This window comes from Hemitrygon akajei, chromosome 16 (genome assembly GCF_048418815.1).
Source record: "Hemitrygon akajei chromosome 16, sHemAka1.3, whole genome shotgun sequence".
In the NCBI taxonomy this organism is placed as follows: domain Eukaryota; kingdom Metazoa; phylum Chordata; class Chondrichthyes; order Myliobatiformes; family Dasyatidae; genus Hemitrygon; species Hemitrygon akajei.
The window spans coordinates 27,112,081-27,385,173 of record NC_133139.1 but is presented as its reverse complement, the minus strand read 5'-3'; the positions used below and the strand labels follow the sequence as shown (position 1 = coordinate 27,385,173).

Sequence of the window (273,093 nt, the reverse complement as noted above, 5' to 3'; positions counted from 1 at the left end):
ATACCCCAATTCTGTTTTATCCCCCCCGGTTCTATCCCTTCCTACCTACATCTGTGACACTTCACAAACTCTGAATCTTTTCAATGATTTCAAGTTCCCTGGCCCCCATCATCTTCTTTTACTATGGATGTCCAGTCCCTATACACCTCCATCCCCCACCAGGAAGTCCTCAAAACTCTTCATTTCTTTCAGGACAGCAGACCTACACAGTTCTCCTGCACCACCACTCTCCTCCGTCTAGTGGAACTGGTCCTCACTCTTAATAATTTCTCCTTTAGCTCCTGCCATTTCCTTCAAACAAGAAGTGTAGCCATGGGCACTCGCAGAGGTCCCACTATGCCTGCCTTTTTGTCGGCTATGTGGAACGGTCTTTGTATGCTACATTGACGGCTGCATTGGTGTTGCTTCCTGCACACACACTGAGCTCGTCAACTTCATCAACTTTGCCTCCAACTTCTACCCTGCCCTCAAATTTACCTGGTCCATTTCTTTTTTTTTGTAATTTATTTCTTTATTGAAGTTCATCAAACAAACATTTCCATAAGATGTATTTCAGACATTGTACATATATATCATATAAATCACAAATCTCCACAACCTGGTCCATTTCTAACACCTCCCTTCCCTTTCTCTGTCTCTGGAGAAAGCTTATCTACTGACGTCTGCTATAAACCCACGGACTCTCACAGCTGTCTAGAGCATACCTCTTCCCACCCTGTTACTTGGGAAACGTCATCCCCTTCTCTCATTTCCACCATCTCTGCTGCACTGCTCTCAGGATGAGGCTTTTCAATCCAGAATGATGGAGATGTCTTCCTTCTTCAAAGAATGGAGTTCCCCTTCTTCCATCGTCAACAGCGATCTCAACTGCATTTCTTCTGTTATGCGCACGTCTGCTCTCACCCCATCCTCCTGCCACCCTACCAGGGATAGGATTCCTCTTGTCCTCACCTACCACCTCACCAGCCTCCGTGTCCACCACATAATTCTTCATAACTTCCGCCATCTCCAACGAGATCCCATCACCAAGCACATCTTTCCTTTCACCTCCCCCACCACTTTCTGCAGGGATCACTCCCTACGCGATTCCCTTGTCCATTTGTCCCTCCCCACTGATCTCCCTCCTGGCACTTACCCTTGCAAGCGGAACAAGTGCTAAACCTGCCCCTACACCTCCGCCTTCACTACCATTCAGGGCCCTAAACAGTCCTTCCAGGTGAGGTGACACTTCACCTGTGAGTCTGTTGGGGTCATATACTGTGTCTGGTGCTCCCGGTGTCGCCTCCTGTATTTCGGTGAGACCGGATGTAGATTGGGAGACCGCTTCACTGAGCATCTATGCTCCATCCACCAGAAAAAGCAGGATCTCCCAGTGGCCACCTATTTTAATTCCATTTCCCATTCCAATGTGTCAATCCATGGCCTCCTGTCCTGTCCTGTCACAATGAGGCCACATTCAGGTTGAAGGAGCAATACCTTCTATTCCGTCTGAGTAGCCTCCAACCAGATGGCATGAACATCGATATTTTGAACTTCCAGTAATGGCCCCTCTCCCCTCTCTTCCACCATTCCCCAACCCCTTTTCCCTCTCTCACCTTCTGTCCTCTCCTATTAGATTCCCCCTTCTCCAGCCCTGTATCTCTTTCACCAATCAGCTTCCCAGCTCTTTACTTCATCCCTCCCTCTCCCGGTTTCACCTCTCACCTTGTGTTTCTCCCTCCCCCTCCTCCCCCTACCTTTTAATTCCGACTCCTCATCTTTTATTACTCCAGTCCTTCTGAAGAGTCTCAGCCCAAAACGTCGACTGTGCTCTTTCTGCTGAGACCCTCCAGCATCTTGTGTCTGTTACTTGGATTTCCAGCATCGGCAGACTTTCTCTGGTTTATCATTATCCACTTTACTTCCGTGCGCTGTTATTTGTTCCTCATCAAAGTTGAAGAATATCATCACTGAAGATTCCCACCATCCAAGCTATGCCATCTTCTTGTGGGTACCATCAGGCAAGACCAGGTTGTTAGCATTCATTTTGAGAGGATGAGAATGCAAGAGCAAGCATGTGATGCTGAGTCTTTATAAGGCATTGGTCAGAGCACACTTCAAGTCGTGAGCAGTTTTGGGCCCCTTTATCTAAGAAAAGATGAGCTGGCAGTGGAGAGGTTCACAAGAATGATGCCAGGAATTAAAAGGTTAATGAATGAGGAGTGTCTGATGGCTCTGGGCTTGCTATACGTGCTGGAGTTTAGAAGAATGAGGCGGGATTTCATTGAAACCTACCAAATATTGAAAAGCCTAGATAGAGTGGATGTGGAGAGGATGCGTCTTAAAATGGGTGGGTCTAGAACCAGGGATACAGCCTCAGAATAGAGGGATATCCATTTAGAACAGAGATGAGGAGAAAGTTTTTTGACCTGACGGAGATGAACCTATGGAATTAATTGCCACAGATGGCTGTGGAGGCCAAGTCATTGGGTATATTTAAAGTGGAGGTTGTTGATTAATAAGAGCAGGAGAATGAATGAAGGTAGAGAGGGACAATAAATAAGCCATGATGAAATGGCAGAACAGACTCAAAGGGGCAAGTGGCATAATTCTGCACCTGTTTCTTACGGTCTTATCATACTAGGGAGAGAATGTCTACAGTCGGCGGGGTCTTTGAATTTGTTGTCTGCTTTATTGAGGATCTATGGAATCATTTAATATAATGCCTAAAGTCATCACTATGACTGCTTTGGTCACTTCAACATTCAGATTGACTTATTTTGTTCTAATTGTTTGCTTTCTTCAATTTATATGTATTATGTTTTTCTTGTGAATGCTTATATGATGTTCTGTGCTTGTGATGCAATAATAACTTTGACTTTATCTTGAACTTTCTAAACTTCCCTGTTATTTCTCCTAAATGTATCCAATCTATGCACAACAAGATCCCCACAAACACTAATATGATAATGACTGGTTTATTTACTTTAGTGAAATTGGTATACCCTAAACCAATATTTATCCTGAATATCAACTCCAGGACACAAGGGGAAATTATCCCTGCTCTTCTGGGATAGTATTGTGAGATCTTTTCCCGAGAGGCCAGCTTAATGGCCTGACAGTACAGCACTAACTTGATAAGCACCTCTGGTGAGGTGTTGAATCAATGACTTCCTGAGGATGAAGTGCTACCCACTGAGGCATGGGTAACAACTCAAAAGTAATCACAACTGCATTTTCTTTATCTGGTCAAGCTGAGTTAACCAGTGTTTACATCCATAATAAATACAAGAGTTTCTGCAGATACTGAAATCTTGAGCAACACACACACACACACACACACACACACACACACACACACACACACACACACACACACACACACACACACACACACACACACACACAATGCTGGAGGAACTCAACAGGGCAGGCAGCATCCATGGAGGGGAATAAACAGTTAGCGTTTTGACCCAAAATCTTTCATCGGGACTGGAAGGGAAGGGGCAGAAACCAGAATAAGAAGGTGGAGGGCAAGAAAGTGGGTAGGTGAGCGGCGGGGGGGGGGGGGCGGGGTGAAGTAAGAACCTGGGAAGAGATGGGTAAAAGAGGTAAGTGGCTGAAAAAAATAAATCTAAGAGAGAACAATAGACCAAGAAAGAAAGAAAGAGAATGGGGGGGGGGGGGGGATCTGAGGGAGACGATGGGAAAGTGAGGAGAAGAGAACGGATAAGAATATATCAAGAATGGAGAATAGAAAAAGAAGGAGGGGGTGAAGAAATGACTGGAAACTGGAGAAATTGATGATTGTGCCATAGGGCTGGAGGCTCCAGACGGAATATGCGATGTTGCTCCTCCATCCTGAGGGTGGCCTCATCACGGCAGTGGAGGAGGAGGCATGTCGGAATGGGAATGGGAAGTCGAACCGAAATGGGTGGCCACCGGGACATTCTGCCTTTTACGGCGGATAGAACAAATATGCTGGATAAAGCGGTCCCCCAATCTGCGTCGGGTCTCAATAGAAGAGGCCACACCGAGAGCACCGGATACTGTAATGACTGCAATATATTTGTATCTGTAATGTCTGGCATGACTTATTGGATATCTGTAATCACTGACTATTCGCAGGCTTCGATTAAATGTAACGACCTGAAACTATTTTTTTCTTCTTCTAATTTGCTGTTTTTTCCCCCCAACCATCATCTCATTTTATTTCAGATTTCCAGCATTTGCAGTGCCGGTGATTTAGTTCAGTTGACTGGGCGCGGTGACTGCGCTATCTCTCTCTGCCTGTTGGTGGCGCCGCTGATCTGTCACCGCGGTCGCCGTCGCAGTAATGGCATTTACAATTACAGTACTATCCGCCGCTTAGACGCTTTGATGAAGCCAGCAGCGCATGTGGTCCATTATAAGCTCCATATGAGCAAATCAACCACCACCTCAGCGCAACAGTCAACCGTTTCGCATTGCATGTACACCAGTCTCGGTTGCTAATGAGACAATTGCAAAACGCTAGGCGCAGCAGTCATCAGAAGACACAAACATCGACTGGAAGTGTCAGGTTAAACAAAACACAATCAAGTGCCCCCGTACGACAGCAACCAATTGCAAATCATTGACTCAAAGCGGCTCTGTTTTGAAAGGAATTAAAGCAATCACAGTAAATGTTGATACATCAACCTTGTATAAGACAAGGAGGCAAGGAAAGAATATAGGGTACCAGGTACCATGCAGAGAGGTTCAAACATATCAGCCATATCAGACACTGGTGTTCTGTCACACATCACAGAGACTGGGCCATGTAACACCCCTCGCCTTATCACATTCCTAATGGTCTTCACAGACAACTCCTAGCTTCCGAGGAGGAAGAGAATGCCAGGATCCTTGGACCACACTGTGTCATCATATGGGACAATGTACCTTTCCACCACTCATCCCGCAGTGACAGACTCCTTGCAAGTCCAACCGCGCATGTGCCACGGAATTCTTTCCCCCATGTTCCCCATTCCTCAACTCTACTGAGGAGTATTTTTTTTCCCCTTCCCGGAGATGGAAGGTCTATGACAAGCATTCTAACTTTTAACTTTTTCCTAACATGAGCAATTTTGTCTTTGAGTTTCATGTAACGAGAGTAAACTGCTGAGATTCCAGTGAAGACTCTGTGTGCGTTTACATCCTTGCATCTCATTCTGCTGGTCCTCCAGTGTTCTTACTTATGAACTGGAGTTGTGTTATATTTTCATGATATTTACAATAACGGAGTAAACATCATGATCTCTGAGATTATACACAAGCACCACACTGTACGACTGACTACACTGTTCATGTTATGCCTCAGTGAGAAGGATTTTGCCGGTGATTATCCAATGATTGGTTTTAGGTGTTTGTGAGGTAATGTTGTGTGTTACTGGATTAATTGAATTATTCACTTATATTGCAAATATTTATTGTTTTAATTAACTGAGTATGTTTTGCAGTGAAAATGAGGCGTTTTGCACAATGTGTTAGTCTTTTGCGGGCTGTGTTAACTGTCTTGAGAAAATGGCTACTGTGTTGACCAGCATGGCGAAGTGACTGAGAAAAATTGAAATAGTATACGAGTGGCTGGTCAAGTTTAAGAGCTGCTGCTCTGAAGTCATTAAACATTTTGTAATCCTAGCCTTGCCTGACAACAGGCCTAAGGATGTTCACCCAATTCTATTGATACATTGCGAACTATCTACAAAAAATACAAAATGCACTGTAGGTATTTATTAGGGCAATTCCAACAGCAGCTTCCAAACCCTAATGTTCTCTACCGCCAAGGACAAGGGCGGGCTGAATGTGGGACGCTCACTCACACCTACCGATGCCTCTCTAAATCATTCACCATTTTGACTGGAATACAATATATCATCTCTTTGTCGATGTCCCGGACTGTATTAACATCGGTAGCTGAGTGAAGGGCGCTGAGTAGGCTACGGTCAATTATGGAAAACTCTGAACATCCTCTACATAGCACCATCCAGAGACAGAGAAGCAGTTTCAGCGACAGGTTGCTATCGATGCAATGCTCCTCAGACAGGATGAAGAGGTCAATACTCCCCAATGCCATTAGGCTTTACAATTCAACCGCCAGGACTTAAGAACTTTTTAAAAGCTATTATTAATGCTTTTTGAGATAGTGATTTAGATGCATATCATATTTTTTACTGAGTTAAGTATTGTATGTAATTAGTTTTGCTACAACAAGTGTATGGGACATTGGAAAAAAAGTTGAATTTCCCCATGGGGATGAATAAAGTATCTATCTATCTATCTATCTATCTATCTATCTAGTTCAACAAGGCAGCTCACCAACATTGTTCCATGTGCAATCAGGGACTGGCAACAAATGGCACCTTTGTAAATGACACAGATAGTGAAAGCTTAATGGACAAAACCAAGGGTCACTGATACTAAAGAGGCAAATAGATTGAGTATGAAGAGCATTACCTGGAAAAGCCAAGTGATTTTGTCATTATGATTTATCCAGTGTCTCTAATTCCTTTTAACAATCAACTTGATCAAACAATCACTTGGAAAGACATTCAAGATCCACCTTGTTCATCTTCTGCCATCTTGTTAGCCATTACTTAGAATAGCACTAGTGTTGATGAGTAATTACAGTGAGTCCAGATGGACCCAGTCATGAGTTGAGGAAATCCCCACTGGGGCGGTGTTGGAAATAGACTCCTCTAAACTTCATCGTGCTAGCTCCTTGTCACTTCTCAAATGACTCATCAACTGCATACCTAAGTGTTACTTTTTGAAAGAAATCAAGCTAGGAGAGTTATATTTTGTTATTAAACTATTAAAATATAATAGTTATACTTTGATACATTAGCCCTAACTCCAATATTTCAGTCTAAGGAGTAGAAAAAAGTTAGTTTGAGCTAAGAGCTATGCCATCTTGGACAATGTCTCTCATCCACTCCATAATGTACTGGTTAGGCACAGGAGTACTTTCAGCCAGAGACTCATTCCACCGAGATGCAACACTGAGCGTCATAGGAAGTCATTCCTGCCTGTGGCCATCAAACTTTACAACTCCTCCCTTAGTTAATTATTTATGGTTTATATTGCTATATTTCTACACTAGTCTTGGTTGGTGCGACTAACGAAACCCAATTTCCCTCAGGATCAATAAAGTATGTCTGTCTGTCTGTCTGTTATTCCTGTTTGGTACACTGAACTGCTGTTTGAGCAGATTGTGAATACTTTAATTTTTCCTGGAGTGGAGTTTTGAACTGACATATTTGCACTGGAATGAGGCAGTGAAGTAGTTACAATCTACTGGTATGGTCATTTAATTAATTTACTCTTGTAGCATAAACTCTTCTAGGACAGAACAGCAAATAGGTGTAAATAGTATATTTAACAGAAAAAGATCCTGAGTTGGATATTATCAGACGTAATATTGTCAGCATGCCACACAAAGAGACATCCAGAAAGTTGATCAAAGGCTTGATTAAAGAGGAAGAATTTAAGAAACATTTTAAAAGATTAAAGAGGTGGAGAGGTTTATGGAAGGAAATACAAAACTTTTGGCCTTGGTTCATGAAGGCATGGACATCAATGGTGGAATGATAAGAAACCAGCGACAATTAAACCTGTAAAATCATGGAGGAGATCATGGGGACTGGGAATAAGCAAGGTTCTAGAAGGACTTTAAAACAGGTGAGCAAAGTCAGTTGACGTGATTCAGCTGCTGATGGGTGAACTGAACACAGGCTATTAAGCTTAGTCTTGGTTATTTTTTCACAACCTTAGCATTGTCTTAAACTTCAGAGATTTCAATCAGACTTAAAATTTGATGAGGTGAAGGTCTTCCATTCTGCACTTATGAAGATCTCTTTTCAGATCCACTGAAACAAGTCTGAGGCCCTCAAAGTAAAGTAACCCTTACTGGGTTATTAGTTCAGTCACATCCATTGGATTCAGAATTTCCAATAAACAGATTAAACTGCAGGCAACGGAGGTTCACAGAGAGATCTATTTTCTATATTCTAATATGGCTGTCAGTGAATTCAGAAATCAGTGATGAAATTCACCATCACCTTTGGCTTAACGAAGAGGCGAGTGTTAGAAGATCAAGATGTCAAACATAGCATAAACTCAATGGGCAAATGGGCAGCAGTGATCATTTTTTTCCTTTATACAGCTTTCTACAGGGGCACAATTGAGAGCGTCCTGACTGGCTGCATCACCGCCTGGTGTGGGAAATGTACCTCCCTTAATCGCAGGACTCCGCAGAGAGTGGTACGGACAGCCCAGCGCATCTGTAGTTGTGAACTTCCCATGATTCAGGACATTTACAAAGATAGGTGTGAAAAAAGGCCCCAAAGCACCATTGGGGACCCGAGTCACCCCAACCACAATCGATCCAGCTGCTACCATTGGGGAAACAGTACCACAGCATAAAAGCCAAGACCAACAGGCTCTGGAAGAGCTTCTTCCACCAGGCCATCAGACTGATTAACTCACACTGATCTGAGTGTATTTCTATATTACATTGACTGTTCTATTTATTATAAATTATTATAAATTACTATACATTGCACATTTAGACAGAGACAGAACATAAAGATTTTTACTCCGCATGTATGTGAAGGATGTGAGAAATAAAGTCAATTCAATTGAATTCAATCTTGGGCCATCTTCAAGGTACTGGAAAGATACCACCAATATTGTCTCTGCTAAATACTTCAACTCCACAGGCTGAATATGCGAATGAACCTCAGTGTTCCCTCTCAGACAAACAGCCCTAGGTGGGCTCGGTACCAGCAGGTAGATAGAGGAAAGGATTCAAGGATATTCTCAACACCTCCAAAAAAAGAATGGAACCTCCCATCCTGAGGAATCCCAAATCCATAACTACTCAAAGTGAAGGAATATTCAGGACAGGGCTTAGAACCGCAAGCCCACGTGTCAGGAGCGTGTGGGAACCACTGGAAACAATGGAAGGGGTGATCCATCTCCCAAAAAACCCAACTTCTTATTCTGTCAGCCACCTTCTGCCCCATCCGTGAAAGAGTCTGTGGGTTTCACAATGGCCTTTTAGTCACCTCAAAACCCACAGACGTTGGAAGCAAGTCATCATCCATCATCAAAGGATTGCACAAGGAGCCTGTATGTTCTCCCCATGACCACATGGGTTTCCTCCCACATTCCAAAGATGCATCTTTGAACAGTGTTGATGCAAACAAAGCATTTCACTGCATGTTTCAATGTTTCCTTGTAGATGTGACAGATATCTTTATATTTGTCTTCAGCTACATATTGTTACACAAGCAAGGCAGCAGACAAACCCAAGTGCAGAACACAGCACAGAGGCAGAGTCGGGAGGCATTCTTGACGTAGTGAGCGTGGAATCCCTATCCAGGAGTGATGCTAGACTTAGAACTGGCAGTCCTCACACCAGAGTCAACCAACAAACTGGCAACTCCTTGTTCTGATCACAAGGTTTTTATACTACATTTGCTGATGGCAAGCAGGTGTGCGTAGTTAGTGGAACCTGGGAATGATTGGAAACTAAACGAGGGGATTGAGGCCCAATTCCTGAGGTAAACAGCCAGGTGGGGGATTGCCAGAAGGGACCGTGACACATATACTATTCGCTGTGGCTTAAGGACAACTTTCTAGCATTGAACATCAGAAGTTCAAGGTTCTTTCCAGTGACTTTCAAACATAATACCGATGAAGACTTCATGGGGAGGATTGCATTTTCAGAAAGGTTGCTTTTTAATGAGACAGACTGAGCTCTTGTTCCCTTCTCAAACAAGAGAAAATCTGCAGATGCTGGAAATCAAAGCCACACACACAAAATGCTGGAGGAACTCAGCAGGCCAGGCAACATCTATGGAAAAGAGTACAGCTGATGCTTTGAGCTGAGACATTTCATCAGAACTGGGGAAAACGCTGAGGAGTCAGAGTAAACACATGAGGGGAGGGGAGGAAGAACCCCAAGATGATAGCTCAAACCAGGAGGGTGGGGTGAAGCAAGAGCTGGGAAGTTGATTGGCTATATCTCCCAGTGGGCACCCATTTTAATTCCAGTTCCCATTCCCATTCCAACATGTCAGTCCATGGCCTCCTCTACTGTCGCAATGAGGCCACACTCAGGTTGGAGGAGCAACACCTTATATTCTAACCGGGTAGCCTCCAACCTGATGGCATGAACATTGATTTTTCAAACTTCCGGTAATGCCCCCCCCCCCCCTTCACCATTCCCCATCCCCTTCGACCTCTCTCGTCTTATCTCCTTATCACCTCCCTCTGGTGCTCCTCCCCCTTTTCTTTCTTCCGTGGCCTTCTGTCCTCTCCTATTAGATTCCCCCTTCTCCAGCCCCGTATCACCAATCAACCTCCCAGTTCTTTACTTCATCCCTCCCCCCTTCCCGGTGGTACCTATCACCCTGTGTTTCTCTCTCCCTTCCTCCACCCACCTTTTAACTCTGACTCCTCATCTTTTTTCCAGTTCCGATGAAGAGTCTCGGACTGAAACACTGACTGTACTCTTTTGCATGGATGCTGCCTGGCCTGCTGAGTTCCTCCAGCATTTTGTGTGTCTTGTTCCCCTCTGGTGGATGTAAAGGCCCCAAATGTCATTCTTTGAGGAGGAGGGGGGGGAATCATCTCTGGTGACAAGATTTCACAATTTATCTGGTCAGTCAGCACACTGATGTTTATGGGCTCTCACTGTGTACAGTTAGGTACTTCCCTGCCTTATAACAGTGCCTTGGATTTCCCAACCAGCAGCAAATTTGCAGCATTTCCGGTAACTTCAGAAAATACGCCCACGTTGATTGACCTTTGTAGTATGGACTTCCCCCTCTTTATTGAGGGTGTATTGTTGTATATATAGTAGCTATAGGAGATCTCTGGTATTCAACCAACAGTGGATTAGTCAAGCTGTCTGAACAACGGAGGTGACAATTTCTGACCAACAGCCTGAGATGACTCTCAAGGTATGAGAAGTAGCCGTGTTTCTAGCCTCAGATCTTTGTTGTTGTAAAGTACCGTGAAGCAGTGGGGGAAGATTGATGGAGGACCTTGTTCTTGTGAACATTGGGTACAATTCCTATCCTCTTGTATGTTCAGAGAACATGGTAACCATGTTTTGGAGTTTAGCTTCTTTTTGGAGCCTGGCTTTGTCAAAGGCAGGTTGTGCCTTATGAGCCTGATTGAATTTTTTGAGGATGTGACTAAACGCATTGAATGAAGGTAGAGCAGTAGATGTAGTGTATATGGATTTCAGCAAGGTATTTGATAAGGTACCCCATGCAAGGCTTATTGAGAAAGTAAGGAGGCGTGGGATCCAAGGGGACCTTGCTTTGTGGATCCAGAACTGGCAAAGAGTGGTTGTAGGCGGGTCATATTCTTCACGGAGGTTGGTGACCAGTGGTGTGCCTCAGGGATCTATTCTGGTACCCTTACTCTTTGTGATTTTTATAAATAACCTGCATGAGGAAGTGCAGGGATGGGTTAGTAAATCTGATGATGACACAAATGTTGGGGGTGTTGTGGATAGTGTGGAAGGTTTCCAAGAGGTTACAGTGGGGCATCGATAGGATGCAAAACTGAGTGCGTGGAATGGGCTGCCAGCGATGGTGGTGGAGGCAGATACAATAGGGTCTTTTATGAGACTCCTGGATAGGTACATGGAGCTTAGAAAACTAGAGGGCTATGGGTAAACCTAGGTAATTTCTGAAGTAAGTTCATGTTCAGCACAGCATTGTGGGCTGAAGGGCCTGTATTGAGCTGTAGGTTTTCTTGTTTCTGAGCATGTGCAAATGCAGGATGAATCTCAACCATTGAGATTGGGCAACTCCACAGCTTTGGAGGGTAGTCACCACAGGCTGAAATGTTTTCCGTTTGTTCTGGGCACTAGCTCCATTCCCAATGGAAGTTTTTTTCCTTTTGTAAGCAATGACCAACATTGTGGTGACAGAAATTTTTGAGGAATTCAGAATCCAGCCATTTAGCCCAACATTCTAGGCCAATCTTTGTGCTCCACAAACACCTTTTTTTCTTTTCTTTTGCCATCTAAATCTATCAATGCAAATCTCCACTCACTACTCCCTTGTGTATTTGTCCAACCTCTTCTCAGTCCGTTCCTGTGGTACTGAGTTCCACTTTCCCACCACCACCTGAGTAACATCGTTCCTTCTGAATTCTCTTTTGGATTTCTTGGTGACTATTCTATTTCAATGGTCTCTGATTATGTTCTTCCTCGCAAATGGAAACACTCTCCCTGTGTGCTCTCTATCAGGATCATTTATAGAACAGAAAAATCTACAGCACGTCACAGGCCCTTTGGCCCACAGTGTTGTGCCGACCATGTAATCTACTCTAGAAATGGCCTAGAATTTCCCTACTGCTTAACCCTCCATGTACCTAAGAGGCTCTTAAAAGACCGTATTGTATCCACCTCTACCACCATCACTGGCAGTGCATTCCACGCACCCATCACTCTCTGTGAGAAAAACTTACCTCTGACATTCCTCCATACCTACTTCCAAGCACCTTAAAGCTATGCCCCCTCTCACTAGCCATTATAATTTGCAAGAGGATTATTACACCTTCAGCCCTTTGCTTAAGAGAAAAGAGACCCAGTCCTGAATCCTATAACCTCAGACATGTGTATCTCATCATCCTTTCTGGTGCCTCTCAATTGTTTTTATGTAGAACCCTATGTTTGGTCATACCAAAACTTGATGCAGGTTTAGTATAATTTCATTTCTTTCCATTTCTTTCTCTTCACAAGTAAACCAAGTAAACTCCAGTGTTTGGATTGCCATTTTTATGACCTTTCTAATCTGTGGTGAAACCTTCAGTGACTGAGAAATTTGTACGCTAAGATCCTTTTGCTTTTCTATCTCACCGAGACTCAGTCAGTCCTTCCAAGTAATGAGACACTGGCAAATCTGTACCGTGGACATCAGTGATCCCCATGGGCATCTTTAAAACTTTGCATCTGACTGGGAGATCCAGATCATATTATAAAACTTCCCTATTCCATCCAGGAAAATGTAAGATCTCATAGTTATCTTTGTTGAACTTCAATCATCAGCAAATTTACTAATGCCCCCTCTATGGTCTATGGTAGATCCTCTCAGTAGCAGCTTTCTCTACCAATCTACAAATTTTAGAATTCTGACTCCAAGGTCAAAGTCAATAATATAAATTGTGAACAGCTTTGAACTAGAACTAATCCCTTTAGAACACTCTCACATGATTCCACTCTGAACAGCTACCCATTAAGTCCACTGTCTGCTTTCTGTTCAGGAGCTAATCAACAATCCATTCTGCTGATAAATGGTCTGACCTTATTGATTAATCTGTTAAAGTGTATTTTGACAAAGACATTTAAAACATTTAGATAAATTACATCTGCTGCTTTACCACTGGGTGCTTTTTATAACTTTAGATGTATTTTCCAAGAAGCGAAAAAAAAAATGGTGAAGGCAGAACTAACGGGATCAAGTAGCTCTGATCTGCGTTTCAGATGTTTTATTTAATTGCCTGCTTCCTTCCTACCTACCTAATACTTGCAGGAAAAAAATTGCATCTTCTTCCATGAGGACAGACAGTTTAAAAAAAGTCACTGCCACTCCCTTACACCCCCCTGCAACAGATTACCAACTCTCACATCGGTAGGGAGCCCACATCTTCCCTTGCTGGTCTTTCCTTTCTAGATTCCAACAGTCAATTTTTATTATTAATCTCACCAGTCAAATCTTATGTTCTGTCTTTCCCTGTTTAAAAATCAATTTCTTCGTTAAATTCTAAAATGCTCCCAATCCTCAAGTCCACTGACATCTCTGGAAAGTTTATAAGATCTTCCTTTGATGTAATACCATCTTTAATTTCTCCTTAAGTGATGAACAGATCACTTTTCCTGGTGGATTATTATGCTTCAAGAGGTTATTTATACAAATCATGAATTATTGCCTGTCTAGCACTGTATAATTGTCCTTTCTAGTTTCCTTTGTTTTGATTTAACACCCTAGTTTTGGATTGAACTACATTACATACTGTTCAAAGTAAAACTGTGCTGTGTTATGGTCACTTGCCCTTAAAAGCCTCTTTACAACATTATTTATTCATTGCATAAATATAGATCTAAATCACCTTCTCCCCGTTACTCAGCATTATGTCCTAGAAAATAGTCCTGTAGACACTCCATGCATTTACTCTCCAACTTATTATCTCTAAGTTCACTTGTTCAGTCTGTATGTATTGATCAATTTCCTGTTTGACTACCCCATTACCTTCATTGTGTGAACCTTCAATTCCCTAATTAATGCGACGCCTGATATTGCAGCTACTGTGTGGTGGTTAACAAAGAACTCCCATCATTGCTTTCTGCCCTTTGTTGTTTCCCAGCTAAACCTAAATATTGCATCACAATCTGTTGAGCCAACATCATTTCTCCCTGCTGTTCTGATCTCATTCCTTATTATTAGCACTCTGATACTTCCCTTTTCCTTTTCCTGTTCTTCCTAAATGTTAAAGAGGCCTGACATCCAACCCCCAGCACAGGTTATGCTTCAGCTGCTTTTCTACAATTACAATTGGATCATTCCAATTTATTTCTACTTTTGCCGTGAATTTCTCTGTCCTGTCATCAATATTGAGCACATTACGACACAAAATTGAGTGCCCTTTAACATTTTCATGCTTTAATCCCACTTTCTGCTCGTTTTTGCTTCTTCTGCTTTTTAAATCTGTTTCCTTCCAAGCCCTCCCCCTCACCACTCCCCATCCCCTTTTCCCTCTCTCACCTTATCTCCCTGCCTGCCCATCACCTCCCTCTGGTGCTCCTCCCCCCTTTTCTTTCTTCCATGGCCTTCTGTCCTCTCCTATCCGACCCCCCCCCTCTCAGGGGGGTGTATCTCTTTCACCAATCAACTTCCCAGCTCTTTTCTTCATCCCTTCCCCTCCCAATTTCGTCTACATCTTGTACATCTCTCTCTCCTCCCCCAACCTTTTAAATCTACTGTTCATCTTTTTTCCTCTTTCTTCAGTCGGTCGGAAACACCGTCTGTGCCCTTCCCCATAGATGCTGCCTGGCCTGTTGAGTTCCTCCAGCACTTTATGTGTGTGGCTTGGATTTCCAGCATCTGCAGATTTTCTCTTGTTCCCAAAAACATGGTGCGTTATTTGAAAAAAAAACATTTGTCATCACCACCATTGTGGCTTTTAACTGTGTTCTTGATGCACCATCAATAACTCTCGGAGACGTGAGGCGAGATATCGGCTTTTATTGTCTGGAAGAAAGAACAAGCAGCAATTGACCACCACACTGCATCCTGGAGACCGAGGCCGGGGCGGTGTCTCCAATCGCCTTTATACCGGTGTCCGTGGGAGGAGCCACAGGAGCAGTCAGCGGGGGTCAGTGGGAGGAGCCACAGGAGCAGTCAGCGGGGGGGCGTGTCCAGACAGGTATCTGTAGTTCACCACAGTTCTGCCTTCGGGTTACCTTGTAGCCCTTCAGTAACACCCCTGACCCACTCACCAAGGCGGCAGCAGCAGATCATTGAGCCGTAGAATTCTGCGGTGCGGATCAGACCCAACCCGTCCCAGCCAACGAAGATAACTGCTGAAACCAAGCCCACACCCCTCTCCATACCTTTCCTATCCACGTATATGCGTAAATGACCTTTAAACAATGCAATTGGAATCGTTTCTACCACTTCCCCGGGCAGTTCGTTCCACACACCCACCAGACTGTGAAAATCTTGCCCCTCAGAACCCTGTTAAATACTTCCCCTCTCGCTTTAAACCCTTCAGTTGAAGTTTTTTCCTATCCTGTGAAAAAGACTGTGACCATTAACGTCATGCTGGTCTCCTGAACATCTTCTTTACTGATTCATATTTCCAACATCTGCAATATTTTAGTTTTGCTCCTTCGTTCAGAAAAGTCGACCAATTCATGTGACTGATTCCGCCTTAATTCACGGACACCTCGGGACTCCCGCGCATAGCTGTGCAGAGCTACCAGAAACTGAAGATCCAGAATAAAAAAAATCTGCAGATTAAAAGATCTAAAATAAATAGAGAAAAATGCAACAGACGGGTCAGTTCAAATTTGATGGAAATAATTAGTTTTAAAGCTAAAAAAAATCAACATCTCAGCTCAAAGACTCGTCATCAGAACCAACCAGATGTTGACGTCAGTTTTCCAGGGAAACGACCACTGATTTTAACGGTTTCTCATTCAATCCTGCCGAAAATTCCGACTGCTCTTCTGGATTACTTCAGTCACTGTGGAGGATCCACATGTATAGCCCAGATAACTCAAAAGTAGGAATGCGAAACTTTATTTAACTGTTCACACAGGAGAATGAAGGTGCTGGAATCTGGAGCAACATTGTTGCCTGGAGGTGGTGGTGGAGGGGGGAATGGGCTTGGGGATTGGGACGTTCTGATGCACGAAGCGTCAATATTTCCTCTCCGCCTCCCTCCTCCCAGAAGCTGCTCGCCCCGCTGCCTTCCTCCAGCAGGTTGTTCACTGAAAGTGCAGCAGGCCTGAGAAGTTAAGGAAAAACGACAGGCTTCCAATCCTCACCCTTAACCGATTTGAGAACAATCATCCTTTACATCCCTATTCCGAGTGGCGCTGCCCTCAATTCTTCTACCTCTTCTGACTTCAACATTCCTTTTTGCGCTTCCTCAATCTGCATACTATAATCTTCACCAACTGGAATTGGTTTATTAACTGTTACAGTGAAAAGCTCGTCTTGTATACTGTTCATACAGATCAAATCATTACACAGTGCATTGAGGTAGCACAGGGTAAACATGATAAAGTGCAGGCATATTTACCATGTTTACTCTCTGAGTTTGACGCGGGCAAGGAATTCTATTGCACTGTGGTGTGATTGCCAATAAACCACATTTGAATCTGAAATCACGGGAAAGCGCGCCAGTGACTGTTTGAATACAAATAGAGCTCGACTTCCGGCTCGCCGCTGATTGGGCGGCGGTGCGGTCATCCGCTCATTATAAAAAGGTGTGACGTCAGGGCTGCAGCTGCAGGCGAGAAGGAGCGGCGTCAATGGCGTCCTCGCAGCTAGGAAGTGGCTCCGCGATGGAGCCTGCCCGCCGCAAAGCCTCCGCTCTGGTGGTGGTCGGCGAAGCCGGGAGGCCAGAGCTTCTGCGGAACGTGATTGCACAGATCCAGCGAGGTGGGGCTTCAAGCCGGTGGCGAAGCGGGCGGTGGGCATAAAGCAGGCGGATTCCCGGGGAAAGGGGGGTAACAGGCGGCGGGATGCAAGAGATGGCCATTTGCAACGGGGTTATGGCGCTGCCTGGGGCATTGCAGTCCGTGTAGCCCTGTCCTGGGGGCAGTACCAGTGAACGGCCTACCTCCGGTATCAAAGCATCATGTATGGGCAGCTGGAACTTTGCGACGAGTAATAACCCGCCCCTGAGCCTTTGGGACCTCTCCGAGGTTTTGAGGCATTCGGGTCCCTGACAGCCACTCCGGGGGCATTGTAACTGTGACATGTGACTTCAGGAGGGGGATTTGGGAGTCTGTCTGTCTCCCTTCCCCTTACCGGCTAGGCTGGTAACAGTTTTGGTCAGCGCGATTAAGTCTTTGTTTTCTGCAGCTGACGTGGTAAATCTCGCCTTTCGGGTGTTTGGGGAAATCTGTCTGCGTGTTGCAGTCCGAGGTTGTAGCGTTGATTCCCCCCCTCCCCGTGTTGGTGACTGGAAGTGGTGCCCGAGGCCCTCTTTGTCCCGGGGCTGCTTCCCACGCGAGGCCGTTTTGAGAAACGTGCTGTCGGTGAACAAAGGGCTGGGTTTACACTCCTCCCCACCCACAGTGTAGAGGAATGCTCGGGGGGGACTTTGGTATCAACGTATCTGGGGGCATCCGTAACCCGAGCTAACTCCCGCTTCGCGAGCAGTTTGAATCGCATGGCATATTCCCGCAGGAACGCCTCCTTGCGTCGGGTTTGCGGGCCGTTTTTTCACCTGGGATAAGCCCAGCCTGTAGGGAGGGGAAATCGCGATCGCACTCCGAATGTGGAATCGGGATTAGTGACGGACTGCGGCCGCTGACTTGTCACTGTGTCATTTTCACCCTGTGGATGGAGAATGGTGTAATGCACCATGTCGGTTTCACTTCATGGATATAATGTCAGTGTCAAGTTCTGGACGGATTTGGGAATAAGATGCGTTACTATGTTATGCTCGACCGAAGCAGCTGCAATGTCATTTTTATTAATGTCGTTAGTATTTCAGATATTTTGCAACATTAAAGGCCTTAAAACAATGCAAATTGCTTTTCCCACCCCCTGTATGGTCGTGTGTATCTTCAGATAGTTTCGTTCTTTTAAAATACCCATTTGCTTGGTGTCTGATACATTGGACAGTTTTCTGTTTCCGCAAATAATCAGGTATAGCCTCTTCTTGCTCATACTCTACAGCCCAGAGCACTTAAGACGCCCGTGAAGCTTTGCAGAGAGTAATTTGATTAACCGCCTGGGTTATTTACAATGGTGCGGTTGGGGGGCAATGGACTAAGTGGGCCCAGTGTGGGGAAGGATGTTGTGGACATCCTCGTGCTGAGTGAAACAGTGCGTGACCATTCACTGACACGGAGGGTAAGTGTCTGTGTAAAGTCACTTCACGCAAATGCTTTAGTGGGGGGGGGGGGGTAGTGTATGGAATACTGTGGAGAACTTGGATTGGAGTGCAAGTAATGATTGGGTCCTGGTGTGGGTAGGGGATGGTTACAGTTCAGTACAGACCTTGGTTAGACCCCCATCTGGAGGAATAATTTGGTTCTGGACCTTGGGACTAGACAGGATGCAGACTGACCAGTCTAAGATTGGGGGCACATTGGATTAGATCTTGCCAAGGCTATGCAAACCCTGAAGATAATCTCCCCCTTAGGTTTCAGGTCCTTGGTTAAAAATCAATATCCCTTGATTTTGGATACCTTTCAGTGTAACTGTCTGCCAACTCTGAAACTAGTGCATTTGTATACCCAGATCCCCTCATGCCTGCATTTCTTTCCTAGGAATCCTCTCCTGGGATATCGATGCTGCTGCCTACTGTCTGGATGCACAGTTGAAGCTCTTTGTCTCCAGGCACTCCGCAACATTTTCAGATGAAGCAAAGGGTAAGGCTGCAGCGGAATTTACTCGGAGCAATTTGTGCAAACTTTTCCTGGTCTTGCCCGCGGGTCTTCGATGCAGAACTTGGCTGTTTGTGAATTTTAAGCATAGTAAGCTGTGGGTATATTTTTTCATTGTAAGGGGATGTTGCAGTCCTTTGAAATGGCTGTGGTCCAGTCAGCCCTTTGAATATTGCTTTGAAATTTGAAAGTGGTCAGCTTTTGTTTTAGGTTTGTGAAGTTTTGGAGCCCAGATCAAGGATGGGCTAGTGTTTTAATGTTCTTGAGGGTTTTCTTAAAAGAAAATGTGTGCTTCTGGGCTACGAAATGAATCCTGATATCCTGGAAGTCAATGTAGAACTTTTTAAGTGGACTGTTTGTTCTGCAAAGAAACGTGGCAGCCAATCTGTGTGTGTCAAGCTGTGGTGGAATTGTGTGTTCAAGAAATGATTTGATGGAGAGGCGTTTTGATTGCATTGCAACATAATCATCTTTGTAATGTAGGAAATGCAGAGGCTGATCTGTGATAGATCCCACAAACAGCAATAGCTAACTTTAGTGATTGGAAAATGGTGCTGCTTGGGCCTGCAGGGAGAGCGAATAAATGCTGCCAGTCAGTGACCTTTCCTCAGAGCTGGAGCCATTAGACCAAGGGTTCCCAACCCGGGGTCCACGAACCCCTTGCTTCATGGTATTGGTCCATGGCATTGGGGGGGAAAAAGAGTTGGGAACCCCTGCATTAGACTGAGTTGTGCATGACCACTCAAACCACCATTAAACTGCAAGTGTATGGAACGAGAAGTAGGAAATGGGATTAACCTTACTTCCACTTTTGGCCAAAGTGGGATGAATGATAGCATCCTTGTTATTTGAACAGGAGGAGAGCGAACTAGTCTGTGACAAGTGATTGAATGACAGAGGTGATTTGGGGTAACGCACAAAATGCCGGAGGAACTCGGCAGGTCAGACAGCATCCATGGAATGGAATAAAGTGTCGACTTTTTGGGCCAAGACCCTAAAGGACTAGGTCTTGGCCCAAAATAACAACGCTGTATTCCTTTCCAAGGATGCTGCCCGACCTGACTTCCTCCAGTTGGTGTGTGTTCCTCTGGATTTCCAGCATCTAGAGAATCTCTTGTGTATTTGGGGATACATATTAGCAAGGGGGGGTTGTGCTTGGTCTTCAGAATGCTGCCATGCAATCTTTATTTTATAAGAACAGCTAGGGACTGAAAATCCCAATAAAGCGGCAACCCTGTGGTCTGCAGTATTGAACGGCGGGCTTGACGTGCTATGCAGCTTTCTGCTTTTGTTTCTTTTTTTGGTTTCTTTGTTTTCCTTGGGGAATGTTCTGTGCATCCATGAATAGTGGCCGTGAGAAATACCATGTGACATGTCTGTGGGGACGTTTATTTTCCTACGTATCCCGGTGCGCCTGTCGCTCATTTGGTTGCGCTTTTGAGTCAAGAGGAAGCGTCAAATCAAGCCCACCGCTCCAGTGAGGTCCTGAGAGCAGCACTGCCCGAGGTGCAGTGCTTCAGATACGATGTAAAAGCAAAGGGTCTGTCTGGTCAAGTCCACTGGCGGTACCTGAAGAAATGGAGTTGTCAATGTTATACCAACTTCACTAAAACGTGGTTGTTGACAGAAGTTCCTTCACAAATTGACAGCTTTTCCTACATTGCAACCCCACTTCCAACAGTTTATTGGCTGTAAAGGTCTTTGGGACATGAGAATCATTAAAAGTCCGTAGAAAGTTTCATAGATTCAACTTTTTATAATGAAATGGGGAGGAGGGGGTTGCCAATGCCAGAGGCCTGAGTGTTGGAGGCAGGTGTTCAGACTGTGACTCAGGAAGGAATGTTGGGCATCTTGCCCGCTTGAATTATTGTCCTAATGTTTTCTTGTGGCTGCTTCTCCACCCTGTTGGTACAGCTCGAAAAGGCACTGAGCAGTGTTCAGTTCAGAAATGTCCTTGGGTGGACAGACTTCCAATGACTACGCATGCCAGGTCTGCACTTACAGACGCCACAAAAAAAAACCTTGCAAGCAGTATAAGGTTGTACCAAATATAGCAATCTTAACATTGGAGCCGACTGTTCAATCCCACATTTTGGCTTCCTATTGGAGGGCAGCTTTATTCAACTATCAACCTGCCTTAAAGTGAAATAAATACTGGCACTTTTCCAACAATCATTTTGGCAAGAGTAGTTAGCTGTACAAGTGCCTCTGTACCACAGGCAAGAAACACTGCTGGTGCATTGAACAATTTAAGTTCTCTGACACAACATTCAGTGGGCTGTCCCTGCATTGAAATCTGGGGGTGGGGGGGGAGGAGGTGAGCTGTGGGTCATGGGAGGGTCACCTGTCCTGTTGGCTGTAGATTCTAAAGTCAGAACTTGTTGGTGCTCATCCATGATGAGAGTGAGAAAGAGGAAAGTAAGGACAAACTGCCTTTGTGGTGGTGAACCTGATACAGGAGCTCAAGATGGACATGGTATCACGGTGGTTGTATTACTGGGGAATCAATCTAGAGGGCAATGCTGTTGATTGCTGTCAAGTCCCACCACATCAGCTGGGGGACTTAAACTTGAAATATAGTGTGCGTAACAGTGGTTGCAGTGTCAGTAGAAACATAGCTGGCTTACTGGTGACTGGTCTTACCCAGTCTAGCCAGTGAGTGACACCAGGGCCGTGGCAATATGCTGGTTCTTTGGCCTTGTAAACACCAAGGGAGCCATTTGTTGTCTGGGGGTGCTCAGGAGCAAGTAATTAATGCTGTCCTTGCAAGTAAAGAAGCAATTAAGAATGATGTGGTCACATTTTGGCCTTCAGTTGTCTAGCCATGGAGGCTTCCTGCAAATTAAGTATCCAGTCCTAATGGGGTTCCTGTGTAACCTGACACGAGACTCATCAATCTAGACCAGGGGTGTCAAACTCATTTTAGGTCACGGGCCGGATTGAGCAAAATGCAGCTTCATGCGGGCCGGATCAGTCGGACGCGTGCGAACACAGCTTTCGTTGCCTCCGTTTTTTCAGCCTGCTCTCATGTGTCTCAGTCTCTGCTATAACTACAAAGTGTTTCACTTTACAAATTCCGTTTCTTATGAAGAAGACTGCCGAGCAAGACTGCCGAATAAACACTAAAAACCCTGAAAACCTGGTACCTGAATAAACTCAGCATTAGCCATATCATACGCCATAGGTGCTTCGATTACTGGGGCCAGCTTTAATAGTAATTAGATATTATCTCGCGGGCCAAAGATAATTCCACCGCGGGCCGGATTTGGCCCGCGGGCCTTGAGTTTGACATATATGATCGAGACTCTAGCCAACCTTGTCTCATGATGGAAGGGGTAAGAGAAGATGTAGATTTGAGGTAATAAGGAAAAGTTCCAGGATGTGAGGGAAAACTCTCCACAGGTTGGTCATACCTGTTGACAACAAAGATGCCTCAAACCTAAGTCAAGCTATTTTCAGTTTCTTTGTGTCCATATCAGAATTGCAGATGTTCATATATGCTCTTTCCGTTGTCAGCTTTATTTGTATTTGGTTTATTCATTAGCTTTTTTTTGTAACTCGGCTAATACTCATCCTTGCTCATGCACAGTAAAGTTTGGGCAGCATTTAGGTGCACTTTAAGTTCTGAATAACATGCTTCACAATCTCTTATTGACTGTCTGAACAAGATGTTCTTGTCACTAATGACAATCAACATCCCCACCTTCCCCTTCCCCACCGCCACACAATCGATATCCTGCTGATTGTAATCAACCAAAAGCTCGAGCAACTTTGTGTCTACGTGACCAGGTTATAGGCTGTGTATCATGTGGTTTGTTGCATTGCTCCCCACATTTACAAGGTGAGAGCTAGGGGTGTGATGGAACATCCTCCACTAGAAGAATCCAGCGTTGATGGCACTCAAAGCTCAACAGTGTTGGGGACTGAGCAGTCCACTTGACATCCTATCTACCAGCCCTCCCTGCTCGTTTCACCCAGCACCTTGCTGCAGGGGAAATGCTGCACGAGCACCTTCTCCGAAGGAATTGGTGCAGTTCAAAGTTCCTCAGCGACATCCAAAGGGAAGAGCAATAAATTGTGATCTTTCCATTGGTGTCCTCATCATTGGCAAGGTATAGACAACTTGTAAGAGGCGTTGGGTGGCAAGAATGGTGACTACAATTAGTTTGAGTTTATTGGCATTTCAATTGTACACGTGTATGCTATCAGATGACACAACGTTCCTCTGGACCAAGGTTCACAACACAGCACAAATAACTCACACACAACACATAAAGTAATAGTACCACAAATAAACAATAAGGTGCATTTACAGCACGAGTTTAAAAAGTAAATGGTGCGACACTACTGGTGCTTCATTTCTGGTGAGACCTGGGTGGTAGCAGGGAGTTCAGTGCTCTCAGTCTGGGGGGGCAAAAAACTGTTTTCCATCCTGATAGTCCTTGTCCTAACGCTATGGTACCTCCTGCCTGATGGTAGGGGTTCAAGGAGATTGAACGGATGTGAGGGATCATTGGCGATGCTCAGGGCCCAGCATATCCTGTATCTGAGATGGGTGGAAGAGAGAACTGATGCTTCCCTCAGCATTCCTCACAATCCTTTGTAGGGTCATGTGTGCAGGTGCCTTTGTAACTCCCACACCAGCTGATGCAGCTGCTCAGGATACACTCAATGGTGCTCCTGTAAAAATTGGTCAGATCGGGAGGGCAGAAGCCTTGTTCACCTCACTCTCCTCGGGAAATGGAGAGAGACGCTGCTGTGCTTTCTTGACTAAGGAGGTGGCGTTGAGAAGTCAGGTGACATTGTCCATTGTGTACGCTCTCAGGAACTTTTATGCTTCCAGCTCTGTGGAGGAGCCATTTAAGTGCAGTGAGGAGAGGTCGGCTTGTACTTCATAAAATCCACAATAATCTCTTTAACCGTGTCCACGTTGAGACTCAAGTTGCTGTGCTCATACCATTCTACCAGACACTCTCTGTACACCCTCTCATCATCGTTGTTGAGGCTAACCACTCCGTGAGCTTGATCCAGTTGGAACTGGATCTAGCCGTCCAGACATGTGTCAGCAGTGCGATGGAGCCAGAGATGTTGCAGAGGGGTGTGTTGAGACCCAACAAGGCAGTTTACCCACCAGCTTCTGAAGGGTGGTTCGTATTAAATGACGAGCTAAAGTGTTAGTGTTAGAGGCACCATTTTCCAGGTGGGATAGGACAGAGTGGAGTGTGGAGGCTATGCATCGTCAGTGGACTGATTTGTGCGGTGGAAAGGGCCCAGTGTAGCAGGAAGATGGGATTTAATGCAATCCGTAACCAGCTGCCCAAAGCACTTCATTATTGTCTTCAGTGCCACTGGACAGTAGTCATAAAAGCAGATTACTGTGGCCCTCTTGGACACGGGGCTGATGGTGGCTGCCTTGAAGCCTGAGGGGGCCAGTGGACTGTTCTGTAGAGATGCTGATGATGGTTGTTAGAACCTCAGTTAATTGGGCAGCACAGTCCCTCAACACCCAACCAGGTATGTTAATCAGACCTGCAGCTTGACATGGGTTGACCTTGGCTAGGGTGGCCAGACAAAGTCACTGCTCCTTGGTAGAGTCAATTAATTGTGCCAAGATACTGCTACACTGTGGAGGAAGATCATGGAGCTCTTCCTTCCACACCCTGTCCTTGCAGCCCCAAGAATTCCTGAGCAATGTTACCCCTCAGTCAACATTGCTATAAAATGGGGTGTTGTCATTGCTCTTGAGAGATCTTCCTGCATGCAAGTTGCCTGGGAGGTTTCAACATTATAACTGTCTTTACTAGAATAGCATTGATTGTGAAATTTTTCTGTGTGTTCTGGTTCACAAAAGATTAAAGAAAGTAAAAAAGCAATTTGTTTGCTTTAAAACATTCTTATCTCTTCACATTGAGGCCTTGTAAACTTTGTTCTGAAGTCTGGCCAAGGCACAGGGTGAAATACTGAGGGCTGGACAAGTATCTGATGTGAATAGATCTTTGTGTCTGTGTGTCCCAAGTGATAGAAATATCATTTGGTGCAGCCTTTGGATGACTTTACAAATAGCAGAGGCCCTGGGGGTGGAATGGGGAGAGAATGCTGAATCTGATCTGGTAAATTAGACTGAGAGTCACAGAGAATGTTCTGTTCACCAAGTGCACGTGGGTTTAAGCAAACCTTTCAGTGAGAGAATGAGCCAAAAGCTTGCAGTGCACAGTAAAAATACTGCAGAGATGTAAAATCTGGTGAGGGATGCTGGACACGGCAGGAAGGTCTGCAGTGAAAGTTCTTATCCTGGAACCCAGCCTGTAAACGTTGCCACCTTTATCAGCACCAAACCCCTTTGCTTCAGTGTTTGCCTACGTCGATGCTTCCTATTCATGCAGGCTAATTTCCAGACTGAATTCTGTAACTGGAATGAGCTGGAGACAAAGTATATACAAAAAAAGTCAATTTATTTTAATATAGAAAGACAATGAATCTGGTGCTTTGCTCACTGCAATGTCAGTTCCAGTTGCAGTCCTATCGTCTTACCTGCTGTAACACCAGGAGCAGGTGCCTGACAATCTGGAGCTACACCGTCGCTTGAGATCACATCCAAGCTCTCATCACTCATGGATGTGGAGAGGGTGTGTCCAATAGTGGGAGAGTATAGGACTAGAGGGCACATCCTCTGAATAGAAGGACATCTCTTTAGAGTTCCTCCCTTTACGAGGAATTTATTTAGCTAGAGGGTGATGAATCAGTGGAATTCATTGACACAGACAGCTGTGGAGGCCACGTCGTTGGGTATACAGTGGATTCTGGTTAAGGAACAAACACTTAATTGAGAAAATAGCCGGGATTCCCTTTGTTTATTTGATACCATGCGACTCTTGGGACAGGAGACTTACTGAACAGTTTCTAACTAGCGTCAGTTGCATGCACTTGTGTGGCCGTTAGACATGATACTGCTTAGAGCAGATTTTAAATAGCATCAGTTGGACGTGCTTGTTATGTTTTCCACTTGGGCTGACGGACGGCAATGCAAACGCGGTGATTTTTGACAATGTTTTGTATTTTAACTTTAAAAGAATTTCCTAACCATGCCAGATGCCATGAAAAGATTTAATTTTGTTCAGTCAATCAAAATAATGAATTCTTCCGTTGGTAACGATTAGTATCCAATGCAATTTTATAGTACAGTAGTAGTATTTATAACATTCTAATTTGTTCCAAATTTCATTTAAATACATAATTAATTACTCAGTTTTATTGTAGTTCGTCTTTTTTACACTCTTTTATCTATTCCCCTGAAACTTCAGCTACCTGGCAGCTGCTTAATTGGGCCAAAAAGTACTGGTCCCAATGTGTCCCAATTAACTGGAATCTACTGTGTTTAAAGAGCAGGTTGATGGGTGTTTGAGTAAGGATGTCAAAAGATACCGGGAGAAGGCAGGAGAATGGGGTTGAGAGGGGTAATAAATGGAATGGCAGACCAGCCATAATGGGCTAAATGGTCTAATTCTGCTCCAGTGTCTCGTGGCGTCAGCATCTTGCTGCCTCTCCCATGGAATCCCTGATTTCTTCCCTTCTATTCTCCAGTGTGACATTGCAGCGATCTGCGTGAGACATTGAACTGCATTAAAGTGTAACTCCTTTAGTTTGCCACCTACAACCATCAGATTGACTTTCTTGTGCTTTAATAGTTGCACACAAAATGCTGGAGGAACTCAGCACCCAAGTGTTAGCATTCATTTCAAGAGGGCTAGAATATAAAAGCAAGGATGTAATGTTCAGAATTCATAAGACACTGTCGAGGCCTCACTTGGAGTACTGTGAGCAGTTCTGGGCCGCTTTTCTTGGACAGGATGTGCTGAAACTGGAGAGGGTTCAAAGGAGGTTCACAAAAATGATTCCAGGATTGAACGGCTTGTCATATGAAGAGCTTTTGATGGCTCTGGGCCTGTAATCACTAGAATTCATAAGGAATGTAGGGCAACTTCATTGAAAACTATCGAATGGTGAAAGGTCTTCACGGAGTGGATGTGGAGAGGATGTTTCCAATGGTGGGAGGGTCTAGGACCGGAGGACACATCCTCCGAGTAGAGGGGCATCCTTCTAGAAAGGAGATGAGGAAGAATTTCTTTAACCAGAGAGTGGTGAATCTGTGGAATTCATTTGCACAGATGGTTGTGAAGACCAAGTCTTTGTGTATATTTAAGGCTGAGGTTGAAAAATTCATGAGTTGTCGGGGCTTGAAGGGATATGAGGAAAAGCAGGAGGATGCGGCTGAGAGGAAAAATGGATCTGCCATGAGGAAACGGTGGAGCAGACTTGATGGGCCGAGTGGCCTAATTTTGCTCCTATATCTAATCTTGTATCTTAGAAGGACCATCCCCTTTAACAGGTTTATCACTTTGGATACTTTTGGTGTGGTGGGGGCTGACCGAACAGAGAAAAGTCACAGTGGTTGAGTCTCTGGCACTGGGTCTGCCCTTTGACTCAGAAGGGAAAGGGGGAGAAGAGGCACGCTATTATGATAAGGGATTTGTTAGGGCAATGGACAGGCAGTTCTGTGGCCAGGAACAAGATTCGCGGATGGTATATTGCCTCCCGGGTGCCAGTGTCCGAAATATCTCTGATCGAGTCCTTAGCATTCTTAAGTAGGAGGGTGAACAGCCAGAGGTCATAGTCGATGTAAGTACCAATGACATGGGTAGGACAAGTGACAAGGTTCTGCATAGGGAGTTCGGTGCTCAGTTAAAGGGCAGGATCATCAGGGTTGTATCTCAGGATAACGAGTAAGGCCAGAACGAGGAAGATTATACACGCCAATACCTGGCTAAGGAGTTGGTGTAGGAGGGAGGAGCTGAGATTTTTGGATCATTGGACTCTGTTCCAGCAAACGTGGGACCTGTACAGAAGGGATGGTTTCCACCTGAACTGGAGGCGGGGGGCTAATAGCCTAGTAGGAAGGTTTGTTAATGCTGCACGGTTGCAGTTTAAACTAGAGAACCAGAGTGCCAGAACAGTTAGTGGAGAGGTTGTGGAAGCAGATGTTGGTAAGACCTCAGACAAGGTTAGGAATCAAAAGATTGAGCATGGTGCAGTTAATGTTCTGAGCTGCATATATTTCAAAGCACAGGGAAGGCAGATAATACTGCTGAAGATAAGGTAGCTGGTTTACAAACAGAGGCAATGTGTAGTTGGGCGAGGCTGTTCATGGGGCAAAATTGCAGTCAGCAGGGTGAGTTGCAATGTAAAAGGCGGGCAAAATCAAAAAGGGGTGAATACAGGACTGAAGGTGTTATATTTGAATGCATGCAGTGTACAGAGTAAGGTAGGTGAACTTGTAGCACAGTTACAGATTGGCAAGTATGATGTAGGCATCACTGAATCATGGCTGAAAGAACATTATAGCTGGGAGCTTAATGTCCAAGGATACACATTATATTGAAAGGACAGGTGGGAAGGCAGAGGGGGTGGCAATGCTGTGTTGGTAAAAAATGAAATCAAATCATTAGAAAGAGCTGGCATAGGATTGGAAGGTGATGAATCATTGGAATAGAGCTAAGGAACTGTTAAGGTTAAAAAGACCCTAATGGAAGTTGTATATGGACCCACAAACAGTAGTAAGGATGTGGCCCGCAAATTACAATGGGAGATAGTAAATGCATGCCAAAAAGACAGTGTTACAGTAGTCATGGGGAACTTCAATACGATGGTAGATTGTGAAAATCAGGTTGGTGCTGGATTTCAGGAGGGGAAGTTTCTAGAGTGCCTGTGTTAAATGGCTTTTTAGAGAGCTTAAGGTAAAAGAACCTGTCAGGGAAAATGATCATAATAAGATCGAATTCACCCTGAAAGTTGAGAAGGGTAAGCTAAAGCCAATTGTATTGGTAGTACAGTGGAGTAAAGGGAATTACAGAGACATGAGAAAGGAGTTGGCCAGAATTCCAGCTGCTAAGTTGGAAAAGAACACTGGCAGGGATGACAGCAGAGCACCAACAGCTGACATTTGTGGAAGCAATTCAAAAAGACACAGGATATATACATCCCAAAGAGGAAGGAGTATTCTAAAGGAAAGATGACAGAACCATAGCTAACAAGAGAAGTCAAAGTCAACATAAGTCAAAAAGAGGACATATAATAAAGCAAAAATTAGTGGAAAGTTAGAAGATTGGGAAGCTTTTAAAAAACCAACAGACAGCAACTAAAAAAAATCATTAATAAGGTAAAGGTAGAATATGAAAGTAAGATGGCCAGTAATAGAGGATACCAGAAGTTTCTTCAGGTACATAAAGTGTAAAAGAACTGAGAGTGGATATTGGATTATTGGAAAATGATGCTGGAGGGGTAGTAATGGGCCACAAGGAAATGAATGAACTGAATAAATATTTTGCATCAGTCTTCACTGTGGAAGACAATAACAGTATGGTGGAAGTTCCAGATGTCAGGGGTCATGAAGTGTGAAGTTACCATAACTAGAGGGAAGGTTCTTGGGAAACTGAAAGGTCTGAAGATAGATCAGGGTCCGGGACAGGTGTTTTCTGAAAGAGTAGGCTGAATAGATTGAGGAGGCATTATTAATGATCTTTCAGGAATCACTAGTTTCTGGAGTTGTTTCAGAAGACTGGAAAATTGCAAATATCACTCCATTCTTCAAGAATGGAGAGAAGCAGAAGAAAGGAAATTGTGGGCCAGTTAGTCTGACCTCAGTGATTGGGAAGATGTTGGAGCCGATTGTTAAGGATGATGTGTCTGCGTACTTGGAGGCCCATGGTAAAAAAGGGCGCAGTCAGCATGGTTTCCTCAAGGGAAAATCTTGTCTGACAAATCTGTTGGAATTCTTTTTTTTAAAAAAAATTAGTAATAAGCAGGATAGATAAAGGAGAATCGGTCAATTTTGTGTACTTGGATTTTCAGGAGGCTTTTGACAAGATGTCACACACAAGGCTTCTAAACAAGCTCTGAGCCCATGGTATTACAGGAAAGATTCTAGCATGGATAAAGCAGTAGCTGATTGACAGGAGGGAATAAAGGGAACTTTTAATGGTTGGCTGCCAGGTTCAAAGGAGGTTCACAAAAATGATTCCAGGATTGAATGATCTGTCATATGAAGAGCGTTTAATGGCTCAGGCCTGTATTCACTAGAACTCAGAAGAATGAGGGGTGACCTCATTGAAACCTATCAAATGGTGAATGCTTTGATAGAGTGGATGTGGAGAGGATATTTCCTGTGGTTGGAGAGTAAGACCAGTGGACAAAGCCGCGGAATGGGGGGGGGGGGGTGTCCTTTTAGAACGGAGATGAGGAATTTCTTTAGCCAGGGGTGATGAATCTGTGGAATACTTTGCCCAGGCAGCCGTGCAGGCCAAATCTTTAGGTTTATTTAAGGCAGAGATTGATTAGATTTTTGATTGGTCAGGGCATGAAGTGATATGGTGAGAAGGCAGAAGGTTGGGGCTGTGAGGAAAATTATCAGCCACATTGAAATGCAGATTGGGGACTCATTAACCCAAATGGGTTAATTCTGCTCCTATATCTAATGGTAAGATCGTATCTATGGAGGGAAATGAACAGTCGACGTTTTGGGCAACTGCTAAGGCAGAGGGCCACGATGCCGACTGTTCATTTCTCTCCATAGGTGCCGACTGACCTGCTGAGTTCCTCCAACATTGTGTGCTGCTCAAGTTTCCCTGCGCCTGCAGAACCTCTTGCTCTCTTAATAGTCCCCAGCTTCATCTCCAGTCTGGCCATAAGCATGTGTTCTACTCTCACAGCCCCCCACCCCCAGCTAACGGCGAGAATGGTTGGCCTGAGCTCTCTCGGGAGAGCCAGTGGTTCTAAACTGGCATTTAATTTGTTAAATGCCTAGCTGAATTTGGACTTGCCTATTTGAATGACTCCCATTCTACCCTCATACATGAAGTACTTTGAAATCCTGCCAACCATGTGTTTGCAAAGACCCATTTACTGACTGATACTGGCTTTGATTTTAGAATCAACTGGCAGACTCTCCGAGGGGTGCTCAGTTCAAGGCCTCCTTTATTAAAATTCAATCCAGGATATTGCTACTCTTCACGATCTTATTTCCGCTAAAGCATTGTATCAGGGAATCATCTGCTGGACACGCGTGGAAGGGTCTAGCTGCACGATCACTCAAATAGAGTTGCTACCTCCCAACGCAATGAACACAATGGTGTTCATTTCTACCCTGCAGTGGTGACAGTGTAGACTTCACATGTCCTCCTTGTGACTGTACGGTGCTCCACACCCCAAACGTAAATTCCGAGTGTGTAGCTGCATGGTAGACTCAGGGGGTGGGAGTCGGGTTTGGTTAGGAATATAGGAAGGTAACTGGGACCTATATATGGTTACTCTCATTGGGATGGCTGATGATCGGCAAGCAATCAGCTCCTCTTGACTCCCTCCGCCATTATTTGTTAAGAAAACAGATGTTGCCCTTGACATTCTGGCCAATATTAATCCCTTGTTTAATATCATTGAACTATTGAACTTAAAAATCTCATCCACATTTTCAGCCTTTCTCCCCACCCTTCAAATCAGTTATCCTGTGCTCCAAGTTTGGTCATATTTCTGTTTTCAGACGCTAACTCTTTATAGTGTTAAAGTATATAATTCCCTAAGACTTGCTCACTATCTTGGATCAGCAGACTGCAATTCCAGACCGTTAGATCCTGAATTTCTTTTGCTCCAACACTAGCGACATTTATACTTTCAGCTGCTCTGCGAGTGAGGCCCTGTATTCCCTCAACTTTTCCATCACACAGCCTACCCTTTTTAAAAGGCTGTTTAAAACAACGATCAAGCTTTGTGGCGCCTCTCCTAACTTCAATTGTCCTGGGGTCAACATTTTGTCTTTGTTCTTGTGAAATGTAATATGGAGGCAGTGTAATGCATACTGTTCCATGTGTACTTTTGTATCTTTCCACTCCTGTCATCTTAATAAACTTGACTCTGCGATCCAAACTCCCTCCACCCTCAGGCTGTCCCTGCCACAGAGCAATATTTACACTGAACTGCCACAGGAAAGCAGCGTCCATCATGAAGGACCCCCAGTGTCCAGGCCATGCTCTTTTCTTGCTCCCTGCCATCAGGCAGAAGGGACAGAGCTGTGGGTCCCGCACCACCAGGTTTGGGAGCAATTTCTGAACTAACGTGGATGACTTCACTCACCTCAGGACAGAACTGGTTTCTGCAACCACTTTCAAGGACTCTATAATATTATTTACTTTTTAAATTTCTATTTGCACAGTTTGTCTTTTGCACACTGGTTGTTTACTAGTCTTTATTTCTAGATACTTTTTTCATAAATTCTGTTGTATTTCATTTTCATACAGGCATTTACAGGAAAATGATCTCCAGGTAGTACATGGTGATGTATGTACTTCAATAGTAAATTTACTTTTGACTGTCGCTTTCTAGATATTTTCTAACTTGAGTGACAGATCGTACCGAGTCGGCTGCCGGTGGGTTAACTTTTCATAACCCCCAGTGTACTCTGACTCAGTGCAGAGGGAACCTTGTATGTGCTTCCGTTTTCAGTATTAAATCAAGCCCATATCCTCTTCCGGGTGTTGTAAAACGTGCACCACCGGTTCTACTGTGAAGTGCTTGGGAGCTCTCAGGGTGTTGGCCAATCGTTGCTCCTCGTTCAGCATCACAGAAACAATGGTATATTCTGTGAGTTGAACTGTGTGCGTTCTGACTGGAGTTTGCTCATTTCCAGGGCTTGGAATGTACCACCTGTAAATTGTTTTGGAAAATCATTGAGCCTGAAAGATCTATTGAAATGCAGGTCCTTTGAATCTGCCAGCACAAGAGATTCTGCAGATGGTGGAAATCTAGAGTAACACATGCACGCAATCACTTTAACTCTGTGATCCATGCACCCTGCACTGGAGGAAGTCAACAGGTCAGGTCCTGATGAAAGGTCCCCGATCAAAATATTGGCTCTTTATTCAGTTCTGTAGACCTGCTGAGCTCCTCCTGTATTTTGAAGGTGTTCCTTTAATTCCACTGCAGCACAAAGCTGCTTAATGATAAACTGAAGGTCTACAAGTAACCTTTCTGTACAGATGGGCAATCCTGCTGTGCCTGAACCATTGTAGAATAAAGTCACTCCTCCCTGCAGGAATACACTAAGAAGCTGACTTGGATTGTTATACAGGGACAGGATCCCTATTGATCTATGGTCTGTTCATGTTCCTGGGGCTCATTATAACCTTCTGTTTACTGGCTGGTAAATAAAGAAAAGCTTCTTCCCTCCAGGGTGTGATCTAAGCCATCAATTTTCAGTTACCAGTATATACATATGGAATTTCGCGTGAAGACTTTCCCCAAGGAATTGGGACAATGTGGCACTCTCTCTCACAGGATGTAATTGAGGGAAATAGCAGAGATATTTTTAGGAGAGGCCAAATAAACATGACACGTGGAACTGGCCTAGAGATGCCTCGAGCCCATTGAACACTGGTAAATGTACACCTTTGACTGAAATGAATAATTTTGAACTGGGATTGTGGTGAGGCACAGGGCTCAAATATCTTCTTCAATGTCTTTCCTTCCTCCCAAATGACTGACACGAAAACACCCCTCTTACATGATCAAATATTAGAACACTTGATGGGCTGAATGGTCTTGTTTCTGCTCCTTTGCAAAATTGTGGGTTTTGGGACACTGCTCTGGTGCCTTTAATTGGGGAAGGTGGGGGTTTCTGAGCTGACAAGGTCGCGGAGGGCTGGTGGGGACTTGATCTTGGCGGAGGGAGAAGGAAGTATTCTTGTTGTTGACTCCAGTCAGTTTCTTGGAGAGAGAGGTTCTGCCTTCAGCTTGTACATGTGCCAGCAGATGCTGGATCTTTCCAGCTACGTATGCGAGTAGGGAGCATAAGAGGCCTTTGGTTACTAACAATCAAGCTGCATGTAGAAACCACAGTAGGTGGGTGTTTAGAATGAATTTGATTGTATTTGAATATCTATTAGTTTTCTTTGTCTAGTACCCACTAGCAGCAAATAGCTACTCCATACCTTTGTTATTCAATGACAGACTTGTACCTCCTGGTACTCCACAGGTGGACCTGATAATAAATGGTGGGAATGTTTAGCAGGTCAAGCGGCATCTATGGAGTGGGAAACATTGTTTCATGTCTAACTCCTGTTGATTTAACCTGAAAAGTTACTTTTTGTTTCCAGTACTGCTCCTTGTTTAATCTCGGGTTTCCCTCAGCTGAATATTTCTCAGTTTCCCATCAACCAGTCTAAAAGTGGGGATCCTGATTGTCTTCCCAGATTAAGCAGTTTTGTATTGGGTAGTGAATACAGAGCCACACTTGTTAATGTTTTGTAACTCCGGAAACCAATCGAAAGAGAAACACAGGAGCCAGGATAACTTGTCTGCTTTGTTTTTCTTTTAGTCAGGCACTCGCACATGATGTGGTGGCGTTGTGACGAATGCCATTCGCGTGCTTGTATATAACCCAATGAGTTGTATAAACAAAGAACGGTTAATCAAGCAATATATTTACACTATCACTGGAATATTAACTACACTACAACACTGGCAATGTGTTTGCCCTTAATCTGTGTTGTTTTTCATCTGGTTGGTCAACTCTGCTGATTGGTTCCCTGTGGGGCAGTTTGAAACAATAGGACATGATATGTGAGCCAGGCCATTCAGGGGCCAGGAAATACTTCACCACACACACACAGCCACGCTCTCTTCCCCAGAAGCACTGTGCGCTGGACTAAAATGGTTTTGTGGAGGAAGTGCTCTGTGGAACCAAGTGTGGGTAGAGTTTGTTGAGGCAGCAATGACTCACAATCCCACTGAATGGTGGAACAAGTCAGAAGGACTGCGGCCCATTTCATTTCCTTTGTTTAGCAACTTGTAAGTCAAACAGGCAAGCAACACAGTGCTAACCCCTCTATCTGCGAGAATCGTCGCCGCTTGTTAAAAGATGAGTTGACATCTAACCTCATTTCCCCCGCCCCTCCCCCCCCGCACTCCCATGACCTAATGCTGTTAAATTGAGGATATTCGTTAATGGGGAGGGGACGAGGCTTGTGGTGAAGAAGCAGGAAGATTCTGTCCAATAACAGCAGCTAGAGCCAGTCACGAAGCTCGTTTCCCCTCTGTCATCAGACTTCTAAATGGACAATGAACCCATGATGCTGCCTCATTGTTTTCGCTGTTTTTGCTCTTCTAATTTTGTGTATATGTTAATGTAATTTATAGTATATTTTGTATTGCACTGTACTGCTGCTAAACAAATTTAATGACATATGTCAGTGATAGTAAATCTAATTCTGATCAACTGAACCTATTCTAATAGTCTCATACTTCCTGATACCAGGCTTTTTGTGAAAGATTTGTCCATAGGCCTCGCCCTAAATCGATATCCACGTGAGCTTGAGTGCGTGATGTCTGTTGTGGCCCTGGTCTGCGCGGCGCTGGCCCGCGGTCCTGGTACAAGTGAACCTTTGAGCCTAATATTTTATTGTGTAAAGCTGGGGCCTAGTGTTGGATTTGCCCTGAACTGGCACCTTGGAATTAATTTCTGTCTCAGCTGGTGTAGTTTGGTCAAGTCTCAGCAGTTCTGGGGATGGAATAGTTCAATCTGAATGTTCTCTTATTTGGTCTTCCTTCTCTTTTGTGTCTTAGGTCAGAAAATTCTCCATCACAGCGATGAGGTGCTGGAAGCTCTGGTGTTGATAAACCCCACCAACGAGGCACTCTGCACTGAGGTGATCTACCCAACTCCTCTGCCCTCAAATCTTCTCCCTCCACATCCTCTTGAAATCTTCACACTTGATGTTGTGGGTCCTTATGTGGTAGCTGTCTTCAAACCCAACCCCCAAACAGATTGGCTGAATGACATTTAACATTTTAGCTGTAGGATGCTTGAAGATTTATCACCAGCTCTTTCAGTTATGCCCACTTTATGATGGGCATGACTGGAGGTGAAACGTTGATTGTAATTAATCCCATTCACAGGCGAGTGATTTCTGACCAAGTTGCTAACAACTGGTTTGTATACGAGAACTGGAGCAGGAGTTAGCTATTCAGTCTCTTGAATCTGTTCTGCCTTCCAATTAAGATCGCCCCTAAAGCAAACTTCAACACCACTTTATTACTCTCACCTATATCTTGTGGTTTCCATGTAGTTTGTATATCTGTCAATCTCTGCCTTGAATAGATTCAATAAATCTGACTCCATACGCTCTGAAGAAGAACACTCTGAAAAACAATTCTTCATCTCATTCCAAAATAGGATGAGTAGTGGAACCCCCTTTTTCTGAAACCAAGACCTGATATTCATCATGTCAATCTCCCGTGGTCCGTTGAGTCAATCTCCCGCAATTTTGTATTTCAGTGTTACTCTAAGCTCCACTGAGTGTAAGCTGACCCTGTCTACACCTCAACCCCTCCATCCCACATTTCTCTGCAGAGTCTGTGAACGGGATGACTATACAGTACGTTCTCACCTGTGTGCTGTAAGGCTGCAAAAACAAAAGCTCTTACTACTTTTAAGCTTGCTGATTGCAATAAGATCGATTGTCCTTTTAATCTGAACTGCTTGTTGTGTACGTGCATTCCAGCCCCTTGTGTTTCATACGCTGAATCCTGTGCAAACAATGACATGACAAAGTCAGTGGGTTGTGAGTACAAAGGTGGTTGGAGGTGGGTTTCAAGGAGACTTTATTAAAAAAAAACATAAAATGGAAAATTAGATAATCCACTTTGATACAATAATAGAAATGGTAAGGGTGGAGCTGATGTTCAAAGAAACCTATGTACTTGCACCTTAATCACTGAAGGACAGCAAGAAATTTGGAGGCTATGTAGAGCATGTTAAATGGTATTAAGAGGATTTAATTATTAATAAGGAAGTCTTATTGCAGTTATACAGGCCTTGATGAGACAGTACACCAGAGTATTGTGTACAGTTTAATATTCTACCAAGAAAAGGATGTAGTTGCAACAGAGGGAGTACAGTGACCTTTCATCCAATTGGTTTGGGGATGTTGGGTTTGTGGTATGAAGACTGGGTAGACTGGGACAGTATTTGTAGTTTAGAAGAACATTGAACACATTGAAGCTTAATTCTACCAGAGCTTGACCAGGTGAATGAAGGGAGAATGTGCCCCTGTGCTGAAATGTCTAGGACAAAAGGCAGAGTTTCAAAATAAGGGTTAGGCTGCTTAGGATTCGGATAAGTAAATTTTCTGTGAATTAAATTTTTTTTCCTCCTTTTCGCTGGTGTTATGGAGGCCCCTTAATTTTGATCTTTCAAAGCATTGTTTGATTTCTAGCGATTGGCAGGAAGAAGGTTAGACATGATTTTGTTGAACGGAGCAGCTTGAAGTGATTGATGGCCCATGGCCCACTGCTCCCATTTCCATGATTTTAGTTTCTTGTATCCCTTTGTCCAAAAACAATTTGTATTCTTGCTACATGTAGAAACAATTTGCTTTCTTATTCTTCCTTCCTAAGTGGATATCTTCATATTTTCCCGCATTGTCTATTTGCCAACTACTTTCTCCCACTAATACTCAGCAGATTTAATATCAGTCAGATGTATTGGTTTTACAATGATGTAAAGGGAATTACAGAGACGTGTAAGTACTTATTGCTAATCTGAAAATGGCCCAGGTATCCTGGCTGTTTTCTGTTACCTGCACCCTTGCCTTTAACCCATGCCCTCCTGACACATGCAGTAAGCTTCTGTGGCACCTTCCAAATTGATGGCATCTGTCTGTCTCGAAGAACAATGGAGTGAGTGACCCCTCCAGGGCACAAGCCTGGGTGGAAGGTATGGAGACCCTGGGGTGCCCACTCGTCAAGATCCCCCTCTCAGTCTCACCACTGTAGTCCAAAGGAAAGTGAAGTGAAGCACCAGCTTGGCTGCAGGAGCTGCCGGGAGGATGTTCAGTGACATCCTACCGCCTTAGGGGCTTCACTCTGGATTTTCTGTCTGGGTTTACTCCCATATCCTTCATCACTCCTGAGGCTGCCTACAGGACAGTGGGGCTATTTACTCGTAGCTGGGGACCTTCCAAATGCACTAAATCTGTTGGTTCCCCTTTATCCACACTATCTGTAACATCTTCAAGGAGCTCAAAGATATTTGTCAAATGCTAGTTTCCTTTCATGAAACCATGTTGACTCTCCTTGAGTGTCTTATGGTTTTCTCAATATCCTGCTATTACCTGTTTAGTGGATTTGTGTAGACCCAATGGCAGATGTTAGCCTAATATACTGTATAGTTTTCCAGTCCAACTGAGTTCGCTCAACAGTTGGTATATTTACTTTAAATGTAGGTTGTTCAGCCTGAGGCTATTCCTTACCCCATTAGTTTGCCTGATAACTTTTCTCTAGTATTTGTTTTGAGCTTTTCCCTCATTATAGCCCTTTTGGTTATCTATAGTTATTGGGGTGTTTCTTGTTTCCAACCGAGAAAACCAGTGTGAAGTAAGTATTTATCATCTCTGCCATTTCATGATGTGCTATTATTAATTCCTCAGCCCTATTCTTGAAGGAACCGACGTTTACGTTAGTTGACCCCTTTCTCTTTATTATTGTAGCTCCTATTGTCTGTTCTTGTCTATGGCTAGTTAATTCTATTTTAATCATCCTTTGCTGCTTCTAAACATTTTTCAGTCACCTAATTTACCACCAATCTTTGCAAAATTGTATGCTTTTTCATTTTGATGCCATCTTTAACTCCCTTGATTGTGGATGATGTCACATTCTTCTCTCTCACTAGAATATACATTTACTGAGTTTTATAAAAATGCTTAAAATATCTCCTGATGATCTGCCATGTTAACCTTTATTCTCTCTGCCCACAGCCTCATTTGTCCTCATTGTCATTGAGTTTCGGAATCAAACTAAAATTGAAATTATAAGATGCCATGATCACTCTTTACTCTGGGATTTCTGGCTATGAGGTCATACATTAATCTTGCCTCATTACATTATGCCAGATGTAAGCTGGTCTGTTCCCTGATTGAGAAACCAATGCATTGCCTTGTCCCAAATAAGGTACGAGTTCCTTGAGGTTAACTTTGCCAATTTGATTTATCCAATCTTTCTGATTACCTGTGATTATTGCAGTTCTTCTCTTACCCATTTCTTGCTTTTATATCCTCTTGTTATCTTTGCTATTTCTTTATCCCCACCCAAGTTGATTCCACATCTTAACATGAGCTAGTTGTTCCCCACCACTGTGGTGATCTCTTCCTTTACTAACGAAGCTATCTTGCCTTTTTTATTATCTTTTCAATCTGACTCTATTGGCTGGTGAACTCTTCTGCCCTCTCCTGATAGATTCAGGTTATGACCCCCCTGTCACTTGGCTTTCTCTGCCATCCTGATTACCTCTTCCCTTTTTCCACTATAGCTTTCTTCCTTTCTGATTGCTCCCATCTCCCTGCCCAACTCATTGAATCCCTCAGTAGCCACCTTCATGGTGCCGTTCCTTTTGAGGTCCGGTCTGTGTGTCAGCGTGCTCTTGTGGGCAGGCAGTCTCCGGTGGTGAGCGAAGTCATCGCCAAACTCCAATGCCCATCCAACATCTGCAAGGTAGCGTCTACGAAACTGAGAGAATTCTCTCCGCTTGCAGCAGTGTGTAGTTCCAACAACACTGCAGTCTGTTACCAGTGATACACCACAAGAGCATCTAAAGTCACTGCAGCACACGTGGGAAGCAGATGTATTGGTACATCTGTGGAACGGTTCCAAATCAGTGTCTGAGCTCTGACCTTGGTGTGATAAGTGATCCCATACTTTCATTGAAGTAAGAGTAGAGCAAATTCTCCTCCAACGCATTTTATTATGTACTGGCCAATATTTGCTCTTAGTCGCCAATAAATTGGATAATCTGCTCATTTGTGTTATTGAGAGGGAGAGCTGCCCCCCCCCCCCCATACTTTCTAGGTGCAAAGTTTCTCATCCTGCAACATTTCATTTAAAACAGTAAAATAAACTTGCGTCTATCAGTTAAGCCTCTGAGGCATCTTCATATTGTGAAAAATCTGTCCAACTTTCATTGATTGTTATTGCGAGTTCATGAAGGAAATCTGAATTTCTGACTGAGTTGACCATGGAACACAGTGCCATCACTGGAGATCTGGTGGTGTGTTCCATTCCCAGGAGGAGCGTCTGATCTGTTTGTTTCAATTCTAGGTGCGGACTCTGATATCGGCTGCCTCACGGCATAAGTTGCTGGTGTTGGCCGGGCCGTGTTTAGAAGAATCTGGTGATCTACTCCTGCAAAAAGGATCCTTCACATTCCACGATTTCATCCAGATCTTCACGGATAAGGAGGTTGTTTCTAGCAATACTCGTACTTGCCCATTTATCTGTTACCTTGTGTACAGGGATATCTAACTGTTATACCTGCCCTGGGAGTTTCAGATGGTACAACAGATTAAGATTTAAACATCATTCAATTCAATGAGGGGGACAATAGTGTATTTATTTTGTGACTTGGTATTGTATTATCCAAGGCATTTCAATGTTGTACAGCTATTAAGTGTTGAATAATTCACAGAAACATTGACTGCTAAGGTAGGCTTTAAGGAGCAAGAGATGAAGGAAAGATATTTGAAAGGGTTTCAGATTTTTGGCTCAAGCAGTCCTGAGTGCTGGACATGGGGGGAGGGAAATGAGATGTTCGGAGAAGCTGGCGTTCCTTTCCTGGAAGGAAAGCACAAATTTGCAAGGGATTAGGGTTATTCAAAGTCTGCAGCTTGGATATATTTACACAGAGCTGATGTGCTTCCTGAAAGGATACTGGAGCCAGATTCAATGGGAGTTTGAAAAGAATTTCATAACAACATAGCGATTACTCTGCCTGTAATCCTTATGATGATTGGGTGAAGAATTTGCTGATCTAATCCCACTTTCCAGCATTGGGTTTTGCAGTTATACGTCCAAGGAGGGTTCCTGCCCTGCCACCTCTTCACAGTGTTTGTCATGGAATCATATGACAGGGAAACAGGCCATTTTGGCCCGTGTCCATGGTGACTACCAGGCACCCATCTGTATTGATCCCATTTTCCAGCATTCAGCCTTTTCTTCCGAGGCAATTCATGTGCTCATCTGAATTTGGTTAGAAGTGATTAAATTAAATTGGGTTAGAGGCTCAAGCCTTCTGATAGTTTATCTCGCCCTTATTTTCCATTGATTACTTTAAATCTGTGCCCTGTTTTTGACCCTCCAGTCAGGGAAGTCGGTTTTTCACACTTCACCGAAGCCCCTCGTCAAATCTTCCCTCAGCTTCCGCTGTTTGAAGGAAATTCACTCGTCTTGTTCAGTCATTCCTCATAGATAAAATGCTGTAATCCTGGCACTAGGATCACAGAGCTCATAAATCAACTTTGCAATTCCTCCACTGCAAGTACATGTTTCTCATAGAGGCAGGAACAGAAACTTGGGGTGGGAGCTAGAGGAACCCTGGGCTGGAGAGCTGGGAGGGGTGATACCATGGAGGTATTTGATAATTTACTAATTTCTTTACTGCTAAACTGGGAGCCAGGGTGGGTTAGAGTGCAGGGCTGCTGGATGAATGAATTTGGGGCTTTGAATGATCTAAGTGCTGCATTAATGGGTTGACTTTGTGTTTCTGTTAGATTGGAGAGCTGTTGAGCTTCACGCCTCCTGCCGACAAGGCCAGCCTTTGTCTCTGCTGCCCTGACCTGGGAGAGTGGAAACGGTCAAGCCTGGAGCAGCACAGTCTCCAGGAGTTCATCGAGATCAAGGTGAATCCTCCAGCCGCGCTGTCGGAGATGGAAGGGCTGCAGGAGTTCTTGGAATACCTCACCGAGTCCTTGGAGGCGTCGTCTCCCTTTGACCTGCTGGAGCCTCCAGCTACTGTGGGCTTCCTGAAGCTCTCCAGGCCTTGCTGCTACATCTTCCCAGGCGGCCGGGGCGACTCCGCTTTCTTTGCCATCAATGGCTTCAACATCCTGGTGGACGGAGGCTCAGACCAGAAGTCCTCGTTCTGGAAGCTGGTCCGTCACCTGGACAGGATCGACTCAGTCCTGCTGACTCACATCGGGACGGACAACCTGCCCGGGATCAACAGTCTGCTGCAGAGGAAGCTGGCAGAACTAGACGAGGATCAATCACAAGGCTCGGAACTAAATGGTGACTGGACAAAGAACCTAATTTCTCCTGAGATTGGTGTCATGTTCCTCAATGCATCAAATCGACTCCAGCACATTGAGAGGGAAAGTGTCAGACGAGGTGTAGATGAGGTCAGTGTATTGCTTCAACGACTGGACCTTCTGGGTATTAACCCGCTCCCCTTGTATAGGACTGTTGGCAGCTCCATCGAACCGATAATACTCTTTCAGAAAATGGGAGTTGGCCGCCTGGAAATGTACATCCTTAACCCAAGCAAAGACAGCAAGGATTTGGACTTCATGTTGCGTCAGTGGACGGGCAGCAGCTGGCCAAAAGGGAAGGACCTCCCAATTCAGTGTTTGGTCTCTGTCTGCGCTCTCATCGCCTGGCACCCAGCCAGCAAGGTGGAGAAGATAATCCGCGTGCTCTTCCCAGGTTGTGCTCCGCAAGGCAAAATCCTGGAGGGGCTTGAGAGGGTGAAGCACCTGGACTTCCTGAAGCAGCCCGTGGCTACTCGAGGCGAGCTGGAGGCTCTGCAGAAGGAGAAAAGTGGCAAACCGAGACGCACGGAGAGCCGTGAGAGTCTGAAAAGCCTCACTAGGGGCTCATCTGGGAAATCGGGGCGAGAGCCGGAGGTCGGGTTGATGGGGGGGAGGCCGTCCTCTGCCAAGGACAAGCCAGTGAAGCTTGATAAGAAGGACAAGGCCGGGAAAACTAGAGCTGCCTCCGCGGTGCCAGGCGAGAAAGCAAAAGAGTGTCCCCCGAACGCATCGGCCTTGCCCGAGGCGGGCGACAAACCAAAAGCAGAGACCTCGCTGAAAGCGTCCATGGAGAAAGTTCAGAAGAAGGAATCCAGGCCCACGAAGGTGGATGAGAATAAGGAGGTGAAGATGGTGAAAAAGGAAGATGGGAAAGAGGCTGAGGACAAGAAAGTGCTGAAGAAGGACGTGCCGAAGCAAGTTAAAAAGGAGCCCAAAAAGATTGACAAAGTTGTGGCCAAGCCCCCTACCAAGAGACTCCCGGCAGCTGCTGAAGGTAGGAAGGGCTCGGCCAAAGTCAATGCCCTGGCCAGCTCCAGGGAGCCCAAGAAGGATCATGTGACTCCTGGGAAGGAATTGGTCAGAGCCAAGCCTGGGGGACCGAAGCGGGAGCCCACCCCTCAGCAAGCTGCAGCCGCGGGGAAGGGAGACAAGGTGGCCTCCTCAGGGATGTCCACTCCTGAAGACATGACAGAGGAGTTTAAGAAGCTGGAGCAGGAGGGGGGCCCAGGCTCACTGCCCCAGGAGGAAGCTGCTTCGGCAGGGGCCCAGGGGGCAGTGGTGCTGGGGAATGCCCTGGCTGAGGAGGGTTTCACTGCTGTGGAGGTGGGGAGGGAGCTCGGGACTCGGTTATGGGACAACGGCACTGCTGAAAACGGCAAGGCGGCGGGAGAGCAAGAGACTGGCACGGAGCAAGCAGCGGGGGTTGGTGCCAGAGCACAGGGTGATGAAGGTACGGTTACAATCCATCCTGTTAACGGTCTGATCTGTGGTACTGACAACGACCATGACTTTGAGCTGGAAAGTCCTGATAAGTTCAGGTATTTTGATGACAATTTGAGCCCCAGCAGGAACATGGCTGCCCTGTCCCCTCTTGCAAAGACTCCCAGGAGTGATCGTAGTGTTAATTTTGACCTAACGCCAACTGAGCTTGGGCTAGCAGGTGAGGTCAAAGGGCTGGTATCCACCACCAACCAGGACAATGCAGAGGAGCAGTATACCAGCTCTGAGGAGAAGACCCTGGAAATGGTCTCCCCTCCTGGATCCGGGCCCGCCAGCGCTGGCCACACCCCCTTCCACCAGTCGCCAACTGACGGCGTCCTCCCCAGAAGTGAAGACAGTTTAATTGAGAGCGTTTCCAGCATCCTGCATGGGGAAAGCCAGTTGGCCAATGCTTGCGACAGACCTGCAGATGGATCCCCTCAGTCACACCCACAGCCACCATTTGACAATGCCAGTGCACCACTGGACAGACACGCTGGCATCCTGAGCTTGAGTCCCTTCAAAGAAGTTGTCCCCGATGTCTCGCCAACTCTGACGACCCCCTCGCTGCCTGCGGAGGTTGGCTCTCCTCACTCCACTGAAGTTGACGAGTCCCTGTCTGTCTCCTTTGAGCAGGTCCTGCCGCCCCTGACCGAAGCACCGAGCGCTTCTCCCGAACATGACGTTCTCCCGGGGATGGGCGACCCTCAAGGCATGAGTCTCCCCCTGAGGTCTTTGCAGGACGCCTTCCGGCCTCTGCTTTCCACCCAAGGAGACAGCAGACCCCCTCACAACGGAGTGGACGGTCCCGGGCCGCATGTGGCTGGGCTCCCCTCCGAATCCCCTCACGATGTCGACCTGTGCCTTGTGTCGCCTTGTGAATTCAAGCACCCCAAGACTGAGATCTCTCCGTCTTTTGTCAACCCCAGCCCCAGGGACACGTCAGATGACAGTGACCTTTCCCAGGAATCCGCAAAGCCCGTGGGGCAGAGTGGGGACCATGTGGCCCTCTCCGGCAGGAAGGTGGCACTGGACCAAACCACCCCAACCTCTGCCAGCGAGTCCCTCCTGTCCCACTCGGGCTCGGCAGTCCCTCCCGGTACCGAGGACTGCCCGTCAATCACTGCAGATGGTGGCATGGACTCTGAGGACGATTCCGAGTGTCTGTCGGTGGGCGGGTCTGCTCTGGGCCCTGCTTGCCCCCCCTTATCTTCCAGGTCACATGACCCTCCCCCCTCCCCAATGAAGGACCCCCAACCACCCCCGCCCCAGCCTGGCATCTGCATGGTAGACCCAGAGGTCCTGACGCAGACCTCTGCCAAAGGTGCGGTCGAGAAGTCAAAAGGGCGGAAGCCAGGGTCCAAGCCGGCTGTGGGCTCTCTGGGTCGCAGAATTGAGAATGCTAAACAGGCAACTTTGTCCAAACCAAAAGGTCCCCAGCTGACATCCAAAGAGGTGGAAAAATCGGCCAAGGCCGGCAAGACTGAGCAGTCGGGGAAGGTTTCCAGGGTTAATTCCAGCCAGTCCATCAACTCGGAAGAAAAGAAAGGAAAGAATTCCCAAGTACCAAGTTACAAATCATCTCAGAACACTTCTCGCAGCACGATGGCAGGTCAGTTATATGATATGTGAGACCGATTGCTTAGTCCCTGGCACTGAAAGGGTGGGCCAAATCTCTGTTTCCTTTTGAATTTTCTTCTGTTTTGTGGTACATTCAAATTTTATTTTACTGGTTGGTGGTGGAATATTACTAATGTAAGTTGCCTCAAAATCAAAGTTGGTCCACGTGGCAGGAATCTTTGGAAATACTTCACAGTGGTGGACTTGCCCAAACTTCTCTTGAATATCACGATTGAACTTGCATCTACCACTTTCACTGACAGCTTGTTCCACCCTGAGAAAAGAAGTTCCCCTTAAGTATTTCACCTTTCACCCTTAACCTCTAGTTAGTCTCGCCCAACCTCACTGGAAAAGCCTGCTTACATTGAACCTACCTAAACCCCTCATAATTTTATACTGTATACTAAGATTGGTTAACCACGATCTACCATGTTGACTACCCCTAATCAGGCCATGTCTGTCCAAATACTTATCTATTCTGTCCCTTAAAATACCTTCAAATTGTTTACCCACTAGTGATGTTAGACTCATTGGCCTATAGTTTTCTGGTTTTATTTTTAGCGCTTATCTTGAACAACAGAACAACTTTAGCTGCTCTCTGGCACCTCACCATTGTTTGAGGGGATTCTGAATACCTCTGCTAGGGCCACTAGCCTCTCAAGGTCAGAGGGGACACCTTATCTTGCCCTGGGCACTTAATTTTCCTCAGCAAGCTCCTCTTCTGTAAACTTGATATGGTCTATGACCTCTCTGCAGTTTTACCTCCGTTCTATAGATGCTGTGCCCGTCTCCCAAGCAAGTACAGACGAAAAATCTATTTAAGATCCCCTGCCATCTCTTTTGGCTCCATGCATAGATGACCAGGTGGACCAATTTTGTTTCTTGTTATACTTTCGCTCTTGGGTTTCTCCTTCACATCGTCTGCAAGAGTATCCTCGTGCCTTCGTTTTTTTTTTTAGCCCTCTTGCATTTTGTATACTCAAGCACCTCATTGTTTTTTTTTTGCCTATACCCTCCACGCACCTCTTCCTTAACCGTGGCCTCAATAGTCCTAAATAACCGAGTTTCTCTAAACCTGTTAGCCTTGCCCCTGTACTATTAAAGATTTCACTTTTGAAGGCCTCCCACTTACCAGTTATCCCTTTGCCAGAAAACAAACTATCCCAATCCACACCTGCTAGATCCTTTGATGTTGTCAAAGTTGGCCTTTCTCCAATTTAAAATATCCACCTGAGGACCAGTCCTGTCCTTCTCCATAATTGCTTTGAAACTAATGGAGTTGTGATGTTGGAAGTTCCAGAGTGTTGGAGGTCAGAAATGTGTGAAGTTGCCATTAACATGGAGATAGTTCTTGGGGAAACTGAAAGGTTTGAAAGTAGATAAGTCATTTGGACCAGATAGACCACGTCCCAGGGTTATATGAGGTGACTGAAGAGATTGTGGAGGCATTAGCAATGATCTTTTAGGAATTATTAGATTCTGGAATGGTTCTGCAAGACTGGAAAATTGCAAATATCACTCCACTCTTCAAGAAAGGAAAGATGCAGAAGAAGGGAAGACGTTGGGAGACCTCAGTGGTTGGGAAGATGTTGGAGTTGATTATTAAGGATAAACTCTTAAGGTACTAGTCGAAATAGGCTGTAGTCAGCATGGTTTCCTTGAGGGGAAAATCTTGCCTAATAAATCAGTTGGAATTCTTTGAAGAAATAACAAGCAGGATAGACAAAGGAGAATCAGTTGTATACTTGGATTTTCGAAGGCTTTAACGAGGTGCCACATATGAGGCTGCTTAACAAGTTGAGAGCCCGTGGTATCACAGGAAATATACCAGTATGGGTAAAGCAGCAGGAGGCAAAGAATGGGAATAAAGAGAGCCTTTTCTCTTTGGCTGCTGGTGACTAGTGGTGTTCCACAGGGATCTGTTCAGACTGCATTTTTTTACCTATGTCAATGACATTGATGGCTTCGCTGCAGAGTTTGCAGATGATATGGAGATAGGTGGAGGGGCAGGTACTTTTGAGGAAATAGCAAGGCTACAGAAGGACTTAGACAGATTAGGAAGAATGGGCAAAGAAGTGACAGATGGAATACAGTGTCGGCAAGTGTATGGTCATGCACTTTTGGTAGAAGAAATAAAAAGCTAAACTATTTTCTAAAAGGAGAGTAATTTCAAAAATCTGAGGTGCAGAGGTACTTGGGAGACCTCGTGCAGGATTCCCGAAAGATTAATTTGCAGGTTGAATCTGTAATGAGGAAGGCAAATGTGATGTTAACATTTGTTTCGAGAGGCCTGAATATAAAAGCAAGGATATAATGTTGAGACTTTATAAAGGACTGGTGAGGCTGCACTTGGAGTATTCTGAGCAGATTTGGGCCCTTTATCTTAAGGATGTGCTGACACTGGAGAAGGTTCAAAAGAGTTTCATGAAAATGATTTCAGGAGTGAACGGCTTATCATATGAAGAGTGTTTGATTCCTCAGCCTGAGTTCACCTAGAATTTAGAAGTATATGGGGGGGGGGGGGGGGATCTCCTTGAAACCTGTCAAATGTTGAAAGGCCTTTATAGAGTGGATGTGGAGAGGATACTTCCTATGGTGGGAGAGTCTGGGACCAGAGGACACAGCCTCAGAATAGAATGGAGGTGAGGAAGAATTTCTTTAGCCAGACAGTGGAGGATCTGTGGAATTCATTGCCACAGGTGGCTGTGGAGGCCAGGTCACTGGGTGTATTTAAGGCAGAGGTTGACAGATTCTTGATTGGTCAGGGCATAAAAGGTTATGGAGAGAAGGCAAGAGATTGGGGCTGAGACGAAAAATGGATCAGCCATAGTGAAATGGTGAGCAGACTCGATGGACCAAATGGTCTAATTCTGCTCCTATGTGTTATGGTCTTATCACTAGATGTAAAGTGTTCCCTTTCATTTGTCACCTGCCCTAACATTTCTCTTAAAGGACATCCAGTATCTCTCTCTTTCTCTCTGAGACCTCTATGTTGTTCAAAACTTGACTGAACATATTTGATGATTTCTATCCCATGCAGTCCTTTTACGGTATGAGAGTCCCAGTCAATATATGGAATAATAAAAATGATCTTTTATGACAACCTTATGATTCTTGCAACAGCATGAGATCTTTCTACTAATTCGCTCTACTGAATGCCACTGACAATTGTGTGGTTTGTAATAAATCCCATTATCGTGGTCATACCTTTCTTACTCAGTTCTACCCAAATAGCCTCAGTAGATGAGCTACCCAGTCTGATCTGTCTGAGCACTGCTCTGACACAAGTCATGCCACCCCTTCCCTGTTTAATCCGTCCTGGTCTATCACCTCTAAAACAATGGAGCCTTGAAATATTGAGCTGCCAGTCTGCCCCTCCTGCAACCAAGTCTCACTAATGGTTACAAAGTCATAATTCCACGTGCTGATCCATGCCCTGAGCTCATCTGCCTTTCCTGTGATACTCCTTGTATTGCAGTGTACACAACTCAGAGCATTAGTCCCATCATGTTCGCCTTCAATTCCTTACTTTGTATGTAGGCTGAACAACATTTTTACCCACAACCATTCCACTATCTGCTGAGATCTGGTTCCCATCCCCCTGCAACTCCATTTTACCCTCCCTCCCCCACCCCACCCCCGCACTTCAAACTCTCAGGCAATGTACAAGCCCCCCTCTATTTCAGGTGCAAACCATTCCTTCTGTGCAGGTCCCACTCCCCCTAGAAGAGAGTGCAGTGATCCATAATCTGAAGACCTGCCTCCTTAGTCACATGTTAAACTGTATGATCTTCCTTTTTCTGGTCTCACTAGCACGTGGTACGAGTAGCAATCCTGAGATAATAACTTAGCACCTAATTCCCTGAACTCACTTTGCAGGACCTTGTCACCCTTCCTACCCATTTACTGATGTGGACCGTGGCCTCTGGCTGTTCACCCTCCCACTTAAGAATGCTGTGTTCTCAATCGGATGACCCTGACCCTGGCACCTTTGAGGCAACGTAACATCTGGGAATCTCCTCATCCATAGAACATCTTGTCTGTTCCCCAGGCAGTGAATCCCCTATCAATTCTGCTTGCCTATTCTCTCCCCTTCTGAGTCAGAGCCAGGCTCATTGCCAGAGGCCTGACTGCTGTGTCTTTCCTCTGCTTGGTCCCCCGCCCCAATAGTATACTTGTTGTTGAGGGGAATGACCATAAGGGTACCCTGCACTGGCTGTTTATCCCTTTTCTCCTGCTAGTCATCCATTTGTCTGTTTACTGCACCATAAATCTAACTACCTCCCTGTAGCTCCTGTCAATTGACCCCTTACCTTTCCAAATGATTTTTCTATCCAGCTACTGCTCCAGTTCTCTAACATGGAGGTCTCCCTGTCTTTGCACATCCCACATGATGTTTAGAGAACCTACTCATTTTATATACTCTTCAAGCACCTCATTTCTTTGCCTATACTTGTCATGTACTGAGAGACAACCCAAACCACACCATATCCCTATCCTTACACTCCTTGTGGGCCTCAATACCTCTCAAAAACAAAGATTCTCTAAACATTGTGCATCATCTCACCAAAGCCTCAACCTTCCCCCTCTAACACTGTCCCACTCCAACAATGACCACTCTGCTTAAACCTCACTTGTTTGTATTGGCTCTTGCCAAGTGCCTGATTACCCAATGATCTCAAGCTCTGTCGAAAGTCCAGGCAGGTCTTGCTTACTTTTTACATCTCTTGCTCACTCACTACCAGCAATGGCTTGCTCGATCTCAAATTCCACCTTGATTCAGTTCACCAATGTTGTAATTCTTAAACTTAATAGCTGCTGAATCAGTGGTTCCGCTGACACCTGGAGCCAACAGCCCATTGATCTCATGTATTATAGGTGCAGTGAGCAAGTGTCCCCCCGTGTACGTGGATCTTGCCTACATCCCTAACAGCTATGCTGCCAGGACAATCAACACCGACTTCTTCAAGCGTCTGCGATCGTCGGTCTACGTCATAAGTGGAGATGACCCTCAGAAAGAGGGTGCGATGAGGAACATTCTGGATTCGCTCCTGGAAGGCAAAGCAGTGTGGGGCAATAACGTGCAGGTGAGGACCTTGAACTTGGACAACAGCTTTCAAATCCCCAACACCCAGGATTTGTAATATTTTACGGTGATCTTGCCCTGTAATCCCACTCAGCCAATCCTCCTGGAAGCTGTTTACTTCCAATTCCAGCCACTTCCTGAACTTAATTGCTCCATTGGAAATTTGTGCTGTAACTGCAATCTCCTCTCTAATCCATTCTACCTTTAGATAACATAAGCTTTGTATCAACTGTCCCAATTACCTTAGGCTGTATACTACAGAGATGATGCAAAAGCAGTACCAACAGAGTGCTGATACCTTTCATGTGAAATGGTGAACCACTCCCCTTCTTTACCCTCTTAAATTTCCCATGGTACAGTAATTCTGTTATTGCTAATTCCACTAGTTTTGCTCATTTTGATCGTTTGCTGGTTTGGTCATAAAGAATTTCTTGGGATATTCTTCCCGGCCTCCAAGGTTAATATCACGTTCAGTGCCACAAAGATAAGTGATCTGATTGCTACTGTGGGAATGCACAGTATTGGATGCCTCTTAGCTGTGTACACCTGGCAGCTTGTACTCTTTCTCCTACCCAGCCCCCACACACACACACATTATTCTGGCTTCTTCCCCCTTCCTTTCCAGTTCTGATGAAGGGTTTCGGCCTGAAACTATCAGTTGTTTATTCCTCTCCATAGACGATGCCTGAGCTGCCGAATCCCTCAAGCATTTTGTGCATGTTACAATAACTTTGTTGGCCACAGATTGCTTGGAAGATTTTTGGCACAACTTACTGATGTGCTGTTTTTCAGGGTGTCTCGTCCTAGTGGAGCTGTATCTCAAAACAGTCAAGGCTAAGTATGTGGATGGATTATGCATTGAGCAACAGGGGCAGAGCCGTTGGATGCAACATGTCTATTCTCCCATCAGGCACCGTTCAGTGGTTGTGGGGCAATTGTGTAACATCTGATCTAATATCCTGCCCATCACATCTTGTGCTTGCTGAAGCTCTGGAAGGGTATTTGTAGTCGTTTATGTGACCTTGTCCTTTGCTTTTGCAGGTCACCATAATCCCGACCTTTGACTCTCCCATCATGCATGAATGGTACCAGGAGACGCACGAGAGGCAGCAGTCTTTGAACATCACTGTGTTGGGCAGCAACAGTACAGTTGTCATGCAAGAGGAGACGTTCCCAGCATGCAAAGTTGAATTCTGATTGCTGGTGGCCACAGGGAGTGTAACTCCTTTGAGCACCCTTTTTCCAAGGACAAAAAGAGCCAGAGATAGAGCCGGGCAGGTTTATTTTAAACCCTAGCCTGCCCCAGGCAATATGTAGACCCTTTCTGAAGTGTTTGTTTCTAGTGATGCGTCGGGTAATGCACGTAACCATGGAAGCTTTGTCCCAGTTCCTGTGAAACCTTTCTTCAGTTGCACAATTGTATCAGCTGGGAGCTTAGAGATCACTAGAGCAGCAGTGAACTGGGTGAAGAGCCAAAACTATGACCATGGTGGGAGGGTAAGAGCCAATTGGGACCAAAGGTTTGAGATGGGATCGGCTAGCCACCAAATATTCTGACAGGGTGGCGGTTTCGTTTTTTTTAAATGCTTTCGTCCCTAATGTATAAATAACTTGGGAAGAGACTATTTGAACCATTCTTGGTTACTGTGAATGAATATTTTGCTGTGGTCTTAGTTGAGCTGACATTCTTGGCTTTGATTTGGAGGCCTGCTGTTAGTTGAACTCCACAGCTCTGTTACGAGAAGCAGCTATTATATAGGAAGGATGAAGACTCTGTTCACCCCTTCCTCTTGATTGACAGTCATGGTTTAGAATTATTACAAAGGAGGTCTTTCCACTTTCAAATATTTGCCCCCTTGGCCACAGTCCAACTTCTTGCTGCAGCATCCGTGACCTGGTAGGGATGGATCTGCTCTCCGGTACTTTAGAGATTGTGGGAGACTAGACTTCCGGTCTACAGTGGACAAACTGGCATTGTCAGTGTGACAGCCCAATAGCCAAGCTGGTCTTGAACTGGCCGCATATCTGTGCCCAGGAATAATCTAACCAGGAGGTAAGTTGTTCCCATTTCTGACTTTGTCCAGTGGTCATATTGTCAATTTGACTTGGTCCAAAGCTGTGCAAAGTAAGAAAGATCTGTATAATGTTCTGATCTTGAGTCAATTTCATTTTTTCCAACAAAATGTCCTTCAGTTGGGGAGGGTCCTGGTGTCTGGTTTAGCTATTTAGTCAGTGATCCTCCCATGTCATGACCTTTTCTATTGGTTGGATGTCATGTGTTCTTGAAACAAATGCCAATTCAACCGATAGGATAGTAAAGGAAGTGCCTCTCATTGGTTGGAGAATCTTTGGCAAGTGCCATTGGTCAAAGGATAGTTCAAATTGACGCTGTGGTAATCTGGTTGTGTTGGGCAGCTTTTGAGTCTGGGTTTACACTTTGACTTTTAGATTGAGAACCAAACGCTTAGTTTGTTACAACACTGCTTCTAGAAAATTCTACCAAGTAAAACGAGGAACTCTGGTGCTGCTTGATATTAAATATATACTGCATGTTCATTAGCTTGAGTAAGTTAAACATTATCAATGAGGGTGAGTGATGGGAGTTGCACAAAAATTAACTGCACACTCCCAGGGGAAGGAACTGAGAGCGTATTCCTGATGAGGGCCTTGCAGGCTGCCAAACAAGTCTCAATGTGGGCTGTAGGCCATGAATTAGAGGTAAATACTAATTGGTTGGGTCCTGAGTAAAATTTACACCAAATCCAAATGCATGATTGCCTCCACGCCTTTCCTCTCATGAGGAGCTAATTAATGCTAGTTGGTGAAATGGCTTTTGTTAATATAAAATCTCCATTCCGGCCTGCATTAACATTAAGCCTAGGGCTATTAACATTAAACATCAGGATAGTGAAGTTCTTGGAGAGAGTGAAGGATTCCTACCGACCCTAAAGGGTTTTGTTTCCCAGGAGCTGTTGAATTGGAGAACAGTGGAATTGGACATGGCTGAAACTTTTGCTCAGACAGATCTTGGCTGAGAAGTTTGTCTCTCTGATCCCTGGAGGCCCTTTGTGGTAGCACGGTGAGCATTAATCATGAACGGAACTGGCCACACAAGGCCTTCAGCTCAGGTGACTTTGTCCACTGTCCCTGAAGACCTGTTTCTGCTCCAGTGATGTTGGTTTGTCACAGGCAGATAACAATATCCACCAAGGCCAAATGGGAATATTTTGTATCCGGAGGAAAAGGTGGTTTAGTTAAGTAGCTGAGGGAGAGATGGATGTGTTGTGGTTTAATGGCAGGGAATAGGGAAGGATAAAGTGAGTTGTACTGAGAGAACCTTGTTACAAGTTTATGGTGGTTTCTAGAATTGAACAAGCATTAATAATGCCTCCAGCATAATGTGCATCAGGGTCTATTTGGGTCAAATAGGCACCCTCAGAACTACATATGGGGTTCCGTGGTGTTTTGGAATCAAGTACTACCCTCCCCTCCTTCCTCCCACCACCCAACCCCTCTATCATTGCTCCAGCCCTTAGAGGGACTTCTCTCAGTGTATGGGATAATCTCAAGTTAAAGATCTGGCAATTGTTTACATTATGGGTTCGACGGAGCTCAAGTTGTGACTACCTTGTGCCCTGATGCCAGCTCCTCAAGTCAGATACACTCCGGTGAGCCTCTGCTCATGACTATCACTCTGTAACTGATGCCGCGATTTCAATCTAGTTATTTATTCTTGAAATTAATATATAAACCAGTTTACACTATTTTGTAATAGCTGCTTTGTGTCAGCAGGACTGTTGATCTTTTGTGTAGAACCTTTCAAATTTTTTTAGTATTTTTAATGTGAGTAATCAGTATTAAACACTAATAGTTTAAGGCTAAATGCAGGATGCAGTTTGACTTGATTTATGCATTTCGGTGGGACCCACATTGTGTTCCCGGGACATGTCTATGTAATTTCCCATGCTAACTGCTGACTGACTATGCCATATATTGAGGAGAGAGTTGTGTTTCAGTAACGGCTGCTTGCAAATACGGGGTGAGCAATCGGCCAAGTTCAGAAAAGGTGATCTGGGTTGACCTAACCAAGAGATGTTCTGTCCAACTAGATAAATGTCATCTGTATGTTTTCACTGGTTACTTTGAGCCCAAGATCTGATGGAAGATGTTGAATTCTCCCTGCCTCCCTCCCAGCCCCAGGAGGGACGACTGACTGATTTGATTCCTCTCGCAGCTCGAAGCTGGGAGCCCAGACAGACTGTCACTTTGCCTCTCTGCACTGCGCATCGATCATTATTCGTGTTTTGTGACGTGATCCGGGTTCAGTGTGGGGAGCAATTGGATTTCACATTTCACTTTAATTGGAAAGATGTTTGCATGGATTGGCTTGTGCAGGTGTGCAGGCTGCCGGCCCATATCACTTGCTTTTAAAGATTGTTCTGTGTGCGTACACTGACATGTCTCTTGGCACTACTTTACAATTTCTGGCTTTAAGATGAGAGTTGAAAAATAAAATATTTCAATAAAGGGACTAATTTTCATTGTGTACCTCCGTTTCTCTTCCCTGGACTGTGCTGCTGAGCGGATGCTGGCCGTGACTGCCTGTGAACCGCTAAGGAATCACTGTGCTGCTGTGCCTGAAGTTTGGAATTTCCTGCATCCTTCACAGGGGGAGTAGAAATCTTTGCGTTACATCTCTGTCGAAATGTGCAATAACCATTTTTGTGGTTTCACATGTGGGTGACACATTTACTGCCCACTTTCCAGTTGTTCCTTCAGATGACGGTGGGTGGCTGCTGTCAACCACTGTTCCCAAGTTAACCAGCTGCAAAGTTTTCATCCACTGCACACATCCGTGATGGAGGGCATTCAAGGTAATGTTTCTGTAACCTTTCAAGTGGAAGGTTGGTAGTGAGGGGGCTCTGAGAAAGTCAGATGAGCTGCCCACCACAGGTTCCTTGTTCTCTGAACTGCTACAACAGGGAGATTTTGTGCTCATTTCCAACTGGCAGTGGTTCAGGGCCATACTGGAGAGCACTTTTGGCCGGTGGCCATTGTGTGACAGTTCATACAAATGCTACCTATCAAACTAAAATCCTTGCTGGTGGATAACTGTTCAGTGTGTGCACAGTAAGATCCCAGTGAAGGAAGTGAGCAGATCCTGTAAGGTGTTATTAAGATGGGGGAGAACGCTGTCTGAACCGTGGATAAAAATCTGCCAGTGGTGCTCTGGGATTATTATTGACAGGCAGCATGGAACATTGAATCCCTCAATTTAACCCTAGTCTAATGGGAAAATAAGGAAAGAGGGCACCTCTCTCTCTACAAGGGGTGCCTGATGGTGCGAGAGGTCCTATAAAACACTACCCAATATTTGTTAAGAATCTTCACCACTTGCCAGGAGAGAGGGGAGATTACTGTACAATATTGTGAACATCTACACTGTGACAACAGAGGCACGATCTCACCAGGGGAGGACAGCAGAATGGGGATAGCAAAATATCTCTTAATAAACCAGGAACAGAACTACCCAAGGGAGGGGGGGGGGTAGTGACGGGATAATTCCCCAGAAGGAGGGCACTGGACTCTTGGGAGGGTGCAAAGAGACAAGGGAGGGTTGGAATTCAGGAACGGGCTAGACTGGGGGACCCCACCACCCTCGCACCCTGCCTTGCTGGTCTCTGGGAATGCCACTGGATGGGGGGGGGGAGAGGTGGGGGGTGGTGGTGATGACTGGTTGTACCCAGGCAAAGGCTGAAGGGAAGTGGATCCACTGGCACCAGGAGGAGAGTCAGCTGGCTATGGCTGGTGACAGGAGGGCAAAATGGACACACACATACGTATGGGCAATCACTTGTACAGTGTGAGCACAGAAGCACTTGTACAACACGCGCATGTACTTCACTACCTTCCACACCAGCTGCATAGAATAAATCTGGATTCCTGGCTGGTTGGGAGGGTGTGCACTTGGAACAGGAGAGGATCAGAAAGTGGACTGCAGACGGGACTCTACCAGCTACAGGGGATTGTTGGTGTTCTGGTATCTCGTGAACATACAGATGAAGATACAGTGGTTGGTAAGTTGATGGAGAAGATCCTGAGAGGCAGGATTTATTAACATTTGGAGAGGGATAATAATATCAGGAATAGTCAGCACGGCTTTGTCAATGGCAGGTCGTGCCTAATGAGCCTGATTGAATTTTTTGAGGATGTGACTAAACATATTGAAGGTAGAGCAGTAGATGTAGTGTATATGGATTTCACCAAGGCATTTCACCAAGGTACCCCATGCCAGGCTTATGGAGAAAGTAAGGAAGCATGGCATCTAAGAGGACATTGCTTTGTGGATCCAGAACTGGCTTGCCCACAGAAGGCAAAGAGCAGTTGTAGACGGGTCATATTCTGCATGGAGGCCGGTGACCGGTGGATCTGGGACCCCTACTCTTTGTGATTTTTTTTTATATATAGATGACCTGGATGAGGAGGTGGAGGGATGGGTTAGTAAATCTGCTGATGGCACAAATGTTGGGGGGTGTTGTGGATAGTGTGGAGGGCTGTCAGAGGTTACAGTGGGATACTGATAGAATGCAAAACTGGGCTGAGAAGTGGCAGATGGAGTTCAACCCAGATAAGTGTGAAGTGGTTCAATTTGGTAGGTCAAATATGATGGCAATGTGTAGTATTAATGGTAAGACTCTTGACAGTGTGGAGGATCAGAGGGATCTTGTGTCCAAGTCCATAGGACACTCAAAGCTGCTGCGCAGGTTGACTGTGGTTAAGAAAGCATACGATGCATTGGTCTTCAGTTGTGGAATTGAGTTTAGGAGGCGAGAGGTAATGTTGCAGCTATGTAGGACCCTGGTCAGACCCCACTTGGAGTACTGTGCTCAGTTCTGGTTACTCACTGCAGGAAGGATGTGGAAACCATAGAAAGGGTGCAGAGGAGATTTACAAGGATGTTGCCTGGATTGGGGAGCATGCCTTATGAAAATAGGCTGAGTGAACTCGGCCTTTTCTCCTTGGAGTGACGGAGGGTGAGAATAATACAAGATAATGAGAGGCTTTTTCCCGGGGCTGAAATGGCTGGCACGAGAGGGCATAGATTTAAGGTGCTTGGAAGTAGGTACTGAGGAGATATCAGGGGTAAGTTTTTTTACATAGAGAGTGGTGAGTGCCTGGAATGGGCTGCCGGAGTGGTGGAGGCGGAAACAATAGGGTCTTTTAAGAGACTCCCGGATAGGTACATGGAGCTGAGAAAAATAAAGTGCTGGTAATTCTATTACCTAGGTAATGAGCCTAGGTAATTCTAAGGTAAGAACATGTTCAGCACAGCTTTGTGGGCCGAAGGGCCTGTATTGTGCTGTACGTTTTCTATGTTTCTAATTACGGGACAAATTTTCACTGACCACTTAACCTATCAACCGGTAGGTCTTTGGAAAGTGGGAGGAAACTGGAGTCACGGGGCAAACATACAAAACTCCTTACCGGCAGCGTTGGGAACCCGGGTCGTTGCTACTGTAAAATGCGGCGCTACCCCTTATGTCACCCTGCTGTCCATACCATGTGGGTGGCAGGAACCACCTCATGAGGGGAGAAATAACTCAATTTAAAAATTCGCTCATGTTCAATTGCCGCCATTTCCTCATTACTCCTTATACCCTCCTGTCCAATCTGTGTTCCTCCGTTTCTGGCCTTTAACCCTTCCTCCACCAATGTGGGCTGCAGCTACTCTAAAGGAGCAAGCCAGTTTAATGACGATATGAAGCCATTCAGCCCATCATGCGTATTCTCGCCGATTCGATCCATAGTGGTTATGTGTAACTAAGGATATTGACATATCCTGATGATTTCCCCGTTGGCGCGTTCCCGCTGCCTTTGTGCCTGTAGATCCCGAGCTGGTAGCCTGGATGTAATTTAAAAAAGCGGCTCTCCCTCTTTTCGAACCCCCACTTTGCCATCGATTCCTTTGCAACATCTTGGACTCGACATTCAATCCCCTCGCCCTCGGGGCGGTAGCGGGTTTCTCCTTGGAAAGAGCCCGGTGCTCCCGGCGGGGAAGTTCTTCAAGCAGGATGCCGGCTGACACCGGGCCTGACTAGAGCGGTTCCTGCCTTTGGGAATCTGAGCCGTTGCTATGGTTGCTGTCAGATGAAATCTAACATGGCGTTGCTAGGAGAATTAAAGGAAAGCTTTATGGTTTAGATTAGATTAATAAAACATGCGCATGCCCATTGTTGGTTAGGTAGAGAACGAGACCTAAGCAGGAGGCGGCTTAAATAATGTCAGTGATTACACGCAAACCGCATTTCCCCTCCAATGTCCCAAAACTCGTCACCTTGTCTTCAGGTTAAAGCCACCTCAATAGCTGCTGGCCAAGCCCCGATCTGCCCTCGCTCAAACCCGGGGTCGGACAGGTACAGAGCGAAATTGACCAGGAATGCTAGAAATGCTCAGCGTGGGCTGCAGCTCCGGCGAGGAAAACGGATTGATGGCGTTGTACAATAGCCGAAAGGAGATGCCATCCACACGGAACTTTAGACCCGATTCCCCCTCCAGAGATGCTTCCCGGTTCTCGGAGAATTCGCAGCGCTTTAAGTTGCGAGCTCTCTTGCCGGGCACCAGAGTGAATCCATAGGAACTATTAGGAACTGAGGAGCAATGCTCCTCAGACAGGATGAAGAGGTCAATACTCCCCAATGCCATTAGGCTGTACAATTCTACCGCCAGGACTTAAGAACTTTTTAAAAGCTATTATTAATGCTTTTTGAGACGGTGATTTAGATGCATATCATATTTTTTTTACTGAGTTAAGTATTGTATGTAATTAGTTTTGCTACAACAAGTGTATGGGACATTGGAAAAAAAAGTTGAATTTCCCCATGGGGATGAATAAAGTATCTATCTATCTATCTATCATCTATCTATCTTCCATTCCTCCAGATCCACGGTCCATCACCCAGGCAGCGAGTGGCTAATGAATTCTAACACCAGGGAGAGTTTGTAAACCTGCGCTGGTCATTGCTACCGGGATCCGCACTCCCCGAGGATCGGCGTCAATAGGACTCGTATACGAGTGAGGATCGGCTCTCCGCAGGGATCGCGCCCTCCGTGATTCCCTTGTCCATCCGTCCCTTCCCACGAATCTCCCTCCCGGCCCTTATCCCTGCCCATTCTCCTCCCCCCTCGCCTCTCTTCGGGGCCCCAAACAGTCCTCCCAGGTGAGGCAACACTTCACCCGCGAATCTGCAGGTATCTTCTCTTGGGTCCGGTGCTCCCGATGCGGCCTCCACTACCTTGGTGAGACCCGGCCTAAATTGCGAGACTGCTTCGTCCAGCACCTCCTCCAAAAGCGGAACCTGGACGTCCCAGTGGCCAAACATTTAAATTCAGATTCCCGTTCAGACATTGCTGGGCTGTGGTCTCGTCCTGTGCCACGATAGCAAGAATCTGGACCCACCGCAATTTGCCGCACAGTCTCAATGGTTCTTCCTGGGCAACGCAAGAACCAATGTCAGGAAGCTGTTGGATGAATATAGCTCAGCGTTTAACACCACCATTCCCGCAGTTCTGATCGATAAGCTACAGAACCTGGGCCTCTGGACATCCCTCTTCAATTGGATCCTCGTCTTCCTAACCAGAAGACCACAGTCTGCGGATTGGTGATATCTCCTCGTTGACGATCAACACCGGTGCACCTCCGAGCCCACTGCTATACCCTCTCTATTGACGATCAACACCGGTACACCTCAGAGCCTACTGCTCTACCCTCTCTATACCCATGACTGTGTGTCCAGCTACAGATCAAATGCTATCTTATATATTTGCTGCCGACACAACCATTGTTGGTAGAATCTCAGATGGAGAGGAGATGTACCAGCTAGTGGAGTGGTGTCGCAGCAATAACTTTGCACTCAGCGTCAGTAAGGCCAAAGAGCTGATTGTGAACATCAGGTAGGGTAAGACGAGGGAACACGAACCAATCCTCACAGAGGGAGCAGAAGTGGTGAGAGTGAGCAATCTCAATATCCTGGGCGTCAGGATCTCTGCGTGTTTAACCTGGTCCCAATATACTGACGCAGCTATACCAAGGCAAGACAGTGGCTATATTTCATCAGGAGTTTGAGGAGATTTGATTTGTCGCCTAAAACTCTCGAAAACTTCTGTAGATGTACCGTGGAGAGCATTCTGACAGGCTGCGTCACTGTCTGGTATGGCGGGAGGGGTGGGGGGGGGGAGCTACTGCACAGGACCGAAAGCAGTTACAGAGAGTTGTCAGGTTAATCAGCTGCATTTTGGGAACTAACTTCCGTAGTATCCCAGGCATCTTCATGGAGCAGTGCCCCAGAAAGGCGGTGTCCATTATTAAGGGCCCCATCACCCTGGACATGCCCTCTTCTCATTGTCACCGTCAGGAAAGAATTGCAGAAGCCTGAAGGCACACGTTCAGCTTCATCCTTTCTGCCAGCGATTCCTAAATGGACATTGAACCCATGAACACTACCTCATTTTATAATATTTCTGTTTTCCTACTATTTTAAATTTAACTATTTAATATACATACATACATACATACATATACATTTATTTATTTTTTCTCTATATTGTCATGTATTTCATTGCACTGCTGCCGCCACGTTAACAAATTTCACGACATATCCTGGTGATGTTAAACCTGATTCTGACTTTGTATTCCTTCTGGGTAGCGTCCAAACTGGTGGTATGAATATCGATTTCTGCTTCCGGTAAAAAAAAATCCCTCACACCACACCCCGCCCCCCTCCTTCTATTCCCCACTCTGGCCTCTTGCCTCTTCTCGCCTGTCTATCACCTCCCCAGGCCCCCTCCTCCTTCCCTTTCTCCAATGGTCCACTCTCTTCTATTAGATGCCTTCCTCTCCCACGCACCTGGCTTCACCTATCATCTTTTAGCTATCCTCAGCCTTTTATTCCCTCCCCAGCTTTTAATTCTGGCGCCTGCCCCCTTTCTTTCCGGTCCTGAAGAAGGGTCTCGACCCGAAACTAAACCTGTCTATTCATTTCCGTGGATATCTGCCTGACCTGCTGAGTTTTTCCGGCATTGTCTGTGTGTGTGTGTTGATTTGGATTTCCAGCATCTGCAGAATTCCTCGAGTTGATGGGACTGCACCCTGGTGGGGAACGGTAATGTAGCTGGCTCCAGTAAGGGCTGCCGTGTGCGGGTGTGAGCGGTACCATAAACCTTGCGGGGGTCACTGGGACAAGTTATTGCAAGTTGTGCTACAATACCGCGACCTGCTGGTGACCTGGGATAATGTCATGCAGCTGCTTCAGATGTGAAGAGGCTCGTTAATAATATCTGGTTTGGAAATCTCGCTCCCAACCAGATATTAACGAGAGAATGCAGAACTCCAGCTCCGCTGAGCATTTTCCGCTATCTCACCCCTGTGCTACCGAATTCCCCCGTCCATGCCTCTGTTGACTGGTAACAAAGTATTTCACTGCTCTTCTGGACATATCCAAATCTCCATAAACTTCGGATCCAAAACCCCGTTTTCCAAATCCCAATACATAGAAAACCTAGGCACAATACAGGCTTTTCGGCCCACAATGCTGAGCCGAACATGTACTTTAGAAATTACCTTTAGAAAAAGCCTCTGACTATCTACATGATCAATGCCTCTCATCAATTATACACCTCTATCAGGTCACCTCTCATCCTCTGTCATTCCAAGGAAAGAAGGCCAAGTTCAGGCAATCTATTCTCATAAGGCATGCTCCCCAAAACAGGCAACATCCTTGTAAATCTCCTCTGCACCTTTTCTATGGTTTCCACGTCCTGTAGTGAGGTGACTAGAACTGAACACAGTACTCCAAGTGGGGTCTGACCAGGGTCCTGCATAACTGCAACATTACCTCTCGGCTCCTAAACTCAATCCCATGGTTGATGAAGGCCAATACACCGTATGCCTTCTTAACCACAGAGTCAACCTGCGCAGCAGCTTTGAGTGTCCTATGAACTCGGACCCCAAGATCCCTCTGATCCTCCACACTGCCAAGAGTCTTACCATTAATACTATATTCTGCCATCATATTTGACCTATTAAAATGATCCACCTCACACTTATCTGGGTTGAACTCCATCTGCCAGTTTTGCATCCTATCCATGTCCACTGTAACCTCTGACAACCCTCCACACTATCCACAACACTCCCAACCTTTGTGTCATCAGCAAATTTACTAACCCATCCCTCCACTTCCTTATCCAGGTCATTTATAAAAATCAGAAAGAGTAGGGGTCCCAGAACAGATCCCTGAGGCACTCCACTGGTGACCGACCAACATGCAGAATATAACCCATCTACAACCATTCTTTGCCTTCTGCAATTCTGGATCTGCAAAGCAATGTCCCCTTGGATCCCATGCCTCCTTACTTTCTCAATAAGCCTTGCATGGGGTACCTTATCAAATGCCTTGCTGAAATCCATATACACTACATCTACTGCTCCACCTTCATCAACATGTTTAGTCACATCCTCAAAAAATTCAATCAGGCTCGTAAGGCACAACATGCCTTTGACAAAGCCATGCTTACTATCCCTAATCATATTATGCCTCTCTAAATGTTCATAAATCCTGCCTCTCAGGATCTTTTCCATCAACCTACCAACCATTGAAGTAAGACTCACTGGTCTATAATTTCCTGGGCTATCTCTACCCCATTTCTTGAATAAGGGAACAATATCTGCAACACTCCAATCCTCTGGAAGCTCTCCCATCCCCATCGATGATGCAAAGATCATCGCCAGAGACTCAGCAATCTCCTCCCTCACCTCCCACAGTAGCCTGGGGTACATCTCGTCCGGTCCCGGAGACCTATCCAACTTGATGCTTGCCAAAAGCTCCAGCACATCCTCTTTCTTAATGTCTATATGCTCAAGCTTTTCAATCTGCTGTAAATCAATCACCAAGATCCTTTTCCATAGTGAATACTGAAGCAAGGTATTTATTAAGCACCTCCTCTATCTCCTCTGGTTCCATACACACTTTTCCACTGTCACACTTGATTGGTCTTATTCTCTCGCATCTTATCCTCTTGCTCTTCACATACTTGTAGAACACCTTGGGAATTTCTTTAATCTTGCTGGCCAAAGCTTTCTCATGGCCCCTTCTGGCTCTTCTGATCTCATTCTTAAGCTCCTTCCTGCTAACCTTATAATCTTCTAGATCTCTATCATTACCTAATTTTTATGAACTTCTTGTAAGCTTTTCTTTTCTTCTTGACTAGATTTTCAACAGCCTTTGTATACCACAGTTCCTGTACCCTACCATCCTTTCCCTGTGTCATCGGAACATACCTATGCAGAACTCCATGCGAATATCCTCTGAACATTTGCCGCATATCTTCTGTACATTTCCCTGAGAACATCTGTTCCCAATTTATGCTTCCAAGTTCCTGACTGATAGCCTCAGATTTCCCCTTACTCCAATTAAACATTTCCCTAACTTGTCTGTTCCTATCCCTCTCCAATGCTATGGTAAAGGAGATAGAATTGTGATCACTATCTCCAAAATGCTCTCCCACTGAGAGACCTGACACCTGACCAGGTTCATTTCCCAATACCAGTCCCATGCATCCACTAGCAGCTCACTTCAGTCCCCAAAGACAGCCACGTGTCTAGTAACATCTTGATATTAAAAAAAATCCTTGTTTTCAAATTCTGCACAATCTCAGTCCTTATATTCTCTAAATCTCCTCTAGTTCCATAACTCCAATGTTTCCGTGTCCTCTAAATCTTACTTTTTTATTTTGTGTGAATCCCAACCCCTCTACTTGCACTTGATTTCCTCCTCAAAGATCCACACATTAACATCTGACCAAGGGTCCTTGACCTGAACTATTAATTCTTTCTGTCTCTGCACAGATATTGCCTGACCTGCATTTTCTGTTTATATTTCAGATTTCCAGATTTTGATTTTCCTTCAAATGTCATTGGCCAGGTTCTTATACACCTTGAAGCCTTAGTTTCAAATATTCTCTTCTAAAACTCCCCAAAACCACATTGGCACAATTACTGTGTTCAACAACAGTAATTTCTATGGGTTCTCTAACATAGTACAGCATTCTTGGGAGCAAAATCAGACAGCATCTGACACTATACCCTGTTAAAAGATATTAGGACAAATGGGCAGAAGTTGAGCTTAAAGGATTGTAAGGTTACAAGGACAGGAATGGACAAACTATGGAGTAATTTTTTTAAAAACAAGGATGATAATTTAAAACTGGTGATTTGTTGAACAGGGACAGTGTAGACCAACAACACTGAGCTGACAGATGAATGAGATCTGATGTAGTCACAAAGGAGAAAATCTGCAGGTGCTGGAAATCTGAACAGCACACACAAAATGCTGGTGGAACTCTGCAGACCAGGCACAATCTACAGAAAAGAGTACAGTCAATGTTTTGGGCCAAGACCCTTCATCAGGACTGGAGAAAAAAAATGAGAAGTCTGAATAAGAAGGTGGGAGGAGGGGAGGAAGAAATACAAGGTGGGAGGTGATAGGTGGAATTGGGAGGGGGAGAGGTGAAGTAAAGAGCTGGGAAGTCAATTGATGAAAGAGATAGAGGGCTGGAGAAGGGGGAATCTGATGGGAGAGAACAGAAGGCCATGGGAGAAATGGAAGGGGAGGAGCACCAGAGGGAGGTGATGGGCAGGGAAGAAGATAAGGTGAGAGAAGGAAATGGGAATGGGGAATGGTGGGGGAGGGGGCTATGACTGGAAATTCGAGTAATCTATGCTTATGCTATCAGGTTGGAGGCTACCCATGGGGAATATAAGGTGTTGCTCCTCCAAATTGAGTGTGACTTCATCATGCCATTAGAGGAGGCCAAGCCCTGACATGTCGGGGTGGGAATGGGAAGGGGAATTAAAATGGGTGGCCACTGGGAGATCCCGCTTTTTCTGGCAGATGGAGTGTAGATGCTCGGCCAAGGGGTCTCCCAATTTATGTCAGGTCTCACTGATAAACAGGAGGCCGTACTGGATATAGTAGATTACCTCAACAGATTCACGGGTGAAGTGTCATCTCACCCGGAAGGACTGTTCAGGGCCCTGAATGGTTGTAAGTTAGGGTTCTAGGTTTAGTTTTGGATTCTGGATTTAGCTTCTAGTTTTTACTGTTCATTCTGCCTCATAGCCCTGTATCAAGCTAAAACTGATCCACACACTTTAAAGCTCTACAAGTACTTCTTCCTTAAATTTTAAACTTGTAAATCTTAAAGTTCTAAAAGTCTCCTAACCTTTCTTGTCATATCTGAATTTGATGGTGTCCTCTTTAATCAGCTTCCCAGTTTAGAGGAAGTACTGTAAAACTTGCTGCCAGGTCAATGTTGAGATTGTGGAAGTAAAACTCTTCTAGCTTCTTGTGGGGAGAAGAGGTTCCCCCAGCTTCAGACCTGGGTTGGCTGTACCTCTGTTAGCCTTTGGAGGGAGGATGGTGGCTCAACTTCACCCTTCAAAAAGGCTGAGTTATCTTATCCCTCACGAAGATAAAGCTTAAACTCCATTGATTCTCAAAGGGAACATCTTAAACAGTCTTCAAGAACCAATCAGGAGGGACAGCTGACAGGGGTTAAAAAAAACCAAAGCAGACATGCTCAGACATCATCCCTGATGAAGATGGCAGAGTTTGTCATTGAAACGTCAGTTAAAATTGATACCTGTACCTGGCTGGAAGCCCGAGAAGAGTTTAAGACCATAAGATATAGGAGCAGAAGTAGGCCATTCAGCCCATTCAATCATGGGCTGATCTAATTCTTCCAGTCATCTCCACTCCCCTGCTTTCTCCCCATACCCTTTGACGCCCTGGCTAATCAAGAACCTATCTATCTCTGCCTTAAATACACCCAAAGACTTCTCCTCCATGACTGCTCATGGCAACAAATTCCACAGATTTACCACCCTCTGACTAAAGTAATTTCTCCACATCTCAAGTTCTAAATGGACGTCCTTCAATCCTGAAGTTGTGCCCCCTTGTGCTAGACTTCCCTACATGGGAAATAACTTTGCCATATCTAATCTGTTCAGCCCTTTTAACATTCAGAATGTTTCTATGAGATACCCCCCTCATTCTCCTGAACTCCAGGGAATACAGCCCAAGAGCTGCCACATGTTCCTCATACAGTAACCCTTTCATTCCTGGAATCATTCTTGTGAATCTTCTCTGAACCCTCTCCAATGTCAGTAAAATAAGGAGCCCAAAACTGCACACAATACTCCAAGTGTGGTCTCACGAGTGCCTTATAGAGCCTCAACATCACATCTCTGTGCTTATATTCTATAACTCTAGAAAATAATGCCAAAATTGTATCTGCCTTCTTCACAACCGACTCAACCTGGAGGTTAACCTTTAGGTTATCTTGCACAAGGATTCACAAGTCCCTTTGCATTTCTGCATTTTGAATTCTCTCCCCATCTAAATAATAGTCTGCCCATTTATTTCTTCCACCAAAGTGCATGACCATACACTTTCCAACATTGTATTTCATTTGCCCATTCCCTTAAACGATCTAAGTCTCTCTGTTTCCTCAACACTACCCACTGCTCCACCCATCTTTGTATCATCGGCAAAGTTAGCCACAAATCCATTAATCCCATAGTCTAAATCATTGACATACATTGTAAAAAGCAGTGGTCCCAACACCGACCCCTGTGGAACTCCACTGGTAACCGGCAGCCAGCCAGAATAGGATCCCTTTATTCCATCTCTCTGTTTTCTGCCAACCAGCCAATGCTCCACCCATGCTAGTAACTTCCCTGTAATTCCATGGGCTCTTATCTTGCTAAGCAGCCTCATGTGCAGCCCCTTGCCAAAAGCCTTCTGAAAATACAAGTACACCACATCTACTGCATCTCCTTTGTCTACCCTGATTGTAATTTTCTCGAATAATTACAGTAGGTTAGTCAGGTAGGATTTTCCTTTCAGGAAACCATGCTGGCTTTGGCTTATCTTGTCATGTACCTCTAGAAACTCCATAATCTCATCCCTAACAATCGATTCCAACAACTTCCTAACCACTGATGTCAGGCTAACAGTTCTATAGTTTCCTTTCTGCTGCTTCCCACACTTCTTAAATAGCGGAGTAACATTTGGAATTTTCCAGTCATCCAGCACAATGCCAGAATCTATTGATTCTTGAAAGATCATCATTAATGCCTCCGCAATCTCTCCAGCTACTTCCTTCAGAATCTGAGGGTGCATTCCATCAGGTCCAGGAGATTTGTCCACCCTCAGACCATTAAGCTTCCTGAGCACCTTCTCATTTGTAGTTTTCACTGCACAAACTTCTCTTCCCTGACGCTCTTGAATGTCCGGTATACTGCAGACATCTTCCACTGTGAAGACTGATGCAAAATATACATTCAGTTCCTCTGCCATCTCTGCATCTCTCATTGCAATATCTCCAGTGTCATTTTCTATTGGTCCTATATCTACTCTCAACTCTCTTTTACCCTTTATATACTTAAAAAAGCTTTTAGTATCTTCTTTGATATTAGTCACCAGCTTCCTTTCATAATTCATCTTTTCCTTCCTAATGACCTTCTTAGTTTCCTTCTGCAAGTTTTAAAAAGCTTCCTTATCCTCTATCTTCCCACTAGCTTTGGCTTCCTTGCATGCCCTCTCTTTTGCTTTTACTTTGGCTCTGACTTCACTTGTCAGCCATGGTAGTGTCCTTCTTCTCTTTCAAAATTTCTTCTTATTTGGAATATATCTGGCTTGTACTTCCCTCATTTTTCACAGAAACTCCAGCTATTGCTGCTCTGCTGTCCTTCCTGCAAATGTCCCTTTCCAGTCAACTGGCCAGTTCCCCTCTCATGCCATTGTAACTTCCTTTATTCCACTGAAATACCAACGCATTGGATTTTATTTTTTTCCCTCTCAAATTTCAATGTGAACTCGATCATATTGTAATCACTGTTCCCTAAGGGTTCCTTAACCTTAAGCTCTCTTATCCCTTCTGGATCATTGCAGAACACCCAGTCCAGCACAGCCAATCCCCTAGTGGGCTCAACAACAAGCTGTTCTAAAAAGCCATCCCTTAGACATTCTACAAATTCTCTCGCTTGAGGTCCAGTACAGGCCTGGTTTCCCCAATGATTATCATGACATTGCCTTTCTGACACGCCTTTTCTATCTCCTGCTGTAGTTTGTATTCCACATCCCGGCTGCTGTTTGGAGGCCTGTATACAACTGCCATTAGGGTCCTTTTACCCTTGCCATTTCTTACCTCAACCCATAGAGACTCTACACCTTCCAATCCTATGTCATCTCTTTCTAATGATTTAATATTATTTCTCACACACAGAGCCACACCACCCCCTCTGCCTACTAACCTATCTTTCTGATACACCGTATATCCTTGGACTTCCAGCTCCCAATGGAAGCCATTCTTTAGCCAAGTTTCAGAGATGGCCACAACATCATTTTGCCAATCTGTAGCTGAATTTCAAGATCATCCATTTTATTCCTTATGCTGCGTACATTCAAATATAACACTTTTAGTCCAGTATTTTCTGCTTTCTGTTTGAACTGCACCCATTTCCCATTGCTCATGCCACTGGCTGTGATTATGCCTCATCTCCTGCCTGTTCTTTCAATAATCTCTGTTGCACGCTATCTCTGATTTATTTCTGTTTTCCTCTTTCTCAACCCTAGCACTCTGGTTTCTATCCCCCTACCAAATTAGTTTAAACCTTCCTGAACAGCTCTATTAAATGTGCTTGCTAGGATATTGGACCTCTTTGGGTTCAGGTGTAACCCATCCTTTTTGTACAGGTCCTATGTACTTCCCTCAAAAGAGGCCCCAGTGATCCAGCAATCTGAAGCCCTGCCCCCTACACCAGTCTCTCAGCCACACATTAATATGCCTGATAATCCTGAGATTACTACCCTGGAGGTCCTGCTTTTCAGCTTCCTACCTAACTCCCTGAATTCTCACTTCAGGGCCACCTCCCTTTTTCTACCTATGCCATTGGTACCAACGTGTACCAAGACGTTCTGGGTGTTCACCCACTCCCTTCAGAATACCCGGCACTCGATCCAAGACATCTCGTCCCCTGGCACCTGGGAGGCAACACATCATGTGGGTATCTCTATCAGGCTGACAGAACCTCCTGTCTGTTCCCCTGACTATGGAATCCCCTATGACTATCACATTCCTCATCTTCCTCTTTCCCTTCTGGACCACGGAACCAGGCTCAGTGCCAAAGACCGGATCACCGTGTTCATCCTCTGTCGGGTCATCCCCCTTGACCGCATCCAAAACAAGATAACGATTACTGAGGGGAATGGCCACAGGGGTGCTCTCCACTATCTGAGCTCTTCCCTTCCCTGACCGTCACCCACTTGTCTAACTCCTGCAGCTCCCTCTAGCTCCTCCCTAACTCCTGTTCAGTTTCCCTAATAAGCTGTAGGATATCGAGCCATGGCTCCAGATCCCTAACACGGTCTCTCAGGAGCTGCATCTCGGTGCACCTGGTGCAGATGTGGCCATCCCGAGACTGGAAGATTCTCAGCATTCTCACATCCGACACCCAGAGCAAAACACTAACCCTACCGACATGCTCTCCTATTCCTCAAAAAAATGCAAAGAAAAACCAAAAAGGAAGTCCACCTGCCCACTTACCTCGCCGAAACCCGCTTTTGCTGAAGCCTGTCGCTTCCACTCTCGCCACTGGCCTTCTCCCAACAATGGCCGTTCCACTGAACCCTTCTGTACTTTTATTTAGTTCATCGAGTTGAGTTGCTGCCCCGCACAATGGACTAATGCCCGCGAAGCTCTCGTTTTAAATAACCGCCTCTGACCTGCGAGAAGCACTCCTTCGTTGAGCTCAGTTGCCGCTGCTGACAGGCCCCGCAAAACTTACTCATCATTGGCTCTGATTTCCATAGGCAAATGTACCTTAAAGTGTTAAAGATAAAAGAGAATAAACTTGCAGGTTTTTTTCTCACTTTAACTTTGTTTTCTTCTCAACAATTTTTTTCTTTCCCTCTGTTTATTCCTCTGTGATTTGACTTTCCACCCTATCTGCTTTCTGAATATCATTTGTTATCACCAAACAGAAAAAATGTTGATGCAATTTTACATGTTGTTGCTAAGAACTTACCTAGACTACCATAGGGTTGGTTGCAATATTTAAAGGAGATACATAGGGTATCATACATAGGGTAGGATGAAAAAAAGTGAGTGCATTGCACAGACTTCTTGGAGTATGAGAGAGATTATTTTATAGAGGCATTTAAGCAGTTATGGAATCACATGATTCAGAGGGGGAATGAATGCTGAGAGAATATTCGCTGAGCGGGGGCGGGGCGAGGGTGGTATAGCTTCTAATTAAATAGTTGCCAATTAACATAGATGAGGAGAAAATTATTCTCCAAGAGGTTTTGTAAATCTTTGACATTCTTTACTCCAAAATAGAACCATTAGATATATTGATTGGACCAGCCATGAGTGTATTGAATACATGTTGGGTATAAGGGGATAAATGGCCTACTCTTGCTCCTGCTTATTTTATGTTCTTATTATGTGCCCATGTTCTAATGATAGAAAACTAGGGGCGTATTCTCATTACCAGTTTGGATGAGATACTCCAATAAAAGACTATAAAGCATACTGCAGGAGCAGAGTTAGGCAATATGGCCCACCAAATCTGCTCCGCCACTTCATCATGGCAGATTCAATTTCCCTCTCAGCCCGAATCTCTTGCCTTCTCCAGTATCCCTGCAATCCCTGGCCATTCAAAAATCTAACAACTTCTGCCTTAAATATACCAAATGACTTGGCCTCCACAGCCATCTGCGGCAACGATTTCCACACATTCACCACTCACTGTCTACAATTCCTCCTCCTCTCTGTTCTAAAGGGACACCACCCTATTCTGAGGCTGTGTCCTCTGGTCTTAGACTCCCCCACCACAGGAAACATCCTCTCCACGCCCACCTTATCAGGGCCTTTCACCGTTCGATAAGTTCCAATGTGGTCACCCCTCCTTCTGAATTCCAGTGAATACAGTCCCAGAGCCTTCAACGCTCTTCACATGATAATCTTTTCAATCCCAGAATCATTTTTGTGAACCTCCTTTGAATCCTCTCCAATGTCTGCATGTCTTTTCTTAGATAACAGGCTGAAAACTGCTCACAATACTCCAAGTGGGGCCTCGCCAGTGCTTTATAAAGCCTCAACATTACATCCTTGCTTTTATATCCTGCTCCTCTTGAAATGAATGCTAACATCGCATTTGCCTTCCTCACCACTGACTAAATGTGCAAATTGATCTTTAGGGAATCCTGCACAAGGACTTCCAAGACCCTTTGCACCTCAGATTTTTGAATTTTATCTCCATTTAGAAAATGTCTATCTTTTTATTTCTAATACTAAGGTGCATGACCATACACTTCCGGACTCTGTATTCCATCAGCCACTTCTTTGTCCATTCTCCTAATCCAAATCCTTCTTCCTCAAAACCGCCTGCCCCTCTGACTATCTTTGTATTGTCAGTAATGTTGCCACAAAGCCATCAATTCCATCATCCAAGTCATTGGTATACAATGTAAAAAGAAGTGGTCACAACACAGACCCCTGTGGAACACCACTAGTCACCAGCAGCCAACCAGAAAAGGCTTCACTCTTTGCCTCCTGCCAATTAGCCACTTATTTATCCATGCTAGTATCTTTCCAGTAATATGATGGGCTCTTACTTTGTCAAAGATCTTCATAAAATCCAAGTAGACAACATCCACCGATTCACTTTGTCTATCCTGCTTCTTACTACTTCAAAGAATTCCAACAGATTTCCCAGGCAAGATTTTCCCTTGAGGAAACCATGCTGACTACAACCTTTTTTATCATGTGCCTCCAAGTATGGAGAAATCACATCCTTAACAATCGATATGACTAAGGCCAGACTAACTGGTCTATAATTTCAATTCTTCTGCCTCTCTCCCTTCTTGAAGAGAGGAGTGATATTTGCAATTTTCCAGTCCTACAGAAACATTCCAGAATCCATTGATTCTTGAAAGATCATCACTAATGCCTCCACGATCTCTTCAGCCACCTCTTTCAGAACCCTGGGGTGTAGACCATCTGGTCCAGGTGACTTATCTACCTTCACACCTTTCAGTTTCCCAAGAAACTTTCCCCTGGTAATGGCAACTTCACTCACTTCTGCCCCTTGACAGTCTCGAACTTCCAGCAACACGCACAACACGCTGGAGGAACTCAGCAGGTCGGGCAGCATCCGTGGAAATGAACAGTCAACGTTTCGAGCTGAGACCCTTCGTCAGGACTGAAGAGGGAGGGGGCAGGGGTCCTATAAAGAAGGTGGGGGAGGGTGGGAAGGAGAAGGCTCTTGGGTATCAGGTTAAAAACCAATCAGAGGAAATATCAAGGGGTGGGGGAGGGGAAGCAGGGAAGGGATAGGCAGGAAAGGTGAAGAAGGAATGTAATTGTAATTCCCTATCTCTTCCCTCCCCATCCCAGGTTCACTCTGCCTCCTCCGCCAGCTGCCTATCACCTCCCTCATGATTCTGCCTTCTTCTACTACACAATGCTTTCCCCTTACATTCCTCCTTCACCTCTCCTGCCTATCCCCTCCCTGCTTCCCCTCCCCCGCCCCTTGATCTTTCCCCTTACTGGTTTTTCACCCTCCCCCCACCTTCTTTATAGGGCCCCTGCCCCCTCCCTCTTCAGTCCTGACGAAGGGTCTCAGCCCGAAACGTTGACTGCTCGTTTCCACGGATGCTGCCCGACCTGCTGAGTTCCTCCAGCGTGTTGTACGTGTTGCTTTGACCCCAGCATCTGCAGTGTACTTTGTGTTTTCGAACTTCCGGCATGCTGCCAGTGTCTTCCACAGTGAGGAATGTTGCAAACTGCTTATTCAGTTCGTCTGCCATTTCCTTGTCCCCCGTTACTACCTCTCCAGCGTCGCTTCTCAGCAGTCTGATATCCACTCTCACCTCTCCTTCACACTTTATTATCTGAAGAAACTCTGGTATCCTCATCAATATTATTGGATTATAAACATCATCCCTAATATTTTGATGAATAACATAGGGGGACTGCTGTTGATTTGATCTCTATGGATTCCCAATGAATACTACATTGGGTTGGCGCGTGGCCAAGTGGTTAAGGCTTTCGTCTAGTTATCTGAAGGTCGCTAGTTCGAGCCTTGGCTGAGGCTGCGTGTGTCCTTGAGCAAGGCACTTAACCACATATTGCTCTGCGACGACACCGGTGCCAAGCTGTATGGGTCCTAATGCCCTTCCCTTGGACAACATTGGTGGCGTGGAGAGGGGAGACTTGCAGCTTGGGCAACTGCCGGTCTTCCATTTAAAAAAAACCTTGTCCAGGCTTGCGCCCTGGAAACTTTCCAAGGTGCAAATCCATGGTCTATTGAGACTAACGGAGGCTTTCACACCACATTGATAGCCTGCCTTCCATATGGTATTTGATAAAGTGCTGCATGAAAGGCTTATTGTCAACAATGATCCCCTTTGAATGAAAGGAAATTAGTAGCATAGATTGAAAATTGCCTTATGTGAACAAAACAGTATAATAGTGAAAGCTTTTGTTTTGGACTGGAGAGAAGATAGTGGACTTTCCCAGGTGTCAGCATTATAGAACCTTGACCTTTCTGAAAATCAAAATTGCATTTGTGTGCACAGGAATTATCTTCCATATCTGCAGATGAAGCTAAGCTAAGAGGCACAGTGAACTGTGGATAGCAATAGACTTCAAGCAGATGAGCTGGATGGATATGTGGCAGATGAAATTTAATGGAGAAAATTCCTCTGTTTTATTTTGGTGGGAAGATCGAAAAGAGACATTATCAACAAGAGAACGCAATTTTAGCAATGGTACAGGAATAGAGAGATCTGCATGTACTTGCTGAAAGTTCTTTGGAAGTGGCAGGACAAGTTGAAAAAAGTGGTTGAAGAAGATTTTGCATTTACCAGTAGAAGTGCGGGATCCACGAGTCTGTCTGTAACTTCTAGATATCTGATGTTAACACTGCAACTTAGGAGAGAGGAGGCAGAAGGAATTTGAACCTGGGAATGGAGGACTGTAGTTATGGGGATAAACGGGAGCCGCTGGGCTTGTGAGGGGATCTGCCGAGGACCTTTAAATTATGAAAGGGTTAGACAATAAAAAGAGTGAAACTGTCCCCTTTGACGGATGGGTCCAGGAATCTGTCAAAGAGGACATGGAATGCACTACTACAGATAATACAGGAGTTGGATTCAGAAGGAAACTGGGTTGAATGGAAAGAATTTGCAGGGATGCTGGAAAAGGGAGGGGAGTGGCAGTAGAGGATTGTTCTCATACTGAGGTTTAAGATCAAATGGCCTCCAACCTTGCTGTACTCATCTGTGCTTCTGTGATTATACTCTATTTACACTTACCCTAAGCTAGACTCCTGCATGCAATTGTGCTCTCCATCTTCTAGTATGCATGCAAATCATGGACTTTGACAGCAGAACTGCAAAAGAAGATGCAAGCGGTAGAAACGAGATGCTTCAGATGGCTCCTCGACATCTCCAATACAGACCATATCTCAAACAATGAAGTAGGAAGAACCATCACCCAGCACATGAGGCTCTACGAAGATCCACAGTAAAGAAGAGGAGACTGAGATAGCACGGCCACGTAACAAGTGGACTCTCAAAGACCAGTCTTCAGGGAATGGTGCAGGGGAAAAGAAAAAGGGACAGACAGAGGAAGAAATGGACAGACAACATTGCACAGTGGACCGGAGAGAGCTTTGCCACAACCCAGGCACTTGTCCACAACAGTGAGAGGAGAGGCAACTGGTGCAATGCCCCTACACAGCGGGTAATGGGATCCCTGACCATAAACATGCACTTAGCCAGCTCTGTAGAGTGGGTCATGTTGCTCACCTACCTGACACCTGACTCCCAAAGCAGACATTCTGAACACTGTCAGATTACCAGCTGGACAAAGGAAGTGCTTCAAGGATGTTTTCTAAACTACCTGGAAAAGATGTGGCATCCCCAGCCAGCTCATGCAATTTCCTGGTCATGATCACTCAACGGGGAAAGAGCATGGGGGGAGGCACTGACAGTCCTGAGTTTCTTCATCAGCAGCACACACAAAGGGCAGCAAGGACAGCAGAGGCAGCCCATCTCCCAAAACACCTCTTGTGTCACCTGAGGCAGAATCTGCGGCCACCTCAGTCATCTCAGAAGCCAGAGAATTGAAAGGGAAGCAAGTATCCTCAGTCCTCAGAAGAAAAACTGGTCAGGATAGTTCTGCACTACAGAGATCTAGTCCCAGTTTGTTGTTGGATGCATTCAGGACATCATTTCACTGGGAGCATGAATCAGGTCTGGAAGCAGCAATAGAAGGCTAGTGGTAGAAGGCTAGGGAGAAGGTGCTTGAAATGCATTAGCAAGGACAGAGGTTCCTGGATCCATTATCCATCTGAGATCAGTATAAGATCTCTACATTCTTTAGGTGAGTTTCCTTTTCCCATTGTTTGTCACATTGCCAGGTTGTCCACTGTCTGAGCTACAAAGCCCACTAACATCAGGGCCTGGCCACAATACGCAGGACTATTCACTCCCAAACTAACATCACCACCAGCAGAAACCAAGAAAAGATGTTATTTGCAAAAATTATTTTATTAATGCTATCCACGATCAATAAATAAACCAGTCATCCAAAGACAGAGCAGACTCACTGGGTCAAATGGCCTAATTCTGCTCCTATGTCTTACGGTCAATCTTGGCAAAGTCCTGAACATAGTCAGGAAAATTTTATAGTGTGAAGTACATTCATATATATAACATTCAAGCAGGTCCTACTGGTAAAATTGGGTGGAATTCCCCTTTAAATAGCATAATTTTAAAGCAACACTATTTCCAAATTACGTTGTGAAAAGGTAGTCATCTTTTCAAAGTGCACTAAAAGTGGCAATTTAACTTGAAGGGAATTTGGAATGTAAATATGAAGGATGTGGTGATGGAGTGAGGAGGTGGGAGGAGTATTCTGTGGAGTGTAAATACCAGCACAGAGCAGTTGTGCAGAAGGGCCTGTTAATCTGCTATAAATATTATCATTCTTCATGGTAGAGAAAGATAAGATGGATTTTACTGGTTCATTAACTACACATTCCCACAATTTCAGCTCAAAAGTGTCTATAACATTTTGTTAATTTGCATTGATATCATGGAGCTTGGTGACTGATGTGACTAACAATCAATAAAATAATTTCATATACACATCTAATAAAGTAAAATATTCCCTGACCTTCATAGAAGCATCAACAAACATAACTCGAGGTCAAGTCATACAAAAAGTATTAGACACACGGCCAAAAAGCTCACTCTTAGAGGTAGGGTTTACAGAAGTTTTTTTTTGTTACTTGTTAATTCACAGCATAGGGCATCATTGGCAAGGTTAATATTTTAGTTGCTTGTCACCGACTCTCTAGACAACTTCAGAGAAGTCGTAAGTACAAAGAGCTAGCCATGTTAGTTAGCCCAGAGCTACAGATAGGCCAGATTTCCTCCTTTGATGGCAATTAGTGAATGTGATGGGGTTTTTCAACAGTCAAATTTGTAGATCCTAACTTTCTATACAGACTATTTGATTTATTTAAAATATCCCAGCTGTCATGGCATGAATTAAACTTGTATCTTCAGATTAATAAACCAATCGCTGTGTGCCAGGCAAGAGATTTGATCAGTGAAGTTTAGGAAGGGAATTTTAGAGGTTAAGAGTAGAGGCAGCAGAAGGAACAGAACCCATTAATGGCCACCAGGGATGGGCAAGAGCTCAGGAGTTGGAGTAACATAGAGATTTCAAAGGGTTGGAAGGAATGGAGGAGATTGAAGAGCTACTGAAGGATCTGGAAATGAGAATGAAGGTTTCACAAAAAGGGATAGGTGAATGGGATATGGTATGAGTTCAAACACAGGCAGTAGAGTGAGAAAATAATGTATGGAGGATAATAACTTCGGAGTAGGTCACATGGCAATTGGTCTGTATGATTGTGGCTGATCTACCCCTGGGCTTTTCTGACAGTTCCCCAGAGCCTGACCTTTTAAAAGTGCATCTGCTTCCTTACATATCTCTGATGACTGCGTCTCCACACTTCCCAGCGCAGAAACTTCATCATCTCCTGCAAGAAAGTGGTTTCTTTGCACCTCGGTAAGATGGAGAATTAGCCTCGAGTTGTTGAAATAGTGAACTCTGGTGATTAGTGCTGATGAAGTGTCCCAGTCGGAAACATTGACTGGTCCTTTCCCTTCAGCTGTTTCCAGCCGGGGGTCTGGGGGTCCGTGGACCCCTCCATTAATGGTAGGGCTCCATGGCCGCTTGACCCATTGAGTACCCCCGGCTCCTTTGAGTGCTGCCTCAAATAAATTGGTTCCTCATTTCCTTCAACAGAGGCCTTGGAGCTGAGCTGAATTTATTGGAAAAAAATGTTAGACCACAGGATTCCTTTAACATTGAGAAAAGTTCTAAATGAATATAATCAAAATACTACAGAAAAACTACACAGTCAGTAATGAGAAGGTGCAGTAAGTTTCAAAAGGTGAAATAAAAAATTTGAAACTTAGAAGCAGCAAGCTATACTGCAGAGTCTGAAGAGTTATCTGATAAAGGCCTTAAAATTTATAATCATTGAGTCAGTGAATTTACTTAGAACTATGTGGGATTTTTATCGAGCAAACCCAGAGAGTATAGTTTGTGGGAAAGACCAACCGGAGGTTATTAACATATAAAAAATAATTTTAAAACTATGAAAATAAATTTCTTTAGTCCGAGTAAGCAAGGAGTGTAATGTGAATGGACAGGACCGCTTATTTACAGAAGATCCAATTTCTTAATTGTAGATTAGCCAGTATCGATAAATAAATTATTCGCCCCAAATAACCAAATTAGGAGGCAGGATTTCAAATAATGGACGTTATTGCTAACCAATTACTCGTTACTAAATGAAATAGTTGGCCAATAATTATTACATATTCGTCGAGCTTTATTAAGAACAGCCAATCGATATGAAGGGCTGGGTTTTAATTTCGGAAAGTAGGCGGACTCTAAAATGTGATTGACGGGTTTTGCGTGCTATGAAATTGGGGTGTGTCCTTGGGATTTGACGGAAGGGTGTTGTCTCCAATGAGGTAAAGGGGGCGTGGCCGGCGGTATGTCAGTTTTTTGGAGCAGTATCAGATCTGCAGCGGCTTTCGCGGTCGAGATGCAACACTTTGGGGGCAACTTCTGGGTAAGTGGGGTAATGGATAGGGCAATGGCCAAGGGGTGGCGGCACGGACCTTGTCCCGGGGCTTGCAGCCACCGGGTTGCCCGCCTGGGCTGCAGCAACAACCGAGTGTGAAAGAGGGCATCGTGCGGAGAAGGTGGGCGGTGTGTGCCCCCACCCCCGCCCGGATGTACAGGAACCCGTTCTGGTGCTCAACTCGATATTGCTCCTGTACCCGTCCGGCCTGAGCGTCAGCAGGCAAGCGACACCAACCAAATGCCGGTCATTTCGTAGCAAAATGCAAAAATTAATGCATCAGAATTTCTTACAGCCCAACGTGTGTACCTCGCTCCGTATGTGTGCGCGCCTCTCAGTGCCACTACCTCTGTCTGTCTCTGTGACTGTGTGTGTGTCACTAACTCCCCGTGTTCCCTCTTTCTCCCCCTCTCCTTTTGTGCACCCGTGTGTCTCTCTCCCCCCCTGAGCCTTTGATTGTTTGTGTGGATGTCTGTATTTCCGTGTGCCTCTCACACTCAACGACGGGCATTGTTTATTTTTTGGTCTGTGGCTTTTATGCAATAAATAACGTGGAGAAATTGTGAATTATTTATTCGGTAATGCGTATCCTATCGTTTGTTCGTTGTTTTGAAGAAGGGGTGGTTAAGAATATCTACGTTTTAGTAGTATCTTTCACAACCTAAACATATCTCTACGCGCCTTGCAGACTGGTGTAGAAATGTCACGGCTGTGTTGTAGAAAACCCGCAAGCTCACAACCAAAATAACTCGATGGCGAGCAGCTCATCTTGTTTTGGTGCGGATAGTTGAGTAAATAGTGAGCGAGAAACCAGGAATATCTGCCTGGGGTCTCAGCGAGCTCTGTGGGACCTTCTACCTTCACCCGGGAAGGCACATGGGGCTCCTGCTTTACCCGTAAGATGGCACTTCCGACACTGTAGTAACCTCTGTGTAGTCAAGAACCGGCATCAGGGACACAGCCGACACTGAGCTGTCTCAATAACCAGGGAGGATACCATTCAGCCCCACACAGTTAATCACATTTTCTCCGACCTGCATCATTCTTCGATCTGCTTGCCTTGATCGTTTACTGTCCAAAAGGAGCTATCTTATCTATTTTGTCTATAAGGAGTTATTTAGTAAATAACTTGTGGCTGTTGTGCGTCAGTAGTATATAGAGTTACCTTGTGTCACCACAATGCATTGGGACAATAGTAGCAGATATCAAAAGAGTTAGGTGATTCACGTTCAACACTACCTGATTATGTTGCTTTTAGTTCGTGTTCCCTTGAGTTTAGAAGACTGAACTAAACTTGCGATGTTTTATTAGGACGTAGATTTGATACAGAAACTGTTTCCACCGGTAGAGAGGGGAGTGGGACCTTAAAACGAGCTAGGCCGTTCAGAGTGCTGGCAGCAAGCACATTGTCACACATAGTGCAACAGAATTCTGGCTCGCATTACCCCCCCCCCCACCCCCCCAAAACAAATGCTGAGTTTGTTTATGGGAAGTATTACAGGACCGAGGTGGGTGGATGAGATGAAAATCAAAGTGGAGGGTAGAAGGAGCTCACGCTGTTGAGAGTTCTTCTGTGGACTCGGGTAGGTGGTTTCCTGCTTCAAAACGAAACCACAGAGGGCAGCGCCAGTTTCCTGATCAGCATAAAACAAATTACCCCGTCTGTTCACAGACAAGAGAAAAACCTGCAGATGCTGAAAGTCGACGGTACTCTTTTTTTCCATAGATGCTGCCTGGCCAGCTGTGTTCCTCCAGCATTCTGTGTGTGTTACCCCTTCTGTTACTCATCCGGGATCTTGATGTGCATCAATTGTTGCCAAACTATCTACCTTACCATAGTGGTTACCCAACGGTTGAGCTTCTTTGACTGGAAATCATTTTGTGACAACCTGATTCACAAATTTGTAAAGTACTGATGCTGGCAGCTGACTGGAAGTTGCCACAGTGTAAAGGGCTGTCACTAATACAAAATCTGCTTCTGTTTCGGGACTGCCTAGAAACGATCACCTGTTGTGGCCTTCTGGCCAGTGCTGATCCATGCTCTATACTCAAATGAGGTAGATCAGCACTCCCCGGTTTGCCCCATTCCCCCCTCATTGGGATTTAACCCCCAATTGCTCATGATCTCCTCAACAACCAAGCTAACCTCCATCACTGCAGCACATGTTGGGGTTATGTTATATAGTGGTTGTTAGTCCAAGAGTCTCTTCAGATGGTTGGGGTGTGAACCTCTGATTGTAACCCTAAATGTGTACTTCCTCAATCACTGACTGTCTTCAGCATCTGCCATTCATAAAATGCATTGAATTACCCACCAAATCTACTGTACCTGCATCTCCTAAACCTCATTAATCAGGACCAGGGCTACAGGTGCATAGGGACACCACCCCTGATAGGTCACCCAGGAGCACGATTTGACAATGTATCATTACCCTTTCATGGTTCCAGGGCTTCATTCTGAAATCTGTTCCCCTCCAGCTTTGAAGGCAGCGTCGTCTAAGAATACGGCTTGCCAGCAGCAGTGGTAGGCAGAAACCACTGCTATTGCCAGTAATAGATCTATGCTCTGAACGAAGTGTTTTCAAGAGTTGTAATGTTGGCTGTTGATTCCAGTATACTGACGTGGGGATACTTCACTATCATTATTTCTGTTTTTGCACTTATTTTATTTAACTATTTAATATACATACATATACTTACTGTAATTGATTTATTTATTTTTTTCTCTGTATTATCTTGTATTGCATTGTACAGGTGCCGCTAAGTTAACAAATATCACAACATATGCCGCTGATATTAAACCGGAGTTTGATTCTGATTCTGACTGTTAATGGCCTGTTTCTGACATAAAGCACTGTACCGAGGGGATAACCCGTCAGATCATGGCAGGCCAGGCTGGTGGAACGTTGGCCTGCTCTGAAACTCAGCCAGCGCGCTAGTTATAGGGGACTCAGTACTTAGGGGGACAGAAAGGAGATTCAGTGGCTGCAAGAGAGACACCACGATGGTATGTTGCCTCCTGGGTGCTCGGGTCCAGGATGTACTGGAGAGGGTGAAGTATGTTCTCAAGGGGGAAGGGAAACAGCCAGAGGTCATGGTGCACATTGGCACCAATGACATGGGCGGAAAAGGAGAAGAGGTCCTAAGCAGTGAGCATTTAGAGTAAGGAAGAGGCTTAAAAGAAGGTCGTAATCTCCATAATACTCCCCGTGCCGTGGGCTAGTGCAGGTAGAAATGGGATGATAGCACAGATGAATGAGTGGCTGTGGAGATGGTGCAGGGGGCAGGGTTTCAAGTTCTTGGATCATTGGAACCATTTCCGGGGAAGGGGTGACCTGTACAAGAGTTGGACCTGAATTGGAGGGGAGCCAATATCCTGGCCAGGAGGCTTGCTGATGCTACACTGGAGAGTTTAAACTAGCTTCTCAAGGGGGGTTGGGAAACGGAGCTCCAGGTCGGGAAGGAAAGGATTGGACCAGAAGGAAAAATATTGAAAAGAAAAGTTGAAATAACAGGTATGATGGGTCGGATAGTTTGAAGTGTGCATGTTTTAATGCTGGGAGTATTATGGGTAAGGGTGATGAACTTAGAGCATGGATCAGTACATAGACCTACGATGTTGTTGCTATTACTGAAACTTAGTTGAGAGAGGGGCAGGAATGAATGATTAATCTACCAGGTTGTCAAAGTTTTAGAAAAGATAGAGGTGAAGTTAAAAAGTGTTGTGGGGGGTGATGGTGGAGTTGCCTACTGATCAGGGACAATATCAGAGCTACATTCAGGGGAGACGCTGAGTCCATTTGGATAGAACTCACGAAAAGGAAGGGTGCAGTCACACTACAGACCCCCTAATAGCCTTTGGGACATTGAGGAACAGACATGTAAACAGATGAAGGAGATTTGTAAAAATGATAGGGCTGTTGTCATGAGAGATTTTAACTTCCCTGATATAAACTGGGACCTTCTTAGTGCAAGGGGCTTAGTTGGGGCAGAACAACACACATCTAAGAAAAGAGTACAGTTGACATTTCAGGTCTGGCTGAAACCCTTTGGCCCAACTGGGTTTTGGCCCGAAACTTCGACTGGACTCTTTTCCACAAATGCTGCCTGGCCTGCTGAGTTCCTCCAGCATTTTGTGTGTGTTGCTCAGATTTCCAACACCTGCAGATTTTCTCTTGTTTTAGATGGGCCAGAATTTGTTAAGTGTATCCAGGAAGGTTTCTTAAAACGACAAGTGGACGGTCCAACGCGAGGTGTGGCCATACTAGTCCTGGTGTTGGGTAAACAGACTGACCAGGTGACTGACCTTTCAATGGGTGAGCAGTTAGGGAACAGTGACGACAACTCTTTAACTTTCAGGACAGCTGGAGATAAGGGTAGGTATGGTCCTTGTGGGAGAGTTTTAAATGGGAGAAGGGCAAATTACGAGAGCATTAGCACATACAAAGAAGCGTTAGTTGGGAACGCCTTTTCTCTAGCAGGTCCATACCAGACATGTGGAGGGTGTTTGAAGATCACAGAGTACAGAAAAGGTGTGTTCCCGTTAAAAGGAAGGACAGGGATGTCCAGAGAGGTGATGAATTTAGTCAAGGTAAAAAAGGAGAAGTGTGCAAAGCTTTGGAAGATAGGATCAAATCAAGCACGAGGAATATAAAGAAGCAGGAAAAGGACTAAAGAAAGGAGTTAGGAAAAACGTGGAAAGTCCTTGGATTAAGGTGAATCCCAAGGCACTTTAGGCACACCATCAAGAGCAAGAAGATAACTAGGGAGAGGGTGGGACCACTCAAGGATAAAGGCGAGGGTGGGGAACATTTGTTTGGATGCAGAGAATGTGAGTGAGGTACTTAATGAGTACTTTGCTTCAGTATTTACTAAGGAAAAGGATATGGAGGACCAGGAGATCAGTGCTGAGAGTATAAATACATTAGGGAGTTTAGAGGTCAAGAAGGAGAAAATGTTGGCCCTCCTAATGAGTATTAAGGTAGATGAGTCCCCAGGGCTTGATGGGATGTAAACCTCAGGTTATCAAAGGAGGCAAGAGATGAGATTGCTGGGCTCTTGATCAGTATCTTCATGTTCTCTCTAGCCACAGGCGAGGTGTTGTACCTTTATTTAAGAAGAGAGCAAGGGAAAATCCTGAGAACTATAGGCAAGTGAGTCATTACATCAGTTGTAAGGAAATTGCTGGAGAAAATTCTTTGGGAGAGGATATATACGCATTTGGAAACTCCTAGTTTAATTAGGGAGAGCCAGCATGGCTTTGTGCGTGGCAGGTCATGCCTCACCAACTTGATTGAGCATTTTGATAAGGTGATGACAGAGATTGATGAGGGTAGGACAGTGAATGCTGTCTACATGTACTTTAGTAAGACATTTGACGAAATCCCTCAAGGGAGGCTCATCCAGAAGATTAAGTTATATGGGATCAGCAGCAAATTGACGGTTTGGATTCAGAACTGGTTTGCACATAGAGTGTCGTGGATGAAGGGAGTTATTCAAGTTGGAGGGCTGTAATTAGTGGAGTTCCGCAAGGTCCTCTGCTATTTGTGATGCTTATAAATGACCTGGGTGAAAATATAGGTGGGTGGATTAGTAAGTTTGCGGATGATACCAAGATTGGTGGTGTTGTGGATGGTGTAGAAGACTGGCTAAGAATACAGCATGATATAAATCAGTTGCAGATTTGGGCTGAGAAATGGCAGGTGGCGCTTCACCCAGATAAATGTGAGGTGTTGCACCTTAGTAGGGTAAATGCAAGGATTTTACACTGTTAAGGGCAAGATCCTTAACAGTGTTGCTGAGCAGAGAGATCTTGGGGTGCAAGTTCATAGCTCCATGGAAGTGGCTACACAGGTTGATAAGGTGGCTAAGAATGCTTGTTTTTATTAGTCAAGGCATTGAGTTAAAAAGTCAACATTATGTTGCAACTTTATTAAACTCTGGTTAGGCCCCATCTGGAGTATTGCGTACAGTTCTGGTCGCCCCACTATGGGAAGGATGTTGAAACTTTGGGGAGGGTGCAGAAGAAATGTTTCCTGGTTTAGAGCGCATGAGCTATCACGAGAGGCTGGATACACTTGGAGCGCTGTAGGTGAGGGAAGATCTGACAGAGGTTTACAAGATGGAGAAACATTGATAGAGTGGATGGAGAGTATCTGTTTCCCAGGATCTAACGTCTAATACCTGAGGGCATGCATTGAAGGTGAGACGGGGTAGGTTCAAGTGGAACGTGAGGGGTATGTATTTTACACAGAGAGTCATGGACGCCTGGAATGAGCTGTCTGGTATGGTGGGAGAGGCAAACACATGAGAAGCTTTTTAAGCGATGTTTGGATAGGCACATGGATGTAAAGAATTGGGAGTGATATGGACATGGTGTCGGTAGGAGGGTTCAGTGTTTGGAGTGTTTTTGATTTGCTCTTTACCTGGTTTGGCACAGCAATGCGGGCCGAATGGCCTGTTCCTGTGCTGAACTGTTCTGTGTTCTATGTAAGGCACCTGATGAGCACAAAGAATTCCACGGTTATTACTCAATTGTGATCAAAGAAGTTATTGCTCATCTTGACCTATATTTAAATCACAACTATCATGACTAAAAACAGATCACCTAGTTACTTCTCTCATCTCTGTTTTGGGGATCTTGCCGAGTACATTTTGCCTGTGGCCTTTCCTACATACCAGCTGTGACAAACGTCAATGGTACATACAGACAGACAGACATACTTTATTGATCTCGAGGGAAACTGGGTTTCATTACAGTCGCACCAACCAAGAATGGTGTAGAAATATAGCAATATAAAATGATAAATAATTAAATAATGATAAGTAAATTATGCCAAATGGAAATTAGTCCAGGACCAGCCTATTGGCTCAGGGTGTCTGACACTCCGAGGGAGGAGTTGTAAAGTTTGATGGCCACAGGCAGGAATGACTTCCTATGACGCTCAGTGTTGCATCTCGGTGGAATGAGTCTCTGGCTGAACGTACTCCTGTGCCTAACCAGTACATTATGGAGTGGATGGGAGACATTGTCCAAGATGGCATGCAACTTGGACAGCATCCTCTTTTCAGACACCACCGTCAGAGAGTCCAGTTCCACCCCCATGACGTCACTGGCCTTACGAATGAGTTTGTTGATTCTGTTGGTGTCTGCTACCCTCAGCCTGCTGCCCCAGCACACAACAGCAAACATGATAGCACTGGCCACCACAGACTCGTAGAACATCCTCAGCATCGTCCGGCAGATGTTAAAGGACCTCAGTCTCCTCAGGAAATAGAGACGGCTCTGACCCTTCTTGTAGACAGCCTCAGTGTTCTTTGACCAGTCCAGTTTATTGTTGATTTGTATCCCCAGGTATTTGTAATCCTCCACCATGTCCACACTGACCCCTTGGATGGAAACAGGGGTCACAGGTGCCTTAGCCCTCCTCAGGTCCACCACCAGCTCCTTAGTCTTTTTCACATTAAGCTGCAGATGACTCTGCTCACACCATGTGACAAAGTTTCCCACCCTAGCCCTGTACTCAGTCTCATCTCCCTTGCTGATGCATCCAACTATGGCAGAGTCATCAGAAAACTTCTGAAGATGGCAAGACTCTGTGTTGTAGTTGAAGTCCGAGGTGTAGATGGTGAAGAGAAAGGGAGACAGGACAGTCCCCTGTGGAGCCCCAGTGCTGCTGACCACTCTGTTTGACACATAGTGTTGCAAGCGCACATCATCTGCCAGCCTCATTCAGATGCCCTGAGACAATGAGATTGAAGACAGTTGGGAACCAATCTGGTGCTCGTCCCCACCCAACCTTCAAAGCACCAACCCATCTCACTCCCACCCCACACCAACACACCCAAGCAACAATTGTTCCGTGCCCAAGGAGGAATCTGCCAAAGTTACACCTCAGTTGTTATGCAGTAGCCCCAGGCCCTCCCCCTCACACCCCAGCCCCCAGCCCACATCCCAAGTGCATATAGGACCACAGCATTTACTAGGTTGTAATGCTTTCTGGAAAGGAATTGACAGAATTCTGTTACCTAGATAGACTGCTATACAAACTTTGTGTTTTTAAGGGTTTTTAATTTAGAAAAACACCCTGGGCGCTTGACAGAACCATCAGTTGACTGAGTTAGAATCTCAGTGGAGATTTCTGAAGCAGTTACAGAAAAGGAAATGCCTAGGAGGGATGGACACATTTTTGAGGGAGGTAGGGAAATCCTGCATTAATAAAACTGTTTATAAGATCTTGGGCTTTCTAAATAGAAACAAGAAGATCTGACACAACGAAGTGGTGCTAATTCTTCATAAAAGATTATTTGTGTTTCAGCTGGAATGCAGTGTACAATTTGGGCTCCCAAAAGGAATAATGTCAAGATCTTGAAGGGGATGCAGTGGAATTTATTTTGGGGGGAGGGTTCCAGGGAGGAGAAACATCAGTACTGTAAAAGGGCAGTGGGAATGCATTTAATAGGACCATTCAAAAGGGTCGACTACTCGAAAGGGAAATAATTGCAATGCTGTACAGGTAGGAGCAAGTGAAGAACATTACTGCAGAGCTGTCACAGTCTAGATGGGCAGAGTGGTCACCGCATGTGCTGTGAAGTTCAATGGAAAGCTGAAACTGAACCAGACATGGAAATGATCAAAGATGAAGAAAAGACCTGAATTTGTGAATCATGGTTCATATCTATAGCTTGTCAGGAAATGACTTCCAGTCAAAGAGGCTGTATTGAATCGTAACCACTGTCATAAGGTAGAAATTTCGGCAATAATTTATGCACATCAAGATCCCAAAAGACTAAATGAAGGGCTAATTTGTTTAATGCATAAATGCTGGTCATAAGACAGGTGGATGCTACCCCCCCCCCCCTTCAATATTTTGCTGAGGGAGTCTTCTGATGATTAAAGCAGCCCAAGGTTAGTAGTAAGTGTAGTTGAGGCACTTTTGAGCATGGAATCACCCACTTTGAGGGCAGATAGATAAACTTGGCTTGTATTCACTTGAGTCTGGCTGATTGCAGTGATGTAACTAAGGTGTCTGAACAAGAAGAGACTATTTAATTTGGAGGAGGAGCCAAAATGAGGTACAAAAAATTAGAGCCAGTCCACTTGGGGCTGATGTGAGGAAGCATCACCACACCACAAAAGGCCACAGCTGCTGAGGGGGGCGGGGGAGACAATGAAAGCTTACTAGACGCTGACAGATTTTTGCTTTGTTCCTGTTGGACGAGGGTACTGTGGTCCAACGAGACCAGGTAAGGTGAGTTTAGCTCTAAACTGAAAGCAGAAGAAGCTGGATTACCTCCTCCCGTTCTGATGTGCTGCGATCTTTAATGCACCAAGTAAGATGCAGCCTAAATAATTCAGTGCATTTCTAACTCTAGGCATAAACCAAATGTGCATGTAATTAATTGGCTGGAAATGAAACTCCAAGAAATAACTAGTCTGGCACTGCAGTGTTTAAGGAGCCTGTGAATGATTACAGCCACAGCTCCCTCTACACCTGCCCTCATTTCCTTAAATATTCTTGGATAAATTCTGCAGGGTCCTATTCTCTTAGGAATGCGCATAATCATTGTCAGTTTGTGGAGTGGATGTGCTAGTATATTTTCAAACACAGGGCTGCTGGGATATGTCATTTTCTTCTTGCTTTCATTATCTTTAATCAGATTTCCTTTTCTGTTCCCTGCTCCCAGAAACCCAGCCACACCCCACCTTCTCTTATCTCTCTCTTCAGACACAGTGCCATTCGCTGTGTACACTGATTAAAGTAAAGCAAGAGGAAAAACTTGCATCTTTGTAGCTGCTTATCAATTTCAGCAATGCACACACAACGCTGGAGGAACTCAGCAGGCCAGGCAGCATCCATGGAAGTGAATAGACAGTCGACGTTTCGGGCCGAGACCCTTCTCCAGGACTGAGAAGGAAGGGATTAGATGCCAGAATGAAAAGATTGTGTGGGGGGGGGGGGGGGGGCGTGGGGAAAGGTCAAGGGCTGGAGTGGAAGGAATCTGATAGGAGTGGAGAGTGGACCATTGGAGAAAGGGAAGGAGGGAAGGGAGGCAGGGAGAAGTAATGGGTAGCTGAGAAGAGGTAAAAGGTCAGCATGTTTCGAAATGCACGCCTGCTAAAGAACGACCGTTCCAGACAGTGGCCATCGGTGTAATGTAAGAAACGTGGCAGCAAAGGTCCCTGAGTCGCACACTGTCCCTGCATCACACGTATTCTCCTCCAGCCCAGCTAACGGGTGCCATGTCAAATCTGTCCCACTCTGCCATTCAGCAGAAAGGTTGATTTTTCTTTTAGAAATGCCGCTATATCAAAGTGTTTGAACATTGTGAATGCCCTTGGGCACTTATGATCTATTGTGGTCAATATTAGAATGCTGTTCCTGCCTTGGGAAGAAAGAAAATTAGATTTGTCTATCTCGTGTACCGTACATCAAAACATACCGTTTGTGTCAGTCCGGGGGTGTGCTGGGGGCAGCCCACAACCGTTGCCACACTCCTGGTGCCAATGTAGCATGCCATAACCCGTACGTCTTTGGAATGTGAGAGGAACCGGAGCAGCGGGGGAAACCCAGAGGGTCACAGGAGAATGTACAAATTCATTACAGATAGCGGAAATCGAACCCCGATCGCTGGTGCTGTAGAGTGATTGCGCTAATTGCAATGCTACTATGCTGCCCCTGGGGGTGGCTGACAGCGCAAAGTACAAGGTGCTTTACTCTGCACCTAAATATAGGTGTCCACAGCTGGTCACTGTTATGTTAACAGAAAAGAGAAAATCTGCAGACGCTGGAAATCCAAGCAACACACACAAAATACTGGAGGAGCTCAGCAGGCCATGGATAAAAGTACAGTCGATGTTTTGGGTCGAGACCCTTTGGCAGGACTGGAGGAAAAAAGCTAAGGTGTAGATTTAAATGCTGGGGAGTGGTGGGGGGAGAGGAGAGAGAAGGACAAGGTGATAGGTGAAACCTGGAGGGGGAGGGATGAAGTGAACAGCTGGGAAGTAAATTGGTGAAAGAGACAGAGGCCATGGAAGAAAGAAAAGGGGGTGGAGCACCAGAGGAAGGTGATGGGCTGGTAAGGAGATAAGGTGAGAGACAATAGACAATAGACAGTAGGTGCAGGAGTAGGCCATTTGGCCCTTCTAGCCAGCACCGCCATTCACTGTGATCATGGCTGATCATACACAATCAGTACCCCATTCCTGCCCTCTCTCCATATCCCTTGACCCCGCTATCTATAAGAGCTCTATCTAACTCTCTCTTGAATGCATCCAGAGAATTGGCCTCTACTGCCTTCTGGGGCAGAGCATTCCACATATCCACCACTCTCTGGGTGAAAAAGTTTTTCCGCATCTCTGTTCTAAATGGCCTACCCCTTATTCTTAAACTGTGGCCTCTAGTTCTGGACTCACCCATCAGCGGGAACATGCTTCCTGCCTCCAGCGTGTCCAATCCCTTAATAATCTTATATGTTTCAATCAGATCCCCTCTCATCCTTCTAAATTCCAGTGTATACAAGCCCAGTCGCTCCAATCTTTCAATATATGACAGTCCCGCCATTCCAGGAATTAACCTTGTGAACCTACGCTGCACTCCCTCAGTAGCAAGAATGTCCCTCCTCAAATTTGGAGACCAAAACTGCACACAATACTCCAGGTGTGGTCTCACCAGGGCCCTGTACAGCTGCAGAAGGACCTCTTTACTCCTATACTCAATTCCTCTTGTTATAAAGGCCAGCATGCCATTAGCTTTCTTCACTGCCTGGTGTACCTGCATGCTTGTTTTCAGTGACTGATGTACAAGAACACCTAGATCTCGTTGTACTTCCCCTTTTCCTAACTTGACTCTATTTAGATAGTAATCTGCCTTCCTGTTCTTGCCACCAATGTGGATAACCTCACATTTATCCACATTAAACTACATCTGCCATACATTTACCCACTCACCCAACCTGTCCAAGTCACCCTGCATTCTCGTAATATCCTCCTGACATTTCACACTGCCACCCAGCTTTGTGTCATCAGCAAATTTGCTAATGTTACTTTTAATCCCTTCATCTAAATCATTAACGTATATTGTAAACAGCTGCAGTCCCAGTACCGAACCTTGCAGTACCCCACAGGTCACAGCCTGCCATTCCGAAAGGGACCCGTTAATCACTACTCTTTGTTTCCTGTCAGCCAGCCAATTTTCAATCCATGTCAGTACTCTGCCCCCAATACCATGTGCCCTAATTTTGCCCACTAATCTCCTATGTGGGACTTTATCAAAAGCTTTCTGAAAGTCCAGGTACACTACATCCACTGGCTCTCCCTTGTCCATTTTCATAGTGACACCCTCAAAAAACTCCAGAAGATTAGTCAAGCATGATTTTCCCTTCATAAATCCATGCTGACTCGGACTGATCCTTCTACTGCTATCCAAATGTGTTGTAATTTCCTCCTTTATAATTGACTCCAGCATCTTTCCCACCACTGACGTCAGGCTAACCGGTCTATAATTCCCTGTTTTCTCTCTCCCTCCTTTCTTGAAAAGTGGGACAACATTAGCCACCCTCCAATCAGCAGGAACTGTTCCTGAATCTATAGAACATTGGAAAATGATTACCAATGCGTCCACGATTGGATACAGACCATCAGGTCCTGGGGACTTATCAGCCTTCAGACTCAACAGTCTATCCAACACCGTTTCTTGCCTAATATAAATTTCCTTCAGTTCATCCTTTACCCTAGTTCCTTTGGCCACTATTACATCTGTCCCTAGTGAAGACAGATCCAAGGTACCCGTTCAACTCATCTGCCATTTCCTTGTTCCCCATAATAAATTCACCCGTTTCTGTCTTCAATGGCCCAATTTTGGTCTTAACTATTTTTTTACTATTCACATACCTAAAGAAGCTTTTACTATCCTCTTCTATATTCTTGGCTAGTTTACCTTTGTACCTCATTTTTTCTTGGCGTATTGCCTTTTTTGTTATCTTCTGTTGCTCTTTAAAAGCTTCCCAGTCCTCCAGTTTCCCACTCATCTTTGCTATGTTATACTTCTTCTCTTTTATTTTTATACTGCCCTTTACTTCCCTCATCAGCCATGGCCGCCCCTTACTCCCCTTAGGATCTTTCTTCCTCTTTGGAATGAACCGATCCTGCACCTTCTGCATTATTCCCAGAAATACCTGCCATTTTTGTTCCACTGTCTTCCCTTCTAGGGTATTGTTCCATTGAACTTTGGCCAGCTCCTCCCTCATAGCTCCATAGTTCCCTTTGTTCAACTGTAATACTGACACATCCGATTTTCCCTTCTCCTTCTCAAATTGTAGGTTAAATCATATCATATTATGGTCACTACCTCCTTATGGTTCCTTTACCTCAAGAGGTAAAAGAGAGGGAAAAGAGAATGGGGGTGGGGGCCATTACTGGAAGTTAGAGAAATCGATGTTCATGCCATCAGGTTGGAGGCTACCCAAACAGAATATGAGGTGTTGTTCCTCCAACCTAAGTATGGCCTCGTCACGACAGTGGATGGATGGACATATCAGAATGGGAATGGGAAGTGGAATTAAAATGGGCAATCACTGGGAGATCCCGCTTGTTCTGGCAGACAGAGCATAGATGCTTGTTGAAGCGGTTTCCCAATCTACGTCAGGTCTCACCAATATACAGGAGGCCACACTGGGAGCACTGAACACAGTATATGACCCCAACAAACTCACAGGTGTAGGGTCGCCTATTATTAATGTAATTATTAATGTATCTTGCAGGGCAGCACAATAGTGTAGTGGTTAGCACAACACTTTACAGTACCAACGACTCGGGCTCAATTCCCATCGCCGTCTGTAAGGAGTTTGTACGTTCTCCCCACGACTGCATGGGTTTCCTCTCACTATCCAAAGACGTACCGGTTGATAGATTACTTGGTCATTGTAAATTGTCCTGTGATTAGGCTAGGATTAAATTAGGTATTGCTGGGAGGCAAGGCTCAAAGGACTGGAAGAGGCTACTCCACGCTGTAACTTAATAAATAAACACAAATATGCTCTTGTTAAACTAGTGTTTATGATCTCTCGGACAAAGTGGAGGTTCCAGACTGTATTGGAATCAACAAGGGATGCTGAAAAGCTATGACAGGGTTTCAATGCCATAACCTCCTACAAAGTTAAGTCTTGCAGATCTTCACTTCCAGATGAGCACAATGCTCAGGTTGACCACCAGAACAGGGAGGAACCATCGTATATCCCCACGTCCCAGGATGATACTTTGCTCTCAGTATCTGAAGATGGCGTGTAGGCTGCCTTCAAGAGAGTGAACCCAAGGAAAGCATCCAGTCCGGACGGAGTACCTGGTTGAGTACAGAAAACCTGTGCCAACCAGTGGCTGGTGCGTTCATGGATATCTTCAACCTCTTGCTGCTCTTGGCAGTGTGTGGTACCCACCTGCTTCAAGCTGGTTTCAGTTGTTCCGGTGCCTAAGAAGAGCGTGGTAACCTGTGTAAGTGACTGTCGCCCAGTCGCACTGACATCCACAGTGATGAAGAGTTTTGAGAGGCTGGTGTTGAAACATATCAGCTCCTGTCTGAATGGCTCCAATTCACCCACTGAAGCAACGGGTCGACAGCAGATGCTATTTTGTTGGCTCCTCACACATCCCTGGAGCATCTGGACAGCAAAGATGCATACATCAGGATGTCCTTTATCGATTGCAGCTCAGCGTTTAACACCATCATCCCCATAAAACTAACTGAGACCTGGGGCTCGATATCCCCTTGTGCAATTGGGTCCTGGATTTCCTCACTTCAATCAGTTGGGATTGGCAAAAACATCTCCACGATCTCCATCAGCACAGGAGCACCACAGGGATGTGTTCTTAGCCCCTAGCTCTACTCACTTTACACTTATGACTGTGTGGCTAAGTAGAGTTCTAATGCCATATACACGTTTGCTGATGACACCGCTGTTGGCTGAATCAAAAGTGGTGATGAATCAGCATCTCGGAGGAAAATTGAAAACCTGGCTGAGTGGTGCCACAACAACAGTTTCTGACTCAGTGTCAGCGAGACCAAGGGGTTGCTTATTGGCTTCCGGAGAGGGAAGCCAGAAGTCATTAGAGGTGGAGAGAGTCAGTAACTTTAAATTCCTGGGTGTCACTATCTCAGAGGAGATGTCCTGGACCCATCATATAAATATAATTGCGAAGAAAGCACGACAGCGACTCTACTTCCTCAGGAGTCTCCAGAGATTCGGCAAGTCATCAAAAACCCTGGCAAGCATCTATAGATGTGCGGTGGAAAGTGTGCTGGCTGGCTGCATTGCGGCCTGGTATGGGAACACCAATGCCTTTGAGCAGAAAATCCTACAGAAGGTATTGGATTCGGCCCAGTACATCATGGGTAAAGCCCTCCCAACCATTGAGCACATCTACATGAAACGTTGCCATAGAAAAGCAGCATCCATAATTAAAGATCCTCACCACCCAGGCCGTGCTCTCTTCTCGCTGCTGCCATCAGGTAGAAGGTCCAAGAGCCTCAGGACTCGCAACACCAGGTTCAAGATCAGTTACTACCCCTCAACCATCAGGCTCTTGAACAAAAGGGAATAACTACACTCATTTAAGTACACTTCTATCTTCTTATTTCATGCTCGTTATTTATTTATCATCTGCATTTGCACATTGTTTACAGTTTCTGTTCTGTAGATTTGCTAAGTATGCCCGCAGAAAAAGAATCTCAGGATTGTACGTGGTGACATGTATGTACTCTGATAAGTTTTACTTAGAGCGTTGCTCTTTGGACTTTGAAGGTTGCTTGCCTCTTGTGCCGAGGCCCTGTGCAGTAAAGGTAAAGAAGGTAACATCATGGTCTCTTTTATAAAGTGCTGAAAGTGGGATGGGTGTGATTTTAAAAAGAGGGATGCAAGGTCTGCGTCCTCGTTAGCTTTCGATGGTGGGACATCTTGATGGCATTATGGCAGGGAAGGCCCTGTAATGCTCGGGGCCTTGCTGCAAGTGACACCTAGTCTGTGAACACCGGTGTTAGTGCCCTAGTTATAAATATTTTGATTTGCCAAATTCATCTGTCAATGTTGTTTAAAACTGCTGCTGTTGGGGCGGGCACTTGCGGTGCAGAGCTGACGTGAGGGAGCCCCAGTGATACACCCCCACCATGAGCCTGCCTCAGTCAGCAGTTACTACTGGCTAAGTAGTCTCAAGCTGTTAGGCCCAGAATTTGTAGGGAATTATCAACAAAACTGCCAGAGCACACTAACATCACTGCAAGCAACTGAGCCTAATGTCTGGAGTCACGTGCTGGTAAACACAGGCATCCTGATCTAAACATCAGTTGTCTGTGATTCCTTGTCCAATAGCATAGGAGTCTGAGGTTGTGACATTTCCTTCCCTGTGGCTTCTTGCGAGGAACCTGCAGGAGCAATCTGGCCCTGTTAGACGTGACACCAGAAGAATTTCCATTGATTGCAAGTGGAGGGAAGGGTCGATGAAGGAGAGGCTGAGTCTGCATTTTAAAAGTTGTTTGATTCCATTATAAATGCTATTTGGGTTATGTACAGCTAGCCCATGTGATCTCTGCTCTGGGACCAGACAGTGTAGAGCAAGATTTACTCCCGCTAGTCATGTGAGTCATTCTGTTTCCTGAAGCATAACTCTCGTCTCGATATAAATGTATAAAAAGGAAACTGTGTTGACTTGAACTGTTAGCTGTTAATGGCCTTAAATGTTATCTGTTGCAGCTGTTGTTTATAATTGGCAAAGTATTTGAGAGAGATAAGAGGTTAATAGGTGGGGCTGAACTGTTCAAAACAGAGCGATTCCAAAAAGTCAGGCACTCAATTATCTCAGATATTTTTCTCTCAGTATTTGCTTTTGATGTGACATATACCGGATGATCGAACTCTGTCTGAACCTGATATTTTCTGGTTCCAACTAATGTTTATGGGGTTCATTGAGGTTACCAATGCTGAGTTCGTTTAAGGGTCTTACCTGCTCCGTAAGTGGGGCAGGAAGTGGTGATTTTCACTGTGTTCACCTGTTCAGATAATCCACTTCCTGTTCAAGGCCTCTTTTTCTCCTCTGAATTAAACACATATCTCGCCGGGTAGGAGATGCCCTCTGTAGCACAGGCCTTTATCATAGTAAGAAATAAACATTGGTGTTAATGCCTGGAGTGGTGATTACTACGGCCCGTGTGAAAAGACAAAATGGGACCAAAGTTTATGCAACATGTAATCCATCGGGAAACAGAACCAGACACAACGTTACACAGGAGGCCCCACGAGCCAATGTGAATTCGTCCTGCTCCTTCTCTGTGACCAGGCCAATCTTTCCTTTTTCATTACTGAATCTTGCTTCTTGAGTCTAGCATGTTATTAGTTCATTTCTCAAGTTTTTAAATAATGTATATCTATTCCTTTTGCCATTTGTTTTAACTATGATTCTCACAGGATAAAAACAACTACAGCCATTTATAGCACGGTAAAACAGTTCCATCGAGGGAGCGAGAGAGGCAGGGAGGGATTCCAGAGCCTAAGGCCCAGGTAACTGAAGTCATGGTAGCCAAATGTGAAGAGGGGGAAAAGAGGATAGAGGCAGGAATTGGAGAAGCCAGAGTTTTCAAAACTTGAGACCGGAGAAGGTTGCAGAAATGGGGGGGAGATGTCTCCTGAGGACAAGAAATCCCAAGGAAAAGACCCCATTAATCTGGCAACAAGTGCAAAGCACAGTGCCTATGGAGTGGCCTCTCTTCTCTGATCAGGTGAACTTGAACAGGAAGCCCATTTAATCCTTCCAATCACCAATGTCATGGGGGATCCACATCCTAATTCTATAATGCTACATATTTATCGATTTATTAACATACAACACGGAGTAGGCATTCCGGCCTTTCAAGACGTGCCGCCCCGCTATCCCTCAATTTAATCCTACCCTAATCACGGGATTTACAATGACCAATTAATCTACCGACTGGAATAGTCTTTGGAATGTGGGAGGAAACTGTAGCATCCAGAGGAAACCCCATACAAATTCCTCACGGGCAGCGGTGGGAATTGAACCCAGGTCACTGATGCTGTAAAGCATTCTGCTGTGCCGCCTACCAATGCTCCTAATCGTTCTATACACTTCCACCGCAAATCTTTTGAATGTTTTCAGAGACAGCCTTCAGTAGGTTAAAGGTTGTTGACGTTTACCTAGGGGAAGCAATTCAGAGGCTACAGCCAAGTCCTTCTCGTCAGGGCAAATGAGCAGTCATCATGACCAGGTCTGTTGATCTGTGCAGATTAGATGGCAAGAAGCATTAGCAATATGAGGTATGATTCGTTCTCCTGCGCCAGGGATTACCTGTCCAGCGTGTGATTGTGGATCAGAGAGAAGGTGCCAACACGGCCTCCCACATCAAGAAAATTTTATTATCAAAGTATATATGTGTCACCATATACAACCTTGAGGTTTATTTTCTTGCAGGCATTTACAGGAAAATAAAAGAAATACAACTGAATTTATGAAAAAAAAGATACAAAAAGACCGACAAGGAATCAATATGCAAAATAAGACAAATTGCACAAATGATAAAATATAAGAATAGTACTGACAACAGGAGCTGTAGAGCCCTTGAAAGTGAGTCTGTAGGTTGTGGAATCAGTTCGGTGTTGTGGTGAGTGAAGTTATCCAGGCTGGTTGTAGGTTAATAACTGTTCCTGAACCTGGTAGTGTGGAACCTAAGCTGCTGTACCTCCTGCCGGATGGTAGTAGTGAGAAGGGAGCTCGGCCTGGATGGTGGTGGAAGAATGGAGAGGTGGGGTTGGCAGGGGCTGCAGAGTTACTTTGAAAGCTCGAGGCTGATATCCACGGGGATATCTATGCAGATGGTTTCCAAAGAAGTCGCCTGTTTTTTTTTTTGAGAATTTTGTGGTTTCTGGTCCAAAATTGGCATCTTGACCATGTTTAGAGTCTCACATGAAAGATCAAACTTAAAATGGGGATCTGAAAGTCTGATTAATTTGAGAAATGAAATTATTGGGGGGGGTGAGGGAGGAAGTGAAGGGGAGAGAGAGAGAGAGAGAGAGAGATGATGTGAGCGTGTTACAGAGACACGGCAGCTGAGATGGACTGTAGAATAAAGAGCTACTTGTCTTGCACCTGTTGCCGTTGGATGGATTACAGCTCACTTCTTGCATCTCATCTGAGATCACTGCTTGCTTCAGACTGTCTGACATCATCAAATATTGTACTTCGTGGAAGAAAAACTATAATAGTTGATCCATTCGGGCACCATAAAATTCCACCTGCTGATAGTGAACCTCACCCGGCAGAGACACTGTGGAGTGGGATTTCCATGTGGACAGTTCTGCCGCTGACTCTTACTGTTCAGTTTTGACTCTGTAAGCCACAGCATTTGAGCAAAGAAAGTATTGTGTGTGTGTGTGTGTGTGTGTGTGTGTGTGTGTGTGTGTGTGTGTGTGTGTGTGTGTGTGTGTGTGTGTGTGTGTGTGTGTGTGTGTGTGTGTGTGTGTGTGTGTGTGTGTGTGTGTGTGTGTGTGTGACCTGTTTCCCCCTCAGTGTACCACAGAGATTTGGTACATCACAAGAGAACAGATTTGCAGAAAGGGAAGCATTTTGGATCATTCCATCAATGAGATGGCTACGGCCCCGATCTCACTGTTATAGGGAGATATTTAGCAGGGGGAGGACCTTCTGTGCGACTGGTACTCCGGCAGCTATTACAGTTTGGATGGCTTGCTTGGAGTTCCCTTCCCCAGCGATGGTTTTAGAGCTGTTCAGTGTTTCACAGGCTGGCCTTGCATCCACTAGGATAAAGCCAGTTGCTGGGCAACCAGGTTGCTTGGCAGCCTGGCCTGGTAGAATAACAGTGTTGTACTGGGTTATGTCAGTCCTCCCCAGCTTTGCACATTACCCCACTGTGACAGTGTCACTGTTCATGCAGTACAATGGGGGTCTGTGTTGGAGACTGCAGCCCCTCCCTTGCTGTCAGCACCTCCTGTTAGGAAATGGCTTCCTTTTAGAATCTGGATCCTTCAGAATTGTTGTCATGGGAAGGAATGGCCAAAAATATTTGGGCTACTCGGAAATGAAACTGACGCCCTTCTCTGTCCACGCATTGTTTCAAGTGGGTGCTGCCATCGGCAAACAGCAGGAAATATTTCCCTGTGTCCTGGTCGATTCCTGAACTTTCACTAGTTTGTCGGAGAGGAGGGAGCTTACTTACCAACCTGTGACATACCAGCATAAACTTATGAAATAACATTTGAAATGTAGTATTCATTGTAGTGTTATTAACGTCGCAGTCTATCTGAGTACCGAAATCTTTCAGACATAGCACTGTGAACAAAATTAGATAATTGGTGTCATTGCTGTTCATTGAAGAATAAATATTGGGCAAGCTGCTGAAAGAAGTTCTTTAAATTAGTTCAACCCTATCTTTTATGCCCACTTGAGAGAGCAGACAAGCTTAATGTCATCTGGAAGATGACAATGTAGTATACTTCACTGCCAGCACTGGAATGTCTCTAGATCATGTGTTCTTTAAGAAATAATAACTTCAACTACCACAAAGGAAGAGAGCAGCAAAGCTGAAGAAAGGAGCAATTATTCTGCAGAGTAAAGAAATAGTTCAACAAATAGACAAATACAATAAATGAGGCAGAAATGGAGGAATACTAAAGGAAACTTAATAATTATTATTAAAGAGTTGAATTGGCAAAATTATGGGGACTAAGAGCAGAGAAATCTCCAGGAGCTGTTGGTCAACATCCTGGGCTTTAAAGAGGTGGCGGCAGAATAAGTGAATAGATTATCTGTAGTGATAATTGCTAAAATCCCCAAGATGCTGGAAAATCCCCACATACTGAAAAGCAAGAAGTGTAGTATGTATAAGAAAAAATCAGAACCGTAGAACAATGCTCCAAATTCAAGGGGCTGCCAATAGGGACATGCTGACCAAGTGATCTGTCTCGTTCTTTTCTGGGAGGATGTCTTTGTGATCAGTCCTAGGATGTCAAGTTATTTACAATTTGTGCTAATGAAGTAGATGTGATAACTGAGAACACAAAGACTGCAGAGTGATGTAGTGTATTTAATATTGTAAATGTATTGTTTAAGCATTCTTGTTCATTTAAGTAATTGATTACAGGTTATATGTTAACTGAAAGGCATGCATCACCATAGCACTATTTCATAACCATGCGCCTCACTTAAAGTCAAATGAAACTAAGAGTAGGTACACTATTTCCGACTCCATGTTTCCCTTTCAATTAGTTTTATGTTTTACAAAACATAACAGTGGTGATGAGGAAGTTTTAAATGAACCCGAGATATCTACCAACCTATTGAAGCACGACAAGACATTTGAGTTGGAAAACAGAGGCAGAGTGCTTTTGGTGGAAAAGCAGACAGTTTGCTTAGAAATTTGACTGCTCCAACTAAACCAGCCGAAATAAGCTTTGTGAATGAATGTAGGAACATTTAGAACCAAAACTGTTGTTGATTTCAGAATGCTTTAGGTTTCATAAGTGGAATCAAAAGGAATGGGAGCCCACTTCAGCATACGTGGCTGAATTGAAAAGATTGTCCAAGCATTGTCAGTTCAATGATGGACTTAATGATGCATGTTTAGTCTCTGAAATCTTATAAGAAAGCTTTCGAATACATCTAACTGAAGTACGACTCACACTTAAAAGAGCAGTTGAGATCGCTGTTTCAATGGAAAATGCAGACAGAAAAGCAATTGAGTTCAAAGGTTCAAAGGTCCAATTTAATGTCAGAGAAATGTGCACAATATTCATCCTGAAATTCTGTTTCTTTGCAATCATCCACGAAAGCAGAGAATTGCCCCAAAGAATGAATGACAGTTAAATGTAAGAACCCCAAATGCCCCCCCCCAGCTCCCCTCCCTCCTTCCCGTGCATAAGCGGCAGCAGGCAACAATTCCCCCTCCCCCCACCAGCAAAAAACCAGCATTGGCACCCGCCACCGAGCACTCAAGCATGAGCAAAGCAATGGCAAAGACGCAGACTTGCAGTACTCCAAAGACCGCGTTTCACCCGGTATTTGACATCCACAGGCTCTCTCTCTCCCTAATAAGGAAGAAGGAGATGTCTCCATTTTCCCAGCGAGCAGGGAGACATAACAAACAACTCACTGGTTTACAATGTTAGAAGTCCGTTATGTTGCTTTTTTTGAGTGCTGTGTCCGAAGATCTTGGGTCACCGGGCACACCGCCTTAGATATTCTGACTCCCCCGATGACACGCGGGTCTCCTGCTGTGACACCGACCTTCGACCTGCCCGTCTCCAGAGCCCCGAGATCCTAGGCTTCCAAATCCCAGCCGGACTCTAGGACCGAGCCCTTGTCGTGCCAAACAATAATGGCCGGCTAAGAAAATCTGAGTTGCAGTCAGGAATGAAAGTGAGTGTGAATAAAGTTGCAGCACCTGAACAGAAACCTGCCTCTGGCTGAACAAATTGTGTTGCCGTAGTGGTAGGGGCTCACATACACCAGACAGACTCAGGAGATTTAAAGGTGAAACTTGCAGAAATGCAACTAAAAGGACACATAGAAAGAGCGTGTGGGACAGACAAAAATAAATGGACTGCACAGGGAAGAGGAAAAAGCTAAAAAGTCAAGTTGCAGTTTGAAAAAGAGCACTAATCTGCATGCTGCCCATGAACAATCTGATAATGATGAGAGTGACACCAGACTGGGTCGCCTTGAGATCTACAATGTGAAATCAGGAGACGAGCAATATGCCTTACACCAGAAGTGAATGACAAATTAATTAAAATGGAATTGGACACTGACTCGGCTGTTTCAGTCATTCAACAAAATGAGTTTGAAAGGCATTTGAAAGATAGTGAACTGAAGCCTGTAGATATCAAACTAAGAACTTGTACTGGAGAAAAGATAACCCTTTTGGGAATAACATTTAAAACAGTGAAATACAACAAGCCACATTGGGCATGTTTGTGGTAAAAATGGGAGGACCAGTATTGTGGACACATGAGTGGCTGAGACAACTACAATTTGATTGGAGATCCATCCACCATTTGCATGCGATATCTCCTGCAATAGAGCCAACTGAAAGCAGATGAAGAAAGGTACTGGATGATGCCATAGCAGTGTTCCAAGGTGGGATTGGAAAACTCAAACATATCAAGTGTAAAATTGTGTCAAGTGAAAATGCCACACCCAAGTTTGACAAAGCCCATCTGGTTCCTTATACCATCCATGATAAAGTAGCCCGTCAGTTAGATCACATGGAGGCTGAAGGAGTTCTTTCCAAGGTTGACTGGAGCCCATGGACAATGCCAGTGGTCCCAGTAGCCAAGAAGAATGGATCAGGACCTGTGGTGATTTTAAGGTCACCATCAACCCAGAACAGAATGTAGATCAATATCCCCTGCCCAGGATAGAGGATATCTCTGCAAACCTTTCTGGAAGGAAACATTTGGGCAAAGTGGACTTAGCTGAGTCCTACCTACAGATGGAAGATGAGTCCAAAGTGTTTCTCACCATAAACACTCAGAAAGGGTTTTATCACTACTATAGCTTATTTTTAAGAGTAGTATCTGCACCAGCACTCTGGCAGAAAGCTATGGACCAGGTGCTACAAGACTGCCCAGGCACTCGGTGTTACCTGGATGACATCATTGTTCCTGGTGAAGATGACAAGGAACATCTGCAAAATCCAAGACAGTGTTAAAAAGATTAGAAGATTATGGTCCTAGAGCACAACACAATTGTGAATTCTTTAAAGCTTACTGTGGTCACTCCATCTAAACACAAGGATTACACAAGTGTGCTGAGAAAATTCAAGCAGAGTTAGATACCCCGAGGCCAAAGGGCTTGTCAGAGTTGTGGTCCTTTTTAGGACTTGTCAATTACTGTAACAGATTCCTACCGAACCTGGCTACTGTGCTCCACCCCTTGAACTCATTTCTGCAGATCGGGAAGAAATGGCAATGGATAAAACAGTGTACGGAGGCTTTCCAAGAGACAAAGGAAATGGTGACGTCAGACACTGTACTCACACATTATTGCCCAGTGATGCCTGGCCTTTATGGTACAGGTGCAGTCATGTCACATGTTATGAGTGATCCTTTGCATTACGTCCCCCTAGTGCTGCAGAGAGAAGTTATGCACAGATTGACAGAGAAACCTTGAGTCTGGTTTGGGGTGTAAAACATTTCAACCCGTACCTGTATGGGAGAGAGTTTGCCCTCATCGCTGATCATCATTTTCAATCCACAGAAGAGTGTTCCATTAACAACGGCAATGTGAATTCAGAGACGGGCTCTGTTTCTTGGAGGACACACTTACAAGATTGAATTCAAGAGGACAACTAATGATGGAAATGCTGATGGATTGTTCTGTTTACCCTTGTAAAATGAAATACCTGAAAAATTTACAAAAGAGGACACTCTTCTTGATCTATTCTCCCTGATGCAAATCAAAAGTCTCCCTATTACAGCAGAGGAAAACCGTAAATCCCCACACTGTCTCAGGTCTACTTGGCCATCCAAAATGGTGGGAATGTGCAGCAGTAATTTCCATTCCCCCTTTTTTTTTTACCAGTGCCGGGATAAATTTGCCCTTGACGGAGGTTGCCTCGTGGGGATTGAAAGTCATTGTACCATCCAAGCTGAGAGATAAAGTGTTGGAATGACAACATGCCGGACATTTAGCTGCGGTCAGAATGAAAGCATTGGCTCAAATCTGTGTCTGGTGGCCCGGGATAGATCAGCAGATCGAGCAGCTTGTCGTGCACTTTTCAGGATGTCAACGCGCCCAGAAGATGCCAGGAGCAGCGCCTCTCCATCCCTGAGGATGGCCTGAATGACCCTGGCAGAGGATTCATGCAGACTTAGCTGGATCATTCACGGGCACAAATTTCTTGGAAATGGTTGATGCAGCTACAAAGCAGCCAGCGACGTTCCCAATAGCCTCCACTACAGCCTCACACACTGCCGACGTGTTGAGAAGCCTCTTCTCGAGGACTGGTGTTCCAGAACACCGAGTCAGTGACAATGGACCTCAGTTAGTTGTGAAACAGTTTCAGACATTCCTGAAAGTGAATAGAGTAAGACATATTACATCTGCAGTGTACTATCAGCTGGTACAAATGGTTTGGTGGAAAAATTTATCTAAAGAATGCACTGCGAGCAATGCCAGAAGCACACACTGCACCGACACGCCTTGCATATCGCAATGCAGCACGCTCCGCAATAAAACTCACCAGCCATGCTCTTCCTGGGTCGTCTCTTGTGCTCACTCTTGGATCTCCTCAAAGCCAGTCTCAGAAGGAGTATGCAGGGCAAATAGCTGAGACACCTCAAATAGGGAAGTTCAATATTTCACTCCTGGGCAAGCAGTCCTGGCGAGGGACTACGGAGGCGATCAAAAGTTGGTCGTTGGAACAGTTTAGGACAGAATTTTGACCACTCTCCTACACGGTGGAGACCGCGTCTGATGTCATCTGGAGACGACATCGATCAGTTGAAGAGAGCAGAGTCAATCGTCGGAGAAGAAAGGTGTCCGGAGCTGTCAGAACTACTTCCAGCTGTACCAGAGTCAACTCCGGGGAAGGCCCAGAACCTGGGATTGTTTCACCGCCACAACTCTCCTGCCAAAGCAGAGTGATCCCCCTTGTCAGGAAAGATGTTATCCCACAAGAGTAAGAAATCCTCCACAGTGACTAAATCTTTAGTCCTGAATGGGACAATTTAAATTTACTATACTGTGGATGTCTATATAGCAGTTATATTTTATAGATACAGCTAGAAATATAGATACATTCTCTATTTAGTTGGAGTTCATAGCTCAGCAGGGAGGAGTATTATGTGTTTAATATTTGGTAATATTGTAAACGTAGTTTGATTAAGCATTCTTGTTTGTTTAAGTATAAACGTTTGTAATTTGTTGCAGATTATATGTGGAAGCACGTGAATAGTGTACATCATCACACCACCACATAAGTGCATGGCTCACTTAAAGTAAAATAAAACTAAGAGTGGTCTTGTTAGTTACGGCTCTGTATTTCTCTCTCAATTAGTTTAATGTTTTGGAGTTGCAAAACAAATCAGATAGTTTAACTGAAAGGGCAAGCAGTAGTAGATGAATGATAAAATGAGGTGTTAAATAATTCATTTTCGTAAGAACGCATAACCAAAATATTCAAGGTGGTGGATAAATAGTAAATGTTAGTGCAGAGGGTTTTAAGAGAGACAAATAAATAGACAGGAATAGACACTGCCCAAAAGGCCCGGCTGGTGGCATAGTGGCCTCAATGCTGGACTTCGTGGTGAGGGGTCCCGAGTTCGAATCCGGCCGTGCTCTCCATCACTCTCCATCCGTGCTGGGTTAAGATGGAGATCTCTTTAAAAAAACTCACCTGGCAGAAGGCAAAGGCAAACTACAGCTGTAACCTGCCATGTACATGATTTCCCAATATGTCAGCGGCGTGGAGGGAAATCATCCGCCAGATGCAACCTACCGACAACAACGAAAAGGCAAATGGTTTCTTGGCATTAATTGTAAGAGATTGGAGACATCATGCAATATGGACAGTACTTCAAATCATGACCGTCTGCTGCCTCTACTACTTCCATTTTGCTCATGTTCTTGGTGTCTGCGGTAGGATTTGAACCCAAAACCTTCTGACTTTGAGATAGTCACCCAGTGTACAGCTGATAGCTACAGCTGCAGCTAATACTTTAAAATCTTCTGTGATGCAGTGTTTTAATGCTTCTGAGATTGTAAGGTCTTCCACATGTACGTTTTTTTGTCGGACATCCTGCCCAATAATCCACCACCACCACCTGCTTCAACCAGTACAATCTGTAGTTCAGATGAAATGAGGTGATTAGAGCTGTTTCTCTCCCTATCTATCCCTGATTGAAATGTGTGCTTATGAAGGAAAATTTAAACTATATCTTACAAACGGGGAGATTCAGGATGGGAACGTTCCACAACACAAAATAAAAAGATTCTTTGAGACATCAAGGCAAGTTCCAGTTGGAGGGGAAGGGGGGATACATTTTGATTTGAAACATATACGCCTTCCTGATCCACCTGCTTCACCTGCACGCTGGCCTTCAGTAACTTGTGTCCAATCATCTAGATCTCTGTGCACATGGCCACCACCCAGAGTTTCACCAGTTAATACGCAACATTAGAGCACAGCATGTGCTGATAACGTTTGTTTTTTCCCATTTTGTAGTCTATCTTGCCCACTTGCTCAGTTTGTCCATGTACACTGAAAGTTTCCTTACACCCCCTTCTGAAGTCGCAGTACCACCTTGTTTAATCATTGATATGCATTGTGAATAGCTGGGGCCCATGCGTAGTCCCTTCAGTGCCCCACTAGTCACCCTACCGACCTGAGAACAATTCACCTGTTCCCACTCGTCGATTTGTTTCTCAATCCTCAATCTAAATAAATTGGTAAATTAATGTAACACGTACCAAGGTACGGTGGAAAAAACTTGTTTTGCATGCCATCCTTACAAACATTTCGTGACACCGTGCATTGAGTTAGCACAAGGTAAAACAATAACAGAATGCAGGAAAAAAGTGTTAGAGTTATGGAATAAAGTGCAGTGCAGGCAGACAATGAAATGCAAGACCATCTTGGGCGGATGGAGGTCAGGAATCTATTTTATCCAACAGCAGGATCCAAACTGTCCTTCATACTGGTGGGACATGCTTTCGAGCTTTGGGATCTGATGGCTGATGGGAGGGGTGAGAACAGAGAGTGTCTGGGTGGGTGAAGGCTTTGATGATGTCGGCTGCTTTACCAAGCAGCAAGAAGCACAGAAAGAGTCTGTGGAAGAGAGGCTGGTGCCTGTGGGGTGCTGAGATGTGCCCACCACTCTCTGCAGTTCCTAGTAGATATAGGCAGAACCAGGCCTTGATGCATCAGAATAGAGTGTGTTTGTTGGTGCATTGATTTAAAAATTGGTAAGTGTCAATGGGGACGTGCTCCTTCCTTAGCCTCTGAGGAAGTAGAGTGTTTTCATGGTTGTGGCATCTACATGGCCGGACCAGGACAGGCTATTGATGATGTTCACTCCAAGGAACTTAAAGCTCTCAACCCTCTTGACTTCAGTACCATTGATGTAGACCAGAGTGTGGGCACAGTCTTTCATCCTGAATTCAACAACCGGCTCTTTTGCTTTGCTGACGTTGAGGGAAAGGTTGTTGTCATGGCACCATGTCACCAGACTCTCGATCTTCTTGCTGACTCTGACATCATTACTTGGCCCATGGTGATGTCATCTGCAAACTTGTAGGTGGGATTAGAGCAGAATGTGACCACGCTGCTGTGAGTGTATAAAGTGTGTGTGTGTGGGGGGGGGGGGTTTGCTGAGGATGTGGCCTTGTGGAGCACAAGTGTTGAGGATAGTCATGATATGATTGTCTATCCGAGGGTGGGTATTGCTGCCTATCCTTGCCGATGGGCAGACTGTTGGTCAGGAAGTCAAGGATCCAATTGAAACTAATGTCAGTATATTACCACCCATGTACTCTAAGACTTTGATCTACCTCCTGTGTACTTCCTGATCAAAACCGTTCTTAAGTCCAAATAGAGCATAACCTCTGCTCTATCCATTCTTCTAGTCATGACATCAAGGAGCATTGTATTAGACAGAAGCTATTTGCCTTTCATATACCATGATGTCTCTACTTATTCCCATTTATTCCAGGATGTTTGTTGCTTTACACTTCATTATAAAATACAACATTTTCCCTACCACTGACATCAGGTCAACAGGTTGGTAGTTTCCTGCTTTCTCTCTGCCTCCTTTTATAACTTACTACCCTGCAATCCACAGACACAATTCCAGAATCCATAGAATATGATCATCATATTATCCGCTATCTCTACGACCACCTCCTTCTAAACTCTGGGATATAGATCATTGTGACCTTTAGCATATTTTCATTTTGAGGCTCACCAACTTCTCCAATATCAGATATTTAATTTCTTCGGCCATTTGTAATTGCTAGATTCTTGATTCTTTAATATACTTATGGCACATTTTTAAATTTCCGTGTCTGAAAGGGATACATGTTTGTTGGTCCATTGTTTATCTATAAAAGTTGTTGTGGTACATTTTAGAACAGAGTTAAGGAGGAATTTCTTTAGCCAGTGGGTGATGAATCTGTGGAATTCATTGCCACGGACAGCTGTAAAGGCCAAATCTTTGGGTATGTTTAAAGCGGAGATTGAGAGGTTCTTAATTAGTAAGGGTGTCAAAGGTTATGGGGAGTATAGAGGAGAATGAAGTTGAGAGGGATAATAAATCAGCCATTATGCACTGGTGGAGCAGACTTGGGTCAAATAGCCTAATTCTGCTCCTATGTTTTATGATCCTATTTTTATTTTTGCCAGTTTGCTCTCATATTCTATCCTCGCTGCTGCTTCTATCAAAGTCTTGGTCCTTTTTTTTTTGCTGAGTTCCGAAATGTTTCCAGTCCTCAGGCTTATTGCTATTTCTGGCAACGTTAGAAGCCTCTTCCTTTGATTTAACGCTACCTTTAAGTTCTCTTGTCAGGCAGAAATGAATTACTTTCTCTTTTAGATTTTGTACCTTAAGGAATTTTATTTTTCAACTTTTTACTTTTTGAAAAATGCTAAGTGTTGTCTAACCAATGGAACGAAGGTGTAGCCTGTAGCAAAGGGACATGGCAAAGCCTAGGATGAGGAGGAAGGCATTCAGCTCTTCATTCCTGTCTTGCCATTGATAGATCATTGCTGCCCTGCATCTTGATATGTTTTCCCAATCCATCAGTCATCTCTACTCTCATAAAGCCTCATAGTTATCTTTGCTTAAGCCTCATGCACGGAGTTGTATTGCCCTCGGTTCTCAATGTAAAAGTGCATAACTTCCCCAAAGGCCATTGAGCCACAAGATTGTCAGTTTACTCTTTCTCATTTCATAAAATGAGATCCAAAATCTTCAGCTGGATCCTCAAAATGTTACAACTCTTACAGTGGTGCTGGGAAATTTGTGAACCCTGTAGAATTTTGTCTATTTCTGCATAAATGGACAATCTATCTCGCCTCCTCCACGACATTCTGATTCCACTGAGGTGCACCAGTGAATGTCACAGGAGATCCTTTCTCTCTCTGGCTATAAGACCCTACAACTCCTCCTCCTGAAGTATATGAGCATATGATTTCATTATACATCTGTATTTTGCCCTGTTACTTTTTAATGCACATATTGTATTTTTTTTCCGTACCTCAATTCTTACATTTTTGTATATTAAAGTATACATTTCTGACCTAACAACCTTGCAACAATGATTTTCTTTGGGATAAATAAAGTTTTTTCTTGGCTTATCTTACCTTAAATATGACCTAAAATGTAATCAGAACTTCATGGAAGTCCTAAAACTAGATAAGGAGAACCCAATTTAATAAATAACATAAAAATCATTATACTGTTCATTTATTTATTGAGAAAAATGATCCAATATTACATGTATTCATTGGAAAAATATGTGAACCTTTGTTTTCAGTAAACTGGTGTGACCCCCTTGTACAGCAATAACTTCAACCAAATGTTTCCAGAAACTGTTGATCAGTCCTGCACATCGGCTTGGAGGAATTTTAGGCCATTCCTTCTTACAAAACTGCTTCAACTCTGGGATGTTGGTGGGCTTCCTTGAATGAACTGCTTGCTTCAGGTCCTTCCGCAACATTTCTATAGGATTAAGATCAGGACTTTGACTTGGCCATCCCAAAACATGAATGTTCTTCTTTTTAAACCATTATGTTGTTGATTTACTCTTGCCTTTCAGATCGTTGTATTGTTGCATTATCGGACTGCTATTAAGCTTCCGGTGATGGACTGCTACCCTGACATTCCCCTGTAAAATGTCTTAATACAATTTTGAATTCATTGTTCCCTCAACGATTGCAAGCTGTCCAGGCCCTGAGACAGCAAAGCAGCCCCAAACCATGATGCTCCTTCCACCATGTTTCACAGTCGGGATGAGGTTTTGGTGCTGGTGTGCAGTGTCCTTTTTCCTCCAAACATAGTAATGTACGAGGGGTGATTGATAAGTTCATGGCCTAAGGTAGACGGAATCGATTTTAGAAATCCTAGCACATTTAGTTTTCAACATAGTCCCCTCCTACATTTACACCCTTAGTCCAGCGGTTGTGGAGCATACGGATCTAAGACTTCCAGAAAGTGTCCACTGCAAGGGTGATTGATAAGTTTGTGGCCTAAGGTAGAAGGAGGTGTTATTAACTTTAAACTCTCTGCATAATCACTCAAAGAGTTGACCTCCATGTGCATGTAACGAGAGCTGTGTAACTAATCTCCGTGACCGCCGGACTAAGTGTGTAAATGTAGGAGGGGACTATGTTGAAAAATAAATGTGCTAGGTTTTCTAAAATTGACTCCTTCTATCTTAGGCCACGAGCTTATCAATCACCCCTTGTACATTTCTGCCAAAACTTTCACCTTTTGTCTCACCTGCCTACAGAACATTGTTGCAGAAACATTGTAGACCATCCAGGTGGTCTTTTGCAAACTCGAGGTGTGCAGCAATGTTTTTTTAAGAGCAGTGGTTTCCTCCATGGTGTCCTTCCATGAACACCGTTCTTGTTCAGTGTTTTTCTTATAGTGGACACATGAATAGAGACTTCAGCAAGTTCTAGAGATTTCTGCAGGTCTTCTGTTACTCTTGGGTTTCTCACCTCCTTCAGCATTGCACATTGTGCTCTTGGTGTGATCTTTGCAGGATGCCCACTCCTAGGGAGAGTAGCAACAGTGCTGAGTTTCCTCCATTTGTAGACAGTTTCTCTCACAGTGGACTGATGAACACTCGGGTCTTTAGAAATGCTTTTGCAGCCTTTTCCAGCTTCATGCATCTCTACAATTCTTCTTCCTATGCCCTCTGAAAGTTGTTTTGATCGACGCATGGTGCACATAAACAGATCTTTCTTGAGAAGAGCAGGCTCTGTCAGTAACCTGACTTTGTGTGTCCTTTTTTATAGTGCAGGGCACCTCTACAATCCACACCTCCAATCTCATCTCATTGATTGGAACACCTGACTCCAAACAGCTTTTGTCGAAGGCATTGCCCCAGAGGTTCACATACTTCCTCCAACAAATACATGCAATATTGGATCATTTTTCTCAATAAATAAATGAACAAGCATACTGTTTTTTCTGTTATTTAATTGGGTTCTCTTTATCCAGGTTTAGGACATGTGAAGATCTGATCACATTTTAGGTCATATCTATGGAAACAGAGAAAATTCTACAGGGTTCACAAACTTTCTCACACCACCGTGCTTTGCACGAATTCGTCTTCCACCTGGTTACAGGAAATCTGGCTTTTCCAGTTCATAAGCAAGTTCAAGTCTTGATTAGTAGTGTATTGCACATGTTACACTTCATGATACACACAGTATTGCTAGGAATCTATAGCTGGCCAGCGGTGTAGTGGCATCCACATCGGACCTTCGAGGTGAGTGGTCCCAGGTTCGAATCCGGCTGTCTCCTTGCACACTTTCCATCCGTGCTAGGTTGAACATTGAGCCAGCAACTTGTCCTCATTGAAAAGAAAGTCAAATATTAAATAAATGACAAGGTTGCTACCTATTATGCCACAAGTGCAGAGAGGAACAGAAAACCCGACCAGTGTTTATTTCCCTGTACTATTTTGCATCCTAATCTGCAAAGACGTACCTGTCATTTCTCAGCTACGCCCATCTTTCTTATTAATGGAAATGTCTGGACGTTGAGGGGATGACCTTCAACTGGAGGATAAGGGTATTGAAGAGATGGGTATCAATCAGAGAATTGAAGAATAGGATGTGGCTGTTGATGGAAGACCATAAGCACTGGGGAATGGTCACCAGGATTGAATGGACTCCAAAGGGGGAAACGGGTATTTGATTATGTTTCCTCATTCCCCAGCAGTGAATTTTTCCAAACAAGGGCATGAGTTGGGATTTAACATCGACCTTCATGGAGCAAGGACAGCCGACTTAACACCATGAGAGGCTTTTGGAATGATCTTGCCTTGGGTTGGAAATGGCTCATGGAGTAAGTGAGGCCTACCACCGTGGGCTCTGGGTGGGATCGGCTTGGTGCTGGAGTTGAAACGTTCCTCTGGAACAGCCCGATATCTGTCAAGGTGCGGCTGTTATTTGCAGGTCTCAAAGTGACTCCTGTTCCACGTTTGGCTCTCATTAAATGTTGATGCTGGATTGCCTGGCTGCAGCGCTTGAACTGTCAGCAGCTCAGTTTACAAGCTCTGATTAATTGATGACATCGGTGGTGCGACTGCATGGTGATGGGCCTGAATTTTTAACTTCTCATAATTTCCTAGTCGATCCTCCCACTAGGTCTGTTCCCCTCCCCAACACACCAAACCTCATCACCTCCAGTCTAGGACGATGCTTCACATCCCTTCTCCGCAATACCTGACTCACCCATATCCTTGGCCAGCTGCTCTCTGGTGTCAGTGTACATTTAAACAGGGTGTAGTTAAGCAAAGCTCAGAAAGAGGATAGATCCCTTGCTCAGATAGAGCCCTGGAGGTACTCGGTGGGGGGAGGGAATAGAGTTCTGCCAGTGGGAAAGGAACGTGGAGGAGCTCTGCACGCCCAAGTTGTGGTGCTCCTTTACCATGGCTTCTTCCTCTGTCATTAGGCATTAAACCGAAGGAGCTGGAAAAATTACTGCTGACTCCACCCAGCCCAACAGTTACCTTTTCGCCAAAATGCCATCGGGCCATCACCGCCAGGTCTACATGTCACCTCCAAATTATCTTCATGCGACCGTCCTGCTAATTGTGGTTTGCTTGTGGCTGTTTGCACTGTTGTCCCGTAAGCTGTTGGTGCTATCGTGTTGACTGTTCCGGTACTGGCCCGTGTTTTATGCTTGGCACTGAACCACAATCAGTTCTGGTACGTTTCGCATTCTGGTAGTAAAGTAATTCTGATTCTGACTAAGTGAAAGTTTCTGTGGCCACAACTTGAATAAAGAGCTAGGAATTTCCTCTTGGTTTATTCTCTCAGTCAGTGTCTCTGAGGAATCCTGCTTCACTGGTTGGCATATTTCCCACTTGACAAGGGTGACTGCGGTATAAAACAGTTTGCTGCATTCCAGGGCATTGTGAAAAGTGCTATGCAAATGTACATCTTTATGAGGGGAGGGATTTTTAACTCTGGCCCTGCTGCCTGGACCCTGATCTGCTGTTAAGGGCATATCTTCCTCTTGAGCAATCCCATGAGGTTGAGAATAACTTGCTTTGATTCCACCTCTGTGTGTCCTGAAATGGCTGCTGGGGTCAATCTTGTACCCACAGGCCCTTGATGCAGGTGAGGTAGCGGGTGCTTTATAGAGTGGCCGAGCTCTTTGGGAGCAGTGTGCCCTTACTGTTATAGTGAGCTCCATATCACCTCCCTGGCTGCTTCAACTTCATCCTGAGCTCTCACGGCCTCATGTATTGGTGACCATGGTATCTCAAGTATCTCTGCAAGGAAACTTGAGGCAAGGCTGGAGTAACGAAGCCGCCTTGTCTGACCAGAGCCTGCATCGTTACCAGGTGTAGAATGGAGGTAAATATCTGAGTAGGTACACTTAAAGTCCCTCTCACTTGTCAGTGTCAAAGCCTTTTGAGAGTTTGGTAAAGACCACGTATGCTACACTTTTCTCAATGGTGTCCATTATATTTCTGTACTGAAACCTGAAGGAGCTGACCAGTCATTGGAAAGAGCCAGAAGGCTGGAATCTTGCAGTGAAATTCCTTAAGCAAGCAGAAGGGGACCCTCTGTAGTTTCCATGGTCTGATTTGTCTTGTTCAGAGATGCCCACGACTGCAGTCTCCCCTGAGGCCCTTGGCTGGTCGAAGTGCCAGAGGTCACTTCCTGCCAACTTTACAAACTTCCCTCAGGAGGCCACTCGCTTCAGAGCCCTTTGAATTTTCAGTTTTTAATATTTTAAATTGAGCTATTAATTGGGCTCTCAGTTAGTGAGTGATTTCTTTTATCTGGTTTTGGGAGGAAATTAAGGCATTTATGTTGAACGGAGAGAGAAAGTGAGCTTTAATTTTGGGAAAGAAAGGCAATTTCAGTCCGAGTATTCAGACAACTCTGAGCAGCGCTGTCTATTTTGTGATGGAAAACTGACCCTAGACTTGTGATCCTTTTCTCATATTCTACAACTTTGGAACAGAACTGTACAGCACAGTACAGGCCCTTCAGCCCATTGTGTTGCACTGACCTTTAACCCACTTTACAATCAATCTAACTCTTCACCCTTTATTTTTCTTTCATCTATGTGCCTATCTAAGAGTCTCTTAAATGCCCCTAAAGTATCTGTATCTGCCTCTAACACCACCTCCAGAAATGTGTTCCTGACACTTACTGTATCACTCCCTATCCAAAAAAAAATCTGACGTCTTCCCTTAAACTTTCCTCCACCACCTTAAACTGATGTCCTCTGCTGCTAACTGTTGCCATCCTAGGGCGAAATGGTACTGGCTGTCCACTCTGTCTATGCCTCATATCTTCTTTGTACACCTCCATCAAGTCTCCTTTCATCATCCTTTGCTCCAAACAGAAACTCAGCCTTTCCTCCTTAGACATTCTCAAACCCAAGCAGCATCCTGGTAAGTTTCCTCTGCACCTTCTCTAAAGCTTCCTCATCGTTTCTATAATGACGTGACCAGAGCTGAGCATGGCACTTTCACTAAAGTAAGAGTGCTGAAGGAGGCCATGCAGTCCATCGTGCTTGTACTAGCTCGCACTTGATTCCCACCAATCTCATTTCTCTACTACTTTCTTTGTAACCAAATCTTTTGCGTGTGTCCGTCAATTCGCTCTGACTCCCCTACAGTCAACCTACATGGGGAGTACTTCACGACAGCTCATTAAGCTGCCAGCCAGCACACCTTGGAATTGGTGGGTGAAGGGCGGGGAGGGAGAGGGAGAGTGTGTGTGTGTGTGTGTGTGTGTGTGTGTGTGTGTGTGTGTGTGTGTGTGTGTGTGTGTGTGTGTGTGTGTGTGTGTGTGTGTGTGTGTGTGTGTGTGTGTGTGTGTGTGTGTGTGATGACCTCAAGCCATTTTGCCGTCGTCTTGTCCCAGAAAGGGAGAGAGGCTTGACTGAGAATTGCCTCAAATCTACTTCCTTCGCAGGCTTACCTGCAATCTGTTCCTCAAAATGAGCTCTACATGAATTCTTTAAAACAAAAGGAGGAAAATAGAGGTTTCAAGCAAAGATGTAAACAGTGCAAAGGAGGCTTTCTTAACTAACTCTCTGCTCCTGGCAGGAAGTTTGGTTAAACAAAATAAGAAATGTCACTGTGACGATTGCCAAGCCCTCCATAATGGAAATGAATGGGAAAAGTCACAGGGAAGCTTACAGCTTGTAAACACCTAGTTAGCCCACCAGTGTTCTTTAGGGAAGGCAATCTGTCTTTGCCTTTTCTGGGCCAATATATGCTTTAAGACCCACAACAAAGTGATCAACTCTTAACTGCCCTTGAGGTCTTTGACCAATCCCCTCGGGTTCTTTAAAAGCTTGCTTTCGTGGGTTAAGTAGGTCAACAGTACTAACACGTTTGGGTGGCGATTGAATGCTGGCTGCAGCCAGCTCTGTGACTCCTGTAGCCATGGAGATGACCAAACTGGGGGTCTAGAATGGAGAGTCATGTGAGCAGAGATACGGTGAGGAGATAGCTGACACATTTTTTCTCAAACCTCAAAACAAAGTTCAAAGTAAAACTTGTTAACAGAGTACATACATGTCACCACATACAACTCTAAGATTCTTTTCCTGCGGGCATACTCAGCCAATCCATAGAATAGTAACAGTAAACAGGATCAATGAAAGAGTAAGAGCACAGAAGACAACAAACTGTGCAAATGCAAATATAAATAAACAGCGATAAATAACGAGCATGAAATAACAAGATAAAGAGACCTTGAAGTGAGATAATTGGTTACAGGAACCGCTCAGTAGTTAAGTGTAGTTATCTCCTTTTGTTCAAGAGCCTGATGGTTGCGGGGTAGTAACTGTTCTTGAACCTGGTGGTGGTCTGGGTGATGAGCATCTTTGATGATGGATGCTGCTTTCCTGTTAGTGTTTCATGTAGATGCGCTCAATGGTTGGGAGGGCTTTACCCGTGATGTACTGGGCCGAATCCACTACTCTTTGTAGTATTTTCCCTTCAAAGGCATTGGTGTTCCCATACCAGGCCATAATGCAGCCAGTCAGCACACTTTCCACCACACATCTATAGAAGTTTGCCAAGGTTTTTGATGCCTTGCCGAATCTCCTCAGACTCCTGAGGAATTTGAGGTTCTGTTGAATTTTCTTTGCAATTACATTTATATGATGGGTCCAGAACAGGTTCTCTGAGCTAGTGGCACCCAGGAATTTAAAGTTACTGACCCTCTCCACCTCCGAGTACTGGCTCATGGACCTCGAGTCCGAGCAACTGTTGGGAACTGAGAGCACCGAAGGAAGTGTAAGATCGCCAGTGACCAGACCGCTGTGGTTTGGGATGGAAGAGCAGGTGCACAGCTCTCCGAAGGATGGGGGTTACCTGCAGGAGGAAGATCCACTGAGGAACTGCACATTTAGTTTCAGATTATTGGGCTGGAATAGAGAAATGAGAATGCCTGCTCTGAGATTCCATCGGCGTGTAATGAGTAAACAAGGACTTCCTGAGAAATATCTGTGTCTCCGCAGCAGTTTCCCACCGGCCTCCTGTGCACCAGGATCCCATCTGAGAATGTGTATTGATTTTCTCCCTGCCCAGTGTCCAGTCCCTTAATAACGCTACCCATCCTTAAATTTGGAAATAATTGACTTTTCTTGCATCACTCTTCTGCATTCACCCGCCACTGAGTGACCCAAGATGCAGAATGATCCCTTTTGGATGGGTTTTCCTCCCCCAAGAGTGAGCTCAGCTGTCTTTCCGTCACTTTGTACGTGGTAGGCAGGTCTCGTACTTCCACTTCTCGGGCTTGCACGCGATCCACACTTGGTCATCGTGAGAGGATGTGGTGGGGTAACTGCCCTCTAGTCGCCCAGGAGCACACGTAAACCTTCCTTCCCCCTGACCTCCTTAATTCACTGGATTATAGGATTTTCTGCTTCTCTGAGGCTCTTATTGTTGATGTCCTTTCTGGGTGAATGTAAGCAGTCAGTCAGCAAGGCCTGTGTGTGTGTGCTGGAGGTGACAGAATCAGACTGAACTTAGATACGCGCTATGGTGAGAGACTGTCGACAATCCCGTAGAAAAATGTGAATTCAAAAAGCAGATGGAAGGCTGAGGTCCTAAACTAGGGTAGGTGGTAGATTTGAGTTCTTGACAGGCTGGTGGAACTGTACTGCTAGAAATGGAAGTCGATTTCTGTAGAACTTTGCACATGCACCAAGTGCATTGAAACTAAACTACATTTTAAAGGTTCTCTCTCCTGCAGCATAGGTAATATTGTGCACAATGCTCCCCATAATCGGAATGATATCGACAGACAATCTGTTCTTGATGTGCCAAGTTATAAAAATAAGCAAAGAAACTTCAGCAAGAACTCATCTGCTTTTCCCCCCCCCACTTCCCAAATAGGGCAGTGGGGTCTTTTAAATCCACCTGAAAGAAGAGTCGAGGATTAGATTTAATATCTCATTCAAAGGATAATATCTCCAGTTCGCTCAGAGAGTCAGCTTGGATTAGCTCTATGTCGGAGCAATCTTTATCAAAGTACTGCAATGCACCAAAACAAGGAGATAGCTATCGTAGAGATAATGGAGGTTGATCAGATTACTTCTTGGGGTGGAAAAGTTTAAACAGTCTAGGCCTATCATCTCAAATTTGGAAGAATCGGAATCAGGTTTATTATCACTGACGTGTGGTAAAATATGTAGTTTTGTGGCAGCAGTACAGTGCAATACATAAAAACTACAGCAAGTATATCAAAAATGTAGCAGGAAAAAAGCAAAATAGCGAGGTAGTGTTCATGGCCCATTCAAGAATCTGATGGTGGAGGGGAAGAAACTGCTCCTAAAACATTGAGTGTGGGTCTTTAGGTTCCTGTACCTCCTCCTTAATGGGTATTGATCTTGTTGAAACTTGCAGATTTTTATGGAGTTCCAAGATGAAGGATCCACACAAAGGATCTCGACCAGAAATGTCCATTTCCCTCCATACATGCTGCTAGTCCCGTTGAGTTCCTCCAGCACTTTGTGTGTTGCTACTCATCGAGCTTCGCAGGGTAGGTGCAGTGATGCAGATTTCTCCTTGCTGGAGTGTCTAGAGTTGGTTTCAAAGAGGTCAGCCATTCAAGAATGGAGATGAGAAGGAATTTCCTCTCCCAAATGATAGTAAGTCTATGAAATTCTCTACCCAGGAGGGTTGTGGAGGCTCAGATGCAGAGTGTATTTAAGGCATATATTTTCTGATGCCAGTGAGGCTGGTACAGGGAAGTAAAAATGACTTTCTATCTGCTGTGGTCTTACTGAATGGTGAGCAGGCACAAGCAACAGGTCCGTTCGTTTCTTCTTTCCACTCGCCATAGGGTTGCGGTCACATCAGGCAGACACTGTACAAGCTGGAGAATTTTGAGGAAGTCATAAAAAAAGCAAAAGATTCTGCTTCCCTTAACCAGTTTGCAAAATAAAAAGAAAACATTTTCAATCAGACTGAAAGTGACCATTTTTTCCCTGAAGAAACAATGCACACAGAGTGACTCTCGCCATAAGCATCAACAACTATATTCATGTTGTTCGGGCTCTGGATGGACGTTGCATTGGGCTGACTAGGATTTGTCGGGTTTTGTGGTTCATATTAATGTGCCTTTGCTTTGCCTGATACAGGGGGAGAAAAACAATGGTTTTGACGTCCTTTACCATAACATGAAACATGGACAGGTCTCGGTCAAGGAGCTGGCTGACTTTGTAAGGGAAAGGTGAGTTTGTCCTAGTCACCCAGCCACTTCACTGTTCCTTTTATTGGGGTGCTTGCAGAGGTAGTCTTGAAGTATGGAGGGTAAGTGAATGGGCCCCAGGGGGAGTTCTTTCTTATGGACCTTGGGGCTTAGGAGGATGTACATGGAGTTTTAGGATTGTTCCTTTAGTAGTTGCAGGCAGTAATATCACAGGCACAGCAAGTGAGGAAGCCAAATGGTCTGTTGGTTTTCAGGGGTTTAGAGTGTAACAATAAAAAGAATTCCTGCTTCACTGTCCCAGGCTTTGATGAAATCCCACATGGTGCACTGCAAGCAGTCTTGGTCCGTGCACCTGAGGAAGGATGCACGTGCTTTGGAGGCGCAGTGTAGATTCACTGACTGCTGGGATCAGGGAGAAAAGAAGTTGAGCTGAATTGGCACACAACACTGGAATTTAGAAAAATAAGGAGTAATTTTGTTAAGGCATGCATGATTAGCAAAGAGATTAATGGGTCAATTGTCGAGAGGCTGTGTCCTCAGGCAAAAGTCTAGAAATAGGAACACTACCTTTTTGGCAAGGGGGGACATTTGGCATTTGGGACGGAGATGAAGAGACTTTCTTCAATTAGAGTATTGTGAATCCCTGGAGTTTTCTCTGAGAGCATTGTATGCTGAGTTATTAAGAATTCAAGGCTATGACAACTGTTTTCTTTATTCTGCGTGCTGAAGCAACTTGGTGGCCAGAGGAAGAGGTCTGCAGGGATTGACAAGCAAGTGGGGGTGACCCTCAGGGTCAGTCATGACACTGAAAGGTGGTACAGGCTCAAGATGTCAAATGGTCTCATCCTGTGCGCTTAAAGTGCCTGTTCCTTGAGCTGCTCGTTGTGCGAAGCACGGGCTGATCGAGCAGTGAGTCATTGTAGCTTGGGACGTCGAGTTTGTTGTAAAGTGCCTATATCCCTGTTTGGAATTTTTCATCTGGAGTTTCAAATGTAAGGTGTACAACAAGTTAAACTTTCTGCTTTTTTGAATTAAATAAGTTATTGGTATTTACCAGTGGCTCTTGTCCTGCAGAGCACTGATTGAGGAATCCTACTCCAAGTCCATGGCCAAATTGTCTAAGATGGTGAGCACTAACAGCATGCTGGGGTAAGTTCTGCTTCTTCTTCCACTGCGCAGGAGCAGGCAAGGTTCTGACCAGACTTTTTGGTGTGCAGCCATTTGCACCAATTTCCTGTATGTTCAGGCTCTCTCTTATGGGTTCTAATCATGACGCCTCATCAGAAGTTCTCTATTTGAGATGCCTGTGGGCTGACTGGGAACCAGGAGACGGAAGAGTTTAGTGTCATTAGTCTGCCCGGTATCCCATGACTCCAGTGTGTTGAGGGCTGGGTCAGGGTGTGGCCAGATCTGGTCACCATGCGGTCCCATGTCAGGATCAGCGTGTGGTCAGTGCATGCTGAATCCCAGGTGGGAAGGTGTAACCATGGCTTTGTGGTGCTTCCCAGCCAGAGAACATGGACTGTGACTGTGTCCATCCAGCTGCCGTTGAGACAGTAATACTGCGGATTTTTCCAGGACTTTTGCTCCGATGTGGGAGGTGTTTCGGATTTCAGTCGACAAGTTAGCACTGTGCCACCTGGAGCTGGTGAGGAAACTCCACGATTTGATTAAAGAGATGAACCGATTCAACGAGGAGCAGGTCAAAGTGCACAGGAAGGTAGGCCAGAGCATTGGCTTTCTTCCCATCACTGTCATCCCCAATTTCTCTCTTTCACCCCACTCTCTTGACCCTTCCACATTCACCTGCCGTCGCCGATGGGCTGAACTCTGCCCTTGTTCCTCAATCACACTTTGTCACTTGTGCACAAGAACAGCCCAGCCCCTGTCGCCACACTGCCCTCAGGTCTGAACAAAGGAGACATGCTATTTTAATACAGAAATTGACTAGTTGTGTGTAAATATTGATCCAATAGAACCTTCATGCACTTCTGAATTCTGTCATTTGCATATTTAAGTACCAATCACAATACACATTCCAGGAGTTAATAGCCAATTAAATCCACATGCTAAAGGCCAATAATACTTGAGAACTGATAAAATAACAGGTCAAGAGTAGGAGTTGCCCGTGAATCCTTCATTTGCATCTTTATCTTGGTATGCTCAGTGACCTTGGTTCCCATGCTTGAGGGGAAAGACTGTACAAGAGTTTTGAAGGCTTTTAAGGACCATGTTTGGCCTGAGTGTCTGCACTTTGTCTGCACACTGTCTCTGTCAGCTGATCATGTTGACCAGTTCCCCAACTGAGCCTTAACACAGAGTCCGCGCTCTGTTCGGTTTAACTCTTGCTTTGCTCCACACACCATCCCAAACAAACTCTCCTGAATTCTCTCATTTATACTTCACATTCCCTTACCACGCAAAAGGCCATTTGGCCATCTAGTCTGTACTGGCTCACAAAAAACATTTCCCCCTTTACTTACTCCCTTGTGAACTATTCCCTCTCGCACGTCCATCAAATTGGGTACCACCACTCACCTGGAGCGATTGTACAATGACTGATTTAATCAACCAGATGCTCTTCTTTGCACTGTGGAAGAAAGGTGCAGCACCGGGGGTGAACAAACAAAATCCCACAGAGACGGCGCCGGCTGTCGGGATCAAAGCTGGCGCATTGGTGCAGTGAGGAAGCAGAGCTATCACTTGTGCCCTTGAATCGTCCTTTCCATTTGCTTTCGGGTTGGGTGTGAGGATTTGATTTTTGTGACCAGCTCTTTATTTTACGAGCATCCCGATCATCAATATTAGACACTGGCATTTTGAGTGTTATGAAAAGATTAGATATATTGTGAGCCATGTCCCTCTTTTCTCCCAGACAAAGGAGGAGGTGTCGGGCACACTGGAAGCAGTCCAGAACGTTCAGTCCAGTGTCCAGCTCCTACAGAAATGCAAGGACAATTATCACAGCAAGTGGCTGGAATGGGACCGGCTGAAAAAGGACAAAGCGTCTCAGAAGGAAATTGATAAGGTGACTGATGCTGAGGCCCAGAATTTCTCAGTTTTGCTTTTAATGGGAAAGGAGGGTAGGCAGGAGCAGGGTGTTGAATGGGTTAATTACCAATTAACATTATGGATCTGTGTCTGGGTTAGAATTGTTTGTATGGCTCATGTCACATGGCAATATTGGCTTGACAGATTGACTGATTGTGAGGACGTCACAGAGTTAATCCTGGGTCTGAGGAGATGCCTTGAGCTGTACAGTATTGAGAGTTTTATAAACCACGTTCTGTATATAAACAGTGGCAACATGGCTCATTTTTAAGTCAACATCAGCCGATCAGTCAATATATCCACTTAAAGATCTAAAGATCAGGGCGAGAGGACATCTGCACTGTACAATCAGCTGATTCCTTTGTCACCAAGGGCATGGCTTCTCCAGATCTGCCCTAATTGCAGCCTCCTCTCCCTCCTCGCACCCCCACCCCGATCCAGTCTCTCCATGTCGTGGTAAGAATGTGGATTGTAAGAAATCGGATCATTCTGCTCTGCCGTGCAAAATAGTTGATGAGCTGCGCAAACCCCATATCCGTTAATCTGTATAATATTCGCAAAATCTATCGATCTGTTTCAAATTAGATAAGTAACCGAGCCTCCCAGGGTAGAAGTTCCCAAAGATTCACCCCCCCCCCCCCCCCCCCCCACCAAGTGAAGTTGTTTACTTAGTTGGAGACACAGTGCAAACAGGCCCTGCTGGCCCGACAAGGCACGCTGTCCAGCAGCCCACCAGACTAACCCTGGCCTAATCACTGGACAATTTACAGTGAACAGTTAGCCTATTAACCGGTACGCCTTCAGACTCTGGGAGAAAATCAGAGCACCCAGAAGAAACCCACACACACACACAGGAAGGAACGTACAAGCTTGCTTACAGAGGATGCCAGAATTGAACTCCGAACTCTGCTCCCAGCTTTAATAGCATTGTGTTAACCACTATGCTGCCTCGGTGCCCAGTCTGAAGTGGCCTAGTCTGAGAACCCTGATGTTTGACTCCTCGGCTGGGGGTGTTGGGGAAGGGTCCTTCCCTTGTCTGTTCCTCTGAGCCTTCTATCGATTTTGTACATTTCAATGACGTCACTTCACATTCTTCTAAGCTAGTAAGAATAGAGGCCTACTTGATCTCTGACACACATGGCAGACCTTTCATCCCTGGATTAAGCTTAGTGGCCCTCCATTGTGTTCCCTCCTCAGTACACATATCCTCTTGCCCTTTTGTAAGGATTACAAACTGTGCACGATACACCAGGTGTAGACTCACCAAAGTATTCTGTACCTATAGTAATCATAGAATTGAGCAGTTGGAAATGGCCCTCCTGGTCCATGCTGATACCTGTCTCCACTTACCTCATTTGCCTGTAGTGAGATACCAATATACATCTTCTCAAATAGTCTCAGTATAAAGCCCATGTAGCAGTTGTCTTTATTTAGCGATACAGTGCGGAGTAGGCCCTTCCAGACTTTCAAACCACGCTGCCTCATCGAACCCTGACAAACCCGATCAACCCTAATCTAATCACGGGACAGTTTACAGTCACCAATTAACCTCACCGGCTCGTCTTTGGACTGAGGGAGGAAACCGGAGGACCCAGGGAAGACCCATGCATTCTACAGGGAGGACTTACAGCAATTCCTTACAGACAGCTCTGGAATTGAACTCTGAAGTTTGAACACCCCAAGCTGTAACAATGTCACGCTAACCGATGCTATTACAGTCATCTTTTGCTAAATTCCAAAATGCTCCCAAACTTAAGGCTTACTGCTTCTTCTGTTAACTGTATAAGACTTTTTCTTAAATTTAAGACTACCTTTAACTTCTTTTGAGACCTGGGTCCGCATATTCAGTATTCCACTAGTCACAGCCTGTCAACCTGAGGCTACATTGCTGCTTTTCTCCCTTAATTGTTAAACCTGCTCGTAGTCCACATTAATATACTATATTACTCAAAATTTATTCTGCTTTCACCTTGTTCATCAGCCTCAGAGAAATAAAATACACCATACTCGCTGAATTCCCGCTTACCCACTCTGCTCAGTACATTCACTAAGAACTCCAATAGTTAAACAAAGACTTTTTCCCTTTCCTAAACCCATAGTGACTTTGTCCCACCTATAAATTTTCTAAATGTCTTGATCTCAAATCCTTTATAGATTCCAGAATTTTCACAATTGCCGATCATAGGTCCCATTTTCTCCCTTTCCTCTTTCTTTTAGTAAAGCCAACGTTGCTACTTCCTAAATCAATGGTAATTTAGAGGGTCATAACCAGAGATTCGCTGTCTCTAAAGCCGCTTCTTTCAGAGCTCTGAGATGTAGATCATTGCAGAGTTAATAGGCACTTTAACTCTTTTTTGACAGCTATTTTTATTTCCTCTTTGTTCCTTTATTCTTGGTTGTTTTTAAATTTCTTCAGTAAAGATGGACATGAAGTATTATTTAATTCCTTTGCCATTTCCTGATTCCTTGTGATAAATGCGCCTGTCCATCTTTTAAGCAGCCACATTTGCTCACGCTAGCCTTTGCTTTTTATATACAGTATCCATAGATTATATTCTTTTTTTCCGCTTCTCATTAATTTACTTTAACATTCCCTTTCCTTTGTCAAATTTTTCAGTCATCTTTCGCTAAATTCTAAAATGTTCAAAAAATCCAGGCTTCTTCTGTCAAGTGTATGAAGCTTTTTCTTAAATTTAAAACCATCTTTAATTTCTTTTGTGACCCTGGGCCATTTTACCTACTACTTGAATGCTTTAAGGGTGTGCACAGTACATATGACGGAACTTGACTCCTTCCCACAGGCAGAACTCAAATCCAAGAAAGCTGCCAAGTCCTACAAGGCCAGCATTGAGAAATATCACTGTGCGAGATCTGACTATCAGCAGAAGATGGCGGAGGCTGCCCAGGTTTGAGCTTACGTGGTACTGGAACTGCCTGATAGATTTGCCTTTGAGCCTGTGAGGGAGGAAGCGGGTGTGAAGACTAGATTTCGGGTGGAGAGAAAATGAACAGTAACTTGCATTTCCACTGTGCCTTTGGTCTCAGGATGTCCTGAATACCCAAAGGTTGATGAGCAACTTCAGAAACACAGGCAAATTCCCATTGTCCCTGGGGCACTGCTAATGCTGGACTGTCAGATTTTTCAGAACACTTGATGTTTTACATTGCCAGACACACTTCCACTTTTTATTTATTAACATGTTACAGAGTAACAAAATGTGTTTTCCACTGAACCCACGGGTTTAAATCAAGCAGGAACTATCAGGCATTCCGGACCCCAACCCAAGCTGTAAACTTACCTGTGTTCCTGAAACCTGGTGTTCTGGACCCCGATCTCATCCCCAGCTGTACGCCCAGTCCCAGCACACTCTGGACAAGCAGCCCTGGCCACATACCCGATTTATTCCCTTGACCCTGGCTCATATCCAGGAATGTCAACACTTATCAGATGCCGGATGTTTGGAGTTTTACTATAAGTTCACTCTTGTAAATAGGAAATGGAATGGCCAGATGGTGCACTGAGCCTCTCACGAACAGTGATAATGCCCAGATAATCTGCTTTTATGATGTTGGCCAGGCACAGGAGGTCTCCCTTGCTTCTCTTTGGAGTAGTGGCCAAGAGAGCGTTGACGATTGGTTAGGGAAGCAATAAAACCTCTGACTAATTCCTCATTCTCTTTATCTGCTGTCCCCCCTCAGTGCAGCATTGCGAGTACCAGTCTTGGCTTCTTCCATCGTCAAGAACGGGATTTGATCCCAGAATGTCTGACTCTGAGAAGAGAGTGCTTCTCACTGAACCTCATTTGGCACTAGAGCAGAATTTGGAGGTGTTTCTGTAAACTGTGGAGTCTCCATCATCTGTTTTCCTTCTTGATGAAAGAGTTTGTGCATCTCAGACTATCGCACATAGCATCCTTGAATTAATGAGAGTCTGTAACACAATTCCTGCGTCGGTGCCTGGCTGAGTTCAGGCACAGAGAACGTTCACTAAATAATAGGTCTGTGAGTGAGGAGGAAGATCTGTTTGTACTAGCAATGCACAGTACGAGGACTTGCACTGTTCTAGGGTTCTGCCCCCAGCAATGGATTCACATTATGTAACCAAACGAGACTGGATTGAAAATGAAAAATATCCAGAAGAGCAGTGCCATGGCATTTCTCAGAGGAATTTAGCTGCTCACACAGAGGCCCATAATATTGTATGTGCGAAATTTAGAAACTGCTCGGGGAGGACGTGAAGTGAAATAGGCGCAGATTTCAGGGGGAGTATTCCGTGAATGTGCACCCTGCTGGTTACCATGCAAAGATTTGGATATCAAAGGGTTAATAGAACATAGAACAATACAGCACAGTACAGGCCATTCAGCCCACAATGTTGTGCCGACCCTTAAACCCTGCCTCCCATATAACCCTCCATCTTAATAGAACATAGTTAATGGGGGCAGACTCTCACTGGGGTTGGGTCTGACACTTGGGAAACTTGTCAATTATTTTATCCCTGATGTTTCAAACTGCTAATTTGGCAGAAGTTCCAGCGAATTGAGGAAAATCACCTGAGACACATGAAGGTGCTGATCAAATCCTACTCCAACTCCATTGAAGACACACATGTGCAACTCGGTCAGGTGAGCAGAGAGTTCTTTCATTCACTCTGACCTTTGAAAGTATGAAAAATGATAAAGGAACTGAAAGAGTTAAGTCATGAGGAGATGTTACCTAGACCAATTTAGTAATTCCCTGAATGCAAATAATTTAAGGGTGATAGAGTTATAAAGTCAAAGAAAAGTACAGAATAGAAACAGGCCCTTCAGCCCATCTAATCCATGCTGAATCATTTAAACTACCTGCTCCTATTGACCTGCACCGAAACCATAGCCCTCCATACCCCTCCCATCCATGTACGTATCCAAACTTTTCTTAAATGTTAAAATCAAACTTGCATGCAGCACTTATGCTGGCAGCTCGTTCCACACTCTCACAACCTTCTGAGTGAAGAAGTTTCCCCTCATGTTCCCCTTAAACATTTTACCTTTCACCCTCAACCCATGACCTCTGGTTATAGTCCCACCCAACGTCAGAGCAAAAAGCTTGCTTGCATTTCCCTATCTCTACCCTTCATCATTTCATTTAGTTGGATCAAATAAAAAAAATCAATAGGATGGACAAAGGGACAGTTTCCATCACTATATTTATTTGTAGAGGTTGTGGTTAATTCTGTCACCACCACTATCTATTGCACATCCATTCAGTAGGAGAAGCCTGGATCCTTAATTAGCTAGACCATGCAGAGGTGATGTTGGGAAGCACTTTTTCACACAAAGGATGGTGGAAATGTTAAAACTCATCCCAAAGTTGATGCTAAAACTGGAGCTCAAATGAAAAATTTTAAATATTTATCCTGCTGTCAATTTGTAAGGGACTTGTTTGAAGATGAGGTGTAGATCGTCCCTGATCTAATTGGATGATGGAATAAGCCTTGAGGGTTGAATGGTTTCCAGTTCCTCATTTTCAATTACACGGCCAATAGCTGCTATGCTCCTGATGCACTCAAGTTTATATTATATATCATTTAAATGCGAGTTGGTGAATAAAATACAACATAGGAGGAGGAAAGTTGATTGTAATATTTAATGAAGAGAAGTGGGAGGAATCTTTGCCGTTTGGAGGAATAGCCCTTAAGCCAGATAAAAGCTAAAAGCAAGCGGCCTTCACACCCAATTTGATGCAGAGATGGGGATCAATCAAAATATTTGTGAGGAAGCTTGAGTAGGAGGGTTGAGAGAAGAGCCTCGACTATTGAGAATCTTGTGTTGATCCATTGACAGGGCTCGCTCTACTTGACCTGGGTTTTTCAAATAGGTTTTGTGAGTTGGTTTTACTGGGTTTGCTGCCCTGGTGTCCTTCTCTGCCTTCGTGTGTCACTGATTGTATCTGTGGAGAGTTAATATGAATCCCATCATAGGTTGAGCTCGGTATGTTGTTGTGGGTGTCCAGGATTCCAGTTTCATGTTGGGTGCCAAGTGTCCAGAGGGTGACCAAGGTAAAGCTCTGATGGTTGACTATCCTGCTGTATCACATTGTAAGAATATGCTTTTGGCCAGGGTTCCCCATCATTTGACATCCTGCTCCAAGCATTGAAGAGGAAAGTGTTAAATTTGGGTATGGAGCCAACCAACAACTGGAGGGCATTCAGAGTCTGTTACATGGTTAGGGTTTTATTTTTCTCTCATTTTCAGGGTGTGGACTTCGCTGGCAAGTTCAGTGATAATTGCCCACCCGTATTTCCCCTTGTGCAAGTGTTAAATGTCGTTTCCGGTACATAAGCAGAATGCAATAGTTGCTACTCTGGATCCGATGCGGCGCACAAGAAAAGGTTTTGCTGTCTTATCGAACTGCTGCAGTCCTCATGCCTATTGAGTTGATAATTCCAGGACATGGACCTGAAAGAGTGCCAGTGTTTCCAAACAGAGATGGTGCTTGAGTCAGAGGGGGGTGTGGAACTGTTGACGTTCCTGCCCGCTGCATTGTCCTTCTGGTGGAAGAGGTCACAGCTCTGGCGGAGCCACTGGAGAAACTTTGGAAAGCCGCTGAGGTGCATGCTGTTCACTCTCCCGCCTCTACTTCCTTGTTCAGGTCCATGAAGAGTTCAAACAGAACGCAGAGAATATCGGAGTGCAGGACCTGATCCAGAAATATTCCCTGACCAAAGGCACTGGCAAGGAGAAGCCAGGTAATGAGTGCTTGGTCCTCAGCCTGGGGCGGTGAGTGTTTTGTGTGGGGGGTCACTACCCAAAGGAAGCTGACGATGTTGTATTGATTGTGGTGGAGAGGAGATGGCTAGTGGGCTGTTTCCTCTGGGCAGGAGGTAGAGGGATTGTTGTGAAGGGTAGAAATGCTACTTTTTAGTGTGGTTCTGTTGCAGCGAGAGTTGCTCTTCAGTCTAAGATCTACCTCTGCTCCCTGTTCCAGGGCCCGTTGAGTTTGAGGAGTGTAACCCAGAAGTGGTGCTGGAAGGTGAGTTGCCTCTCATTGTGTTGCTATTCCTTGGTGCACAAAACCACCAGCACATTAGCACCAGGAAGTAAGCAACCTATTGGTCAGCAGTAGGTAATGTGAGGTCAGCTCAAAGAGATTGCCACGTGCGATCTCCCTTCCACGATCCGTACCCATCCTGATAGTACCCACTCTCCCTGCTCTGAGAATAACGTTTCACGGCACAATTATAGTCGAGGTTCACCCACCCCCACGCTTCACCCTTCTGTTTTTTTTTTCTCCCCCTCTCATGTTTCTGGTGGCCCTCTTTCTCACAGACATGCACTCCACGAGGTAACACCCATGCAGTGGCCTGGTGTAGGAATTCTGCTTACCCCTTCCTCCTGCTCCCTATTCCCAGGTTTGAAAGGTTGTTTGTTTAAAAACTGTCCCACCGCCCAACTGGAATCAGCTGGACGGGGCATCCTAAAGACTGTCCCAGTCTGGGGACCAAATTTACTGGTGAGATCACTTGACCAAAGCGTGAGTTAGCTGCGGTGGTTAGTACCCTGTCCTCCAGAGCACATAGTGAAGGGGTTTGTTCACTTCAGTTACTGGTTACAGAGAATATTGCCTTTTCTTTTCCTCTCTCGACACAGCGTCAAAGAAAACCAAAAGGAAATCATTTGTGATCCCAGGCCTCAGCAAGAGGGAGAAGGACGCGGACTCCACGTGAGTGGTTCTTTGGTCCCCATTCTAGCCGCCTCCCAAAAACACTTCAGCGTGTGGCAAGGTGATGCAGCCAGTTCCAACCCTTTCCACGTCCACCTGAGATTCTCTTTGTCTTGTACCTGTCCCCATATTCCATCTGCCCCCACGTTTTACCCCGAGCTCAATGCATTTCCCCTGCCTTGTGCTCAGTTTCCTCCCGAGCCCAAACAAAAATGTCTTCAAAGCATCGGCACCCGCAGCTTCTCGGGAAGAAGAGCCCCAGCTCTTTGAAATGCTTTGAGTGCCGTGCTTTTAACTTTGAGGTAATTTCCCCCCCTCTTCCTACCTCCACCCCCTCACTCCCACCACCTCTCCTTGTTCCAGACTTGCCCAATGGAGAGAGAAAGCACAGTCCCTCTTTAAAGCCCATGGCGATCCATCGGGTCCAGATCAGAGGCTGTGTGTTAGCCAAGGCTGCAATTAGGCAAGGGGGAGATGAGCGGCTGAGATGTGGAAACAGTTGGGGTGGGCTGAGTGGTTGCAGTTGGGGAGACTGGAGAGGAGGGGAAGATTTGTGCAACAATTGTATAATGATTTGGGTGGCAATGATTTTTCCTGACACCATTATGGCCAAGAGTAATTGTTTTAAATAGTCTGTACTAGTTAATATGCACTCGAGTTACAGTTGGCTATGTTGAGAAGGGGTTTTAAGCTGTTTTATCTGCTGTTAGCTAGGGTCAGCGTTGATCCCTCTTTCACCTGTTAAAGGTTTAGTCTCCAGGCTGAGTTAATGTCCCTCCTGAAGGTCCAGCATTGGTGTTTAATTTCCACCACCAAAAGAACATTTCCTCTGTCAACTGGTACAAACTTTTAGTCCAAAATAAGACAACTAAGAGGAGGGGAATAAAAACATGCTTTTCTCTCTGATGATTCTATAAATACATTTCAAACCCCACATTGGCTGCATCTATAAAATGCATCAGTTACTCACCAAAGCTGCTCTGACAGCACCTCCCAAACCAGTACCCTCCAGCACCAACACAAGGAGTGTAACAGGTACTTAGGTACTTGATGGTGGGGGTGGGTACCACCACCTGCAGCTTCCCTCCAAGTTATGCACCATCTTGATTTGGAATTTTATCACTAGCCCTTCATTGTCAATGAGTCTAAATCCCAGAATCCTCTCTGCAAAATCACCATGGGAACCCAAAGCTCAAAGTAAAATTTATTATCAGGGTACATACATGGTACTCCATACAACATCTTTTTCCTGTGGGCATACTCAGCAAACCTATAGAACAGTAACTATAGAACAACAAACTGTGCAAATGCAAATATTAATAAATGGCAATAAATAACAAGAGCATGGAAAAAAATAAGAGAAAGAGTCCTTAAAGTGAGACCATCAGACCATCAATTGTGGGAACACCAGAAATAGAATGAGAGTAGTTATCGCACTTTATACCTGGTGGTGCGAGTCCTGAGGCTCCTGTACCCTCTACCTCATGGCAGCAGCAAAGAAAGAGCATGGACCGGTGGTGAGGATCTTTGAGGATGGATAATGCTTTTCTACAGCAATATTTCATGTAGATGTGCTCAACGGTTGGGAGGGCTTTTTGTAGGATTTTCTGCTCAAAGGCATTGGTGTTCCCATACTAGGCTGTAATGCAGCCAGTCAGCACACTTTCCACCGCACATCTATAGACGTTTGCCAGGGTTTCTGGTGACATGCTGACCCTCCATGGATTCCTGGGGAAGTAGAGGCACTGCGGTGCTTCCTTTACAATTACATTTCACCAGAAGGTCTGCAGTTGTTCAAGGTTGTCTCTCACAACTTTTATCAAGGGCATTTACAATGGGTAATAAATGCTGGCCTGCCTGATGCTCCCTAGAAAGCGAATAAATAAAATTAGATCTGACCAGACCTGCATTTCCTTTGTCAATAGTCTCATCGTGTAAAATTGTGCTGCTTTTGGTAGCTGGGCTGACATCTGTCGATGCCTGAGTAAAATAAGTATATTCACAATCAACACACATGTATGAAGGGTCTTGGCCTAAAATGTCAAATGTCAATTAATTTCCATAGATGCTGCCAGACCTGCTGAGTTCCTCCAGTATTTAGTGGTGTTTTGCTCTGGATTTCTATCATCTGCAGATTCTCCTGTGTTTATATTAAAAATCATTCTTTCAGCATTTTAAAGTCAGTCTCCAATTTGGCCTTCTACCCAGAATGCCTCTGGGCTCTTAATGGCTGTAACTTTTTACCCAGCATGCAACAAATACTCTTTACGGAATGCTTGTGCAATGGGAGGGGGGAATAGTGGGGTTGACTGATCTGTCACTCTGCCAGTGTTGATTTCCATCAGTAACCCTGGTCTTTCCTCCTGTTGCAGGGGCTCTCCCGACGCTGACTCTATTGTGAGTAGACACTCTCTGTTAACCCACTCTCTGCTGGTGATTTTTGTTCAGTTTCTTCTGCGATTTTGGTTGTAAAATAAAAACTGTATTGCAATTGGCTCATTATATTAACCTTTGGGCTAGCGATGTCCATCCTGGCTTAACACTCACTGAGTGGTGGATTGAGTGTATCAGCTGCACGCACTGTGCCCCATGCTTCATCTGTCGTGGTTTCTCGTGCCCCACAAACGACCAGGAGACGCAGAAGATTCTTCAAGAAGTATTAAACTTTAATTTGCAAATCAAAGCTGAGACAGTCATTGAGCTAGTCGCTGATTGCCCACCGGTCCTTGTACATAGCATTTTTTATAGCAATCTCCTGGTTTAGTTGCATTAGCATATCCAATCGCAGTTGCGGTCTACAGTTGCGTATCACAACTACATCCGCCACTATTGTTTCTACCCATTGACTTAATCATGTTCTAATCTACATCTCTTAGCTACCTCTCATTAACACCCCATTATCTTCTACATTCTTAAGATTTCATTCTCCTACTAAATTGGATACATGCATAGCAAATAGCAAACTCAAAGCTGACTACATAGTTTTGGTTACACAGCAAACAATGCAACTTTTATACTCCAATACATCCCCCCTTTGAGACCCATAGGGTCTCACACAGAGAAAGACTAAGAGTCCGCGCACAAAAGCCCCAATAAACTCAAGCACTTATTCCCAAATCTCAGGTTAAACTATAACTTTCTGCGCCAAGACCACAAAGTATTCTCTCCCTGTTACACCCTGGGCCGGGGAGCCAAAAACCTGTCCCTTTGTACCTGAGACAGGGAAAAAAACTCAGAAGCCCTTACATTCTACTCCCACACTGCCGTTTTGCTCTTGTTCATCCTGCAGGTGTTGTAGGCTGTAACGATACATTTTTGGTGTTTCTTTCTCCACTAAGCTTGCTTCAGTAATTGCCACGAGCATCGGAAATTGTTTGGTTGCAGACACACACAGCACAAGCGCGCAGCTCAACAATACAATACTGACAGTTATTGCCATTTTAGTCAGCCATGCTCCCCATCCTCCGAGTCTACTTTCTAACCAGTCAAATAACTGATGTCCGAACCCTGCATTCTGTGCGCATACCTCGCACTGTGACAAGACAAAGTCCACTGAAGCCTGTAAATAAGGTGACCAAAAACCATCCTTCATTTTCTTTATCACTTCCCCCCTTGCACAATGGTCAATCCCATGCACTTCTGAAATCAGAACCGTCTTCCATGCTCCACAAGCCTTCCGGGTTCTGCTTGGCCCCCTTTTTGTCTCCACATTGTCTGTTCTGCCAAAGTTGCCTTACCTTGTATTTCAATTAGGTCCTCTACCACAGGTTCTGGAGCTAGGCTTACTTGGGGGGCAATGACAGCTGATGTACATCCAGACGTTTTTATGGCTGCCTCGTCCGCAGATTGATTTCCCTTTGTTATTACATCATTTCCCTTTTTATGTGCCTGGCATTTTACTATAGCCAATGCTTTAGGTTTCATTATGGTTTTTATTAAGTCTAGAATTTGCTGACAATATTGTATGGGATCTCCACTGCTTTTTTTAAAACCTCTCTGTTTCCACACTGCCCCGAACAAATGGCATACTCCATGAGCATATGCCGAATCAGTATAGATATCTACTTTCTCACCTTCCATCATTTCACACGCAGCTGTCAGGGCTTTGATTTCCACTAGTTGGGCGGAACACGGTTGAGGACAGGACTCCATCCTAATAATCTTATAGCTCGACTGATCCTGCTGCACCACTGAGAACCCTGCATGATTTCCATCATAATCCCTATAACAAGAGCCATCTACGAACAGAACCTTTTTATCTATCTCCTCTAGTGGTTCTGACCGTAAATCTGCTCTCAATTTGGCAAATGCCATCGTCTTCCCTACACAATCATGGGGTTCTCCTTCATAGCCCAAAGGGACAAAATCGGCTATATTACTGGTAGTGCATCTCTGTATAGTTATGTCTGGAAATGTCAATAGCATCTGATACGCTGCTATCCTGGCTGGCGTCAGCACAAATTTCCCTCTTTCCAGCAATTCTGTTACTTTGTGGTGTGTGTACAGAGTCACAGGATAGCCCAGGGTTACAGATGATGCCTTTTCATATGCATAGTACAGTGCCGCCAATCCCTGATAACAGGGTGGATACCCCTGAGCCACCTCATCTAGTCTTGTACTGTAGTATGCTATCGGCTGCCTGTGCCTGTCTCTTGTGTTAGAACCGCTGTGACATAACCCTCCTGTCGGTTGGATACATACAAATGAAAAACCTTCTCATAGTCAGGCAAAGCTAATGCTGGTGCTGACTGCAATTCCTGCTTAATAGTATTGAAAGCTATCTCCGCCTCTCCATTCCATTGTAAGCCGTTCTTCAAATTTGTATGTCCTGCTTCTTTCATTATCTTTCTCAAAGGTGCCACAATCTCAGCATATTCTCCTATCCAATCTGAGCTGTACCCTGCCATTCCCAAAAACGTCATCATCTGCCCTACAGTCTGGGGTTTTGGGGCCTTAGTTATTGCCTCAATCTGATCTGGTGCTATCGCCTTCACTCCCTTGGATATTACCCTGCCTAAATATTCCACTTGCTGCGTGCAAAATTGCAGTTTCTTTTTGGATACTTTATGTCCTCCGTGCGTCAGCTTCTCTAACAGAGTTATAGTGTCCTGCTCACACTGTTCCTCGCTGTGGGAGCAAATCAACAGGTCATCCACATACTGTAACAATGTACTTTCCAATGGTATGCCCTCTAGGTCTGCCTTCAACACCTGATTAAAAACATGTGGTGAATGTTTAAACCCTTGTGGCATTCTGGTATAGGTATACTGAGCACCTCTGTAAGTAAATGCAAACAGATTCTGACACTGGTCGGCCAGAGGAATGCTGAAGAAAGCTGAACACAAATCAATCACTGAAAAGTAACTTGCTTCTGGTGGAACATTAGTCAAAAGCGTGTGTGGGTTGGGGACTACCGCTGGGCAGTCCTCTACCACATCATTTACCGCTCGCAAATCATGCACCAATCTCCACTTAGATTTATCTGCTTTTAAGACCGGTAGCAAAGGGGTATTGCATGGACTGTTTGTTCTTTTAAGCACTCCTATTTCAAGCAACCCCTGCACTGTTGATGCTATTCTCTCTTCTGCTTCTGGTCTTAGAGGGTATTGTGGTCTCCTGGGTGGAATTGCTCCCCTTTTCAGCCTTATTTCCACCGGACTCGCTGTTTTTATTTTCCCTACGTCCGTGTCATGCTGTGACCACAGAATAGACGGCAACTCATCTAACCTTTTATCTTTCTGCTGGCCTCTTTCCTTTCCCAGCAATGGCATGTGTGGTTGGGGAGTTATTTCGACCTCTCTCACTGTCCCTACCATATCTACACTTACCATTATTTTAATGCAATTGTTATCTTCTGATATCCACACCTCTGGCGTGATTTTCCTCCACACTGTTACGGTTTCAGCGCTCTTAACTAAGCGTCCTAAGTCTTTAGACTGATATCCCTTGTTTACCAACAACGTTACGTGGGGCACAGCCTCCGGTATCCTGTACCATTTTGCTAAAAAGGTGTTCCACTTAACTTGTAAAACTGCCCCTTGCTTTCCAATTATCACAGCCTCCCCTTCCAGGTGCTGTTGGGTACATGCCTCCAGGTGCCATCTCTCCTCTAACTCCCTGTTCTGAGTCTCGTCAAAAATCACTGTACAATGTAGCTCAGATTTGGGCATTACAGCCCTGGGTAATAACCTGCACGCCCTTTTTCCATTTTTCCCAGGTTTCCTGAATCTGGTCTGCGATGTCTCCTATCCAAAAGACATTAGCCTTGTCTTCTCGCACTATCAATTGAGCCCCTGCTCTTTCCACACTCAGCCCATTTCTGGTGCATTCTAATTTTAATTCCAGTTTCAATAAGGCATCTCTGCCTAACAAATTAATCGGAGTTCCGATACTAGCTAGTTTAGATACTAGCACCGGCAAAACAATTCCTTTATTTCCCATTCTCAACTGCACTGGAGCCATGCACTGTGTCAACTGTGTTTTCCCCGAGAACCCTACCGTCTTAATAAACTTTCCTGACATGGGAAGGTGAAGGGCATACTGTGGCTGTACACAAGTGTACGTGGCTCCAGTATCTATCATAATTGGTGTCAGTTGCCCTTCTAACATAACCTGAACAATGGGTTCCTCATCTGCCTCCTTTGTTATCATTGGGTAATGTCCCTTCCCACTCGAGTTCTCGGGGCACCCCTAATACCTCGCATAGGGGTTCACAGGTCCGCTTGGGCCGGTGGGGGCTGGTTCTTGGCTAAACTTTAGTTACAGGCCATGGTGTAAACGGACAATCTCTTCTCATGTGACCTGGCTGATTACATCCCCAGCACAATCTCTCTACCTCTCTTTCCCCCTGTTTCCTCACTGGTCCCCTCTGCCCATAGCTCCTCTGTCCCCCTCCTTGGGACTTCCAGTCCTGTCTGGGCTGTTTGAATTTAGTCTGTTCCTGATAGGGCATTTGTGGGAATGCTTCTCCAAAGACGTTGATTATTGGCATGGGGTTTTCCGGCCCTTGTCTTACAGTATGATCGGTTCCTCCATATAGCGGTGCTTCATCCAGTTCGATGGCTGTACTCGGACCAGTGGTTGCTGGCAGCATCTTTTTGCTTTTCTCTTTTTCCTTCTTTTTGAGTTCTTCGAGCTGCATTTGTATTAACTTTCTTTGCACCTCTTCTTGCTGCTCAGCCAACCTTCGTTTATCTTTCTGGTTCTTCTCAACCACATGGACTACGTGGTCTCTAAATTCTTGTGGGGTCATTGACGTCAGCCCAACCACTTCCTCCAGTTTGGATTTTACTTGCGGAGGCATTGCATCCAAAATGCTATGTCGGAACAGTGTGGTGATAAATAAGCTATTTTCCACCTCTGGCTCAGTCTCCAGTCTCCACCTTTTCAACTGGTTTTCTACATAGGCTGCTGGGTTTTCAGTGTCTCCCAGTGGATCCCCCTTTAAGGCTTTGGGGTCCACTTTGGGTGGATAAAGCCTCCTGAGGGCCTGCCATACCCTCTGCCTCACTCTGTCAAACCCGTCTCCATCAGTTCTTGGGTCGTTCGAGTTTACTATGCCAGCCATTTCCATTAGTTAAACTTGGAGGTTCCCATCAACCTTATCAATAGTGCCTTCAAATCTCCCATAGCCAATAATCGTCCCGCCGTTTCTTCTTCAAAGGCTCTAATCCATTTCCCTGCTCCTTCATGTAGATTGGACAGAGTGTTTTTCAGCCCTTCTAGGTCCTGGGATCCCCAAGGGATATACTGCACTTGTCCTGATCCTTTAACAATGGCATCATTCTTCCTCCTTCTTCCCACCTGCCCTGGCTCTCCTCCTCACCTGACTCCCCATCTGTCTCAGGGTATGCCTTTACTGCCTCCCACACAAATTTCTCCGGGGTCCTCTTCTTCCCTCGGTCTCCCTGTGGAGTCTTTCCTTTCTGTCTTGATTCAATACTTGGTTGGCCCCTGGAGTATTGCCTCTGGCAATCCCCTCTCAGTAACTTATCTAGCTCTCTCTCTACTTCCACAAGTCGCTCCCCTACCGCCTCCTTCTCCTCTTCTAGGCTTCTGCCTCCTACCCCTTCCCCACAAATTCTCGCATCCTCTCTCTCTCCACTTAGCTCTTGCTCCTCCAATGAGCCACCTTCTCTTTCTTCCTGTCCGTGTCTGTACACCTGTGGCAGGGACTCCTCATGATCCTTACTCGTGCTTGATTCCCTTCTCTCTTGTGTTTCTCCAAGACTCTCATCTCCTATCTTTTTTCCACCTCTTCTTGAATGCCTCATCCCTTCCTGCCCTGATGAGCCACTTTCTTTTCTAGTCTGTTTATTTCTATGGTATAACCGATACTCCTCATACTCCTTTTCCTCTCTCAAGTATTTCATCCGTTCAATCTCTTCTTTCATTTCTCTCTTTGCCTGTTCCACCTTTATCCTTTCTGCCTGTATCTCCTTCCATATCGCTGCTTTTTCCTTCTCGTATTGTCTTTTTTCCTCCTCATTATCCCAAACTTGTACTTCTCCCTGCATGTTTACTGTTCCCGTCAGCAGGGGGCACTGCTTAGGGTTCCTTCCTCATTATAGGGAGGCGGCCTTTCTGTTTCTTTCGCATCCGGGTACGGAGCCGAAGCCAGCTTCTCACTGTACCTTCCTCTCTCTCTAACAGGCTGTTTCTCCAGCACCTTAAGTGTCTTCCTCGCTTGTAATCCATATTCTACCTGTCCTCCTCAGCCTTTCTGGAGTTTTAGCACTTCCATTTCTCGTTCTCTTTTTTGCCCTCTTAGATTTATCTTTTGGTTTGTAATTTTTAATTAGATAGATAGATAGATAGATACTTTATTCATCCCGATGGGGAAATTCAACTTTTTTTCCAATGTCCCATACACTTGTTGTAGCAAAACTAATTACATACAATACTTAACTCAGTAAAAAATATGATATGCATCTAAATCACTATCTCAAAAAGCATTAATAATAGCTTTTAAAAAGTTCTTAAGTCCTGGCGGTAGAATTGTAAAGCCTAATGGCATTGGGGAGTATTGACCTCTTCATCCTGTCTGAGGAGCATTGCATCGATAGTAACCTGTCGCTGAAACTGCTTCTCTGTCTCTGGATGGTGCTATGTAGAGGATGTTCAGAGTTATCCATAATTGACCGTAGCCTACTCAGCGCCCTTCGCTCAGCTACCGATGTTAAACTCTCCAGTACTTTGCCCACGACAGAGCCCGCCTTCCTTACCAGCTTATTAAGACGTGAGGCGTCCCTCTTCTTAATGCTTCCTCCCCAACACGCCACCACAAAGAAGAGGGCGCTCTCCACAACTGACCTATAGAACATCTTCAGCATCTCACTACAGACATTGAATGACGCCAACCTTCTTAGGAAGTACAGTCGACTCTGTGCCTTCCTGCACAAGGCATCTGTGTTGGCAGTCCAGTCTAGCTTCTCGTCTAACTGTACTCCCAGATACTTGTAGGTCTTAACCTGCTCCACACATTCTCCATTAATGATCACTGGCTCCATATGAGGCCTAGATCTCCTAAAGTCCACCACCATCTCCTTGGTCTTGGTGATATTGAGACGCAGGTAGTTTGAGTTGCACCATATCACAAAGTCCTGTATCAGTTTCCTATACTCCTCCTCCTGTCCATTCCTGACACACCCCACTATGGCCGTGTCATCAGCGAACTTCTGCACATGGCAGGACTCCGAGTTATATTGGAAGTCTGATGTGTACAGGGTGAACAGGACCGGAGAGAGTACGGTTCCCTGCGGCGCCCCTGTGCTGCTGACCACCGTGTCAGACCTACAGTCTCCCAACCGCACATACTGAGGTCTATCTGTCAAGTAGTCCACTATCCAATCCACCATGTGAGAGTCTACTCCCATCTCCATTAGTTTGTGCCTTAAGATCTTGGGCTGGATGGTGTTAAAGGCACTAGAGAAGTCAAGGAATGTAATCCTCACAGCACAACTGACCCCCTCTAGGTGAGAGAGTGATTTGTGCAGCAAATACGTGATAGCATCCTCCACTCCCACCTTCTCCTTATACGCAAACTGAAGAGGATCCTGGGCGTGCCTGGTTTGTGGCCTCAGATTCTGTATTATCAGCCGCTCCATGGTCTTCATCACGTGCGACGTCAAGGCAACAGGTCTGAAGTCATTCAACTCCTTTGGTTGTGGTTTCTTCGGTACCGGGACAATACAGGATGTTTTCCACTGTCTGGGTACTCTTCTCTGCTCCAGGCTCATGTTGAAGATGCGCTGTAATGGTTCTCCCAGCTCAGTCGCACAGGCCCTCAGTAATCGTGGGGAAACTCCATCCGGTCCAGCCGCCTTGCTGGTATAGATCTTCCTCAGTTGACCTTCCACCTGAGTTTAGTTAATTAGTGCCTCCATTTCTTCGCACAAGCTTACATCAAACGTTCCTTCTCTTGGCCATTTTGTGACCAGGTTTTTGGTTCTCTTTTCCCATTTTTCTGAAGTTTTTGTGATCTCATATTTATTTACCGGGAATTTTTTGCTCAGAATCTCTACTGCCGTTCCTTTACCTGTCATGTTGTTCTCTCTTTTTAAGGTATTTCAGAGATTCACAGTTCGTTTACTGGATAATATTATTTACTCTAATTCTATGCCTAGTCAATGGTCTATCTACCAGCGCTTTAAACTATATATTGGACTGTCCTTGTTTCCTATTCTGTTCTGCCTGTACAGACCTCTATTCAGAGCAGTATCCACAGAACTTTCTCTTTGCACCTCGTCTATTCAGACTCTTATCTCTTAAGGCAGTATCCAAGAGGATTTTCTCTATTTTCTTTTCCCTGCCCATTCAGACCTTCGTTTCATACGAAGCGGTATCCACAGAGATTTTCTCTATTTTCCCTTTCCCTGCCCGTTCAGACCTTTGTTTCATACGAAGCGGTATCCACAGGAATTTTCTCTATGCAACTCGCCTATTCAGACCCTTATCTGTTAAGGCGGTATCCACAAGGATTTTCTCTATTTTCCCTTTCCCTGCCTGTTCAGACCTTCGTTCTATACGAAGCGGTATTCACAGGGACTTACCAACACCACGTGGAATTTTTCTTCACTTATTAGCTTATTTGTACTTACCCTCACTGCAGTGTTCTTGATCAATCCTCTGAGCCTCCTGTTAACCCCCAATTCTGCCAGATTCTTTGGACCGGAGAGGCCCTTCGGCAGTGGTTCCACACTTCTGAGACTCCAAGACCTCCCCAAAACCAACAGAATTCTTAGTCCAAATTGTCGCAAAAAGCGCTTACCTTTTGTTTGGGTGCACCCTTAATTCTGTTAGCCCTGTGGGGGTCCCTAGAGGACTGGGAAGTGTCCCCAATCTGCCGTTTCCTTTCCACGGCCGGTCCTGTCACGGTCGCCAATTTTGTTGTGGTTTCTCGTGCCCCACAGACGACCAGGAGACGCAGAAGATTCTTCAAGAAGTATTAAACTTTAATTTGCAAATCAAAGCTGAGACAGTCATTGAGCTAGTCTGATTGCCCACCGATCCTTGTACATAGCATTTTTTATAGCAATCTCCTGGATTAGTTGCATTAGCATATCCAATCGGCCTACAGTTGCGTATCACAAGTACATCCGCCACTATTGTTTCTACCCATTGACTTATTCATGTTCTAGTCTACATCTCTTAGCTAGCCTCTCATTAACACCCCATTATCTTCTACATTTTTAAGATTTCATTCTCCTACTAAATTGGATACATGCATAGCAAATAGCAAACTCAAAGCTGACTACATAGTTTTGGTTACACAGCAAACAATGCAACTTTTATACTCCAATACATCGAGGTGGTCTCCTGCTTGTACAAGACTAGACAGTCGCCTTGAGCTTCAATGCATCGTAGCTCGTGCTGCTGAAGTTCCTGCTCCTGTTAGGGCCGTTCATTCTCTGTAGTTTTGTGGCACTGATGTAGCTTTTTAACGTGGTATACTGCGTCCGGTGCTCCCGGTGCGGCCTTTTATATATTTCTGAGACCTGACGCAGACTGGGAGACCGTTTCGCTGAACACCTACGCTCTGTCCGCCAGTTTCTCTAACTTCCATTAATGCCCCTCCTCCCCTTCTTACCCCATCCCTGATATATTTATTTTTCCCCCTCCCCCTTTTTTTCTCTCTCTGCCCCTCACTCTGCCTGTTCTCCATCTCCCTCTGGTGCTCCCCTCCCCCTTTCTCCCTAGGCCTCCTGTCCCATGATCCTTTCCCTTCTCCAGCTCTGTATCACTTTTGCCAATCACCTTTCCGGCTCTTAGCTTCACCCCACCCCCTCCGGTCTTCTATCATTTCACATTTCCCCCTCCCCCTCCTACTTTCAAATTTCTTACTATCTTTTCTCTCAGTTAGTCCTGACGAAAGGTCTCAGCCCAAAACGTCGACAGTGCTTCTCCCTATAGATGCTGCCTGGCTTGCTGTGTTCCACCGGCATTTTGTGTGTGTTGCTAGCTTTTTAACATCATTGCTTCCCTTGGGAGAATGGCACCTCGGTTTACTGGGTTCCACTCTTGCCTTTTGCCCATTGCTGGTTGTGTCAGTGGGATCTGCCTGCCTTTCTAAACTTAATATTGGGATGGTGCATAGTTGTCCTTAGTACTCAGTCACTCTGGATGTGTTTTGATTTACAGAATTCCCCAGAGGTCGATGAAGAAGGTTACACTATCAGACCAGAGGTGACCAAGAATTATATCCTTGACTTTGTACATCTTTATCTGTCGCTCTTCTTCTCTGAGTTTCCCTGCTGCACCCAGCAGTGTTGCATGGAGACCTCAAAGTTTTCCCCCATTGCATCACTTTCCTGATTCCAAGATGTCTCCAGATAGGCACAAGCTTGTCTGCAGTTGTGGCCTTTAGCAACTTCTGTAATGTGGAGATTCAGTCTTGGAAGACTGGATTGGGACTGGAGATGGTGGCCGTCAGACTGAGTTGAGGCACGTAACAAAGTGCAAGTGAGTGGGACCCTACCTGAGTTCACACTGTGGAAAAGCTGGGGAAGACTCCTTTACTTTTGGTCAAGCTGAGAGATAACAAAACTATAATTCTGGAATTAATATCGAGCTGGCATTGAGTGATCCCTGGAGAATGATGGACAGGGTCTTTGAGCAGTCCTAAGCATGCAGTACCCTGGTCCCAATTACTCACTATCTTTTTAAAAACCCTGTGTTTATGTCCTGGAGCATTTTGTGGAGGTGTGGGGGCCAATGGTGGAAGAAGAAGTTGAGACCCAGTTAGAATTCAGTCCACAGTGACTCAGGTTTAGCTGAGACACAATTAGGCTATAAAGAGATGGGTGGGGAGGCCAATTTTGTAATAGACTCGGGTGGGATGTTTGTTTCAGCAAAGCCACAATCATGACCAGTTGATGGCACTCTCATCACTGTCCCCAATTGCCAATTCCATTTGGAATTCCTTGACCTCTCTGTACATGAGAAGGAACACAGGACCTGCTGTTCCAGTGACTCCGACTCTGATGATGATGAACCCCGACGGTTCCACGTGGAAATCAAACCAGTGACGATCAAGGACCAGAATGGTGACCCTGAGATTTCTGTGGAGCAACTGAAGGCATCGATAGGGAATATCGTCCTTTCCTCCAATCCAATGGTAAGTAGGACCTGCTATTACTTTGGATGGGTGTGGGTGGGGGTTGTGGAGGGGTGACCAGGGAGAGGGGCAAAGTCATGAGCAATGAGTTTTGCAGAGGGGAAGAGAGAATTGCTCATGTTAACAAGTCCTAAAGCGAACTTCATGTTCCAAGAGTCTTTACTACAAACAGAAGTAATGGGATGGTAGTCCCAAATTAGTGCAAGGAATACAGCTGAGGGGTGTCAGGACAAAATATCCTCAGTTGGCTGAGGATATGTCCATCCCAGATACTTCATGTCATAGAGCAGCTACAAGTCACATTGATGAGTCTGGAATTATGAATGGGCTAGACTGAGTAAGGACAACAGATTTCATTCCCTGAAGGACAGTAATGACCAGATGGTTTTTTTTTAAATGAATGTCTGGTACTCACATGGTCACTGCTACTTTTGAGTCAATGATTACCGAATTACTTAAGGGATTCAAACTGCAATCTGTGGAATAATTGTCCACCCCTTAACACCGGTAATTTAACCACTGTGCTAAGGGCTGTCAAGGCTGGAGGGTTTTTTTTGTTGGCATCATTGATCACTGAGATTTTAGGGGAGGAGCTATTGTTAACAAGGGCTCCAACAGACAAGGTTCTTATGGCTTGTTTAATACCCAGACTTGATAATCTCGTCTCTACTTTGCAGATCCTGACCAAAAGGAATTCTACCAGTGAGTATTGTCGATCTTCAAGAACTACTTTATCTCTAAGATTTAAGAATCAGCAGGAGCCTTGGAAAAGAGCAGGGAGGAAGATTAAATGGATAGCTTTATCAATAAGCCAGCACTGGTCCAATGGGCCAAGTGTCATCTCGTGTGCTGCAAGACTCTGTGTGAGCCTTGTGCTAGTGTGTGTTGAGATACCAGGTGAGACTGGTCCTGGTCATGTCTCGATATGAGCAGCAAAGGAGGTGTCCCTCATTTAAAAAAAAATTCACTATGTTCAATGTCCATTTCTGGCCTGGACTTCGTTCCAGTGATGGACTGGGTACAGATGCTTCTTAATGCATTGGTTTCAAACACGAGGGTGTTTCCTAAAGATGGAATCAGTCTGTTTGGATGTAGGTTTCTGCTGCATCCCTTGCCCACCCACCAGTGTTGGTTTTGTCTCTCACTCTCTCCTTGTTCCCCCACAGAACACACTATCCAACTGGCTCCACTTCCAGTTGATGGAAACACTGAGGAAATTAATGCCAGAGGTAAGGTAATCCCTTCGATGCTATGGAAGATGTGTGATCACCAGTTGCTTGTAACTCAGTGAAATGTTAGCCTTCTCTGTAATGCCACTTATCACAACCAGTCCCCAGAATTTAGTTTCAGCTAATAAACAGATTAGGTGCTAACTTTTCAAGACAATGTAATTTAACCAATTTCCTAATGCTGTGTTTTGTACAGTAGCTCTTTTTCACCTACTGGACTCCATCTACTCTCTTGTAATCTTTGAACAAGGCTTTCCTCATTTAAACAAGTGAATCATCTGAAATGATCTGGGGTAAATTGTCCAAAACACTCCATTCGAGAGCATTGATGGGTAGACTGTCATATCTCACCCTGCTATGGGTATTGCTCTCTGATTTGCTCTTTGACTTTGGTAACATTCTCCAGAACAAATCCCTCTGGTTTATTCAGTTGTCGTATAGCACTGAGCCTGCCCTCTCCATATCTTTGCTTTTCTTGTTCTTACTGTCTCAGGGCAATAGATTTGAACAGACTTTGATCTGTTTTCTGTGTCAGTTACAGATGTAGAGACAGCAGTGTACCAGTTTACTGCTCCAAGCTCAGAGCCCAACAGGTACGTAACGCCTTGGGATGTGCTAAAACTTGTTTGAAAGCAAAATATGGAGGGGTCCTTGGAATTGGTGACATTGGAGTCTTTCTAACCCCACCGTTCTCCTGCTACTTCTCCTTACCCATCCCCCCCTCCAACCCCCAAATTCCCTGTCCCTCTCTTTCTTCAATCTTTCAATCATTTAAAACAGTTCCTTCCCATGTCTAACTTCTGGAGGTTCAGCCTGCCATTTGTTCTGGAACTTCCTGATCTGTTTTACCTCAGATTTCCTTTTGTTGTTTCCTATCCTCAGCCGACCCGCCATCTTGCAAAATGGCATCAGCTTTCTGGATCCATTCTTTGGGGCATCAGCAGAACCCATGTTTGACAAGTCCAGTCTCCCAGGTAAATAACTTTGCTTCCTTGCTGGATCACATCTCCCAATCTATGGAGATTCTGAGATCTCATTTGCACCAGCTTAATTGAATTGACTTCACAAAGAAGCAATTCTCTGTGAAGAGAATTCACAAACAAACTAATATCTCTATAAGTCCTACTTCTTTCATAAAGTTAATGAAAATTTAATTGATGAGTTAAAAAGATTTGTCTTGTGTCTTTGCACCTGAGCCAGAAAAGATTGCAAGTTGATACCCTACCAGGAACGGTCCCAGTTGGTCACAGCTGGAGTGCTGGCTTACAATCCAGCAGGATCCTTGCATCAGTGGTTTTAGCAACTCTTCAGACTCGCACAACCTACGCCCACTGCCGAAGGGCTGCCAAGAGCTAAGGGTAGTCTCAACCATGGAAGGAGATTTATTTCACGGCCTATCACTCCTTCACCAAACCCCGTCAAGGTTGGAAGAGGCAGACTAGATGCAAACACTAAGGGGGTTTGCAGAAGACTTATCAGATTAGAATGGGGAAAGATCTAGTCAGCCTGCACTTGGAATATCGTGAGCAGTTTTGGGGCCCCTTGTCTAGAGAAAGGATGTGCTGGCATTGGAGAGGGACTACAGGAGTTCCACAAGAAAGATCCCAAGAATGAAAAGGATGGGCCTTTCCTCGTTGGAGTTTAGAAGAATGGGGGGGATCGCATTGAAACCTATCAATATTGAAAGGCCTGGGTAGCGTGAACTTGGAGAGGATGTTTCCCATAGCGGGGAGGTCTAGGACCAGAGGACACAGCCTCAATACAAGAGTTGTGGAGGAATTTCTTCAGTGAGAGGGTGGCAGATCTGTGGAATTCATTGCCAGAGAAAGCTGTTCAGGTCAAATCTTTGAGTATATTTAAAGCGGAGGTTGGTAGGTTCTTGATTAGTCAGGGTGTCAAAGGTTATGGGGAGAAGGCAGGAGAATGAGTTTGAGAGGGATAATAAATCAGCCAGGATGGAATGGTGGAAGACTGGATGGGCCAAATGGCCTAATTCTGCTCCTGTGTCTTACGGTCTTATGGAATTTGCATGTTATGCTCAAAATAAGGGACCTCTAAAGCCTTAAAATTTTGTACGGGAATTTGAGATGTGATATCATCTGTGATCAGTCAAGAAAGGGTTGCCAGATCTCATTCACTGGGTGAGCTAATAGGGGACAAACTTTCTTTTGTGTTGCACCTGAGGTCATCATTCATTGGCCATTTCTGATTGCCTGCGGTATGTGGCAGCATTCCCAGAGCTCCTGGACATAAACATAGCAGGAATACATTGAAAGTCAGGATAGTGTGCAGCGAGGAGAGGAACCTGCCACCGTACCACGTGCTTGTTGCCCGTGTCCCTGTGGTACAGATTGGAGGATTTTGGGGGAGGTGTGTTTTTTGGCAAGTCAATGCTGGGTACTTTTTCGATGGTATGCTGCCACAGTGGTGTTGGAGGGAAATGATGTTTTGGGTGGTAGGGAACTCGACTTGCATCTTGTTTTTAATTCCTGTTGCCTGTTCTCACTGAAGGTTTCTGCTCTCTTCTCCCAGCCCAGTGTAACCAAGTCGGTGCAAACCCGCTGTCTCTGAGCCCCCCATCGGGCTCCAGCGCTCTGGAGATGGTTGAAGATTCGGGTCTGGATTCCCCTTCTCTGCCGACTACCGAGGGCTCCTCACCATCTCCCGAGTCTAGGCCTTGGACCCCTCAGCCTGTCACGCCACCAGTCTCACTCCCGCTCAGCAAGACCTTCTCGCCGACCATCGATGACACTTTTCTTCACTCCACCAGCGGGCCCAAATCAGGTGACTGCGTCACCAGCGCGGACCTTCAGAACTCGGAGAAGAGCAGCCACGCCCCAGCGGACAGAGGGTGGTCACCTGTAGAGTCGCGGGTGGTAGCCGAACTCCCTGCCCTGGGCCTTCACGGTCTGGCCGCCAGCAATGCCACAGCTGCTACAGGTTTCGCATGATCTGCTTTGCTTTCTTATTACCTTGGTTAGAAAAACAAAACGGATCGTCTCCTCTAACAGTTTCACATCAACGATTCCCAGAGCAGCGATAATGTGGGCAAATACAGAGTAAATCTCCCTCTGCACTATCCCATCAAATGTCCCTAGGGCAGTGACAACGCATGTTAAGTAGAAAGTAAATCTTCCTCTGCAGTGTATTTACCAGCTCTATCACTGCCCCATGGGGATCTGATGGAGTAAATCTCCCTCTACAGTGTGTTAATTGCAAAATTATTCTGTGTCGGTCGAGTTTATCATCATGTACACAAATACATCTATGCACAGGTGTAACGAAAAACCTGCTTGCAGCAGCATCACAGGCAGAGATATTCAAGATTCAGGATGGCTTATTGTCGGTCTTCAGTACACGAGGGTAAAGGAGAATGAAATGGTCGTTACTCCGGGTCCGATCCAGAATAACAAAACGTAATAAGCATAAAGGGTAGAGTTTAAAAACAGAACACAATAAATATAAATATTAAAGCGATACTGCAAAACCCAATGTACAAGTGACCAAGTGTGGCCATCTATACACAGGCTGATTGTACGTGCATGAAATGACGCTAGGTGTGTGTGTAGTGATGGAGGGGTGGGTTAATGGGTGGAGGGGTAGATCAGCCTGATGGCTTGGGGGGAAGTAACTGTGTTTCAGTCTAGTGATCCTGGTGTGGATGCTGCAAAACCTCTTCCCTGATGGGACTGGGACAGACAGTCCATGAGCAGGGTCGGTGGGTGGGGGGGGGGGGGGGGTCACTCATGATATTGCTGACCTTTTGCTGACTCCTTTCAGTCTAAATGTCCTTGATGGCAGGCATCATATAAGCAGCATTCACAAGAGAAAAATAAATTAAACATAAATGATTGAAGTCCTTACAAGAAAGAACACAAGTAGAATGAAAAAAGCCCGTTATAGTATCATTTAGAAGCCGTGGGGTTGCTGAACTGTCATGATTGGGGTTGTGCTGGTTGGTTCGACAATTGACGGGAAGTAGCTGGTGGTGTGGGACCCGGTGTGGTGCTGATGTGTCTCATCGTGTCCTCAGGCCTGCCGAGTGTTCAAGCTGACGCCTCAGTGGGGAAAGTAGCTCTGGTACCTCTGCCTCGCCGCCACTCAAGAAAGAAACTTCTCCCCCTCCAGCTGGACACCACAGACGCGGTATGTAATAATCCTGCCGTTTAGTTCAAAAAACACAGCTCCAAGCAGAGAACCTCTTCCTTTTCATGGTAACCATCCTCGCAGTGTGCCTTCCCAACAGGATGAGTAAATCCTGTTGAACATTTACCTGCAGACATTTCTATACTGACGAGACACCACAGCACGGCCAATGACCATCAAGGTCCTATCACAGGAAATATCTACTGTGACTTCTCAAACTGTTTCAACTCGACTGTCCATTTCCCTCCATGAATGCTGCCCAACCTGCCGAGGTTCTCCAGTGCTCTGTGTGTTCTGCCTGTATAAATATACTTTTTGGACGTGTCAAGAATTGTTAGGATGAATAAAAGTTTCCTGCTTAATCAGTGAATCTCAATCCCTTATTTGCCACTTCACTAGACCCTCATTTTCACTTTTTTCCCACCCTCCACCCTATCAGTTCCCACTTCCGAGGAAAGAATCCATTTCTAGTTATTTTGACTTTCAGTCTAGTTGGTACCAGGTAGAGAATCATGTAAAGTGATGTTTTAACTTGAGAGAGATTAGCTTTATTTGTCACATCAACACCAAGCACCCAATGAAAAGTGTCACTTGTGTCAAATCAAATCAGTGAGGATTGTAAGTGTTGCCATGCTTTAATGCCAATATAGCATGCCCACAACTCATTAATCTTAACCGTACGTTTTCAATAGTTTCAATAATTTAATGTCAGAGAAATGTATACAAAATACATCCTGAAATTCTTCCTCTTTGCAAACTTCAACAAAAACAGAGAGGTGGAATATGGGAGGAAACTGGAGCACCTGGAGGAAACCTGCGCAATCGTGGGGAGATCGTACAAATTTCTTACAGGCAGTGGCATGAGTTGAACCCCGATCGGTAATCACTCATGGTGTAAAGCGATGTGTAACTGCTAAACCATCATTCTGCCCTTGTCGCTTGGTTTCACAGATCCAAATGCACTACCTTGAATTAGACTGTGGAGTTTTCACTAGGGCTCCAGACCCTGGATTAAACTCACAGTTATTGGACCATCATCACTTTGTTGTTTGCAAGAGCTGTCAACAAGTTGGCTAACTCATTTCTTACAGTTACTACACCTCAAAGTTACTTCAAGTCAAGTTTATTGTCATTTAACTATTACATGTATACCGTCAAGCGAGACAATGTTTCTCCAAACAAGGGTGTAAAGCGCGGTAGTACACATTACACACAATAATTTATGGAAGTAAGGATAAAGTCTACAAATTAATCACTTACAAAAACTAAAGTGCATAAATTAAATATTGTCAGGTACAGAACAGATTAACCGGTGACACTTTGAATGTGGTATGGCAGGGAGTTCAGAAGCCTAATGGCCTGAGGGAAGAAAGTGTTTCCTATCCTGACCATTCTTGTTCTTATGCATCAGAGTCTCCTGTCTGATGGTAGAAAGTCAAAAGAGGATGTTGGATGGATGGGTGGGATCCTTAATAATACTAAGGGACCTGGTAAATGTGCCCAGTGGATGGTAGGGAGACCCCTGTGATCCTCTCAGCCGATCTCACAGACCTTTATAGGGACTTCCGGTCTGATGCTCAGCTGCTCCCATACCAGATGGAGATGCATTTTGTCATTGGCTGAAAGGCACTTTAGGATGTCATTATCATGTGAGAGTTGCTATAGAAATGCATATTCGTTCACCTTGTATTTTGGAAACCTTCATGTGCAAATTCATTCTGAGAAGTGCTGGGATGGGAGATTTACCCATTGATGTCTTGTATTCTACAGTCTAGGTGCATCAGTCCTTTGACGACGACACCCCAGAGCCCTTCAGCAGCTGTCTCAAGCTTGGTTGACGAAGCAACAACAACACATACCTCCCGAAGTCGAGCTGCTACGCCTGCCTCGGGTGCGTGTCCCTGGTTTGTCGCTGTCAGAAAATTCAATTGGGAAAGCACCATGATATTGAAGCTTGGGAGCTCTGACCCACTGGGCTCAGCGCACCCAGCTGAGGGTCAGGTTGCTGACACTGCATGTACTCCTAAGGGTGCTGTCTTTCCCATGAGATGTCAAACAACTTTCCAATGCCACCAGTCTGGGGAAGGGAATTCTGCCAATGTCTTGCCATTTAATGTTTCTACCTCTGTGTATGCCACTGAAATAGATAATCTCATTGAGGCACAGTTTACGTTATCAGGAGCTTACTGCCTGTGAATTGGATGTCTCACTTCCTACATCGCAAACAGATTTCAGGGACTGTAAAAACAACAGGGGAATCTTAAGATCATGAAAAATGTCAGGGAATTACTAGATATTTCTTTTACTGTTTTTACTGTATTTATTAGATGGGGAAAACAATGATCTGTTGCTTTTGTTACCTCCAACTTCTGACCAAAAGGAAGGAAATTTATTGCTGATCATCCTGAGAAATTCTGTCACTGTTTTGGGAAGAAAGCAGCGACTGAACCATCCAGAATTGGTATCACCAAGCACCGATAAATGCCATTGCAGATCCATAATTGTACAGCACGCAGCAGAAAGGAAGGTCGAGGGCTGTTTAACTGGATGATAGATGGGAATGTCACTGTGTGGCCGTGCCTGCAAAAGGTTTAATTGTGAAACGTTTGGTAGTTTGTATGATTGATGATGGCTTTAGAATTCTTTGTGCATTGTTTTTTGGCTTGAAGATGACCCCTTTGTTTTACCTTCGCTGTTTAGGCATCTCCCGAGGACCCAGCCCAGTGACGTTCGGCTGCCAGGATGCTCTGCCAGTTGCAGCTGCCTTTACAGAATGTATTGATGCTTATTTCAAGGGTGGAGACTTCACAAAGTAAGTGTCGGTACAAGCAAAGACTGCTTGAGGTCACTGGGACCGAGGACTTGCTTGAGTTTAGTCTAGTAAGGGCTTTATTTTTCTTTAAAACCAATAATTACTTCTTAGCTGTGTGTCAGTGGATGGTGCTCTTGCTGGGATTCTGAATCTAAGCCTTCATTGAAAGGCTTGGGCCCCAATCTGGGCCTACACTTTCAGCACTGATACTAAAAGGGTCCTGTCTTGTCAGAGGTGCTATCTTTAGGAAAAGCTATTAAACTGACATTTTTGTCTAGGTGGATGTAAAAGATATGAGTAAATTCTATGACTATATCCTTTGCAGTGTGGGGGGGGGGGGGTGACGTTTTAGAAGAACGTACGTGTACAGCATGGAGTTAGCATCAGGCGTTACAGTGCCAGCGTTCGGAAGATCAGGGTTCAATTCCCGCTGCTGTCTGTAAGGAGTTTGTACATTCTTCCCATGACTGCATGGATTTCTCCAGTTTTCCCCCAACATTTCCAATAAAATGTACAGGTTGGGGTCAGTAAGTTGTGGGCATGATATGTTGGCGTTGGAAGCTTGGTGACATGCGAGCTACCCCAACACATCCTGGCTGCGATCACTGACGCAAGCAATGTATTTCACTCTATACTTTGAAGTTCATGTGACAAATAAAGCTAATTTTATCTTAAGGTTGCTTCTTTCATGTCTAGCAGAGGCATAGAGGTAGACACCAGACACAAAGACAGGGATGTACCGTAGCCTGTTATGGAGGGACCTATTGATGGGGCTACAATCTCAATAACTTTGATACAACCAAAAATAAAGTATCCTAAAGTGCTTCACAGGAAAGCAATGAAAGAAAAGCATTTGATCACTTAATCATCGTCCAAAGGGTCTTGGCTCGAAACATCGACTGTATTCTTTTCCATAGATGCTACCTGTCCTGCTGAGTTCCTTTAGCTTTTCTTGTTTGTTGCTTGGATTTCCAGTATCTGCAGATTTTCTCTTATTTGTAATCAAAGTCAGAAAGGACAATTTTAATGGAGGAAAAAAGTACAGAGGAATGTGTTTACTGGGGGCATTTTAGAGGTGAGGGCAGGCAGCAGTAAGCAGGCCAGTGATTAGAGCGATGGCAGTCTAGTATTAGAGGAGCTGAGAGATGAAGTGCTGAAGGGCTGGCGGGTTTGATGAGAAAGTAAGGATACAGGTACCATAGATCCAGAAGGAAGGGTGAGAATTTTAAGAATTTTACAGGACAAAGTTAACGGTTGATGAGGGAACAAGCTCAACGTGAATCGAGACAGAGTTTTAAATAAACTGCCAATTATTAAATGTTAGTTGAGCCTGCTGATAACAAAATGAAGGGTTTGGATTTGGGGAGCGGAGTTGAAGCTGGAGAAGTCTAGAGAGTAAATCCTTTCCATCTCCTGAACTTCAGAACCAAGTGCAATTGTTTGACTCTGTGCGTTCTCTGGTGGGATTGTTGACGTTGCTGTCTTCCACAGTGTTATCGTAAAGTTGACCGGAGATGTCACCATGTCCTTTCCCGCCGGAATAGTGCGGATTTTCAGTGGGAATCCATCCCCTGCTGTCATCAGCTTCAGGCTTTTGAATGCCAACCGGATCAGCCAGTTTCTGCCCCACATCCAGCTTCTGTACAGGTGAGAACTGGGGGCAGGTTGATTGGATTCATGACTGCAGCCCTATAAACTTCATCTTTGTAAACGCTAAAGCTGTCCAAGCCGGCAGAGGTATAGCTCATGAAACTTGGAACTGTGGTGGAGATTTGGGTATCCAAGTTTACAACATCCTAAAAAGTAATGACCTGCAATAAATGTGGTTAGACTTAGACACTGTACACAGGTATTGTCTCCATATAATAGAACGATGTTATACCAAGACAAGTTTATAGAAATCGCAATGTTGATTATCATGAAGAAATTGTAATTTTGATACTAGTTTCAGGAGGGAGTGAATGGCCTGAAGATCTTTTCTGTAGAAGAGGGAATGCTGAGGTTTCATCTTGATAGAGCTTTCTAAGTCTGAAACATTTTGATAGAATAGATATTTTTTGTTGATAGAACTAGAACCAGTAATCTAGTGAATTCATTAAAATCAGCGATTTTAAAAGAAATTTCTTTCTCTAGAAAATGGTGAGAGCACGAAACACATTTTCACAGGGAACTGTTAAGATGAAAAGCAATGCAGTATTTTAAGGGAAAACTGGATAATCACATGAAAGGGAAAGGAATGGAGAGAATCGGTGATATGGTGCAAGGGAGACTGAACAATGAACAGTAACGGACTGCTTGAGCCAAAAAGTCTGTTTCAATCGAAAGGGAATCTGAAATGTTGGCCTTATCTCAAGGGCTTTGAATGGCAGGAAGAGGAACTTTTAACAGTCACACAGAGCTCTGAATGGACGCCTCTGAGAGCACTGACATGCAGTTCTGTCCTCCACATTTTGGGGTGACGAGAATGAGCTCAAAGGTGTACAGTGCAGGTTTATCAGAACAACAATAAAATGGTAAAATTTAGAGTGCATTGCGCAGACCTGGCTCCCTTCCCTTGAATTGGAAGACTTTAAGGAGCAATCCGGAGCAAACCGGTGGAATTTATAATTTGAGTCAGGACTTTTGGAGTTGATGATAGAGGCTATTTCTTTAACCAAAAGGCAGTGGAAATCTAAAACATGTCCCAAAGTTTATTGTGGCTGGGGGCGTGGGTCAATTGACTCTTTTAGGATTAAAAGTCTCAACGTCCAATATTATTCCTGAAAGGGACAATTAAAATAGAATTTTTAGGATTTATGTTGGACGTTGAGCTGGTAGAGGAAATGTCGCTGCTCGGAATTCAGCAGTAGAGGATCCATTCTACAAATTAATTTAAAATGAGCTTGAGGAGCTAAAGTGCCTCTTCCTGCAAATAAGTCAGAATGTATTCTGCAGGAAACAAAGAGGACAAGATAGAATCCACTTTGAATATTGGGGAGAGGGTATCCTCAGATACGGCAGGCAGATCTATCACTAGGGCTTGCTGTATTGGAGATGAGGAAGTGCTTTACTCAGTGAGGAATGGAAACAGCATAATGAGGTGTCAAGAGTTCACAGCAGGGAAGATTGGTGGCTTAATTTCGGCAATGATGGGGGTCTCCTGTAAGGTAGTGGTCTCTGTTCCATCTTGTCTGCAGTCTGATTCTTGTCTCTGTGCAGTGATCTCTCGCAGAGTGACTCTTACGTGAAAGATTTCTGGTTGAACATGCCTGCCCTCACAGTGCAGCTACAGAAACAGGCCTCGGAGAACCCAAACGCTTCCTACTACAACATTAGTCTCCTCAAGTACCAGGTACAGAGAAAGAAAAAGTACTGCAGCAACATCCGTTGGAACATCATCCAATGTTTCAAAACAATCACACATGTAATAAGCAGCCTTCCTGAAGCACAAGGCAGTCCTGTTCAAATAGAATGGTTTAGCAGGCTTGAGGGACGGTAATTATGGGCACACCATCATCTTAGTCATGTCCAATAAATTTTTACTTCCATGAGGATGTCATTGACAAAGAAGGGCTATGGTAATTGGGGGAAGGAAGAGGGGATAGGAGGAAGAAGAGTTGTTGGAGGGAGGGACAGTTTAGAAGGTTAGAGGAGACAGGAAAGGTCAAGGGGAGATAGAATCGTGAGTGGGGGAGAGAGGGATGAGGAGCGGAGTGAAAGTGGGGGACGGTGTGGGGAATCGGTATTAACGTGATGGATGCCACAGCGATTGGGAGGGTTGTGGTCTTGGTTTACCTCTCAGTGATGCCCTCCTCGTGCACGCCCCACAGGTTTCGGCAGCCGACTGCCCAGCCGTCCCCCTGAGGGTTGCCGCTCGTTGGAAGTGCGAGCCCGCTCGCACGGAGGTCGTGATGGATTACGAATACGCCGGGGAGAGCACAGCCTTGGGGCTGAGCAACTTGCACGCTCTGATGCCGCTGGAAGGAACGATCCGAAATATCCAGTCCCATCCCCCTGCTGCCTGGTGAGGGCCCCAGATCAACAACTCTTCGGGTGGGACCTCAGTGGCTGTTGCTTTTGGTAGTGCATATACCTGTGCTGTTTGAGAAGCAGATCAAGCCCCTCACTCCTTTAGCTTCCCCCTCTGAGGGCATTTAATCTGTGCTTGCCCTCCACTAATCCCACCTACAGATAGCAATGCAACTCTTGCAACTATGAGGACTTCACCACAAACACTGACATCCAGTTACACAATACCTACAGCGAGTGAAGCTTCACCAACAATTAACTAACAAACCTTGACGTTGTAACCATCTAAAGTAGCATCAGATTACACAATTGAAGGTTTGTTGTAGGAGTGAGTTTTAACGAGTATTTTAAAGGTAGGGTTGAAGAGGTATGGGACAGAATGCAAGAGCTTGGGGCTCCGCTATTTGAAGGCACGGTTCCAGTGATAGAGCTTTTAACCCCGTGGGTCTTCATAAGTTGACATCCTGCTTTTCTTTTTGAAGGAATTCAAAACAGAAGCGACTTCGATGGAAGCTTCCAGATATCAATGCCCTGTCTGAAACTGAAGGTAACAGACCTTGCAACTTGGGAGGAAAAACCATATTGGTTTGGGACTGTGTATTAAAACCTCTGCCTTGTTCCTTTCCTAGGGATATATGGGAGGGGTTAAAATATGGCAAAGAGAGAGATGGTTTTGGAACATTACAAGAATTCAGGAACATGAGTTAACACTGAAATGTGTTTCCAAGGTGACAGATCAACAAAGATGTTATTGGAACAGGTGAAAGGGGCAGAATGGCCTCCTCCTGCTCCTGTTTCTTGTCTTTTGTTTGAAAACAACAGTCTTCCTACAGCGCACACCTCCATTGCAGAGTTGGTGGATTGAACCTGCGATCAGAACTCAAAGGGACTTTGGGTGAATCCAGCAATTCCATTTACGTGGGGCAATTCAGAGATCAGGGCTATCCACCTTGATCAGGTCCTGAATCCTTCTGGAGACTAACCCCAAAATATAAAGAGAAAATGCCAGAAATACTCAAGGACAGGGAGCACCTGAGAAGAAAGAGGAACAGGTTTTAGTAGCTTCTCCATTTCTGCTGTTCAGCCTGCTGAATACTTCTAACAGATTCAATTCCTTCTGGTAATTGGTAACTGTTCTATTTTTGTCACATGTACTGAGATACAATGAAAAGCTTTTGCCTGTGGGCCATTCAGACAGATCATACAATACACAAATACATATGTCGTACAAAAGGAAAAATAAGCAGAATACTGAATGTAATATTACAGTGACAAAGCCATGATGAGGTAGATTGAGAAATCAAAAGTTCATCTTCATATAAAAGGTCTGTTCAAGAGTCTGGTCTCTCTGAGACTGGTGGTATGTATGTTAAAGTTTCTGTATATTCTGCCAGATGAGGTGCGGTGGGGGGGCTGTTACTGGTGGAGAAAAGAGATGAAAAGGTCATGACCCAGATGGGAGGGGTCCCTGATTTTGTTGCCTGCTTTCCCAGGGTGGTAGGACGTGTAGGCAGATCCACTGGAGGGAAGGCTCTCCACATCCAGCGTGAGACTTTGGCCACGTGGCTCTGTCACTGTCTGACTTGCCGCTCTGTTGGGCTTCTGCAGGAAAAGGCTCACTGTGTGCCAGCTGGGAGGTCTCTGACGGTCCAAACAAACCCTCGCCCTTGGCACTGCAGTTTACGAGCGAGGGCAGCACCATGTCGGGTGCTGATATCCGTCTTGTGGGCAACGGGTACAGACTCTCGCTGGTCAAGAAGAAGCTAGTTACAGGTAAGCAGATATTCAGTCTGAGGAACTGAAGCATTATCTGTGTGGCTGAGAGCTATAAATCTAGATCTCTACTCTGTCTCAAGTGAGGGATGAGGTCTCACCTACAATGTCTCCTGTCAAGACCCTACGCTGATGTCAGTCATTGGAAATTCAGTAAATCTCCATTCCTTCACTGTACCTTGTCACAAGATGTTCACAGAATGGTTATAGTGTAGGAAGAGGCCATTCAGTCTGTTAAGTCCATACCGACTCTGTGTAAACAATCCAGATAGATGCATTCCAATGTCTTTTCCATAGCACCTTGCAAATTCTTTTCTTTCATCTACGTATCCAGCTTACTTTTCAACACGACAAATTGAATAAACATTCACAATTACCCCAGACTACTGTTCCCTGTGTTGGTTTTTAACAAGGACATTTCCTCACGATAGTCCTTGTTCTCTTGCCAATCGTCATTGTGTTCTCAGGTTTTTGGCCCTTTCACCAATGTGAACAGTCTCTATCAGCTGTCTGGACACTTCTTGATTTTAAATGACCTCCATCAGCTCCTTTCATACCTCTTCTGTTCCTAGGAAAGTAACCCCAGCTTCTCCAGTTTATCAGTATAATTAAAATTATTAAAACCATTTTTATAACTTTTTTCCACCCTTTCCGAAGCCTTCATGTCTTTTCTACAGTGTGACACTCAGAAGTGGACACATTATTCCAGCTGTGACCAACTCACAACTTTGTTGCTCTTACACCCTTTTGTCCCTATAAAGCTGAAGTTCCGGCATGTCTGTCTTAGCCGCGTTACACAACCTGCCCTGCCATTTTCATCCATGTGTACCACCAGGTATCACCGTTCTTGCAACTATAATTTATGTTCTGATTTATCTTCCTCTCTAGGCAAATACTTTGCAGGGTGCTAGTGCAGCGTTCTTCACTGGTCACGTACCCATGTGTAGATACACCGTGTGTCCGTCTGGGAGTGGTGTGCAGGATCTGTTTGAGAGACTCTACAGTTTCCAGTGGTCAGGAATTTCACTCATCGGCCAGTGGACTCCATGACTTCATTACCAATTCTCCAATCTTTATCTCAGAAGGTATCTCCATTCCAGGAAAATGCTGAACAAAATTTCATCATGCTTCCCCAAGACTTTGAATTTTTGTGATTGTATTTAAAGTTGCTCATCCATTGGTCTCAAACTCTTGCCCCAGAAAACTGGCAAACGCTATGAGACAGAATCAAGAAATGCTCAGATTCACTGTCTGAACATAATTTTCAACCTTTCCCCCTACTCGCTCTTCTCTCCCCTGCTGTCACCCAGACTCTGAAATAACCCGTTGCTGAGTACGCTGGATTCTACAGTTGGGAGAGTCCCTGCATTTCTTTTACTGGAGCACAATGGAATATCGGGGATTTGGTTTATTTCATCAGTAGTCTGGAGCTGAATGCTTTGTGGTGCAAACCATGCTGCCGATCATGATACCAGCCTGTTCTGAAGTGAATGAGAGACCCCTTTCACTCCCTGCCACCTGTGTTCTCATGTTCCCAGGGAGAGTTCATTCCACCTGAATAACGACTTGAAGGATTCCAAACTCTTTGACTTCAGAGTTAGAGGACAAAGGGTGCTAGCGTAATATTTTCAAACACTGAATTACAATATCTGAAACTACCAACAAACTCCCGTGATAAGTTTTCACGTTTCATATGTTTTATTTTGAGAATTCTGGATCTTTAACTGGATGTTGGTTATGTGGGACATTTAATTTTAATTTTTAATGACGGGAGATTCCAGGACACCTGGAAAGCTGACATCTTTATTCTTTACAGAATCATTGACCACAGAAAGTTTAGTTTGTCAGGACGGAGTCCGATTGTATCTGAACTGCAGTCTTATTGGCAGTGTTTGCTAGGTTTTAATCAGCGTGATGTTTTAGCATTGAATTGTGGTGCCCACACAATGGGAGTTTAAAATTGGCAAGGCTGGTGCTAACTGGAATTCAGGTAGTCTCTAGGTAATTTGTGTGCCGGTGCTGGGCAGCAAGAAATTCTACAAACACACTCGAAAGTCCCTGGTCTGTCCAGCTTCAATAAGAATTCTCTAATTAGTCCTTACCCACAGCCACAGTAAGTGGATTTCTGCTTTTTTTGGAGAGATGTTTAGAGGGGATGTGACGCCTCCTGTTGGTTGAAGACCCCACCTGCAATTCATTGCTTCAGCTTATGCATAATAAATAGATGGTCTTGGGCCAAATCAGTGAGTTTATATCTATACCATAGTGAGGGCTGGCATCCTAGGAAGAGGAGCAGACTCACACCCCACAGACAGCATTGTGGGGTCCTGTGCCCTCAGTGATAGTCACACCATGGACGAGGGCTGGCACTAGATGAAATTTATTTTACTGAACTGTCTCCTGGCTGTGTTCTGAACTGCTCTCTCTATCTGCTCACTGTGAATGGGAAGCGTTTAGAAGATTCTGACTCTGACTTGCAGATTTGGTGCTTTATGTAAGATGAATAATTCTAACTGTTCCTAGAGGTGTCCCGTATTTGTTATTAGGATTACTTTTGAGGTTCCTTCAGTAAGAAAAGGAAAGAGTTCTGGCTGATAGTTAAACTAAATGGCTCCAGCTATGGGGCAGATAGAAATTAAGCTTGAAGGGCGATTGGGATTCATTGAGGCAGGGGTGGGAAGTCAGGAAATAAAACAATCCTGACTCCCAACGCTCAGGAACGTTTCTCCCAGACTGAGGTCTGTGCTGGTGCTAAAGCTGCCCAACTACAGGGGCAGCTTTCCTCATGGTGCCTTCTACACTTGCTTCCCACCGTTGCTCCACAGAACATTTCCCCGCTTCCTCGCAGCCAATCAGATGTTAAACTGGCTCTTCATGGCCTGAATGGCAGTCTACTTCTCCCATTTTGTGTCTCAATTGCAATATTTGTCTGTGAGATAATTAAAGAGATATATTCTTTTTTTTTGCTTATACTGTATATAGCATTCATGTGGATTAAACTTCCAGAGCTATCTGAGACATTGGCTACTGTGGACATTAACAGAGGCTGTTTGGGTGGTGTGGGCCAAAGCCTGCTGTATCATTGGCCTGAACTCTGTCACTAGGCCTCTAACAGTTCAGTGGAAACTTGGTCTCTTCCAGACTAAGTGGTCTCCCACTGTCCTTGCTTAGAACTGGAGGTGCCCACCTCTCTCCAGAACGACTGTTGCCGATTTGTTCTGGGCCTGGAGGGCGATGTTCCCGCTGCTCTCCTCCTTTCCTATTAAACAATGATTTGAGATGATCCTGGATTTTATCTCTAAGTTCCTACTCTGACCACTATAACGATTGGGTGCTTTATTTTTATTTGACATATGTTTTGTGCTGTTATTATTTAAACTGAGTTATGATCTCCAATCTGGGACCACATTGTTTTCACATTCCTTGCATTGATCCATTCTCCAGAGACGCCCCCACCTAGCTAATTCGAAAACAAAATGTTTTTTTTTGCTTATCCGATCACATTCTCCATTTTTTGGCCAGTGGACTTCCTAATTTATGACGTTCGAAAGGAGGGAGAAAAGTTTTATATTTCATTGTCCTTGTCACTTCTCTCGGTAGCAGTTATGAGCTACTGTCCCAGAGATTGTCAATGCTCAGTAGGCATGAAGAATGTATAAATTTTTTTGCACTATGTTCTTGTCTGAAATCACTAGAACCACCCAGGAGGGAGTTGCTGGTTGGGCTTTGTTGCACTGTTTTTTGGATTTTGTTGTGTTGTGTGTAAAGCACTTGTTTGAGAATAGTTATACAAACACGTACACTTTAAGCATGCTCCCGCATGTTTCCCTGATGCCTAGTGAGTAAGAGGAGAGATTTGCATAATTGGATAATTTGGGATGTTTTACTCAATTGAGATTTTAGCCTCGTGCTGACTGTACAATGGGGATCTTGAAGGTCTGATTTAATTGCCAATGTCTCACCTTTTCCAATCATTGCCTGCTCCAGAAAGTTCAAAAAATTGCAATTATAATTGGATAAAATTATACCAAATGGGTCGGGATGTGCTACAATACAATACCACTCTACAGATTAATCCCAGCCATAGTCCAGGAGCTGACTAAATGGGGTTAGTGAGCGAAATGAAGGATCATTTGGTGCCATGCTTGGGAGGTGTCCACTTTCTAAACAGGTGTAACAAACTTCTGCACCCCCACTCTCCTTGTCCTTTACTATCAAGCACTTTGATCTTAAAAAGGTAATTTTATTCAAAGTGTTTTCTTTCCAACTTACACCATGGAAGAAAAGTAAAATTAACTTTCTAAGATCTCATCAAAAACTTGAAAATCTGAGAAAACATTGTGAATGTATCCAGGGAATCCATAGTGTTAAGTAAGTTTCCCCTTGACTGACTGTATCAGATAGTCTGGAAACTTAGATATTATTGATGATATTATGAACTGTACATATACATAGATTAGCTAGGGATTCTTTTTCAGAATGAGCCTTTACTTGGTTGCATTTGTTTTTCTTCTTGCTTCTAACACTATGACACCTGCCAGAGGCCCGAGAGTTCCGGATGGGTCAAGGGCTCTAAATTTGAGATGCTGAAGGAGCTCAAGAGGTCTGTTCATTGATTTGTATTTACCTGAATGTTGATGGTGTTTGCTATTCTGAGGTGACATTCGCATTGTACACTGAACCAAGCAATAAAAATGACTCCAAACCAACTTCTGAAACTGTTTTGTCTTCTACGGAGGGGATGGGAGAGCTAAGGAGAGAGACCCAATGAAGCATCAAGGACTTTGTATAGACCCAATAGGCCATTCAGCCCATTGGATCTATTTTGTCTAGTCCACATGCAAATTCCCACCAAGTGGACCACAACCTTGTCCTTTGGTTTGGAGGCTTGCATTCCTCAATGACCCAGAGAGCTATGTCAGACTTGCGGGACTGTGGTTTGGCTCTTAATTGGATCACTGATGCCAAACAGGTCAAAGGGTGGAGGCCAGACTAAGAGTGGTCCACCGGTCCTCCAGGTTCAAGGGTTCAGCTCAAGGCTAACAACCCTGACTGCTGAAACAAAATTATTATGGAAACAGCAATGAAGAATCCTTCTACATCTGAGTGTGACGGTATTCCTGAGTCTCCACCCAGGACTTGAGTGACTGACAGTAGTGAAAACTGAGTGGAAGTTACTGACACAATGAAGGAAGCCCTGAACGCCACCAAGAATGGAGGACCTCCATTACTGCTCTAAGTGCCAGTGATGTAATGGGCAGTAAGTTGTGCAAATTTCAAAATTGAGGTATATTTGCTATCAACTAGACATGATGGAGAGGAATAATCTATAGGAAGGATGTAGGAGAAGTTTGTCACGATGCTGCCTGGATCAGAGAGAGGAGGTGATATCACAAGAGGTTGCAGAAGCTAGGTTTGGTATCTCCGGAGGGATGTGGCTAAGGAGAGACATGATATACATTTTTAAGTTTATCACAGCCACGCAGTAGACAGCTAGTGTCTTTCGCCCAGGGAAATATCTAATACTAGAAGGTAGGCATTTAAGGCAAGTTCAAAGGAGGCGTGCGTGCAGGGCATGTTTTACACAGAGTGCTGGATATCTGGGATGTGGTGCCAGGGGCAGCACTGGAGGCATACAATGTGGAAGTATTCGAGGCTCATGGATGAACACATGCATGTGCAGAGAATGGAGGAATGTGGACCACGTGCAGGCAGAAGGATCTGAGTTGATTGGGCATCATTAGTTCAGCACAACATTGTGGGCAAAAGTGCCTGTTCTTTATTAACAACAAAAAGCATAGAGTTTCGTATTGTGTGAAAGAGAGAGAGAGAGAGATGAACTTGAGTGGACTACACCTGCTCTTTTTCTGCTTTCTGTGAGGATTCCATTCTCTTTCTGTTAGCACCACTGACATGTATTTGTGTGTGTTTTTTTAAACCATAGTTGTTGGGTCTCTCACCATTTCTCCTATGTGCTTCAGTTTTGCCCGCAACCAAAACTTGCAATAAGATCCCACCAAAAGACACATTTTCACCTCTTCTCCCACTTTGGAAGTCTGACCAGACCATTACCTTTGTGACTATTCCAAAGATAGATAAAGATTAGCTTCATTTGTCACGTGTACATCGAAACATACAGTGAAATGCATCGTTTCCGTCAGTGACCAACGCGGTCTGAGGATATGCTAGTGTCAGCATGGCATGCCCTCAGCTTACTAACCCGAACCTGCACATCCTTGGAATGTGGGAGGAAACCAGAGCACCGCTCCTCACAGACTGCAGCAGAATCAGAACATATAACAGCATGGGAACAGGCCATTCAGCCCACAATGCTGTGCCAAACCAGCTAGAAAACAAATCAAAAACACCCAAATCCCTCCTACCTACTCAATGCCCATATCCCTCCATCTTCCTTTCATCCATGTGCCTATCCAAACGTCTCTTACCAAGCCTCTAATGTATTTGCTTCGACCACCATACCAGACAGCACATTCCAGGCGTCCACCACTGAGTAAAAAACTTACCCCTCACATCCCCCTTGAACCTACACCCCCCCACTCTCACCTTCAATGCATGCCCTCTGGGAAACAGATACCCCCCCGTCCACTCTATCTATGCCTCATAATCTTATAAACCTCTATCAGCTCTGCCCTCAGCCTCTGCTGCTCCAAAGAAAACAACACGTTTGTCCAGCCTCTCATGATAGCACATGCCCTCTAAACCAGGCAGCATCCTGGTGAACCTCTTCTGCACCCTCTCCAAAGCCTCAACATCCTCCTTATAGTTTGCTGTATCCAAAACTGTATGCAGTACACCAGATGTGGCCTAACCAGAGTGTTATAAAGTTGCAGCATACCCTCTTGACTTTTGAACTCAAGGCCTGGACTAATAAAAGCAAGCATTCCATGAGATTTCTGAACCACCCTATTAACCTGTGTAGCCACTGTCATGGAGCTATGAACTTGCACCCCAAGATCTCTGCTCAGCAGCACTGTTAAGGGTCTTGCCCTTAGCAGTGTACAGTCTCCTTGCATTTGCCCTGCTGTGGTGCAACACCTCTCATTTATCTGGGTTAAACTCCATCTGCCATTTCTCTGCCCATATCTGCAACTGAATCTACATTGTGCTGTATTCTTTGCCAATCTTCTACACCATCCACATCTCCAGCAATCTTGGTATCATCTGCAAACTTACTAACTAACCTATCTACATTTTCATCCAGGTCATTTGCATATATACATCACAAATCGCAGAAGTCCCAGTGCATATCCGTGTGGAACACCACTAATTACAGACCTCCAGCTCAAATAAGTGCCTTAAACCACTACCCTCTGTCTTCTATGCGCAGGCCAGTTCTGAATCCAAACAGCCAATTCGCCACAGACCCCATGTATCTCAATCTTCTGGATTAGCCTCCCATGAGGAATTTTGTCAGATGCCTTACTGAAATCCATGTAGACCACATTCATTGCCCTCCCTTCATCAATCTTTCTCATCACCTTGTCAAAAACCTCAGTCAAATTGATGGGGCATGAACTGCCACGCATAAAGCCATGCTGGCTCTCCCTAATTAAGCCATTAGTTCCAAATGCTCCTATATCCTATCCCAAAGAATTTTCTCCAGCTATTTCCCTACAACTGATGTGAGACTCACTGATCTATAGTTCTCAAGATTTTCCCTTGTTCCATTCTTAAATAAAGATACAACATTAGCCACTCACCAGTCCTCTGGGACCTCATCTGTGGCTAGAAAGGACACATAGATAGAGGTCAAGGTCCCAGCAATCTCGTCACTTGCCTCCTTCAATAACCTGGGGTTAAATCCCATCAAGCCCTGGGGATTTATCCACCTTAATATTCATTAGGAAGCCCAACACTTTCTCCTCCTTGACCTCTATAACCATCTTAACATATTTAAGATGTCCAGTACTGATGATCTGGACCTCCATATCCTTTACCTGGGTAAATACTGAAGCAAAGTACTCATTAAGTACCTCACTCACATTCTCCGCATTCAAGCAAATGTTTCCCTTCCCCCCTTTATCCTTGAGTCCCACCTTCTCCCAAGGTATTCTCTTGCTCTTGGTGTATAAAATGCTTTGGGATTCACCTTAATCCTACTCACCAAGGACTTTTCATGGCCCTTCCTTGCTTTCCTAATTCATTTCTTCAGTTCTTTTCTGGCTACTTTATCCTGCTCATGTGCTTCATTTGATCTGAACTTTTGAAGCTATGCATACTGCTCCTTTTTCTTCTCGACTAAATCCATCACCTCTCTGGACATCCAAGGTTCTCTTATCTTTCCATCCCCGTCCTTCCTTCCTAACAGAAACATACCATTCCTGTACTCTCTGCAGGAAATTGAACCCCAATCTTCTGATCAGTGGCACTGTAAACTGCTACATTAACCACTACACAGCATGCATCCCTGTCTGATTTTTTCATTTCTACAAGCCACTCCTCTTCTCTCAGCACGTTCCTGTGCAACCATGGAAGATGCAACACCTGCCCTTTTGCCTCTCCCCTTCCCAGCATCCAGGATCCAAGCAATCCTTCTAATTTAGTGTGTTAAAGGTGGCCCCCTTTATACCGGAGAATCTAAATACAGATGGAGCAACTAACATGCAGAACACCTGCAGGTGTGACTCTGAGCCTCCAGTTGCCCATCACTTGTTAATTCTCCATCCCACTCAGAATCTAGCCTCAGATGGTCCTCACTTGATCATCAACCCAGTTTATCTGTTGAGAGAGAACTTCAGTTGATGAAGGATATTGAGGGTCTTCTCAGAAAAAAAATGATTCATGATGGGTATAGGCAGCTGGGATCCCTTGAGTTCACAAGAGGAACATCAAAAGGATAGCTCTGACAGATAAGGACAATCCTAAGAGATTCTCCAAGCATATTTCGAGCACAAGGGTTATTAGGGAGCCAATTGTCTCCTTAATGGTCAATGTGGCTGTTTATGTGTGGAGTCACATGAGACAGGTTAGATTTCATGAATATTTCTCATCTGTATTTGCTGTGGAGAAGGTCCATATTGCCAGCAGTTCCTCTTTTGTAATCTTATTGCATAATGAGGTGGACAAATCCCATGAACTGATCATTGTGGGAACCTAAGAAGAAATTGCATGAATTCTGGCAGAGATAGTTGTATGTTCCTTAGCCATGGCTGAGATGCCAGAAGACTGGAAGGTAATTAATATTCTGCCTTTATTTAAGAAAGACAAGCCAGTGATCTATAGCCCATCAGTGGTGGGACCATCAGAATTTGGAAAGGGCTGATTGAAGATGGTCAGCATAACTTTTTGCGTGGAAAATCAAGTCTCATGGATATGATTTGTTTTTGAAAAGGTGACCAAGGACATTGACAAGGGCAGGGTTGTAGACAGGGCCAAAATTCATTTTAACAAGGTTTTTGACAAGGTCCTGCTACCATGCAGGTCTAAAATGATTGAAGCAGAGGGTTTTTCAGATTGGAGCTCTGTAACCAGTAATATGTCCGAGAGTTTGGTGCAGAGTCTGCTGCTGTTTGTCACCTTTTATACTGATGACAATGTTATCCACATTTTGTGAATGGCACCAGAATGGGTGGGGTAGCGGATAGTGAAGAGGATTAACCAAACTTACAAGGGCATCGTGACCAACTTGGGAAGTGGGTCAGAGAAGGGCAAATGGAATTTAACTCAGATAATAGCGAGATTTGTACCTTTGGTAAGTTACTCAGGAAATGGTACGGCCTTGGAAAGTGCTATAGAAGAGGGACCAGATGTTACAGGTGCAGAGTTCACTGAAAGAGGGAGCACAGGTAGACAGCATGAAAATATTTCATAATGATGTTGCCAGGACTGGGAATTGACTCTTAGCAGACACAGGTGAGCTGAGACTTTATTTTTTCCCCCTGGAGTGCAGAAGGCTGAGGGTTGACCTTGTAGACGTTTATAAAATCATGAAAACCATAGACAAAGGTGCACGGTTACAATCATTTTCCTGTTGTAGCAGCTCTCAAAATTACAGACGACTTTTAAGGGGAGATGGGAAAAAAAATTTAAAGGGACTGGAGAGCCATTTTTTTCACAATGAGGGTATTTGAAATGAAATAGTGGAGGCTGATAGAATTACTAAAATGTTTAAAAAGATATTTCGACAAATACATCGAACGGAAAGTTTAGATGGATGTGGGCCAAATACGGGGACATGGAACTACCTTAAGTAGACATTTGGGCTGACTTGTGTAACTCCGTGACAATGACTCTGCATGGTCGACGTTTTAATTATGACGGACGTCCCAACACGGCTTCATTGGCTGGAGGCGATAACCGACCCTTCGGCCCCATCCGTCGTGGTGTGATCGTGGGAGCACGCTCTGCTGTGCAGTTCGCCTGCCGGCCTGTAGAGGCGTGTAGCGCAGTGATGAACGAGCCAGACGGCACAAGGATGACCTTGCTGCAGTAACAGGAGTTCGCCTTGGCGGTGCTGTTGGGGCTGCAGTGACTCAGCCTGCCGGCGGTGGCGCTGCCGCGGGAGGTCCCGATGTGACGTAGTACCGCGCTGAGGGCGGCGGCGGTGCTGTGTGGGGAGGCCGGCCTGGCCGGAATTCGAACGCCCGGTTTCAGCTCCTCCCCTGTGGCTAATCGGGAGCAGGCAAGGGGCAGGCGCTATGGTGAGTAAGGCCTGCAGTGGGTAGTGGGGTTCGGTCACACCATGGATCCAGTTACCCTGCTCCTTTAGGGTCTTGGAAGCTTCACCCCCCCCGCCCCCCGGAGATCGGCGAGGGAACGAGGTTCACGGGTGCAGGGTTGGAAGGAAAGCGATGGAGAAGGGGAAGGCAGAATGAGAAAAATCAAACAGGCGCATTCTGTTCATAAAACATAGGAGGAGAATTAGGCCATTCAGCCCGTTTGGTGCCTCAAGGTTTGTCCGCCCCTCCATCAGATGACGGCTGTATCTCAGTACCGCTTCCCTGAAGGACCCTAAAGGATTTCTTTAATATCCAAAAAAAAAAATCCATTGAATGTCCCGAGAAACCAAACCTCCACATCTCCTCTGAGTGGGGAATTTTCATTTCTTTCTGGCATGGATGACCCCATATTCTGAGACAATGATTCCTGGGTCTACGCCCGCCCGCTAGGTGATGGATATTCCCGGCATCTACCCTGTCAAGCTCTGGAAGAATCTTGTACATTTTAATAAGACCACCTCTTGTGCTGAAATGTTTGGAGAATATACTGCACATCAGTACATATGATAAATTCCGCATCCCAGCGTTCAATCTTTGAACCTTCATTGCACTTTCTCTATGCCACGGAGTCTATAGCAAAAATAACCACCTGTCAGTCAAGAAATCGCACCTAAGCATGCATCCCAGAAGTTGTTTCACCAGATGTTATATAATTGAGCAAGAATTGAATTGACTTTATTTCTTACATCCCTCACATACACGAGGGGTAAAAATCTTTACGTTATGTCTCCCGTCGAAATGTGCATGTGCACTTTATGGTAGTTTGTAATAAATAGAATGTATATAGCATAGAAATACAGTTGTATCAGCATGAATTAATCAGTCTGATGGCCTGGTGGAAGGAGTTGCCCCAGAGCCTGTTGGTCCTGGCTTTTATGCTGTGGTACTGTTTCCTGGATGGTAGCAGCTGGAACAGTTTGTGGTTGGGGTGACTCAGGTCCCCAATGATCCTTCGGGCCCTTTTTACACACCTGCCTCTGTAAATGTTATACTGGGATCCCCTTCTACTAATAAAGGCCAACTTGCTGTGTGTTTTGTGCTAAACCTGCACATTAATCTTTTAGGAGTTTGTGTCAAAGAACACCCAAACATTTTCTCAACACCAACTCTTTCAATCTTTCATACCTTTTTCCAACTGAAATGGATTACCATGTTGTTGAGGTTACAATGAGCTCGGCGAATATCTCATTAATCAGTGGAGCAAGTTCCTTCTACTAAATCACATGGCTATTCACAGGCTCATCAGTGGCATGTGTAGTGGTTAGCACAACGCTTTATAGTACAGGTGAACTGGGTTCAATTCCCTATGAGGAGTTTGCATCATCTCCCTGTGACCGCCTGGGTTTCCTCCCGTGGTCCAAAGACATACTGTTTGATAGGTAATTGGTCATTGTACGTTGTCCCCTGATTAGATGGGATTAAATCAAGGGATTGCTGGGCAGCATGGCTATAAGGGCCAAAAGGTGCTATTCCGCTCTGTAAAAACTATATATAGCACCTAAATTTCCTCTGCATTTTTTCATGGTAGAAATGGGGTGAGATAAGATTGAGAGGAGGAGTGAGTGTAATTACTTCAAGAAGAGTGACATCTTTGCTGAACTGATTGGTTACCCATCGCCTCCTGGTATGGTGACTGGAGGCACCATCCATCTTTTTGACTCCCACAATCCAGGATGTGCCTTCTTGTTGTTACCATCGGGGAGGAGCTACAGGACCCGCTACAGGAGCAGCCATCAGATTTCTGGGTGGTCTCTGAGCCCCTTATCCAGGAAAGGATGTGCTGGCATTGGAGAGAGTCCAGAGGAGGTTCACAAGAATGATTCCTGGAATGAAGGAGTTAAGATACGAGGAGTGTTTGATGGCTCTGGGTTTGTGCTCATTGGAGTTCAGAAAAATGAGGGGCAATCTCATCAGATATTGAAAGGTCTGGCTAGAGTTGATATGGAGAGGATGTTTCCTTTAGTGGGGGAGTCTAGGACCAGAGGGCACAGCCTCAGAATTAAGGGATGTACATTTGCAACAGAGATGAGGAAATTTTTCTTTAGCCAGAGGGTGGTGAACCTATGGAACTCTTTGCCACACATGGCTGTACAGGCCAAGTCGTTAGGTATACTTAAGGCAGACTTCGGTAGGTTCTTCATTAATCAGCGCATCGAAGGTTACTTGAGAAGGCAAGAGAATGGGGTTGAGAGGGATAATAAGTCAGCCATGATGGAATGGTGGGCAGACTAGTGGGCCAAACGGCCTAATTCTGCGCATAGGTCTTATGGTCAATGGTTACCCCACTAAAAGTACATAAGTGGCTCTAAAGTGTTTTGAGGCATCCTGTGATGATGAAAGACACTGTAGAAACACAAGTTTATGTAGATTTTAGTGTTTGGCAAATGAGCCCCAGTTGGAAAACAAGGAAAAAGTGTTTTGTGAAGTGAGTTATAATCTGGAATTTTTTTACCTCAAAAATTGTTGGGAATTTACTCAACAGTAACTTTAAAAGGAAAATTGGATTGGTACCTAGAGGGCTAATATTAGTACAGTTCTGGTTGAAGTGAACAAGTAAGACCAGGTAAATAGCATTTTCAAGAAACCAGCCCAAATGTGACGAGCTGAAAGCTCTCCATTTGCATCGTGCATCTTACTAATCATTTCTTTTGTTTTGGTCATAGAATGCAAGTAGTCTGACAGCGTTGGTGCGGAGCCTGTATACCCTACAGGAGGAGCGTGTTGAAGCTTATAGGCTGTTTGATTTGTAAGTAAATTCACCCTACAAATTTCTTCAATCACTTAAAAAAGACAAATTCCCAGTTTCCCCTTTCATTCCTGTATGGATTGTACTTTGGTTTTGGCGCGTGTCTCTCTCATAGGAATATCTGCATTACCAAAGCAGCCGCATTTTAAGAAATTTTGTCTCCTTTTCCCCAAGTCAACTTTTATCTCTCAGATCTTCCATCCCAACAGATCTGTCGGTCTTGTGATCACAAGCTAGTATCTGCTGCGTTATTAAACATGCAACTGGGCTCACATTCCAAATCAATTAAACAACTTTATTTATAGAAGTTAAACAAGTTGGACACAAAAGGAGTAATTATACTGAAAGGTACATGACTGACACGCTGTAACAGGCAGCAGAAATCACTTACAGTTCTCGTTTAATCTTTAAATCGTCTAATCATTCAACTTGGTTTCTACAAGTTTTGCATTTCACTCTCACTCAGAATATTTGTTGCTTTTTTTCTTATTCGTAACTCTGACATTTTATCTGCATATCACTCACATTCTTTGTCCATTCCCCATCTGATCACCCACTTGCTCTCTGCCATGCTTATGTTTGTCTACTCAGTCTTTCATTTGTAATTTCTCTCTGCTTCTCAACCTCCTAGTTCATCATTTGCCCTTTCCTTTAACCCATTTTCACATTCCCAATCTCTCTGAATTTCACGTTCCTAACCCATTTTTCCCCAGAAAGTGCCCATTACCTTGCGTCCTTTGGTAATCCTTGCTTCCTCCCACAATCTGCTCTCTCTCTTCCCCATCCCAGCCTCAGTTGCCTTCTTCCCCACCACAACTCCATCGGCCTCCATCTTTACCCTTCTCCCTACCCCTCCCACTCGCTTTAGCATGCTTCCTGCCTCCCATACCATCCCTATTTTCCCCACCCTCTCTCTGGAGATCCCCATCCCTAACCCACCCTTTCTCTGGAGCTCTCTACCACATCCCACTCCATCCCACCTTCTCTCTGGAGTTTCCCACCCAACCCTCTTTATAGGGTTCCCCACTGCATCCCACCCCACCCTTTCTCTGGACTCCCCCCATCCCACACCAGCCTCTAGAGCAGGGGTTCTGAACCTGAGGTCCGTAGACCCGTTGGTTAATGTTAAGGGTCCATAGCATTAAAAAGGTTAGGAACCCTTGCTCTACAGATTTCCTTCTCCCCTGCACTCAATCTGTGGCATTTCCCTAACCCCACCCAGCTCCCACTTCCATTCTGACCCCCTTCTCCTGACTTCCCCTCCTTCTTGCCCCCCCCCAACACTTCCTTCCTCCATCCCACCACCCTCTTCCACACTCTACTGTATCCCCCTGCATTTTACCAGAGCTCCCCTAGGCTTTACCTCCACTGATCTCAGCTAACAGAAGAGAACCAGAGATAGGGTACCTCATGATTGCTGGAAAACTGGTGTTTAAAAAACACAGGCATCTATGATCGTTTTAACTGCTCTCTGTTCCAGAGGACACCAGGCTTATCTCCGCTCAGCTCCTCATTATGACTTCATCAGATACCGGCAACTTGTACATGAAATTACACAGGCCTTTAACCGCATCTCAAAGGAAGTGATTCATCTCAGGGACCGATTTCATGAGGAGTTCGACCGCCCGGACCTCTCAAAACACATTGAAAGAATTCAGGAACGGGAGCAGGAGAAACTGGTGCTGGTAAGGTGTTGGGGTGTTATGAAGGAAGAGGGATAGTTTTGAGATACTGTGGGAATGTGTGGAGTTTGAGGGAAAGGTGATGTTGGGAGAATACAGGGAGAGGCAATTGTTTATAAATAGTAGAAACAAAGGGTAGATTTTGAAAGAGTAAGTAAAGGGCATATTATTTCTCATAGGAGGAGGGTTAGTAACCAGAAGACAACGTTGGGGTGATCACCAAAAGAACCACGTGGAAGATTAGGATTTTCTTTTGGACGCAAGTCACTGTGACCTGAAATGATCTGTTTGAGAAGGCAGGAAAAGCATAAATAATTACAGTGTTAAAACTTGTGGATCAATAGTGAAAAAACAAGCAGATCAGATCAGTCTTGCCGAAGCGTCTCGGCCCGAAATGATAACTGTATTTTATTTCCATAGACGCTACCTGGCCTGCTGAGTTCCTCCAGCATTTTGTGTGTGTTGCTTAAATCAGATTAATTCATTATTTTTTAAAAAAAACAGCACAATTATAAAATTGTCTTCTAGAGACACAAGAAACTGCAGATGCTGAATATGCAGCACCAAGCCATCTGTTGGATCCGCTGAGTACGTTCAGCAGATTATCTTCTGGCTCCATCTAACAGTGTCATATGTGGGTCAGTACATTGCAGATACCAAGCAGCAAACCTGGGGAATCTTCCCCCAGCCCACCTCAGTATGGCACCATTCATTTTCCATTTTGATTGAGCTGACATTAGGCAAAAATTAGATCTTCTCGCTGCTCGTGAGATTGTTGAAGCCCAAGCTGCTGTCATTTGGCTAGCCAGCCTCATGGGAATGAGGCCATGAGTGCTCATTCTGCTTTATTGTGGACATTCCTGAATTAGTACAGTATAACTGAGAAAAGTGAATATGTCTAGTATCCCAAGGAAAGGACAATGTGATTTGGAGAGGTAAAGTTCATACTTCTGTTCTCGTCCTCCAGACGGCTCAACTACAGCTTGCCAAACAGAATGCATTGGACCATCCAGGGAATGAAACATACGAGGAAGAAGCTCGGGAACTGAAGCACAGGTGGGAATATTGCATCATACGCCTTTTCCGAGGTTGGCTGCCTTGTGCACACTTGCCCATGTCCTGGCCTGCTTGACCCCAACCACTGAATCTGGCTGCCACTCCGCGAGCTGATGGTTGGGGCAGTGAGTACCTTGAGCTCTCAGGACTCAGGTTTAAAGGAAAACATTGCTTTCTAAAGCTTGGACTGAACGACAAAGATATGATTCCAATTGTCAAAGAGTGAATCAGCTGGGCTCATTGTTCTAAGAAAGCCAATTCTGTGGTGTACTGTAACGGGGTAATATCATGGAGGGGTTTAATGAGGTGAAATTAATGGCACATATTAAAACTAGGGCTCTGATTTTAAATGCAAGGCAGTCACTAAAAAGTCTAGTTGAAATTTCAGGTGAAACCCTTCCCCGATGATTGTTGATAACATGAAACATAATGTGAATAGTTGAAGCTCGCTACATGGATGCATTTGAAATGAAGTTTGATAAAAATATAAGTAAGTGAAGAACAGAATGTATGTTGATAGGTAGGGAAATGATTATTTATGGGGAGGAGAATCACCAGAACAAACTAACCAGACCAAATAGTCTGTTTCTAAGACATAAACTATATATAGAAGCAGGAGGTATACCCATGACCTTTTAACAAAAGTGAAGGTGCTACTGCTTGATACATTTTGCTATGTCTTGCTGCACTCTCCTTCCTTTCTCCATGCCCTGGTCCAGACAAAGAGTGCGTCCTAGGATCCTTTTCCTGGCTCGATGTTAGGTGAGGATTGAATGGGCAAATCAGCTTCCCAGTGATAACCTTAGTCAACTTAGGACAGACCTTCATAATTCAAACTGTCACCTCTGGATGTTTCTCAAAACAGCAATGCTGAATTGTATATTATTTATCATGTTGTCAGCCATGATAAGTGCTCATGATTGTAACTGTCATCAGTACCCACTGGGCTGAGATAGAGGAATTGGTAATGGTTGGGGAGAAGCAGCCAGGATTTCCTCTTCCATTCATTCTCCACTTACCCTAGAAACTACCTCTCTCTCACCTTGGTGTCTGCACAAGGCTCTTGGTATTATTGAATTTTGTTGAAAAGCACTGCACTTCCAAATACGAGGAAATCTGCAGATGCTGGTCTCGGCCCGAAACGTCGACATCGCTTCTCCCTATAGATGCTGCCTAGCCTGCTGTATTCTACCAGCATTTTGTGTGTGTTGCACTTCCAAATAGCTTGCTTTTACATACTGACTCAGCATGTGATGTACTGCTGCTTTAACAAGCCTGTAGAGGGCAGCCTGTAGAACCTGCAGTCAAAGTGGTCACAGCACTGATGAGTCATTTCTCCCCAGTTCTGATTTGACTAAATGTTTATCACTTTCTCCAGGATTAATAAAACCATTGAGGCAATCAATGAGATTCTCCAGGACTTCAAATATGATTCTGAAGAGATCGAATCCAGTGGATAGTCCAGTGAGGAAGATCTGTCAGAGACACTGGATTAGTGCATAAAGTTATTCCTTGGAGTCACCTTTCCCTGCCTGCAGTGTCCAGGATAGCTTCCTACTCTGCCTGAGGATGGAACTTCTGTTGTTTTGCATCTCTTCAGTACTTGTCAAGACCTCTGTTGCCACAGTCTGGCCCACGCAAATGCATTCTCAGAGGAAGTGCAGGATATACAGAGGATCATTTTGAGCAAAAGGTGTCTAAAATAACAAACTGTTTCTGATGAGAATGCAACAATTGAGTTAAGAAATGACTTAACCTTCACTGTATTCACTGAGCTAGTGATCTGTATGTAACATTCATCCACCAGGCTTGTCTTTCTGGGGTCCACCCATTTGATGAGTGATCTTAATCTGTGATACTGCACTATCTTGTATATGCTAGGCAGGTATCTATGTGGTTGCATTTGGCACACCCTGTGATGTGTCTCCTTGTTGTTGATGTGATAGGCCGTGCCTCACTGCTGTACTGGAAGTGTTGGTGTGAATTATCTACCCAAGTCAATGGAATCATTGCAGGCAATTTAGCAAAAACATTATCACTCTTTTCCAATTGAAGTCTGATTACATTGGAAAGTCTGCGTTTCTCAAGACCAATGAAGGATCTGCTTCTTGAAATATAGCAGGCACTCAATTACTTCTTTCAAATCTTAAAAGTATTTCATTTACTGGAACTACCAATGAGATATCATCTAGTGTTAAAAGTAATAAAATTTAATAAAATAAAACAGCACAGAGGAAAACCACCAACTCCAAGTCTGAAACCATGGTTAAGAAGATCATTTTGTTAGCTGTAATGTTATTTGCATCATTTTATGTGTTGAAGATATGAAGTATTAAAAACTGATATTTATTATAAATATTAAAACAACAAGGATATAAAATGGAGAAACATAATGATAGGAAGTAAAATCCACCACCAAAGTTTATAATCCATAAAACAAACCTCAGTAATCCCCAACAGAAGTCATTGAAACTAGAGCAGGAAAATGTCGGAATTTACTGAACCCCAGAATTCTCATTATGGAGTCATTGTCCAGGAACTACTTCCTTCTGGCATCAGTAAAAACTCATTGGGCATTCCAGTTCTGCTTCCTAGCCCCCACAGTGATGGCACTTAACCAGTTTCTTGAGAGACTTTACCAAGAGAGCCAGAAGTATGCTAGAATTTTGCACTCATATCAATGATAGCAACAGAGTCCTTTGGTAAAAAGATGGCAACTGAAATACACACCCTGCTATCAGTGTCTAAAAATCTCAGCTTCTTGCAAACAGACCAATTGGCTTGGGTGGCCTTTTTATGTAAAATCTGCAACACACAGTGATATCTTTGAATCCTGGCATTTTTAACATTGACCCCGAGATAGTTAAGAATGTTGATTTTGATCCCATCTAAGATCTAACTGAAGGGACCTCTCCACATCTTACACTATAAAATTGGATGGAAGTCTTCTTTCCTATTAACAATGCCTTCACTCCTACAAGAATGCACATTGGTTGACTTGTGATGTTTGACTGCATAACCAACACTGACACAACCTCACAGGTAGGAAGGATTAATACTAAAGACATTTCTTTTAATCAAGTACTCCTTTTATAATAACCTATAACTTGAACTTTAAAATGCCTGAATTACAATCTTAAAAAATCAGTATTTTAACATTTTTAAATCTTCAATTAAAATTGAATACAATTCATTTACAATTAAATTTTTCTGGGAGCTGGCTTTAAAACATCAAAATCCAATCAAGTAGAACTGTAGCAGGATCATCACTTTCATATATCTTTACTTCCTCCTAATGCCTCAGTAACCACAGATGGAGGCTGCTGAGTAACCCTGGGAACTGAAAATCTTTTAGTTAAGATAGTCATTATTGGTCATTTGCAGTTCCACAGTTACTCTCATCCTAGCTGGGCTTGATGCGGTCTGACCACACTATCAGCAGATTTTGCAAGCAGAACCTGTGGAGTCCTCAGTGGAGACATTATTTTCCCATTGACAGCTCTGCCTGGGCTCAGATTCTCCATTGAGGAGACCATCTAGACTGTTCAATACTCAAGCCCGGCAACTTCTAGGAGGTCCACTTAGTCATCAAAAGTGGTTGCTCACATGAAAACATGTACATGTGACTGCCAGATTACCAAGTGTAGATAATTGTGACTAACAATGGTAATGAGTACCCATTCAATAGGTACGCATCGCTTCTGTGCACTTGCCATTTTCACTGACTACCTCCTGACCAGAGGCTTTATTTGTAATTATTAAGAACAGGGTGATGGGGGACAATTCAATCAGTACTTGGACCTCTGAGTCATTGCCTCTATTCCCATACAGATCAGAAGCTGAGGGTTTGTAGGAGAATGAAATTGAACTGGGGGGGGGGGTGGAAGAATTGTAGATAATAAAGGGGGTTGATAGATCCTAGAAGTAACTGAAAGAGAGATGGCACATTGTATAAAGTCAATTTCTTTATAAACAACACTGGGTCCATGTGACCTGGACTGATATTTTCTCTCCACAGCTGATTTTTATCTCCACTCCATTCACCAGCCTTTGCTTCACATTCCTCAATACCTCTACTCCACAAAACTGTCTTGAAAGCCCTCTTGAGCCTTGGCAGCCATAGCTTTTTGGGGAGAAGGTCCAGAATGGCACCACCCTCTGAGCTTGGGTAAAGCTGTTTGTATAGGTATGTGCTGTTAAGCCCATCCTGCTGTCCCTCAGCAATCTTTTCCATTATTGGGATTAGATTAAGCTGGTTGATAAGAAGCCAGGATCATTTCTTCCTTACAGCTTTTACCGTATATTGCAGCCACTACAAATGATGTGTGACATCAGTTCTTCTGTCACATCACAGAGAAACTTCTCCAAACAAATAATGTGAAACTTGATTGCTTTAAATGCAATTTTTGATTTATTCAAAAGTAACATGATTTGAAGTACTCAGTTCAGTCAGTTTGTTGTGCTGTAAGAGATAACGTTACCTGTACTGAATTTTTCAATGATCCATCTGTCTCAAATTTACTTGAGAGCTTTGGGTGCATTGTCCTCTGAACGTTGAGCCATTCAGTAAAAGCTACTACTTGAATTATGTAGCACCTTTAACGAAGTAAACGCACCTATGGTCATTGACAGAGCATTAGCAGTCAAAAATAATGATAAGTATGAATACTAGGACAGATTTTATAAAGCTTAGCTAAGGAGAGAGATTTTAAGGAACATTTTAAAGGAGACGGCAGAGGTTTGGGGTAGCTGAAGCCACAATCATCACTGGTAGAATAAATGAGAGGCCAGAACTGTAGAGGTCTTGGTGAGCTGAAGGAGATTACAGCAATAAGGCATGGTGAGAATGATTGAGAAAACATGGATTAATAGAAGCATCAAGTTACAAATTCAGGCATTTCAAGAAGTGTCAAATTGTCGTATCAATCAGTAGTGAAACTAAGAGCCTCAAACCTCTTGACACTGAAATAAGAAGCTAATTAAAATTGAAAACAGAACACAGACCAATTGAAGAATAAATTTGTCCTGAGACTCCAAAAGTGAAATGTTTGTGACTTAACACCTGCTACCCTTTCATCTCCTTTAATTTTATTCATGAACCAGGGTCTAAATATATTTTGTCAGTAACAGTGTGAACCAAGAAACTGCTGTTTCCCATATTTCTAGATTAATGATCATGATGCTGTGGCAATCTTCCATGTGCACAGGAGCATTTTCTTTTGGATGATGTCACCTCTGGAGTTACCGGGCGGGAGTATCTGAAAAAAAATGCAAAGGTATAAAATTCAGAATGAGGTAGCTGGGCAAGGACTGAATGAGTTAAAACAGAAAAAGAAGGGAAAATAAAAGAAAAAGAATGAGAGACAGAGAAAGAGCATCTTTCACTGGCATCCAAGACAGATTATTCTCCAAGATGCTGTTCCAGATTCTCTGGGAGAAGAATCTTTTTACAAACACTGATGTTTGTTATAATATTAGAGATTGGAAGTGTTTATAGCTGTGTCAAAGCTTGAGAGAAATTCCATTAGCTGGCGTAATTGTTTGCTACAAGATTAAATTTCTATCCTTATTTTTCATGAAAGAAAACCTGAGATTTAATATGTAGATAATTAATGTCCGCAATTTTTACCCTTGGTCCTCTCCGTATTTGACGTAACAGCACATAGAGGTTTGCTGCACTTGCCTATGATTTTTTTAATTTATGCAGTGCAGGTCCCTCATGAGAGGATTGATTTATTGTCAGGTGAAAGGCATCTGGTATGTGGATTTCAACACTGCAGATCCATCCGCTTAACTTTAAGATTGATTCCTTGAGTCAGCAGTACTACTCAACTTCTCATAATCTTCTAAATCCATTAGCTGTCCCAGGCACATCCTCAGGTGAACCTCCATCCCCTCAGCCACTATGCCAATCCTGCTGCGGCCTGATGTCCATATCAGAAGTTTACCTTTGCCCTTTGCTGACGCCACAACCCTCCCAACCCACTTTTGAGTTCTCTCTTCGGGGTTGCCAGTGGTGCAGAGGGAAGATTTCTCAGCTACAGTAAGCATATAATGCCCATCCGCCTGTCTGGCTGTTATAGACAAATGAAAAATTCTGTTGGCTGCTGTAGACTGCTGATTTAACATGAATTTGCAAACTCTGAAGAACTTCTATACACATTTACTAGTGGCAAAAGTGTTCGTAACCCATAGATACAGATCATCAAGTGAAAGACCCAGAGAAGAAGAATGTGCCGTGAGCTGGAATGTGCTCTTGTAATGATGACAAAGCAAATTCAAAAATAAGGCTCTGGGTAAAAAGTAGTTGAACTAACTGGGGAGTTCTTTTGAAGAACTGGGCTAAAAGTTTCTTTTGTATTCTGTGACTGCTGGTCAAGATTAATCCAGTGGGTAAGAATGTATGTTTTTTAATTGGCTTTGTAGATGTCACAGGCACAGACACATTGGGTGGAAAAGTGGGAAGGAGACTGCTAGAGGCAGGAGATCGTATGATGAAACCTCCAGAGATAAGTCGAAGCAAAGGTGCCAGGAGGCACGTACGATACTGGCAACAGCAGTGGAGAATGGAGAAAGCTAAGGATGGAAGCTCAGCTAAGAGAAACTGGCTCAAAACAGATTTTCTCACAAGTAATAACGAACACTTCAGGGATTGATCAATATATCCAAAGATTAGTTTTGATTCAACTGTGCAGGGCATCAACACTCAGGGTAATCAGACTGTATCAGGTTCACAAAGTACATTTCGCTGAAGAGGCCTGTACTCTTGCTATCTGATTATTCAAAATGATCACTGACATTTTCTTTGCTGTTTCACTCACCCTCCTGCGATCCAATGAAAACAGAGACTTCTTGATTCTGTGGGGAAACAACGGAAGAGTTAAAATACTGAGACCAGAAATTAAGAGGGTTTGGGATTGTGGAGTATAAGGTGGTGGTGGTGGGACAGGAGTAGCTGAGGGATGATTTAGGGAGGAGTGTACAGTAAAGAAATGGGAATAAGAAGACTTTATAATTACCTACTTCCTTTGCTGCAGTCCATTGTTCAAAGTGAGACAAATCCCATCTCCCACTGAACGGCATGCCTGCCCTTCTCCCCTTTCACCATCCTCAGTACCCATCTGAAGTGCACCCGAGAGGATCACTGCCTTGCCCTGGTCCATGGGCTTATAGATCCGAGCTCTAAAACGGAATCTCGAGGTCCAGAATGCAGAGTGAAATCCTTGGTGTCAGTATGAAATAAGCACCATAGATTTGGATGGTGCCATGTTTCTGATGAACCAATAATCTGAGCCTCCCTTCGGGAGTAATTTAGGGGTGTAAATTATCCCAGTAAACTACCTTGCAGAAGAGGAGAGTTTTCCCTACTGTCCTAAATTCAATAGCATCCCTCAAGAGATAACCTGGTCACCATCACATTGGGGAGACTTCCAACCCTGTTTCTGATAATACAACAGTTATTGCACTTCAAAAATGGCTGTAAACCACTATGGGCATCCTAAGTTAGTAAAATCCCTCCAGAAATGCAAGTCTTCTTTGCTCAGTGTCAAAAATAAAAATAAAAAAACAGCAGATGCTGGAAATCCAAAATGAAAACAGATAATGCTGGAAATAGTTCTGATGAAAAGCCATCAACCTGTAATGTTATCCTCTGTCTGTTGCTGCTGCCTGACCTGCTGAGTGTTTCCAGCAGCTTCTGTTTTCACGTTCAGCCTGCGGTTGTGCGTTGAAGTTGTGCGCAAGACTCAGCGAGTGGAATATTTACCTGGTTGCGTGTCTTGTGGGACTTCTGCAGCCACACACGCCATTGGTCATACAGTTTGATGTTGAGGGCTGTACATCCGTAGGCATGCTTCTTCACCCAGCCAAAGAATTGCTTCAACTCCCGTCTCAGGTTTGAGCCACTCTCCCCACTTTTCTGGTAACAAGTATTGCTGGAGCGCTCTGTTAACACACAGAGGGACTGCATTATTTACTTCCAGCATTAAAAAAATCAGTGTATTTCTTCATCACCATAAGCTCTGACATGTCAATACCTCTTTATACAGTTATTAAATTCCCTCTGCATTATTCAGTTCCACATTCTCAGGGCAGGGTATCACAAATTGGAGTACTGTACAAATACTTCCAGGATGGGCTCTCATGCAGTAGATAAAAGTATTTCTCCCTCAACACTCCCTGTCTTAAGTAGGCAACTCTCAAAAGTAAAGTTATAATACATTTGCTGGTTATTTATCTGTCGAACTTGGGATCCTGTGTGGTGGGTTTTATGTAGAGAATTGGACGAGGCATGTCTGAGGGTTGATCTCAGTAGATGTGGCGACACTCACCATTCCTGGGAGTAGAGGCAGCTGTAGGGATACTCCATTCACTCCAAATTCCTGCCTTCCTGGACCCATAAATACCAACTGGGTTACATCGCACCTGTACAAAGTACACAGTTCCTGGCCTCAGCCCTGCCAGACGGCACAAGGTTTGGTTTCCAATGTCATCCACAACCTACCATGAGAAATCGGGGAAGAGAGTGTTAAATTACAAAGCTGAATTACGCAATCTAAGCCTACAACAGCTATTTGTGGCACTTGAAATGATCAAAGGAGTTCGTAGGCTAGAGAGAGAATCTATTTTCTCTGGTGTCCTGTGGGAGTTTAGAACAAGGTGATATAAAATGAGAGCCAAGCCATTCAGGGATAATGTCAGGAAGTGTGCCTTAGGGCAGTGAAAAGTTTGAACTCTACACAAAATGTTGAGTATAATGGAAAAGTTAAAACCTATGATCATTATTTAAAGGATACAGTATTAAGATCAGAGGAACCTAAATGAGTCGTTTGTGTTAAGGTGCATATCAGTCAGTACCTAATTAATTGTTAGAACAGGCTGGTAGGGCTGAATGGCATCTTGCTGTTATTACATACATCAAATAGAGATTGACATGACGAAATGCACAAATAGATTTATTTATTTAGATATACAAAGAAACTGGAGCACCAGGAGGAAACCAACATAGTTATGGGGAGAACGTACAATCTCCTTACAGACAGTGGTCAAAATTGAACCCCGGTCACTGACACTTAATAGTGTTACACTAACTGCTATGGTGTCGCCCCAATAAATGCCAGTCTGTTTTCTGTTGAGTAAAGAAAGCATGGTGTGATGTAATAGATCTTAACACTATGAAAGCTGTCGACAGAGCGGGTGTAGAGAAAACAATTCCTTCAATATACGAGAGTCACCAAAATTCAAAAGAACCCTGTTTATCTATAGCTTGATAAGAATACAGAAATCTGTTTAGTGTAAGTTCACTTAAGGAGAGATTGATGAAGCATCTGAAGGAGGAGGGAACAGAGATCAGGTACAGCTGAAGGATTTAGATAAGAGATGGAGCATAAACGGCAATTGGCCTGTTAGCTTGTCATAGTTCTTATATAGTCCAGTGCAATCTAATGATTCTTCTAATGGCACAGGATTTCCATCATCGTTCACATCAATACCTCTCCTCCCTAAATGCTCAAAGTTAACCCTACTCAATACAGATACTTAAAAGGTGTCTATTCTTAATGTAAGCATGAGTTGTGAAAGGATATTGGATCACAGCAGGCATCACTGTTCCATTTTGACTTCATCTATTTACCTGCACAAGTACACATGCATACACACATACAAATGTAAAAAGGAACATACATACAGAAAGATTTACTGAGATTGCGTATAAATATCCTGAACCAGTAGAAGACGAATCATAACAATGAAGATTTTGAAGTCTGTCTATTTGGCCACTATCTCCCACTGATTCAGTGACTCACTAACAGAACTGGAAAACAGGAGGGCATGTGGTACAAGTAATTAAAATCATGAAACATGATGAAAATAATGAAGGTGTGCGAGTAAATATTTTCTGGTGTGCACAGCACAGGAAGTGAGTTTTAAAACACCGAAATTAGGAAATGTGACAAGATATGAAGGGGTGCTGGGTTGATATGATACCGTTAATGAGCGAAAAGATTAACAGGAAGCAGAAACCTTCAGGATTTCTAGAAAGAACAACAAAGCAAATGGGAATAGGGGCTTGTTGAGATGCAGATAGGTGGGGGAGATGGGATGAAGAATCTCTCACATTTAGTCAAAAGACTTTCTTGGGTGAAGAATGTAAGAAGAAAGAGTAGGGGCCAGACAGAAAACCATTCATATCTGATCCACCATTCAATAATATCATGGTTGATTCTCTACCTCATTCCCACTATTACAGCCTGGGCTCCACAGTTTGGAGTGGAAATCCGGTGCCATTTTGTAAGGAGACTCTGTATGTCCTCCCATTGAATGTGTAGGGTTTCTCCGGTTTCCTCCCACAGTCCAAAGACAGTGGGTAGGTTAACTGGTCAATGTAAATTGTCCCATGATTAGCTTAGGGTTAATTAGGTTTGTCAGGGGTTGCTGGGGCAGTGGGGCTCAAAGGGCAGAGGGGTCTACGCCATGCTGTATTGCTAAATAAATATATATTTAAAACTCTGCCTGTCTGGAAATCTGTCCCCTGGTTTTAGCTTCTCTGCCCTTGAGAAACTTTTGCTCAAGAATAATAATAATTATTAATAAATAATAATGAACTTAAAATAAGCAGAGGGATAAGAGTTTTTAATCAAGGGAGGGCAGTTAACCAGTCGTTATTAATATCAGGACTAGATGAGTACACACACAGATCCTCCTGTGAGCTGTTACACGTGGCTAGAGTAGGTGAAGGATATTTACAGGTGGAAAGCACATTGAAGATAAGATTAGCATCTCATCCACAGTTCAGATAGTCCAAATCATCTCTGTGGCTGAGAATGTAAATGAGCAAAATAAGGTCTGAAATGTGGCAATTACCTTCCAGTCAGTGCTGTCCTCCACACGATAGCGAATCTGGTATTTGGCTTGAAAGAAGAAGTCCTTCAGGGCCGGCGGGGAGCTCCAACAGACGCTGAGCTGATCCTCAAGATCACCAACACGATTCACCTGAACGTCGGACGGGGCATCAGTGGTAACTAATGAAAACGTAAAGGGTCAAGTGGAAATGTTAGCATTGTATACATCTTCACTGTGAGTGTGTATGGGTGACAGGACAGCATCCTAACATTGACAACATGTGAAACAACACTGCCTGAAGGTGAAACAGCCCTAATTTGGCTGTAGTTTTGTAATTTTGTGTTAAAGCCAGGCCTGATTTATATTACATCTTACACAGAAGGAGGCTCTATGAAGCAAGACCAGCTCCTAACAGAGCAGAATTATCAGTCCCATTCCCTTGAGAAGCTACAGTTGCTGGAATCTGGAGCAAAAGATCAACTGTTGGAAGAGCTCAAAACAGACAGACATACTTTATTGATGCCAAGGGAAATTGAGTTTCGTTACAACCACACCAACCAAGAATAGTGTAGAAATATAGCAATATAAAACCATAAATAATTAAATAATAATAAGTTAATCATGCCAAGTGGAAATAAGTCCAGGACCAGCCTATTGGCTCAGGGGGTCTGACACTCCGAAGGAGGAGTTGTAGAGACAAAGGAATGCCTGACATTTCAGCCTGAGACCTGAAACATCAACCATCCCTTTGCATCCACAGATGCTGCTTGACCCACTGAGTTCTTCCAGTAACTTAACTTTTAGTCCCAGTTCCCTTCTTCTTTCCCTATAACTCAGTCCCGCTCCCATGACCATCAACTTGATACCTTTGCCACGTAAAATCCTGGAGGGTAATTTAAGTAGCCATATTTAGGATATTCAAGGAAACTGAAGCACGCTCCTGGGAAATCCATGCAATGGTAGGAAATGTACAAGTTCCACACGAGTGGCACCCTAGTCCAGGATTAAACTATGCTTCCTACTTGCTGTACCTTGGTGTCACTTTTGGTTTGACATTTAGGTTGGACTTCTGGCAACAGAATGTAACCACATCAACACCCACAAAAAAACACTCACCCACATCCAGAATGTCCAGAGAGATGATGTCTGAAGCTGCTGAGCCCAATTTGTTTGAAGCCTCGACCCAGATTTCATATGGGGTGAAGAGAGCCAGATCCTTGGGGATGTAGCAAGAGTTTGGTCCATCTGTGCCCATTTCCTGGCACTGGTTCTCTTTGCCATACCACCTGAGCAAAGCAATGGTGAATTGCTGGCATCTTTATTCTCTGCATTGTAGAACATTATCTTTTAAGTCTGTGAGAATCTTAAGCAAATGGAATCGAGTCTGCGGTTATGCTACATCTCTGCCTTGACCTCTTTCTTGAGGCTGTTGGATCCTGATATTTTTATGATCCAAAAACTCTTTGGAATTTAAGAATGAGGCATAAAACTTGTTGCTTACAACCATTGTATTAAATGTTGAAAAATCAACAAGAGGGGGTTGAGAGAACAAAGAAAAGACAAAGGAAAAAGCAGTCATAGTTGTCTCGTACTCAGGCTAGAGATAACAAAAATTACAGTGATAATGAATTAACCTATCAAAAAGCCAGATTCAAGTAGCGAGACACCTTCTCCTGAAAACTAAGAAGTTTCTCAGAAAATAAAGAAGCATCCATTCTGTAATTACTGGAAAATTCACTAAACAATTACATGTACAGTATGTAGGTGATTATATAAAAATCCAAGCAAGCATTGGAACGTTAAACAAGAAAACAACTACTTCACTTGTCCAATCACTGAACTGTTATCAGAATCTATGGAGGTCACTTTCAAGGACTCTTCACCTCAAATTCTCATATATATCTATAGTATCTAGCTATTTATCTATTTATTTTCTCTTTTTGTATTTGCACAGTTTGTTGTCTTTTGTATACTGGTTGTCCGTCCTGTTGGTTGTGATCTTTCATTGATTCTATTGCGTTTCTTGTATTTACTGTGAATGCCCGCAAGAAAATGGCTGTATATGGCGACATATGTACTTTGATAATAAATTTTCTTTGAACATTGAACTTTGAAATAACAATTCTATGCCCAAATCCAAGAAGTCCTATTCTGTAGAATTGTCCTATTTGAAGTGTTGGGGTTATTCCACTTAGCTGCTCTCCCTTCTTGTCCTGATTTTCAACTAGCTGGAAAATGTTTCCATCTATCTGGCATACCAAATACTTCTAAAAGTAAAAGTAAACAGTTATATCCATAGAGTGTAGCTCCGTTTATTTAATATATCAGCAGACTTTAGTGCTTGGATTGCTGTTTTCTCTCTGTCAGCTCTGTATTGCGCTGTTTCCACATCTCTAGAGAGCTACTTAAACTCTCGAGCGTCTGACTTAGTGCTGAGAGTACAGCTACAGCTGCATCTTGAGATCTCTAAAGTTGCAGCAGCACCATAGTTAAGTTGCTTATCTAGTAATTCCTTCACAGCAACTGGGAATATAAATTGATTTAGTTCAAGTAATCTTAAATATAAAGCTAATGTCAGTAATAGTGACTGTGAAATTGCCAGATTGCTATAAAAATCCCCTTGGTTCATTAATATCCCTGAAGGAAAGAAATCTGCCACTTGTACCAGTTTGGCCTGAACATAATATTATACTCACAGTAATGTGATGAAGCTTAACTGCCTCTGAAATACCTCTTAACTGCAAGCCATCCAGTTCAAGGACAATTATGGATGTACAATAGGTGACAGCCTTGCCAAAGACACACACGTCTGATAAATGAATATGAAAAATACACAAAAATCAAACATCCTAATTCTGGGCAGCAATATATTGACTTACCGTAACTTGTATTTCAGTGTGTACTTTGTACGAAGGAAGGTTTCTCCCCGACTCCCCGGGCTCCATTTACAGGTGAGATCCTTGGTGTTCTTGGACCAGCAGGTGATGTTGGTGGGTTTCTCGGGGGGAACTGTACAAGGAAGAGAAACCAACCAGACACTGAGCACTACATAAAGTTGTTACCCTGCTGCATCTTCACTAGTTTCTTGTTTCTGACAGCAGCCCTACAATTCCTGAAGTTGCCAGACTGGCACTGTCCATCGTGAAGCAGGCCGAGCGAGTCAGCTGCCTGAGGGTTTGACTCAATTCGTTTCAGGATATAAGAAACAGAGCCAAGAGGAAGGCAAAAAACTCCTCATGTGTCACCACCGATATATAAGAAAGCACAGTTGCACACTCTCACAACTAGGTGTGAGTGCACTTACATTTGTTCTCTACACATCTCAGAAAGTCATTAAATCATACTGTTGATAGGCACAAAAGAGGCTCATCGTCTTTCTCAGCCCACAGCAAATCAATCCCATCAGCTCTATCCCCCATATCATTCTACATAGCCGCACACTTTATTCTCTCACATGGTCCACTACAGTTCCTTTATGAGTTGATTCTATTTGCATGAGACTTACAGAGTTTGAGTTCCATATTCTAACTATGATAATTTCTCTTGTATCAGTTATCCAAAATTTTGAATTCTCATTCTCAGTCAATGGCCATCACTTACCGTAACAACTTCCTAATAGTTACTTCATCTAAACCAGTCACAATCTTGTCCATTTCAGTCAAACGTCCCATCAACTTTCTTTTCTCCAAGGAGAACACCCCTGACTCTCTGATCTAATCTTATAAGTGAAACCTCTGGCCTTCAAATCCACATTCTTTCCAGGACTATCACATATTGCATTAGGTGTGGAACAAGAATTCATAACAATACACAGCTCTTCTCTGATTTTGTACTGTAAGCCTCTGTTGATGAATCCCAGGACCCCACATGCTTTACTAACCACATTCTTAAGATCTCCTTTATGCAGGTGCCACTGGGAGAAACTTACGACCAACATAGAGGCAGGACCCGGCCAGAATCCTCCCGTCTGCTCGGTGACACACCAGATTGTCACCAGACTGTTGCTGTGAACCGTTCAGTCCCTTCATGGTCACCATCAGCGTAGTGTTGTTCACCACAGTGTAGAGTTCAGAGCTAAGCTTCTGGCCATTCAGTGTCCAGTAGAGATCCCGTGAGTCCACTTTTGCCTCTGGGCTTACAGTGCAAGTGGCAGTCAGCGAAGAGCCAATGGTCAGGATCGGATCCTGGGGGAAAACTTCCCCAAGTGCTAAAAGGGAATGGAGCAGAAACAGTGCCTTAAAGCCTCTTCAGCAGGCAGAAACCTGAACCCCAACTTTTCCATCCTAACTCTCTTTCCTTTATTTAAAGTACGAATGTATTTTACTGTTCACCAATCCTTGTATTTCCAGTGTGCTTTTCACAACCTCAAGGTGCTTTACAGCTGATCAAGTTCACTCAAAGAACTGTAGGCATCCATTTACACAGAGCCAGTGGTGGGTTCCTAGTGATCAGCTGCAGGTTGAGGGATAAATATTGGCTTCTGTTCCCTCTCTTCAAATGATGATTGTGGTATTTTAAAACTTCTGAAAGGAAGACAGAGACAGTACAGGCACTTGTAAAATACTACTGTAGAAATATTGGCCTGGAACTTTGCACTCAGCTCTGCTGAGTAGAGGATCAAACCGTAATGTTATGACACAGATCTACAATCCGAGCCACACCTGATATTAGTGCAGCTCGCTCACATTCCCTTTGCGGGTCTCGGCAGTGTGCTGGAGTGCATGCATACAGACAGTATATGCAGCCAGCGGAGGATTATGACATCCCTTGTGCTCACTGAATAGCGCTGGCTCCTGGTTCTGCTTCTAATTCTCACCCTTGCTTTAATCCATCACTGCTCCATGACATAGGACTCTGTGCTGTTCTCTCACACACGCATACACACAAACACCCTCTTGCCATGCATCCTCATGGAAGATCCCCGTGGAATGTTGGCTCAAGGAAAGCTCGTCACAAAATAGATGGAATGATATTGCTTGCACTGAACTGCCAACTTGAATGTTTTGTACTTTATGTATTTGCAATTTTTATGAATAATAAGTATACTTTTAATTATAAAATCTCTGTGACCTCTCCCAGCTCTACAACTCAATGGGTTGTGTGTGTCCCATGAACTCTGGCTTCCTGCACATGTCCAGTCCGCAAGCTCGTGTCACTGCAGTAAACAATCCCATTCTAGATTGCCCAGGAAACATAGTCAAGACATATTATTGGTGCACCACTGAGGTATTGGGTCTTCTTGATGGGATCAGAAGATTTACTTGGTATCTAATCTACATTCTACCTGCCTCAGAATGAGTGATGGGATCAGAATCAGGTTTATAATCACTGACATAAGTCCTGAAATGTGTTGTTCTGCAGGAACAATAGAGTGCACTACTACAAGTTGCAGGGAGAGAGATATAAAATACGGTAAATAGTGTAAAAAGAGAGCAGAATGATGAGGTACTGTCCATGGGTTCCTGGACCGTTCAGAAATTTGATAACGGAGGGGAAGAAACTGTTCCTAAAATGCTGAGTGTGCATCTTCAGGCTCCTGTAGGTCCTCCCAGATGACGGTAATGAGAAGAGGGGATGTCCTGGAAGGTGAGAGTAAACCGGGCTTTCCTTTTCTGACTGTCCCGACACTACTTACTGTCTAATCCATGCTGGAAGAGTTATGGAACAGAGTAAATAAAAGGATTTTTACTCTGTATGTTACTCCCTTCTACTGTCGATTGGATATGGTTCCACTTAAACACTTATTCTGACCCCTTTGGACTGATGAGCCATTAACTAAGAAGAGCTAAGTTTGTGCTGTTCTAGAGAACCCCTTCAAAAGAAAAGTTCACAGCAAGTCTCTGGAAAACAGGGACTACTTCCCATATCTTAGGAGGCACCTGTCAGCAAAAATACACATCTCTGATACAGTTTACCACTAATGAACCAACACAGCTATTGATCAACTAAAGCAAACTTGTAAAATGTTTGAAAAGTCAAAACCATAACCCAGCAAAAAAAAAATTATGATCTACCCAGCAGCAGTGATTCCTACCTTCTTAAAGTTTTTTGAGGTTTGGACTACTTGTAGCAAGCATCTCAAGGTACTAGACATGCTACCAACAATATCTGTGCAAAATACTGAAATCCACTCCAAATCCAGTGGATTAGGTATTGAGAATTTACTTTAATTCAGTCGGTTTGGTTGACAGATACCATTGTTCACCTATCTGACACCAGACTCCCAAAGCAGATACAATTCTGAGTTCATTCACAGTAGAGATTAGCGGGTGGGCAGAGGAAAAGATTCAAGGATATTATCAAAGCCTGCAGCATTGCCATCTGGCTCCTGGGTACCCCCGGCCAATGAGTACCCACAGGGAAGGATCATTTGGAATGGAACAAGATAATTGAATCCGTGTATTGGGAACACACAGAAGGTCAACCTGGCCTCACCCTCACCCACAGAGTGAAAGCCAGTCACCCTCTCCTCCTAACATCCCAAAGCCTTTTCACGGTTTTACACGCACGTGGCAGGAACGTGATGAGGCACTCCGTTCGCCGGGATGAGTGCAGACTTCAACAACTTTGCTCCCTGAGCTGGATTCTTTCCCTCTTACTGATCAGCTTGTGATTTTGGTTTCAGAGACCAAGTCTGATCACAGCAAAGTGAGTCAGGTTCCCAGCACATTCCAACCTGTTTGAGGGCAGGTCAGCACGGATCTTCACTTAGCCCTGAAGAAAGAACTAATCAAAGACAACAGGAGTCCTCACAGCCATCAACAGTCTAAACCAGAGAACAAGGTGTGTGCAAGGCCTCAGGGCCTATACTAAACCCCCCTTTCATCACTTTCTTTCTTTGGACAGTTGTCTAATTTATTTTCTCGCCTAACCACATTCTTCTTTACTTTCTGTCAGATTTATTTACTTCAACTCCTCTTTTCTTCGTTCCCTATGTTTTTCTCGCTTGCCCTTTTCACTTTTCCCCTTTCATGAATTCAGCCACCCACTAATCGCACAAAGAAAAAGAAGTAGTTTGAATGTCGTCTGAAACCCAGATTGGCTGAGATCCCAGCTGCAGGGGCTAGAGGGTGAAATTTAATACACATTACAAATTCCACAGACATCTATTCGTAATTTAAGTTGTAAATGGATTGAAGAAATTATTTGAAAGAAAGTACTCCTAAGAAATTATAAGGGTCACACTGGTTCTTCTGGTCCTAATTTTGCCCATGATTAACCCTTCACACTGCCCCCTATTGGATTCAGTGATTCAGCGCTGCCAATGGGTGTGTTTTCTCTAGCAAGTAACTTGGCTCTTGACTGAGACAAAGTTTTAGCACCATCGACAACCGTAAGTCAGAAATACGATAGAATACTTTTCACCTAGACGAATGTAGACCAACCATACTCAGAGAGAGCCCAATCTCATCCAGGACAAAGCAGTCCACTTACTCAATGCCCCAAGCAGTATCTGAGCAAATATCCCCTCCACCAATGGCCCCATTCTGACCGTTTACAACTTCTCACCAAGTCTCTGTCAACAACCTCCCAAACCCAAAACCTCGCTCTTTGGCCACAAGGGAATACCACCCCTGCAAATTCCTCACCAAGTTGCAGATTACCCTGATTTAAAAATATATTGGTGCTCCTTCACAGTCATTGCATGCAAACATCGGATCTTCCTTCATAGTATCATTCTGGGAGTACCTTAACAGAAGGGCTGCAGCAGTTTAAAGAAGAGACCTCACCGCCAAAGAAACTAAACAGAAGAAGGCTATCTGGGCTCTCAGGACTGCTCTCTCTTTCAATAAGATCACGTCTGATCTTCCATCTTAGCATCACTGAACCCCCCCATTCAAGATCGTCTAATTCAAGATTGCTTAGTGTCACTTCCAGTACACTAGTGTAAAGGAGAATGAAACAATTGTTATTCCGGATCCAATGTAACACAAAAACCACAATAAGATTTTTAAAAAATAATAAACACACTATAAATATAAATACATAAGACAGCTTATATACATAGATTAACTGTATGTCCGTAATGTGACGCGAGGCACGGGACTGTCTGTAAGGTGACTCTGACAGGAAATGATAAATAGTGGTGGTTGGGGGTGTGGTCGGGTCGGTTAGTGGGTGGAGTTGTTGATCAGCCTTGCTGCTCGGAGAAAGTAACTGTTTTTGAATCTGGTGGTCCTGGCATGGATGTTACATAGCCTCTTCACTAATGGGAGTGGGACAAACAGTCCATGAGCAGGGTGGGGGGATTTTTCATGATGTTGCTGCCTGGCAATTTTTGTATATATGCCCTTGATGGCAGATTGGCTGGTGCCAATGATGCACTGGGCAGTTTTGACTACCCGTTGTAGAGCCCTCCTGATGACTGCAGTGCAGTTTCTGTACCATGCAGTGATGTAGCATGTTAGAATGCTCTCTATCTATAGAAGGACATGAGTATAAATGTGCATAGTCCAGCTCCCTTTAACCTCCTCAGGAAGTAAAGAGAATGAGTTTTCTTGATTGTGTAGGATGTGTTCTGTGACCATGAGAGACCCGTAATCTATCATTCTATACTTTGAATATAGTCAGCAATTGAACTTAGAGCCACTACCTTCTGGGTGAAGCTATTTCATCTCATCTGAGTCCTGAATGGCTGACTCCGTAAGTTATAGCTGTGATTCCTGGTTTTAGACATCTAGCCGGGGGAAACATCATTCCTGCATCCAACCTGCCAAGAATCTCTGTACTTCAGTTAGATCACTCCTCAGTACATTTCATTCTAGAGAGTTCTTCCTAAGAGAAACCACTAATGCCTTCCCCACCATCACCTCCCTCCCCAGCTGGTATTTACATCACAGTCCCTCTATCACAAGGTAGAAAGAACAGACCTATTCACAATATTCCAGGTTTGCTCTCACCAGTGATCTTTATAATTGCGGTATTTTATCTGTGTTCGCAGATCTTGTAGTAAAGGCAAACGTACTCATGCTTTGCAATTGTTTGTTGTACTGTAGGTTAGCTTTCAACGATCTGTCTACAAAGAGACCTAGGTCCCTCTGAACACCTTTCAGCTTCACATCAATTAAAAGGTACTGTCTTTTTATATTTTCTACCCAAGTGGATTATCTTAATTCTGCAACCTGCCATGTTGCTCAATAATTTACTAGCCTGCATATATCCTTTTGAACCTCATATTACCTTACAACACAGAGGATACTATCGGCTCATCAGGTCTATGCTGACTGTCAGAGCTCAACGAATGGTTCAATCCGCTCCTGTTTAGCTACCTGCCCCTATTCTTTTTCACATGCCCATGAACTACCCCTTGATTCTCCTGCTATTGGGTGCAATATATAGTAGCCTATTAACCTACCAAGACACCTTTGGGATGTGGGAGGGAACTGGAACACTTGGGGGAAACCCAAGCAGTCTCAGAGACAACATGGAAATCCCACAAAGACAGCAACGGAGCTCGGGACCAGGGTGTTTGTATCATCAGCAATTTTGGATGTATCACATTTGGTCCCCTTGGGGCAAATCATTGATATAGTTTCCTGCACTGCATTCCATCACTAGGCAGAGCCCCACAACAAAATGATCTGCTTATTCCTACCCTCTGTTTCTTGTCCATTAATCAAGCTTCTCTACCTTATGGGAGTTAGGAAACATAATTCATAAAGCCAGAAAGAGAACATAGAACCTGGCCCCTCACTCCACCTCAACCATCCATCACCAATTTACAATAATCCAACATTAATCCCACCTTTCATTCTCCCCACATTCTCCTCAGCTCTGCACTGATCCTACACTTTCATTGAGGCAATTTACAATGGCCGGTTCACCTACTAAAGTGCACATCTTCGGGATGTAGGAGGAAACCAGAGCATCAAGAGGAAACCAACACAGGAGGAACATGCAAGCTCCACGTAGACAGTGCCCAAGATCAGATTGAATCCAGGTCTCTGATGCTACGTGACAGTGGCTCTACAAAATACACCACTGTGCCACACGCAATTCATCCAGAGGTCTGGATATCTATGCTTGAAAGGCTGGTAGAAGCTCAAAACAGTCCAGATGGAGGGTCTCAACCTTAAGCATCGACTGTGTATATCTCTCCATAGATGCCGCCCGACTCGCTGAGTTCCTCCTGATTTTTGCGTGATGCTTTTGGAGGTAGAAGTCACGCTGCATTTAAAAAGTCCTTACATCAACACTTTAAGAGCCACAACCCATAAAGTTACAGACTGAGAGAAGGGAAATCCTAAACATATGCATACAGATCACAATAGGCTGAATACCTTCTTCTCTACCATAAATGGCTATAATTCTCAAGTGCAATTAAAACTAGGCACTGTGCTAATCCTGACAGCATTTACCTCAACAAACCTATTTCCTCACTTCTTTCCCTCTCTCCCTCACTCAATCACTCCAGCATGCACGCACATACACAAACATACAGGAGCAAGCACGTGTACACACAGCGAGAGAAATCATTCACACTGGCTTCAGTTCAACTCCATTTAACCCCTTGCATTTAAAAAGCTGCAAATTCTCAGACGCCTTTTAAAATGATACTTACGTGCTGAGCACAAAACCAGCCTCATCATGCAGAGCGAAAGAAGAAAATGGAAGGGCGGCATGTTTCTTCAGATTCCAATTTAAACCAATTAATCTCAAAGACGAGAAAGAGTGCACCACAAAAGTTTCAAACCAGCCAAGTTTTTTTACTTTCTTCAGACAGTTGTTGAACAAATTGCTCCTGCGCGAGAATCTTCTATTCGTGTTTGTCTTCTACCTTTCCAACTAGGATGTGGGAACTTAATTATACAAGTGCCCCACCCTGCAAACCCTTCCAGTTCCTCAGTCTCCCCTTTTTTGATCAAACTTGCCCCCCTCTGCACAATTATGTCTCTTGTGTTAAACTAGATAATCCTTCCTGTACTAAGCCAGGGTGCCTGTGATTCCTGAGCTTGTCTGAGCCAGTCCCTCAGCTGGTGTCAGTGGCAGACCAATGACTCACTTTGTAAATTGATGAGTGACTCGGGAAATCTTAATGGGACAGTAAACAGCATCCAGTTTCCCGTAACCACTTTTGTTCAGCACTCACTTAGCATGCGCACACGAGCCACACCTCTCCCACCAACGTGCACAGATGTACCTCACCCTTCACTGTAACGCCCACTGATATATCCCGAGTTGCTCCCTGAAGCTTTCCTTTCAGTAACATGCATTGTATACCTCACATTCTTCACTGAGGCATTCATTCACTTACCCCGCGATCCTCACATTGTGCACACACGAACACATCCTGTACTCCTTGTGACATTACCAGCAAGCCCAATACTGATATATCCCTCAATCCTTAAAACAATATACAGTGCTGTACCTCACACTCCTCACGGTGGCACGTAGTGAAGTGCCTCACATTCCTCACTGTCTCACTGTAAACGCCACAGCACTCAGTATAACACTCTCCTATACCCCACTCCTCATTATAACATGCACCCCATATGGACATTCCACACCCATCAAAGTAATACCCACTATTATACTCCACATCCCTAATACCCCAGTGATACCCCCCAAACTTCACTGAAGTATCACACATGCTTTTTATAACACTTTCTTAAATACTCCATTTCTTTAATGTAATATTGTGTAGGCCTCCGTTGGTCAGAGTTGACCGTGGAGATTGCATCCTAGCTGTCTAGATACGCAGGCCTGGGCAGTACGATATGGAGAGCAAGCTGTTGCCCATGTAGCAAGTTCCCCCTCTCCAAACATTTGATGAACCCAAAGGAATGGCAGAGACCGGTACAGTTTGGTACCAGAAACGTTGTAAGAGTTTCCAGTCAGCGTTGAACTCAACATCGGACTGCCTTAGGGACTCCAGCTGCAGATTTTTCCTCAGGGTTTACTCCTAAAGCCTTCCCCACGAGCGGGTATAGCCGCAAGGCAGCAGACATTTTGAGATCAGAGACTTCCTTCTTCTAGATGAGCTGCCAACCACAGCTGATGAACTCCAAGTTCCCGAAGCAACTGGTTTTAAGGTGCCAGTAACCCACCTTTGCCCCTTCACCTGTCAGTAGAAACAGTTCCACCGGGCTTAGTAGCTAAGCTACACATGAAAGCTAGGAGCTGGACTTGGTTTTCAGAGGCTATTTGCAGCTCACGCCATTGGGAGCATTTAATAGGTAGTGGGAGTTTGTCCCCATTACCACCCCCAGCTATAATAACCTTAAGAAATATTCTTGTATATATCACACATCTTTCACTTTAACACTCACTGATTAAACCTAAGCTGTTGCGACACTGATATACCCTACACCTCACAATGACACTCACTGGTATATCTTTGTGCTCACTGTGACACTGATATACCCCACACTTCTCACAGTAACACTCACTCTAGCTCACATTTTCCGGCGAGATAGAACGAGGCTACTTAGCCCATCATGTTTGTGCCAGTTACCAGAGCAACCCTATTAGTTTAATTCTCCCTCTAAGTCTTTGAAACTGATTCTCTCTCAGTTACCACCAACTCCCTCTGATTCATCTGTCACCCATCTATACTAAGAGATCATTTGCAGTAACTAATTAATCAATCAACTTGCTTTATGTTAATGGCAGGAAACTAACAGTCATGAGTTGGATGTAAAAAAAAATCCACACAGACTTTAACTAAGATCAGAACCATACCTGGATCACTGGATCAGTGAGGCTGCAGGACTGACTTATTCAAAGATTCAAAGTACATTTTTATCTAAGTATGTATGCAGTATACAATCCTGAGACTCGTATTCCCACAAACAGCCACGAAACAACAAAACCATGCACCCATTCAAAGAAAACATCAAACACCCAACGTGCAAAAAAAAAGAACAAATCGCACCGACAGCAAAAAAACGAGAGGAAAACACAATATTAAGCATCAAACCACAGAGTCATTGTAACAGTCTAGGAATGTTCAGTTCAGTTCAATTTAGTGCTGTGCTGTTCGTTGGCTTTAAGCAACCCCCCCCACCATCAAAATTGCACAAAATAGCAATACAAAAGGAGCAGTCAGATTAGGAAACACATATAACATGATCTGCAGAGTACAATCCACAAACTGTGTCAATGAAACCTTACCCAACACCCAAAACTCCAGCACCATCCTCCGGCAGCATCGAGTGAGAGAGCGAGAGAGACCGATCAAATGCAGGCAGATGATGCTGAACACCCGCACGTCTTCCATTCTCATCCTCTTTGATTTCCTCTTGCTTGATGCTTCAATTGGCGAGAAATGGGGTCGATCACAGGCTGGTGCCCCGTCTCCAGGCTGCACACACTGCTCGAAACCTCACCAAACTCCCTCAGAGACAGCAAATGCCAGATTGGCCAATCGGTACAAAAATGCACCGTCAAAGTGTAAATCACAGGTTCCATCGCACGTAAAAGCTTAGTAGCAGAATCAGATTCGAAAGAAGAGTAAGTGAAAGGAGTAAAAGGAGTAGTACTGTGAACTGCCTGAAGGACGTTGCGTTGTCCGCTGGCGCCGTCTTCTTCAGACACTCACTGAAATATCCCACACACCTCCGGGTAATACAGTTATACTCCACATCCCTCACTGATAGTCAAACCTCAGCCCCTTCACTCACTGTAACGCTTGCTGGTATTTCCAACTGTGATATCCTCATTCTACTCACTGTCACCCTCGTTACACATCCCTCATTGTAATACTGCCTGACATCCCCCAAACCACTCACAGTAACCCTCACCGTCCATAGTCTTCACTCTCACACTCTCTGTTATATCCCTCCTGACATCCCCCAAACCACTCACAGTAACCCTCACCGTCCATAGTCTTCACTCTCACACTCTCTGTTATATCCCTCCTGACATCCCCCAAACCACTCACAGTAACCCTCACCGTCCATAGTCTTCACTCTCACACTCTCTATATCCCTCCTGACATCCCCCAAACCACTCACAGTAACCCTCACCGTCCATAGTCTTCACTCTCACACTCTCTATATCCCTCCTGACATCCCCCAAACCACTCACAGTAACCCTCACCGTCCATAGTCTTCACTCTCACACTCTCTGTTATATCCCTCCTGACATCACCCAAACCACTCACAGTAACCCTCACTGTCCATAGTCTTCACTCTCACACTCTCTGTTATATCCCTCCTGACATCCCCCAAACCACTCACAGTAACCCTCACTGTCCATAGTCTTCACTCTCACACTCTCTGTTATATCCCTCCTGACATCCCCCAAACCACTCACAGTAACCCTCACCGTCCATAGTCTTCACTCTCACACTCTCTATATCCCTCCTGACATCCCCCAAACCACTCACAGTAACCCTCACCGTCCATAGTCTTCACTCTCACACTCTCTATATCCCTCCTGACATCCCCCAAACCACTCACAGTAACCCTCACCGTCCATAGTCTTCACTCTCACACTCTCTGTTATATCCCTCCTGACATCACCCAAACCACTCACAGTAACCCTCACCGTCCATAGTCTTCACTCTCACACTCTCTATATCCCTCCTGACATCACCCAAACCACTCACAGTAACCCTCACCGTCCATAGTCTTCACTCTCACACTCTCTGTTATATCCCTCCTGACATCACCCAAACCACTCACAGTAACCCTCACTGTCCATAGTCTTCACTCTCACACTCTCTGTTATATCCCTCCTGACATCCCCCAAACCACTCACAGTAACCCTCACTGTCCATAGTCTTCACTCTCACACTCTCTGTTATATCCCTCCTGACATCCCCCAAACCACTCACAGTAACCCTCACCGTCCATAGTCTTCACTCTCACACTCTCTATATCCCTCCTGACATCCCCCAAACCACTCACAGTAACCCTCACCGTCCATAGTCTTCACTCTCACACTCTCTATATCCCTCCTGACATCCCCCAAACCACTCACAGTAACCCTCACCGTCCATAGTCTTCACTCTCACACTCTCTGTTATATCCCTCCTGACATCACCCAAACCACTCACAGTAACCCTCACCGTCCATAGTCTTCACTCTCACACTCTCTATATCCCTCCTGACATCACCCAAACCACTCACAGTAACCCTCACCGTCCATAGTCTTCACTCTCACACTCTCTGTTATATCCCTCCTGACATCACCCAAACCACTCACAGTAACCCTCACTGTCCATAGTCTTCACTCTCACACTCTCTGTTATATCCCTCCTGACATCCCCCAAACCACTCACAGTAACCCTCACCGTCCATAGTCTTCACTCTCACACTCTCTGTTATATCCCTCCTGACATCCCCCAAACCACTCACAGTAACCCTCACCGTCCATAGTCTTCACTCTCACACTCTCTATATCCCTCCTGACATCCCCCAAACCACTCACAGTAACCCTCACCGTCCAGACTCTTCACTCTAACACTCTCTGATATATCACACATCATCGATAAACCTTATACCACTCACTGTACCCCTCAGTGATATACCTCACATCCTCACACTAACACACACGGATATCATAGCACTGAAACGCCACATGATTCTCATTTAATACACTTTTAAATACCTCACACACCACACACTGCAGCATTCGCAAATACTGTATACCCCACATTCCTGATAATAGTTACTAATATATTTATCGAGCCACAGCATGGAAGAGGCCCTCCTGCCCTTCGAGCCGTGCTGCCCAGCAATACCCCGATTTAACCCCAGCCTAATCACAGGACAATTTACAATGACCAGTTAACCCACCAACTGATACGTCTTTGGGCTGTGGAAGGAAACCGGAGCACCCGGAGAAAATCCACGCGATTAGAGTGAGAATGTACAAACTCCTTACAGAATGAAACCCAGATTGCTGGTACTGTAAAGCGTTGTGCTAACCACTAAGCTGCCATGTTGCCCTACACTAGTATACAGTGCCTCGTGTTCCTGCTCATACTCCACACCATTCAGCACCATACTGATTGGTATATCCCACAGCAGTCACTTAACACTTCATACCACACTGCCCTCACTAATAAGCTGCACACTCCTCACCATAACATTCACCGACAGGCATCGCATCCTTTAATGTGACACTCAGTAGTACTCTTCTCACGGTAGCACTCACCAAAACACTGATGTACTCTGCAGCTCATATACGGTAAGTCATTGGTATATCCCACATACCTCGTTATCACTAATGTATCCCATACCCCATAAAACAGCGATTGTTGACATACCCCAAACCCTTCACCGTCACACGTTCTTCACTGCTGTACCCCACACTTGTCACTATAACACTCACACCCTCACACTGCCAAGTTCATCACAGTTACACTCCCCTTAAAGCCCTCAGTGTAACAGTCTGATATACCAAGCACCCCTCGCTGTAACATGTACAAATATACCTCGCACTTCTCAGTAGCATATTCCAACCCCCCCACCACTGATGTACCCCAGTCTCCAGACTTAAACCTCTCACAGACACTGACCATCGCTCTCCCCTCTCAGGTTCCACCAGTACTGAGCCCCCTTCTCTCTTAGGAACCGGACATAAGGAGACCACCAGAGGGAAGTGAGGAGAATTTTTGTTTTTATACAAGTGTTCATGATTTGGATAAATCGTGATCGAAATAATCATAGGTGTGAGAACAATAGGCACCCCGAAAAGGGACTTGATAAAGGTTTGTGGAGAAATACTGTGAGCTTCTGACGAACAGGCAGGATGAGTCTGGTCACCTGCTTACAGGAAAGATATCAACACAATCGAAAGAGTGCAGAGAAGACTTACAAGGATGTTACCTGAGGACCTGAGTTATAGGGAAAAGTTGAACAGGTTAGGACTTTACTCCCTGGAGCGTAGGAGAATGAGGGGAAATTTGATGGAGTTGTACAAAATTACGAGGGGTATAGATAGGTTAGCAGGCTTTTTCCACTGAGTTTGTGTGAGACTAGAACTAGAGGTCAAGGGTGGAAGGTGAAATGTTTAAGGGGAACATGAGGGGAAAACTTCGTCACTGAGATACTCTTCAACATTTAAGAGAGATTTGGATAAGTACATGGATGGGAGAGGCACAGTGCGGAGGACTCTGGTCCAGGTGCAGGTCGATGGCACTAAGCAGAATAATAGTTTAGCACAGATGGCCTGTTTCTGAGTTGTAATGCTCAATGAATCTAGCACATTATGATTAGAAATAACCAGACTGTCCTGCAAGAGAGCTAACACTACTCGGTGGTTTGAATGCCCCGCTTGTCCTCTGTACTATTCCAGTGTTGTATTAAAGCTCTGCTATACTGGCGATTTTTTCATACTAGCTCGAGGCACTGAGACCCATAGTGGCTGCCCTGGGGCTGACCTGGATGAGAAGAGCTTGCTGAGCATAGGCTGAAGTTTCTGGAGCACCAGCTGCTGATCCCATTAGCACTGAAAGAGTTAATAACCCAGCACCCTCCCCAGTACATGCAATTGTGTATACACACACACACACACACACGAATGCACATGGAGCGCACACAACAAGTGAAGCAGCTGACATTCTTTAGTACAGATTGCTCAGAATGCTGAATTGTGTCCCGTGACCCGTCAACCTTTTGCTGAGCTGAAGTCTCATTCTGACGCCTGCCACTGGTCCCCTTTGTCAGGCGTCAGTCAGTGGGCAGATTGCCGAATCAGTTCACCACCCACGGCACGCTGTCACATCTATAGGAACAAAGAACGGAGAGTGAGCCAGCGTCCGCGTTCATGGTGAAGTCAAGAGTGACCTCATTGCGGTTCAGATTCAGAGACGGGCTGTTGCCAGTAACTCGCACTGATTTACAAGAGTACCCTCTGAAGTAAAGCTCTGAACCAATGCTGACCTCTGAGCCTTCGACCCTTGGCACACCATTCCCAAAGGTCCAAGCAGGACCATCCTACTAAGTAATTCCAATCAAAAACTCACCCAGTTGGGACTTAATGGGGTAGACTTGAGTGTATTGTAAATAGTGACAAACTATATTCAGTGGGGATCCGAGACCCAAGGGTCAAAACAGAAAGATCATTGGACTCACCGTCCAAGCCCTCAGCAGTGGAGCTGGCAGAGGACGATGACACATCACAGCAGTAGTGAAGGTGGAGGAAGGCTGCGGCTGTAAAGGATGCCCAGCCATAGGACCCTGGCCCTGATCTGTCAAGGACTGTTTGGTGACTGCCCTTGCATCAGCTCCTGGCATTAGATAAAGTCACGCACAGGCACCCTCCATTAAGGGAATTCACCCAGATTATGTGAATCCCGGATCGGCCTCTAAAGCCACTTGAGGACCCACCAATAGAGATTTGAAAATAGTTCCCTAACCAAAACTCTAACTCGTCTCCTCTGTCAACCCCTCTCCTCCAGCCCCTAACCCTAACAGCAAAAAAAATCTCTCCTCCACCAGCCCCTCCTCTAACCCCTCTCCTCCCCCTCCCTCCTCCACTCCCTCTACTACCCCCACCTCCACCCCTCTCCTCCCCACCTCTCCTCCACCCCCTTTCCTCTGACCTCCAACCTCTCTCTTCTACTGCCTCTCCTCCCCCTTCTGCACCCCCTCCTCCATACCCTCTCAATCAAAGCCTCATTCTTATCCAGAACCTCCTCCCCTCCAACCCCTTCCCTCCTCCAGCCCCCTCTCCCTTCCAGCTGCTCCCTCTTTTCCAGAACACTCCCCACCTCCAGCCTCCCTTTTTGCCACCTCCATCTCTGCCACCCCAACACCTACCCTTATGTAAGACCACTATTAACCAGCAGCCAATCTGAAAAGGATCCCTTTATTCCCACACTTTGTCTCCTTCTAATCAGCCAATTCTCTATCTTTCCCAGGCTATTGTCTTGTTTAGCAGCCTCATGTGCGGCACTTTGTCAAATACCTTCTGAAAATCCAAGCTCAATATATCTACCAATTCTCCTTTGTCTATCCTGCTTGTTATTTCTTCAAAGGATTACGACAGATTTGTCAGGGAAGATTTTCCCTTACGGAAACCATGCTGACCTTGGCCTGTTTGGTCATGTGCCTTCAAGTACGCCAAAACCACATCCTTAACAATCAGCTCCAGCATCTTCCAACCACTGAGGTCAGCCTAACTAGCCTATAATTTCCTCCTTGGAGTGACATTTGCAATTTTCTAGTCTTCCAGAATCATGCCAGAATCTATTGATTTTTGAAAGATCATTACTAGTGCCTCCACAATCGCTTTAGCTACCTCTTTCATAAACCTGGGGTGTAGTCCATCAGGTCCAGGTGACTTATCTACATTCAAACATTTCAGTTTCCCAAGCACCATTTTCCTAGTAATAGCAACTGCACTCACCTCTGCCCCCAGCACTCTCGAACTTCCAGCATACTACTAACATCTTCCACAGTGAGAACTGGTGCAAAATACTTATTCAGTTTGTCCGCCATTTCCTTGTCCCCCATTACCGCCTCTGAACGTCATTTTCCGGTGGTCCAATACCCACTCTTGCCTCTCTTTTAACTCTTTATATATCTGGAAAAACTTTTGTTACCACTTTTGATATTATTGGTTAACTTACCATCATATTTTATCTTTTCCACCTTTAGCTGCTTTCTGTTTTTTTATTTAAATTTCCCAATCCTCTAACTTCTCACTACTTTTTGCTCTATTATATGCCCTCTCTTGCTTTTATGTTGGTTTTGATTTCCCTTGTTAGCTAAGTTTGCTCATCCTACCTTTAGAATACTCCCTCTTCTTTGGGAGCTATCGATCCTGTACCTTCCAAACTGCTGCCAGAAACCTCAGCCATTGCTGTCTGCCATCATCCCTGCTAGTGTCCCCTTTCAATCAACTGTTACCAGCTCTTCTCTCAGGCCTCTGTAATTCCCTTTACTTCAGTTCAGTCCCTTCTCACCTCTAGCCCTTCCCTCCTCCAGCCCCCTGTCTCTCTTCTGGACACTGTCTCCCTTCCAGACCCCCTTTCTTCTCCCTCATCCCTCTCTCCTCCAGCTCCCCTCTGTCCTCCAGCCCCTTCTTGCCCAATCCCCATCTCCATCCCACTGCCCTATCCCTAATACTAACAGCACCCCTCAACAAAAACACCCCCATCAACCCTGGGAAATGCCCCCATAACCACTGAACATCCAAGCACCCACACCCTGACCGAAAGCAACACCATACTGACTCTCAAGCCCCTCCACTCCCACACATACACAATTCTAAACAAGCTCCCCGCCCTGAGCACCTGGCCCAGTTCACTCTCAGCCGGCACACGTAAGTATATGGCGATACCTAGCACACCCTCCCACTCCAAATAAGATAAAGAATTAATAGAGATGGATTCCAAGAAAGGTGAGTGGAGCAGAAACAGAGTGGTGTCAGAGCAACAACCTTGCATTCAGTGTCAGTAAGATCAAAGAATTGATTGTGGACTTCAGGAGGGGGAAGTCGAGGAAACACACACCAGTCCTCATCGAGGGGTCGGAAGAGGAAGGGGTGAGCAGTTGCAAATTCCTGGCTGTCACCCTCTCTGAGGATCTATCCTGGGCCTAACATATTGATCCAATTACAAAGAAGGCATGGCAGCGGCTATATTTCATTAGGAGTTTCAGGGGAATTAGTAAGATACTGGCAAATTTCTACAGACGCACCATGAGAGCATTCTAACTGGTTGCATCACTGTCGGCTATGGAGGGGCCATTGCACAGGGTCAGAAAACCACAGAATGCAGAAAGTTGTAAACTCAGCCAATGACAGCACTAGCCTCCACAACATGCAGGACTCCTTCAAAAGGCAATGCCTCAAGGAGGCTACATCCAACATTAAGGACCTCGTCACTCAGGTCATGCTCTCTTCTCATTGCTTCTATCAAGGAAGAGTACAGGAGCCTGAAGACACACACTCAACAATTCAGGAACAGCTTCTTCCCCTCCACCATCAGATTTCTGAATGGTCAATAAACCCTGAACACTTCCTCAATATTTTGTTTCCTCTCTTTATGCACTGCCTTTTTAATCTAATTTTCTCTGTTTTATATATGCACATACTTATTATAATAATTTATAGATTTTATTATTATATATTACAATGTACTGCTGTCGCAAAACAACAAATTTCACAACGTATGCCAGTGATACTAAATCTAGTTCTGATTCTGATTAATGAAGGTGTGGGGCATTCCAAGGTGGCGGGGTCCAGTGACACTGAATCTCCAGGAAAAAGACTGAGATCACTCGAGGAACAATTTTCCCTCTTCCTGCATAATGACATCCTAACCCATTGGGGGTGAACATCAAGTTTGGCCAGTGGATGAATGCAGGATAATTTAAACCCTCATCCACGGCAAAACTGAAAGGTTGAATATTTTCTAAATAGTAAAAGGAGTGAAAAGGGTTAATGTCCAAAGTGAACATATTATGTTCTTGCATGCAAGTTGCTGATAAACCAACATGAAGATGCAACAGGCAACTGAAAACAAATGCTGGTCTTTATTGAAGAGGATTTGAGAAACAGAATAGGGATGAACTACTACAATTGTACGGCACCTTGGTGAGACCACACCTGAGTACTGCGTACAATTTTGGTCCTGTAACCTGAAAAAAAAAAAGACATTCTTACCTTAGAGAGAAGATTCATCAGACTTGTTCCTGGTATGTCAGCAACACGTGCAAAATGCTGGAGGAACTCAGCAGGCCAGGCAGTATCAATGGAAAAGAGCACAGTCGACGTTTCGGGCCGAGAACCTTCAGCAGGACTGGAGGAAAAAAAAGATGAGGAATAGAGTTAAAAGGTGAAGGGAGGGGTGAAATAACGAGCTGGGAAGTTGAACTGGTGAAAGAGATACAGGGCTGGACAAAGGGAGAATCTGATAGGAGAGGACAGAAGGCCATGGGAGAAAGAAAAGGGGGGGAGGAGCAACAGAAGGAAGCAATGGGTGGGCAAGGAAAGAAGGTGAGAGAGGGAAAAGGGGATGGGGAACGATGAATGGGGGTGTTATTACTGGAAATTCAAGAAGTCAATGTTCATGTATGTAATTTCTGTTATATCAGGAGAAACTGAGCAGGCTAGGCATCTGTTCTGCAGAGTTTAGCGGAGTAAGAGATGACTTACTTGAAAAATATAAAAGTCCTGAAAAATTTGACAGGATGGGTCAGACAGGATGTGGGTCTAAAACAAGGAGTCACAGTCCCAAAATGAGGGTAGGCCATTTAATATTAAGATGAGGTGTATTTTCTTATCTCAGAGGGGAGTAAATCTTTGGAATTCAGAGGGATATGAAGGCTCAGTCACTGTTTATTAAAATCCATAGTTTTTTAAAAAAATATTTAATAAATGAACATTTGGATAGATAGGGCAGAAAATGGTGTTGAAGCTGAATGTCAGAGCAGGCTGAAGGAAGAAAGTGGCCTACTTCTGCTCCCCTTTCTCTTGACGCATTGAAATGACACAGGTGCAAGAAGCTAAAAGGTCATTGGAATGATGGTCTTTGTGTTTAGAGGACTGGAGTGCCACGAAATGGAAAATGTAGAAAACCATGAATAGACCGCGCCTGGAGCTTCGTGAGCAATTCTGGTCACCACATCTGAGGAAGGAAAAAATTATCCTTGGTGGGAGCACAACATCAATTTACCGGAATTATACTTGGACACAAAATGTTACTTGAAGAGCTTACAGAAACTGAGTTGTTTTCCATGGAATTTTTAAAGTCAAGGCATAATTAGACTTAGGTTTTCAAAAATGTAAAATTAAAGAAAAGAGAAATAATCTCTACTATTTGGGAAATCTGGGATCAGTGAGCAAGTCCAAAAATTAGAACCAGGTTTCCAAGAATGAACCTTGGAAACACATCAAAGACCAAAACTCAGAAATATATTTCTAAACAGTTATTGATGCCAAATCCACCATTAATTATATGCCTGAAGTTGATTGTTACTTTTAAACAAAAGAATTAAAGGATTTGGAGGAAAGATTGTGGCTAGGTTAGCAGACTAGATATTAAAAGGCCTAGACTAACAGGTAGCCAATCTCAAAAACCATCATAGCCATTGCAAAATTTGAATTCCATTAATAAAGTTCAAAGTAAGTTTATTATCAAAGTACATTTGTCACTACATTCACACAGCCTTGTGTGCATAATCTGGCATTTCAAAACAAATGCTAGCCATGAGCAATGATGAGCACAGCACTACTGGAATCTTGTCCGTCATTTCCAGACAGGCCTTTTAATGACTCCAGCCACTCATGGGCAATAAATGCAGGCCTTTAACAATGAAGCAGAGATCCTAATAAATAAAATAAATGATGTTGCGGATGAAAAGAAGAACTGCCTCAAAAGGCAGAATATCCTCCTCTCCTCTGTTAGTCATAACTGCCAGCTTCTTGCTCCCTTTGCTTTCTCAGTTTAATCAATGGCACTTACCTCATGGCCCCTCATAACTTCCTTCCTCTCAATTTTTTCGAAAGTCTTGAAAAATGTAATTTAATCCTATTTCATACTTGCTGATTCCAGGAGGTTTACTGTATTCTTGTATAACACCCTGTGAAAGGTTTCACTGCTAATGTCATGGTCTCTCTGTAGAAGCAGCGTTTGGAAGATGGTTAGAGATAACGGGTGCTTTGGAACGTGAGCCGGCCAATAACGGGAGTTTGTTATTGTCCCGTGTGCCTGACACCAGTGTGAGCTGGGTCTTTTGTTTGACGGGAGATGAAGGGGGAAGACGCCAGAGAGAAGAGGTTGTAGGACTCGACTGGAGCGGAGCCATGATCTGACGAAGGCCGGGGAAATTGAAGGAGGATCGGCGAAGGGGAAACCGTGAGCTCGTTAGACTGTTTCATTAAAATGGGCCCTTTTCTTTTTTTTTTGCTTTTTCTTTACTAACCCTTTAGACAAAATTAAGAATTATAAAGCTAAATCATTTAATTGTATATGGTGTACTGTCTGTTAAATTGCGGTACTGATTTGTAACAGGGTAACCACTCACGCAGCATCCACACAGACAGGGGGTTTCGGGTAGTTTGGTGGGAGCCAGAGATTGCTTTCCCTAGACTTACACAGCCCACCGAACCCGAGTATTACAATTGTATCATGGTTGTGTAAAGATTTTAACTTTAATTAATCAACGATCTACAGATTCTGTATCAGAATCCCTTCTGACATACCTTTTTTTGTAGGTGGAGTACAGGTGCCCCCCTCGCTTTACGAACGTTCGCTTTACACCACTTCGCTTTTATAAAAGACCTACATTAGTAACCTGTTCTTGCATTACAAAGAGGATTTTCGCTTTTACAAAAATTGTTCCCATATAAATTAACGGTTCTTCGCTTTACGCCATTTCGGCTTAAGAAAGGTTTCAGAGGAACGCTCTACCTTTGTAAAAGGGGAGGGCACCTGTATAATTCTTGTCCCTTGGCTGGCACAGCCAGACAAACTACAGTCTGAAACATCGTCACATTCCAGGATGTTTCAAGCTGCAGTTTGGCTGACGGCAACAGCTACAATCTACGCAAGAGAAATGTGGGTTTGGTCAGAAATAACGTTGCCCTCAGAGTAATCCATTTTCTGTTCATTTGGAGCAAAGCGTTCCAAGTCTCTACAAGCCTCTGCATGTAGGCGTGTTAGGAAACAATTCTGAAGGTTAATCTTTTATATATAGATTGTATCCCACAGTTCCAGGTTGAGAAATAGAGTTTCTCTTCATCTATTCCAACACCCCTTTGTAATCTCTTCAATTGAATAATTACAAAGAAAGAAATGCAAAAATAAGAAATCTCAAATAAAACCAACAAATGCTAGAGATGTTGTAAATTATGATTAGGATTATAGAGTAACATAGCATGAAATCAGGCCCTTTGGACCATCTGATTCATGCTGACCACATCCTTCCTGCTAGTCCAAATTGCCTGTGTTAAACCCATAATCCTTCGAGCTCCTTCCTCACATGTTCTCATCCAGATGCCTCTTAAATGTTGCAGTTGTACCTCTTGGCCACTTCCTCGAGCACTCATTGCAGGTGCTCACTAACCTCTGTGTAAAGAAATTTCTTTTAAAACTTTTCCTCTCCCCTTATCTCGGATCTGCACCCTCTAGTTTTTTATTCCCCATCCCTGGGGAAAAAAATTATGACCATCCGCCTTAACCAGGGGAGAGTTGATGTTTCTGCTACAGTTTGTGTGTGGGAGAGGAGAAGGGGGGTATTGGGGTTCTAAAGTTTTTGTCATTCATTCTTTGGTTTTTTCCTTTGCTCTGTTTCATTGATGTCTGTGAAGAATAAGAACTTCAGGTAGTCTGCTGTATATGTTCTCTAATATTAAATTGAAACATTGAAACATTGAACCCCCCCCCCCCCCCCCCATGATTTCATAAATTCCTATGTGGTCACCCCTCCTTCTCTTGCGCTCCAGGGAGTAAAGGTCCAGCCTGTTATAGTTCCTATAACTCAGGAGCTATAGTTCAGAGAGCATCCTCATGAATCTCTCCTGCATCCTCTCCAGATTGACAATGTCTTTTCTATAACAGGGTGACTGAAACTGTACACAGTACTCCAATTGCAGCCTCACCGTGTAACTCATTTTCAAGGTCTCTACAATTCATGTTCTCAGGATAATTTATTTACTTTTTTTTAACTTGTGGACTTTGCCTTCTTTTGCCCATTTGCTGTTTGTCATTCTCAGCCTGTGTGTATTTTTTCATCGAGCCTGTTGTATTTCTTTGTTTTACTGTGAATGCCTGTAAAACGTTAATCTCAAGGTAGTATATGGTATACTTTGAGAATAAATTTACTTTGAACTTTGAATTATGTGCCTGTGGCATAACTCCTAAACTCAGTGACCTGACTGATGAAGGCCAGCCAGCATTTAAACACTTTCCTCAACACTCTGTCTTCTTGCGTGGCTGTTTTCAGTGAGCTGTGTATTTTTTTTAACAAAATATACTTTATTCACAATAAATTATTTACAAAAAACTATTCAATAACTCTGGCTACTTTACAGATATTACCATTACATTCTGTACAGTTCAACAATTTCAGCCACTCATGTGGTGCTCTACCAGTTCATATTGTATAACCATTGTTGTGGGGTATACTCCCCACCACCTGACCCCTCCCACTCCCGCGGGAGAAGAACCCTAGACTGTGGTTCTTCCCCACTGGGCCCTTGCGGTGGCTGCACCAAGTTTGAGTGCGTCCCTCAGCACGTACTCCTGCAGCCGAGAATGTGCCAGCCGGCAGCATTGTCCCACGGACATCTCCATGTGCTGGCAGACCATCAAGTTTCGGGCTGACCAAAGAGCGTCTTTCACTGAGTTGATGATCTGCCAGCAGCACCGGATGTTGGTCTCTGTGTGCGTCCCCGGGAACAGCCCGTAGATCAGAGAGTCCTCTGTTACGCAGCTACTGGGGACGAACCTCGACACTGCCCCTTGCATCCTCCTCCACACCTTCTCCGCGAACCCACAGTGTGCAAAGAGGTGGGTCACCAACTCCTCCTCTCTGCAGTCCTCCTGTGGGCAGAGGGGTGTGGAGACAACGTCCCGGGCATACTGGAGGGATCTAACTGGGAGGGCCCCTCTCACCGCCAGCCAGGCAAGGTCTTGGTGCCTGTTGGTGAGGTCTGGCGATGAGGAATTTTGCCAGATGACCTGGACAGTCTGCTCAGGGAACCACCCCACTGTGTCCATCACGTCCTTCTCCTGCAGTGCCTGCAGGACATTCTGTGCTGACCACTGCCCGATGGCCCTGTGGTCAAAGGCGTTGACCTGGAAGAACTTTCTCCATGAAGGGCAGTTAGTGTGGCAACAACTAGCTGACTGGGTTGTTGCACAGGAAAGGGGCCAAACCCATCTTTCATAGCCAGGGCGACGGGTAGAACCTGGGCACATAGTGGTACTTGGTGCCCACGTACCTGGGATCCACACACAGCCTGATGCAGCCACACATGAAGCTGACCATCAGGGTGAGGACGACATTGGGGACGTTTTTGCCCCCATAGTCCACGGACTTGTGCATGGTGGTCCGTCTGACCCGCTCCATCTTGGATCCCCAGACGAATCTGAAGATGGCTCGGGTGATTTCCGAGCTGAAGGAGCGGGGGACGGGACACACTTGCGCCAAGTACAGCAGCCCTGAGAGCACCTCACACCTGATGACCAGGTTCTTGCCCATTATCGATAGGGAGTGCCCTCCCCCAGACCCAGTTTCTGTCTTACCTTGGCAGCCAATTACTCCAGCCAATTCTTATTGCACACCTCGCACCCCCCCCCCCACCCACCAAACCAGATCCCCAGCACCTTTGTGTAATCTGGCTATACACCCAGTTCCTCTATTCCACAACACTTGTCCATGCCCAGCTATTCACTATATAAATCCTACCCTGGTTTGACTGTCCAGAACGCATCACCTCACACTTATCTAAGTTGAAATCCATTTTCCTCTCATCAGCCCATCTCCCTGAGTGTTCAAGATCGCTTTGCAATTCATTGTAATCTGCTTCACTATCAATAAGACTCCCTCCCAATTTGGTACCGTCAGCGAACTTGCTAACCATGCCATGTACATCTGTAACCAAATCATTTCATGAACAATGAATAACAGAGATCCCAGCACTGACCACTAGGGCACCTCCGCTTGCCATGGCCTCCAGTCTGTGATGAATGGTGTTGCGGGTACAGTGTCCCTCCTGTAATGCTCTGTTGGTGATACTGTAGTGGCCGGGTAATGGCGTCCTTATTATGGTGTTCGAAATCCTATGGCAGTAATATAAACAACACACACAAAATGTTGGTGGAACATAGCAGGCCAGGCAGCATCTATAGGAAGAAGTACAGTTGACGTTTCAGGCCGAGACCCTTCGTCAGGACTAACTGAAAGAACAGATAGTAAGAGATTTGAAAGTGGGAGGGGGAGGGGGAGATCTGAAATGATAGGAGAAGACAGGAGGGGGAGGGATGAAGCTAAGAGCTGGAAAGTTGATTGGCAAAAGGGATACACAGCTGGCACTTACCCTTGTAAGCGGAACAAGTGCTACACCTGCCCTTACACTTCCTCCCTCACCACCATTCAGGGTCCCAGACAGTCCTTCCAGGTGAGGCAACACTTCACCTGTGAGTTGGCTGGTGTGATATACTGCGCCTTCTTTATATCGGTGAGACCCGACGCAGACTAAGAGACCGTTTTGCTGAACACCTACGCTCGATCCGCCAGAGAAAGCAGGATCTCCCAGTGGCCACACATTTTAATTCCACGTCCCATTCCCATTCTGATATGTCTATCCATGGCCTCCTCTACTGTCAAGATGAAGCCACACTCAGGTTGGAGGAACAACACCTTATATTCCGTCTGGGTAGCCTCCAACCTGATGGCATGAACATTGACTTCTCTAACTTCCATTAATGTCCCTCCCCTCCTTGTTACCCCATCCCTTATGTATATATGTATGTATTTACTTATTCCCCCTTTTTTTTCTCTCTCTGTCCCTCTCTCAATTGCTCCTTGCCTGCTCTCCATCTCCCTCTGGTGCTCCCCTCCCCCTTTCTTTCTCCCTAGGCCTCCCGTCCCATAATCCTCTCCCTCTCCAGCTCTGTATCCCTTTTGCTAATCAACTTTCCAGCTCTTTGCTTCATCCCTCCCCCTCCTGTCTTCTCCTATCATTTTGGATCTCCCCCTCCCCCTCCCACTTTCAAATCACTTACTATCTCTTCTTTCAGTTAGTCCTGACGAAGGGTCTCAGCCCGAAACATCGACTGTACTTCTTCCTATAGATGCTGCCTGACCTGCTGCATTCCACCAACATTTTGTGCGTGTTTGCTTGAATTTCCAGCATCTGCAAATTTCCTCGTGTTTGCAGTAATATAAATGCAGTATCAATGCCTTAGCAGTATTAATGTTCTAGTATTAATGCTCGAGTAATATTGCCACAATAATAGAGCTGAAATAACACTGTCCTCACTACTTCAGTGATAAAATAGAAATAAAATAAAATGCACAATGTTAATGTTAGTGTGGCACAATCCCAGTTATAAGGCTTCTGTGTGAATGCTCCAGAATTAAATGCCCACATTAATGTCCTTGTATCAAACTGTGCATCAGTTTTGAAGAATCACTAACATCCACTGAGTGTTAATCCTCTAGTAACAATATGCTAGTGTAGCTTTGGTAAGAATTTCCAAGTATTGACACTCCTATCATGCCTCTGAACTAATGCTGAAATAGCACTTCCCAAAATTAGTCCTGCAGTGATACAGTCATAATGTTAAAACTCCAATGACCATTCCATCTTTAATGTCCTGTATCAGCACCTGAGTAACAATGTTCTAGTTCAACTGGTGATCCAGTTTAAATTTCCCAGTATTAAAACATTAGTATTAATGTCCTAAATGAATACTGTTGTATCAATGAGATCATATTAATACCCAAGTAGTGATCTGCAGAGGCACAGTCACACTGATGTAAAGAAAATAGCTGATAACGTAGCCGTAGCACAGCCTATGTGGCCAGTCAACAGCCCATCTGTAACAACAACGATCTGTATTCCTCAACAAGTTGTCTCTCCAGCCAAGTTGTTGCAGGACAGTCACAATAATGGCATCAATCTTTCCATCGTTACCAAAGTGTTGAAAGTATTAACAGTGCTCCCAAGTTACTGTGAGCTGCTTGCTGATCTCTAGTTTTGATTTTGCCAGGGTAACGCAGCTTCGGACCTAAGACCATAAGATATAGGAGCAGAATTAGGCTATTTGGCCCATCGAGTCTGCTCCGCCATTTCATCATGGCTGATCGAATATTCCTCACAGTCCCAATCTCCTCTCTTCTCCCCGTATCCCTTCATACCCTGACCAATCAAGAATCTATCAACCTCTGCCTTAAATATGCATAAAAACTTGCCCTCCACAGTTGCCTGTGGCAAAGAATTCCATAGATTCACCACTCTCTGGTTAAAGAAATTCCACCTCATCTCTGTTCTAAAAGGTCACCCCTCTATTCTGAGGCTGTGTCCTCTGGTCATCAAACGTTCTTCATATGACAAGCCATTCAATCCTGAAATCATTTTAGTGAACCTCCTTTGAACCCTTTCCAATTTCAGCACATCCTTTCTAAGATAAGGGGTGCAAAACTGCTCACAATACTCCAAGTGAGGCTTCACCAGTGCTTTATAAAGTCTCAACATTACATCCTTGCTTTTATATTCTCGTCCTCTTGAAATGAATGCCAACATTGCATTTTCCTTCTTCACCATATACTCAGCCTGCAAATTAACCTTCAGGGAATCCTGCATTCGGACTCTAACCTGATGAGAGGAACATCAATTTCTCAAACCTCTGGTAATGGCCCCCCTCTCCTTCCCCATTCCCCATCCCCTTTCCCTCTCTCACCTTATCTCCTTGCCTCCCCATTGCCTCCCTCTGGTGCTCCTTCCCCCTTTTCTTTCTTCCATGGCCTTCAGTCGTCTCCTATTAGATTCCCCCTTCTCCAGCCCTGTGTCTCTTTCACCAATCAACTTCCCAGCTCTTTACTTCATCCCTCCCCCCACCTCCCAGTTTCACCTATGACCCCGTGTTTCTCCCTCCCCTCCCTCCACCTTTTAACTCTACTGCTCAGCTTTTCTTCTCCAGTCCTGCTGAAAGATCTCGGCCCAAAACGTCGACTCTACTCTTTTTCATAGATGCTGCCTGGTCTGCTGAGTTCCTCCAGCATTTTGTGTCTGTTGCTTGGATTTCCAGCATCTGCAGATTTTCTCTTGTTTGTGTAAGGATTCACGTCCCTTTGCACCTCAATATTTTGTATTTTTTCTCTTTTTATAAAACAGTTAATTCTTTCATTTCTTCTACCAAAGTGCAAGACCACACACTGTATTCCTCCTGCCATTTCTTTTGCCCATCCTCCTAATCTAAGTCCTTCTGTAGCCTCTCTACTTCCTCAAAACTGCCTTTCCTTCCACCTAACTTCATATCATCTGAAAACTTTGCAACAAAGCCATCAATTCCATCATCCAAATCATTGACATATAATTTAAGAAGAATCGGTCCCAAAACAGACCCCTGTGGAACACCACTAGTCACCGGCAGCTAGCCAGAAAAGGCTCCCTTTATTCCCACTCTTTGCCTCCTGCCAATCAGCCACGGCTTTATCCATGCTAGAATCTTTCCTGTAATACCGTGGGCTTGTAGCTTGTTAAGCAGCCTCATGTGTGGCACCTTGTCAAAGGCCTTCTGAAAATCCAAGTACACATCAACCAATTCTCTCTTGTCTATTCTGCTTGTTATTTCTTCAAAGATTTCCAAGGAGATTTGTCAGGCAAGATTTTCCCTTGAGGAAACCATGCTGACTGCAGCCTGTTTTATCATGTGCCTCCAAGTACCCTGACACTTCATCCTTAATAATTGACTCCAACATCTTCCCAACCTCTGAGGTCAGACTAATTGCCCTATAGTTTCCTTTCTTCTGCCTCTCTCCCTTCTTGAAGAGTGGAGTGACATTTGCAATTTTCCAGTCTCCCGGAACCATTTCAGAATCTAATGATTCTTGAAAGATCATCACTAATGCCTCCATAATCTCTTCAGCCACCTCTTTCAGAACCCTGGGGTGTACACCATCTGGTCCAGGTGACTTATCTACCTTCAGACCTTTCAGTTTCCCAAAAGCCTTCTCTCAAATTATGGTAAATTCAAACACTTCATGACCCCTGACACTTGGAACTTCCACCATACTGCTAGTGTTTTCTACTGTCAAGTCTGATACAAAATTCAGTTCATCCGCCATTTTGTTGTCCCCCATTACTACCTCTCCAGCATCATTTTCCAGCTGTCTGATATCCACTCTCACCTCTCTTTTACACTTTATGTATCTGAAGAAACTTATGGCATCCTCTTTAATATTATTGGCTACCTTACGTTCATATTCCATCTTTACTTTTTTAGTTGCCTTCTGTTAGTTTTTAAAAGCTTCCCAATCCCTTAACTTCCCACTAATTTTTGCTCTATTACAGTATATGCCCTCTCTGTGGCTTTTATATTAACTTTGGATAACCAAGGAGAAACAGGTGCATGTGAGGTGAGAACAATTATACTTGACACTAGGGCAACATTTGACTGAATGTGGCATTAAGAAACTCTAATGAAATGAAGTCAATGGGAAAATACTCCAACATTCCAACATTTCTAGTGATAGATCACACAAAGGAAGATAGTTACTAATGATCAATCGAGCTTCTCAGCTGCTTCCTTCCATCATAAAGCTAGAATGCCGCACAATGTTCAGTTCCACCACCAACAGCTTAGCAGATGAGTCACGTGGAAAAACGTTGACAACATTCAGGACCAGGCTGATCTATGGTGTTTCGTTAGTGCCACTAAAATGCTGACCAATGCACATTTCCTGCAAGAGAGAGTCTAAACACTTGCCCAAAATACTCAATGGCATTGCCATCGTTAAGTCCTGCAATGTTAACCTCTTAAAGTTTGCCATTGACTAGAAAGTCAACTCCAAGAATGAGGTGTCAAGGTACTTGGAGGCACTTGATAAAGTAGGCCATAGTCAGCATGGTTTCCTCAAGGGAAAATTTGCCTGACAAATCTGTTGGAATTCTTTGAAGAAATAACAAGCAGGGCAGACAAAGGAGAATCTGCTAATGTTGTGTACTTGGATGTTCAGAAGGCCTTTGACAAGGTGCCACACATGAGGCTGCTTAACAAGCTATGTTAAGGTATTACAGGAAAGATTCTAGCATGGTAAGTCAACTCCTCCAAGAGGACCACAACCTTACCATGGTTTGGAGGTTTGCGTGCCTCAATGACCTGGAGAACTATGTTGGCTGGAATCAGGGCTTTATGCTTTGGCTCTTGGTGGGGTCACCCATGCCAAACAGATGAAAGGGTCATGGTCACTGGTCCTCCAGATTCAGGGGTTCAGCTCAGGGCTAACTGGACTAACTGTTAAAAACAAAATTGTTATGGAAACAACAATGAAGAATCCTTCTACATCTGAGTGCAACGGTATTCCTGAGTCTCCACCTGGAACTTGTGTGACTGACAGTAGTGAAAACCAAGAGGAGGCTTCTGACATGATGAAGGAAGGCCTGAACACCACCAGAGTTGGAGGATTATCTTTGCTGCCTTAAAGCCCAGTGGGGTAACAGGCAGCAAGTAAGTAAGAAAATCAATTGAACCAGCTACATACATACAGTGACTCAAGAGCAGTCTGATACTGGGTAAAGTGTATCAAGTACCTCATCTCCCAATACCTTAAAACTGTTCAACTATCAACGAAAACAAGATCGAATGCCCTCTGCATGTCTAGATGAATAGAACTCCATCTGTCATCTAAGACAAAACAGCCCCACGTGATTGATAACCCATCCATCAGTATTAAGCGAGGCAAGTGGGTAGGAGTCCGTGCCAGGATAAAAGTAAGCCCTAGCCGGCCGGCCCTCCTGTCCATTCTGTTCTCCAATGTCAGCTTGCTGAGGGAATCGGGCCTGCAGTCCTCGGAGTCGCCTGATGCCGGTGGCCGGAGGTGGGAATGTCGTAAGCGGTGTGCGAGGAAGCGGAAGCGAGGTGAGCGGGCAGGAGTCCGTGCCAGGATAAAAGCAAACCCCAGCCAGCCAGCTGTCCCGTCCATTCTGCCCTCCAATGGAGATTAAATTGGATTACATCTGTGGCAACAAAATACTTGGCGGGAGTACAGAAACGGACAGAATCCCGGACGCCGCCATTCAGCTGATTATTTATGTAACAGATTTTCCCCCAAGCCATTGGACTACCAACCTACTGACCTCTGTTGTGCCTATTGTCTTGTTTATTATTTATTGTAATGCCTGCACTGTTCTGTGTACTTTATGCAGTCCTGGGTAGGTCTGTAGTCTAGTGTAGTTTTTGTGTTGGTTTATGTAGTTCAGTGTAGATTTTGTATTGTTTCATGAGGCACCATGGTCCTGAAAAACGTTGTCTCATTTTTACTGTGTACTGTACCAGCAGTTATGGTCGAAATGACAATAAAAAGCGACTTGACTTGACTAATGTAGATGGGTGTAGTGTGTAATGTCTAAAATGCCTCAGTTACTCACCTGTGCAAACAGTGACAGCATCTCCTAAATCCCAGAACACTGCCACCTAGAAGGAGCAGGCCAGTACCCTGGACATTCTCTCTTTTTCCCCCTCCCTCTGGGCAGAAGACAGCTTCTATCCAGTGTTATAAGACTATTGAATGGTCCCCAAGTACAATAAGATGGACTTTTAGCTTTACAATCTACCTTGCAGCACTTTGTCTGCCTGCTCCATAACACTTTATTTTGCTTTTGGTTATCGTTTCGCTTCAACGCACTGTAAAAATGAAATGATCTGTATGGATAGCATGCAAAAAAGGTTTTTCACTGTGCATCGGTACATGTGGCAAGAATAGACCAATTTACCAATTTAGGCGATGCATGGGAATTTGTAGATACTGTACATTTCAAATTGTTCATCATGATTGGGTCTAATTCCTGGAACTCCCTGCCCGACAGCACACTGGCCATACCCTCACCCGAAGGGCTTCAGTGGTTCAACCAGGTGGAGCATCGCCATCACCTTCTGAAGGACAGTAAATGCTGGCCTTGCCAGTGACACCCAGATCCTGAAAAATTAATAAATCAAAGATTAATGTCCTGTTATTCAGTATCATTTCTGGTACCTCAGTATAAACCATAGAACCACAGAACACTACAGCACAGTACAGGCCCTTCAGCCCTCCATGTTGTGCCGACCCATATAATCCTTAAAAAAAAGTACTAAACCCACACTACCCCATAACCCTCCATTTTTCTTTCATCCATGTGCCTGTCCAAGAGGCTCTTAAATACCCCTAATGTTTTAGCCTCCACCACCATCCCTGGCAAGTCATTCCAGGCACTCACAACCCTCTGTGTAAAAAATTTACCCCTGATGTCTCCCCTAAACTTCCCTCCCTTAATTTTGTACATATGCCCTCTGGTGTTTGCTATTGGTGCCCTGGGAAACAGGTACTGACTATCCACCCTATCTATGCCTCTCATAATCTTGTAGACCTCTTCCAAGCTCCAAAGAGAAAAGTCCCAGCTCTGCTAACCTTGCTTCATATGAGTTGTTCTCCAAACCAGGCAACATCCTGGTAAATCTGCTCTGCACCCTGTCCATAGCTTCCACATCCTTCCTATAATGAGGTGACCAGAATTGAACACAATACTTTAAGTGCAGTCTCACCAGAGATTTGTAGAGTTGCAACATGACCACTCTACTCTTGAACTCAATCCCCCTGTTAATGAAGCCTAGCATCCCATAGGCCTTCTTAACTACCTGTGCAGCAACCTTGAGGGATGTATGGATTTGAACCCCAAGGTCCCTTTGTTCATCCACACTCTTAAGTAACTGACCATTAATCCTGTACTCAGTCTTCTGGTTTGTCCTTCCAAACTGCATCACCTCACACTTAACTGGATTGAACTCCATCTGCCATTTTTCTGCCCAACTCTGCAGCTTGCCTATATCCTCTTGTAACCTTAGACAACCCACAGCTCCATCCACAACTCCTCTAATCTTCATGTCACCTGCAAACTTACTTACCTATCCTTCTGCCCCTACACCCAGGTCATTTATAAAAATCACAAATAGCAGGGGTCCCAGGACAGATCCCTGCCGCACTCCACTAGTCACCAACATCCAGGCAGAACTTCCACAACTACCCTTTGCTTTCTTCCTTTAAGCCAATTTTTTATCCAAACAGCCAAGGTTCCACTTATCTCATGCCTCATGACTTTCTGGATGAGTCTCTCATGAGGGACCTTGTCAAATGCTTTGTTAAAGTCCATGTAGACCACATCCACTGCCCTACCCTCATCAATTTCTTTTGTTACCTCTTCAAAAAACTCAATTAGGCTCGTGAGGCACAATCTTCCCTTCACAAAGCCATGTTGACTATCCATGAGTAGACTGTACTTCTCCAAATGCTCGTAGATCCTATCCTTAAGAATCCTTTCCAGTAGTTTGCAGACCACCAATGTAAGACTCACCGGTCTATAGTTCCCAGGTTTCTCCCTATTACCTTTTTTAAACAATGAAACTACATTTGCCATTCTCCAGTCCTCCGGCATTTCCCCTGCAGCCAAAGAGGATTCAAAGATCATAGCTAATGCTCCTGCAATCTCTTCTCTCAATTCCCACAACAACTTGGGGCGTATCATATCCAGCCCTGGGGATTTATCAATCTTAATGTTTTTAAGAAGATCCAGCACTTTTTCTTCCTTAATCTCCACATTGTCCAGCACACAGGCCCGCTCTGCTTCAATCTCCTCCTGATCAACATCCTTTTCACTTGTGAAAACTGAAGCAAAGTATTCATTTAGGACCTCCCCAAACTCCTCTGCTTTCAGGCACATGTTGCCCTCTTTATCCTTTAGTGGTCCCACCTTCGTTCTCGTCATCCTCCTATTCTTCACATACACATAGAACGCCTTGGGGTTCTCCTTAATTCTACATGCCAAGGCCTTCTCATGCCCCCTTCGAGCTCTCCTAAGTGCTTTCTTTAGCTCCTTCCTGGCTACCCTATATTTCTCATGAGCCCCTCCTACTTCCTGCTTCTTATATCTAACATAAATGTTGCTGGGACACAATCCTGCTACTAAAGCTCCTATATTAATGCTAAAAGAGGCAGTCTTTCTACAGCATTGTGAAGCCTCATTATTAATACTGCAGCATTAATCTTCCAGTACTAATTCCTTTGCATTAATACACCAGTTACAGGTGCACCTGTAAATCCCCCAACATTAATGCCACAGTAATAATGACTCAGCAGGACTGTACTAAGAATCTCCTCAATACCAATGGCCCAGTATTAAGGCTGCAACGGCACAATATTGATTATAAAACCCATTAGTGCTCCAATATTAAATATGTGGTGCTGTATTAAAGAGTATTGATGCCCAAAGTGCCAGGTGGTATCCATGCCACAATAATAAAAGAGCGTATTGTTGACTCTATTTTAAGATTTCAGTGTTGTTGCTCCATTACATAACTACCAACCTGCCCCCTGTTCCCGTGCTGATGCCCCCGTATTAGTGCTGGCAGCACGAGTATTAATGCTCGCTCTGTACTGTCACTCCCTGACGTCAGCCTCCTGCCGCAGCCGCCGGGCTGTGCTGCGGACTCGCCGTCACTCCGAGCCCGAACAATGGCAGCGACTGCCGGCGTCCGCGCCGCTCTCCTCGTCCTCTCGGCCGCCGCCTCCTGCAGCCCCGCCGCCCCCGATCCCTTCGAGAGCCTGGTCGGTGACACGACCCGGTGCCAGAGCCTTTGCCGCAGCACCTTCCCGCTGGCCGGGCGGTCCAGGGTAAGGCAGCTTCGACTTGCGCTGCAGCCCAGTCTCCCGTGCTCGGTTTGATCTCGGCTGCACGAACGGGGGGAGGGAGAGAGCAGAATAAACAATGACGGGGTGGATGGAGAAAAATAGAAAAAAGATGAAGGGGGGATGGAGAAAACAGGAGATGGAGGGGAGCAGAAGAGCATGGGGAAGTTGGTGAAGATGGAGATGGATGAAGAGCGGTCTGAGAAAGGGGACGGGGAAGAGGGGAGAGAGAGGGAACAGAGAGGGGAGGGTGGAGTGAAAGAGGGGTCATGGAGGGAAGAGAACAGAGAGGGAGGGGGCGAGAGAGAAGAGAAGGGGCAGAGCAAGAGGTAGCAGAGAGGAAGGGGCTGCAGAGCGAGGTGACAGAGGGGGAAGAGGATAGAGAGAGGGGGAAGGAGATGGAGAGGGGGACAGAGGGGGAAGGGGATAGAGAGGCGACAGAGGAAGAAGGAGATTGAGGTAGAGGGGACAGAGTGGGAAGGAGGGAAAGAGGGGGACAGAGGGGGAAGGGGATGGAGAGAAGGGGACAGGGGGAAGGGGATAGACAGAGGGGGCAAAGGGGGAAGGGGATTCAGAGGGGACATAGAGGGAAGGGGATAGAGAGAGAGGGAAGGGGATGGAGAGAGAGAGGGAGGCAGGGGGGAAGGTAATGGAGAGAGAAGGGATGGGGAGGAAGATGGAGAGACGGAACAGGGGAATGGAGAGAAGGGATGGGGAGAAAAGTGTTTGAAGAGTGGGATGGATAGAGGAAGAAAGAAAAAGAGAGATGGAGGAAAGTATAAAGGGGCAAGGGAAGGAGAATGAAGGGAAGAGAAAGATAAATGTGGGGAAGAATAGGATGAGTGGGGCTAAGGAACATGGGTAAGAGAAAGTGGAACTGGCAGAAGGGTCTCGGACAAGAGAGAGGATGGGTGAGGGGGAAACACAGGAGAAATGCCTTTGCTAGTTTAATGTCCTTGTTTTGCAAACTATTACCAGACAGGAATGAAAATGGAGCAGATTTATTCTGCAGTCTGCTGCACATTTCCCAGTGAATCTTGGTGACTGTGTTCCAGTCAGCAGGGAAGGTGATGAAGTTGTCAAAACATTTGATCCTGGAGCAAGTTCAGTGTGATTTCCAGTAATTGCTAAGCAAAGGGAAAGCTGCTTTCAGATCAGTCTGTGCACGTAGGGCTTTGGTATATTTGTACTGAGAAGCTGATTGCTGCAGCATACATTCCTATTGTGTGGATGACAGATTGAGGTGGGAGTAATGTACCAGTATCCCATCTGCTCCCTTGCACTGACAGATGAGGAAGGAGCTGACATTGATTCTCTCTGTGCAGTTTATCTGACTTGCAGAAAGACATAAATGTCCAGATTTAATACAATTATTGCTGCGTCGACAAGATTGGGAAGCTGAATTTGATGAAATCTGTTTAAGTAAAGCTAGCAGTTCATGTGGCATGTGTAATTTGTGTTTTATCTGTGAATTGTTCCACACTTTCTTCACTGGAGTAGTGATTGCTTTGGCAGCAATGTGAATATTGGCCTGTACGTGCCTCTGGTTCAAGCCCAGATTCTACAGAGAAAGCAGATGCCAGCTGGGTCATGAGTCAATAGTGTGAACAATGGCTTCGATGGAGAGGGTCCATCATCAAAGATCGTCCCACCCAGACCATGCTCTTTCTCACTGCTGCCATCAGGCATAAAGTATAAGAGCTGCAAACTTGCACACCAGGTTCAAGAACAGTTACTACCCCTCAACTATCAGGTTCTTGAACAAAAGGGGATAACTACACCCATCAATTGAGATGTTCCCATGACCAATTAACTCACTTTAAAGACTCTTTATCTTGTTATTTCATGGTCTTGATATTTATTTATATTTTATTTGCATGGCTTTTAGTTTTCTGTGCTCTACTCGATCTTTCATTGATCCTGTTTAGTTACTGACATATAGATTTGATCAGTATGCCCGCAGACAAATAAATCTCAGGGTTGTATGTGGTGACATACATGTACTCTGATAGTTACTTTGAACTTTGATGTTTAAACAGTGCATCACTTGATGGTCACCAATTGACGTCCATGACATCCACATTGATAAAGCAGTTAATGAGCATTGGCTGAGCTTTGGAACCATACTCCAATGAGAATTGGTGTCCCATGTCCCAGTCAGAATCAGTTTCTGTGGGACCCATACACGGGTGAATAATAGTTTGTATGGGACCCTTATCTCAGTGAGACGTAATGTCTGTATAACCTATACTTGATAGGATAGTTACCAGAGGAACCTGAATTCCATTGAGAGGATCTGCTTATGGACCCATGTGCCAGTAAGTTTCTATTGTGACTCTCATCCAATAGGCGTCATTATCCATGGGAACCTGTGCTCCAACCCCTTCAAGAAAGAATGGACAAAACTCTAATCTTATAAAAATAATTTTGTCCAGGCGGACAGTTGTTGCTCAACACGTGCAGTGGCCTCTGGTGTTTGTCAGATGAGAAAGAAATGCTACTTGGTAGACTGGCCACCGTAAACTACCCCTTTTGTACGTGAATAGCAGGAGGATCCTGGTGAAGTTGATGGACATGTGAGAGATGATAGATTACAGAGAAGTAAATGGAGGAGTGGAACTAGTGGTTTTGTTCTGATGAGCCCAATAGTCTTCTATGTCATACAAATAAATGACAGTATAAAGATCTTTGGTCACCTACAAGTGAGTTCTTCATGTTGAAATTTTCACATTGTGCCAGCCCGTGTTGAATATCACTTCTGGGTTTAGAGACATAGAGTCACAGAAGAGTACAGCGCAGAAACAGGCCCTTCAGCCCATCTAGTCCATGCCAAAACTTTTTATCTGCCTACTCCCGTCGACCTGCGCTGGGACCATAGCCCCTGCTATCGAAGATCGAGTCATATTGTTCATAAGTTTACAGAGTAAAGCTATCACCTGCTGACAAAGCTGAGAAAAATTATGTTTGAAATGCCTGCACCACATGCCGTTGCTGAGTATTGTCTTTTCTTTATTTCTCCTGCAGGAGGCAACACTGAGTGCCTGTCAACGAGGGTGCCGCCTTCTCTCTATCTGCCAGTTTGTGGATGGAATCAGTGGTTTGAACAGCACTAGAGCTGAGTGTGAGGCAGGTGAGGACTGGGGTCACTTTGTCCCAGAGTTCAAGAGAATTCCAGCTTCCCTCTACAAATCAATGCTTATTGATGTTGCCCCTAGATAGCTTCTCCTGTTCTGGTATCCACCACCCTCCATTTCCTCCCTCCCCACTAAAGAAAATAGTTTGTTTCCATTTGCTCCTTTTTGATCCTTACCAGCTCAATCAGGTCACCTTTAAAACTTTGTTTTTCAAGGGAATTGGTGGTTTGGGAACCGGGAGATGAAGAGGATGCCTCATTAAAGGTGATATTGTCAGACTGTCAAAGAAGCCATGGTTTGCAGCTGCTCTTGGGGCAGGAAAGTTGCTAATCTGATCTGGCCTGCACTGAACTCGTCTGACTCTTAACTCTTCCTTAGGAGTCAAAAGTATATATCTGGTATTCAAATGAGTGGCACTCCACTCTACCACTCGCATTCTCAGTGCCACTGGCTATAGAATCATAAAGATACAGCTCTAAAGGCCATTCAGCCCATCATACCGTTGTGGGTTCTTTAAAAAGTCTATTAAATTATCCATTTTCCCCTAAAATCCTGCACATTTATCCCATTTAGTAATTTTATCTAATTCCCGTTATAAATATCTATTGAACCAGCTTGAAGACAATGCACTCCATCTCTCTGCCATTTGCTGCATGTAAACAAAACTTCAACTATTTTCTGGCTCTGATTTCAACCACTTTAAGTTTGTGCTCTCTTAGTGACCGACCCTCCTACTACTGGATTTAGACTGGTTAAATTCAGGACTAGTGATCAGTGTCTTGAGCCATTAACATGAGTTCAATTCCTACCTCAACAGCTAAGGAATTTAAATCCATCATTAAGTAAATGTGGAACAAAAGCCAGTTTGAATACCAATAATCATGAAACTATTGTTTTGTTGTCAAAACCATCTTGTCTTCCTTCAGAAAGTAAAATATGCTACCTCACTAGGTCTGGCCTATGTATGACTCTAGACCAGGGGTTCCCAATCTTCTCTTGCCATTGGACCACAGGTTGGGAACTTCTGCTCCCATCAGTGTGGTTAACACAGGAACAGTCCTACTGGTTCAAGGTTAATTGGGGATACTGGCATTGCCAATGATGTCCGAGTCCTGTGAACAAATAAAAACTATCAAAAATCCTCACCATTTTAGATATTGTTAAGTTTCTTTCCATCATTTGCTACATCTAGGGGAACAAACTTTTTTTCTCTCGTCATGCAAGAGATTTGAAAGTCCCCATCTCGAACAAAACACACGGAACACTACAGCTCAGTATAAACTGTGCCAACTTTTCAACCTACTCTTAGATATATTTAACCCTTTCTGCCTACATAGCCCACTTCTAGTGGAAATTTTCATACATCTACTGGAGAATTTCAGGCATTCTCCCCTGCACTATAACCAAGCCCTCATCATCTTTCTAAAATCGAGAGTAGAATTGGAAGCAGTGTTTCAAATGAGAATCTATTTATTTATCTATTGATGTATTTATTCATTTATTTACTTATTTATTGAGATGCAATGTGGAGTAGGCCCTTCCATTCCTTCAAGCCGCACTGCCCAGCAGTGCCTGATTTAATCTGAGCCTAATCACAGGACAATTTACAATGACCAATTAACCTACCAACTGGTATATCTTTGGACTATGGGAGGAAATCAGAGGACTTGGAGGAAACCAAGTTATTTTAACAGACTCTTAACTAGGCACATGGAGCTTAGAAAAATAGAGAGGTATGCGGTAGGAAAATTCTAGGCAGTTTCTAGAGTAGGTTACATGGTCAGCACAACATTGTGGGCTGAAGGGCCTGTATTGTGCTGTAGATTTCTATGTTTCTATGAAACCCATACAGTCAGGAGGAAAACATATAAACTCCTTGCAGGCAGTAGTAGGAATTGAACCCGGGTCGCTGATACTGTAAAGCATTGTACTAACCATCACTCTACTGTGCCACCCTTCAAAGGAGAGAATTTCTTTAACGTTAGAAGATTAGGAGGTGATTTGATTGAAGTTTTCAAAATGATCAAAAACTAGTAGTTTCTTTCTGCTCACTTTATCAACTGGTTGAAGACTAGAAGTGAGTTGAGATCAAAGAACTGTAATGGAACTTCCCAAATGTGAAATTCGGGAACATCTCTACCTGAAAATTTTGATTTTTTTTCCAAGTATGTTCGTTGATACCGGGTCAGTGGTTAATTTTGAATCCGAGATTGATTTTTTTTTTCAAGGATTAGGGAAATGACAGAGGGTGAGGTTAGTTCATGGTTCAGACGCGATCTTGTTGAATGTATCTCGTCCTCTTCCTCTTGTTTAATCTAACTTGCTTAACTTTCACACCCTGCTCCTCTGGTTTTGAGGGTCTGGTTGGGGGAAAGGGAGAAAGTGGAGGGAAGAAGAACCTTCATCTTCTTGAAGTGAGAGTGGTTTGTGTACTTGTGATTGCAGCATGCCTGGAGGCATACAGTCAGACAGAGGAACAGTATGGCTGCATCACTGGGTGCAGGGAACAATCCCTAGAAGCAGAGAGGAGACAGAAACAGGTAACATCTCATGCCAGCTGCAATATCTTATTACAGTACCTGTTTCTCTGTAACTCTTAACACTTTATGTTGCATTCTACCTTGTACTTTCTCAATCACTGATATGATTAAATGATCTGTATAAATGGCATGCAAAACAATATTTTTTGGTGTACCTCGGTACATGTGAGAATAATAAAATAAATTACCAATTTTACCATAAGAACATAAGAAATAGGATCAAGAGTAGGCCGTTTGGCCCATTGAGCCTGGTCTGCCATTCAGTAAGATCATGGCTGATCTGGCCATGGACTCAGCTCCATCTACCTGCCCTTTCCCTATAACACTTAATTCATTGTGGTAGAAATTTCCACGCAAGAAAGTGTAAGACATGAAGCAGGTGAGGCCTCAATCACTGTGCAAATACAAAGGCAATCATGGGTAGACAGGCAGCTTATTGTACTGACTCGAACTACAGACAGAACGTTTGGAGGAAACTGGAGCACCCAAAAGAAGCCTACACGTTCACGGTGAGGACGTACAAAATCCTTACGGAGTTCCGATGCCCCGAGCTGTAACAGCGTCATGCTAATTGCTACGGGAAGCAGTATGGGTAATTTGACAGCCAATTTCAGTAAAACAAGATCCCATGAACAGCAATATGTAAAGTGTGTGGAATACCTCAGACCCACGTCTGCACCTCCGCTTTGTCATGCTCTTTATGCCTGAGGTTTGACAGCAAGCTGTGGCAATGTGTTGCAACTATGGCAACCTTCACTGTCTGGTTTGACTCCATCTTCTACAGATGTATGTTGTTCCTCAGTGTTGCAGTGGGAATTTGGTCTTGTTTACTGGCTGGAATGAGACTTGAAACATATGTTCTGGGTCCTTGCCTTTTCAAAGGACATTGGAAGCCATTTCATTCTTACTTCCATTTGCCTTTATCAATAGGGAGAATGGCTGTGGAGCTTGTCAGCTTGTTAAAGCTCTGAGATACGGCTATCCTTCTACAGCTGTGGAACTGGGAGACACCATCAGTAATGAAGATGCCTGCTTAATAGAAAGATCAGTTGCATGCATTGAACATGCAGGTCCAATCATTAATTTACCCCATAGAGCTCACAAGTGGTTCTCTGCTCCATGTGACCCAGACGTTTTAAATTGGGGGACCTCTCTACTTCCTCAGGGCCTTTTTCTCCTCAACCCACCCCCCTGCACCAATTGCCCCTTCCCATCTTTGGCACAGAGCAGAGGCTGGTACTGTATTCATAATGTGTAAGGTAGCTCAGTGGAAAGGATTCCCTGAACAAGTGGGAAGTTAAGCAATCTTCCTCCCGCAAGCTTTATTAAATGATTTTTCTCAATGAGTACGTGCACAGAGATTGAATAAGTACTTAGTTGGTGATGTCACGGGTCCAATAGCCTTCTGTTGTATCATAAGAACTAATGGTAGCTCTGATTATCAGAATAGCCTTGATAGGTTTAGTGACCCATGTCTCTATTCTGTCACCTATGTGTCATTCTTCATGGTTGAAGTTCAACAGTAAGTAGTAGCTCAGTGTGCATCTAGGGGATATATCAATGCCTCTTTTGGTTATGTTTGTTTGGAGTAAAACTCTGTATCTCTTGCAGCTCCTGACAATCACCCCTGAAGCCTCCTCATTCTCACTCTTTGACTATGTGTCCAACCTTTGCAGTGATTTTGTCAACTCAGCCCAGAGTTTCATTTCCTCCACCTGGACCTTCTATCTGCAGGCTGATGATGGAAAAGTTGTGGTGTTCCAGGTAATGTAAACCCTGCCGCAGAAACCATAAATCACCACAGCAAGCTAACACCAAGCCCCAAAACTAACCAAGCCACTGTCCCTGAACCCCAGCAAACCAACCCACCATCCCCCCAAATGCCACATCTAACCAACTCAGTGTCCACAAACCCCACCCAACCAACCCACCATCCAGCAAACCCCACAGCTAACTCACTGACCACAAACCACACAACTCACCAACCCATAAATCCCAACCCTCACAGCTAACCAACCCGCTGTCCCAAAACCCTAACTAATCAACTCATAAATCCCAAACCCTACATTTCAGATATTGGTGCCTTTGGTGCTTTGCTCTCCACTCTTCATCCACTTGTCTTCCCCATTGTGCCCTTTCTTGTATCTAGTCTAACCACCAACGCCCGTAATATCTATACTGAATCCTTCCGACCAACACACTGCTGCTCTCCAACGCCATACCTTCTACCTGTCTTTGTCATCCTATTCTCCCTCAGATAACCCACACTCAGCTTCAAAAATCTACCATTGTTCCGGTACCCAAAAAAAGACCCAGGTAACATGTCTGAACGACTGATGTCTTGTCGCACTCTCCTCAATAATAAGCAAATGCTTTGAGAGGCTGGTCAAGGACTACATCTGCAGCATGCTACCACCCACACTGGACCCCCTACAATTCATCTACCGACACAACTGATCGACGGACGACAAAATAGCCACAACTCTATACACCGTCCTTATACATCTGGAGAAGAAGGATGCTTATGTGAGAATGCTGTTCTTGGACTACAGTTCAGCATTCAACACCATAATTCCCTCCAGGCTCGACAAGAAGCTCAGAGCCCTCGGCGTTCACCCTGCCTTGTGCAGCTGGATCCTGGACTTCCTGTCAGATTGCCACAGGTGGTAAGAGTGGGCTCCCTCACCTCTGCCCCTCTGACCCTCAACACAGGTGCCCCTCAGGGCTGTGTACTAAGCCCCCTCCTTTACTCTCTGTATCCCCATGACTGTGTCACCACCCACAGCTCTAATCTGCTAATTAAATTTGCTGATGACACGACACTGATCGGCCTAATCTCAAATAATAATGAGGCAGCCTACAGAGTAGAAGTCATCATCCTGACACAGTGGAGTCAAGAAAACAACCTCTCCCTCAGTGTTGCAAAAACTAAGGAGCTAGTTGTGAACTACAGGAGGAATAGAGAGGGTGAGGACCTTTAAGTTCCTCAGCATAAACATCACCGAGGATCTCACAACAGCACTTCTATCACCTCAGACAGTTGAAGAAGTTTGGTATGGGCCCCCAAATCGTAAGGACTTTTTATAGGGGCACGACTGAGAGTATCCTGACTGGCTGCATCACTGCCTGGTATGGGAACTGTACTTCCCTCAATCGCAGGACTCTGCAGAGAGTGGTGCGGACAGCCCAGCACATCTGTAGATGTGAACTCCTTCCAGCAGACCATCAGACTGTTTAGTTCATGCTGACTCAACTGTATTTCTATGTTATATTGACCGTCCTGTTATACGTACTATTTATTATAAATTACTATAAATTGTGCATTGCTCATTTAGATGGCGACGTAACATAAAGATTTTTACTCCTCATGTATGTGAATGATGTAAGAAATAAAGTCAATTCAATTCACTCCCACTAAACACTCCCCTCTCTGACCTCCCATTCTCCCCCACCTCGACAAAACACATTGGCTCTATCCAATATCTTACCCTCCTACCAACATCCTCCTTCTGTCAGACCCCATTTCCTTCACCTTCGTCGAGCTCTGCCCCTCACCACATCCCTCCCTTCCTGGACCTGAGTTCAGTGTCTGTTCTCCTGTTCCACTAGGCTAACCCCGAAGTCGAGTTCTCGTCCCTAGAGCTGGTGCCCTCACGACCCAATGAGGCCGAGAACCCTCAGGACTGGATCCCTGGACGCCACGATGAGCTGGGGCCAAAGACTATTCCCGGGACACCAGAACCACAAGCAGGTCAGCAGGTGAAACAAAGGGAGTTCTCTCCCTTTGTCAGTCAGAGGGCCAAGGCTGCCATTCGGGGTTAAAGGTTGATCAAACACGTGGCTTAGAGGACAGATGGTCATTAAGTTTAGTAGAAGGAATAAAGGCGTAGAATATTTTCTAAATGGGAGAAAATTCAGAAATTGGAGGTGCAAAGGGACTTGGGAGTCCTTGTGCAGGATTCCGTAAAGGTCAACTTGCAGTTTAAGTAGGTAATAAAGGAAGGCAATGCAACCTGGATCAAGGTAGGATTGAGAGCTCACATTATCCTGCCTCTGATCCACACTGAGCCTCCCTGATCCGGGTTGGTGTGAAAAAAATGAAATTCTTGTAGCTTATTATGTTGTGCATGTAATCTCGTCCCCAGCTCTCATTACAACCCGCAACTGGGAGGAAGCTCGTATCCGGCAGTGAGGTTACCTTCAGGATTTTCCTTTCTGGCTTTTTTTCTTGCTCTGTTCAGAATCTCCCTTGTTGCTTGTAGCTGCTGTTGACAGTGTAAAGAAGGGTGCAGATAGGAGTGTGGTCCCAGAGCCGGTACTGAAAGAGAAGTTCATGGATCGAGAGGGCTCGCAATCACAGCATGACTTCCTGGCCTGCATGTCACGGTAGGAAAACTTTTCAGTGACCCTGATGTTGCCGCGAGTCTGACCCCAGTAACCACAATGCCGACAAATGCACACTGCCCGAGTGTCTGTGCAATGTAGGAGTACACACTTCCTCTAATTCATCTGGACTGGATTATTGTACCTCCAGCTCACCTGCTGCAAATTATCCTGACAATTTACCATCGTGTTTAGGGTAGATTAGAATTAATCTGGTTGGACCAAAATATCCCAAACTAGTTGTAAGTAATTCAACTATCGCTTTCCATGAATGAAGACCATTAATTGCTCATCGGCATTTACCCAAAAATATATTTATTATTGTTGCATGCACCAAGATACAGTGAGAAGCTTGTCTTGCACACAGTTTATACAGATAAAATCGTTACACAGTGAATTGAGCTGGAATAAGGTAAAACAAGAACAATGCAGAGTAAAGTGTAAAAACTACCAAAAGAATGTTGTGCAGTTAAATAATGCAGGTAAATGGTCCTGGGAATCAAGAGACAAATGTACTGAACCTGACTGGGCAGCGTGAAGTATATTGATCCCAGGGTTTGAAAGGATTGTGCCGGGGATACTGTTTGCCCAGCTCCTTTGTTAGTAGTCCTGGGGGTAAGGTGCTCTGAAGTGGCACAAGGAGTAACACCAGCCTTTGGTTTTGTACTGTGATGGCAAACTGAACTCAGTATGGCAGTGAGCCAGCATCCCCCTGACCTCCACCAACCTAGTCATCTTGCTGCATTAGCCCAGAGCCCCGGAGAAGCAGTGGAGGTGTACAGCTGGTCCCCAGGCTTCCACTATTGTCCAGATGGAGCAGGCATCTGGTGTCCATGCATGGACAATACTGAGTTCTGCCATGTAGATGGGGACAAGATTCCCGAGTCTCTTTGGAGAATTTTGTGAACTTTGCCCTTTAGCACTTAAGATTTTTTCTCAAAAGCATTCCACATAAACAAAAAAACAGTGAGATAATCCAGTATTTTAGTGATGCTGTTCTCTAGAATAATGACTGATCAGAACACAAGGCAGAACAATGGCAGTGGAAGCTTTCACAGAGCTGACCAGGCTTTACTTTAGCGATCTACCTGAACTTTATCCTCCTCTGGAAATGTCGGATTCCCTTAGTGCGGACTTTTAAAAAGTCAGTTGGATTTTTTTATTGTGCCCAGGTCTTTGAAGTGGGTCTTGCACTTTGGTGCTGCCCCCTGAGCCATAGCTGAACTGCTTTCTCCTCAAATGCGGGTGGGTTAGGAGAGTAGAATGACGTTGGAAAAAGTCTGCTTGATCTGCTTTCTCTTTGCTACCTTAGGCGCTCAGGGTTACCCCGTTGGATCCTGGCTGGCTGCTTGGTGTTGTCGATCGTGGTCATGCTGTGGCTGAGTTGTGCGAGTTTAGTGACTGCCCCCGATCAACATGTGAAGTCGCAGGTGACTTAAATGCATAGTTTTACAACAGAAAGGCCATCAAATCTCCATACTAGGCTCCTCTTAGCTTTCTTCATCTCTCCATAATCATCTCCTTCTATTCCTTTCCTCTTCATATATTTATTTAGCTCCTAGTGAAAACCATCACTGCCATTCCAATCTCTACCACTCTCTGTGGAAATAAGTTTCCTGTTCTCCCCAATCTTGGAGTGAAGTCATCTGCCCTGAATTCCCAATTGGATTTATTAAAGATGTCTTCCATTGATGGCAGAAACATTTGAGAATGCTGGAAATCCTGAACAGGTCAAGCAGTTTTTATGGACAGAGGAAAAGTTAACTTTTCAGGTCTGGCTCCGTTTGTCGGGCATGTTGCAGAGGGAGAGCCATAGTTCCAGAAGAAGGGAGACATTTCTGCAGAATGGCACACCATCAGAGCAAGTGTGACAGAGAGGGAGGAACTGAGAGGGTGGAATGTAACCCTTCAGGGAAAAAGGCAAGGGGAGAGGAAGTGTAGTCAAGATAAGCTGTAGGTCTCTGTGGGCTTGCTTCGGAAAGTGATGAAATTTTCAAGTTCTGGATGAGTAGAGGAAGCAGCAGAAATGCAGACATGGAGGTAGTAGAAAAGGAGATGAGGAAATTGTCTGAGTGAAACTAAAACAAACACTGTATCCCACAGAAAGAAACTTAGTTAGATCCTGTGCAAGTTCTAATCTGGAGGAAATGAGTGGAATTGAAGAAGTTGTTCAACTTTAGAATGAATGTGTGGATGGATGATGAGGAACTGGTCAAAGAAATTTGACCCTGCTGAAGGAACTTCTTTCTCTGTAGACAACAGCTCTGGTAGAGGGGATGCGACAGCTCAGGAAGAAGGAAGACATTTCTCTTTTCCCTTGACACAACGTGACTCTGAAGTAGCCCAAAAATGCTCTCAAACACTTTTGGCTTATTCCTCAGTAATCTTTCTAGAGACAAGGGCCTCAGATTGCCTAGCCTGTGCTAATAGTAATGATGGCTCAGTTCCAGTAGCAAGAGTTTTAACATCTTCTCTAGTGTCACTGTCCTTTTTATAATGTGGAGTACAGATTTGTGCAGAGTGAAGAGCATGCCTTTTCTGGGTAAGACATTTGTGATCTGAAGCCATTACCTGAATTGGTTTAATTTTTCCTCTTCTGAGTAAATCTTTTTCCAAATTTTGCAACTCTTGTTTCCATCTTTATGATCCAAACACAGTGCCAACAGAAAGTCTCTGAAATGGACCTCAAGTTGTTTCTGCTCTAAGGGATCAATTTATCTCAAAGATGAGGAGATTATCACTCCAACATCTACCTGGGAATATTTCATGACCAATGTGAGCTTTATTCCATAATTAATCCATGCAGTATTAGCCTAAAAGTATTTGATTGGAATATATAAGAGGAAGCTTACTCCTTAGGTAATCTATGCTCTCTCTGTCTTGGGAGTGTTTGGTGGGATTGTATGGAGAGAGTTTCACTGTATATTCAATATTATTCACACTTTATTTTCCTAGTAATATTTGATTTGAATGTGCAGAGGGAACTTTCATCCATGTGTAATCTATGGTTTAATTGTCCTGGGAATATTTGAGAGAGCTTTACTCTATCTAATCAATGCTGTCCCTATCCTGGAACAGAGAGCGTATTGTTCTATATCTAACTTGCACTGGGAACGTTTGATGGAAATTTGTCATTATTCATCGCTTTTCTGTTTCTTCATCTCTCTGTCTCTCTCTCTCCCTGCCTTTCTCTATCTCCCTCTCCCTCCCTTTTTTCCTCTCCCTCTCTGGCTCCCTCTCACTCCCTTTTACTATCTCCTCCCTCTCACTATTTCTCTCTCCTCCCTTTCTCTATCTCCCTCTCCTTCTCTCTCCCTCCCCTCCCCTCTCCCTCCCCCCCTCTCCCTCCCCCCTTCCTCCCCCCCATTTCCCCCCCCGCCCCTCTCTTTCTCTCATTTACCTGCAGCCTCTGAGCATCAATGGTGATCAGGAGAGTGCGCTGAAGGCCCCTCTGTATGGACTGTCCCCTGTTATTGCAGTAACAATCCAGGATCACGAGGAGGAGGATGTGGGGCCTCTGCCTGTGAAAGTGGATCTGAGTAAAACCCTCATCTAGAACTTAATTTCCTAGTTAAATGGGACATTCCTGTCTTGCTTGCTCAAGGTGTAGTTTCAGTATTGACATGAGTATACCCTCTTCCCCCATGTTAACTATATCCCGGACTGCTGGCCAGGGAGAGGATTATGTTTTTTGGAATCTAACTAACTTTAAACATCTCTGGACACCCATTTCCCTCCACTCTACACATTAAGATTGATCAGCTCAAGAACCGAAATTCCTCATTCTTTTCTTCAAATACTAAACAAAGAGTTTTTAGAATTCTGGGTTGTCTTCAGATCTCTTTGGATCTTACTAGATCTTATTCTGACCTGACTATGTATTTGTAGTGATGTGATAAAAGAGCTCATTGCTAAACCTCTCAGTCAGTCTTTAAGATTGTGAGCAATTATGTCTAGGTGAGAGGGGTTTGAGTAAAATCCCTCTCCCTCTCCCTGTCTTTCTCACACACACTCTGTTACATAATCCTTCTCACACAATTTTTCACATTCTCTCTCACACTCACATGCACTCTCTTTCTCTCTCTCTTCCTCTCTCTCTTTCTCTCTCTGAATTTCTATTTTTGTCCTGTCAGGGCCGGTGAAAGGTTTCCTGGGTTAGAGGATATTGAACGACATTGTGGCTAAACTGGGCTAGGAGGTTAGGAGTATGCCCAGCGATTAAGCAAATGCATTTGTACAGATTTTGGCATGAATTAGAACAGATTTTGGCATGAATTAGAAGAGCCACAGGCCAGGGCTTGGTACCATTCTCTCCTATAGATGTATGCTATAATGGCTCTCAACTTTTGCTTAGAGGATTGCTCATGATGGAGGATGGGAAGTTAATAGGAAACCTTGGAATTGGGTCTTTGTGAGTTGAAAAGGAGTAGGTCCAGGTGAATTGAAAGGGGGAATGAGAATTGGGGCTCTGGTAAGTAGAAAGGGAGCAGGGACCCTGGGCCCAGAAACATCACCTAGTGAGCTAGAGCATCAACCATCAGGATTTCCAAATAGTATGCTCGCAGAATTTTACTGTATGTGATTTGAAGGTAATTGTTAGATTAATTTTTGGTAATTTTATTTAGAATGAGTAAGCAGGATGGACACGTTCTGTTCATTATTTATACGAATATGGTGAAATGAGACATAGGCATGTAAAGGAGCTCGGTGGTATAGCTGTTTTGTAAGAATTTGCCATTATTAAACATCTAGAAATAAAAGGTATGTATGGTCTCAAATGAGGAGCCACTGGTTTTGGACAAAGATAGCAAGGATTTCTTCTCTCGGTTGTTTGAGTTGTTTTTACTGTTTCCCAGTGGGCCATGTGTGGATTGTTGGGTTATCTGCAAACTTCGGCTCCAGCTACTGAGTGCAGCCACAGCCTGTTGGGCTGTGCCGGGGAGCACACTGCAGTAAGCAAAGCGGCATTGCACTGCGGGCAGGACGCTATGCTGGGAGTGAGGGGTGGTGCAGTCTCTGAGGGACAGGAGGAGGAGTCTTTGCTGTGAGTACTGGCATCCCTGTTTCCCCCTGCTTCCTCCATCCCTGGCTCTTTGTTTGCTGATTAGTTCCTTACTGGTTTAAATCCCACAGTAGAAGCAGAGGGAAGGATGGAATGGGTGACCAGAGGTGACAGCATTGCTCCCCGCCACCTCATGCTCAGCCCCATCCTTAAGGTCAACCCACACGGGGAAGCTGCTGCCTGCCATTTTAATTCTAGGGATTTCACTCTGCTCCTTGCGTGTTTTTCAGACCCATTGAGCAGTTTGGTTAGGGCCTGTAAAGAGTGATTGGGAGTGGAGACCCAAGCTAACTCTTCACAAAGGGGAGAGGCTAATCAAATGATTCTACAATACATCACAGTCCTGACAGTCCTGCCTGAGATCCACTACTGGTTAGTGGAGCCTGGGATCCTTATGGTTTGTGTATTTTTGAAGCCATACCTTATGTCTGATTATGTAGCCTTTCCCTCTTCTAATTGGGATTTCCTTCCTTCAGTCCTCTAGCATTCCCTGACTTTTTCTCCCAACCCTGGTTTGTAAGGGAGGGCATGTGAAATAAAATGTTGTCAAAATTTAACATTGCACTCTGGTCCTTCATTGTATCACAGCACCTTTTACCTGAACCCTGTTTTTGATGAGTATCCTCGGCTTATGGACACTTCACAGGACGACACCAAACTTCCCATCTAATGGCATCTTTTTACTTGATCCTGATCTGTTGGCTCCAGAAATTATTGAGAAAGATGATCAGGAAAGACATGTATGGTGGAGTGTTTATAATCAGGAGAGTCTGATTCAGGAATCGAGCAAACCCCAGTTTGTGTCGGTGTCATCGGATGGAATTGTTGACCAAGCTACAGGGCTTGCCAGTTCAGGCTGGACTTTATTCCAGATAGCTTTTGTCACATAACTTCTTCATACCCTTGGGCACCAGCCATTGAACAGCCAAAGCACCACCCATCGTGATAATTGGTCAGGTATGCTGGTTGCAGTACCCGTAATCACCTGAACTCCAGAAACTACTCTGTGCTACCATGTTCCATCCCGAGTAGATTGTGGTCCCACTGTTGGTTGTGATAAAAATTAATCTCCCAGGATTATTGTGGTACCCCTCTTCAACTAACCTGCAATTCCTTCGAGAACTTATCCAGGTCCACATTAAATGCATGAGCACTATTCCATTGCACTTCCATCTCCTCAGAAAACACTTACACGTTCTGGTTTGGGTAATGTTAGCATACAATATTTGCCCAGACAATTGCTAACAGGTGAGAAAATCTGAGCTCCTCCAAGTTACTTTAGCATTATTTAAATCCTATATTATCAATATCCTATTGATCATACACTTAACTGGACATGGCACATAAATTATGTGGATGGAAGAGCAGTTTGGAGGATGGATATCGAGCGGAGAGTGATTCACCAAGCAATACACAGTTAAGTAGTGTGACAGAATATCCTCCCCCCTGCCTATCTAAGTATAGATCCAGCAACGCTCAAGGGACTTGACACCATGCAGGACAGCGGAGCCCATATGACTGTCCTGCTGTCTTCTGAAAATATTCACTCCCTCCACCAACAGAGATGCAATGTGTACTATATGTACGGTTCATTAAAACTCTTTGGAAACGTCTCCCAAATCCTCCACCTCTACCACCTCTCTATCTGCTCTCCTCCAAGTCATGCGTCACTTAACTGGAAGGTTTATCAATAGTCCCTTCATCATCACTGTGTGTGTGTGTGTGTGTGTATTTTTATTCAATTTTGGCATCTGGACATCAAAAGTTAGCATTTTATTGTCCATCTCCAATTGCCTTTGAAAAGATGGTGGTGAGCCACGGACCTTAACTACTGAGGTTCCCCGGTGAAATAGCTCTCGCAGTGCTGTTTGGTAGGAAACTCAAGGATTCAGACGCTGTTGATGAAATTCCAAAAGTCTATCCAACTCGGGATGATGTACGACTTGGAGGGGAGTCTACAGGTGGTTGTGTTCTCACAAGCTTTCTGCCTTTGACCCTCTAGTTGGTTTAGTCATGGGTTTGGGAAGTGTTGTCAAAGAAGCCTAGACAAGTAAGTGAAAGTTAATTTTCAAATTGTGTGCACCGTACGCTTGTAATAGAGGGAATAAAATTGTTAGGTTGACAGATGAGGTGCCAATCAAATAGGCTGCTTTGTCTAGTATGATATTAAACCTCCTGACAGTTTTTGGCACCACAGTCATCTAGGCAATGATCATCCTTTTGACTTTCAAATGGATGAAATCCTTCTCAGACGAGTCTCTCACCACAGGATAGTCAGCCTCTGATCTCCTTTTATAGCTGCCTTGGACTCCTTTCATTATCACACTATAGGAGCATGTCCATCACATGGAATAAGACCATAAGGAATAAGGGTATAATTAGACCATTTGGCCCATCAAGCCTGGCCTGCCATTTGCTCGTGGCTGGTTTATTTTCCTGTTAATCCCGCACTCCCAGCACAGGGTCCTCAACGCGGTGCAATGCAACTTTGCTTACTACAATGTGTTAGCCAGCACAGTCCAACAGGCTGTGGCTGGACTCAGTAGCTAAAGCAGAAGTTTGCAGATAACCAACATTCCATAAGACCATTCAGCCCATCAGATCTGCTCCACCATTCCATCATGGCTGGTTTATTATCCCTCTCAACCCTACTCCATTGCCTTCTCTCTAACTTTTGACCACTCTTACTAATCAAGAACATAACAACCTCTGCTTTAAATATACCCAATTACTTGGCCTCCACAGCCATCTGTGACAATGAATTCCACAGATTCACCACCCTCTAGCTAAAGAAATTGCTCCTCATGCAGAAATTGCAACGTGATTGCTCATGGACAACCAGACATGGACAATTCTTTCAGCCTGGCCAGCAATGCTCACATCCCACAACTGGAAAGAACTTATCATTACCAAATCATTCGATTAAGAAATTCCTCTTGAATTGGCAATTAAACTGATACGGGAGCAGAGTTGCTCGTTGATACAGGAGGAGAAAACCGGAGGTCTGTGAGCCAATCCTCTTCAGGGGATCAGAGGTGGAGAGGGTCAGCAGCTTTGAATCCCTCGATGTTGTCATTTCAGAGGAGTGAGTCCTGGGTCCAGCACATGTGCCATTACAAACAAAGCACAGCTGTGGCTCCACTCAGGTTTGCGAAGATTCCGCATGTCATCCAAAGCTTTGACAAATGTGTTTAGATGTACAGTAGGAAGTAACCTGACTGGTTGCATCATGGCCTGGTATGGAAACACCAATGCCCTTGAACGGAAAGGCCTACAAAAAAATAGTGGATACTGCCCAGTCCATCACAGGTAAAGCCCTCCCTACCATTGAAGAGCATTGTCACAGGAAAGCAGCATCCATCATTCAGGATCCCCACCGTCCAGACCGTGCTCTCATCTCACTCAGTTCCGACACCACCAGGTTCAGGAACACTCATTACCGCTGCACCATCAGACTCTGAAACCAGAGTGGATAACTCCATTTACCCCAACTCTGAATTGATTCCAGAACCTATGGATTCACTTTCAAGGAGGCTTCAGCTCACATTTTCAATACTTATTACTTTTTTTTGCATTTGCACTGTTTGTTGTCTTTTACACTGTCTTTTTTGTGTGCTGTTGTTCAATGATTCCATTGTATTTATTTGTACTTACTGTGAATGCCTGTAAGAAAATGAATCTCGGAGTAGTATATGGTGACATGTACTCTGCAAAAGCCTTAGACAAATATATATAGCTAGGGTGCCAAAGATATTTGAACAGTACTGCAGTAATTTTATGTATTGCATTTTACTGGGAAGGTAGTGCACCCGTGGCTGACAAGGGAAATTAGGGATAGTATCAAGTCCAAAAAAGAAACATATAAATTAGCAAAAAAAAGTTGTACACCTGAGGACTGGGAGAAATTCAGAGACCAGCAGAGGAGGACAAAGGGCTTAATTAGGAAAGGGAAAAAAGATTATGAGAGAAAGCAGGCAGGGAACATAAAAACTGACTGTAAAAGCTTTTATAGATACGTGAAAAGAAAAAGATTGGTCAAGACAAATGTAGGTCCTTTACAGTCGAAGCAGGTGAATTAATCATAGGGAACAAAGACATGGCAGACCAATTGAATAACTACTTTGTTCTGTCTTCACGAAGGGGGACATAAATAATCTTCCGGAAATAGTAAGGGACCAAGGGTCTAGTGAGATGGCGGAACTGAGGGAAATACATGTTCGTAGGGAAGTGGTGTTAGGTAAATTGAGGGGATTAAAGGCAGATAAATCCCCAGGGCCAGATGGTCTGCATCCCAGAGTGCTTAAGGAAGTAGCCCAAGAAATAGTGGATGCATTAGTGATAATTTTTCAAAACTCCTTAGATTCTGGATTAGTTCCTGAGGATTGGAGGGTGGCTAATGTAACCCCACTTTTTTAAAAAGGAGGGAGAGAGAAACCGGGGAATTATAGACCTGTTAGTCTGACATCGGTGGTGGGGAAAATGCTAGAGTTGGTTATCAAAGATGTGATAACAGCACATTTGGAAAGAGGTGAAATCATCGGACAACGTTAGCATGGATTTGTGAAAGGAAAATCATGTCTGACGAATCTTATAGAATTTTTTGAAGATGTAACTAGTAGAGTGGATAGGGGAGAGCCAGTGGATATGGTATATTTAGATTTTCAAAAGGCTTTTGACAAGGTCCCACAGAGGAGATTAGTGTGCAAACTTAAAGCACACAGTATTGGGGGTATGGTATTGATGTGGATAGAGAATTGGTTGGCAGACAGGAAGCAAAGAGTGGGAGTAAACGGGACTTTTTCAGAATGGCAGGCAGTGACTAGTGGGGTACCGCAAGGCTCAGTGCTGGGACCCCAGTTGTTTACAATATATATTAATGATTTAGACGAGGGAGTTAAATGCAGCATCTCCAAGTTTGTGGATGACACGAAGCTGGGTGGCGGTGTTAGCTGTGAGGAGGATGCTAAAAGGATGCAGGGTGACTTGGATAGGTTAGGTGAGTGGGCAAATTCATGGCAGATGCAATTTAATGTGGATAAATGTGAGGTTATCCACTTCGGTTGCATGAGCAGGAAAACAGATTATTATCTGAATGGTGGCCGATTAGGAAAAGGGGAGATGCAACGAGACCTGGGTGTCATTGTACACCAGTCATTGAAGGTGGGCATGCAGGTACAGCAGGCGGTGAAAAAGGCAAATGGTATGTTGGCATTCATAGCAAAAGGATTTGAGTACAGGAGCAGGGAGGTTCTACTGCAGTTGTACAAGGCCTTGGTGAGACTGGACCTAGAATATTGTGTGCAGTTTTGGTCCCCTAATCTGAGGAAAGACATTCTTGCCATAGAGGGAGTACAGAGAAGGTTCACCAGATTGATTCCTGGGATGGCAGGACTTTCATATGAAGAAAGACTGGATCGACTAGGCTTATACTCACTGGAATTTAGAAGATTGAGGGGGGATCTTATTGAAACGTATAAAATTCTAAAGGGATTGGACAGGCTAGATGCAGGAAGATTGTTTCCAATGTTGGGGAAGTCCAGAACGAGGGGTCACGGTTTAAGGATACTGGGGAAGCATTTTAGGACCGAGATGAGGAAAAACTTTTTCACACAGAGAGTGGTGAATCTGTGGAATTCTCTGCCACAGGAAACAGTTGAGGCCGGTTCATTGGCTATATTTAAGAGGAAGTTAGATATGGCCCTTGTGGCTAAAGGGATCAGGGGGTATGGAGAGAAAGCAGGTACAGGGTTCTGAGTTGGATGATCAGCCATGATCATACTGAATGGCGGTGCAGGCTTGAAGGGCCGAATGGCCTACTCCTGCACCTATCTTCTATGTTTCTATGTTTCTACTGCTCCACAAAAAAAAAACAAATTTCGTAACACATGTGAGTGATGATAAACCTGATTCTGATATGGGTCTCTATTGTGGAGTGAGAGTGGGAACGGGGCAGGGAAAGGGGAATCATGGTTGGGAAAAGAGAAGTGAGAAGGGAGGAAGTGGGAAGCACCAGAGAGACATTCTGTAATGATCAATAAATCAACTGTTTGGAATCAAATTACCTTGCCTGGTGCCTCAGAGCTGGGTGTGTCTGCACCTGCACCCCCCCCCCCCCACCGCCACCCCTGACACTCCTCTGCCACCTGTCCCACACCCCTCCCTCACTCCACCCTCACCATTCCCAACATCCATTTCACCCACCAGATTTACAAATTTGCTCTCAACTCCACATTGACAAATACAGTGCTGTGCAAAAATCTTTGGCATTCTAGCTATTATATATCTGCTTAAGAATTTTGCACAGTACTGTCCTTTGATAATAACTTTACTTTGAATGAAGGGATATTTTATACCTTAAGGGAAGCTATGGGGACTTCCATTAAGATCACCCCTCAACCTTCTCTTTTCCTAAGAATGCCAGCATTTTCAATCTTCCTTGACAGATCTCTGATAAATTATCCAACATATGAGCAATGCATAATATGTGATCATTCATTGTACAATGCAGAGCACTTTATTTATGTACACAACACTTGTTATATTGGAATATAATTGATTTTCTGCTGTGGTATGTTTCATGACAATGTTCAATATATTTCTAAACTGGTTCCAGCCCCTCAATGTGCAGTAACAATAGGCACTTAAACTGCATCTGTTCCCATAGAGCCTTTGTGGTGGCTTCGTTAAGCTTCAATCTGACCCTCACCATGTAGTCCTGAGCTTTAGAGTGAACTAGTCTGTAACCTTGTACCACAAGACCACTGCACCTCTTTCCAGACCTTTCTGGGCAAAGGTCATCTCCAGTGAAGCTACCACAAGAGCAGCTTGTGGTGGCACTGAGATTCTGAGTGTGCAAGAAAGATCTGACAGGGGGCACCATCGTACCATCAGCCTTGGAGACACAAGAGACTGCAGCTGCTGTAGAATGAGGAAGATCGGAATCAATTGGAGGAGCTCAGTTGGTCTTCAGCATCTGTGGAGGAAAATGGACATATCAAATTGAGACCTTTCATCTGGACTGATAGAGGGAAGCAAGACAAGTCTAAAGCGGTATGAGGGAGGATGGAGTAAGAGAGGGTTAACGATAAGTGATTCCAAGTTGATTGGCAGAGTCAGATGTTGAGGGGAAGATTGGAGGTAGTGACAGAAGCTGGAAGCTGATGTGGAGATTATGGAGAAGAAAGGAAGATAAAGAGTGGAACCAAGTAAGGGAGGGATAGTGGGCAAACTGGAACTGTGGGAAGAAGGGTTGGGGGGGCCTAGTGGGAGGAGTGTGTGGGTGATGGGCTAATGGAGCATGTGGGAGAGGGGGAAAGAAGCTGAGCGGTAAAGGGTTGAGGGAGTTGCTTTGAAAAGAAAGGGAGAACTGGAGTAGATCTTCAGGGGAGAGAAAGGGAAGCTGTCTATGTTAAACTGGAGAATTAGAAAAAATCCTTGGTGCTTCGGATGGTGAAGCATTCTCACAGATGACTTTGACAATCTATTTGACAATCCACCATTGCTGTTACCTGTAGGGCCTCAAAGATATTCTGTGCAGATCACTGACTGATGGACTTATGGTCAAAAGTATTCTTTTGCAAAGACTTCTCCATGAGGGACAGTCGATCTATTTGAGAAGAGTATCATCTTCAAAGTGGCCAGGCCCAGCTTTTGCAGTATAGGATAGGTGGAACTTAACACATAATAACACTTAATGTTTGTATACCCAATGCCTACAGACAGCTTTGTGCAGCCATATGTAAAGGTTCAAAGGTTCATTTATGTTCAAAGCATACAACTCTGAAATTCTTCTTCTCTGGGTAGCCAAGGAACCAAGAAGAAAGTCAGCATGATTATCGACCACCAAATCCCACCTCCCTGCACAAAAAAAATGAACAAAAACAGAACAGGCACATCGACCCCCAAATTCCTCACTCCCTTCCTGCTGAAAAAAATGAGAAAGATCAGGTGAAAAACACAGAATACAAAAAACTGTAGACCAAAAAGAAGTCTACAGTACAAGTCCACATCCAAATCACAGAAAATCTGGGTGACATTCTTCAGACACAGCGGCGGCCTCTCCCCTCTCTGGTAACATAATAGAGCGATCCTCAGCGATCAAAAGTCAGGCAGCCAGTGCTCACCTTCCAAGTTCGCCTCGATGTTTCAATCTCCCTCACCACTTTAATCAGCAAAATGGAGTCAAACATTGGCACGTGCCCCACAGTCGCCCTGCAGCCTACCCACCACAAGGTTCACACATGCTTTCTGTGTCTCGGAATCGTCCCGGAGACTGCGGAGTGCTCAAGCACCCAAACGATCTCCAAACTTCCACATTCGCCTCGATGTTTCAATCTCCCTTACTGCTTTAATCAGCAAAATGGAGTCAAACATTGGCACGTGCTCCACAGCCATCCCACGGCCTTCTCACCATGAGGCTGGGGCACGCTACCTCTGCCTCCCAGAACCTCTCGGAGACTCGAGAGCGTTGGACACCCGAATGATCTCCAAACAGCAAATCACAGGCTGCAACAGTTCCAGAATCGCATCCAAGACAAAAAAAAAAGACATAAAAGAAGTGGAATACATGGTTTCATGATCCATCCAGAAGATATCGACTGAAGGATCGTGATACGCAGGCGCCAGCTTGACCAGTAGGTCATTATCAGGATGTGAGCTATATGGGGTACAATTTTCTCCTTTTTCTGGAGATTTTTACACCATGTCTCTGCAGATAATGTCCACTTTTAGTCTCCACTAAACCGTAACAAGGCTGTTGCAGGGCAGGAATCGGTTTGGGTCACATACACCTGCGCAGCATACACCAACATGGAGATTACTTCACTCCTGATCATCATGTTCTTTCCTGTAATCAGAAGATAGTGTGCTGTTGCCAGAATCTTAGTTTCTGTTCCACCCATTCTGTAGGGATACAATGGGTGATACTTCCCCTGAACAAACAGTGAATCAGTACAGATACACACTGAGAAATCTTAACCCTGATTATACAGTGAGTCAGTACTTTCCAAATTATGCATTCTTTCAGTGTTAGGATGACTTGCTTTCACACTAATCTGTGGGTTCTGTCATGGCCAAATTAGGACAGGCAGATTCTTCAGCAGATGGGACAGGAAATGTTTGATGGGCAATTGAATAGTTTGGCAGGTGGAGCACCCCTTCCACTGCTTACCCTGGTCTAATTGTTCCTGAGGTTGGCAGTGTCAGGAAATACAACAAATCAGTAGGGATGTCACACTCAGAGCATCCTAGAATCTTTTGCTTTTTCTATTCTGTAATCTCTTCCCATAACAGAGCTCAGAATAGGGTATTTTTGAAGTTTGTACTTGACCATGCAAACACCATGGCCTGCCCAGCTTAGATCATTGAGTATAGTTCAGGCCACAGTGCTCAGCATATTGACCAAGCTTATCCTACCAGTGAATTTATTGGATGTTGCAGAGACAGTTTTGATGTCTTCTCTCCCATGGGTTGGGGTGCCCACTATCAATGGTTCATATCTCACAAGCATACAAGAGAGGAGAGGCCATTGCTATCAAAATGACAAGTCAAGTCAAGTCACTTTTTATCGTCATTGCTGTCAGTGTTTGCACAGGTGAGTAACTGAGGCAATTTAGACATTACACACTACACCCATCTACATTAGTCAAGTGAAGTGGCTTTTTATTGTCATTTCGACCATAACTGCTGGTACAGTACACGGTAAAAATGAGACAATGTTTTTCAGGACCATGGTGCTACATGAACAATACAAAAACTACACTGAACTACGTAAACCAACACAAAAACTACACTAGACTACAGACCTACCCAGGACTGCATAAAGTACACAGAACAGTGCAGGCATTACAATAAATAATAAACAAGACAATAGGCACAGCAGAGGGCAGTAGGTTGGTAGTCCGAATTCACATAAATAATCAGCTGAATGGTGGTGCCCGGGATTCCATCCGTTTCTGTACTCACGCTGAGTATATCGTTGCCACAGATGTAGTCCAATTTAATGTCCATTGGAGAGCAGAATGGACGGGAGGGCTGGCCGGCTAGGGCTTACTTTTTTCCTGGCATGGACTCCTGCCCGCTCGCCGAAATAACTTGACTGTGAGTTATTTCCAGGTTTGATATCTTAATCTTCAAAGCCCTTTTCCTCAGACAAACTTTGCACTGACTTACTGGAAGTGATGATGAGATTCATCAGTGGTGGGTGTCCTCAATGAATGGTGGCCCTCGGGGTATGGGAAGTGATTTAAGTATTCCAGGCTTTCAGCTAAAAGGAGGGAGTTTGAAAACTTGGCTGAGTGGTGTAATAACAACAGCCTCTCACTCAATATCAATAAGACCAAGGGACTGATTATAGACTTCAGAAGAAGGAAACCAGAGGTCCATGAGCCAGTAATCATCAGAGGAAGAGAGGTGGAGAGAGTCAGTAACTTTAAATTCTTGGGTGTCACTATCTCAGAGGACCTGTCCTGGACCCATCAAATATTGTGAAGAAAGCAGGAGTCCTCAGAAGCCTGCGGAGGTTCAGCATGACCTCAAAAACCTTGGCAAACTTCTATAGATGTGTGATAGAAACTGTGCTGACTGGGTGCATTATGGCCTGGTACAAGAACACCAATGCCTTTGAGTGGAAAATCCTACAAAAGGTAGTGGATTCTGCCCAGTACATCATGGATAAAACCTTCCCAACCATTTAGTACTTCGACATGAAACGTTGCCGTAGAAAAGCAACATCTATCACTAGTCCTGCCAAAGGGTCTCGGCCCGAAACATCGACTGTACTTTTTTCCATAGATGCTGCCTGGCCTGCTGAGTTTCTCCAGCGTTCTGTGTGTGTTGCTTCCATCACCAAAGATCCTCACCACCCAGGCAATGCTCTTTTCCCACTGCTGCCATCAGGTAGAAGGTACAGATGTCTCAGGACTCACACCACCAGGTTCAAGCACAGTTACTACCCCTCAACTATCAGGCTCTTGCAGAAAAGGGGAAAGCTACACTCATTTAAAGACTCTGTTATATTGTTATTTCTTGCTTGCTATTTATTTATTTATATCTGCATTTGCAGTTTGTTTACAGTTTATAGTTCCTGATGTTTACAGTTTGCAGTTACTGTTCTATAGATTTGCTAAGTATGCTCGCAGAAAAAGAATCTCAGGGTTGTATGTGGTGACGTATGTACTCTGAGAATAAATTTAACTTTGAACTTTGAATGGATCTTTATTGCTCAAGGAAGGTGTTGTACAGGAGGGCCAAGTTGGTGAAGTTTTTGGTGATTTATAAGAAAAGCCCATGTTTCACTATACTTTACCGAACCGGTCAATGGTTAGAGTTCAGTCTCCGAATGTGTGCAAGCACGCACTGTCTCTATTCTTCAAATGGATGACTGAAGCACACATCATTCAACTTAAAGAAAATCACATTCCCTGTGTTACTTTTTCTCTCCTGTTTCCCCACCTCTGCATCTCCCCTCACTCCACCATCTGTCACCCAGTATCATTCCCTTCCTCACTTGGTTCCACCTGCCCATCATCACTCCCTTCCATATCAGATTCCAACATCTGCAGCCTCTTGTTTCCACCTATCACCTTCCAGCCTCTGTCTCTACCACCCTCCCCACCCCCCATCCCGCTACCTCAGTGCTCAAGAATCCACACGTGTCATTATCATCAGTAAGTTCCTCTACCTTCTGCACTCGCTCCACTCGTCAGCTCTTCTTTAAGATACAAGTTTTCTAATGGACCTGGGCCTTCAACTGCTCTTAGATCTGCTTCTTTTCTCTTGAGCTGAGGTGGCCTTTTCTAACCCTAATCCTCACACAAATGCAACCCCCACCCTCAGCCCCAACAAACTACACATACACATACACATCCACATACCAACACCCAAAATGCCACCACATCTCAGGCACACGTGACTTTACCCTCTGCCTTGCTGTCCCACAAACCTTGACCCCTTCCCCTTTCATCTTCCCCCATCTCTGAATCCCATCTCATTCAGCATACCCCTTATCCTCTAACTTCCTTCAAGCTTCTCTCAGATCCCCTTCCTATCTCTATGCAACCCCTTGTGTTATCTTGCATCTTATTGCTTGTTTCCTTACTTCCCTACTCCAGATACCCAATCCACCTCTCTCTTTCTCCACTTCCCACACATTAACCCATCTTAACTGGAACTCTTAAGAGATGAATTCCATTGTGGTGAAGCTTCTGAGAGGTGTTCATTTTGTGGTTCTCAGTCACAGGTTATCTTCTCCACTGGTCTTCTGAGCTGGGGTTCCCATCCTCCCAGAGCTGAGGTACATCAGACACTGCACTGCTCTCAGTCCCCTGGACTGGGGTGCTGGGTTTCTCTCCTTCCATCACAGGTCCTTGATGGAAACTTTAACTCTTCTTTGGTTCCTTTTTGTTTTCTGTTCCTATGTAAATTGGATTACTTCCATCTGCAGTGGATCCAGCATGAAATGAGGACCTGCTGCATCCTTGTTCTTGGAGAAACATGGCTCCAGAACAACATCACATGCACCATCAATCTTCAGGCCATGCCACTTAGGGACTATTATTTTTGTGACTGCATGTGCAATCATAACTATACAGTACTGTGCAAAAGTCTTGGATATATGTAGACATACCCGGCACTGAGACACCAGACTAGGTCATTTGATTCCAAGCAAATGGTTTATTGATTATTGCAGAATGTCTCTCTAGTGCTTCCTACTCCTTCCCCTCTCTCTTCTCCTTTTCCCAACCATGATTCTCCTCTCGCTGTCCCCTTCCCACCCTCAGTCCACAATGAAGATCTATATCAGAATCAGGTTTACATATGTCACATACAGTGCCTATGAAAAGTATTCCCCACCCCTGAATGTTTTATTGTTCTACAACATTGAATCACAGTCAATTTAATTTGGCTCTTTTTGACGCTGATCAACAGAAAAAGACTTTTTCATGTCAAAGTGAAAGCAGATCTCTAGAAATTGATCTAAATTAATTACAAATATAAAACACAAAATAATTGATTGCATAAATATTCGCTCCCTTTAATGTAACACACAATCCACCTACTGTTTTTTTATTGGCTTACCTCCATTATGTCCTGTCTAAGTTTAGAGAAAATAAGAAGTCGGACATTTGATACATCCTTTAAATTTGAAGAAACCTGGCTACCTTTTATTCAATATTTTCATATGGTTTGATTTATTGCTCTTCCAGTTACTTTCTCGAAACTCTGGATTTGATCAGAAAGTTTCTCTTTTCTTGCTTTTACTCTCAGTATGGGCTGCCCAGTTCTTTTTTTCTCTTTTTTTGGGTTTTTTTTTTGTTTAGTGGGGTTTTTTATGTATATAAAAATTATAAAAGTTTCTTTATCTTTTTTCTTCTTTTCATGGAATGATAAAAGGAGAATCGATTATCTTATTTTCTCATTATGTACTATTAGATTAGTACTATGTATGATCCTGATATGTTTATTTTACCTTTTATATGAACTGTTATCGATATAGATATTTGAGATAATTCTCCTCTTGTTTATATATATGTACTTTTTTAATTAATAAAAAGATTGATAAAGAAAGAATATAACACACCAAATCATCATTGGTGCAGCTGATTGGTTTTAGAAGTCACGTAATTAGTTAAATGGAGACCTGTGTGCAGTCAAGGTGTTTCAAATGATTGTAGTAAAAATACACCTGTATCTGGAGGGTCCAACTTTTGGTGAGTTGGTATCTGGCAAAAACTACACCATGAAGACAAAAGAACACTCCAAGCAACTCTGCGAAAAGGTTATTGAAAAGCACAAGTCAGAAGATGGATACAAGAAAATTTCCAAGTCACTGAATATCCCTTGGAGTACAGTTAAGTCAACCATCAAGAAGTGGAAAAAAATATAGCATAGCTGTAGGTCTGTCTAGAGCAGGCTGCCCTCAAAAACTGAGTGACCGTGTAAGAAGGGGACTAGTGAGGGAGGCCACCAAGAGACCCATGACAACTCTGGGGGAGTTAAAGCTTCAGTGGCTGAGATGGGAGAGGCTGTGCATACAACAACTGTTGCCCAGGTGCTTCACCAGTCGCAGCTTTATGGGAGAGTGGCAAAAGAAAGCCACTGTTGAAATCTCCATTAAAGTTTGCCAGAGGTCATGTGGGAGACTCTGAAGTCAGTTGGAATAGTCTGATGAAACCAAAACTGAGCTTTCTGACCATCAGACTAAATGCTATGTTTGGCGTAAGAAAAAAACTGCACATAATCAAAAACACACCATCCCTACCGTGAAGCATGGTGGTGGCTGCATCATGCTGTGGGGATGCTTCACTGCAACAGGCCCTGGAAGGCTTGTGAAGGTAGAGGGTAAAATGAATGCAGCAAAATACAGGGAAATCCTGGAGGAAAACCTGATGCAGTCTGCAAGAGAACAGTGACCTGGGAGAAGATTTGTTTTCCAGCAGGACAATGACCCCAAGCATAAAGCAAAAGCTACACAGGAATGGCTGAAAGACAACAAAGTTAATGTTCTGGAGTGGCCAGGTCAGAGTCCAGACCTTAATCCAATTGAGAATTTGTGGCTGGATTTTAAAAGGGCAGTTCACTCATGAACCCCATGCAATCTGACAGAGCTTGAACAGTTTTCCATAAAAGATTGGGGAAAAATTGCAGTGTCCAAATGTGCAAAGCTGACAGAGGCCTGTCTACACAGACTCAAGGCTATATCTAGAACATAAAACATAGAAATCTACAGCACATTACAGGCCCTTCGGCCCACAATGTTGTGCCGACCATGTAATCTACTCCAGCAGCTGCCTAGAATTTCCCTAGTGCACAGCCCTCTATTTTTCTCAGCTCCATGTACCTATCTGAGAGTCTCTTAAAAGACCCTGTCGTATCCACCTCTACCATCATCACCGGCAATGCATTCCACGCACCCACCACTTTCTGTGTGAAAAACTTACCCCTGTCATCCCCCTTGTACCTACTTACAAGCACCTTAAAACTATGCCCCCTTGTGTTAGCCACTTCAGCCCTGGGAAAAGGCCTCTGACTATCGACACGATCAATGCCTCTCATCATCTTATACATCTTTATCAGGTTACCTCTCATCCTCTGTTGCTCCAAGGAAAAAAGGCCAAGTTCACTCAACCTGTTCTCATAAGGTGCACCCTCCAATCCAGGCAATATCTGTAAATCTCCTCTGCACTCTCTCTATAGTATCCACATCCTTCCTGTAGTGAGGTGACCAGAACTGAACACAGTACTCCAAGTGGGGTCTGACTAAGGTCTTGCATAATTGCTGCCAAAGAATGCATATACTGACTTGAAGGGGGTGAATACTAATGCCATCAATTATTTTGTGTTTCATACTTGTAACTAATTTAGATCACTTTGTAGAGAGCTGTTTTCACTTTGACACAAAAGTCTTTTTCTGTTGATCAGTGTCAAAAAAGCCAAAATAGATTCACTGTGATTCAATGTTGTAAAACAATAAAACATGAAAACTTTCGAGGTGGGGGGGGGGGTGAATACTTTTATAGCCACTGTATGTCATGAAATTTGTTTTGCTTTTTTTTGCAGCAGATAGTGTAATCCATAAAATTACTACTATACTGTGCAAATTTCTAAGGTACCCAAGTTATCCACATATACATGTATATATACCTAAGTCTTTTGCACAGTATTCTGTGTGCTGTGTCCTGTGTGCAACTGTATGTACTGTGTGCACCTTGGCTGTGGAGGAATGCTGTTTTGTGTAGCTGTACATACACACACATTTGGTTGAATGACAATTAAACTTGTTGTGTGGTACTGATTTGCTTGTGTGCCTTTGTCACTGAATGAGGAACAGATGCTGATGTCTGTCCGGGACAGTTTCCACTTCTTGCCACTGATGTTGGAGTTGACAGAAGTCAGTTTGCCTCACCTCACTGGCTGCAGCACCTGGTTTCCTTGCTGCCCTCAGCCTGGTGGCACCTCTTCATTGCAGGATGACTTAGTGCAATGGACCACTATTTGCCTACACACAAAACGCTGGAGGAACTCAGCAAGCCAGGCAGCATCTATAGAAAAAAAGTATAGTCGACATTTCGGAACGTCAACTGTACTTTTCTCCATAGATGCTGCCTGGCCTGCTGAGTTCCTCCAGCGTTTTGTGTGTGTTGCTGGTATTTCCAGTGTCTGCAGCCTTTCTCGTTTGTTCACTGTTTGCCTAGGTTTGCTCTTGGTGTTGTGTTCAGCATGTAGCTGCCGTTTCCTTTGATTGGAAAGAAAGAGGGCAGGAGGATGGAAGCCCTCCATTTGGTTACTCTTTTAGCATTACTGTGATCTGAACTCCCGGTTGTCCTGATCTCAAAGAGGTTATTAATGTTGATCAAAAACACAAGAAATTCTGCAGATGCTGTAATCCAAAACAGCCCACACAAAACCCTGGAGGAACTCAGCTGCTCAGGCAGCATCTATGGAAATGGATAAGCATTTACAGTTTCAGGCCAAGGCACTTCATCAGGACTGGAAAGGAAAGGGGAAGATGCCAGAATAAAAGGTGGGGAGAGGGGAATAAGGATAGCTGGAAGGCGATAGGTGAAGCCAGGTGGGTAAGAAAGGTAAAGGGCTAGAGAGGAAGGAATCTGATAGGAAAGGAGAATAGACCATAAGAGAAAGGGAAGGAGGAAGGGCACCAGGGGGACTTGATAGGCAGGTAAGAGGCCGGAGAGGGGAATAGAAGAGTGGAAGCAGAGGGAAATTTTTTTTACCGGAAGTAGAAATCAATATTCATGTCATCAGGTTGGAGATACCCAGATGGAATATGAGGTGTTACTCCTCCATCCTGAGGGTGGCCTCATCATGGCATAAGAGGAAGCTTTGGATGGAATGAGAATGGGAATTAGAATTAACATGTTTGGACACCAGGAAGTTCTGCTTTTGGCAGATGGAGTGGACGTGCTTGACAAAGCAGTTCCCCAATTTAAAACAGGTCTCACCAATGTAGAGGAGGCCCCATCAGGAGTGCCACATACAATAGATGACTCCAGAAGATTTGCAGCTGAAGTGTTAATGTTGATGAGGTTTCCTGCTCCCTTGCCCTACCTGAAAAGGTTGCGACACTTGGACTTACATTGATTGACTCAAAATTTGCTGAATTAGCAACTCCCCTAACTTCACTATCTGCTCAGCAGAGTTCTAAATTGATATTGTGGATATTGGGCAGGTTAAATAGCAAGATAGCAGCACCTTTGTGCACCATCATGTCAAAAGAAATATATGAGCAAAAAGCTGTAGGTAACATGGGCCTTTGTGTATGTTCTTTATCTTGTTTTGTTAAGAACAATCACACCACAATTCACACCTTGTACTGAATCTGATCAAATGTTACACTGACCAAATCTTTGAGGTGGACCCTGTTCTGCAGTATTGTTTAATTCTGTCTCAGCTGAAAGGCAAGCTAACAAAAGTAGTTTTGGCCCAGACGCCCATTTCTGGTGAGGCAAAGATTCATATGCACCTTTTCAAATCTGCTCTTCTGCATTCGGTGCTCAGAATGCACTTCCTCCACACTGGAAAGGCCAGCTGGAAACCAGGGTGACTGTTTTGCAGGCACACGTGATCCATTTGCAATGGTCACTTTGAGCTTCTAGTTGCAATCCTCCTTCCCATTCCCACACTTACCTGTCCTCAGCTTTCTCCACCGCCACGCTGAGGCCAAATGCAAACCAGAAGACACAATTTATATTCTGCTCGGGTATCCTACAGCCTGCCGGTAAGAACATTGATTTTTCCAATTTCATTTAAAATACTCCTCTGTGCTCCTTTCCTATCCCTACCAGTTCTCTTGGGATCACTCTCCCCTTCGTTCACTTTTTCAATCCCTTCCCCCCTCATTACATACCCATTACCCCCACCCCAACTCAGTTCCATTCCCCACCGTCCCTCCCTTAATTGGTTCTACCTGTCACCTACCAGCATCTGCCTCCACCCTCTCCCCTCTCATTTCTATTCTGATTATCTTCCTTCTGCATTCTTTGTCCTGATGAAGGGTCCTGACCCGAAACATCAACCGTCCTTTTGCCTCCACAGATACTGCTGGACCAGTCTAGTTCCTCTGGCAGTTTTTTAAAAAAGTGTAGTTATTGATGAAGAAAATGTTGCAATCGTTTTACTTGCTGTGTCCCCACAAACAGAAGTGGGGTAATAGCCCAGTATCTTTCACTGTAGAATAAGCAGAGCCCTCTGGAGAACTTCACTCCTGTTTTTCTTTCAAAAGAAGATTAACCTTTCAGAAATAGTAAAATTTTCAGTTCAAAGACTCTTTGTCACTTGTGATGGAAATGAGAAAGATTCTTTGGGTCTCAAAGGCAAGGCTCTGGACACACAGTGTTAATAATAAGGAGTTTATTTACAAGGGGAGAAAAAGCTTGGGAACAACACAAGCGGCTACAATATTCGCACAAACGCGCTTAGAACAGACGTGCGTGGGAAAAGTCCAGTCGGAAGTACAATACATGAGAAAACAGTGTGGGGAAAGAGTACAGGTACACATACAATCAAGGGAAAAGTAACTACAAACCTGCCATCCCTTGACGATGGGCAAGCACGGCTCTTTGCTAAAGGGACAACAATAAACGCTCCCACAACCCTGTTCAATGCACAGCTCACCACGTGTCTCCAGCGCTGTTCTGCAGTCTTCAGCCTGGAGTGAAGCAGGGTGCTCCCTCAAGGATGGCAAAAAGAGAGCGAGCCAAGCACATGTAGCACCCTTTATAGGTCAGGGGGCTGGAGGGTCCAGCCCAGGTGATTCACCAGGGGGCCAACGGCTTGGTGCTAGGTGGGTTAATCCAATTAAGGTGGCCAATGGTTAAGTGTGCATTGATTAGTTGGGAGGGGCGAAATGTTGTCTGGCAGGTGGTGTGTCCTCTGACCAGGTGAGGGCAGTGCTGTCACGTGACAGGCGCAGCTCTCTGGATACAGTCACACTTTGCTCTTGATCCATCTCTGCCACCGACCTTGGCCATTCCCCATTGGAATGGTCAACATTCTCTGGAGAGGTTAGATCCTGCCGAAGTCCTGCTTGGATTGTTTAGTAATTGCATTACATTACAACTCTCTGACCCCTGTGCCAGTGAATTCAGTCACTGTTTCCTCTATCAAAATCTCTGTAAGATCAACCCTACCCCTTCTTTCAAGAGAAAAAGCCAGCCTGTTTAGCCTTTGCTGAGACTGACAATCTACCTTCACTGCACCTTCTCTGTAGCTGTTACACTTCATTCCATATTCTCTTATTGTACCTTGTACAATATTGTACATTATACTATTACCTTGCACTGCCTCGATGCACTGTGCATGAACAAAATGCAAAACAAACTTTTCACACCACATTTGACAAACTCCAATATGCGAGAAGGGGCAAATAATCAGTCTTAATTATGTTGTTTATGGTAGGAATATTGTGGCAGACGCTGGGAGAGCTCCCCAACCTTCAAAATACCAGACAGATCCCAATGGATAAAGAGACAATCGGTTGGCTGTCTCTTAAGACAGCGCTCCCACAGTAGAAGACATATGCTCTCATATGAACAGTGAAGTAACAGTTTTTTGTAGCTTTTGTAGTAACAGTAGTCGGTCACTCGGAGTTGTTGCCCCTGCCTCCTCTTTCTGCTTGCTATCTTGCTGTCGTTGAGTGAGTGTTAGCTGTGGCTCAGAGGGTTGCAATCTCACATCAGGGTGAAGGTACAGTACAAGCCTCGACTCCTGACCTGACCAGGCTGCAGTGCAATACTGTGGTGATGTACTGTCAGAGCTGTTGCATTCATAGGACAAATACAGTTACAACACTGATGACATCCCCCTTCTGTGTGCACTATTATGATTGGGGAGCTCCCCACAGTGTTCTGGTCCTTTCTTTATTCTTGAACATCGCTAAAGCTTGCACATCTTCCAGTGACTACGTATTGTTACGTATCCAGGCAACAATAAATATATGTGAGTTAGGCAAGGGTTTTTATAACAAATAACACGTTTATTAAACACTGAAAACAAACCCCCCAAAAGTAAACAAACACTAACGTAACCAGAAAACAGTTGCTGTGCGGCAGCTTAACAGTTCTTAAAGCGATGTTGCAAAAACAGTTGTTTAAAGCGACATTGCCAAAAGTTCAAAATGCTCAGTCCATTTAAAAGGAGAGACTTTTTAAGGCGATTTAAATTCTCTTCCACGTCGTTTTCCTTCGATCCCTGGCGTCGAACTCTTCCCACGAAGAATTTTATGAAACGTAATGGTTTAAAGGCACTGACCTTTTCTTCCACACTGTCCTCAATCTTCTGCTATCCCGCAGAGATTAACATGAGAACAGTCAACGAAATCCTTCCGAATGAGGATCACACAAGGTCGAAACCATTCCACCGTCGAAATTCGATTCTCCTCGATCTTTAACTCCCGAACTTTTATCTTCACTCTCCACAGTAAAGAAACTGCTGGCAATGACCTTTTAAACTTTAGGCATTAGATAAAACTTCATCTTTCAACTAAACTACGTCATCACATTAAATCACGCAGTGGCATGAAGTCAACTTGGCAAATCCAGCCACAAACTGCCCCACCTGACAGGGTGGGGTCTTCCTTTTATACCCTGTAAAAAAAACCTGTCACATGATCTCTACTGGCGGGAAAATGACGTCACTCCACCATCACAAGACCATTACCTCAAGTCCAGTATAGCTTCAACCCCAGTCACGTGACAAGGGTACCACTGTCACGTGTCACGAGTACGTAACAGTATGATTCTAGTAGATGCTCCGTTATAATCTCACCCCGCCCCCAAGACATGAAAATTGCCCTTAGTGTGCGGATAAATGGTAGAATATGGGTGGAGTTGATGAGTGGGAGAGTAGAACCGTAAGACCATAAGACATAGGAGCAGAATTAGGCCACTCGGTCCATGCAGTCTGCTCCAGCATTCCTTCGTGGCTGATTTAGTATGCCTGTCTATCCCATTCTCCTGCCTTCTCCCTGTAACCTTTTACGCTCTGACTAACCAAGAACCTATCAATCTCTGCTTTAAATATACTCAACCACTTGACCTCCACAGCCATCCATAGCAATGAATTCCACAGATTCACCACCCTTGAGAAATTCCTCCTCATCTCTGTTCGAAATGGCTGTCCCTCTGTTCTGAGGCTGTGCCCTCTGGTCCTAGACTCTCCCACCATAGGAAACATCCTCTCCACATCCACTCTGTGCAAGCCTTTCAATATTCGATAGGTTTCAGTGAGATCTCCCAATCCTTCTAAACTCCAGTGAGTATAGGCACAGAGCCATTAAGCATTCCTCATGCATTAACCCTTTCATTCCCAGGATCGTTCTTGTGAACCTCCTCTGGACCCTTTCCAACACTGGCACATCTTTTCTTAGATAAGGGGCACAAACTGCTCACAATATTCCAAGTGTGGTCTGATCAATGCCTTATAAAGCCTCAGCATCACATCCTTGCTCTTATACTCTACTCCTTGCAAAATGAATGCTAATATTGCATTTGCCTTCCTTACGACTGACTCAACCTGCAAATTAACCTTTAGGGGATCCTGAACAAGGACTCCCAAGTCCCTTTGAATTGAAGTGACTTTATTACTTTCATCCTTTATGTACATGAGGAGTCAAAATATTTACGTTACTTCTCCATCTAAATGTGCAATGTATACTAATTTATAATAAATACTATGTACAACAGGACAGTCAATATAACATAGAATAAAATTATATCAGCATGAATTACTCAGTCTGATGGCCTGGTGGAAGAAGCTGTCCCGGAGCCTGTTGGTCCTGGCTTTTATGCTGCGGTACCGTTTCCTGGATGGTAGCAACTGGAACAGTTTGTGGTTGGGGTGACTCGGGTCCCCAATGATCCTTCGGGCCCTTTTTACACACCTGTCTTTGTAAATGTCCTGATTAGTGGGAAGTTCACGTCTACAGATATGCTGAGCTGTCTGCACCACTCTCTGCAGAGTCCTGCGATTGAGGGAAGTACAGTTCCCATACCAGGCAGTGATGCAGCCAGTCAACCTGCTCTCAATCACATCCCTGTAGAAAGTTCTTAGGATTTGGGGGCCCATACCAAACTTCTTCAACCATCTGAGGTGAAAGAGGTGCTGTTGCGACATTGAGGGAGAGGTTGTTTTCTTGACACCACTGTGTCAGGGTGATGACTTCTTCTCTGTAGGCTGCCTTGTTATTATTTGAGATAAGGCCAATCAATGTTGTATCGGCAAATTTAATTAGTAGATGGAGCTGCAGTTGGCGACACAGTCATGGGTATACAGAGAGTAAAGGAGGGGTCTTAGTACACAGCCCTGTGGGGCACCTGTGTTGAGGGTCAGAGGGGCGGAGGTGAAGGAGCCCACTCTTATCACCTGCTGGCGATCTGACAGGAAGTCCAGGATCCAGCTGCACAAGGCAGGGTGAAGGGCGAGATCTGTGAGCTTCTGGAGGGAATTATGGTGTCGAATGCTGAACTGTAGTCCTCTGATTTCTGAATGTTTTTCCCCGTTAAGCAATAGCCTACACTTTTATTCATTTCTACTAAAGTGCATGACTATACACTTCCCTGCTCTATATTCCATCTGTCACTTCACCGCCCATTCTCCCAATCTGTCCAAGTCCGACTGCAGACTCCCTGCTTCCTCAACACGACCTGCCCCTCCACTTACCTTTGTATCATCTGCAAACTTGGCCACAAAGCTATCATCAAAATTATTGACATATAACATGAAAAGAAGCGGTCCCAATAACGACCCCTGAGGAACACTACTTGGTACCAACAGCAGACCACAAAAGGTCCCCTTTATTCCAACTCTTTGTCTCCTGCCAGTCAGCCAATCTTCTATCCATGCTGGTTTCCTTCCTGTAATACCATGGGCCCTTATCTTGTTAAGCAGCTTCTTGTGCAGTTCCTTGTCAAAGGCCTTCTAAATATTCAAATGCAGGAAATAATATCCTCCCTTGTCTACCCTGCCTGTTATTTCCTCAAAGAATTCCAACAGACTTGTCTGGCAAGATTTCCCCCTAAGGTAATCATGCTGACTTTGGCCGACTTTGTCATGCACCTCCAAGCATCCTGAAACCTCATCCTTAGTAATGGACTCCAACGTCTTCCCAACCACTGAAACTGGGGTAACTGGCCTATAATTTCCTTTCTTTTGCCTCCCTCTCTTCTTAAAGAGTGGAGTGACATTTGCAATTTTCCAGTCCTCCGGAACCATTCCAGAATCTAGAGATTAGTACGAATGCCTCCACAATCTCTTCAGCCACCTCTTTCCTTGCCCTGGGGTGCAGTCCATCTGGTCCAGGTGACTTATCCACCTTCAGACCTTTCAGCATCCCAAGCACCTTCTCCCTAGTAATGGCAACTGCAATCACTTCTGCCCCCTGACACTCCCAAGTTTCTCTCATTCTGCTAGTGTCTTCCAAAGTGAAGACTGATGCAAAATACTTGCTAAGTGTGTGCATTATATAGCCGGCTGGAGTGTCCAGGCCGACTCGAAGGGCCAGTTTCCTGGCTGTAACCCTCTATAACTCTTAAGCCTATCATCTGGACCTCTTCACAATTTGCATTGCGCAAACTGGCACCGGCTACCCTTTCAAAGACAGTGCACTTAGAACTTTTTTTTTGGGGGGGGGGAGTCTGAAGGTGCTGATGGACGCAGGTGGGGCGGGGGGGGGGGGGAATGCAAATCTCTACTTAGTTTCCTGCCGAATTGCTAGTTTGCCTTCCCCGGTACGACCGGTTCCTGTCAACCGCACACACACACACACACACACAGAGACGCCAAAATGCAAAGTCATGCTGATGACTGGGAAAAAAAATGCAACTAATTCAGGAGGAGGCCGTCGTTCTGTGGGACTCCCCATTGGACGGAGCCCAATGCAGCCACACCCTCGACCTGTGGCGCCCAGACAAATCGGCCCGGTGTGGCTGTCCGTGAACCGCAGTTGCCGCTAAGGGTCAGGGGCAGTGGGCAGGGTCGCCAGTACGCCTCGCTCCTCCCGTCCCGCGGCTCGCCTTCCAGTCTGTAATCTGTGCGTGTGTGTGTGTGTCTGCCTGCGGGGAGAGGGGACCGGAAGCTGCGAGCCTCCCGCAGTCGGATTGCCTGGAAAGGACCGGCGCTCGGAATCGAACCCTCGAGGGGTCGCCCGGGCTCTCCTTACTTTCAGGTAAGGTAGTCAGTCTTGCAGTCTGCGGCGCTTCCGACAAACCAGTGACCTGTAGCCCGGGAGGAGTAGACAGTGGAGAACTCGACCGCCAGATTGGACACAGGATGATCCAAAACGAAAAGAATAGGACAATGCATTGTTTCAGTTGAGAGCCAGCACACTGGAGGGGTCTGGAAAAATGATGCTGGGAATACTCATAGGGTCGTTCAGCAGCTGTGGAGAGGGTACAATTAGGTTTTGGCTCAACGCTGGGAAGATGGGAAATGGACATATTTTAAGTTGGAGATGGGACAGGACTATGACCTCTTTGAACTGTTGCAATGAAATGATCTGTATGGATGGAATGCAAAACAGAAAGCTTTTTTCTCTGTGCATTGGACAATAACAAACCGATTGACCCAGTGCAGGGAGAGCACAGGCTGTGATGGCAGAGAGGTCAAGCTGAGGCCCTGATGAGAGTGCCAAGGCTTACTGGGTCCAGCCAGTCTGTCGCAAGGAGAATCTAAAAGAAACCAGAGGGAAAGGAAATGCAAAGTGCTGGGCAGCGAGATAATGAACTGTTGCTGGAAATCTGGAATAAAAGAATACTTGCAGCTGTCAGATGGTATTGTTGGGGAGAATAGAAAGTGAGTTAATAGTGGACAGTTTTGACTAACTGGGTAGAGTCCTTTAGAGCACAGAAATTACCCTATCGGCACAACTCATCCATGCTGACTGAGTAGTCTAACTGAACTAATATCAATTGTCTGCCTTTGTCCTAGATCCCTCTAAGAGTTTCTGCCCATGTAATATCCAAATGCCTTTTAATTGTCATGATTCTAACCATCTCCATTTCCCCTGATAACTCATTCCTTATACCCAATATCCTGTAGGAAAGGAAAAAGTTGCCCTTCTGCTCCCTTTTCAATTGTCGCCACTCATTTTCAATCTATGCCCTCCAGCTTTGGACCCCTACTCTGGGAAAAGGACTTTGGCTATTCACATTATCTGTGTCTCTCATCCCTCTGCCCCCTATACTCGAGGGGGAAAAATCACCCTAACCTGTCCAGCCTCACTTTGTAACCCACATCCCGGTAGCATTTTTGCACCTTCTCTTGTTCAGTAACATCCAGGGTGGCTGGAACTGCACACAGCACTCCAAATGTGGCCTTAGTGTGTCTTGATAATTGAAATTGTTGAATTAATACTGAGGCTGTAATGTGTCCAGATGGAAGATTAAATACTGTTCCCTGAACTTTTATAACAATAGAAAATGAACTGGAGTGTGGTTGATGATTAATAGGGCAGACAGCTGGAAGATCAGGATAACTCTCCTGAAGTGAACTAAGGCATCTTACAAAAAGTTCATTCCATCGTCTTATCTCCACAGTAGACATGACAACACAGTAAGTGCCAGAATAGAGGGATACCAGTGAGTCGGTGCTTCATCTGGAAAGAAGTCCCATTCTTTCCTTTGATACCGTTTCATGTAGTCTGTCAGCCATAAGTCAGAGGGGCTTCAGTTTAATATTGCAACCGAAAATTGGCAGTATTGGGTTGAGTCACACTCCATTGTGTCTCACCAGGAATTGTGTCTAATGTCACTGGAATGTGGCTCTGACTCAGGCAAGAATGTCACAGCTGACCCAGATTTTCATCAGATTGCAAGAATGTTCAATAATTACACCATTTCCACACAGCCCACACTTCTGCTTGAAGTTTGACACAATGCTACATTACAAATTATCTACATGATTGGGTGAGTCTTGCCGCCTGACAATAGTATGACCTAGATTTGCCCGTTATGTTGTGACATCTTCCATAGCTCAATACTTTAAAGAAGTTATTATTCTAAAGCTCCATTTGTATTGATTGCACAATGCAGTGGATTCCAGTTAATCGGGACACATTGGGATCAGGACATTTTGACCCAATTAAGCAGCTGCACTAATTAGCCAAAGTTTTGTGGAAAAAGTTACAAAGGTATAGACAAGACAAGCTGAATAACTTTTAAATTAAATACAGAACACTACCAATACTACTACAATGCTACAAAACTGTGTATCAGTTCCTAATGGTTATCGATGGAGGAATTCATCCAGCATAAGCAATCAACAAGACCAGTGCAGACACCGAGTACAGATATTGAGGTGCCTTCATACAATGCTTTTGATGATTGCATCATCCAAATCTTCATTTTCACTAACATTCAAGGTGTTTGTCAATGCCTTCAAATTCTTCATAATTCCTAACTTGTTGAAGTAGGGAAATCGTTTCATTTTCACTCCCGGCCACTTCTCCATCTCCACGCCTGAATGCTTTAAACTGCACTGAGCAAAACAGTTCAGAGTTGTCTTATTTCTCACCAATTATCAGTGACAAAGATCACAATGCTTTTTGAACAGAAACATACGCAATGGATGCTATTTAAAGCTGTTCACTCTAAGCACGGTGTAACATCTAATGGCCACACAAGGGCACATGACTGATGCTAGTTAGAACTTGTTCAGCAATAGTCTCCAGTCCCAATTAAGTAGTATGGTGTCCCAAATAAATGAAGGGAAATCAGCAATTTCCTCGATTAGATTTTGTTCTTTAAGAGTTGTCCCAAATAAGCAGCTGCCCCAATTAACCAATGGCCCAATTAATCCACTGTATATGAAGATTGGCTATTACATATCCCTCAGCTAAGAACTGATTGTGTGCACTGGTTGGTAGATACAGCTCCTGCATTACTTCTCTGGGTGTAGTGTTTTAGGGCATCCTGGTGTTGTGCAGTAGAAATGCACACACAATCTACTTCCTTCCTTGCTGATGTCAAACTGAAACTTACCATTCAAAGCATTTTTTTAGAAGCTTGGAAATTGCCCCAAGCTCTTTGTGCTTTCTGATTAAAGGAACCAGCCACTTCTGTTACTGGCTGCTGTTGCAGTTTAAGTCACCATCTACATAAATTCAGTCCCAGAGCCAATGTGGCACTTTTTGAAGCTTAGTCACTGTTGCAGGAAATGGGGACGCCGCAAATGTTCACAAGCAACGCAGCGTTAATTCTCAGATAATTTACTTCATCGTCATTGGCTGCAGAATGGATATTAGCCTGGTCTGCAAATGGTGACCACCCGTGGGGTCTTTCACGTCAACTTGAGAGGGCAGGTAACTTTACTTTTACACCTCATCCCAGGTGGTACCTGTGACAGTGCAGCACTCTGCTCGAGTGTCAGATCTAGCATTTTGTGTTCATGACCTGCAGAGGGATTTGAACCCACATCATTCTGACACGGGTGCCATCCACTGAGAAGTGGTTGACAGGGGTGGGGGGGGACGGGGACAGAATTTCCCTGAGTGCCCTGGCTGCTAATTATTTGCCAATTGGAACTCTTTATGTGCTCTTTATCATTGTATGCCAGCTTGCTGTGTGCAATTTGGCTCCATGTTCCTTCCATTCTGTCAGTGACAGCACATCAGAGAGTCTCTATTTGCTGTAATATTCTTTGGGATGCTCTGTGGATGTGCATTGGAGGGTCAGGTTTGAGCATTTGGCCAGGTTTACCCTAAAATATTATGTGAGTGACAGAATACATAAAGACAGTCTTCATTAACCTGAAGCCTTTAACTGTTCATCTCTCCATGGATGCTGCTTGAATTGATTACTTTTGGGGTAAGTTTTTGCTTTTCAAGCTGGGGCGCTTTCTCGGTTATACAGGTCAGCTCACTAAGCTCCTGTAGATTCCAAATTCAAAGTGAAGAAGAGCATTGTGCAGACTCGCAGAATTATGCAGCAGGTCCACGATGAACAAGGTCCGTCGGTACTAATCACATTTAGCCCATATCTGTCTAAACCTATCCAAGAATCTCTTTTAAGCTTCGTGATTTTCACCTCCTCTGGCAGCTTGTTCCATATAGCCACCACTCTCCTTGCCCTTTCAGTCAACATTAAATTGTTCCCCAAACCCACCCAGTCTTAATGTTCTCTAGTTGTAGACTCCCTTTTGTTAATTATTATAAGATGTAAGCACAGTATCTCCTTGGCACTCCCTCACATTAAAGTATCTGTTCCGCACAATAACCACTGAAAGTCATAACTCTGTGTTTTGGAGATTGGAGGTGGTAACAGTTGCATTCAGAATGTTGAGGTCGGCTATATCAAAACAAATAGAGTAGCTAGACAGAATTATTTGCAAAGCAACTGTTTACTTAAGATGTGTAAAAAGCACCGGTCGACAAATTCAAAGGGTTTGCCTCTTTAACTCTTTTTTTTTGAACAGGATCCAAACTTTAAATGGCATTTACTAACTACTTCCTTGAGGTAGGTATTCTTTCATGCCCTTTATAGCCCCAGTGTACCCCAAAGTGCATGGGAGCTATGAAGGTATTTTTTAGTGTGTAGGAAATGCACCCATTTTTTAATGTACATATATAGCCCCACAAAACTGGAAATTGTAAATGACTAGAAAATTTGTGAGGTACATTTTGCTGTAGAGTACCCAGTAAAACTGCTCTGTGCTTGCTTCAGCTGGTGGTGGTGTATCTTTGACCCTTAAAGGTTAACTATTAAAAGTCTCCTCCAAGAAGAAGTGTAACTCTGTCACAGATGAAAGGATCAATTCTGGTTATATGCCTGGTGATAAGGGGTGTTGTTCTGTGGTGGGGGGGAGCAGGGAGAGTCAGTAGCTGTTAACCCTGTACGTCATGCATCAGTAACAGTTATAATACTTTTTCAATTGGATTTAGCAAACCAATTGGGTATAACCCTACCCTGCCGAGTTTTGAAGACCACGTCCAGTTCTGCAGTTGCTTGGGTGTGGAATTGAAAGCGTTAACTACCATCTGAATTCCACAGTTGCTGATGAGCAGTGACTAATCAAAAAACACAGGCAAATGCTTTATCCTCACTTACCATGTGACTTTGCAGCATGAAAAGAGAAATTGAGGAGGGAGGCACCTTTACAAAGGGGAGAGTCCTTTCTAAAACTCTGCGTTATTCATTGAGGAATACCCTGAGCTGATTTTCGGTGTGTTGCTTGTGCCATCTTTGTTAGTTCAGTGTTTTAAGCTTCTCATTGTATGGTTGGCATAACTGTTCCCATTTACTTGATTCCAACCACCATGCAGGCTGGGTACTCCAACGTGTGCCCATCAAACCCTTTGTGGCAATGACTAGAGGCTCATTGGCCATTTGCAAGTTCTCCAGCGCTCTCAATGTGTCATTTCGGTTAGCGCTGTAAAATTCTCTTGGAATCAGAAGCAAAAGTTGAGCGGTGATTTAATATGTTTGGTTACTACATCAGTGCTCAAAATTTGATCTTTACCTGCTCTGGAGAAATGAAATGCAGATCGGTCTATCATGTTAGAGAATACCTCCTTTATTTTGCAAGGGTGCTGCCAAACTTCCAGTTTAGTACTCCATCCCATGACCCCCTTTGTCTCTGCCGTTTACACTATTCAAATGAAGTCGAAGATAAAGTCAACTGGATAAAGGCACTGTAGGCCTCCAGGACTCAACACTGAATTCATTTCAAGTGGCCATCCTTTCCGGTTTATACCAGAAGTGTCCTGTTCTGAAGAAGGGTTATCACCCTGTGATGTTCCGTTCTCCACAGATGCTGTTGCCCTGCTGTGAACTGTGGTTACTGGAAAGTGGAAGTAAAACGCAATGCGTTGTCTCTTGTTCTACCAGTATTTTTATTCCACTTTTACTGCCCATTCATCTCCTATTTCCATCTCTTCCAGAATGGATCAGCTGTGATTAACAAGCCTTTACCTCTTCCCGTCAGTCAGCAGCAACACCATCTGTGTCATTCACCTCTTCTTGGTCTCTTTCCTATCACGGGCATTGTCTTTGTTCTCTCCACCTTCCACGTTTCCTCAACTTGGCAAATTAAAACCTAACTCTTGGTTAGTCCGAAGCGTTATCTTCGATCTGGTCAAGATGCTGCTTGACCTTCTGCATTTTATTTCAGGTTTCCACTGTCTTCAGTTTTTTCTTTGCCTGTTCCCCCCCCCACCCCCACTAAGTGCCCTGATCCTCTGTCAACAGATTTATTGTCATCACAGTATGATTATGTGTGGATCTTCCCATGCCTCACTTAGCAGGCACATGTCCGCCATCTTCCGTTTTGTATTTCAGATTTCCAACATCTACAGTTTTTTTTTCTTCTTTGAGAGACATCAATAAACATTTAAACTGGAATTGCTGGGGAACAGGAACCTCAATGTCACGGCAGCTAGTGGAGTGGTTGAGGGAAAAGATTTTGTTAAGCCTACGTAAAAAAAAAAAGCAGGACGCAAAAAAGGTTGAACATGCTGGGAATAATATTCTGAATTGAGTCTATTTCAATGCAAGGAGTATTGTAGGTAAGGTGGGAAAGAGACCCTGGATCAGCATGTGGAATTATGCCAGTTGTAGCCTGTAGCGGCAAAAATGGATCCAAAATCAAAATAGAACAATTGTTCCAGACAGAGTTGTTCTACTTGCGTGACACCCACAGCTTCATTGATCGCTCCAAAGAGTCCAACTCCCCATTCCAATCCTTTATTAGCAATTAGCAAACATACAGTTAGGCATTATGGAGCGTTATCTCAGCGGTCAGTAAAGATATGACCTCTGCCGACCCCAGGCTACAAACTGCAATTAAGTAAGCATGAATAAGTAATTTATCCCCTTCGCTTTTACCACACCCCCGCTAATGTGACTAGGTACCATAATACACATAAGAAACACTGGCACAGAATATCATGACTCCTAAATAGCCGTTAGACTTGGTTGCAAGAGGGGCAGGACTGGCAGCTCAGTGTTCCAGGGTTTTGTTGCTTTAGATATGATAAGTGCGGGAGGGATTAAAGGGGAATGGGTGGCATTACTAGTCAGGGCGGGATGGGATACAGCTTGTCAGATGCATCCAGGAAAGTCTCCGTAATCAATATGTAGAGGTCCCAACTAGAGAGAGTGCGAGCCTGGATCTCCTATTAGGAACAAAACAGGGAAGGTGACAGGAGTATGCGTAGGGAAACACTTTGCACCTAGTAATCAATAGACAATAGACAGTAGGTGCAGGAGTAGGCCATTCGGCCCTTCTAGCCAGCACCGCCATTCACTGTGATCATGGCTGATCATACACAAGCCGTACCCCGTTCCTGCCCACTCCCCACATCCCTTGACCCCGCTATCTTTAAGAGCTCTATCTAAATTTCTCTTGAATGCATCCAGAGACTTGGCCTCCACTGCCTTCTGGGGCAGAGCATTCCACATATCCACCACTCTCTGGGTGAAAAAGTTTTTCCGCATCTCTGTTCAAAATGATCATATTAATTTCAAGAAAGTTATGGAGAAGAAAAGGCCTGGTCCACAGGTTGAGATTCTGGAGTAGAGAAAGGATGATTTTGATGGTATCAGAAAGGTTCTGGCGTGTGGATTGGGACAGGTTGTTTTCTGGCAAAGGTGTGCTTGGTAAGTGGGAGGCCTTCAAAAGTGAAATTTCAAGAGTAGAAAGCTTGTGTGTTCCTGTCAGAGTAAAAAGCAAGGCTAACTTTGGTTTTCAAGAAATACTGAGGTCCTGGTTAAGAAAAAGGAGTAAAATAGCAGACATAGGCAGGTAGGAACAAATGAGGCACTTATGGAGTATAAGAAATGCAAGAGAGCACTTGAGAAAGAAATCTGGAGGGCAGAAAGAAGGCTTGAGGTGATTGTGTGTCTGTGTTTGTGTGAGAGAGAGAGAGAGAGAGAGAGCGAGTGTCTGGCACAGACGGTCCCAGCACCGAATCGGTATTTTAAAAGTTATTGGCGTTACATTTTTCACGATGGACTGACGTCAGCTCTCTTTCCTTTGTGCAGCGCTGTCTGTGGTTTCACTTGGAGGATCCCGTTAGGACTGCTGAGCTTGGAGAACGTGCACTTTAACTGCTGAGGACACCTCCTCTTCCATCTTTTCGCCATTTAGTCTGGACAGAGGAGTGTATTGTTACTGAAAGGGAAGGGTTGCAGTCTGATCAACGGAAGCTCATGTCAACCACAGCTACATTCCACAGACTCTCCTGCATTCCAGTCTGCCAACGAGAATATGAGACAATGTGACATCCCCAAATGGAATTTGCGATCAGGACATGGGGACTAAATCTTAATTTCAGTTGATCCAGATTTGCTGATTAATCTCGTTAACCCTTACTGTACTGATCTTCATGTCTGGCTTCTCCCACACAAAATCTCTGAGCCATGAGGGGGGGATCTGACTCCCAGAACGTAAGAGGAAGAGTCTAGGATAAGTAACCAATTTTGTTGGATTGACATTGAGCAGGCAATGAGGATCGAGGATCTCAGTGCTAGGGCTATAACCTGAGGCTTAGTAAGAGAAAGATCCCAAATAAACTGCTCACAAGCAGCCATTCCTGTGTAAAAGGGAGGGGGATACGGGTCCCAGTGAATTAAATGTTCTGCTCCAGGAGGAGAGACGGCAGGTGGTTGGTTAATGTGGCAGCGGTTGATATCCCATCCTTAAAGAGGCACGTGCACATGGATCATAATCTGACATGCCACTCTTGCCAGGCGTTGGCTGTGATGCACGACATGAGGCGGGACAAGCAGCTGTGCGACGTGATGCTGCGCGTGACCCACAACGGGAAGGAGCAAGTGTTCGCCGCTCACCGGCTGGTCCTGGCGGCCAGCAGCCCGGTCTTCAGGGCCATGTTCACCAGCAACCTGAAGGAGCACCAGGCCTCCGAGGTGAAGCTGGAGGGCATTGAGCCCAGGGCGATGGAGTCCCTGATCGAGTTTGCCTACACCTCCCTGATCTCGGTGGACGAGCAGTGCGTGCAGCAGCTGATGCTAGCCAGCAGCATGTACCAAATGGAGGGTGTAATCAATGCCTGCTCCGACTTCCTGGTCAAGAACATGGACTCATCCAACGTCATTGGCATCTGCCAGTTTGCCGAGCAAATTGGCTGCACCAAGCTCCACCAGAAGGCCAAGCAGTACGTCAACATACACTTCACTGAGGTAAACACAGCAAAAGTGGGTCTAGCTGTGGTCATATAAGATGCTGGTTTCCCTTTACCAGCTCAGGGGCATTTGGGGTTGGGCAGTAAAGCTGGCGCACCCGAAATGTCCCAGGTCCTGATAATAACATGAAAAGAATTCCTTGTTGAACCCGGGGTTCGGGTTAACTTGCTAACCCCCGCGGTGCCGTCTCCGCTCCTCGTTACCAAAGGCATCAGCCCTAATCGGCTTCCCGGTGCTTTGTCAACAGGTTGCTCATTTCACCAGACATCCCTTGACTTCTTTTCCTCTGAATAATAATGTTTGACTTTCATGTGCTTTTGCCTCTGCATTTAGTAGTTTCAAGGAACCATAAGCCAGAATCAGAAGCAGATTTATTATCACCGGCATGTGTCGTGAAATTTGTCAGCCAGTCCTCTAATAGGGTAGATAATGGAATCCTTAGTCAAAGTTACAGTCCAGCAACATCTATAAATTGGAAATATATTAAAAATGATTTGGTTTTTTTCAAGTAGCAGTGTGCTTTCAGTGATTAGCTGTAAGAGATGAAGTTCCACCCCACGAGCCTCTGCATCCAACACATCATCCTCTGCAGCTTACGCCACCTCCAAAGGGATACCACCATTAAACATATCTTTACCTCCCCTTCTCCTCTCCACTTTCCGCAAGGATCGCTCCCTTTCTGATTCCCTGTCCATCCCTTCCTCCCCACTAATCTCCCTCCTGGAACTTATCCCTGCGAGTGGCCTAAGAGCTTCACCTCCTCCCTCACCTCCATTCAGGGCCCCAAACGGCCCTTCCAGGTGAGGCAGCACCTCACCTGCAAAACCTGCTGGGGTCGTCTGTTATGTCCGGCGCTCCCAGTGGGGCCTCTGCTACATTGGTGGGACCCGTCGTGAATAGGGGACCGCTTCGTCGAGCTGCTCTACTCCATCCGCCACAAGTGGAACCTCCCAGTGGCCAAACATTTTAATTCTGATTCCCATTCCGACGTGTCAGTCCATGGTCTCCTCTTGTGCCAAGATAAGGCCACCCTCTGGCTGGAGGAACAACATCTTGTATTCCGTCTGGGTAGCCTCCAACCTGATGGCATGAATATCGATTTCTCCATCTGGTGAAAGTGTTTTCCCTCCATCTCCTCTCTTCTTCTATTCCCCACTCTGGTATTTTACTTCTCACTTGCCCCTGGGTCCCCTCCTCCTTCCTGTTCTCCCATGGTCCACTCTCCTCTCCTATCAGATTCCTTCTGCTCCAGCCCTTTACCTTTCCCACCTATTTGGCTTCACCTCTCACCTTCTGGTTGTCCTCCTTCCCCCTCCCTGCACCTTCTTGTTCTGGTGGCTCCCCCTTTCCATTCCAGTCTGAAGAAGGGTCCCGGCCCAAATCGGTGACTGCTTATTCACTTTCGTGGATGCTGCCTGGCCTGCTGAGTTCCTCCAGCATTTTGTGTGTGCTGCTTCATGCTCAATCAGCCTCGTTCCAAGATTTATGTAGGAAATAATTTACCTGAGTTTCCAAAAAGCATTTAAGGCACAAGAACTGAAAATCTTAAGGAGGATTATAACCCAGATAAGATGTAGAATGCGGAAAAGAAAGCAGGGTCGGTATTTGATACCCGGAGTGGCAAATGATGGCCACAGGGATGGGAGCTGGAGTCACTTCGGTTCCTTATTTACATTAATAGTTTGGACTTGGGAGTTGGGACTGCAATTTCGTAATTTCCAGATGATGTTGAATGGGGGGGGGGGGCGGTGGTGTCCCTACACTGAGTAAGACATTGGGAAAGTAACGCTGGAAATTAGTACTACAGTTTATTATGGAAATGAAGGGTGTAAATGATTGAAGGATCTGGGCACAAGCAACACAATCATGCAGGCTAACAAAAAGACACCATTACACTGAGGTTCGAGAGGGATGGAGTTTAGCTGTTAAACCAGACTTCTGCAGCATATATACACTTCTGGTTTCAATGTTACAAAGAAAATGCAGTGACACTACGGTACATGCAAGAAAAGATTCCAGGACTTTGAGTTTGTACCTGTCTGAAGAATTGAACATGGTATGATTTCCTTCTCTACAGAGAAGGCACTGACCAGCCCTGATAGAGTCCACAGTGATGTGTCCCCTTGTGACAGGAGACTGCAATTGGAGACATCAGTGCAAGATACATTCTGCGGGATTTTTTTTTCCTTTGAGCAGTAACTCGACGCTAGAGACACAGAATGAGGTGAAAAGCAGAAGCTAAATAAATGGTGTTTTGGAGAGGGTGTGGAAGATGGAGGGTGATAGGCAGAAGCTTATGAAGTGCTGGAAAAGTCAACATTGATCATGTAGTCTGTATCTTGTACTTTGTATCATCTGCAGACTTTAAAACAAGGGTTCCCAACCTGGGGTCCACGGCCCCCTTGCTTAATGGTATTGGGCAATGGCATAAAAGAAAGGTTGGGAACCCTGCTTTAAAATGATGTTCCACATACTAAAGTCCAGTTTGTTAATGTATAACCAAAAGGCATTGGTCCAAGTACATGTTTCCCTCCAGTCTCTGAAATAACTGTGTTATCTATCCTCTACCATTAACTTGGTCAGTTCAGAGACTACGGCCTCCTTTAAACCCTTGCCTTGCCTTTTGTTAAACTGTATAATGTGCTGCTTTATCGATCGGAATGTTTTGCAAGTGCCGATACGCAACGTTTAATTCTCTCTCCTTACCCTCTCCGCTTGTCTCGTGTTCATTCTGCCGAAGTTCCATTTTTCCACTCTGCACCACGCCCTCCTGTACCTGAGCTCGTCACACCCCGCTCCCTCCCTGCCCCGACCGCGATACTGTCCCAGGCTCCACCCTGAGCTATGCTTTGTCTTCATCAGGTGATCAAAGAAGAAGAATTTTTTAACCTGACGCACTGCCAGCTTCTGGATCTCATCAGTCAGGATCAGCTGAATGTCCTGTGCGAGACTGAAGTCTACAAGGCGTGTATGGAGTGGGTGCGCTGGGATCTGGAGGGACGGGCGCAGTACTTCCATGCCCTGCTTAATGCCCTGCAGATCTACGCCTTGCCCCTCCGCTTCCTCAAGCACCAGCTGCAAGTGTGCCCGATCCTGGACAAGCTGAATCTGTGCCGGGACTTCCTCTCCAAGATCTTCCAGGAGATGAATCTACGCAAGCAGCTGCCCCCCGTCCGGCAGAGGGGGAACAAGCTGATCTACGTGGCTGGTGGCTACTGGCACCATTCTGTGGCCAACATGGAGGCATTCAGCCCCAGGACAGGGCAGTGGCTGAAACTGGCAGATATGCCAGTGCCACGGAGCGGGACGGGCACCTGTGTGGTACTGGGGCTCTTTTACACAGTGGGTGGCAGGAATAACTCGCAGGG

The 273,093-nt window shown here is 44.6% G+C and overlaps 6 protein-coding genes across 12 annotated transcripts in view; 5 read left to right on the top strand and 1 right to left on the bottom strand.

Annotated features, from left to right (window-relative positions):
- Positions 1–17,029: 17,029 nt before the first annotated feature.
- On the top strand, positions 17,030–55,061 carry map1sa (microtubule-associated protein 1Sa). Of its 2 annotated transcripts, XM_073068516.1 has the most exons (8): positions 17,030–17,192; positions 19,037–19,138; positions 35,819–35,901; positions 40,346–40,486; positions 41,794–43,780; positions 45,242–45,421; positions 50,308–50,516; positions 51,557–55,061. In XM_073068516.1, the coding sequence occupies exons 1-8, from the start codon at positions 17,063–17,065 to the stop codon at positions 51,710–51,712; spliced, it is 2,988 nt and encodes a 995-aa protein (XP_072924617.1). In that variant the 5' UTR covers positions 17,030–17,062; the 3' UTR covers positions 51,713–55,061. The 2 variants fall into 2 exon arrangements, with proteins under 2 accessions (XP_072924617.1, XP_072924615.1); XM_073068514.1 differs by having other exon boundaries at positions 41,794–45,421.
- A 23,652-nt stretch (positions 55,062–78,713) lies between these two features.
- On the top strand, positions 78,714–161,809 carry LOC140739883 (F-BAR domain only protein 2-like). Of its 2 annotated transcripts, XM_073068512.1 has the most exons (27): positions 78,714–78,803; positions 118,692–118,783; positions 119,837–119,911; positions 120,341–120,482; positions 121,638–121,790; positions 124,615–124,719; positions 126,340–126,438; positions 128,447–128,543; positions 128,783–128,827; positions 129,445–129,517; positions 131,890–131,914; positions 142,157–142,216; positions 142,956–143,132; positions 143,810–143,834; positions 144,299–144,361; positions 144,903–144,954; positions 145,244–145,335; positions 146,894–147,301; positions 148,395–148,507; positions 150,278–150,398; positions 151,208–151,319; positions 152,811–152,966; positions 154,518–154,650; positions 155,129–155,322; positions 155,810–155,874; positions 156,936–157,100; positions 157,989–161,809. In XM_073068512.1, the coding sequence occupies exons 1-27, from the start codon at positions 78,726–78,728 to the stop codon at positions 158,009–158,011; spliced, it is 2,943 nt and encodes a 980-aa protein (XP_072924613.1). In that variant the 5' UTR covers positions 78,714–78,725; the 3' UTR covers positions 158,012–161,809. The 2 variants fall into 2 exon arrangements, with proteins under 2 accessions (XP_072924613.1, XP_072924614.1); XM_073068513.1 differs by lacking the exon at positions 128,783–128,827.
- Positions 161,810–167,625: 5,816 nt separating this feature from the next.
- rex1bd (required for excision 1-B domain containing) lies at positions 167,626–186,270 on the top strand. 2 transcript variants are annotated; one of them, XM_073068510.1, is made up of 5 exons: positions 167,626–167,761; positions 170,503–170,585; positions 172,066–172,270; positions 173,235–173,323; positions 179,750–186,270. In XM_073068510.1, exons 1-5 carry the CDS (start codon positions 167,759–167,761, stop codon positions 179,901–179,903), a joined length of 534 nt encoding a protein of 177 aa, XP_072924611.1. In that variant the 5' UTR covers positions 167,626–167,758; the 3' UTR covers positions 179,904–186,270. The 2 variants fall into 2 exon arrangements, with proteins under 2 accessions (XP_072924611.1, XP_072924612.1); XM_073068511.1 differs by lacking the exon at positions 179,750–186,270 and adding an exon at positions 174,702–175,569.
- On the bottom strand, positions 177,716–221,271 carry crlf1b (cytokine receptor-like factor 1b). Of its 2 annotated transcripts, XM_073068508.1 has the most exons (11): positions 221,133–221,271; positions 218,510–218,712; positions 205,727–205,862; positions 188,091–188,369; positions 187,042–187,171; positions 185,279–185,448; positions 184,184–184,341; positions 181,654–181,822; positions 181,089–181,267; positions 180,145–180,181; positions 177,716–178,581 (listed from the first exon to the last, which is right to left on the bottom strand). In XM_073068508.1, exons 4-11 carry the CDS (start codon positions 188,197–188,199, stop codon positions 178,565–178,567), a joined length of 969 nt encoding a protein of 322 aa, XP_072924609.1. In that variant the 5' UTR covers positions 188,200–188,369; positions 205,727–205,862; positions 218,510–218,712; positions 221,133–221,271; the 3' UTR covers positions 177,716–178,564. The 2 variants fall into 2 exon arrangements, with proteins under 2 accessions (XP_072924609.1, XP_072924608.1); XM_073068507.1 differs by lacking the exons at positions 205,727–205,862; positions 218,510–218,712; positions 221,133–221,271 and adding an exon at positions 194,724–195,139.
- tmem59l (transmembrane protein 59-like) lies at positions 221,166–237,130 on the top strand. The gene is made up of 8 exons (XM_073068509.1): positions 221,166–221,439; positions 224,479–224,584; positions 227,034–227,128; positions 228,740–228,892; positions 230,738–230,879; positions 231,391–231,514; positions 232,824–232,941; positions 234,918–237,130. Exons 1-8 carry the CDS (start codon positions 221,281–221,283, stop codon positions 235,065–235,067), a joined length of 1,047 nt encoding a protein of 348 aa, XP_072924610.1. The 5' UTR covers positions 221,166–221,280; the 3' UTR covers positions 235,068–237,130.
- Positions 237,131–260,463: 23,333 nt separating this feature from the next.
- Positions 260,464–273,093, top strand: part of LOC140739879 (kelch-like ECH-associated protein 1A) — a 25,176-nt gene continuing 12,546 nt past the window's right edge. Inside the window, exons 1-4 of one of the 3 annotated variants that reach the window (XM_073068504.1) lie at positions 260,464–260,754; positions 262,320–262,492; positions 268,565–269,722; positions 272,588–273,093. The exon at positions 272,588–273,093 is cut by the window's right edge and continues 171 nt beyond it. In XM_073068504.1, coding sequence (XP_072924605.1) covers positions 269,156–269,722; positions 272,588–273,093 — 1,073 coding nt within the window. In that variant the 5' untranslated portion in view covers positions 260,464–260,754; positions 262,320–262,492; positions 268,565–269,155. Of the gene's footprint in view, positions 260,755–262,319; positions 262,493–265,018; positions 265,040–268,564; positions 269,723–272,587 lie in introns of those variants that run through there. The other 2 variants (XM_073068503.1, XM_073068505.1) reach the window with 2 other exon arrangements.

Bases quoted from the DNA above. Each gene is read 5' to 3' on its own strand.
- rex1bd (XM_073068510.1), top strand. The intron at 172,271-173,234 runs GTAAGGTGTTGG...CTCGTCCTCCAG, and splicing joins AGCAGGAGAAACTGGTGCTG to ACGGCTCAACTACAGCTTGC. The intron at 173,324-179,749 runs GTGGGAATATTG...TTGGCTTTGTAG, and splicing joins GCTCGGGAACTGAAGCACAG to ATGTCACAGGCACAGACACA.
- LOC140739883 (XM_073068512.1), top strand. From the start codon at position 78,726: ATGTCAGTTTTTTGGAGCAGTATCAGATCTGCAGCGGCTTTCGCGGTC. The intron at 126,439-128,446 runs GTGAGCAGAGAG...TTCCTTGTTCAG, and splicing joins CACATGTGCAACTCGGTCAG to GTCCATGAAGAGTTCAAACA. The intron at 155,323-155,809 runs GTGAGGGCCCCA...TTCTTTTTGAAG, and splicing joins TCCCATCCCCCTGCTGCCTG to GAATTCAAAACAGAAGCGAC.
- crlf1b (XM_073068507.1), bottom strand. From the start codon at position 194,784: ATGCCGCCCTTCCATTTTCTTCTTTCGCTCTGCATGATGAGGCTGGTT. The intron at 187,172-188,090 runs GTAAGTTTCTCC...TTCCTTGTACAG, and splicing joins GTCCTGCCTCTATGTTGGTC to TTCCCCCCGAGAAACCCACC. The intron at 180,182-181,088 runs GTAAATATTCCA...GTTTCCCCACAG, and splicing joins CCCACAAGACACGCAACCAG to AATCAAGAAGTCTCTGTTTT.
- tmem59l (XM_073068509.1), top strand. From the start codon at position 221,281: ATGGCAGCGACTGCCGGCGTCCGCGCCGCTCTCCTCGTCCTCTCGGCC. The intron at 221,440-224,478 runs GTAAGGCAGCTT...TTTCTCCTGCAG, and splicing joins CGCTGGCCGGGCGGTCCAGG to GAGGCAACACTGAGTGCCTG. The intron at 224,585-227,033 runs GTGAGGACTGGG...TTGTGATTGCAG, and splicing joins TAGAGCTGAGTGTGAGGCAG to CATGCCTGGAGGCATACAGT.
- map1sa (XM_073068514.1), top strand. From the start codon at position 17,063: ATGGCGTCCTCGCAGCTAGGAAGTGGCTCCGCGATGGAGCCTGCCCGC. The intron at 40,487-41,793 runs GTTGTTTCTAGC...TGTTTCTGTTAG, and splicing joins AGATCTTCACGGATAAGGAG to ATTGGAGAGCTGTTGAGCTT. The intron at 45,422-50,307 runs GTCAGTTATATG...CATGTATTATAG, and splicing joins TTCTCGCAGCACGATGGCAG to GTGCAGTGAGCAAGTGTCCC.